At 44.4% G+C, this 288,358-nt stretch overlaps 5 protein-coding genes and 1 pseudogene across 9 annotated transcripts in view; 2 read left to right on the top strand and 4 right to left on the bottom strand.

Moving 5' to 3' along the window:
* The window catches only part of PRDX4 (peroxiredoxin 4), a 57,377-nt gene extending 33,985 nt beyond the window's left edge, over positions 1 to 23,392 (bottom strand). The window contains exons 1-3 of the mRNA XM_068265807.1: positions 23,090 to 23,392; positions 3,121 to 3,238; positions 469 to 585 (exon numbers count right to left, since the gene is read on the bottom strand). Coding sequence (XP_068121908.1) covers positions 469 to 585; positions 3,121 to 3,238; positions 23,090 to 23,315 — 461 coding nt within the window. The 5' untranslated portion in view covers positions 23,316 to 23,392. The remainder of the gene's footprint in view (positions 1 to 468; positions 586 to 3,120; positions 3,239 to 23,089) is intronic.
* An 18,167-nt stretch (positions 23,393 to 41,559) lies between these two features.
* On the top strand, positions 41,560 to 69,534 carry KLHL15 (kelch like family member 15). 3 transcript variants are annotated; one of them, XM_068270063.1, is made up of 3 exons: positions 41,560 to 41,622; positions 51,545 to 52,256; positions 63,250 to 69,534. In XM_068270063.1, exons 2-3 carry the CDS (start codon positions 51,552 to 51,554, stop codon positions 64,357 to 64,359), a joined length of 1,815 nt encoding a protein of 604 aa, XP_068126164.1. In that variant the 5' UTR covers positions 41,560 to 41,622; positions 51,545 to 51,551; the 3' UTR covers positions 64,360 to 69,534. The 3 variants fall into 3 exon arrangements, with proteins under 3 accessions (XP_068126164.1, XP_068126162.1, XP_068126163.1); XM_068270061.1 differs by lacking the exon at positions 41,560 to 41,622 and adding an exon at positions 41,634 to 41,855; XM_068270062.1 differs by lacking the exon at positions 41,560 to 41,622 and adding an exon at positions 50,774 to 50,851.
* A 15,073-nt stretch (positions 69,535 to 84,607) lies between these two features.
* On the bottom strand, positions 84,608 to 131,605 carry C2HXorf58 (chromosome 2 CXorf58 homolog). Of its 3 annotated transcripts, none has more exons than XM_068270059.1 (9): positions 131,207 to 131,605; positions 126,715 to 126,840; positions 123,956 to 124,055; positions 121,559 to 121,653; positions 119,528 to 119,639; positions 115,832 to 115,963; positions 112,363 to 112,592; positions 110,675 to 110,822; positions 84,608 to 85,328 (listed from the first exon to the last, which is right to left on the bottom strand). In XM_068270059.1, exons 2-9 carry the CDS (start codon positions 126,834 to 126,836, stop codon positions 85,224 to 85,226), a joined length of 1,044 nt encoding a protein of 347 aa, XP_068126160.1. In that variant the 5' UTR covers positions 126,837 to 126,840; positions 131,207 to 131,605; the 3' UTR covers positions 84,608 to 85,223. The 3 variants fall into 3 exon arrangements, with proteins under 3 accessions (XP_068126160.1, XP_068126158.1, XP_068126159.1); XM_068270057.1 differs by lacking the exon at positions 84,608 to 85,328 and adding an exon at positions 94,155 to 95,151 and having other exon boundaries at positions 131,207 to 131,602; XM_068270058.1 differs by lacking the exon at positions 84,608 to 85,328 and adding an exon at positions 94,155 to 95,151 and having other exon boundaries at positions 131,418 to 131,602.
* On the top strand, positions 131,525 to 236,248 carry APOO (apolipoprotein O). The gene is made up of 9 exons (XM_068270060.1): positions 131,525 to 131,631; positions 179,490 to 179,603; positions 181,389 to 181,508; positions 200,767 to 200,821; positions 204,803 to 204,898; positions 210,895 to 210,986; positions 227,103 to 227,207; positions 233,638 to 233,723; positions 236,058 to 236,248. The coding sequence occupies exons 1-8, from the start codon at positions 131,623 to 131,625 to the stop codon at positions 233,719 to 233,721; spliced, it is 675 nt and encodes a 224-aa protein (XP_068126161.1). The 5' UTR covers positions 131,525 to 131,622; the 3' UTR covers positions 233,722 to 233,723; positions 236,058 to 236,248.
* LOC137544703 (uncharacterized) lies at positions 171,328 to 173,069 on the bottom strand. Its single transcript, XM_068265797.1, has 2 exons — positions 173,032 to 173,069; positions 171,328 to 172,952 (listed from the first exon to the last, which is right to left on the bottom strand). Exons 1-2 carry the CDS (start codon positions 173,067 to 173,069, stop codon positions 171,461 to 171,463), a joined length of 1,530 nt encoding a protein of 509 aa, XP_068121898.1. The 3' UTR covers positions 171,328 to 171,460.
* A 40,191-nt stretch (positions 236,249 to 276,439) lies between the features above and the next one.
* On the bottom strand, positions 276,440 to 276,987 carry LOC137544699 (superoxide dismutase [Cu-Zn] pseudogene; annotated as a pseudogene).
* Between the last annotated feature and the right edge of the window lie 11,371 nt (positions 276,988 to 288,358).

The raw sequence follows: 288,358 nt of genomic DNA, 5'->3' as shown, positions 1-288,358 counted from the left end.
GCAAAGGATGCGGCCATCTTGGGAGAGGCGAGAGAGCCCGACCCGGGCCGTGGGGTCGGCAGCCGGCCCGGGGGGCTAATGAGCGGGGGGACCCGGCGGATCGGCACGGAGGGCGCGGACGGCGTCCTCCGTGCCTTAACAGATGAGGCAAGTGATTCACTTTTTTTCGGCGTTTCGCCTTGTACGTCCTTTAAAGACAGAAGAGTTAACTTTAGATTTGCCTGAGGTAAAATGTTTCCTGAATACGACATGCCTCATCACCATGGTGACCACTCTAGAAACGTTATTAAAGACAGGAGATAAGCTTAGTGAATTGAGGCCATTGTCTAAGGGTGTTTTGGATCACTAAAACTACAGTTACAGCTCAGTATCTTGATTGGAGGGTAAGCCAACTTTGCCACCTCCCACCCCTTGGTTATCTCTCTGCAACAAATAAAAGGTTAATATAGAGAAATCACAGGTACATACCATGCCAAGTGTGTAAACTGAGAATCCACAGAACAGGCTACAACTTCAGTGTTTACTGATCTGAATTCTTCAACGCGGTCACTAAAAGCAATGATTTCTGTTGGACACACAAATGTGCTAGAGAAGAAAAAAAAAATACAGATTTAGAAAAAAGGACATTGTTGTGTGGATTACGGTACCTCGTGCAAAACAACCTTAACCAAGTAATCGTTCAAAAGCCCATGTCTCAAAATGGGGTTGTCTTTTGCACAATTCATGCCACAAACTTTAAACACAGGCTTACATCCCCCTAGTGTCCAAGCTATTTTTTGGCATACATATGAAACCGGCACCGGTAGACTTGGGCGCAGGATACAGCTGTTATATGGCTGATCCTGCTTCTGCACAAATCCGGGCCATGTTAATTACTATTCCCCCTCCAGGCCGCCATGGATACTGGGGAAATTATACAATTCGGCTTCCAGCGATTGTTGGAGGCCGAATTATTGTGTTTAAGCAACTTCGGCTCCGTCTTCTGACGGCGCCGATGTTACTCACTGAGCGCCGCTATAGACTGATTCCCACTATAGTCTATGGCGGCGCTGGCTGCGCCCAAATCTAGCAGCGCTGAAAAGCACTGCTCCGATTTTTTTTAACTAATTAGGGCTCTGCAGCTTAAAGTGCTCACTGCAGAGCCATACAAGTCAGCACACAAATGATCCCCACCTTTTTTGGCCCACCAACAGAGCTTTCTGTTGGTGGGCTCTGATCCCTGCCGGCATGTTTATTTGAGCACAGAGATGTACATTGTAAATAGACGGCTCCTGGTGGTGATAAATAAGTCCCCTAGCGGGGATTGCCACTGGGAGACTGATGACAGAGCGAAGATGCGTGCGCAATCTCCTGCAAAACACGCCCCCAGGGCTACACACCAATTGGCATTGAGCGGTCTTGGGGCTGCCACCGCGTTCAAGCCGGTTGGAGTGGAGCAGTCGGCAGGTGGTTAAAGGACAACTAATCAGAGGTATATGAAGGCTGCCATATTTATTTTCTTTTAAACAATACCAGGTTTCCTCGCTGTCCTGCTGATCCTCTGCCTCCAATACTTTCAGCCATAGACCCTGAACAAGCAGATCAGGAGTTTGACATTATTGTAAGACCTGACAAGATTAGCTGCATGCTTGTTTCTGGTGTTAGACTCTACTGCAAACAAACAGAACAGGGCTGCCAGGCAACTGGTATTGTTTAAAAGGAAATAAATATGGTAGCCTTCATTATCCCTCTCATTACAGTTGTCTTTTAACCCTGTCGGGACCAGCTGCCTACATTTAAGGACCAGGTATTTACATGCAGGGAGGGGGGGCGCATTAGGGAGGGGGGGCGCCAGGTGGTGTGGAGGGGGGGGGGGGGGGTCAGGCAGCCAGATCCCTACTGTGGGCACTTAGCTTTGATCCCCCCTGGGTGGCCAGGTGTCCCCCGTATTGATGGCAGCCTTTACTCACCTCCCAGGCTCCAGCGATGAGCAGCTGTAGACACCTCCGCTACCGCTGGCTTCCCGGCTCGTACTGACGCCAAGTCCAAGGTAGTGGCTTGATGACGTCATCAAGCCGGGACCCAGCACTTAGCGTCAATACAGCAGGGATGCCGGCCAGAGTGGAGGGGAGCGCCGATCGTCGGGGGAAAGGCAGGAAGGTGAGTGGATCCTCTAACTTCCACCCCCCCCCCACTGCCGCAGCTCTGTAAGTGATCAGCAGCCATACGCGATGCCTGCTGATCACTGATCATATGACAGCTTAATCTCCCCACTCCGGTGCGCACGATCGCGTCGGGACGGTTTTTTAGCGCGGACGTTGAAGCAACGTCCAGACAGGGCGGCAGCACCACCGACTGGGCGTAGAGTCAAACTACATCAGCCCCCAAAAGGTTAAGCAGAGGGACAACAGTGCACGTGTACACACATACAAATTGTATTGAGCAAATCTTTTCAAAGTCACTTGGGCACTTCCAACTTGGCCAAAAATGGGTTCTGAGTCACCAGACCGGCTTTCTAGAGTACCTTCCTAGAGAAAAAAAAAAAATAAAAAAATAAAAAAAATGGTGCATACTTCCTCCTACTCATTCTGAGGGGTGTGGGGAGGCATGTCATCTTGAATGCCGTTACTGCCACCTGACCAAGCCCTTTTGAGCAAAATCTTACCAGCATGGTGGATTGATTGCTTCAGAAATCAACTGAAAGGATGATCGGGCAGCCACATTGCTCGGACAGAAATCGATGCCGCAAATGGAACAATGTATGGGCACCTTTACAATAATAATCTGAATGTTTGCATAGCACTTTTTTCCTGTCAGACTGAAAGCGCTCAAGAGCTGCAGCCACTGGAACGCTCTCAAGAGACCACCCTGCAGTGTTAGGGAGTCTTGCCTTGAACTCCTTACTGAACAGGTACTGACTCTAGCCAGGATACGAACCCTGGTCTCCAATGTCAAAGGCAGTGCCCTTAACCAGTACACTATCCAGACGCTTTACTGATCAAAAAGCCCAAAGGTCATCACTCTGGAGGGTCAGAAATCAAAATGTAGCAGTTTCAGCTGAGATGCTCCAGCAGGAAGCAGTCTACTCTGTACACAGGGCTCGATAAATAAACTATGTATAGCTATAGACTATATACTTACAAATCCAAGGGATAGAAGAAGAATACCAAGTACTTCCCCTTGTAATCTGTGAGCTTCAGTTCTTTGAACTCTCCATTTATAACTGCTGTTCCCTCCCAGTATGGAGCAGGCTTGGAAACTGAATCAAGAAAAAGTAAATAAAATGAGCGATTTTAAATTGCAATGTAAAGATGATAAAAGTCTATTTTGGTGCTAAATGTGTCCCAAAGTTCAATTACAAAATCTCTGAAAACATTACAGAAACAACAATGCGACAATGTTCTTTTCTGCTCTCCCCCTCCTGACTCAGTTCTCAAGCAAAGGCACTGGTGAGAACTCACTTTAAAAAAGGACAACGGAAGTGAGAAATATATGGTGGCTGCCATATTTATTTCCTTTTGAGCAATACCAATAGCCTTGGCAGCTCTGATTATCCTCTAATACTTTCAGCCATAGACCCTCAACAAGCAGGCAGCAAATCGGGTGTTTGATAGATCTGACAAGATTAGCTGCATGCTTGTTACTGGTGCGATTCAGACACTACTGCAGCAAAATAGATCTGCAGGTCTGCCAGGCAACTGGTAAGGTGGCCATACACTGGCCCAATTCGCGGCCGTTTCGACAGCAGATTCGATCCTGGGATCGAATCTGCTGCCAATCGTTCGCGCTAAATGCACCGGCCGATCCGATTTCCTCCCGAAATCAGATCGGTCCGTCGATCACGCCGTGCGGGAAATTACCCTCGATCGCCCGCGGGTAGGGAGCGCGTCGCTAGCGGCAGCCGATCCGATCAGGTATACATTACCTGACGCTGGCTCCCGGGCGTCTTCTCCACATCTTCTCCGCGCTGCACCCGCTCCATCCCGGCGCTTCCTGTCACTGCAGTGACCAGGAAGTTCAAATAGAGGGCGGTCTATTTGAACTTCCTGGTCACGGAGTGACACAGGAAGCGCCGGGATGGAGCAGGTGTAGCGTGGAGAAGATGCGGAGAAGACGCCCAGGAGCCAGCGTCAGGTAATGTATGCGCGGGGGGGGGGGGGGGGGGAGGCATCAGCGGCGGCTCCACAGATTGTGATCGGTTTCAGGCTGAAATCGATTCACAATCTGTTTGCAGTAAAGGCAGCCATACGATCCCTCTCTGATCAGATTCGATCAGATAGGGATCTGTCAGCTGGTCGATCTAATGGCAAATCGACCACTGTATGGCTACCTGTATTGTTTTAACCACTTAAAGAGACACTGAAGCGAAAAAAAATATATGATATAATGAATTGGTTGTGTACTATGAATAATTACTAGAAGATTAGCAGCAAAGAAAATATTCTCATATTTTTATTTTCAGGTATATAGTGTTTTTTCTAACATTGCATTATTCTCTAATATGTGCAGATTACACAACATTCAGCATTCAAAATGATTCTTTCAAAGCAGTCTGAACTAATGACCTCTCCTCTGCCAGAGGAAAAGAAAACAGTTGAGATAATAAAAGTCGGATAACAGCCCTCTCCACAACTTTGAAAGTGGTAGAGCTCAAAGCCGCATCTACACGAGTAGATGCGGCCGCAATGCTCCTTATCAATCGAGCCGCTGATGCGGCTCGATTGATAAGATCCGACAGGACGGATCTCCGCACCGCCGATTCCCTGCTCACTCCCCGCGAGGGGACAATGGCAGGGAATCGTGCGGGTGATTAGCAGCGCCGGTGGGGACGAGCGGACACGAGCGGGGAATCGAATGCGGCGGGGACGCGGCGGGCACGCGGAAGAGCCGATCCGGCGGCTAATCGAGCCGCCGGATCGCTGCAATATGGCAAGGTGTAGATGGGGCTTTATAGCTTTTTTGCATAGATATAACAACTGGAGTTTCTTAACTCTTCCTGTACTGGAAACATTTAGACTGATGTATCTGATCTTAATGTTTTATTTCTTAGCTGTACTACACATACAAATCATATCATAATTATTTTTTCGCTTCAGTGTCTCTTTAAAGACCGCACCACGCTGATATGCGTGACTGCGGCAGACTCCCCTAGGACCGCTTAACACCAAGTGGTGTTAAGTCCTGGGGGCGTGGTTTGCAGGGGATATCGTGCGCATCCCCGCTTGAATGATGGAGCTCCGCTCTGCCATCAGTCTACCAGCGGCGACTGTTAGACTATTTACATTGTACCAGGGCTGTGGAGTCGGAGTCGTGGCAATTTTGGGTGCCTGGAGTCGGGAAAAAAAAAATTTTACCGACTCCTAATGAATTTAAACTGTAATTAAAATAGAAAATATGATTAAATGTTCTATTTCTCAGATAATAGTCAAATAATTTATACATACAGTAATAGCTGTGCTTAGTCCACAACAATGAAATAAAGTCATCAAAATTAGTTACTTGTGCTGCTTCAATAAAGCAGTCCCCGTATTTTTAACGTCAGATATACACATCTGATTGTGAATATATATAATATGGTCAATGAGATGGAAATAATTCTGCGCCGATTCTGATTTATGCAAATGTATGCACTTTCTTTGCTCATGAAATCCAATAATTAGAAATGTTGTTAAAATTTAGGTTGGGGGCTACAAATTAAAATGGTACCTGAGAAGGATGAAAAGAAAAAAGTTTTATACATACCTGGGGCATCTTCCATCCCCCTTCAGGCTAATCAGTCCCTCGCTGTCTACCTCCACCACCTAGATCTTCTGCTCTGAGTCCTGGTAATTCAGCCAGTCAGCAGTCCCGCGTATGCCACTTCCACAGCCAGGAGCGGTCTGCACCTGCGCAATAGTGCTGCGCAGGTGTAGTACGCTCCCGGCGGCGGAGTGTGTGCATGCGCACTACGCCAGACTGGCTCAAGTACCTGGAGTCATAGCAGAAGATCCAGGTGGCGGAGGAGGACAGCGAGGGACTGATTAGCCTGAAGGGGGCTGGAGGAAGCCCCAGGTATGTATAAAACTTTAATTTCATCTGTCTCAGGTTTACTTTGTTACACAGTAGGTACTATACTTTACATATGCACTCTCCACAGAGCTGCAGGGAATCCACTGAGAATGTTGTGCACATTGAACACAGAGGTGTTGTCTATCATCCATAAACCTGGTTCAGATTGTGCATGAAGAATGTGTAATAGAGGAAGAATCTCCTTATTCCCCTGCAGAGAACCTGCACATCACTCTTACATGTACCCACAGTTACATTGCCTAGGGCCTGATAGATGTTCTTTGTTCCGGTCTGTACCTTTTACAAGTAATCTTACCAAGGACTAGTTTTAGGTCTATGACTAAAGGGAATAAATCTGGCAGTCTCCAGATCCTTCTCACTTCAGTTGTCTTTTAAAATTCCTAAGCGTTGGCAGTTAAGAGACGGATTTCACGTTACATAGTTTAAATCAACAAGATTTTAATATGCAAATTAGAGGAGGAGTCAGAGTCGAGGAGTCCTAAACTGAGGAGTCGGTGTCGGTGGATTTTTGTACCGACTCCACAGCCCTGCATTGTACAGCACTACGATCTACGGCAGCGCTGTACTAGGGACAGCATTTCACTCGGCTGTACCCTGGAGAGGCTCACAGAGTGATCAGCTCTCATAGGCTGATGCCTATGAGAGTCGATTGCTGAGATTGGTTGCCGGAGGGGGTGAAATAAATATTAGTCGATAAAAAAAGAAAAGAAAAAGCCTGCAGCAGCAATCAGAGCCCACCAACAGAAAGCTCTGTTGGTGTGCAGAAAAGGGGGGGGGAGGGGGGGGTCATTTGTGTGCCAAATTGTACTGATAAAAAAAAAAAACTAAAATAATGACACTTCCCTAAGAACGGGTCCTCTGAAACCACCAGAAGCTTCGCACGTCGTCCTTTACACCACCGCTGCTGCCTGGGAGTTGTGACCCTCTGGATGTTTGCACCCACGCTCCTCTTCATGCACCTGCATAAGTAAGCTATTCATAGACAAGCAGCTCCAGCTTACTGCACAGGTGCAGTACGACCACGCTCGTGCATGTAGAGGAAAGCGGTAACAATATATCTAATGGCAATATGAGAGGGAATCTATTCCCTGCAGATCGATCAAGTCTGCAGGGAATGCTCAAACTCACTCTTATCACGCGAACGACAGTCTGTACACACGACCGATTTAGCGGGCGAACGACGGGACGTTCAAACGACCCGTCGTTCGTAAAAAAACAGACGTGTGTATGGGCCTTAAGAGAAAACACTTGCCATGCTCTCTGTTTCATCCTCACTTCTAAAAGTGTCTGTTATCAGCTGTGATAAGAATCCCGGACTGAGCATTTAATCTGGCTTTGCAGGGAATAATTATAGCTGAGTCATGATAGCAGAGCCACAAGGGGGCAGACTTGGGCTTGAAAAGACACCAGAGTAGACAGACTCCGCTATAATCTTTCCCTAGCAAAGCTAGACTTAGTGCTCAGTCTGGGATTCTTAACAGAGGTGATAACAGTCAGATTAAACAGAGAACAATTAAACAAAGAGCAGAGTAGGTGTTTACTGTCATGTTCCCACTGATTTATAAGGTAAAATACAAGAGGGTGCTTCATCTCTGGTTCTCTTTAAGGACTGCAGTCAAAAAACCAGGCACTTTTTCCCATTCAGACCACTTCAGCTTTAACGGTTTATTGCTCGGTTATACAACCAACTATCTAAATGAATTTTACCTCCTTTTCTTGTCACTAATACAGCTTTCTTTTGGTGCTATTTGATTGCTGCTGTGATTTTTAGTTTTTATTATATTCATCAAAAAAATGTTTTGTTTTTTTTAAGTTTCTGTGCTGACATTTTTCAATTAAAGTAAAATTTCTTTATACATTTTTGTCCAAATTTATTGTGCTACATGTCTTTGATAAAAAATAAAAAAAAAATCCAATAAGTGCATATTTATTGGTTTGGGTAAAAGTTATAGCGTTTACAAACTATGGTGCAAAAAGTGAAGCATCTCTGAAGTTTCCATTTCTAACTTGTGACAAACAAAAAATAAATCTTCCACGGACTCACCATGCCCCTCTCTGAATACTTTGGGTGGTCTACTTTCCAAAATGGTGTCATATAAATAATGTGTTTTGGGGTGTATTTTTACACATACCCATGCTGGGTGGGAGAAATCTCTCTGTAAATGAGTTTTTTTTTTTTCACACACACACACACACACACACACACACACACACACACACACACACACACACACCTCTCCTTTCCAGCATGGGTATGCGTAAAAATACACCGCAAAACACATTATACTACTTCTCCTGAGTACGGCGATACCACGTGACACTTTTTTCCAGTCTAGGTGTGCTAAGGGGCCCAACGTCCTATGAGTACCTTTAGGGCCTGTTCATACTTGCTGCGTTTGTAGAACGCGTATAAATTCAAAGAAACGCAAGTTGAAAAATGCATGCGTTTTTCTTGCGTTTGAATGCGTTTTCTATTGCGTTTTGCACAAACACGTGACCCAGGGGAAAAAAAAGAATTATGGGAACCGCAGAGGAAAACGGACGCTAAAAACGCAATAGTACGCGTTTTTGATACGCGTCCATAGACTTTCATTGCGTCCGTTTCTATGCGTATCGCACAGAACTGCGTGCAGCAATGCGGATGAGAAACGTATGCGTCTCATACGCATACATGTGAACTAGCCCATTTAAAAGCATTAGGAGCCGTTTCTATGCGTTTTTGGTACCAGTACGCGTTCCCTGAAAACGGCTAGGAACGCATATAGTCTGAACAGGCCCTTAGGATTTCACAGGTCATTTTGAGGCATTTGGTTTCTAGACTACTCCTCACGCTTTAGGGCCCCTAAAATGCCAGGGCAGTATGGGAACTCCACAAGTGACCCCATTTTAGAAACAAGACACCCCAAGGTACTCCGTTAGTAGTATGGTGAGTTCATAGAAGATTAAATTTTTTTGTCACAAGTTAGGGGAAAATTACACTTTGTGAAAAAAAAAAAAAAAAAATAATAAAAATCCAATTTCCGCTAACTTGTGACAAAAAAAAATCATCTTCTATGAACTCACCATACACCTAACGGAATACCTTGGGGTGTCTTCTTTCTAAAATGGGGTCACTTGTGGGGTTCCTATACTGCCCTGGCATTTTAAGGGCCCAAAACCGGGAGGAGTAGTCTGGAAACCAAATGCCTCAAAATGACTGTTCAGGGGTATAAGCATCTGCAAATTTTGATGACAGGTGGTCTATGAGGGGCAGAGTTTTGTGGAACCGGCCATAAGCAGGGTGGCCTCTTAGATGACAGGTTGTATTGGCACTGAAGTGCAGGAAGCGCAGGATGTTCTCAAATCGTGACCTGGACATAGCAGCAGAGAACATGGGCATGTGATGTATTGGGTGCGTAGACCAATAAGACCGCAATACATTATTTTTGACTAGACCGATGTTAAGGAGAAGGCCCCCAAAAATGTTACGTTCGGAAACTTGGAGTGGCTTCCACCGAAAAAGGCTGGGCATAGTAGCTTCTTGGATTGGCGGTTGCGTATTGTGTGGTATAAAGGTTGGTCTCGGCCACAATTAAGTTGTACCAGCAGTGATCAGAAAAAAAAAAATTCACTGCGGTGGGGCGGATGAGGGTTTGGCCAGCAGATCAGAAGCCCGCAGGGGGCAGATCAGGGCCTGATCTGATGGATAGGAGTGCTAGGGGGTGACAGGTGGTTACAGGAAGTGATTGATGGGTGTCTCAGGGGGTGATTAGAGGGGAGAATAGATGCAATCAATGCACTGGGAAGGTGATCGGAAGGGGGTCTGAGGGGGATCTGAGGGTTTGGCCGAGTGATCAGGAGCCCACACGGGGAAAATTAGGGCCTGATCTGATGGGTAGGTGTGCTGGGGGGGGGGGGGTGTGACAGGAGGTGATTGATGGGTGTCTCGGTGTGAATAGATGCAAGCAATGCACTGGTGAGTTGATCGAGGGGGTCTGGGGGGCTATCTGAGGGTGTGGGCAGGTGATTGGGTGCCCGCAAGGGGCAGATTAGGGTTTGATCTGATGGGTAGCAGTGACAGGTGGTGACAGGGGGTAATTGATAGGTGATCAGTAGGTGATTACAGGGGAGAATATATGCAAGCAATGCACTGGAGAGTTGAACAGAGGGGGTCTGGGAGGGGGGGGGGGCTATCTAAAGGTGTAGGATTGGGTGCCCGCAAGGGGCAGATTAGGATCTGCTCCGATGGGTAGCAGTGAGATGGTGACAGGGTGATCAGTGGGTGATTAGAGGGGAGAGCAGATGTAAACAATGCACTTTCGGAGGTAATCTGAGGATGTGAGCGGGTGATAAGGTGCCCACAAGGGGCAGGTTAGGGTCTCATCTGATGGGTGGCAGCGACAGGTGGTGATTGACAGGTGATCAGTGGGCGATTACAGGGGAGGATAGATGTATACAGTACACAGGGGGGGTGATCAGGAGCCCCCAGGGGGGCAGTTTAGGACCTAATCTAAAAAATATAGTGTTGACAGTGACAGGGAGTGATTGATGGGTGATTAGGGGGGTGTTTGGGTGCAAACAGGGGTCTGAGGGGGTGATAGGGGGGGTCTGATGGGTGCTGTGGGCGATCAGGGGGGGCCAGATCAGTGTGTGAGGTTACCAGGGGGCTGCCTCCTGCCCTGGTGGTCCCTCGATCACTGGGACCACCAGGGCAAGAGGCAGCCTGTATAATACGCTTTGTATACATTAAAGCGTATTATACGCTTTACATGAGGCAGATCGGGGGTTAACAACCCGCTGGCGCTTCTAAACAGCCGGTAGGTTGATGTCGCGGGTGGGCGGAGCTTAATGCCAGTGGATGCACGCGCATGCATGCGTGCGATCCCTGGCTTTTTAGTGTCCCAGGACCTGACGCCGATGGGAGTTAGGCGGTCCTGGACGTGGCACTTTGCCGACGCCCATAGGTAGTGGGCGGTCAGCAAGTGGTTAAACAAACACCACTGAGAGGAATGTCAACCAAAGGGACATTGGAGGCGGTCACAATACTGGAAAAAGGTTACAGCTTTACTGCAGAATTGCTGCAGACACAAATTACTAGTTCTGAATCAATCTGGTAACTGTTAAGCTTAAGGGGCCCATCGACACTGGCCGATTCCAGCCATCGATCGACTACCGACTCCAATTCAACCGCTCTGATCGAATCAGCTAGAAATCGTTGCAGCAAGAAGTATGATCGATCGGCCAATCGATTTCGATTTGCTCATTGGGTCCGGGTGGAAAATCTAGGTCGGTCGGCTGCTGGCAGCAAATCGATGGCCCATAGATTTGCATTGGATCAAATGGCGCAATAATGCATTTCGATTGATTTTCAATAGATTTCATTCTGAAATCTATTGGAAATCTGTTCCTAGCGTATGGCACACATCAGATAGATTCCTGTCAGATTCGACCTGACATGCATCTGACAGGAATCTGATGGTCGAATCTGCTGCAAATTTATAAGTGTATGGCCACTTTAAAGAGAAACCGTGACCAAGAACTGAACTTCATCCCAATCAGTAGCTGATACCCCCTTTTACATGAAAAATCTATTCCTTTTCACAAACGGATCATCAGGGGCTCTGTATGGCTAATATTGTGGTGAAACCCCTCCCACAAGAAACTGAGGACCATGGTACTCCTGGCAGTTTCCTGTCTGTGAACCTTGTTGCACTGTAGGAAATAGCTGTTTACAGCTGGATCCAACTGCCAAAACAGCAAGCAGCAGTTACATCACTTGCCAGCAGTAAAAATGTCATGAGATAAATGTCAGGATTGTAAATCAGGGATTTAAAAGATTTTACAATGGGCAAACACTGACTAAATCCTTTATACATAATTGTAAAAATGAAGCATTTTTTTATTACATTATTTTCACTGGAGTTCCTCTACGTATTCATAAAAAAGTGTATATTCTTTAAAGGAAAAAAAAATAATCCGAAAATGGCAGTTGTGTGAAAAGCTAACATGTTAACTGGAAACACGAGATGCAATGTTTCATTTAGAACAAACTGCTTTAGTACACGTGTCTTAGTAAGAAACTAAACAAACAGGAGGGAGGGGGAATGGAGGTTATGGAGATGGACACGTACACAAGACTTGAAAAATAACCGTTTGTGAGAACATGGTGTCAGAACAGCATAATCTTTACAGGAACCAAAGACTTTAGGATAAGTACAGTACTAACAGGTAATTAGGAGGAAAATGAAAGGAAAAGCTGAGCCCACAGCCCTTGCAACCATGTAGCTGACAAGTTAAATACACAGCTACCAGAGGCTGCAATTGGCTCAGGCTTTGTCATTGTGTTTACAAAAATGAGTATTTGTATGCGATATGTGCATTTTCCTGCTGAGTTTAAGTTCACACTCGGAACAGCAAATCACAGTTGCTGGAGATCAGCAAGGTGCAAAAGCATGCGAGTGGGAATGGGGGCTAAAATGTACCTGTGAGGAAAAAAAGCTGTAAGTTAGATCCTTAAAGGGAAGGTCCAAGCAAAAAAAAAAAAAAAAAATGAGTTTCACTTGCCTGGGGCTTCGACCAGCCCCATGTAGCCATCCTGTGCTCTCATAGTCACTCACTGCTGCTCCAGTCCCCCGCTGGCAGCTTTCTGACCTCGGAGGTCAGGGCCGCATTGCGTACATTTTTACGCATTCCCGCTAGTGCAGGAACATTAACATATACATTTTTACGCGTTAGTGGTGCAACGCATACATTTTTGTTCCTGCACTAGCTGGAATGCGTAAAAATGTATGCAATGCGGCCGTGACCTCCGAGGTCAGAAAGCTGCCAGCGGGGGACTGGGGCAGCAGTGAGTGACTACGAGGGCACAGGATGGCTACATGGGGCTGGTAGTAGCCCCAGGAAAGTGAAACTCATTTTTTTTTTTTTTGCTTGGACCTTCCCTTTAACTAGTAGAGGGAAGCCTCTGGATAAGAGGCTTCCCCCATCCATCTCTCCCCCAAAGAGCCAGCACTGGGATGCCGATGCCTACACAGTAGCATAGAGCCACTTTTGCACATTTTATTTTTTTGACTTCTCTAAATCCCAATTCTAATTTTGCACTAAAGGCACCCATTAACGATACAATTTTAATGAACGATCGTATTTTTATCAGATTTTTCACATCGTATTGCATGAAAACAGGGAAGCAGATGGGCCCAATCAATCCTGAACAATCACATAGATATGGTCATACCTGGTGGCGTTATGATCACAAGTTGAAGTCTTAGTTGTGTGGATTGATTAATCGCTTATACACACACACCATGCAATTTTCTCATCAGATCGACTGTCAAAAATTTCAAGCATTTCTGACCTGCTCCCAATCAAGTGCAGTACTGATCTCAAAATCGTTCTTTCTCAGAAGCAGATCAGACATACTGTAAATTATCGATCAGTCAATCCGACAAAAATTGCACGGTATGTACCCTAATCTAAATGAACTAATGGCTGCTTTGTGTCCCTGCTCCAGTTTTCTTTGCTTTGTATTAAGCCTTATGTATCATGCAACATATTTGTGTGATCTGATCATATAAAAACACATACTGTACCTGCAATATTTAAAGGAACAATAAAAGATTGTTCTATTAGGACACACAACGTTTATCCCTGTGAACTTTACAACATCCGCACACTCATACTTTACGCCTTCTCAATTTGCAATGAAAACTCATTAGAATGTGAATTTAAAAAAAAAAAAAAAAAAAAAAAAAAACGGTTCTTTGCACTGTGTGCTTTTAATTTGCATTTTGCCTTTTTATTCATCTACAGTACATAATCATTAAAGTAAAATACAGTATCATAAAAAATGCATCAAAAAACACTTTGCTCTGCATTTTCATTATATGTGTGTGTGTTTTACATGCATTGTTGAAAATTATGCAGCAAGTTGTGGATTTTCAAAAACGCACAATGTAAATCACACATAGTTTTCAAAATTATTCAACCCCCACTGAAAATGAGTGTTTTGGCCAGTTTGACATTGATTTTGATTATTTAAGTCATCTTGTTTACAATTAAATCAAAGAGGCACTTGTAAGTCAGACAAATATAACATAACATTTATAATGAAATAACCACAAAGGTCTTGTCTGTGCTCACATTATTATCAGTTTTATTCAATCCCCAAGTGACATTCATTCTTAGTAATTAATACATCCTTTTCCAGTTATAACAGCTTTTAAAAACGTGAAGCATAGCTTGACACAAGTGTCTTGCAGCGATCTACGGGTATCTTAGCCCAGTGTTTCCCAACCGCTGTTCCGCGGCACACTAGTGTGCCACGGGATGTTGCCTGGTGTGCTGTGTGGGGATCCCCAACCTGTGGTCCGCAGGACGCAGGACTGTCCTCTTCCTCCCCCCTCCCGCCCGTCCCCGCTTTTATTACCTTAGCAGCGGCCGCCCTCCCCTCTCCAGTGCATGTATTTATTCAAGCAGCGTATCTCCCGGCTGCTCTGTGTGTGATGCGCAGGAAGCAGGGCTCGGTTACCATAGTAACGGCGATACATATCGCCGTTACAGGAAGCCGCTGCTCTGCTTCCTGCCGCATCACACAGAGCAGCCGGGAGATACGCTGCTTGAATAAATACACGCGCCAGAGAGGGGAGAGTGGCCGCTGTTAAAGAAATACTATCGATTGAAAGGACTTTTTTTTTTATAACTCTATATCAATGTACACATTACCACTAGTGCTAGGGGCACTTTATTCACCCAGGTCTCTCTCTCGCTATCCCTGCTTAAAAATTCATTTCGCACACAGCTCATAGTAGTTTGAGTCACCCTGAGCTGCTTGGTTACTCTGTCACACAGCTCACAAATATATTTCACTGTGTCACTCACAGCATGCAGCAGACATGAGGAGAAATAGGCTGATCTGAGGTGGTAACAGGTAACTAAATGAGCTGGAATATTGCTGGAATATAACTAGCTATACCAGGAGTCTGTGTTTACACTCAGACTGACTGCCTGCTTGTGGTGATTCACTCCAGGCTGCATCCACTTTACAAGCTGCTGAGAGGGGCAGACCACTGTCTACAATTAGCATTATTAGTATCTTTATCAGTCAAGAGAAGCAAAGATAATAAACACACATTGCTAGAATCTTTAACCCCTTACCACCATATCAATAAGATTCTTTCAGCAAGGTGATAAACTATAAACTGAGGAGTTGATAGCAACTCCCCTGTGCAGAGATATGGTCTAGCCCTCTGGGAGCCTAGTATTAGATACATTTTGTATCCAACACTGAGGGAGGATTTTACAGCTGAGAGGAACAGCTGTGTGAGGAATCAAATTGCTCCTAGTACTTGCCCTAATGTGTGCTACAACATACAGCATTTAAAAATAAATGCATACATCGATAGTATTCCTTTAAGGTAATAACAGCGGCGGGGGCACCACCTACCCATACTGGCTATACCGGGGCACTATACTAGCTATACTGGGGCACTATCCTGGGCCACTATACTGGGGTGCTATCCTGGGCCACTATACTGGGGTGCTATACTGGGCCACTATACTGGGCCACTATACTAGCTATACTGGGCCACTATACTGGGGTGCTATACTGGGCCACTATACTGGCTATACTGGGCCACTATACTGGCTATACTGGCTATACTGGGCCACTATACTGGCTATACTGGGCCACTATACTGGCTATACTGGGCCACTATACTGGCTATACTGGGCCACTATACTGGCTATACTGGGCCACTATACTGGCTATACTGGGCCACTATACTGGCTATACTGGGCCACTATACTGGCTATACTGGGGCACTATACTAGCTATACTGGGGCACTATACTAGCTATACTGGGGCACTATACTAGCTATACTGGGGCACTATACTGGCTATACTGGCTATACTGGGGCACTATACTGGCTATACTGGGGCACTATACTGGCTATACTGGGGCACTATACTGGCTATACTGGGGCACTATACTGGCTATACTGGGGCACTATACTGGCTATACTGGGGCACTATACTGGGGCACTATACTAGCTATACAGAGGCAACTAAACTCCCTATACTGGGGCAACTATGCTAGCTATGCAGCCGCACCCCAGCCCCCCCCCCCCCCTAGCCTGCTGCGCACAGCACTGTCCACTAGGTCGCGCAAACACCCAAACAATCTTAATCTGCAACCATGCTCTAGTGGACATGGAGGTATGCTTGGGATCATTGTTCTGTTGAAAGGTCCAACGTCTCCCAAGCCTCAAGTTTGTGACGGACTGCATCACATTTTCATCCAATATCTCCTGGTACTGAAGAGAATGCATGGTACCTTGCACAGTGAAGCTTCCCTGTACCTGCAGAAGCGAAACAGGCTAAAGCATGATTGACCCCCTGCCATTCTCCACAGTAGGCAAGGTGTTCTCTCCTTCATAGGCCTTGTTCTTCCTCCTCCAAACATAGCGTTGATCCATGGGCCCAAACAGTTCTAATTTTGATTCATCAGTCCACAGAACACTATCCCAAAACTTTTGTGGTAGTGTTCTGTGGGCTGATGAAACACAATTAGAACTGTTTGGGTCCATGGATCAACGCTATGTTTGGAGGAGGAAGAACAAGGCCTATGAAGAAGAGAACACCTTGCCTACAGTGAAGCATGGCGGGGGGTCAATCATGCTTTGGGGCTGTTTTGCTTCTGCAGGTACAGGGAAGCTTCAGCGTGTGCAAGGTACCATGAATTCTCTTCAGTACCAGGAGATAATGGATAAAAATGTGATGCAGTCCGTCACAAACCTGAGGCTTGGGAGACATTGGACCTTTCAACAGGACAAAGATCCCAAGCATACCATTAAGTCCACTAGAGCATGGTTGCAGATTAAAGGCTGAAACATTTTGGAGTAGCCATCACTGTCACCAGAGGTTCTCAATCGGATTTAACCCTCCTGGCGGTTTGCAAAAAAATCGCCAGGGGGCAGCAAATCTTTTTTTTTAAATTTTTTTTTTTTTTTTTCATGTAGCGAGACAAAGTCTCGCTACATGATAGCCGCTGCTCAGCGGCATCCCCCCAGCCCCTCCGATCGCCGCCGGCGATCGGAGATCCGGAGATCCCGTTCAAAGAACGGGATCTCCTGGAGGGCTTCCCCCGTCGCCATGGCGACGGGCGGGATGACGTCACCGACGTCATCGACGTCGTGACGTCAGAGGGGACTCCGATCTGCCCCATAGCGCTGCCTGGCACTGATTGGCCAGGCAGCGCACGGGGTCTGGGGGGGGGGGGGGCGGCCGCGGCGAGAGGAATTGCGGCGGATCGGCGGGTAGCGGCGGCGATCGGGCACTGCACGCAGCTAGCAAAGTGCTAGCTGCGTGCAGCAAAAAAAAAATTATGCAAATCGGCCCAGCGGGGCCTGAGCGGTGCCTTCCGGCGGCATAGCCCGAACTCAGTTCGGGCTTACCGCCAGGAAGGTTAAAGCAGTTGCAGCGCGCAAGCCTAAGAATGTGACTGAACTGGAGGCTTTTGCCCATGAAGAATGGGCTAAGATACCCATAGATCGCTGCAAGACACTTGTGTCAAGCTATGCTTCACTTTTAAAAGCTGTTAGTACAACATCCTTTTCCAGTTATAAGTACTAAGGATGAATGTCACTTGGGGGTTAAATAAAACGGATAATGATATGAGCACAGAAAATGTTATGTTATATTTGTTTGACTTACAAGTGCCTCTGATTTAATTGTAAAGATAACTGAAATGATCAAAATCAATGTCAAACTGGCCAAAACACTCAACTTCAGTCGGGGTTGAATAATGTTGAACACAACTGTACGTTTCTTCACTAGAGACAGAATCTCGGGGACCGTGGGTGTGTCCACACAGGCCAAGCACCCTCAACTAGCTCAATAGAATGTGGACCCACTAACACCACATACATATGTGCTTACTTGATATTTAAACTGCAATGGAGCATTCATTATTTATAAACACATGTCCAGCTACAGAAGATGGCATTGGAACTGCAAGGGAGGCCAATGTGCATATGGAGGGGAAAAAAAAAATTATATTTATATTATAGAGATAGATAGATATATATTCACCTGTCACAAGTTTCTTGGCTCTGCCCATTGTCTTCAAACCAATGTGGACATGGCTGGTCCTCATCTGCCACTCAGCTCCGCCCCCTCTCAAACCTGTGACACATCAAGTTTGCCCGATGCCCGTACATCAGAGTTCCCCCAACCCTGTCCTCAAGGTCCACCAACAGTACATGTTTTGCAGGAAAACACAAAAATTCACAGGTGAGGTATTTAGTGTCTCAGCAAAGCTGATTAACTACCTCTCTGGATTTCTACAAAACATGCACTGTTGGCCTTGAGGACAGGGTTAGGGAACACTGCCCTATATGACCATTTCCCTGTCCTCTAAACTGGGGCAATGAGCAGAGTAGAGAAAGCCCCAATGGCATGTCTTTCATGTGGAAAGGGTTGTTGGATGCGCTGTCAGTGACAAAGTACACACAATGGGATTTTCAATTGTTTCCAAAATGTCCGATCTGATTTCCAATCGATTTTCCATAAAAATGAACAGAAAATCGATCAGAAATCAGAGTGGACATATTGGAAATAATCGATCTGGCAGGAAATCTCATCATGAGTACCTAGCATTAGGCAAAGAACACACTAGCAGTGCTTTTCTAAGCACTTGTGATTTGAAAAGCTCTTGCTAATGTAATGCTATGTGTGTGATCCCACTTGAGGGCTAAGATTTTATAAAAATTCCCAAAAGCACGGCATAGCAGGAGATTTTCAAATCACTGGCGCTTAGAAAAGCACTGCTAGTGGGTCTCACAGGTAATGGTGTTTTTGTAAGACTCTCCCTAGAGCACATATGTTGAACTCCAGGCCTGGAGGGCCAGATCCTTGCCAGTGTTTAGGATGGACTGAGAAAGAGAGGAATGTGTTCTACCTGATGGACCACACCTTTCCTGATTCAGACCCATCAATTCATTTGAGCTGTATCAAAAATGTGTGAGGATCTCGGCCCTCGTAGGACCGGTTTGACATACCTGCCCTAGAGGCTTTCTTCAAAGATAGACTGAAGCGAGATAAAATTCTTGCTTTTACCTCTTATTTATGTTAAACACTATGGCTAGTGCTAAAGGCTCGTACAAACGTTGGATTTTTCCCAACGACCAGTCGTTTGGATGTTTGAACGTACAGACGTCAAATCGGGCGCATGTATGATCGGTCGATCAGCTGATAAGACAGGATTTGAACGGTCCGCCTAGCGGATCTGTCAAAACCAGTCTTATCAGCTGAATAGACCAGTCGTTTGGAAAAAAAAAAAAAAAAATCAGACGTTCGAGCCTTAAAACGCTGCATCCCCATGGCAGAACGAGGGGTTTATACCCCCAATCCCCAGGGCTAAAAATCGGGGATCGCTTCCTAGTAGAGGCAGAGCTTTGGGCTGTAGCTCTGCCTCTACTCACATCAATCCCCGCCCCTCTCAATCTTCCTTCACTGAGAGGGACGGGGGAGAGGCTGAGATCTGTGGTGGATTGACACAAATGGAAGCAGAGCTGCAGCTCATAGCTCTGCCTCCCTGTGCAGCAAAATCCACGACCAAGAAAGTCGTGGATTTTGCCCTGTGATTAGGGGGGTATAAACCCCTCGTTTTGCTGCAGAGATGCGGCATTTTAGCGTTAGCCATAGTGATTAACATAATTAAAAAGGTAAAAGCAAGGATTTGAATTTGCTTCAGTTTTGTTTTTTTATTATTAACCTGTCAAAGGAGAACAAGTTCTAAAATGTACTTACCTGGGGCTTCTTCCAGCCTCCCTGGTTTACTCCCATTGCACTCCATTAATCAGCTGCGACCCTCTGAAACATCACTCACCGCTGGCTATAGCAGATGCTTGGCCTTGGCCATACATGCCCAGTAGCTCGCAACTGGTGAGTCTGCAGACATTCGGAGGGCTCAGCTGCTAAAAGGATAGCAACGTGAGGAAACTCAAGGGACCTGTGATAGGTACACTATAATTCGCCTTGGGTCCGTTTTCACTGCCCACATCCAAAACCTCACAAAGACCTGCAACTTCCACCTTCGTAACATCTGTAAAATTTGCCCTTTCCTGACCTCTGCCACCACCAAACTCCTCATCCATGCCCTCATAATTTCCCGCCTTGACTATTGCAATGCCCTTCTGTCTGGTCTCCCTATGACCCAAACAGCCCCACTGCAGTCCATCATGAATGCGGCAGCCAGAATTATCCACTCTTCCCATCGCTCCACCAGGGCAGCTCCCCTCCTTGAATCCCTCCACTAGCTTCCTATTCAGTCCAGAATCAGATTCAAGATACTGTGTCTGACCTACAAATCTGTCCACAAAACCTGTCCAACCTACATTTCCGATCTTACTCAGGAGGTACACACCTAGACGCTCACTGCGCTCTTCCAATGAACTTCGCCTAACCGCCCCCCGCATCACCCAGTCCCATGCACGCCTCCAGGACTTAAGAGCTGCTTCAACACTATGGAACTCCCTACCTCCACCCATTAGGGCAGCCCCCTCCAACATCTTCAAGAAGGCCCTCAAAACTCACCTTTTCACTCTGGCCTACTACCCCTCACAAGTGCTCTAAACCCACAGCTGAACTCTGGTCCCCTACTGTTCGTGTCCTTACCTCTCCCTCTAGATTGTAAGCCTTTGGGCAGGGTCCTCCTTTTGTGTCCTACCTGATCATGCGCCTCCATTACTATGAACCCATGCTATACATCTAAGTTAACCTAACTTGCCTAATCTCCATGCTCCATCCAGTGACTAAGCATTACCTTGTACTCATACTGTGCTGCATGATCTGGTCTTTCTTGTATTCAGGTATTGTCATTTTGCTGTATGTCACCCCTCAATATTGTCTGTAACCTAAACTAATGTCCAGTAGGGCTGCACAATTTCTCGGTTTTAAACCGAAACCGCGGTTCCTGTGAAGACGATTTGGGGATCGTCTGGATCCGGCGGTTTTCGGTCTTTAGTGCCCGCTCTTGTCCGCATGGCCATGGTCCGCCTACCGCAGCACCGAGCCACAGAAGCAGTGCATATTTATGTTAATGAGCCGGCCAGCGGGGGGGAGGAGAGTTCAGTCCAGAGCGGCACACAGCTTCTCCAATCGCTGGATAGCAATGGAATGATGGCAGCGGTAGGCGGAGCTGTACTAGAGCGTACAGCTCCGCCTACCGCTGCAGTCATACCATCGGCATCCAGCGATTGGAGAGGCTGTGTGCCGCTCTGGACTGAACTCTCCTCCTCCCGCTGCCCGGCTCATTAACATCATAAATATGCACTGCTGCCACTGGATCCGCCCCCCCCCCCCCCCCCCCCGAGTCCCATACGGCGTACCTACCTATCTATACTGGGGCACTATGCTAGCCATACTGGGGCACTATGCTAGCCATACTGGGGCACTACGCTAGCTATACTGGGCACAACCTACCCATACTGGGCACTATACTAGCGTAACTATACTAGCCACACTGGTGCAACTAAACTACCTATATTGGGGCAACTATACTAGCCACACTGGTGCAACTAAACTCCCTATATTGGGGCTACTATGCTAGCTATGCCGCAGCACCCAAGTCCTCCCCCCCCCCCCCCCAAAACCCGCTGCGCACGACACTGTACACTAGGACGCCCCCCCAGTCCCCGGAGAAAAATGTGGTCAGAAAGTGGACCCTGCCGTGCGCCACAGTCCACACAATATTGTTCAAGCTCAGGGGTACATTGTGAATTAAGTGCTAAAGCTTGTTTTGGGGAAAAAAATTTTTTTTATAATATATCTATCTATATCAATTTCAATTTTTACCCCAAATCGTGCAGCCCTAATGTCCAGCGCTGCATAATATGTTGGCGCTTTATAAATACAATAAATAAATAACTACCAACTGGAACCTTGCACTGAAACACTGCAGCATGCATGGAGTTCAGGGAATCCCCACAGAGGGGAGCATACCAACTCACACATATCAGAACATTGAACCAAGGACCTGGACGTTTTGCACAAGCACCATTTCTCCAAATAGAAGCCAGAGCAAAGTGCAGTTCACTAAAGGTGCCCATTAACAGTACACTTTTTATTTAACAATTGTATTTGATAAAATTATTCACATTGTATTGCATGAAAACAGAACCTGATGGGCCTATTAATCCTGAACAATCACATTATCTATCATTTCCAATGATTGTTTCATAGATATGGTCATAACTGGTGGGGTTATAATAACAAGTCAGATTCTTAATGCCTAATACACACGGTACGATCTTCCATGCGATAGATAGATCCGATCCGACTGATAAAATCCCATCATGTCCGATATTGCTCCCAATCATTTCTGCACTCGATTTCTCATAGCAGTGAATGGAAAAACATAAGAAAAACAAAAGAAGAGAATCAAGTGCAGAATCGTGCGGGATAGACGATTGGGTCTCAAAATTGCATGGAAAATCTTACCATGTGTACCCAGCATTAGTGATGTGGATCGATAAAGTACAATCTTTTCCTTCAAGGCCTATACGCACTATGCAATTTTCCCATCAGATCAACAATTTTAAGCATTTATGACCTACTCCCGATCAAGTACTGCTATCAAAATCAATCTCTTTCTCAGAGGCAGATCAGTCATGCTATAAATTATCGATTGCTCGATCTAACAGGAAAAAAATGCACATACCTTTAATCTAAATGATCTTACAATAAGGCTCATTCACTAAAAAGACTGTGCTATTAATGGGCACCATTAGACTAGTTCTTTCCAACCCAAACAATACATATTCATAAAAATATAGAAAACGGAATAAAACATGTTCTCATCAAGATAAAAACAAACAGAAAAAAAAGTTTCTAATGACAGATAGTGACAGCAGCAGAGACACAGTTCCTGAAGACATTCAAGACAATGCTGGCTGGCGCGCATGGATTTGAACATGAACACCAATGGGAAGAGCCCAGCACAGCACTAGCGGCCGGGGGAGGGTCAGCAGGAGACTCACAACATACTGGCTGCAGGTTACCCACTTTTCGCCTTGCTCAGATGCAGCGAGTGGTCGGACACCGGCACACGTGTGGCTTCCCCGGGGTACACCTGCCCTCCGGCGTAGAAGTGACACTCTCCCTCCTGGTTGGCGCGGTAATGGCGGGCCTGCTCCTTGTCCTCTGTAGAGTGGCTGGACACAGCCGCCCTCTGCAGCACTGCAAAGCAGATAGCTAGGAAGACAGCCAGACGATGCTGCGAGGCCTCCATCCTCCTCTGCAGCTGCGGTACAGTCCTCGACTCCTCGTAGTGAGACTCAGCACAGCAGCCTACGTGTGGGAGGAGGCAGAGCCTATGATGAGGCAGGGAAGGGGAACTGCGGGGAGGGGCAGTGGCACAGCTTAACTCTACGTTTCCCATATGCTTCCATATCAGCACCCAAGGGATATACAGTAAAGAGGAAGAAGATTGTCCTAAAACTGTAACTAGACCTACTTCCTTGAGAGCATCGTCCTATCACTTTCACACCTAATGGGGATATGTTGCTATTTATTATGAATAAGGCACATCAGCCACACCCTTGTCACATAGCATGTAGCAAATTCATAAAGGAAATATTTAAATATTTCTCATTTTTATTGAACCTGCAAGCTGAAATACCTGCAGGTGCATGAATCTGTGCTGGGGATTTAGGCTTGGTTCAGATGGAGTGTGTGCAGGGTGTTTAGGCTTGGTTCAGAGGGACGCTAGTGGGGCTTCTGCGGGGTGGCTCGTTTAAACACCATCGTCATTTGCGCTACAACTTAGTGTAGCCAACAAAAGATGCTACATGTACCAGCCAAGTGGAGACAGGATCTACTGTGGCATTTACATGAACTTCCCCCATCTGCTGGCACCGTTGTCTAACAGCTGCTTCCATTCAAATAAATCGCTAAAAACACAACGTTAAAACGCCCCATTAGTGTCTCTCTGAACCAGAGAACCATGTGGCAGCACAGTGGCATAGTGAGTAACGCTCTCGCCATGCAGCGCTGGGTCCCTGGTTCGAATCTCAGCCAGGTCAACATCTGCAAGGAGTTTGTATGTTCCCCTGTGTCTGCGTGGGTTTCCTCTGGGCACTCCGGTTTCGTCCCACATCCCAAAAACATACAGAAAAGTTAATTGGCTTCCACCTAAATTGGCTGTAGACTACAATACATACATAGATATATGACTATGGTGGGGACTAGATTGTGAGCCCCCCTGAGGGACAGTTAGTAACAACACTATATACACTCTGTACAGCGTTGCATAATCTGTCGGTGTTATATAAATAATAAAATAAATAAATAAAACCAAGCTATGTCAAGTTAAAAACTGCCTACTTATACTTACCTGATTAGGGTTTACAAATAGACGGATATTGTGCAATTTTGCATTAGGGGCATACCTCACAACTTTTGAGGCCAGAAAAAGGCACCCCTGTCACACCCTTAGGGCTGGTTCATTAGGACATCAGTGTCTAAACATTAGGTTTTGAAGGCGTTTGGGAAACCTTCAAGGCTAGCAGTTAAGGTCCCTACACTGGTTTGCCAGTTAACGCCTCTGAAAGCAACATGTTGCTTTTGAGTCATGACGCAATGCTGGGATCTACAGCCAGACTTTCATGAAAGCCTGCAAAAGCCGGTTCTGAACGCTCCTATTCACTTGAATGGGACAGCGGTCTATCCCGAAATATGGTGCAGTAATAATGATGCGCTAAACGGCGGCAAACCGTCCGTTTGAACAAGCCCTTAGTTACACCCCAATTTTACATGTGTTGGGGGCCCCATCCCTTCCTCCCCTATACAGTTCCCTGGTGTCTAGTGGCCTCTCCCTCCAGAAAGAAAAAGTAGCCCTTGAGCTCAAACCACCAACTTTTTAAACACCAATAAGTCAACCAGCAAACACCCAGTGGCCCCTCCCTCCCCTATACAGTTCCCTGGTGTCTAGTGGTCCCCTTTCCCTCTCCGATATGGCTTCCCTGGTGTCTAATGGTCCCCTCTCCCTCTCCGATATGGCTTCCCTGGTGTCTAGTGGCCCCACATTAGCTGTGTCTAGCAGGATCCCAGTGCTTGAAGCAGCTGCCTTCCCTGCCATACTGTTCCAGGGATATCTCCCCCCCCCCCCCCCAATCAGCCAGGCAGTGTTCTATCCAGTGCTACAATGTATCCACTAACCAGCAACGTTGTGTCCAGGGGTCTAGTCCTGGAAAAAGAGGTGAGTGAACTCAGCGCGGCGTGCCAAAAAATGGGCGTGGTTAAGCATAGTGTGCGTGTGGTCATGGGTGGGGCCAAATATACATGGCCTTAGCAGTGGTATAAAAGGTCTGTGTCAGGGACTCACCTCGGGGATCCCGCGATGCTGCCGTCTCCGCTGGTCTCCATGCGGGCTCCAGCACTTCCGGGTTCGCGCCGTCCTCTCGCGCGCACAGCAACCCCGGCGTCCATGGCAACAGGGGTGTGCGCGCGCAGCTAGGGAATGAGCGGGGACGGACGCATAGAGTCAAGCGTCCGTCCTATACGCTCAGAAGACGTATCACATAGTCAGCTGACATTATCAGTCAGCTGACAAGACAGAGGGCTCCTGTTGGTTGTGTCAGCTGGTATTACAGCTGACACTTAGGCAGGGATCATGCTGCATTTTGATTGGTTGTGGTGTGAGTGGCCGGCCACTGATTGGTTGAGTGAGATATTTAAACCTGACTTCCTCTCCAACACATTGCCCGTGATAGCTTGTGTCTTGCTTGCTGGGTGTGATTCTGCTGTGGATTTTCTGTGTACCGATTAAGCTTGGATATCGACTTCTCTTTGATTGCCGCCTGACCTGACCCTTGCCTGAATATCGACCATTCTGTGATTGCTGCCTGAACTGAACCTTGCCTGGATAACACTACTCTTGATCGCCGCCTGTACCGACCCCTGCCTGGACTCTGACCGTGTAACCGTTTGTTCCTTCTGTACCTCGATATTTCTGATCTACCGTGTATGACCTTAGATTGTTCTGGACTGTGTTTAACTTCCTGTTGGATCTAGAGGATTATTTGCTCACCCTGCATTCAGCCCCAATACTTTGCACACTAAAGGCCTGGGTGTAACCGAAGTCGGGCAGGTGTTGTCTCCTCACCTCCTGTTCAAGCGGGGACGCGCCACATAGGGTGAAGCGTGTGGTGATAGATTGGGGCATTGGGGCTGATTTGTGAGTAGATATTCTGACAGGTCTTACATTATCACGGGCCCACTCCCCAAAATCAGCTATGAACGTTGACGGGGAACGTTCTCAAATGGAGCTCCTCTGTGAACTGGTGGCTCAGCTCAGAATTTCAGTGGAAGAGGTTCAGAAAAATTATTCACAAATCCAGGAACAGCTACGCGCTCCAGGCACTCCTCCCACTCCACTTTTGGCGGCTGCAGCCGTATCCGCTCCTGTTCCACCCCCACCAGTTGAGTCTGCCCCTGCACAGGCTCAACCTCTTGATCATCAAGTACCGGAACCCCGACTCCCCTTACCAGAGAGGTTTTCTGGGGATCGTTCAAAATTCAGACTTTTTCGGAGCGCATGTTTCTTGCATTTTTCACTGCTCCCCAGAACCTATGCCAGTGAAAGTACTCGAGTGGGAGCAATTATTTCTTTATTACAGGGAGAACCTCAGGCCTGGGCGCTCCGGCTAGTTGAGCAGCAACATCCAGCTCTTGCTAGTACCACCACACTCTTTGAGGCCTTAGCTGAACTCTATGAGGACCCCGGCAAAGGAGCTTCAGCCGAAACTGCTCTTCAGGCTCTCCGTCAAGGCAGGCGACCGGTGGAAGAATACGTGACTGAGTTTCGCCACTGGTCCGGAGACACAGCATGGAATGATGCAGCTTTGAAACATCAGTTCAGGTTGGGACTTTCAGAGCAATTAAAGGATGAATTGGCCAGGGTAGGAGTTCCTGGTACGTTGAAGGATTTGATTCAACTCTCCATCCAGATTGATCGACGTCTCAGGGAGAGACGCCAGGAAAGGGACTCATCCTTTAAACCAGTCTGGTCTTTATCAGTTCCTCCAGTTCCTGTTCCAGTATCTGTTCCCTCCTCGTCCACTTCTGATGAACCTGAACCCATGCAGTTGGGTGTTTCTAGACTGTCTGTGATCGAGAAAGCTAGGAGGAGGAAGGAGGGATTATGTCTCTATTGTGGGGGCCCGGGGCATTATGCTCAGAACTGTCCTATTAAAAGGAAGAAACAGGAAAACTCCAGCGCTTAGGTGAGGCCGAGGAAACTCACCTAGGCGATCAGGTATTTCCTCTTAAATATGACCGAGTATTATTACCTATTGATATTGTCCGAGGTGGCAAGAGTTACCAAGGTCAAGCATTTGTTGATTGTGGAGCTGCAGGTAACTTCATGGATCTAGCTTTGGCACAGGAGCTTGGTGTTCCTGTTTCTGTTTGTTCTGAAAGATTGTATGTGACAGCCATTGATGACACTCCACTGCAAGCTGGCCAGCCAATTTCTGTCACCTCTGACATCTCTGTAAAAATTGGTGCACTACATTCTGAAATACTGAAATTTTATGTCTTGAATATTCCCTCTAGTCCCATCATCTTGGGGTTACCATGGTTAAGATTGCATAATCCTATTATTGACTGGCAGTCAGGTCAATTGATTAAATGGTCTTCATATTGCAATAATAATTGTCTCACACGTTTATGTCTAGGGGCCACGTGTGTGGAGGAAAAATTACCAGAAGTTTACCATGAATTTATTGATGTTTTTTCCCCTCAGGCCGCTGACAAATTACCTCCACACAGGTCTTATGATTGTCCTATTGACCTTTTTCCAGGAACCATGCCACCTAGGGGAAGGTTTCAGGGCCTGAAGACAGGGCAATGAAAGACTATATTAAAGAAAACCTGGGCAAAGGGTTCATACGCCCCTCCTCATCCCCTGCGGGTGCTGGGTTTTTCTTTGTCGAAAAGAAGGATGGTGGGTTGAGGCCTTGTATTGATTATAGGGGTTTAAACAAAATCACTGTAAAAAACCGCTACCCTTTGCCGTTAATTGAGGATCTTTTTGCCCAGGTAGCCGGGGCTAAGGTATTTTCTAAATTAGACCTCAGAGGTGCTTATAATCTGATAAGGATCAGACAGGGGGATGAATGGAAGACGGCCTTTAATACCAAGGATGGGCACTACGAGTATTTGGTAATGCCGTTTGGGTTATGTAATGCCCCAGCTGTGTTCCAAGATTTCATCAATGATGTATTTCGTGATTATTTAGGACGTTTTCTGGTAGTGTATTTGGATGACATCTTAATTTTTTCCTCTTCTCTAGATGAACATCGTGAACATGTTAAGAGGGTGTTACAGAAACTCAGGGAAAATTGTTTATACGCTAAATTGGAGAAATGCGAGTTTGAGATTCAAGAAGTATCCTTTCTAGGTTATGTGATGTCTAGTTCTGGCCTAGCCATGGACCCTGCCAAGCTCTCAGCAGTATTAAACTGGCCCCAACCCACTGATCTGAAGTCCTTGCAACGCTTCCTTGGGTTTGCTAATTTTTATAGAAAGTTTATTAAAAATTTTTCCCTCAAGGTGGCCCCATTGACGGATCTCACTAAAAAAGGTGCAGATCCCTCCAATTGGACCTCTGGAGCACTAACAGCTTTTAAAGAATTAAAGGAGACCTTTTGTTCTGCCCCAGTTCTGACCCATCCTGATGTTCAAAGACCGTTTGTTTTGGAGGTAGACGCCTCAGAATTGGGGGTGGGGGCAGTACTTTCTCAATACACTGGTTCTCCTGAATGTCTCCACCCATGTGCCTTTTTCTCTAGAAAATTTTCTTCCGCTGAGCGGAATTATGACATTGGTAACAGAGAGCTCTTGGGGGTTAAACTAGCGTTTGAGGAGTGGAGACATTGGTTAGAGGGAGCCCTTCATCCTGTCACAGTTTTTACAGATCATAAAAACCTTGAATACATTGAGAACGCTAAAAGACTTAATCCGCGACAAGCTCGATGGGCTTTGTTCTTTTCGCGTTTTAATTTTACTATAACGTATAAACCTGGGTCAAAAAATGTGAAGGCGGATGCGCTATCCCGTAGTTTTGGGATTCCGGAGCCGCAGGCTAGGTCCCCTGAAACCATCATTCCTAAACAATATATCATTGCGGCCATTAATCTGTCCCCAGACCTCTCAGAAAAGTTGAAGTTTGCTCAAAGGAGGGTTCCACCAGGGAAACCAATTGATTGTCTGTTTGTTCCCCCTCACCTCAGGTTGCAGGTCCTGCAACAATTGCATGAGTCTAAAACCACAGGTCATCCAGGCGAGAAGAAGACACTTAATCTCTTAAAAAGACTGGTGTGGTGGCCTTCCTTGAGCAGGGACGTGTGTTCGTATGTTAAATCCTGTTCTGTTTGTGCCCGCAGTAAAGTTTTACGTACCAGTCCTCAAGGCACCCTCATGCCTTTACCTGTTCCACTAAGACCATGGACACATATTTCCATGGATTTTATTGTAGATCTGCCCAGTTCTCAGGGTAATACTGCTGTATGGGTTGTAGTGGACAGATTTAGCAAAATGTGTCATTTCATACCAATGCCAAAATTACCATCCGCTAAAGAATTAGCTCAACTTTTTATTTGCAACATTTTTAAATTACATGGGATCCCTGAAAATATTGTATCTGACAGGGGGGTTCAATTTGTGTCACGGTTTTGGAAGGCCTTCTGTAATTGTCTAGGAATTTCGTTGTCATTCTCTTCAGGGTACCACCCAGAAACTAATGGACAGACAGAAAGGACCAATCAGAATTTAGAGCAATTTCTGCGATGTTTCGTAGCCAACTGTCAGGAGACTTGGTCTGATTACCTGTCCTTTGCTGAATTTGCCATCAATAATGCTGAAAATGCTTCCACTAAAATGTCTCCTTTTCAGATTGTTACAGGGTTGCATCCAAAATTTTGCTCATTGTCTCCAACTTCCTCTGATCTTCCCGACCTCGACAATTGGGTTGCTCACATGGAGTTGGTTTGGAAACAGGTTCAGGAGAACTTAAAGGTAGCAGGGCAACGACAAAAGTCATTTGCTGACCGTCATCGGTCTCCTGAACCACAGTTTGTGCCTGGGGATATGGTTTGGGTGTCTACTCGAAACATTTCTCTTAGACAACCATCTACCAAATTAGGACCTAAATTTATTGGTCCCTATCCAATATCTCAAAAAATCAATGACGTGACTTATAGAGTCAAGATGCCGAATTCCCTCAGGGGGGTAGATTCATTTCATGTCTCGTTACTGAAATCTGCCGTTAATTGTGATCAATCTGTTACTCCCCCAGATCCTGTGATGGTCAATGGTGAAATTGAATATGAGATAGAGAAAATCTTAGATTCACGTATTGTAAAAAAGTCACTACAATTTCTGATTGATTGGAAGGGTTATGGTCCAGAGGAAAGGTCATGGGTTCCCGCTAGACAGGTTCATGCTGATCAAATAATTAAAGAATTTTATGACAAATTTCCTTTCAAACCTCGATTAGAGTGTCCAGGGGCCACTCCTCGGGGGGGGGGGGGGGGTAATGTCAGGGACTCACCTCGGGGATCCCGCGATGCTGCCGTCTCCGCTGGTCTCCATGCGGGCTCCAGCACTTCCGGGTTCGCGCCGTCCTCTCGCGCGCACAGCAACCCCGGCGTCCATGGCAACAGGGGTGTGCGCGCGCAGCTAGGGAATGAGCGGGGACGGACGCATAGAGTCAAGCGTCCGTCCTATACGCTCAGAAGACGTATCACATAGTCAGCTGACATTATCAGTCAGCTGACAAGACAGAGGGCTCCTGTTGGTTGTGTCAGCTGGTATTACAGCTGACACTTAGGCAGGGATCATGCTGCATTTTGATTGGTTGTGGTGTGAGTGGCCGGCCACTGATTGGTTGAGTGAGATATTTAAACCTGACTTCCTCTCCAACACATTGCCCGTGATAGCTTGTGTATTGCTTGCTGGGTGTGATTCTGCTGTGGATTTTCTGTGTACCGATTAAGCTTGGATATCGACTTCTCTTTGATTGCCGCCTGACCTGACCCTTGCCTGAATATCGACCATTCTGTGATTGCTGCCTGAACTGAACCTTGCCTGGATAACACTACTCTTGATCGCCGCCTGTACCGACCCCTGCCTGGACTCTGACCGTGTAACCGTTTGTTCCTTCTGTACCTCGATATTTCTGATCTACCGTGTATGACCTTAGATTGTTCTGGACTGTGTTTAACTTCCTGTTGGATCTAGAGGATTATTTGCTCACCCTGCATTCAGCCCCAATACTTTGCACACTAAAGGCCTGGGTGTAACCGAAGTCGGGCAGGTGTTGTCTCCTCACCTCCTGTTCAAGCGGGGACGCGCCACATAGGGTGAAGCGTGTGGTGATAGATTGGGGCATTGGGGCTGATTTGTGAGTAGATATTCTGACAGGTCTTACAGTCTGCCAGGGGTAGTTTGAGCTCTGTCATAGTGTATCCCCAAAAAGTAGATGTAATCTGACAGCATTTCACCAAAAATACACATAATCTGGCAGAGGTTCCTCCAAAATACAGATAATATGGCAGTGGTTCCCCCAAAATAGAGAATCTGGCAGCAGCAGTTCCCTTAACATACACATAATCTGGAAGCAGTTCCCCAAAATACGCGAAACCTGGCAGTGGATCACCCAAAACACACGTAACACCCAAAATACATGTAATCTGGCAGCGGTTCCCCAAAATACATGTAATCTGGCATCAATGGTTCCCCAGAAATACAGATCTGACAGCAATTCCCCCAAAATAGGTACCCCCAGTATAGCTAGCCAGGTCTGTAGGTTTCCCCAGTATAAGTAGCCATGTGTATAGTTGTCCCCAGAATATGTGGCCAGATGTAGAGATGTCACCAGAATAGGTAGCCAGGTGTATAGATGTCCTCAGAATAGGTGGCCAGGTGTATAGATATTCCCAGAATAGGTGGCCAGGTGTATAGATGTCCCCAGAATAGCCAGGTGTCCCCAGTATATGTAACCAGGTGTTCAGGTGTCCCCAGTATAGCCAGGTGTATAGGTGTCCGCAGTATATGTAGCGAGGTGTATAGGTGTCCCCAGTATATGTAGCCAGGTGTATAGGTGCCCCCAGTATAGCCAGGTGTATTGGTGTCCCCAGTATATGTAGCCAGGTGTATAGGTGTTCCCTTTATATGTAGCCAGGTGTATAGGTGCCCCCAGTATAGCCAGGTGTATATGTGTCCAGTATATGTAGCCAGGTGTATATGTGTCCAGTATATGTAGCCAGGTGTATAGGTGTCCCCAGTATATGTAGCCAGGTGTATAGTGGCTCCAGTATAGCCAGGTGTATAGGTGTCCCCAGTATATGTAGCCAGGTGTATAGGTGTCCCCAGTATATGTAGCCAGGTGTATAGTGGCCCCAGTATAGCCAGGTGTATAAGTGTCCCCAGTATATGTATCCAGGTGTATAGGTGTCCCCAGTATATGTAGCCAGGTGTATAGTGGCCCCAGTATAGCCAGGTGTATAGGTGTCCCCAGTATATGTAGCCAGGTGTATAGTGTCCCCAGTATATGTAGCCAGGTGTATAGCTGTCCCCAGAATCGATAGCCAGGTGTCCCCCAGCTGGAGGGGAGCAGCGCAGTGGAGAGGAGCATTGGGCAGAGCAGCGGGGAAGGGCGGACGTCTCCCCCCCCCCCCCCCCCTTCCCTCACCTTGGGGCTCCTCTTCCTGGCTCTCCCCTCCAGAACGATTGCGGCGGTGGCTGGCAGCAGGCATCAGTGGGCGGGACTTACCTCCTCCTGTTCCGGCGAGTTGACGCTGTGCTGCCGCTGCTCTGGTCTTCACTAGACCAGACTAGCTGCACGCACAGCGTCAACTCGCCGGAACAGGAGGAGGTAAGTCCCGCCCACTGATGCCCGCTGCCAGCCACCGCCGCAATCGTTCTGGAGGGGAAAGCAAGGAAGAGGAGCCCCAAGGTGAGGGAAGGGGGGGGGGGGGGGAGACATCCGCCCTTCCCCACTGCTCTGCCCAATGCTCCTCTCCACTGCGCTGCTCCCCTCCAGGACGACGTCCACTCTCCAATAAAAGTAAGTGGACGTCTTCCACCCGCGTTCACGCAGGGCTCGACCCCTGGTTGTGTCCCAGTGTACAGCTTATCACCTTAGCCAAGCAAAGACAGCAGTGCTGCAATTTCCCGCATGCAAACACGTTATCTCCTTTAAAATCATTGTCTATTTCTCAAACTTGTGCTCAAACTAACAGACTCATACACAGATAGTGTCAAAGTATGCGCTGGAACCACCAGAGCAATTTTCTGAGCTGTTAGGGAGCGATTCAAACCACTAGCGATTTCCCTAAACGCTCAGCTATTGTTAATGGATGGGCCAAATTCCACTGAAGCGATTGCGATTACCAAAACGCAGGACATCCAGAATTTTTAGCATTAGTGGTTAGCATTTCTGCAATGTAAAGTATATAAACGCTTTTCCTAGCGTTTTAAAGTTACTGCACACTGTAAAAAATTTTTAAATGAATTCAAAGGACCAATCAGAATTAAAAACGCTAATCGCTACACAATCGCTGGCAAAAACCTTACACTTTTTAAAATTGCAACCAAAAACGCTCATGAAATCGCTTACAAAACGCTCATACAAACCGCTAGCGATTGCAATTAGCAATACCATTTTGTAGTGGGTTCCAGGCCTGAAAGAGATTGAACTTCATTCCAATTAGTAGCTGATACCCCCTTTACCTTGAGAAAGCTTTACCTTTTCTCAAATAACTCATCAGGAGCATCTGTATGGCTGATATTGTGGTGAAACCCCTCCCACAGTGTGATGTCATGACCATGGTCTGTGAATCTCTTTGCGTTGTGGGAAATAACGTCTTTTTCCACTGCCAAGCAAGCCTTATCTCCCTCTGTGCATGGAACTCTCAGTAGATGAAAATTCCACAGAGATCACCTGGCAGGACTAAAGATGTCACCACGTGCGATAAATTTCAGAATGAAAATCAGGGAGAGGAAAGAAATTAACAATTGGCAAACACAGAATAAATAATTTATTCTAAGTGAATATTGTAGAAAAAAAATTAAAAAAAAATTTGCAACTTTATTTATTATGTTTTTTTTCACTCCAGTTTCTCCTTAAATTTCTTAGGTGCTTCTCATTGTATTGTTTCTAATGGTGAATACACATTTGCAACTTCTGCTGCCAAAACAAATCTTTAGGCTCACAATGCGACGTTGCATTGCAAAAGCAGGATTGCAATAGAGGGGAAAAGTTGCATAGCGTGTTATACCTTACGGTGTGATGCATACGGAGAAGCATACAGTACATACAAGGTATTCTTCACTGCAATTGTTAACACACAGGTCATGGCATTGGATTCCGTCACATTGCATTAACGTGTCAATGTAAATGAACTATAGGCTATGTTCACAGTGGAAATTGTGTTGCGTTCCTTTTAAAAATAGTAACGCAACGGAACAAAAAAGTCACACCACAAGTTATGTAACCTTTATGTTGCATACAGTGAAGCAGTCAATGAAAAGTGTGCTTCACTGCTTCTGTTAGCGCACAAGTTCAACAGTAATGCACTGTATGCAGTGCCTTAGGATACTCTAGTGCAGTGGTCCTCAAACTAAGGCCTGCGGGCCTTATAGTTTTTGAGAAAATCGATTTTAAAGTTTCAAAGGAAAAGAAATACACATTTAAAAAGAAATCCTAAATTTGCAGGATATGTTAAGGAGATCATTGGGAATAAGAGGAAAAAACTATTTTTCAAAAAGACCTTATAGTTTTTGAGAAAATCGATTTTAAAGTTTCGAAGGAAAAAAGTATACTTTTAAATCTGGTAAATGTCACTTTTAGTAGCAAACCTAACGGTAGTGTAATTTTACATGTATCAAAAGAAAGAGCAATACATTTTATGACGGGGTTTCCAGGGGGTCCATACGCAGCCGCAGCGCTTTGGCCAGGGATCGCTATACAGCCGCCATATGGCTGTATGAGGAAGATCCCTGGCATTTTTTCCTATTTTCTCATTTTTTTTTTTTTTTTTAATTTTTTTTATGGTTAGAGTGTGGGAATTTTTTTTTTAACATTATGTGGGGTCCCCCCTCCTGAAACTTTTTAACCCCTTGTCCCACATTCAGGCTGGGATAGCCAGAATGTGGAGCTTCGACCGATTGGGGCTTCACACCTTGACTATACCAGCTGCAAAAAAGGTCCCTTAATGCCGATTTTTGTTCCGGGGTATCTGTTGGGGGGCCCCCCAGGTTTATTTTGCCCTGGGGCCCCATTGTTGCTTAAACCGGCCCTGCATAAAGCCCCATCTACACGATACGATTCTTTGTACGATTCAATTACGATTCTATTTACGATCCGATTAAATCCGACATGTCCGATCGGGATTCGATTCGATTTAATTCGATTTGCCATTGTTTTGCAATTGCAAATCGAATTGAATCGAATCAGGATCGGACATGTTGGATTTAATTGAATCGTAAATAGAATCGTAATCGAATCGTACAAAGAATCGTATCGTGTAGATGGGACTTAAAACCTAACTGTGGACAAAGTCTTAGGGCTGATTCACACTACAAGAGCTTTTTAAGCGCTAGAGATTTTAAAAGCTCTTGCTAATGCAATCCTATGGGGGATTTTTACAAAATCACATTGCTCCAGTGTAAACAGACACAGGATAACATTAGCAGGTGCTTTTAAAATTACAAAGCGCTTAGAAAAGCTCTTGAAATGTGAACTAGCCCACCAGCGTTTTGCAATTTTGTGTGTGTGCCTCCCGGCGCTTACCTGTGCATTGCGATTTTTCTTTTTTTTCTTTTCTTTTGAACCGTTCATGTGTGAACACTCTCATAAGTAATCATTGCTTAACCGCTTTTAGGGCGATTTTAAAAATCGCTGGTGCTTAAAAAAAAACGAAAAGCGACCTTAGTGTGAACAAGCCCTTCAGAGATCGTTTTGGGCTGCAGTTTTGGTACAGAACTCATATAGACATGCTGCTCGGCTCTTGGCCAAACCAGAGACAGATTAAGGTGAAAAGGGGCCCTAGGAAAGTTAAATATTTTGGCTTTCACCTGCCCTTCTTAGATAAATGTGGTAAGGGCTTAGAGAGACAATATTCAGGCCCCTAGATACTTGCCTAGACTGCCTTGTGGATGATCCAGCATTGGGGCCAAACTATGTGCTCTGAGCTATGGATTGCGGTGTCTGAGGCAAGCGAAGCTGGGCAGGATGATTATGATGATGACGATGATACGGATGTCTCGTGGGATCCTAAGAGACAAGATGACTAAGGGGACAGTTCATAGGGGGTGTCACAGAGGAGTAGGAGGAGACGAGTTGCTGAAAGAAGCAGGGGGAGCTCGTTGTCAGAAACAGCTGGTGGCAGTGTCCGGCACCATGTATCGCCACCTATGGACACCCAGCCAACTTGCCCTTCAACGTCAGCTGCTGACGTCAACGTCAGCTGCTGATGCCACCATAGTGCCATCACCCCAGGGGGGCTCAGCGGTTTGGAAATTTTTTAATGTGTCTGCCTCAGATCAGAGCAATGCCATCTGTTTTCTCTGCCTCCAGAAATTGAGCCGTGGAAAGGCCAACACCCACGTAGGGACACCTCCCTTTGAAGGCACATGCAGAAAAGGCACAAACTGAAATGGGAAGAGCACCTGAGCAAAAGCAGCACACAAAAGAAAAGCCACCCTCCTTCTCCTCTTCCTCCTTCATGTGCAGCATCTTCAGCCGCTTTTTCCCTTGCACCTTCACAGCCACCCTCCTCCACTCCGCCTCTGACCTTGAGCGGTTCCTTCTCCTCTGCCCACAGCAGCCAGGTGTCTGTGAAGGAAATCTTTGGGGGCGGAAGAAGCCAATTTCTGCCAGTCACCCCCTTGCCCGGCGTCTGACAGCTGGCTTGGCGGAACTGTTAGCTCGCCAGCTGTTACCATACCAGCTTGTGGACTCTGAGGCCTTCTGTAAATTTGTGGCCATTGGGACACTACAGTGGAAGATACCAGGCCGCAATTATTTCGCTAAAAAGGTGATACCCAAACTGTACTGTGAAGTTGAGAGGCAAGTGGTGTCATCTCTGGCACACAGCGTTGGTTCAAGGGTCCATCTGACCACGGATGCCTGGTCTGCCAAGCACGGTCAGGGCAGGTACATAACTTACACAGCCCATTGGTTCAACCTGGTGACCGCTGACAAGCAGGGAGTACGTAGCTGTGCAGCGGACCAACTTGTGACACCTCCACGGCTTGCAGGCAGGCCTCCTGCCACCTCCTCTTCTGCTACATCCTCTTCGCTGTCGACATCCTCCTCCTCCTCCTTGGCTGAGTGGCAGTTCAACTCTACTGGTGCTGCGATCTCCTCTCCAGCTACACAGCCCCTGCTCCCTAGGGCCTAAGCTGCATGCCAGGTACGATGGTGTCATGCCATCTTAGACATGTCTTGCCTCAAAGTGGAGAGTCACACTGGAGCAGCTCTCCTGGCTGCTCTTAACAAACAGGTGGATCAGTGGCTGACCCCGCACCAGCTGGAGATTGGCAACGTGGTGTGTGACAATGGCAGCAATCTCATTTCCGCTTTGAATTTGGGAAAGCTGACACATGTACCCTGCATGGCACATGTGCTGAATCTAGTCATTCAAAGATTTGTGTCAAAGTACCCAGGCTTAGAGGACGTCCTGAAGCAGGCCAGAAAGGTGTGTGGCTATTTCAGGCAGTCTTACACGGCCATGGCACACTTTGCCGATATTCAGCGGAGAAACAAGTTGCCGGTGAGACGCCTGATTTGCGACAGCCCAACTCGCTGGAATTCGACCCTCCTTATGTTCTCTCGACCGCTAGAACAGGAGGAAGCCATCACCCAGTACCTCTACAACTACAGTAGAAGGACACACTCTGGGAAGATGGGGATGTTCTGGCCCAACAACTGGACACTCATGCGAAATGCATGCAGGCTCATGTGGCCGTTTGAGGAGAACTCTTGGCAGCCTGACTACTGACTGTCTTTCTGATTTCATGCCAGATGAATTTGCCATGCAAGTTGGTGCTGCCCGAGTGCCTTTGTCCTCTGAAGAATATCAGAAGTGCAGGGAAGTGAATTTATGCTTCTATTGAGGAGGGTCTGGTTGCTTTATAAGAAGCTGTCCTATTAGGCCTAGAGGTAGAGTCAAAGTACATTTGGATGTACTAAACTTAAGATTTTTATTGGCCTACTTTTTCTTCTGGTTGATCGCACTCCTGTGGATAGGAGCGTTCTCTGCTTGTGTAGTAAATAAAAATTGCACACATTCGCAGAATGCCCCTGGCCACGGGTCATGATTGAGGAGGGGTGCTGCAGCTGAATGGAGGCGCACAGAATGAGGGCAAGAGCACACAAGGACAGCAGGGGGCTGAAATAAGCCCCAGGTAAGTTATACTGCCCACTTTTTTCACTTTAGGTACCCTTTCAGGCTGGGTTTACACTAAATCAGTTGCTGTTGGCTTTAATGCAACAGACAAGTGATGTCTGTGTGTCTGTCCCTATCGGTCAGTTTACACATATGTGTTATAACGCATGGAGGTAAACTGACCCTTAAAGTGAATGGGAACCCGTTTAAAAAAAAAGTCAGATACTCACCTAAGGAGAGGGAGGCTCTGGGTCCCATAGAGCGTCCCCTCTCCTCTCCCGGTCTCCGCTGTTGTCCTGGCTCCCCCGTAGCGGTATTCGTCAAATACCGCTGTCTCCCGGCCAAAAGGGAGGCTTCGGAAATGCTTCGGGAGCCCGAGTGCTCCCAAAGACAGGCCACTCTACACTGCGCACAAGCGCCCTCTATGACGCACTCGCGTGTGCGCCGCCTGTCTTCGGGAGGACTCGGCTCCCGAAGACTTCCGAAGTCCCCTCGGCGGGGGATAAGAACGGGGGAGCCAGCGCAGCATGGAGGGCACCGGGAGAGGAGAGGGAAGGCTCATTAGGACCGAGCCTTCCCTCTCCCTAGGTATCTGACTTTTTTTTATTTACATCGGGATTCCCATTAGCTTTAAAGTACCCCTGAACCAGTTTATTATAAACATTATTTTAATAGTTTTATTTGTGGTGCTGTGACAAAAATCACAGCACCATCCTGCTCCTCCAGCGCCCCCTGCTCTTCTCAGCCGAAATCTTCTGGGTGGGGAGGAAGTGGCAGTACTTCTTCCTCCCTGCTTTTTCTTAGTAGGGATGACCAATGATATGCAAATGTACATAAATTTGCATAAACCTGGAAGTATTTGCATGTCATTGATCATTCTTAGGAACGCCCCCCCCCCCTTTGCTGCTGATATGGTAGTTTCTGGTGATGTTACTGCGCACAGCATGCAGAAGAGTTGTGAGGTGTGTGCAGGCTTGTGGTGTTTGTGCTTGGAATGATAGTACACTATCGTTCCGAGCTCAATTACCACATACGTCGCAACTCTTCTGCATGCTGTGCGAAGTAACACTGTCGGAAACTAATGCAGTGAGGGGAGGCATTCCTAAGGATAGGCATCAAAAAGGGAAACAGTTGAATCAGGCACTGCAGTGAATTCTGTTTTAAAGAGAACCCGAGGTGGGTTTGAAGAATGTTATCTGCATACAGAGGCTGGATCTGCCTATACAGCCCAGCCTCTGTTGCTATCCCAAACCCCCCTAAGGTCCCCCTGCACTCTGCAATCCCTCATAAATCACAGCCAAGCTGCTGACAAACAGCTTGTCAGAGCTGGCTGCGTTTATCTCTATAGTGTCAGTCTGCTGCTCTCCCCACCTCCTGCAGAACTCCGGTCCACGCCTGCATCCCTTCCCTCCCTGCTGATTGGAGGGAAGGGACGGGGGCAGGGACCGGAGCTATGCAGGAGGCGGGGGAGCAGCCGAGACTGACACTACAGATGTAAACACAGCCTCACAGCACGGCTGTGATTTATAAGGGATTGCAGAGTGCAGGGGGACCTTAGTGGGGTTTGGGATAGCAACAGAGGCTGGGCTGTATAGGCAGATCCAGCCTCTGTATGCAGATAACATTCTTTAAACACACCTCGGGTTCTCTTTAATGGTGTTTTCAAATGTGGATAAAATCACCATTTATGGTGATTTTATCCACATTTGAAAACACCATTAAAACAGAATTCACTGCAGTGCCTGATTCAACTGTTTCCCTTTTTGATGCTGATCCTTTATGTATATTTCGCAATTTAATCATGAGCACACAGTATCTGTAATATTGTCAAGGTGGCTTTTTGAAAATCTGTCTATCCTCACTCCCAGGTACACCGGCAACCCTCTACTTCTAGACTCATTCCTAAGGATAGGCAGAGTGAAGGAAGGTCTGCCACTAATGCCCAAAATCGACGTTCTGCTCTGTCAAAGACTACAGCTGAGCAGAGCAGGGGACACAGTCAGGGGAGGATGATGCTGTGACTCACAGCACCACAAATAAAACTGTATCAAAAGTATGTTTACAATAAACCAATTCAGGGGTACATTAATGCCCATTTCCACTGACTGAATGCAAATTCGCATTACGAAAATTCACATTAGTACTGTCTGCAAGCAATGCAATTTCAATGGAATAGTTTCCATAATGTGTTTTTTGTAGTCTGACTCTGATCCGAAAACAATTGGACAGCTTGCTGCAGACCCGTTTCCACTAGAGCGAATCTGCATGCGTTTTCTGCATGCAGATTCGCATAACCAATACAAGTGAATAGGACTGTTTCCACTTGTCAGGACTTCTAAGCATTTTTCTGTGCAGAAAAAATCTGCACGGCAGAGCCATCAGAATTCGCACACCATTGCATACAATGTAATTAATAGGAAAAACGCATGCGTTTTCGCATGCGTTTTTGTGTAAAAACAATGTACAAAGCACACCAGCATTGACATGGTTAAAAACACTTGGCCACAAAACGCATGCGAAATCGCATAAAAAAACGATGGAAAAACGCATCCGCATGCGAAATCACACATGCGTTTTCCGCACTGGAATCGCAACGCACAAGTGGAAACGGGCCCTTACACCATGCATCCATTTCCTATGTAACTATTGTCAATTACACTAGAAACGTGCGATAATTTGTATACATATTGCATGGAATTACATGAACATTTGCACATGGAAAAACACATGCAAAATGTATCATCCTTGTGGAAACACAGCCATAGGGTTATGGAAAATCCCTTCTCTATCAGTTGTCCATTGTATTATAGCTGCTGCAGTGTATACACTCAGCCTAGACCTCAGTCTCCACTTCCTGGAAAGCAGCAGAAGTCTTCATCCCTGCATGGGAGCAAGAAACCCTTCAGACAAGTTATCCTGACGGGTCCCCTTTAAATGTAGGACAGACGCAGAAAATAAACAAACGGTCTCCGTTTCGACCTAAAAGCAATAACACTTTTCTCAAAGTGAAACTGTGCTGGCCGTGCAGAACGCAGTATCTGCGGAGGCCATTTTTGTTCCGGGCAGAGGCGGTGGAAAGGGAGGGTCGGGAAGCGCATGTCCCTGCGAATCAGGGCAGAATATTACCAGGCGCTACCAATGGTATTTCGTACAACAGTGACTCGGTTTCCGGCGGTGGCACTTTGGGGTTGGTTGTTGGCCCGAGCACTGCAGGTAGTGAGGTGTGGGTGAATAACGGGAGGCGGCTGGCATGGCTGCACGGAGTTAGGGCTTATACAGATCCCCGGCTTTTATGTGTAGACTATAAGGCCGGATGTTCCAGCTACAGCTGTGTGTAGGAGCGATCCGTGCAGTGCTGCTGCTGCTGCTGAGAGGTGAGTACTGTGTGCCCTGCGCTTCCTGCCCTATCTACCCCGCCATCCCCCCTGCCTGCACCCATCCCGCCTTCCTCATGTTACTTCTGCTACTAAAGCGGCTGCCTGATGTACTTGTCAGATTCTAGCTATGGGGAATTGTCTACTCTACAGTGCTAGCACGGTCCCTGCAAAGCATGCTGGGACTTGTAGGAGATGGACAAATGACTTAAAAGGGAACCCCATGCAAAATTGTCTAAATACGTGATGTATTTGTATGATAAACATTTTTGTTGTGTGTATAATTTCTAGTATTTTTGTAAAAGTTGCTTGGGGAAAATGCATATGGGAACACTCAGTTATTTGGTATGTCAGAGGTAATTAGTAGATAAGAACCTGGTCCTGGATTATTTATTTATTTCTGCTCTATGGTACTTCCTGTGGCCAAACTGGCACTTCTCACAGGTGCAATCTGATAACTGATTACAGTTATTTGGGCACTAGTTTCCTTTACTAGTTTCCTTTAAGGCAGTGTTTTCCCAACCCTGTCCTCAAGGCCCACCAACAGTGCATGTTTTGTGGAAATCCACAGAGGTAGTTCTGCTGAGGCACTAATTACCTCACCCATGCATGTTTGTGGTTTTCTGCAAAATGTACTGTTGGTGGGCTTTGAGGACATGGTTGGGGAACTCTGCTTTAGGGGACCCAGCAGGAAATCCCCATAGGGAAATTTAGCTAATGTGATTGGGTGGACAGAACCCCCTCAAACTGCTAGATTTCCAATAGGTTGTAGTAAGCTATACACCCACAATTTGGCCAGTCACAACGCTTTGTGCTGCAGAGGGTACTGTGATTGAAGATGTTCCCTATGGGGTTTCCTAATGGGACCACTAAAGTAATCAAGCTCCATAATTTGAACTGTCAGTGCCAGGTAATCATCATTCGCCCTGCTTATCATTGGCTTTTCGTTCGCCAGATCCTATCCCGCTTCATAAAAAAAAATGCAGGAAGCTGGACTTTTCTGCTGCGGACAAAAATGGAGCAACTAAATGGGAACCGGCCCAGAGACAATCTTTGCAGGCTTTGACCTGTCCACTATCTCCTGTCTGTCAAAATTGATCTCAATGGACATAACGTGACCGCAGTCTCTTTATTGATGAAAAGTCTTGTCTGCAGTGCTTTCAATGTGAGCTTCAGTCTTGTTTTGCATAGCAGTTCCTCTCTTCTATGTGCAGGTCTCTTAGTGTACAGCAGCTTACTTTTATGCCTCAGCCCCTGATGGGTATAGATGTGATAAAATTCATCCTGGCAATTTCTCTTGCTCTGCACTGTGTGAACTCCCCTGGGCTGAGCAGGAGCTTCAGAGTCAGAAGGCTAATGATTGATACCTGTCTGCTTGATTGATCAATAGCGTTCAAGAAGCTTCACTCAGTGTAATGTACCGGTTCTGACTATGGTAATTCCACTTTGTGTGGAGCGCACACAGTGCCTAAAGTTGTTTACAGCTCATGCGCAGGGCAATGCTGCAGTAACTCTACTCTGTGTTTTAGATTTTTGGATTTTATGTTTGAAGACAAAAGGAACAGAGAGCACTTCTTGGTGTATTAACCGTTTATTTGCAAAAATAATGCGCTTTACGAAATGCACATTCAAGATATAACCCTTCTATAGGCGTATCTGCTCAGTTGAGGGAATTCCTGCCTCCTCAGTCTTGACCTGAGGAAGACGCTGTATGTCGAAACGCGTCGTGAGACTAAAGTTCATGGTGCTGGCTATACTATAGAGCAGTGATGGCTAACCTTGGCACTCCAGCTGTGACAAAACTACAAATCCCATCATGCCTCTGCCTCCCCGAGTTATGCTTAGAGCTGTCAGAGTATTGCAATGCCTCATGGGACTTGTAGTTCTACCACAGCTGGAGTGCCAAGGTTAGCTATCACTGCTATAGAGAGACTTCACTCCAGGCAGTGATACGATTGCTTTATTCTGTTGGGACGCGATTGATTGCGGAGGCAGAAGGAATTCCCTCAACTGAGCAGATTAAATAAATTTATATATTTATATTATATAAATGTATAATTTAAAATAAATGTATTTTGTATGTGCAATTCTTAAAGTGCAGTGTTCTCCCTGGGTTCTTTTAGCCGGGTGCTCCACCCGGGTAATTTTAATGAGCACCCGGCTATCATCGGCTTGCCTTCTCGTACCCCTCTTATGCTGTAAGCAGAGTTGTACAGAGAAGCACCGGCCCAGCATTCTCCTGAAACACACCACCCAGCTACTTTTTCATGCCATCCCGGCTGGAAAAAAATTCTAGGGAAAACTCTTAAGTGCATTATTTTGAAAATAAAGGGCAATACACCAAGGTGCGTGTCAGGAACCGGCCTGCGGCACGCCTGCGTATACGGTTCCCGACTGCGGGTTTGACCAGATCAAGCGGGGAGCAGCCTTAATCAAGCTACAAAACAAGGCTGTGACCCCTCAAACACTTCCCACTGCCACCACTAGCCGTTGCTAGACACGTCCACTCAGCTGTCAAGTGCTCAACACGCAAACTGCGTTTTTGTATTTGGGTCAGCTTTGCGCTTTAGGCCGAATACGAGAACGCCACGCGCACACACACACAGTTGCAATCTTACACTGTAGTGAAGCAAAACCACTAACAGTCGTTCCGAACGATACTGTTAGACTTCCCATACTAAATAGGAATGAAATGGTATAACGTGTATATCAATTGGTAGAAATCGAATACTTTATTGGTTACAAAGGATTAATAAAAACATACAGACATTAATTAAAATCAAGGCAAGTTGCGGAGCCTGAATTTCGCATACCTGAACGCTGCTGCACTATACACTCAAACTTCTCATTCATTCGTCATACACTGCAAGAACGCTAACTGGACATAGGAAAGAGTAGTACCACTTTAAATTCTTACTGCTTGAATATGTCAAAGATTGCCTTAGCCATTGCTGATGTATTAAATATTCTGTCCACTTCATAAGCAAAGCAGGATAGTGCTCATTTGGATTAGTAGTCCAAGACTTTGGCCGTCATACTGTCAGTTTTGGTAAGAGAAATGCAGACAGTTGCAGAAGCACAAGCAGAAGCCAGAAGCAATATTGCAAAAACAGCACAAAGATTGGATCTCACCACCATCTCTTCGCAGTCCATGCGTCAAACTCCGGGTTCTGCTGCTGTCACTAGCGTGATCAAGTCCATCGTATGTTGCTGCGCAGTTAAGTAAACTGTGTGGCTAGGGGAGCTGTGTGGACCTGCTGCTGGCCGGCGTCCCGAGCCTGCTCCTCGTGAGGTCTCCACGGCTTAGCGTCCCCTTAACTAATTTGGCATGTCCTTTACCGGCAGCGGCGGAGTAGCAGTCCGAAAGCGTATGTGCGTGATGAAGTTGCGTGCATGCTCAGATGCGCTCAGGCTCCGCCCACCTACGCGTTTCACGCCGTGGGCGTTTCCTCAGGGTGAGTGACATTTGCCCTTCCCCGGCTCCATTTTGTAGCAGTCAGATCCCTCCTCCGTGGGTGTGTCTAGGCTTACCTAGTGTCCCGTGACGGCTCCCAGAGTCATAGCGAAGGCAAGTAATAGGGGGACAATGGCAATGGCTTCTAATGGACATGAATTGATCGGACCATCTAGCCCATTTACAACAATGTGTTCTGGGATTCTTACAATGATCTCCTGTAACTTTTATGCGTGACTTTACACACACACAGGGACTCCATACTCGGCTCTATTAGTTATAAGCATTCATACGTAAATATGCTCGCAGGTCCAATTCCCTATTGAGGCCACGTGGATACAGTGTATTCAACTTGTCAATCCACATGGCCTCTCTACAATACAACAGATCATCATAATCGCCTCTTCTGTTAGACACATTCAAACGATAGATCCCCTTTACTGTAGTACCTTTAAGACTACTCCCATGGAACTCAGCATAGTGCGTAGCAAGAAAACTTTTTTCTTCATCAACTTCTTCAATTAGTCTAAAATGCTCTAAAACCCTGTCCTTTAAAATCCCACTCGGTTGTCGAGCGCAGAAGTGCCCCATACACACAATGCAATTACAATCTCATACGGTAGCGTTGCTCAAACCTACAATCTGGCACGGACTTTTACACAGTTACACTTCCGTCTCTTCTAGGCTATGAGTGTTAGTTTAGTACAGCAGAAGTCAAGCTTATTAAATAACGATTTAATATTCCATAAAAAACATGGAACAATGCAGAACTTAATATATACAAAAGATGTACAAAAACAAAGTAAAAATGTTACAAAGATAAAAATACACACAAGACAGGTTGCCGAAATAAAAGGGAAAAATAAACGTTACCGCGTTGTTTGAACGTCATTGGCTGGAGAACGCCGCTTCGACCAGTAGTCGGGCAGCCCTTAGCGTCTTTGCTATCTCCAGAGAGCTACTCTCGGGAGAAGATACCTGTGACTGCCCTGGACCAGCTTAAATAGTCTGAATTGTCCCCTGGGGCATTTAATGTCCTGCCCCCAGGAACTAATGCAATTTCCCAGTTTGTGACATCACCGAACGCTTGTCATAATCTTCCTGTGATATGCGAACTTCAAAGGGTTCCTGTTTCAGCTATTTGAAGGTTGCAGATTTCACAGGTAAGATTGTATCCTGAGAACAACAAGTTTCCTGTTTACACTTACAGATTTCATAGCAATTCCACTTCCAGCCCACTATTCAGACTAAGAGGTAGCCGAACGCCTGTGTGAGCTTCAACCTGGTCGGGTAAATGTCTAAAGGTAGCCATACACTGGTCGATTTGCCATTAGATCGACCAGCTGACAGATCCCTATCTGATCGAATCTGTTGAGCTGCTCCTGCCGCCTGTCCCCCCCCCCCCCCCCCCCTCTGTATACATTACCTAAAGCTGGCTCCGGGTCCTCTTCTCCGCGCTGCACCCCGCACCGCATCCCAGCGTACACTGTGTCACTCCGTGACCAGGAAGTTCAAATAGAGCGCCCTCTATTTGAACTTCTTGGTCACTGCAGTGACACAGGAAGTTAATGTACGCTGGGATGGAAGCAGGAACAGAGCAGTGCAGCGCGGAGAAGATGCCCGAGAGCCAGCGTCAGGTAATGTATACCTGATCGGCTGCCGCTAGCGACGCGCTCCCTACCCGCGGGCGATCGACGGACCGATACGATTTCGGGAGGAAATCGGATCGGCGGGTGCGTTTAGAGCGAACGATTGGCAGCAGATTCGATCCCAGTGATCGAATCGGCCGCAAATCGGGCCAGTGTATGGCCAGCTTAAGTGTTTCCTTGCTAGTGTTTAGGTAGACAATTCCTAATTACTGTCCAGGTTCCTTTGCCTATTGAAGGTGACTGGTCTATTCAATGAAAACAATGGCAGTTCCCTTGATCTCTGCCCTCAATGCAAATTGAATCTACATACAGACATTATCCAGGTGACACCTTCCAAAAGCCAGACTGGCTGACACACAATCCCATATAATACAGTAGTACACAGCAGACCTAAAAATGGGAAAATGAAAATATATTACTGTATTATCCTTAACAGCATCAGCACCCCAATATATCACCACAGTGCGCTCTCCTTTCCTTTTTCGTCTTTCAGCATTTACACAACCTTGTTTGAAGAGAGTGGCACCAGTGAACTCCTGAGTCTTTTGGTTACCAAACACAGTCACCAATCAGACAGGCACACTCTAACGCACACATCTCCTCTTTGATTGGATCTTACGTTTATTCTGGGTTCAGAGTGGGCATTGCATTCCCTGTTAAAGCAGGAATGGGAAAGTTTTGTCTCATGTTACCGGGGCATACAGTTAACCTATTTTGGTTCCTGGACGTAGTTTCTACGTCCAGGAACCATGCGCGCTGCCGCGCGCCCCCGCGGCCAATCGTGCACGCGCACTCCCGGCCGCGGATTCGGTAGCCAAGGAATCAATGTATCGGGCTATGGAGCCCGATCATTGATTCCTCTCCCCCGCTGAAAAAGCGACAGCTTCTCTCGAAGCTGAGCTTTTTCTGGCCGTCTTCTTCCTGATGCGTCACTCTAAGCGCGTGCTACGCTTAGAGTGACGTCATGTAAACAAACTCATGGCCGCCATCTTGTGGCCAAAAAGTAATACTACACCTGAAAAAAAAAAAACTGAATTAACACACATTTACATTATAAATCTATTGTTTACCTCCCACCCTCCCAAAAGTACCCTAATAACATTTTTAGTATAAAAAAAAAAACCATTACAATAATAAAAAAAAAAACATGTAAATATTTACCTAAGGGTCTAAACTTTTTAAATATCAATGTAAAGATGAAATATTTCTAATTTTTTTTTTTTTTTATTTTAAACTTGTAAATAGTGATAGATGTAAAATGGAAAAAATGCACCTTTATTTCCAAATAAAATATTGTTTTTTCCATCACCAATTAGGCTTTCTTTGGGGGGTACATTTTGCTAAGAGCCACTTTACTGTAAATGCATTTTAACAGGAAGAATAAGAAAAAAATGGAAAAATTCATTATTTCTCAGTTTTCAGCCATTATAGCTTTAAAATAATACATGCCTCCATAATTAAAACTCGCGTATTGTATTTGTCCATATGTCCCGGTTATTACACCGTTAAAATTATGTCCCTATCACAATGTATGGCGACAATATTTTATTTGGAAATAAAGGTGCATTTTTTTCCATTTTGCATCTATCACTATTTACAAGTTTAAAATAAAAAAAATATAGAAATATTTCATCTTTACATTGATATTTAAAAAGTTTAGACCCTTAGGTAAATATTTACATTTTTTTTTTTTTTTTTTTTTTTATTGGTTTTGTTTTTTTTATACTAATAATTTTATTAGGGTACTTTTGGGAGGGTGGGAGGTAAACAATAGATTCATAATGTAAATGTGTGTTAATTCAGTTTTTTTTTTTTTTTCAGGTGTAGTATTACTTTTTGGCCACAAGATGGCGGCCATGAGTTTGTTTACATGACGTCACTCTAAGCGTAGCACGCGCTTAGAGTGACGCATCAGGAAGAAGACGGCCAGAAAAAGCTCAGCTTCCGAGAGAAGCTGTCGCTTTTTCAGCGGGGGAGAGGAATCAATGATCGGGCTCCGTAGCCCGATACATTGATTCCTTGGCTACCGAATCCGCGGCCGGGAGTGCGCGTGCACGATCGGCCGCGGGGGCGCGCGGTAGCGCGCATGGTTCCTGGACGTAGAAACTACGTCCAGGAACCAAAATAGGTTAAGTTAAAAAATTTATTTTTCTTAGATGATGCGGTTTTTGATTTGATTGACCAGGTCTCTGGTTGCTGTTCAGTTTCCAAACACATCACGTATGTGAGACTGCTGGGGAGGGGCTAAGAGGAGATCCAACTACTCTTTATCTAATGCTGGGCATACACGGAGCGAAAAAAAAAAAAAAAAAAAAAAAAATGTCCTCTCACTGTGCCTTCATTCCACTGCTGCTCCTGTTGAAATTCTTGGAAGCACTTGCGTCCCTGAGTGCTTCCAAAGACAGGCGCATGCGTACTGCAGATGTGTGAGTCCCAGCTTGTCTTCGGAAGCTCACAGACATGATCACGTGCACGTTAGCGTAGTGGATAGCAGTCTCACTGCACTGGCTCCCTAGTTCAAATCCTAGCCAGGGCCCTATCTGTAAGAGGATTATGTGTTCTTCCTGGGGTTTTTTTTTTTTTTTTTTTTCCATGGGTTTCCTCCATTCACTACGTTTTTTTTCCTCCAACATCCCAAGTTAATTGCCTTCCCCCTTAAATTGGCCCTAAACTATGATGGACATATGACCATGGTAGGGATTAGTTGTAAGCCACTCTGAGGGACAGTTGGTGACAAGACTATATACTCCTTAAAGCGCTGAGGAGGATGTTGATGTGAGATATAGTAAACTCAGTCCTCAGGTCTCAGCAAAAGGCTCTGTATAAATATACAATGTATGACTAACTCTGATATAGCAAACTACAAAGGGCATTCGTGTGTGTTTCCCCAGGCAGCATTAAAGGACACATGAGTCAAATAGAAGAAAATCAGATTAACTTACCTGGGGCTTCTTCCAGCCCCTATAACTTGTGTCCCTCGTCGTACCTCAGCTCTCTGCCACTGTCCTGGGGTCCTGGCCAGGTTGGTGGCTTCTGCGTGAGCGCGTGGTCGTGCTCCTGTGGATGGGAGCATTCTGTGCCAGGTCAGCGGCTGCTACAAAGTGGACCCCAGGATACTGGCAGGGAGCAGAGCTGTGGCAAGGGAGCTTCTAGAGGCTGAAGGAAGCTCCAGGTAAGTGAATCAGATCTGAACCCGAGGTGAGAGGGATATGGAGGCTGACATATTTATTTCCTTTTAAACAATGCAAATCGCCTGGCTTTTCTGCTGATATTTTTAGCCGTAGACCCTGAACCTCTGCCTCTAATTCTTTTAGCTGTAGAACCTGAACAAGCATGCATATCAGATATCTCTGACTAAAGTCAGATTTGCAACATGCTTGTTTCAGGTGTGTGTGATTCAGACACTACTGATGCATGAAAGATCAGCTGGACTGCCAAGCAAACGGCCTTGTTTAGATGGAAATGAATATGGCAGCCTCCATATTCCTCTCACTTAAAGAAAACCTGAACTGAAAATTAAAAGTCAAAATAAACAAACATACACCAGTCATCCTTACCTCCCATGTAGGCTACTCTTCAATCTTTCTCATCTCCTGCATCCCGTTAGTCCACTGTGATCAATGGAATTTTCTGTCCTCCATTTTGAAAATGGCCCATAACAGCTTTCTGGTTGGCACACTGTTAAACTGTAACATCACCCACTTGAGCCATAGGGAAACATGGACATTACCTGGCACATCAATTGTCCTCTCAGCTATAACTGACATTAGCTGATATATAACTGACAGCAACTGATATATTTCAGTTCTGACAAAATGTTGTCGGAACTGGAAAGGATCGCTGTCAGAAGAAAATGGTGAGCTTCTGAGAGGAGCTGATGGCAAGGCAACTATGTAATGTTAATTTGAAGTTACCTCGTGTTTATTTTAAATAATTTTACTCAGTTCAGGTTCCTTTTTAAGGTGTCCTTTTAAAAATAAAAGGATTAAAGAGTACCTCAGTTCTTAATGATGGAGGATTTGGGGTGTTAGGGTTCAATACTTACCTGTTTTGGCTTCATCCCTCCAGGCAGGTGGCCACCCTGCCCCAACCCCCTTGCTGCCGAGGCTCTGGCCAACCCCATCTGTGTTGCTATGCCCGCCCAGCGCAGCAGCTGTTGCTTAATTGGTGGCTGGCTGGAGGCAACAGTGGAGGTTTTACGAAAAACTTGGGAAACCAGCCAGCAACTTTGTTCCTGGTGTGTGTGTGTGTGTGTGTGTGTGTGTATGTATGGGGGGGGGGGGGGGAGTAGAGTGTCACCTTTGACCTGATGACTTGAGACCAACACCATGAACCCCCGCCCCGCCTATTCCCCAATCCTTCATATTTTAAGACATGTCATTTTTATAGAAGGTACTCTTTAAATGAAGAATGTGGAGGAGCTGATGCTTCCTCTTTCTAAATGAGTGTAGTACATTATATTGCTTTTTGCAAAGGTGTTTTTTTTTTTTTTTTTTGTACTATCATAGAGACTTGTGTATGTATTCATGCCTCTGCCATAGCTGTGTATTCAACACATTTTAACAATGTTTTTTTTTCTCCCTCAGGTGATTCATGGCTGGGGACGTGGAAGGGTTCACTTCTTCAATCCATGATAGCAGTGTCTCTGCTGGCTTCAGGGCACTGTATGAAGAAGGTCTCTTGGTTGATGTCACACTGGTTATAGAAGACCACCAGTTCCAAGCACACAAGGCTCTGCTGGCCACTCAGAGTGACTACTTCCGCATCATGTTTACAGCTGACATGAGAGAACGTGATCAGGACAAAATCTACCTAAAGGGATTGACAGCCACGGGCTTCAGTCACGTCCTTCAGTTTATGTACTATGGGACCATTGACCTCAGCATGGCTACTGTCCATGAAATTCTGCAAGCTGCTATGTATGTGCAGCTAACAGAAGTAGTGAAGTTTTGCTGCTCTTTCCTCATGGCAAAAATCTGCCTGGAGAATTGTGCAGAGATCATGAGGCTTTTAGATGATTTCAGTGTGGATGTAGAAGGTGTGAGGGAGAAGCTGGACACCTTTCTGCTGGAAAACTTTGTCCCTCTTATGGCAAGACCTGACTTCCTCTCTTATCTTAGCTTTGAAAAGCTCAAGAGCTACCTGGACAATGACCGTCTGAGTCGATTTCCTGAGATTGAGCTCTATGAAGCTGTTCAGGCCTGGCTGCGACATGATAGGAGGCGCTGGAGACACACAGATACCATCATTCAGAACATCAGGTTTTGTTTGATGACCCCATCCCATGTCTGTGAGAAGGTTGGTGAGTTTGAAACCCCTAGACCGGATTCCCCAGTTAGCTAGGGTATCACTACACAAATGGGTGAGATGAAACTAGACACAGTACCAAATACTAGTACATAGAGATAGTCAGGGATAGATGTGGCATACGCAAGGAATAAAGTAACGGTGCTTGGACTATCTCTCTGTACCAGTATTCGTTATTGTGTTTTCAACACTGCATTCTGGATGCAAGTCTCTTTGCTAAACCTAAAGCCACCAGTGCTGTTGATGGGGTGCATGTGATATTTCAAAGGTGCAGCCAAGGTCTTCACCCCCGCCTGCCGAGTGCCGAGAACTCCCTCCCTTTGTGTACACAGTACCAAACAAAGACCGAAGAAGTCAATTGGGGGGAGCCTATTCTTCTATTTTTGTGTTCATTTTTTTTCCTCGTTCTATTTAACAGTATTGCAAAATAAACGATTTAGATATCCAATGAGCCTGGCAACCTAATTGACATTTAAACGTTCATCTTTTATTTTCTCAGGGGTTTTCTTTTTCTTCTCATCCTTGGAATGAATGCTAAGGGATGCATCAAGAAATCCAATCTGTACTATCATTTTGTGTTTATCACTGTGCCCTGATTAGATTCTAAGTTTTTCTCCCTAATAGGACAGCATTGTGACTGATATTATTTGGTTTGGTCTCTTTGCATAATTTAAAGCAAACCTGTCATAACTGTTCTTAATAATTTTAAATTCATGGGCATATACAGTGGACCAAGAAGACTTGCCTGCTTTTTTATTTATGGGCTGTGTAGATTTTCAAATTCATGTTTTCAGTCTTTTATGATGAAAGCTGAGCACAGGAAGTCTGCCCTACATTTATCTTCCTCTGTGTTTGAGAATGACTGTTGGCTCCTCTAAAACTCAATTACGGTGCTTATGTTCAAATGGTGGAGGGGGGGGGGGAGAAACTGGTTTCTTTGTACAAGCACAAACTCGTCTCACATAGGATCCCAGGCTGCTTTTATACCTCACAGGAAAACCTTTTAGGCTAACTGGAGATCAGTGCCATTGCACTTCACCTGAGTAGGCATGCCCACATCTAGCCAATAGGAGCGGTCTAGTGAGGGAGGAAAAGGCAGGCATGACTTGACTCTGGCCTGAGTCTCATACCTTACACACCAGACAGGCTATTTCAGAGCAAAGTAAAATTTAAATTTGTCAATCATGAAGCAGTGTTAAAGGGTACCCGGAGGTGACATTTCACATGAGATAGACATGTGTATGTACAGCACCAAGCTCACAAATAAAAAGGCTGTTTCCTTTTTTTTTTTTTTTTTTCTTTTCCTGTGAGAGTTGAAGGGTACCTGAAGTGAATAAAATATGCCATTTTAACTTACTTGGGGATTCTTCCTGGTCCCACGGCGTCATTCCATGCTGTTCTATTCTGCAGCAGTGCCCTTCTGAAAGCTGGCCAACTCGGCCACTCATGGGTTAGTGCACGTGGGTGGCCATGGCTGTGTGTCTCTGCATGCACAATTCAAATGTTTATGAAATACACAAGCGCAGAATGTTCCCGGCTACTGAAGTACAATCAGGCGTGCGGACTAGGGCTACACATGCAGCTTTTAGAAGGCCACTGCCCCTCGTTGGAGAAGTGCAGAATGACACACAGAACTTGGGCTAAGGGACGCCCCAGGTAAATTAATCTGGACACTTTTATTTTGCTTTAGTTTTCCTTTAAACGTAAGGTAACATTTTCCTGGCAGAGAATAGCTTCTGAGTGCAGGGAATAGCTAATAAAGTCAATCGTTTTATACAGGGCTGTGGAGTCGGAGTCGTGGAGTCGGGCAATTTTGGGTGCCTGGAGTCGGAGTCGGGAAAAAATGCACCGACTCCGACTCCTAATGAATTTGTAATTGTAATTAAAATAGAAAATATGATAAAATGTTCTATTTCTCAGATAATAGTCATTAAAAATAATGTATATATACAGTAATAGCTGTGCTTAGTCCACAAAAATGAAATAAACCAATCAAAATTAGTTACTTGTGCTGCTTCAATAAAGCAGTCCCCGTATTTTTAAGGTCAGACATACACATCTGATTGTGACTGTATATATGATGTGTACACAGGAATCTGTTATATATACTAAATAACATCTATGCTGTAAGAATAAAGCCTGATGTGTAGCTATGTCTCTAATAGAGATGGTCAATGAGATGCAAATAATTCTTCATTGATGCTGATTTATGCAAATGTATGCACCCCCTTTGCTGATGAAATCAAATAATTTGATATGTTGTTAAAATTTGGTTTGGTGACTACAAATTAAAGGGTACCTGAGACGGATGAAAAGTAAAGTTTTATACATACCTGGGGCTTCCTCCAGCCCCCTTCAGGCTAATCAGTCCCTCGCTGTCCTCCACCACCCGGATCTTCTGCTATGAGTCCTGGTAATTCAGCCAGTCAGCGCTGTCCGGCCGCATGCCGCTCCCACAGCCAGGAACATTCTGCACCTGCGCAATAGTGTGTGCATGTGCACTACGCCCGACTGGCTCAAGTACCTGGACTCATAGCAGAAGATCCAGGTGGTGGAGGAGGACAACGAGGGACTGATTATCCTGAAGGCGGCTGGAGGAAGCCCCAGGTATGTATAAAACTTTAATTTCATCTGTCTCAGGTTTACTTTGTTACACAGTAGTACTATACTCTACATATGCACTCCCCACAGAGCTGCAGAGAATCCACTGAGAATGCTGTGCACATGGAACACAGGTGTTGTCTGTTTACAATCTCCTCATTCCCCTGCAGAGTACCTGCACATCATTCTTACATGTACCCACACTTACATTGCCTAGGGCCTGATAGATGTTCTTTGTTCCGGCCTGTACCTTTTACAAGTACTTTTACCAAGGACTAGTTTTAGTCTAAAGGGAATAAATATAGTAGTCTACATATCCTTCTCACTTCAGTTGTCTTGTAAAATTCCTAAGCGTTGGCAGTTAAGAGATGAATTTCATGTTACATACTTTTAATCAACAAAATTGTAATATGCAAATTAGAGGAGTCAGAGTCGGTGGAATCCTAAACTGAGGAGTCGGAGTCGGTGGATTTTTGGACCGACTCCACAGCCCTGGTTTTATATATTGTCAAATCACAAGAAAAAGATTGACTAGTGCGGCACTCACTTGAGGTTAAATGCATGTAAGAAAGATTGAAACCGATCTCAACATGTATGTCCTTGCTGAGTGTCCAGTTGGTGTGCTCCAGCTGTGTGGATGAAGAAAGGTGAGCTTTGCAATACGAAGAAAACAGAAAGCAGGCATCATCCAATGCCAAATGTTGAGTCATCGAGGTCACTGAGCCATATTGATATGATTGGAGGTAGGTTTTGGGCACTGATTTAGCTTAGTTTGTGCTCATAATCCGTGAGCTCTCAAAAGAACCCACTTGACAACAGCCAGGGCCACTGTTGTAGTATGGCTGCATGGTATTAAGTGTGCGGCAACTCACCACAGGACATTAAGTGGATGTTTTGTTCGTTTTGTCTTCAGTAGTGTTTTGAACACCTGGACCATGCTGTCAGAGCCAGGAGGTTGGGCACTTGGAATATATACAGTATTCATATTGAGTGATTTACTTAAAAAAAGCATAGACTCGGTGTAGCAGCCACAGAACTAGCAATTTCCAAAGGAAGTCATTAATTAGTCCTGCTGGCCTCTGTCTATATTCTCTTTACAATTATTGAGGTCCATTAAAGGATTGTGATCCTGAAAAATTGTAAAAGCCTTATGTATGAGCTAGAGGGAGCTCAGCCAAGGTGGCCACTCAGGAGAAACTCTAGCATGTGTACAGCTGCTTCCTGCCATGCCAAATCTTTAACCAAAAGCTATGAATGAGGACACTGTCCTAAAGCTTCATATACATGGTAGATTGTTCTCGGATGCTTGGGACCGCTTGGGTCGAGAATATAGCATGTGTACAGCAGCCCCCAATACACATTGACGTGTGATTTGCCTGGCAGATCGACTCTGTCAAGTACCGGCCGAGGGCCTTGTTCTTCAAATAGCTACACCCCCTTTGTCATGTTCTGCTCCGTGGGCCCTCCTCTCCCTGCATAGAAACAGTAAACCTAGCTTACTAGGGGCTAGCGACACGTCTGTACAGACCCAAACTGTCACCTGAGGATCAAGAAACGTCTGTATAACACTTGTGCCTTGAACTGCTTCATCGCTAAGGTTGACTGTGTGTACGCACCTTATGCTAGGTACACACGATTTTTCAGCCGATTTCGATTTTCCGATCTATTTTATCCATTTCTATGAAAAATAGATCAGAAAAACGATTGGAAATTATCTATCGAACCATTTGTCTGCCAAACTATGTTATACTGTGTACCTAGCATTAGGTAAAGCAGTTTTAGTTTTTGCCAGCTTAACACTGTTTGCACACTTGGAAGCACCCGTTGTAGGAAATGAGCTGTGTTTCTCTTCCTATTCAGTACTTTGTTGAAGTGCTTTTTCCAGTAATTACAGGTTAGAGTATTTTTGGTTGAAGCTTCATACCCCTGGGTTTGTGGGTTTTTACAACATTATCGACAAATCTCCCTCAAACTCCCTTGCTTGTTGTAACGTTTGCGGAATCGTTTTCGTGGTCGGCGCACAAGATGCACGCTGACACAGCGGAAATCCTTCATAAACGTGTAACTAGGAGAACCCAGGTTAGGTGCAATGCACCAGCAGAGGGCAATTTCCACCGGCAGATGGAGGCGTGGAGTGCAGAGGAATAAACCCTCTGCCACAAATGCCAGATGGAAATTGTACAGATAACGGCAATGCAGGGCTGAACAGCCCTTAAAGAGAAACCGCACAGAAACAGGATGAATGTGTGTCCACCAAACTAGTCACCACCCAGCGACGGTGAACACACATCAGCAGAAGCAAAGCAAGAACGCAATCGCAGAGAATGGGGATTGCCAAGAGACACCAGACAGAAGGACAGAGCATGAGAGTAGCAAAGGCACAGCAAACAATGAGAAAATAACAACGCTGGCTAAAAGCGAGCACCGCACTCATTCGCAGCAGCGAACGCGTTAACGGCGAGGTCTCCGCACGAAAAGCGCAACAGAGACAAGCACGCCCCCCTGACTAACAATGACAAACACAAAAATAGAGGACGTGAACGCTGGCTAAACGGTTACCTCACCGAGCCTACAGCAAGCGTTCGTATCAGACAGGAGACAAACGGAAAACAGGAATATGAGAGAAGATCCACCGCTCTTCCGCCAAAACAAGTGCGATCCGGGTTCAGGGACAGGACAGGAAAGATCCACTGCTCTTTCCGACAGAGCGAATGCGATCGGGGTTCAGGAACAGGATAGGAAAGATCCACTGCTTTTTCCGCCAGAGCGAGTGCGATCCGGGTTCAGGAACAGGATCACAGATCAGAAGGATCCACAGCCGCTACAGGCTAGTGCGATCCAAACAGATGAACAGAAGGGGCTACCAGTAGCAACCACTGCTCTGGTTAGCACCCCCAGACAGATAGAATGATTTCCTGACGACCACCGCTGGCGACAGGACAATCGCAGCAGAGAGGCCACACAGACAAAACAGATAAGCAACCTAACTGCCCTAGAGAAGCTGCCTAGTGCAGGCCCGAGAATTACTCTAAGATAACTTTAACAAACCAACAGGGAAGGCTGACACTCAAGGAGTGTTTCTCAGTAACAAACCATGAAAGGATGACCAGCCAAGGATTCTGGGAAAACATGGCTTTTATACTGCCAGCCTTCAAAGGAGGCAGCTAGGTGATTTGCATAACAAATGTATGCAAATTCCTCAGCAGCAGAGCAGGTCAGAAACTTGCAAAGGAAAGACAGGTCTCTCTTCCAGAGACCTGCAGCCCACAGACTAGAGGAATGATCAAACAGCTGTCTGCCTGTGCAGCCAGCTGAGCGGATCATTACACTTGTTATGTGCAGCAGCTCCTGCATATAACTCGCTCAAGCACGGGAGTACCGTTCTGAGCTGCGGATTTCTGTCCCGAGCCGTCGGGATTACCGCTGAGGAGGTTAAAGATAAACTTTCAGACCGGTGTAGTGCATGTTATAGTTTGTAGTCAGGCTGCAAAAAGTGTATGTTTTGCATTGAAAGAACTGAACTTACATTTGAAGGTGTTAAGCGCATGCAGTTCACACTGCCAGGTTACACAGCTGCTGTGAGAGCTGTAAAGCAGGGGCGTAACAATAGACCCTGCAAAGGATGCAGACACAGGGGGGGCCAAAAGCCACAGGGAGGGGCCCGTCCTGAGAGACGGGCAACGAGAGAGAAAAAAACTTTCTACTCTCTGCACAATTGTTCTAATGACTGCATCTGCTCAGCCAGTGATAAGGAATCATACAAAGTTTTAAAGACAGATGTGTGTACTAGGCAATTGAATAACATTGGTTCTGGGGAAGGGGGGGAGGGTTAGGGGGTTGGCAGAAGGGGGTCCTATCCAAAGTTTTGCAGGGGAACCCAGTGATTTCTAGTTACGCCCTTGCTGTAAAGGTTCACCATGAGCTTGCTGAGTAATCTGTAATTAAAGCACTAGAATAATAGCAACTCTTAAACCCAGTACATGCCACGCCATTTTCCATCAGATCGACAGGACGACTCAATAATTTCCAACCGGTCGGATCAAGTCCTGATCGATTTTCCACAGAAGTTAATGGAAAATCAAGTTTTTCCGATCAGTTGGATATGTATAGAGTCGATCTGATTGAAAATTGCATGGTGTGTACCGGGCTTTAATTAATGTACATGTACGTGTATTAGGAGTTGATAGTATCCTGCAGGACCAGGCTTCACTCATGCTTATTCCCCCCCGGACAGTTCAGGGCCAAGTTGCATACAGACATGTCACTGGCCTGTAGGGTAGTGAATAGTGAAGCATTCTGTTACTGTGGAGGGGGGTGGATAGATGATGCACAATAGGCCAGCACGGAGCAGAAGGGCTAAAGAGGGAGAACAATAGTCGGCCAGGGCTCCGATGACATGATCCAGCAGAACCAATCTCTTGCCTGCATCCTGGGGATTGCGAGGATGTTGTATGCTGGATTCTCAGCAGAGGTGGCCCCAGAACCATCAAGCATGTGTACGGAGTTTAACACTTTTTTGCTGCTGAATTACAAACGTTACCATGTTTACTTTATACACAGAAAAAGGCTACAGATAAAAGCCGGCATCTCTTTATTAAAGAGAATATGTATTGTTAAAATTGCACAAAAGTAATCATACCAGTGCTTTAGGGGACATCTCCTATTCCCCTCTGTCACAATTTCGCCGCTCCCCGCTGCATTAGAAGTAGTCTAAAACAGTTTTAAAAAGTTTGTTTATAAACAAACAAAATGGCCACCAAAACCGGAAGTAGGTTGATGTACAGTATGTCCAGACATAGAAAATACATCCATACACAAGCAGGCTGTATACAGCCTTCTTTTTGAATCTCGAGATCATTTGTCTGTTTACCTTCCTCCCCCTGCAGCTATCATCCACTGAAGAGTGACAGGCTGATTGTTTCTTCCTGCAGACAGCTCTGTGTCTGTAATTCCTCAGTATGTGACAGCCCAACCAGCTCAGAGGACGATATATCCAGCTTGTAAAAGGCAGGCAGCTCTCTTCTCTCACTGATGAGAGCAGAGAGGCTGCCTATTCCAAATAACACACACGGGAGTGTGCATAGAGGGGGGCGTGCATAACAGATCAACAACACTGAAGATTTGGCAGCCTTCCAGACACAGGGCGACAAATCCGACAGGAGAGAGATAAGTTGATTTATTACAGAGATGGTGATAGTAGAAAGTGCTGCAGTAAGCCAGAGCACATTAGAATAGGTTTAGGAACTTGTAGGATAGTAGAAAAAAGGATGACATTTTTGTTAGTCTCTTTAATAATATCAATAAACTTTCTTGCTTCTGAGTGTAATATTAATGTTTTGCAGGCTACGTAGGTCCTTTCAAGGTGATACATTCATTGCAAACATCTGTAATCTTGCAACATTGCTCTTAATACTGGGCAGTATGAATAGGTGCTTCTAAACTCTCGCTGGATAGTGATGGGATCTGGCCAAGCAGCTGCTGCATAGTGTCGCTATGTATCAGCCGTTCAGCTGGAACGCATCACTATCAGAGTCTTTAGAGGCACTTATTCATACAGCCCAGTATTAACAGCAATGTTGCAGGATTATAGATTTTTGCTTTTAACATTTTACCTTGATAAAGAGACCCTATGTGGCCTCAATGATGGTTTATTCAAGGAGGTGTTGGCTTTTACCTATAGGTCTGTCTCTCTTTTTTTGGTTTAACATGTAAGGAGCGTGAGACCTAGATTTTTTTTTTTTTTTTTTTATTTTTATTTTTTTTATTTATTTATTTTTTACCAGGTATGCTTTATATACAGGAGAACTTTCTGCTGAAGGATTTAAATTTTTTTTAAAGACAGAATTTATGCACTGTTCCTCTGATCAGTTTTCCCTTGACTCTCAATTATCACCCAATCTCTACTGGTGGAAAAAAAGTCTCACAAACTAATGCTTCCACATTGTTCCAGCCTTGAGATGGTGTTGTGCATTGCCTGGTTCCCCAACCAGCCCCTGTTTGAGAGTATTCTAGATGCCATTTTGCAAAGTCCAAGCAAGCTTTCACATGTCTGTTTAGTAACAAGTTTGAATCAGGATGATATGCCACCTGGTCAGCCTGCGCTGCCTCTCAATCTGCACTGGCACACAGACAATCCAACCGCTTTGATACAATCTATGTGCCAGCCAGCTGTTTGTTTTCCATCTTGCCACTTCAGTACTTCACTCATCTGGTATTTGTGCAGTTGTCAGTTACGGTCAGGTTTTTGATCACTAGTAGAGATGCTAATAGTTGCTTGAATGAAAATTGCATGCATCTTGGAACTGAATCCGTCCAGACGGGAAAGAACTGCCTGTGATTATCGTAATTCAAAGGCGAATACAATTTGCATGCAAGTTAGCATCTCATTGGTCACACATCACCAAGGCTCTTTGCCTCTGGTTGCTCAGTTTTGCTAATTGGCACGCTCTAGGACAGTGATTGTGTAGTAATGAGGGTGTGATCTAATGCAGCTTCACTGTAAATTGTTTTAGATATACTGTACCTCCATAGTACAAATGTAATGTTTATTACACTTGTATGTATTTTCATATCAATTACGCTTTTCACTTATGTGTATCCTACCTGCTATGAAGAGTGGTACTGCTCTGTTTTGGCTGTCAGGCAAGATGGCTGCCCGTGGTGCCAAACAGTTTTCTTCCCTAAGTGAAGAGTTGCTTTTACTGGGGAATGAACTTTCAGTGAACAACAGTGCTTATTAGGTCCTGAGCCCAGTTCTGTCTGGTTTTCAGTTATACATCGTTAGGGTCCATTCACACTGAATCCGTTACTGTCAGTTATAACTGAACAGACAACTGATGTGCAAGGTAATGTCCATGTTTCTCTATGATTCAGTTCACATTATATGCATTTTAACTGATGCTTTTTTACAATGCACTGCTATGTAACAACCGATTAGTTAAGCCTTGTTCACATTGTAAATGAAGAATGGCCATGTGATCGAAAAGCAACACACACGATCGCACACCTTCTGTGCTGCTGATCACTTCACTACAGTGAATGGGATCAGCGATGCCCTTTGCCAAAAATGCATGCAGCAGTGCGATAGCGCATCGCAATGTTGCGCAGCGCACATAGTCAATGTCAGAAGTGATATCTATGCACTTCTGATGTTCTTGCGTGTTACTCTCTGTACGCACTGCCAAAATGTGCACGGCAGAGTGTATAGCGTGAATGAGGCCTTAAAACGCATCCGCTTTTAAGTGTTTAGTGTGAATAGGCCCTACAGATGCTGAGAAGCTGGCACAACTGTGTTAGTGGGCTCAGGTCCTTATTTGCATGTGATATCATGCTTGTACATATGATCCCTTTCTTGTGGAGTAATCTGGTAGACCCCTGAACACCTAAACCCCCTGTTTTTAATTATCTGTTTTTCTTAGTATACAGAATGCATTTTATTTTTAATGTTGCCTTTTTTAGATGCCCAAACTGTTTCTTCTGTGTTGCAAGATGGCATCTACGTAGCAGTTAAGTTAATAGGAGAGGTTGATGGACACAAAACTACATGTTTTATGATCCCTTGCAGTGAATTTGTCTTTCCAATATGGCTCTAACTGTGCTTTTTTGTTTTTTTTTGTTCTTTACACTGTGATTCATTCAGCATCTATACATGCATAACAGAATCCTAGCTGTGGAATTACCTGGCTCACAGTCTAGAGTAGATTGACGGCCCATCGAGCAGTGCAACGCTGCAGTTCAATAGATGTTTAATCGATTCGATTTAGAATGAAATCTATCTCTAGTTTGTGTGGAAGTATTCGAGTCCCCCAGTCAGATTTTGATTTGATAGAAACAATCGGTTGTGCAGCATTTTTTTTTCTCAACCCCATAAAAGTAGATCAGGAGTGGCATTTTTCTGATGCATTTTAATAAATATTGAATGGTGTAGGCAGGGTATATTGTTTTAAAGACCCAAGCAATTTTTTGTTTTCCATAATTGAGGAGAAATTGAACTCAGGCGTGTACATTGGTCAGATTTTTTTTTTTTTTTAATTCAGCTGTTACAGTGTAATTCTTGTATTAAAAAGAAATATCAAAAAAATGTATTGTGTATTCCACCTTTAGTTATGTTCTATTCACTTTTAGTAAAATGCATACCTTTAGTAAAACCCACAATTGCTTTGCTAAAACACATACAATGAATCATCCAACATATAATTATATTGGATATTTTGGAGAAAGATCATTCCTTGGTTATAATTATTTCAGTTTGGGTGAAATTAACTACCGTAATAGCAACATCCAAGTTATTTTTAAGAATGGATTGGTAATCTATAGTATTTTTTGCTGGGCTTACTAGAACTAGCTGTGTACTTAAAAACTTTATTTTTGTTTCTTGTTTCAGGTGAAAACGTCTGAGTTTTACAGATACTCACGTCAGCTGAGGCAGGAGGTGGAGTTGGCACTACACTACTTTCATAATGTAAGCGAGCAGCCATTGTTGGACATGAAATCCAATCACATTCGTTCAGCAAAACCTCAGACTGCAGTATTCCGAGGGATGATTGGACATAGTATGGTCAACAGCAAAATCCTCCTCTTGCACAAGCCACGAGTATGGTGGGAGCTTGAAGGTCCCCTGGTACCTCTCCGACCCGACTGCCTTGCCATTGTTAATAACTTTGTCTTTTTGCTTGGTGGAGAAGAACTGGGACCAGATGGTGAATTTCACGCTTCTTCCAAAGTCTTCAGATATGACCCAAGACAAAACAATTGGGTTCGGATGACTGACATGTCTGTACCCCGGTCAGAGTTTGCAGTGGGTGTCATTGGGCGATATATCTATGCTGTTGCCGGTAGGACGCGCGATGAAACCTTTTACTCAACGGAACGTTACGATATAGTAGAAAATAAATGGGAATTCGTGGATCCCTATCCTGTAAACAAGTATGGCCATGAGGGTACAGTTCTTAACGGTAAGCTTTTCATCACTGGTGGAATTACATCTTCTTCAACTTCTAAGCAAGTCTGTGTTTTTGACCCAAGCAAGGAAGGCACAGTGGAGCAAAGGACCCGGAGAACACAAGTGCACACAAACTGCTGGGAGAACAAAGGAAAAATGAACTATGCCAGATGTTTTCACAAGATGATCTCTTATAATAGCAAATTATACGTGTTCGGTGGTGTTTGTGTTATACTAAGGGCCTCTTTTGAATCACAGGGATGTCCCTCCACGGAGGTCTATGATCCTGAAATAGATCAATGGACCATTTTAGCATCTATGCCTATTGGAAGGAGTGGTCATGGGGTGGCTGTGCTGGACAAACAGATCATGGTACTTGGTGGACTCTGTTACAATGGCCATTACAGCGACTCTATCTTAACATTTGATCCAGAAGAAAACAAATGGAAAGAGGATGAGTATCCAAGAATGCCTTGCAAGTTAGATGGATTACAAGTATGCAGCCTGCATTTCCCGGAATATGTTTTAGAGCACGTGAAACGATGTACTTGAGCTGCAAGCTAAAAAAAAATAAACCTGGTATAATTTTTTTTTTCCTTCAAAGTCCTGAAACACTTCAAGTTTTTACCCAGTCTTTGGTGTATGGTAGTATTTATTAAAGGCTTTCAACAGAGTGGGGAGCAAGCTAAACAGATTAGAAAATACTGAAAACTATGAAAGGGTCTGCTAATTTGAGTTGGGCATATCTGTGATGATAGTGTGAAATTGTTTAACAAGGTTTTTAGATATATATATTTTTTAAACCTTTTATTTATACAGTTTTTTTTTTTTAATAGTACATCTGTGTGGTTAGATTTTTATTTTTAATTCTTCAGTCTCCAGTAATTTCAAAAATCTTAAAATGGTCTAATCAGGGAAGGCTTAATTTGAAAACATATCTGACCCCTGTAATGTTGGCCACACATGCTGCAATTTATGGGAAATTTTACCAATTTGTATGTAGTGTGTGAGTGCTCCTCAAGAATCTAATGCAATTGTTGCCAATTGCTTACTACCGTACTTCTTACTGCACATTATATGCTATGTAGTATGTGATTGAAAGTGATTGACACAATCCATCAGCTATAAATCATCTTCTAAGTAAATTATGACAATCCAATCCTATTTCATTGCTGAAAGTGCTCCCTGATATATAGATGTGGTAAGATTGCCTAAAAGACTACTATATGTGTGTCCATCAGTAGATTGATGTAATACAGAAAATTGCCTAGCCTAATGATGGAGTGGAAAAACCACATCAAAGCTGCAGACAGTGAAGCTGAGGCTCTAAAGCTACATACACACTAAATCTTCTTCATTTTTTTCCCAGATCATCATAGCTGGAAATGTAAAGGGTGTACAGGTGTCCTCCCGATGACACTGGCCACCCTTGTAGCGACTGACCCAGCTAGACCACTATCCACTCTCTTTTGCACTTGCATGAACTTCAAAGCCATCTCTTGCAGTGTAGTGCTGCTCATGCATATTCTCCCACAACCCACCTCCATAGACCACAACTTGCTACTTGACCAAAATCCTAGCTTCATTTCTATAGAGCAATTGTTCCAATGCTGCAACCTGAAACAATCTGGTGACGAACGTGGGAAGTGTGTACGTAGCTTTATACATTGCATGAGTACGTTATAACTTGCAACTTGGGTGGACAAATTAAAATTCCTGCTGAATTCTAAAGTTCTAGCTCATTTTAGCAATTAGAGGAAGAATCTGAGAATCCAGTTGACATTTGTAAGTACCTCTGGCTCCCTGGATTTTCTTCCTTTTACTAAAACAGACAAACACTTTTTTTGTGTTTTGAAGAAGGCACGGTCAATAAAATGCAAATTACGAGCTTAGAGACTCAGATGAATAAAGTGCACGATTTTTTTTTTCTTACTCGGGGGTTTCTCCAGCCCTATAAGCACAGATGCATCCCTCCCCATCCTCCCGCGGTCTCCCGTTCAGCTGCGATCAGCCCCGGTAACGGGCTCAGTGGTGTCAGTCCGGGTCTACTGCACATGCGCGGGAGGCATACGCAGACTGGACCCAACTGAGTCTTTTACCGAGGCTGACCACAGCTGAATGGGAGACCGCGGGAGGACGGCGATGGACGCATCTGTGCTTATGGGGCTGGAGGACATCCCTGGTAAAAAATCTTGCACTTTATTCATCTCTGAGGGCCAGTGCACACCAAAAACCGTTAGCGTATCCGCAAATGTTAGCGGTTTTTTAATCGGTTTTTCAGAGAGATTCTAGGCATGTTTGGAGCGATTTTCTAAACGTGCCTAGCGGTTTTTGTGTAGCGTTTTTATATTTTGTTACAGTACAGCTGTAACGAAACAGCTACTGTAACAAAAACGCTTGGAAAACCTCTCTGATCTAGCATTTTTCAGAGCAGTTTTCTACTTTCCTGTAGTTAACGTTGAGGCAGAATTGCCTCAGAATTCAGCAAAAATGCTGCAGGACCCAAGTTTGCGTTTGGGGAAAAAACGAATCGCTCTGGTGTGCACCATCCCATTGAAATACATTAGCCAAGCAAATTGCAACCTGCAAGTGTTTTTTAAAACGCTCAGAACCGCTCTTGGTGTGCGCCAGCCCTGAGTCTCTTTAAGCTGATCTTATGTTAATGGTGGCCACTAATAATCCAATCATTTTCATCCAATCTTACCATTTCTTTGTAATATAAGGGAGTGTCTAAATTATCCATTCAATATATTCACTCAATTTACCGTATACTACATAGATTTGGTAAAATTGGTTGAAAAATTAGATCATTAGTGGCCACCTTAACTTTTATGCAGATTTATGAAGTTTAGAAATGGACCAACCAAATCCCTCGGTGGCTTCATTCTGTTGGTCCATTTTCAAGCTGTATAAATTTGCATTAAAGTTTCGCATCAATTCAGAATTCTTTGCATCTTATTGTTCCATCACTACTAGAAAGAAAAGCGATGATGGTCAAGGAGATGGCAATGGTTCCAAGCGGATGCAAATTTATTGCAATTTGTGCATAAAATGACCACGGAATTTGCATCATCTCAGATTTATTTGCATCAACAAATGTCTTCAACTAACGTTATAACTCAGGCCGCCTATTGCTACCTCCCCTTTTTTTATTTTTTTTATTATTGTTATTGCTGCCACAAGGCAATCTTGGCACTGAGATGTGGAGATTCGCTAAAAGCTCCAGAACTTGCTATGCTTCTTAATAACTCTTTAAGAAAAATCACAGAATGTGGGTTTTCTGGTGATTCCAGTGGCAAAATGGTTAAATAGTACCTATTTATTTTCCTTTTTTTGAGTTAGTCTACTATTACATTAGACGTCTTGGATATCTCACATCAGAACTTATATGTAGCCTGCTTTAGGGCAGGTGTATAACAGTGCTGGATTAGAGCTCATGCACCATCTACATTGTAATCAGTACAGCTGTTTAGGGAGGCCAATTGTGGTGTACACTAGCGGTTTTTGTTAAAGCGGTATTGTCACCATAGTGTATTAAGTGATAAAGATGCTAATCCTGCATTCAAAACTGCAAATCTTTTTCTGCTGTTATGGTTTGGAGTTATCACATACTTTAGGAGCACTGGCCCTAGTGCCAAACAGTGCTGAAAAGTTGAATGCTGGGAGTTCTTTGTATCTATAATATAGTCCTCCTCTTTCATTTATTTCCCTGCCTAGTTGATCACTTGTGTTTACAAGCAAGGCTGAGGTGACTCAGTGATTGGATGTGTAAATAAAAAAAAAAAAAGACTCTGGGAGGAGGGCAGCTAATGAATACACAATGAGCAAGAGAAGGGAGGGGGGAAAACAAGTCGGGGGAGGATATGATGTCAGCATTAGCTTGGCAAGATGGCCACTGCCTAGAATAGGATTTTCTGCTTTTTCTTTGTAAAATTCACAGGAATCATTACGTGGATAGCACAATACATCTATTATGTAAGTAGAAGTAGTATTTATCTACTTATGTTTTTTTTTTTTTTATTTCTAGGTTAGCATGGGTGTCACTTGTTCTTTAAGGCCCAGAGCCTTGTTTTAATGTGGCCATTCTGTTATCACTGTGATTTGGCTCACAGTGATAACCTGGTAAGGAGCTAATGAAACTGGATACTTACCAATGGGAGGAAGTTTGGCGGTCACATGACAGCTGAGTTTACTTCTGCAGCGATCGGCTTGGAACTGCAGAAAGCTGCGGCGTAGAATTTATGCTGAATCAGTTAGTGAGACGCGGATGCAGTGTAGATTCTATCTACCATTGTCCCAAGCCACAGCTCAGGTTTAGATTCACATACTTGCCTAAGGAGAGGGAATCCTCTGGATCCTCCAAAGGCATTCCACCCTGTCCTCTGGGCCCCCATTGCTGCCCGGGACCCTACAGCTGATCGGGGCAGCACTCTCTCTTCTTCTGGCACAAGCATGGCTGTGCTTCTGCCAGGACACGAGCACAGCCACACCGAACAGCCATACTGTGTGTGTGTGTGTGTGTGTGTGTGTAGAGGAGCGCGGCCCAAATCAGATTACCGTAAAGTACTTGTTGCTTGCGTACACATCAGGGTCCACAAGCAACAACGGGGGACTGGAGGACGGCGTGGGAAGCCTCATTAGGATCCAGAGGTTTCCTTCTGCTTAGGCAAGTGTGATTTCTGTACCTGAGCCTCGACTCAGGTTCACTTTAAATGAAGTGAAATGCATAGTCTGTTTAGCTATGTTTTAGCTGCTTTCCAAAGCACTAGTGTTCAGCACGATGGTGCTAATAAAGGGGACTGCAAAGTGTGTGGCTTGACTCATTTGTTTTATATGCTGGTACCAGGTAATGTCTTGTGAGTACAAGAGTGTGCCTTTCTTTACTGCTACAGTAAACCTAAACAGATGTCTAAAGCTTCATATACATGCTAGATGTATCGGCTTTGGTGGCCATTCAGGTCAGTCTGTACGTACTGTTGTCAGCTGAGCTCATTTAAAGGTCTGGCACTCTGGATCTTGAAATGACTGCAATGCTGTGGTCGCTGCTCCATTGGCACGATACATGCTGCTCAGCTGTAGCTGAAGGATTTCTGTATGTGCTTGTGTAGTAAACTGTCGCCCTAGTGATCAAATTCCAATCGCTTCAAGGACATGTTTCACACCACGGGCAAAGCACTAGAGCAATGTCTCCCTATGTGCAGTGTTTTAATTGTGAAAAGGACTGCATTTAGCATTTTGGGAACGATTGTGCTGTGATTCTTATTCCCTGAATTGCTATCACCAAAAAATTGCAACCACTTAAATGCTAGCGACTGCGATTTTCAGGGTGAAAAAGGCCCCAATTAACAGTGTATGTAGCCTTGCATTACAAGAGCAAAGATGCCAATCTTGCTAACTCATCAGAAGGCCATGTTCTGGAGCTATTTGCTGTATTACACTACAGAAAATAAGACCATTCTTGTACTTGCAAAGCTTGCTAGTGAAAACATTAGGTTAATGGATACCTGAGTGCTTGTAAATTGTAAAAATGGGGGGGAGCAGCCATGTGTAGGAAGCAATCCTCATGCCCACTGCTCCCTCCCCCCCCCCCCCCCCCTCCCTTATCTTCTAAAGGCTTACCAAAGCTACTTCCAGGTCAATCAGGTTGGTGAATAGTGAGCAGGCGCTGCCTGTCGATGTGTGCCCTTGGACGCAGAGCGCTCCCAGCTGTGGGTGTTTTGATCAAGGACGCGCATCACTGGGCAGCACCTGTACACTACTGACCGACATGGCTGACCCAGAAGTAGCATCGGGGGGGGGGGGGGGGGGGGGGGGCTTTCGAAGATAACTGGGGAGAACTGCTTCCTACACATGCCTGTGTTTTTTGCTTTATTTACAGATGTAGTGTAATGAGTCCTGTTAATCAAGGACCAGGAAGCACCACTGATGATCATAATAAGAAGGTGCATGGGCGCTATTCCCTGTAACATCATTTATGAGCCGGTAAAGCTTAATTTTGTTTTGCACTGTTCAGCTGCCAACCTCTATGCTCAGAATACAGATAATACAAACCAATTATGCAAAAAACAGAGGTAGATAAAATGTCATTTTACATAAAGAACAAAGATCATTTCAGGCTCCATATTTTTCATCACATATCAGATTGTACGGATGTGCTGTTTGTGACAATTTTGCATGAAAATCTTCCACTGATAAGAAAACCTTGTATGTGGCCAGGATATGGATGTCAGCGTGAGGGCAAGCAGTTGCCACTGTGAGGCCCGCTAATAAAAATGTAACCATAACAAGCACTTTGCCTGCTGCCATACTTCATGTCCTCACTGTTCATAATGCTGTCAATATGGAAACCGCTGTTGTTACCAACTAAAATGCTCAATATAGTCGTTTGGGGTTTTTTTTTTGGGGGGGGGGGGGTTCCCTTAGAATTCACCTTTTTATTGGAGTCGGCAAACTAGGAAGCTAATGCTATAACATATTGTCACCCCAAATGATCCTTGCGTATTATTTGGGGTGGCAGTTACAGCAGGAGAGCTGTACAGGCGTTGCTCTTCTCCTAGGTGACTAAAATGTCCTGCTCTGTGGAGAGGGGAGGAGCAAGGAGCACCCTGCTGCAGGAGCTTCATATTTTAAGTTCTGGAAGCACAATTGTCTGGTGATGTGTCCTAGTGGATTGCTAGAGAAAATCCCAGCAATGCTGGAACACATGGGTACGCTTCAGCTCTTCATCCAAGGCTAAGAGCCAGTCCACACTAGGTCCGGAAACGTATCCGTGGCTGCGTTTTTCAAACCTGATGAAAAAACGGAGTCCCGGATACTAATGTTGAAAATAGCAGCCAGCCTCACCCAAGTAAAAAACGGATCCGTCTGCGTTTGCGGGGATCCGTTTTCAAAACCTGAACGGAAGGTCCGGATCTGCTGCATTTTCACGCAACGGATCAGGACCACGGATACACGCAGGGGTAGTGAAAGCAATGAGAAAATGCATCTCCAGCTCCACAGGCAAAAAACGGATGTTAAAACGGATAGCCTGAGCTTTATGATTGGCCCAAAAAAATCCTCCCACTCCTTCCTAATGATGGAGACGTTTTCTGTCAGGGAAAAACCTGAACGGAAACTGATGCAAAACTGATGCACTTTCATCAGTTTGCAGTACGGTGGGTACTTCCCCTGATCCGGACTGCAGTGTCCGTCCTGCAACTGTGTCTAGTGTGGACCAGCTCTAACAGGACTGATTCATAAATGCACATACATTTTTAAAAATATGTCCATGGCTTCAATGTGGTAATGTTAAAGCAGCTTTACTGCATGCAGCCATTAGAATGTGCTTCTGCTCCTGCACTGAAATCTAATGTGCCCCGTTAAACTTATCTGGGGCTTCTGCCAGCCCCTTGTCATCCTGGTCCCTCAATATCGTTCCCCCTCTGATCCCTTCAGCAGCTGCATCCCTTGGAATGCTGGCCGACTGAGCCAGTCATGGGCTATTGCACATGCAGGGCCCAGACAGTTGCAATTTTACAAACTGCAAGAGCAAAATGCTCCCGCGACAGCAGCGCAATTGAGGCAGCCCGGGGCCACGTATGCAGCTTTTGGAGGGGCTAGCTGCTGAATCGAACATAGCGAAAAGATGAGGGACAGGGGGGCTGGAGGAAGCCTTGAGGAAGTTAAAGTGGGCAACTTAGTTTCACTTTAGGTTTCCTTTAAGCTGTTTTAGAAAGATGAAAATCATTTCACGCCCTTCTTACTACTAACTTTCAAATGAAGGCTGCTGATACGGCAGCTTTTACTTAAAGTAACTTTACTGTACATCATTTAATTAATTTGGTTATTTTTTACAATATTCCTTTATACATTATTTAGTCAAATTTGTGTTTGTCTTACTTCACCCAGACATGGTAGCATCTTTACTGCTGGCATGGTGAATCACTGTGGCATTTTTTCTTCTTCACCTCTGTGAGATCATGTGATGTTCTTGCTCACTTCACAAAGTGCTCTTGGGCAGCAGGGTGCACTGTATCATAGCCTAGGCTAAGCACCACTAGGAGTATGGGGTTACATGCCAATGTATAGATAGAAGTTTTTCTGACATTGAAACCCAGGTAATAAAGCTAAACCTGGGTATACTGAATAATTCATTATGTTCTTCTATTTGTCATTACTGTGCCTCTCTAACCACCCTGAATTGTCAGACCTGCAGCCTGCTACTTGCACCTGACCCACCACCCTCTTTGCTGGTGGATCCGATACCCAACATATATACATAGTCACTAGGTGGTGCTCCTCCTTTGCTTTTATGCTGCACAGTATCCCCATCTGCCACAAACAATACTAACATACCCAACTGTGCACTTGTTAAATCTATTAAAATCCAAGCCAAGGTTTTAATTGCATATAGTCTTTAAAGAGGATCTGTATCGATAAAAAAAATGCCCCTGGGGGGGTACTTGCCTCTGGATCCTATCGAGGCTTCCCCCTTTGTCCTCTGTCCCACAGCAGCAGCGATAGAGCTCCCCGATCGGTGGGGATTTAAATATTTTACCTTCTCGGCTCGGATATAGGCAATCCCAGACGGGTCCGGTCTACTGCGCAGGCACAATTCTCCTGCACCTGCGCAGTAGAGCAGACCCGACTGAGATCGGCTATTTTCGAGCAGAGAGCCGCAACAGCGCCACCCGCTGAAGCCAGGGAAGGTGAATATTGAACAGCCTGACCAGTGTTCTCCCCAGGCTCTTTTAGGATCCAGAGGCTTCCCCCCCCCCCTATCCTGAGGTGAGCACCCCCCAGGGGAATTGTTTTTTTTTGTTTTTGTTTGTACAGAGTCTCTTTAAAAAGCTATTAATTGATGTGTACATTGGGCATGATTCGCAAAGCTTTTTTACCGATTTTCCTCTGTTTCACCTCATCTGTTACAATTTTTATTTTTTTTACTTCCAAAGAGCAAAAATATAATGAAGGTAAGCAAAGTAATATTGAAATGAAGTTAATCAGGAACAACTTACTGTGAATGATTATTTTGTTTGTAAATGTGCTGAAAGGTTATTTTTATCAACTAGGTGATAAATAAGTCATTTCTGAGAAGTTTTGTGAATAGAGCCCAATGTAACTAAATGGGCATATGCAACTGACCTTTTCTCCTAGGAGATCATTTTTCATCTTCCAATTTAAACTAACTTTTTAGCACTTTGCAATGGAAAAAGTACCTAAAAGTAGTTGAAAAACTACTGTCAAAATTATTTTGAGTATTTGCTTGCTGGTGGTGTAAAAGGTATTTTATTTACAAGTTGTTGTAAAAATATCATCTAGGAGAAAACTCAGGTGAAAAAGTAAATTGCATATGGCCCAATGTGCTAAAATCCACACACGGCTCACACTTGCATTCCCCGGACTCCAGCCACTCAATTGGCTAGTCCCATTTTTGGATGTATCCTGTGTCTGTACTGGCCAGTTACTCCAATGTAGCATGTGGGTATCTGATTATATTCAAAATTACCTGTTGCTTCTGCCAATAATCTGTAAGCGTTTAAAGCACACCTGACCCGAGGAAAAGCTTCCTTTGGGAAGTATGAAGGTATGTTCATACTGGGTCCAGACTTTGTGTTGTCTGCTTTCCTTGTCCCCATAATCACTCCTCTAAAAATGTGACTCTAGCCAACAGTCAAATTTTTCGACAGAAAGAGGCAGGCTTCCTCCTCTTCCCCACTCCATTCACTCCCCTTGGAGTATAAAAAGGGCAACGGATAATGCACAGATGTGTGGATCCAGCATGAACATACCTCTGTGTGTACCGGTAGCTTTGCCTTTGCTCAGGTAACCTTTAAGCTTCTCCCTATATCCCTTTTTGAGTTTAAATAATTAATACAATCCAGTCCTGTTAAAATCCAATTCAAGACCAAGTACACATATCTGCATATTACCTTTAAAAGCTATTGGGCTGTAATGAAGGTTTAGATCCAAAAGGGGTATGGAGGAGAAACTTACCGTAGTCTGATTCTGTCAGGATTTTTGCCTCTAACAGTGGTACATTAACTGCTTTTAATTTAAAAAAAAAACTGACATCACACTGCAAATATAGGAATCCTACTGAAGAAAAATAAAGCATGTTCATAGAGTCTTGGTTACTGGGGACTGCTGCTAGCCATGCACTGGTCGATTATGGCACAATATGCCAAGCTGATTGATCTCTATCTGATTGAAATTTTGGATAGTGAACAATTCATACTTTAAGCTCCATACACAAGCTCAACAGTGGTCTTTTATGCAGCACAATTGTCAAAAGACTTTTGTTGTGAAACAAGTTGTAATAACTAAAAAAAAAATTCTTGCTGCTGATAAAACTGATAAGAAGTCAATCCAACCGTGGATTGACTTCTTATCAGTCTTATCTGCTTTTTGAACAATAGCAAGATTTTTTTTTTTTTTTTTTTTAGTTATTTCAACTTGTTTCACAACAAAAGTCTCTTGACAATTGTGCTGCATAATTGTGCTGCATAAAAGACCACTGTTGAGCGTGTGTATGGGGCTTAACACAACAAACTGCATTTCAATAGATTTCAGTGGAAATCTATTAATCATTGATTGAACTAGTTGATGCAGTGAACCCCTATGGGACCTCACCGCCCTGACATGGGGCTCCCTCATTGCAAAGGCAATTAAAGTCTGTGGAGACTTTCATACTTGTGCAATACACGGAGAGCAATTAACTTGCCGCAACCCCATCACAAAATCTTCCTGCCTACCGCACGGATTATGCAGTAATGCAAGTCTATGGTGGTGCAGTAAGTGTAAATGATGGAGTGTGACATGGCACGCATGCGGGGACCGATGGAAATCCTGGTGATTTACTTCCTGTCCAGCAAGGAGTACGTCTCTGAACGGGGGCGGGCCTACGCATATGACTTTGTTGGTTCACTCTGCCGCAGGGTGATTTGTTCCCATGGCAGGCTCCCCTACTGTGGGATTACTGCAGCACACAAGTATAAAAGCACCCTCAGACTTTGATAAACTGCACAAAATTGAATTTATAAAATGATCAGATACGGTATGATTACTGGCAGAAGTGATTGAATACATCAGAAATGAATCAGAAAATATGCTGCATATTTGGCCAGCATTAGCCACTTGTAATGCTTGAAGTAGGACTGTCTCTCTTAGGCGGTTTCTGTTTATTCTGAGATGGTTGCTTTAGATTCTGGGGAAAAAATGTCAGGTGAACTTGTACTAGAGTACCCTGTAAGGTGTCCACTCGAATGTTTGGATAGGTGCTAGAAAGCAACAGCGCAGACGCCCTGGTAGAATTACAGTAAATAATTAGAATATCTGCTTTACAAGGATTCAAGTATTTTTTTTTTCATGGTACTGAAATGCTTCCTCATGTTTCTCTTGCCTAAAACCAGGAAATCCCAGATTTTCAGATTATAAAATGGTTTGCAAGGTGTGCGTGTATTTATAAAGATAAGCTTAAACAATACAAATAAGTATTGCAACGCACTGCTACAGCCATATTAAGCTTTCTCCAAAAGAAACTATCTAAGAACCTTACATTTTACTGGCTGCAAATAAATTCAGAAATCATTTGATAAGTTGTTTGTTTCTTTTTATATACTCAAAACTGAATACTAAAATGCCATCAGTCAAGATGTTGTTGTGCATTGGTACCAAAACCTCAAAAACCATGTTGCACAATCCCTTTTCAAAAATATTATCTTGTGCTACAGCTTGTGTAACCTATCTCATAATTTATCGCTGTGGCCTGCAAAGCATAGGTTGCACCACTAAACTAATGCAAGTAATGGTAGGAGGAAAACATAAATCAGATGCCTAACTACCCACACTTCCTTTCCTAATACAGTAGCTGTTCAACTAGTACTGAATGTAAAGAAATGCTGCAGCCGATCCTCTACGAATAGCCGATACGTTAAATTCAAACGCCCTGCTTCAGTGCCATACAGCTGCAGTTTACAGTGCGGTGTATTATGCTGCTATTGAGGTGGCCCCCAAATCAACTGCTTCAAGGAGCTTGTGCAGGATTTCACAGTAGTACCTACATAATTTTATTGGCTAGCACGGCGCAGGAATTCTTTTGCAACTACAGTAGTACCCAAACCTTGCCAGTAAAGATGGTCGATTGGATGTCAATTTTGAGTTAATATGAAAGTGCAAATTTGTGCAGCTTGGAATTGGACCAATCCGATGCATACTGCATACACTTAAAATAATTTGCATCTCATTGACCATCTCTGTTCACACTGCTTTTGTCTTAAACTCATTCAAACTTGGTTATTAAACTCTGTTCAGAACAAATTTCTGGATCTTTGTGTGCTCTAGATGTTGCTGTTGCAGCTAAGTCTGTTGGCCACTAGAGGGAACCAGCATCCTTTATATGACCATTTTCTCACAATGTCTAAGTTATATTTGAGACATCAAGGAAGAAAATAACTTTAAAAAACTGTAATATTTATATTGAACACATAGTGTATATACATAATAATATACATAATAGATAGGGATATGGAGGCTGCCATATTTATGTAATTATAAACAATACCAATTGACTGGTATCCTGCTGATCTTTAAAGCATGCAGCTAAGTTAGTCAAACATTGATCTGTATGGTTTTCAGGGTCTATGGCTCAGGCCCAGAGCTGTGTTGTGTTCACTGTAAAAACAGGACCGGAATGGAAAAGTCACTCATTATGTGCGCATTGCATACAGTGAAGCATACCGCTGATTCACTGCCACTGTTAACGCAGTAACACGCTCCATGGGATGCTCCAGAGGCTTCCCTGATACCCACGACCCCTGTGCTTCTGGCCAGGACCCTCTTAGGCCCTGTTCACACCTAAAATCGCAAAACGCTAGCGATTACTGCTAGCGTTTTGCGGGAGTGATTTTGCTGCAATTAACGCGGAAAAATCACTGGACATAGTAGCGTTTTGGGAGCGATTGCGATTAGCGGTTCTATACATGCTAATCGCTATTGCTTGAGAATCGCCACCAAAGCGCTGCAGGTAATACGTTTTGCGATTATCGCAATACGCCCGCAATCGCACTGTCATAGTATAACATGTGCTAAGTGGTTTTAAAAACCGCTAGCGGTTTGCGATGAGCGCGAATCGCACAATTCCCGCTCAGATTTGAATGGGGCCTTACTCCTTACGGCTGCAATTCCCTCCATGTATGAGCATGGCCATACTGAGCAGCCGTGCTCGTACACTGAGAAGAGCGCTGCCACAGGCACAATATTAAAAATTCATGTAGAATATGTTCAGAGGGTCACAGCGGAGGAATAGAGGGTTGTAGGAGAATCCAAAAGCCTCTGGACTGTCCAGATGCTTCCCCTACTGAGGTAGGTATCTCTTAAGCACAGTGTAGAAGGTGCACACCGATCCCCAAGGTATCAGGGTATGATAAGAACTCAGATGCAAACCAGGTCACAAATGGAGGCACAGTCCCAGGCATCTTCAAGTCCCAGCAACCAAATAAACAAGGTAGCGGACCAGCCACAGTGGTGCCAGCCAGGGAGGACTCCCAAAACGACACCCGGCCTGAAGGTGCCTTGAGATCAACAAGCTCAGAAGATCTCCCACAATGACCAGCATGAAGGCTCTGGCCAAAGACATAAAATCATCTATTTCAGCAGCAATAGGGGAGGTGAGATATGAGATGGCACAGATCACCATGAGACTTACCGTAACAGAGCACGCGGGAACCAAACGGGATCAGAAACTTAAATGGTTACACAAAGCAACCCTGACACACAATTTAAGGTTAATCAAACACGACAGGCACCTCTAAGACCTCGACAACCGAGGCAGAAGAGCTAATAATATTAGAGTGAAAGGTTTACCAGAATCTGTTGACACTGAAAACATCCAATCCACTCTCACTGCTATCTTCAATGGCCTTCTGGGGAGAGAGGACCGCACGCTGTGGAATTTTGTCTGGGCGCACAAAAGCTCTAAAGCCACGAGTAGGAGAAAATGATCCTCGCTGCTTGACAGCTTTCCCATTGAAAGAAGAAATCAGATACTAAGACTGCATCGTCTTTAACGAATCCCCAATCTCACTGTATCAGGACCTCTTCCCTTGCGACTTCAGTGAACAGAAGGGCGCTCAAATCTCTAACACCGCTGCTGTGAGAGCGCAAGGTTCCATACCGTTGGAAATTCCCTTTTACTTTATTTGCCATTATAAAGGTTGCACCGCCAAACGGATAATGCTGGAGGACCTCCTGGGAGTCTCTCGGCCTGCCTAAAATATCCCTACTGACCTGGTACAAAAACATTCTGCTCCCACATGAGCCTCTGGTGGATAGCAGACCACTGGCAGATCGGGACTGCTCACCGCCACTGCCCAAAAGAAACAGGTTTTATGTGCACCTATAGCTAGCTTACCTATACTGGGGACACTCATACCTGCTTTACCTATACTATGGCATCTATAGCTGGTTAACCTATACTGGTGCTTATACTCACCATTGCCTTGCTGATCCCTCGTAGTGTAGGGCCCTTTTCCACTAGCAAACGCGATCGCAAGCGCAAATCACCTGCGCTTGCGATCACGCAGGCTCCTTTTTCCACTGTCGGCGTTCTGCTGTACCGACGCCGTCAATGTATTGCGATTGCGTTGAGAATCGCGCAGGACGGCGATCAAAAACGAATCGCGATCGAAGCGCCGTAGTGGAAAAAGAGCACCGCGATTTACATGTTATCGCGGTGCTCTAGCGATTAGAAAAACGGCTGCGATGCGCTTTTTAAATCGCATCGCAGCCAGTGGAAAAAGGCTTTAACTCAGATAGCTTCCCCAGTGTCCTTTTCCATGTCCCTTGGCGGATTTGCTTTTTCCACAGCGATTACATGTTTCCAGGTGATCGGTGTTGATGATGCCAGGGTCATGCAGCGTCAACACCTGGGAGCAAACTCTCTTTTTTTTTTTTATTTATTATTATTATTATTATTGAATTCAATATATAAAAAAAAAAATACAAAAACAAAATTCTTGAAAGTTACTTGAAATTAATTGAACCACTTTTTGCACATTTTGGGGAAATTGGACGACGGGGAGAATGCTGCAGGGGCTAAACACGAGTTTACTATAACAGAAGTTCTTTTATATCATAAATAGGAAACACTGAGAGCCCAATATGGTGTAGTATGTATTAGAAACAATGGATAAATGTAAGTGTTAGATGAATAGACTCGCACACATGGGGTACCTCTTAGGCAACCACTGTAGATGCAGGTGAGGAGATTAGACCTGTCCTCACTCAGGATTAAGATGTCGCTCCCTGTAGATCAGAAAAGTAGGGGTAGGTCACCCCTCCACCAGGGGTGGACACAGTATTATCGTAAGAGAACAGAGGCGCCAGCGGGATAAAAGGTAATAAAAGTTTGAAAATTTGCTGGGAGGCAGTGGTGGACTTACCTCCGGAAAGCAGACTCAAACACAGAGGCGCTATTCGTGCTACTGACAAGCTACTGTTTGTCCCCTATCTTATTGCCTGATGAAGCGTGCTGTGCCTGCGAAAGGAGTTGCATCTTTTGGGGTACCAATAATACATTTATTTGTTTAATTCAGACAGTATTTTGAGTCTGCTTTCCGGAGGCAAGTCCACCACTGCCTCCTAGCAAATTTTAAAACTTTTATTACCTTTTATCCTGCTGGCACCTCTGTTCTCTTACGATAATTATTTTATATCATGGTTTACTATACCAGGCGTCACTACCATATACTTATAGTGGCAATACGCACTACGCCCCGACTGCCTGAAGTACCGGTGCCTGTAGCAGGAGAACCAGGCAACGGAGGAGGACGGCAAGGGACTGATTAGCATGAAGGGGGCTGGAGGAAGCCCCAGGAAATGTAAAAAAATAAAAATAAATTTTATATATATATATATATATATATATATATATATATGTATATATATATATATATATATATATATATATATATATATATATATATATATATATATATATTCGTTTCATCTCAGGTTTACTGTATTAGAGTTTACTGTGATGCAATTATGCTGTAATTTAAAGAACCGTAGTGAAAATATTGTTCTAAAACTGCACTCCCCCCCCCCCCCCCAATATTAATTTATAAAATTGTCAGTGATTGCCTATTATAAAATCTTTTCCCTCCCTGATTTACATTGTAAAATTCATCACAGACGGAGTCGTCTTTATTTCTGCATGGTGATCTCTGTGGGATGTTTTGTTTACTGAGAGTTCAGTGCACAGTGGGAGATACTGCTTGCTTGACGGTTGGAAAGGGCTGTTATTTCCCACAACGCAATGAGGTTCACAGACAGCAAACTGGCAGGGCCATGCTCCTGACATCACATTGTGTGTGTGTGTGTGTGTGTGTGTGTGTGTGTGTGTGTGTGGGGGGGGGGGGGGGGGTCACCACAATATCAGTCATACAGGTGTCCCTGATAAACTATTTGAGAAAAGGGGGAGATTTTTCATGGGAAAGGGGATATTGGCTACTGAATGGGAATGAAGTTCAATCCTGTGTTAAAGTTCTTTTTTTTAAGGTTTTATGAAAAGTCTTTCCATTTCAGTATGCAGGCAGTTTAGAATTTCCAAAACTGACAGGAAGTCAGGCACTTTTCGACAATGGCAACAGTACTGTTCTCTTTTTGGTGTGCAAACTGCCCCAAAATTCACTTCTGCCTTCAGTAATTGGCTGCACTAAGCAAGAGTTCTTTTTATTGCATTTCTGTACTAATCAAGCAATTGCAGAAGGTTCAAACATCTCCATCTAGTATTTTGGTGTGTGCATATGCATGTAGAGGTAAGGATTTGTACTGATTGCCAAACTCTTGCAATGTAGAAAGCTGACCTAAAGGATTTTTCTTCAACAAAACATGGGATTTAACTTTTAAGGTTTGTAGCATGTTGTTTGTGCTGCTGTATGTATGCTTACAGTATATGTACCTTTTTTTTTTTTTTTCATATATACAAAGGTCACCTAAAATTAGAGCATAGTTAAACCCACACTAGAACAAGGCAAATATAAAACATGGATGTTGGGATGTAAATCCTTAGAAGGAAAGCAGGCCAAGCACAGTCTAAGTAGAAATAGCTGCAAGTAAATTTGGGTGTGGTTATATTTTTAATGTTAATATAGCAGGTTTAGATTATCATAGGCGTGGGCTGTGACATTTTGGCACAATGCTATAACTGTAATTACTGCTTACATTAATGGTACAGCGGCAGTATTATTGTTAGGCATACATAGGGGGAAGCTTAGTGTTAGGTGTTGGTGGGAAGGAGGTTAGTGTTTGTAGAATACCAAGATTCTGCTATCGTCCTATGGTATCCTATTCTCAATCTGCAATATCTTGCGCCCATTGTTCATCATAGATCTTTTAAACGTACATGGACACATTACCTGAATTTAATAGACTGCTTTATTTTATTCATTATTATGCATCATATCCGACCGTACATCTGCGAGTGCAATGGAAGCAGTTCATGAGTGGGCGCCGAAGGTCCGATGGCCAAATGTAAAGGCAATCCTGTTCAGAAATGTAATTTTATAAGTATTACACTTGAACTTTTCACACCCAAAATTCCGATCTGTGCTTCATTCAGGTACCCTAGTAACCAATCTCATAACTTATTTATGTACTTGCCCCCAACTCCCTCCCCCCCCCCCCCACCCCCACCCCCTTTACCTGCTGCAGCAATGTGTGCTGATACACATCACTTTACTTTTCACCAGCCATTTACTTTCTTTATAACTTGGACATCTGATTTCTTTTATTAAGTAAAATCAGCAATGTTCCTCATAGTGCCCCTTTAACACATGAAAAGGGCCTACTGTCCATCACTTTACGTCTATGCACTGTATATGTTCATTACACATCCTAAACACCATTATAATTTGCCTTGTTCAACTCTGGGTTCATTGCTTTACAAATATACTTATCTCAGGATCCCTAGTGACATTAAAACAAACCAATAAGTCTTTGAATGTATAGGGGTTTTTTGTTAGCTTATTTATTGTATTTTACATTAAAATTAGTTTAATAATATATGGAATTATAAGCATAAAATACTGAATATAAAATATTTGGGTTTTCAATTGCTTTACCTGTTCTTGGTAATGTTTATGAGCAGAAGACTTGCTCTTGTAATTTCTATCACCCTTAACAATCTATCATTAAAGTGACCATTTTGGAATTGAACACTGTACAGACCTATGGCTTGGCTATAACTAAGCAGCTTATGCTGCTTTATATAGAGGGGACAGGGATGTTTGGCAGCAATCGCGGAGCAGAAAAAAATGACGATGGACCTTCTTCACTTTTTTTTCCAGGGGATATTTTCACACCTTATCAATAAAATGCCTTAATGAGCAAGAAAACACTGTGAATAATTTTGACAGTACTTTTCACCTACTTTTCGGTACTTTTTCAATTGCAGAATGCTGAAAAGTTATTTTAAGCAAAAGTTAAAAAGTTCCCTCCTAGTAGAAAGCTTAGGAGAAAAGGTGAATTTAAAGGGCCAATGTCCTCATTAAGTGGGTGGGACTATGGTCAATGAGAAGCTAATCTTGAGTTACTGCAAATTTTAATGTTCATTGTAAGCAGCGTTTGAACTGGACAAATGAAAATTGTCAGCTACTGCATTTCATTGTTCCTATTCCAAGCTTCATAAATCTTCCATCATCTCAAATTGTTAGCATCTCGCTAAACCTTTCTAGTCATAAGGTAACTGTACAAAGGTTAGTTTCTCAACTGAGATGGGCCAAAACAATTGACTAGGCGAGGTTTATCCAGTATGTCTGAAGCTTTAGGACTTGTAATAAGGGTCCATACACAGGCAAGAAACTCCATCTATGGTCGCCCCAGCCAAGTGTAATTTAGTGTGAACAGTCGTTAAAGGAAACCTCTAAGGTTAAAAAAAAAAATTCACTCACTTGGGGCTTCTTCCATCCCCTAGAAATCGTTAGGTCCCACCACCGCAGTTCCGCTGTCCCCTCAGTGGGATCAGCCGGGATCTTCTACACCGGCATGCCGCGTGCTTCTCGTGAGTTCAATTCTCTCTGAACTGCGCAAGTGCAGAGCGCTCCAGCAACGGGAGTGCGATCACAAGAGGCGTGCATGCGCAGAGGATCCCAACCCAGCCATGGGTCATGATCTTACCAAGGGGAGAGAGGAACTGTGGCATAGGACAGAACGACTTCTAGAGGATGGAAAATGCCCCAGGTGAGTGAAACTTTTTTTTTTTTAATTTGCCAGATGTATCCTTCAAGTTTATTATTCACGTTTCCATAAATGTGAATTTTATTTTGTGGTACAATCCAAATCTCTTCATGTGAGCAGCAGAAGTGTGTTCTCATTTTTGGCACTTTTCATTGCTATAACTTTTGAGACTGCTGGAGTTAGTCTGAAGAAAGTGAAAGAATTTAGACCCTCCAGCAGGATGCCAAAAAGATCAGAAGTCTGAATCTTAAATGGCAATTGTGAGCACGAGAAGTACACATATCTTAACACGTATGACAATGCTTTAGTTGGCTCTAAAAACTAACAAGTGTACTATAACCGTGGCGTGTTTGATCCAGGGAATTAATCTATCCAACCTTCACTAGGTCACAGAGGATTTATGTCTTTTCTCTACCGTGCATATATGTGGATGGCTGCCCTACTACTGGATAAACTATATCTATGTCTGAATAGTTTTATTTTATCCCCTCGCCTTGTATGTAACTGTGAAATTTTACCTGCCAAAGATAGTCTATACTTCTGCAGCTGTTTAGTAGTCTGTATCCCTACTGAGATAGTAAAACACAGCATTGATCCCAGCGTGAAGAGTCGCTTATACTGATCATAATAGGTGCACTGTGTAGTTGCCTTTTTATGGTTCTATAGAGCTGGTCATACACATAAGATTGCGATCAATTTGGTATGAAAATCAATAATTTCCACTATTAGCCATGATTTTGATCTGACATTGCGTAGTAATGCTTTGATATTGTCCATTGCTACCAGTGAAAGGGCCCTGACTCGCTGCATGCAGGCTTAAAATTAACATGTTTTAGACATAGTGTGAAAGGAGTCTGAGTTTATGTACAGGTGGATAAATGAAGAAGATGGCTGCTCATATTTCTGGGATCTGTTTTCTTACTACTATGTTGCTATTGTGCCTCCTTTCCTACATCAAGGCATTTTTTAGTCACTGTTATTACAATGAGGATGTGTAATGATGCAGAGTGAATGCTTTTGTAGTTAAAGGTCAACCAAAGTTTCACCTTTTAAGCAGTTCCTCCCCTAATGTTCATTAATGTAGAGCAGGGCATGATCCTAGCAGGAAATATCTCTAAAGCTAAGCATAATTATCTAGATATTGTAGACAATTGATGTCCACCACTTGCCCCAGTGCCCTACTCTATATTGGTACACTCCATGCAATTTCCTGTCACACAGATGAGCTGAATCCATTATTTCCAACAGGTTTGATTTCAGATAATTTTCTGATCCATTTTGTATAGAAGTGATTGGAAATCAGATTGGACCTGTCAGAAATAATCAATTCGACCCATCTACCTGACGGGAAATTGCATGGTGTGTACCAGGCAAAAGATCGGATTTCAGTAGACATATGATATAATACCCTGTTCTCCACCACAGACGAGAGCTTTATACTGCTTTCTGCAGTGCTAAACTATGTCACCCTGCTCTAGCCCACACAATTCTCATCCCCCTCCCCCCAGACAATGTTTTATCAAATAAGGAAGGACCAATTCTTTAAATTTTTTTTTTTTTTTTTTTTAGGTTTGTGTTTTAAATGGATTCTTGCCTCTGTGTCTTGCAGCCTAAACCCAGAATAACACTTGCAGTGTTGCCATAACGTGCTCAAGGCACACCGAACTGTGAAAGAGGGCTGGCTGTGAATAGCCAAACTATACATACAAGGGATTTTCTTTTCTTCACTTTGGCCTTTTTATTATCAGTCATAGAACAGGCATATTTAGCAGCTTGTTGGATAGAGAAGTAGTTCCAAAACAATCCTCAGGCCTCAACAATAGTCCACATCTTGCAGCTTTCATTCACTGATCAAACGAGGAAGCTGGATTTTCCTGTGCTTGTTTCTGGAGACCCCTGATGGACCTATCACTGAGGCTTGAGAACATCTGTAGATCATGTAATAAACTGGTGGCATGGCCATACATACGTTTCCAGAGAGAATTATTAAAGCATGGTTATCTAACATCAACATTGGCAAATACAGCAAAGGTGAAACTTATTCCACGTTACAGTGTTTGCTTTTTTGGAATCTGTCACAAGGGAAGCCATCAGATAATACAGAAGTCGTCTCCATCCTCGGACGATGGTGGTCCAGGTCACATCCAGTAAAACCTCTCTACCTAGAACTCGTATGTGACCCAAGAGAATGGCCACTATCATCAGACGATGGGTGTTTGCTTCGCAGAGAAACAGAGCAAGTACTGAAAATCGGTCATGAGTTCATCTAGGTGTATATCCAACTCTCGATCGGCTGACATTATATACTGTAAATCAGATGAAGAGGTTTTCTTTAATGTGGACACTCCATAAACAGTTTAAGAATTTTTTTTTTAAATATCGTCAGTTCATGATTATATTTTATATAGTTGAAGAACATGATGATCAGCTCTGGAAAACAAATGATAGCATGCAAATATTTAACATATACTATATCTACTAATACTACTAACCTATTATTGCCATCCACTTCTCAAACTAATTAAAATGTATGTATATGCAAAATGTATAGTGTTCATGTCCATCCTGAATATATATTCTATAATATGCCTTTACTTAACTTCTAATAGTCCAAGCTCAGACCTTTCTTCTTGATGATGTAGGAGTTTGAGGATTACTGCATAGGTTTGTCTCATGGATTAATATTGGTAGAGAATCTTAATGCAAACACTTTCCATAAACGGGGGTACTTTAAGATCTATATTGCTAAGTGCTTATTCTAAATGGAAAATTATGGCAGCTACAGTCAAACTACAACCGAAAAGGGAAACTGCATCTCAATGTGTTTTTATTATAAGGTGTTGGATTTCAGTGCATCGATATTTTACAGTTAATGGTTAATCTCAACTATTTGCAATTTTTAAGCAGTTTTAATCCTCCAGCCAAGCTGCAAAGCCACATTGTGAGGTATTTTCAATACCCTGCCCCAGGGCTAAATAAGAGCTTAACTCTAAAGACAAGTGCAACTTTTTATAACTGTTTTAAGCTTTCAACTTGGAAGTGTAAAATATATATCAATCTTGTTTTATTATAAATCTTGTACAGTTGTGTATAAAAGTTGTAAATAAAATTTTTAATCTTCAAGCACACTCAAATTGTCTCACTTTGTTTTGTATTTTGTATGAGGCGTAAATAAAGTTTTTCAAAGTGAAGTGCTGAAACAAGTTGCTGCTTTTTGGGGTCTCCTTTTCCTCATGACCCTCCATTCTCCTTAATATTTTAGGAAAAAATACAAATGTGTTATTGTTTTGTGTACTCATTGTGAATATACAAAGGAAATGGTCATGTCCAGCCTGTGATATATATTTTTTTGTAGTTTGTTTTATATGGGATCTGGTGGGAAAGGAGGAAAGCTGATAATTATTTATTGTATATAATGATAAACAGCGACCTCTAAAAAGGCACGTGTAGCCGTAAGAAAATCAGAACATTCATTTTAGGCTGAGAATTTTGTCTGATAACATTATATTACTGTCTGGGCAGAAAACGGAATGGTCAACACAAACAACTTTGAGCTCTGTGGACTTGAGACTCTCTTATGAATCCTGCATCTATTAATCTTACAGGAACATAGAGGACCTGGATTTTATTTTTAACCCCGCCACATCCATTGTGCATCACATGATGCAAACATCAACTTGACAGTCATATGGCAAAATTCCCAAGATGTTGTATCCAGTGAAGGAGGAGAGTAGTTCATGGTTCTCATGAAGTATACATAATGGATAAAAATCCAAATGTCCAACTAAATGAAAAAAATAAATAACTGGGCCAATCTCAGGCTCTCCATGAGGTAACACTATATAAAAAATAAATATAAGAACAAGATACTGAAGAATTTGAGAGACTGGAGCCTGGGAAAGGTAAATGGCATCCTACACTACAGAAAAAACAAATGACAATAGGGGTGATCAAACAATAAATGTCCATTGCTATTGTTCCAATAAGCGTATTACAAAGTGGTGTGGTACGTGATAATTGCAGACAACTGACCCGTCATACAGTATACAGCATTTGAAGTCTCTGAACGAGGGTTCTATGCGGAGCACAGAAGGAATCTATGGTAGTCAGCCCCAGTCTTGCTGGCTGTTTTTCTGTGTATTTTTCAGTGCTTTGGCGTCGGTAAAAAAATTATCCGACTCCTCAGTTTAGGAAATCACCGACTCCAGGTACTCAAAATTACTCTGACTCCTCGACTCCTACTCCTTAGTCTAATTTTTACAAAGGTTATGGATTTAGTTAAAAAATCATCTGACTCCTCAGTTCATTGAAACCTCCGACTCCAGATATCCAAAATTGCCCCGACTCCACAGCCCATGTATTTTTTCCAGGTTATTCAGAGGTTTGTAAAATGTAATTGGTGTATATCCTCAGTTATAAGTCGAGAAATTTAGGTCTGACTTTGGGGGTCGCCTTACCTACAAGTCAGATTACATTTCTGACTTGTAGCCTGGATGTTGGGTGGGGCCGCCGGATTTTAGTTTTTTACCTATATTACGATTACATGTTACTACCCACGTTGCAACATGCTTCAGGGGGTGGTGGAAGGGCCACCATTCTTTCTCGATGTCTACAAGAGCTGCTCACCCTCTGTCCTCCCCTGTGCCTAAATGCAGAGCTGCAGTAGCAGAAAGCACATACTGATTCCACCACCAGGCCCTTTATCTCCTCTTCACTATGGCTCAGTCAGAATGCATTAGCATCCTTTCGTTGACTCCTAATGATGTCACCAGAAGCTGACAGAGGGGTGCTAATGCACTCTGACCAAGACAGACTGAAGAGGATATGAAGGTCCCGGCGATAGAATCAATAAGCGCTTTCTGCTGCTGCAGTTCTGCATATAGGCATGGGGAAGGAGAGAGAAGCAGGTGCCCTTGATAGACATTGCGAAAAAGACAGGTGGCCTACTCCCACACACATACACACCAATATATGGGGGAGCACACTGTCTTTAATCTAGAGGTGCACTTTTCATGTACCCTTCACTTTTGGCAATGTTAATAGCTTTTTTTGAATATTATAAAACTAAATACCCTCCAGTCCCCAAGCATCTTTCCCACATTGTTCAGCTGTTACTCTGTGTTAATAGCTGCACTTGGTGGCCACATGGTACAGTAGCTACATCCGGGGACCAGGAGGTGTTGATGTCTACGATACATTTTGCCCTGCACCCGTTAAGCCCTCCTGGTCCCAAAGTGTAATCATCAACTTTGCTGGGTAGACTTATACTCAAGTCATTAACATTCCAGCTTAAAGGACCACTGTCGCAAAGTTCTTACAATTTTAAATATATGTAAACACATATAAAAATAAGTACATTTCTCCCAGAATAAAATGAGCCATAGATTACTTTTCTCCTATGTTGCTTACCGTAAGTAGTAGAAATCTGACATTACCAACAGGTTTTGGGCTAGTCCATTTCTCCATAGGGGATTCTCAACACGGCCTTTATTCTTTATAAAGACTCTCCCTGAAAAAGGTTTATACAAAGATGCTGCCCAGCTTCCCTGCTCACCATATACTTTTTTTTTTTTTTTTTTTTTTTTTTGAGACAGTTGGACAAAGCAAATCCCGTTCACAAAGGGCTAATCCAAACCTGTCGGTTCTGTCAGATTTCTACTACTTACTGTGACAGCAACATAGGAGAACAGTAATATATGGCTCATTTTACTCTGGAAGAAATCTGCGTCTTATCTGTATGTGTTTACATATATTTTATTTTCAGGTGTTCAGGTCAGTGGTCCTTTAAGAGGGTCAAATGTAGGGGTTGACTTATACTCTGGGATTATATTCAATGATATATGACCAGTTCATTTTTGCATCATGAATATAATGAACATGCTAATCCACAACTGATATTTAAAATGTTTATGAATCTAATGTATTTTCATTTCAGGCCATAGTATGTCTCAAAAAACAATTTTTTTGAGGATGGACAATCCTAATAGTGCACAAAAAGGATGCATTTTTTTGTATCTTGCCCCACTAGAGATATGCAAGATACAAAAAGAATGGGGGGGGGGGGGGTGTCCGGCCATTGTTGTGGTGGTCCGCCACAGTACTTCTGCTGGAGGGCCCAGGCCAATGAAGTTGCACACCAGGACCCATATGCAGTTCCCTATTTCTACTCTGTTTTCTCACCTTGTCAATAAAATGCATTTGGCCAGAAACCCACTAGGAGCAATTTTCTGAGCCCTTGGCAATTTGAAAAATCTTGCTAATGTAATGCTATGGGTGTGATCCCACTTGAGCAGTTTGATTTTATAAAAATCCCCCATAGCATTGCATTAGCAAAAGCTTTTTCAAACCACTAGCGATTAGAAATTGCTCCTAGTGGGTTTCTGGCCTTAAACCAACAGCAAGCAAGAAACTACTCAAAATGATTTTGATAGTGTTTTCACCTGCTTTTTGGTTCTTTTTCAATGGCAGAGTGCTGAAAATGTATTTTAAAAAGAAGTTAATACTGCTCTCCTAGGTCAGTGATCTGCAAACTTGGCTCTCCAGCTGTTAAGTAACTACAAGTCCCACAATGCATTGCAGGAGTCGGACAGCCACAGGCATTCAAAAGGCAAATGCATTGTGGGACTTGTAGTTCCTTAATAGCTGGAGAGCCAAGTTTGCCTATCACTGTCTTAGATGGAAAAAGTTAATTGCATATGGACCCAGGTGTTAGCAATATGATTATTGTCCAATGCAAAATCAATTAACCCCTTAGCACACGCACATGCTAATGCTCTCATGCAAATACAGCAGATCAACCATCCAGGAACCGAACCACTGCTATCCCTACAACTAAAGGCTCATACACACATCAGACCATAGTCTTTGGAAAATGAAAGATCACAGACCAATTTTACCCCCTTCCATGTAGTATGAGAGCCATACCTACACAGTCTATTCTATGGAGCTGAACTCTCCATCGGACAGAAATCTTTGCAAGATGCTGCACACAAAGATGCTGTACACATTCAAAAGATCAGTATCTGCAAAAGATCCGTTCCTGCAAAATGCATTCATAGTCTATGAGATCTGCAGATCATCATACACACCTTGTTTAACTGACATTCATCTGCAGATCAGATCCACCAGGATGGATTTTCAGATCTGCAGATGATTGTCTGATCTGCAGATGAATGTCAGTTAAACAAGGTGTGTATGATGATCTGCAGATCTCATAGACTATGAATGCAGTTTGCAGGAACAGATCTTTGGCAGGAACAGATCTTTTGCAGACACTGATCTTTTGAATGTGTACAGCATCTTGCAAAGATTTCTGTCTGATGGGGAGTTCAGCTCCATAGAAAAGACTGTGAGGGCTGGAACCCACAGGAGCGCTTTTGGCAGCGTTTTGGCAGCACTGCGATACGCTAGCAGTTTGCCAAAACGCTGGGCTAATATTAATGGATGGGGCAACTTCCACAGGAGAAGAAAACGCAAACGCAAACGCAGGACGTGCAGCATTTTGGGAGCGTTAGCGCTTCAATGTAAAGTATTGAACCGCTAGCGGAAACGCTCAGCAAAACCTAAACTGAGCGGTTTTGCCAGCGTTTTGCGGTTCAGCACACTGTAACAAAATGAAAAATAATTCACAGGACCAATCAGGATAAAAACGCAAAACGCTGGGCAAAAAAATACAATGTTGCAAAACACGACCAAAAACGCGAATGAATCCGCTTGCAAACCGCTCAGACAAAACGCTAGCGGTTGCGGTTTGCGTTTGCGGATTTCAGTGGGTTCCAGGCCTGAAGGTATGGCTCTCATACTACATGGAAGGGGGGGTAAAATTGGTCTGTGAGCTTTCATTTTCAAAAGACTATGGTCTGATATGTGTATGTAGCCTAAGTTAAAAGCCAGTGACTTTGTTAGCAAAAAATAATAATTCTTTTGGGTAGTCTCATACACTGTGGAGATGTTCCCCAGAGTTTGTATGTGTCCTAACTGTGTCCTTCAACAAGCGCAGTGCATCAACCTTTCAAAAGATTAGGTGAATTTATCCTGACATCCTCTCTTAGTACAGACAGTGCTTCAAACTAATCCCAAGGCTCTGAAGTTGGTACAAAAATTATCCGACTCAGACTCCTCAGTTTCCTTTCACTCCGACTGCAGGTACCCAAAATTGCTTTGACTCCGACTCCACAGCCGTTGCAGGGCTATGGAGCAAGTACAAAAATCATCCGACTCTGAAGTTTATGAACCCACCGACTCCGACTCCACTGCCCTGCTAATTCCACCAGAAAGCTACAATATACATCCATATGCACCATACACACCACATTTAAATGCTGACAATAGTTATAGGAAAGTAGATTGGATTTAACCCTGGCCACAAAGATCATAATTCCAAGAAAAGCACAGAATCCAGGCTCGTCTCCTCAAAACCTTCATGCAGTAAGAATAACACGATCCATTACAGTGCAGAGATGTGAACAAGTCCATAGAATTGTATCGGCAGTGAGCTGACTGTGAACTTAGCTTTGGAGATGGTCAATGAAATGCAAAGAATTCTGACTTTCATGCAATTTAATGCAAACTGTTAACAGCTTGGAATTGGGACAATCAAAAACATTAGGAACTGCTTTTGTCTGGCCCAATTCCAAGCTGGATGCAAAAACCGGTAAACTCCTCAAAATCATTTTGCCTCAGAGAATCAGTGTGGCCATTATAGACAGTGAGCAATTTCCAGTGCTGAAGATTTAGAGGTGTTCATTTAGAAAGTCACTTTTAGGGAAGAGTTTACAGATTACTGTGTGGCACTTCCACAGGTTTACTAATTGCAACCAATATTCACTCATAGTATAGCTGTTTGCAGCAAGAAGGCAGGCAAGCACCTGGATAGAGTCTGGGTAATATGGCGTTTGACTGGGCACAGCTGCAAATGGTGACTGTCCCAGTGTAATTCAATGTGCTCAAGAGAAAAGAGCAGTCTTCATTCACAAAAAAAGAGAAAATAAAAAGTCTGGCGCTATTGAAATGTATTCCAGTAAAGTGCAAGTGCATTCAACACACATGGGCATTAAACAATATCCAAGGCGATAAGAAAAAAGATACCTTTACTTACCTGGGGCTTCTTTCAGCCCATAGAAGTCACATGTGTTCCTCACCGCAGCTCCGATCTTCTCTCTGATCCCGCTGGCAGGCTCTGAAGTATCACTGTCCCCTGGTGGTATAGCGTCTTTTGCGCATGTGCAAGGCATGCGCCCGCAGCACCAGGGACTGGAAGATGCATCAGTTAACCTCCTTGGCAGTCTGATTCTTTCCAGATTTTAGGGGCTAAAAAGCGGTGCAATTTTTTAGCATGCTTTTAGACCCTACAGCCTGGAAAAAAAAATCACACCACAGAGTTCTGAAGCAGCCCCAGCACTCACTCACCTCCCTGGGCTCCAGTGCTGCAGCTCTCCCTGCATCCTCCAGGTGGCGCTGTAACCCTATAGTGAGATTGCCGGCTGTTGTCATGACGACAAGACGGCGATCTCACCAGGGGGAAGCAGAGCTTCGAAGGAGAGGAAGGAGAATGGCGGCCGACAACGGGATCCCCCAGGAGGTGAGTAAAAACGCCCGCTGCGTGCATTGCTCTGCATAGACCTCCCAGCGGCTACCACGAGTTCAGCTCGGGATAACCGCTCCTAGCTTGTTTTTTCCACCCCAAGCTGGACTCGTGATAACCGCTAAGGAGGTTAAGTAAAGCTAGCTTTTTTTAATCACCTCAGATATACTTTATACAATACAATACAATACAATAAAATGTTAAAGTGCTTTTCTCCCATAGGACTCAAAGCGCATAGCTGTGTCTCAGATCAATACAGGGTTGCAGGCTGGACTGTGTTACAGAGGAGATAGTCAGGTGTTCATGAATGCCAGACTGAAAAGGTGGGTTTTCAGTTTAGACTTAAATGCTTCTAGGGATGGAGCTGTCCTGATTGGGTGTGGCAGGGAGTTCCAAAGTGTAGAGGCAGCATGACAAAAGACTCTGTCTCCAAAGGTTTTGAGGTGGACTCTGAGGGTGACCAAGATGTTACGTCCTTTTGATCTAAGATTGTGGGGGTGTGATGCAGTTGCAACAAGTCCTTCAGGTATCCAGGGACCTGATTGTGCAAGGATTTGAATGTCAGTAAGCCAATCTTGAACAAAATTCTCCATTTTATCGGTAGCCAGTGGAGTGAGCACAGGGTTGGTGTTATATGGCAATGGTGGGGTTGGCTCGTTAACAGCCTTGCGGTGGCATTCTGTACTAATTGCAGGAGGCGTAGGTCTTTCTTCTGAAGGCCTGCGTAGAGAACATTGCAGTAGTCCAATCTTGATATGACGAAGGCATGAACTAGGATTGGACCCTTGTCTCTTGCCATGAGCAGATCATTGCAAATCTGGATGAGGGCTGTTTCACAGCTGTGATATTTCCTGACGCCAGATTGAAGAGGGTCAAGGATGCTGTTTCTGGAGAGCCTAGCTTCAAGTTGGAGGTAGACATCCTTTTCAATAACTTTTCCCAGAAAGGGGAGGTTAACGCAGAGTATGCAAAGACAAACCGTAAACAGTACACTTTCCGTTATTGGTGGCACTTAGTGCACAGAGATGTGGCAGTGAATGCCAGGGGTGCACGGCCTGATCTCTGTTTTTCAAGAAAAACTTCTGAGGCTGAGCGTGAAACTAGGTTTCCCTTGCGAAATGGTCATCACGCCATGCACCCCCAGCGCCCACTGCCACATCTCTGCACTCAGTGCCATCAGTAACTATAAGTACACTGTTTACAGTTTTCCTTTGCATACTCTGCATTAACCTAATGTGGACCGACGCAGTTTAAATCTACGTCGGGCGGGTGGCGCTGCGGTTCTGACTGGACGTAAGCTCTATGTCCCATTCACCGTGCATCCCCGCCCGTTCCCACCGCTCTCGACGCTTTCCATCAGCCGCAATGTGCTGCCCTGCCGCCTCTGACGGCAGAGCACTGTGAGCCGGGCTGGAGCCGTTTTCATTGGCTCCTGGCCCTGTCATTACTGTAAGCCAATCCCACTGGCTTACATTGAGTGACAGGGTCAGGAGCCAATGAAAGCGGCTTCTGACCGGCGCACAGCGCTCTGCCGTCATAGAGACGGCAGAGAGAGCAGCCTGCAGCGTGACTGGCGGGAGCGACGGATTATTGCGGTGATTCGTCGGGATGTGGCGTTTTAGCATACCAGCAGCCTCTGGTCCTTAAGGTGGCAGAGGCTGCTGGTACCGAAGTGGTTAATGCCTATGTGTGATGAACGCACTTGCACTTTACTGGAATACATTTCAATAGTGCCAGACATTTTCCTTTCTCCAGTGGCGTAGCTAAGGAGCTTTAGGCCCCCAAGTATTCAGTATCACATTATATAGAACTCTTATGTCCCTGCGTCCTCCTCCTGTGTCCCTGCTTTCAGCCTACTGCGCATGCGCGGCACGTGGGCAGCCGTTGGGACAGCAGGAGGACGGGGGCAGACGTGTGCACACGCGGGTACACGTTGCATGCGCGGGTATGTGTTGTGGCCGTTTGTGCGCATGCGCAGACATGCAGCGGTGGTGACAGGGGCGGGAGGTGAGGTATGTGTTGCGGCCGTGCATGCGCGCTGACATGACGCGGTGGTGACGGGCAGGAGGGGGGATGTGATGCAGAGGCCTAGTGCCCATTATTTTAACGGGCCATAGGTCTAGTTGTATACATAATGCATATGGCACAACAAAACCTGCCAGGGACATCCACAGCATAAGAGGTGTAGCAGAGAAGGGGAACAGTTTGTTTATCATTACCCCTATTCAAAGCATATCAGTGATCATTACCAGTATAGCACCATTGAAAAAGAGATGTAGTTGAGAAAGGGCCCCTAGTGGGCCCCTCTGGTCTCAACCTCTGCATCCCCTACGCCACTGCCTTTCTCTAATTCTGTGATAGCATAGCTGTTAATGGAAACGTGGAGACATCATTTCTGTTTCTTCCAGAGACAAGCCTTGACTCCAAGCATAAAGTTTATCCGCTTCATCTTCCCAGTCATCATCAGAAAACACCACTTGAGTTGAGGCATTGTTTCTAACTGGAAAATGACCATGACTGCATCTGTCGGTATAATCCTTCAGATCCTAAGTAACACATAATTCATTGTTAGTATAATATCATAGTAAAATGCAGATAGCAAATGTTCCAAAAGGATGTTAGTTATCTGATCTGTCTGTTGTTGGCTGAGATAACAATCTTTTTTTGTATATGCATTTCCAAACTCAAGCAAAGCATTGTGATATATACGCAGCCCAAGGCACAGAAGAAACTGAGGAAATGTAGAACTCCATAAGCACATTACCCAGTATTTAAGTGACCCTGATCACAAGTAAAAAATGCCGTACTGAACTTACCTGGGGCTTCCTCCAGCACCCTGTAGTCCGTGAGGTGCCTCTGGGCTCCCTCCGTTCTCCTGCTGGAGACTTGGCCAAAAGTCATGCACAACTGCACATGTGCGGCCCGTCACCATGAGCGTTCTGTGGATGAGTGATTCACTAAAGAAAACCGAGCATGCGCAGAACGCTCATGGCAACAGGTGCATGAATGGTGCATGTGCAGCTAACGGAGCCACCAGCGGGAGGGAACCCAAAGGACGCCAAGGGACCTCACGGACTATGGGGGGATGGAGAAGGCCCCAGGTAAGTTCAGTATGGAATTTTTTACTAATGTTTAGGGTCACTTTAACGGGAACCTAAAGTGAGAAGCATATGGTGACTGCCATATTCATTTCCTTTTGCTACCCGACAGTCCTGCTGATCTCTTTAGCTTCAGTAGTACCTGAAACAACTATACAGCTAATTGGTTCAGATCTGCTTCAGAAACATCTAATCTGCATGATTGTTCAGGGTCTATGGCTAAAATGATTAGAGGCAGAGGACCAGCAGGATAGCCAGACAATCTGCATTGTTCTAAAGGAAATAAATGTCAGCCTTCATATTCCTCTCACTTCAGGGCTAAAACAACATACAATGTTTTCCAAATATTCAAGGCACCCAACAGGTTTTAAAGAGACACTGAAGCGAAAAAAAAAAATTATGATATAATGATGATTTGTATGTGTTGTACCTCTAAGAAATAAAACATTAGGAGCAGAGACATACAGGGAGTGCAGAATTATTAGGCAAGGAGGAATAATTTTATTATTGAATAACAACCATGTTCTCAATGAACCCAAAAAAACTCATTAATATCAAAGCTGAATATTTTTGAAAGTAGTTTTTAGTTTGTTTTTAGTTTTAGCTATTTCAGGGGGATATCTGTGTGTGCAGTTACTGTGCAATTACTGTGCGTAATTATTAGGCAACTTAACAAAAAACAAATATATAGCCATTTCAATTATTTATTTTTACCAGTGAAACCAATATAACATCTCAACATTCACAAATATACATTTCTGACATTCAAAAACAAAACAAAAACAAATCAGTGACCAATATAGCCACCTTTCTTTGCAAGGACACTCAAACGCCTGCCATCCATGGATTCTGTCAGTGTTTAGATCTGTTCACCATCAACATTGCGTGCAGCAGCAACCACAGCCTCCCAGACACTGTTCAGAGAGGTGTACTGTTTTCCCTCCTTGTAAATCTCACATTTTATGATGGACCACAGGTTCTCAATGGGGTTCAGATCAGGTGAACAAGGAGGCCATGTCATTAGTTTTTCTTCTTTTATACCCTTTCTTGCCAGCCACGCTGTGGAGTACTTGGATGCGTGTGATGGAGCATTGTCCTGCATGAAAATCATGTTTTTCTTGAAGGATGCAGACTTCTTCCTGTACCACTGCTTGAAGAAGGGGTCTTCCAGAAACGGGCAGTAGGACTGGGAGTTGAGCTTGACTCCATCCTCAACCTGAAAAGGCCCCACAAGCTCATCTTTGATGATACCAGCCAAACCAGTACTCCACCTCCACCTTGCTGGCGTCTGAGTCGGACTGGAGCTCTCTGCCCTTTACCAATCCAGCCACGGGCCCATCCATCTGGCCCATCAAGACTCACTCTCATTTCATCAGTCAATAAAACCTTAGAAAAATCAGTCTTGAGATATTTCTTGGCCCAGTCTTGACGTTTCAGCTTGTGTGTCTTGTTCAGTGGTGGTCGTCTTTCAGCCTTTCTTACCTTGGCCATGTCTCTGAGTATTGCACACCTTGTGCTTTTGGGCACTCCAGTGATGTTGCAGCTCTGAAATATGGCCAAACTGGTGGCAAGTGGCATCTTGGCAGCTGCACGCTTGACTTTTCTCAGTTCATGGGCAGTTATTTTGCACCTTGGTTTTTCCACACGCTTCTTGCGACCCTGTTGACTATTTTGAATGAAACGCTTGATTGTTCGATGATCACGCTTCAGAAGCTTTGCAATTTTAACCACTTCCCGACCGCCTAACGCACAAGGGCGGCCGGGAAGTGGAGCCCGCAAGGACCAGCTCACCCACAGAGGCGGCGGTCCTTGTAAGGGCATGGGCGGAGCGATCGCGTCATCCGTGACGCGATCCTCCGCCGGCGCCTTTTACCGCTCACCCGCCGCAACATCCCGCTGGCCATACGGAAGCGCCGGCGGGATGTTAACCCCGCGATCGCCGCATACAAAGTGTATAATACACTTTGTAATGTTTACAAAGTGTATTATACAGGCTGCCTCCTGCCCTGGTGGTCCCAATGTCCGAGGGACCACCAGGGCAGGCTGCAGCCTCCCTATGTCGCACCCAAGCACACTGATTTCTCCCCCCCCTGCCCCAGATCGCCCACAGCACCCCTCAGACACCCCCCTGCCCACCCCCCAGACCCCTGTTTGCACCCAATCACCCCCCTAATCACCCGTCAATCACTCCCTGTCACTATTTGTAAACGCTATTTTTTTTTACCCCCCCCCCCTGCCCCCTCCTGCTCACCCCCCACCCCTCAGATTCTCCCCAGACCCCCCCCCCCCCCCCCCTGTGTACTGTATGCATCTATCCCTCTGATCACCTGTCAATCACCCCCTATCACCACCTGTCACTGTTACCCATCAGATCAGACCCTAATCTGCCCCTTGCGGGCACCCAATCACCCGCCTACACGCTCAGATTGCCCTCAGACCCCCCTTATCAATTTGCCAGTGAAATATTTACATCTGTGCTTCCCTGTAATAACCCACTGATCACCTGTCAATCACCCGTCAATCACCCATCAATCACCCCCTGTCACTGCCACCCATCAATCAGCCCCTAACCTGCCCCTTGCGGGCAATCTGATCACCCACCCACACCAATAGATCGCCCGCAGATCCGACGTCAGATCACCTCCCAAGTGCAGTGTTTACATCTGTTATCTACCCTAAACACCCACTAATTACCCATCAATCACCCATCAATCACCCCCTATCACCACCTGTCACTGTTACCCATCAGATCAGACCCTAATCTTCCCCTTGCGGGCACCCAATCACCCTCCTACACGCTCAGATTGCCCTCAGACCCCCCTTATCAATTCGCCAGTGCAATATTTACATCTGTGCTTCCCTGTAATAACCCACTGATCACCTGTCAATCACCTGTCAATCACTCATTAATCACCCCCTGTCACTGCCACCCATCAATCAGCCCCTAACCTGCCCCTTGCGGGCAATCTGGTCACCCACCCACACCAATAGATCGCCCGCAGATCCGACGTCAGATCACCTCCCAAGTGCAGTGTTTACATCTGTTATCTACCCTAAAGACCCACTAATTACCCATCAATCACCCCCTATCACCACCTGTCACTGTTACCCATCAGATCAGACCCTAATCTGCCCCTTGCGGGCACCCAATCACCCGCCTACACGCTCAGATTGCCCTCAGACCCCCCCTTATCAATTCGCCAGTGCATTACTTACATCTGTTCATTCCTGTAATAACCCACTGATCACCTGTCAATCACCCATCAATCACCCCCTGTCACTGCCACCCATCAATCACCCCCTGGCACTGCCACTCATCAATCAGCCCCTAACCTGCCCCTTGCGGGAAATCTGATCACCCACCCACACTAATAGTTCGCCCGCAGATCCGACGTCAGATCACCTCCCAAGTGCAGTGTTTATATCTGTTCTCTACCCTAAACACCCACTAATTACCCATCAATCACCCCCTGTCACTGCTACCTATCAGATTAGACCCCTATCTGCCCCTAGGGCACTCAATCACCCGCCCACACCCTCAGAATGCCCTCAGGCCCCAGCCCTGATCACCTCGCCAGTGCATTGCTTGCATCTATTCCCCCCTCTAATCACACCTTGAGACACCCATCAATCACCTCCTGTCACCCCCTAGCACACCTACCCATCAGTTCAGGCCCTAATTTGCCCCGTGTGGGCTCCTGATCACTCGGCCAAACCCTCAGATCCCCCTCAGACCCCCTTCCGATCACCTCCCCAGTGCATTGATTGCATCTATTTTCCCCTCTAACCACCCCCTGAGACACCCATCAATCACCTCCTGTCACCCCCCTAGCACTCCTATCCATCAAATCAGGCCCAATACAACCTGTCATCTAAAAGGCCACCCTGCATATGACCGGTTTCACAAAATTCGCCCCCTCATAGACCACCTGTCATCAAAATTTGCAGATGCTAATACCCCTGAACAGTCATTTTGAGACATTTGGTTTCCAGACTACTCACGGTTTTGGACCCGTAAAATGCCAGGGCGGTATAGGAACCCCACAAACTGACCCCATTTTAGAAAAAAGACACCCCAATGTATTCTGTTAGGTGTATGACGAGTTCATAGAAGATTTTATTTTTTGTCAAAAGTTAGCGGAAATTGATTTTTGTTTTTTTTTCACAAAGTGTCATTTTTCACTAACTTGTGACAAAAAATAAAATCTTCTATGAACACGCCATACACATAACGGAATACCTTGGGGTGTCTTCTTTCTAAAATGGGGTCACTTGTGGGGTTCCTATACTGCCCTGGCATTTTAGTGGCCCTAAACCGTGAGGAGTAGTCTAGAAAACAAATGCCTCAAAATGACCTGTGATTAGGACGTTGGTCCCCTTAGCGCACCTAGGCTGCAAAAAAGTGTCACACATGTGGTATCGCCGTACTCAGGAGAAGTAGTATAATGTGTTTTGGGGTGTATTTTTACACATACCCATGCTGGGTGGGAGAAAGCTCTCTGTAAATGGACAATTGTGTGTAAAAAAATCAAACAATTGTCATTTACAGAGATATTTCTCCCACCCAGCATGGGTATGTGTAAAAATACACCCCAAAACACATTATACTACTTCTCCTGAGTACGGCGGTACCACATATGTGGCACTTTTTTACACCCTAAGTACGCTAAGGGGCCCAAAGTCCAATGAGTACCTTTAGGATTTCACAGGTCATTTTGCGACATTTGGTTTCAAGACTACTCCTTACGGTTTAGGGCCCCTAAAATGCCAGGGGAGTATAGGAACCCCACAAATGACCTCATTCTAGAAAGAAGACACCCAAACGTATTCCGTTAGGAGTATGGTGAGTTCATAGAAGATTTTATTTTTTGTCACAAGTTAGCGGAAAATGACACTTTGTGAAAAAAACAATTAAAATCAATTTCCGCTAACTTGTGACAAAAAAATAAAAACTTCTATGAACTCACCATACTCCTAACGGAATACCTTGTGGTGTCTTCTTTCTAAAATGGGGTCATTAATGGGGTTCCTATACTGCCCTGGCATTTTAGGGGCCCTAAACCGTGAGGAGTAGTCTTGAAACAAAAATGACCTGTGAAATCCTAAAGGTACTCATTGAACTTTGGGCCCCTTAGCGCAGTTAGGCTGCAAAAAAGTGCCAATCATGTGGTATCGCCGTACTCGGGAGAAGTAGTATAATGTGTTTTGGGGTGTATTTTTACACATACCCATGCTGGGTGGGAGAAATACCTCTGTAAATGACAATCTTTTGATTTTTTTACACACAATTGTCCATTTACAGAGTTATTTCTCCCACCCAGCATGGGTATGTGTAAAAATACACCCCAAAACACATTGTACTACTTCTCCCGAGTACGGCAATACCACATGTGTGGCACTTTTTTGCACCCTAACTGCGCTAAGGGGCCCAAAGTCCAATGAGTACCTTTAGGATTTCACAGGTCATTTTGAGAAATTTTGTTTCAAGACTACTCCTCACGGTTTAGGGCCCCTAAAATGCCAGGACACTATAGGAACCCCACAAATGACTCCATGTTAGAAAGAAGACACCCCAAGGTATTCTGTTAGTAGTACGGTGAGTTCATAGAAGATTTTATTTTTTGTCACAAGTTAGCGGAAATTGATTTTTATTGTTTTTTTTCACAAAGTGTCATTTTCCGCTAACTTGTGACAAAAAATAAAATCTTCTATGAACTCACCGTACTACTAACGGAATACCTTGGGGTGTCTTCTTTCTAAAATGGGGTCATACTGTCCTGGCATTTTAGGGGCCCTAAACCGTGAGGAGTAGTCTTGAAACGAAATTTCTCAAAATGACCTGTGAAATCCTAAAGGTATTCATTGGACTTTGGGCCCCTTAGCGCAGTTAGGGTGCAAAAAAGTGCCACACATGTGGTATCGCCGTACTCAGGAGAAGTAGTATAATGTGTTTTGGGGTGTATTTTTACACATACCCATGCTGAGTGGGAGAAAGATCTCTGTAAATGGACAATTGTGTGTAAAAAAAATTAAAAAATTGTCATTTACAGAGATATTTCTCTCACCCAGCATCAGTATGTGTAAAAATACACCCCAAAACATATTATACTACTTCTCCTGAGTACGGCAATACCACATGTGTGGCACTTTTTTGCAGCCTAACTGCGCTAAGGGGCCCAAAGTCCAATGAGCACCTTTAGGCTTTACAGGGGTGCTTTCAAATTAGCACCCCCCAAAATGCGAGGACAGTAAACACACCCCACAAATGACCCCATTTTGGAAAGTAGACACTTCAAGGTATTCAGAGAGGGGCATGGTGAGTCCGTGGCAGATTTCATTTTTTTTGTTGCAAGTTAGAAGAAATGGAAACTTTTTTTTTTTTTTTGTCACGAAGTGTCATTTTCCGCTTACTTGTGACAAAAATAATATCTTCTATGAACTCACTATGCCTCTCAGTGAATACTTTGGGATGTCTTCTTTCCAAAATGGGGTCATTTAGGGGGTAGTTATACTATCCTGGAATTCTAGCCCCTCATGAAACATGTCAGGTGGTCAGAAAAGTCATAGATGCTGGAAAATGGGAAAATTCACTTTTTGCACCATAGTTTGTTAACGCTATAACTTTTACCCAAACCAATAAATATACACTGAATGGGGTTTTTTTAATCAAAAACATGTTTGTCCACATTTTTCACGCTGCATGTATACAGAAATTTTACTTTATTTGAAAAATGTCAGCACAGAAAGTTAAAAAAATCATTTTTTTTGCCAAAATTCATGTCTTTTTTGATGAATATAATAAAAAGTAAAAATCGCAGGAGCAATCAAATAGCACCAAAAGAAAGCTTTATTAGTGACAAGAAAAGGAGCCAAAATTCATTTAGGTGGTAGGTTGTATGAGCGAGCAATAAACCGTGAAAGCTGCAGTGGTCTGAATGGAAAAAAAGTGGCCGGTCCTTAAGGGGGGGTAAAGCCCATGGTCCTCAAGTGGTTAAGAGTGCTGCATCCCTTTGCAAGATATCTCACTATTTTTGACTTTTCTGATCTTGTCAAGTCCTTCTTTTGGCCCATTTTGCCAAAGGAAAGGAAGTTGCCTAATAATTATGCACACATGATATAGGGTGTTGATGTCATTAGACCACACCCCTTCTCATTACAGAGATGCACATCACCTAATATACTTAATTGGTAGTAGGCTATACAGCTTGGAGTAAGACAACATGCATAAAGAGGATGATGTGGTCAAAATACTCATTTGCCTAATAATTCTCAGAATCAGAATCAGAATCCTTTTATTTTGCCAAGCACGACTGGGTCATGCCCGGAATTGGTTTTAGTAACAAAAACAGGCACAGAAAAATTTGGCAATAGCATTGAATTGCAGCAGTAGAAAGACAGTGAGAAAAGGACAGTGCGAGATAAAGGCAGACATTGCCTTGGTAGCCGTAACAGTAGCAGTGCAAAGAGAAACAAAAAGAGGAGTATCAATGAAGGACAAAAAGAAAAGACTTTTACATAGAGTTAAAATAAAATTAGAAATAACACTTTCAGTAACATGGGCTCAGCAGCTAGAAAGAAAGGTGCAACATTGGGGAGGGGGGCTTAGTTGGAGTTTAAGAGTCTCACTGCTGTGGGGAAGAAAGTGTCTCTGTGTCTCGTTGTTTTGGTGTGGATTGCACAAAACCTCCGGCCCGATGGTAGCCATGTAAAGAAACGATGACCTGGATGTGATGGATCATTGGCAATCTTCTTTGCTCTGGAGCCCATCCTGGAGTTGTGAATGAGCTCCAGTGGGGGGAAGGGGCTTTCCAATTATTTTCTCCGCTGTTCTGATGACCCTCTGTAGTTTGTATCTGTCACCGGCCGAGGCACCAGTGTACCAGACGAGGATGGAGGAGCAGAGAACCGACTCGATAGTGGCAGAGTAGAAGGACTTAAGAAGTTCTTGGGCCATGCTGAACTTCTTTAATTGACGCAGGAAGAACAGCCTCTGCTGGGCCTTCTTTTGGGTTAAGATAGTGTTCGCCTTCCAGTTCAGGTCGTCTGAGATTGTTGTGCCCAGGAGGCGAACGTTGGGTACTCTTTCAACTTCGGATGCATCTATGTAGATCGGGCCGGGGCTGGTGCTCTGCCTTCTGAAGTCAATGAGCATCTCAACAGTTTTGGTAGTGTTGAGAACCAGCTTGTTCTCCTGGCACCAGTGGCAGATCCTGTCCACCTCCTGCCTGTAAGCCCGCTCGTCGTTCTTGTTAATGAGGCCAACAATGGTGGTATCGTCGGCGAATTTGATTACCTTAACGGAGTTGGTCATGGATATACAATTGTTCGTATAGAGCGAGAACAGGAAAGGTGACAGGACACAGCCTTGAGGGGCTCCAGTGTTAGTAGTTCTTGGCCTGGACGAGATGTTGCCCAGCTTTACAATTTGGGACCTGCCTGTTAGTAAGTCCATGATCCAGCAGCGAAGGGTGGGGTGAACGTCAAGGTCTACAAGGTTGTTATGCAGTATCCAAGGGCTGATGGTATTGAAGGCCGAGCTGAAGTCCAGAAGGAGCATTCTGGCATATGAGTCTGGTCTGTCCAGGTGGTCCGTGATGTACTCCAGGCAGATGTTGATCGCGTCGTCAGTGGATCTATTCGCTCTGTACGCAAATTGAAACGGGTCCAGTTTGTGCAGTGTGGAGTCCTTAAGGAAGGATAGGATCACTTTCTCAAAGATCTTCACTCCATGTAAGTCTAATATTGTTTCCAGTACAGGAAGAGTTAAGAAACTCCAGTTGTTATCTATGCAAAAGAGCCATTGAGCTCCACACTTTCAAAGTTGTAGAGAGCTCTGTCTTCTGAAGCTTGTTATCTCAACTGTTAGTCACTGTATTTTCTTTTTCTCTCCAGGGAACAGTTCAAAAGTTCACTGGCCTACTCTGTAAAATCATTTAGAATGCTGAGTAGTGTGTAAACTGCAAATATTAGAGACTGATGCAATGTTCTAAAAAACACTATATAACTGAAAATAAAAATATGAGAATATATTCTTTGCTACTAATGTTCTAGTAATTATCCGTACTACACATACAATTCATTATATCATATTTTTTTCCACTTCAGTGTCTCATTAACTTGCGTTTTATTAGTGTAGACTCAACACTACATGTTTAGGGGTCTTACGCCACACCTGACAAAAGGGTAAGACCCCAAAACATGTAGTGTGCTGTCTATTCTAATAAAACGCAAGTTAAAAGGTTGTGGAGTGCGTCCTCTACTCTGTGTACTCTGGATACATTCATGGAAAAGTGATGACTCCCAGGAGGATTGTGCACGGGCACTCAGGTTTGGAGATGGCCCGAACGGTTCGCCAGCGAATGGGAACCGGCGAACTTCGGTGGTTCGTGATCGCGGAGAACCGTGAACTTTTCCGGAAGTTTAATTCACCCCCATAGTGCATCACTAGGGTCAACTTTGACCCTCTACATCACAGTCAGCAGGCACATTGTAGCCAATTAGGCTACACTCCCTCCTGGAGCCCCACCCCCCCCCTTATAAAAGGCAGGCAGTGTCAGGCATTGGACTCACTTGTGTGCCTGCAGTAACTAGAGAAGGGAGAGCTGCTGCTGAAGAGAGAGCTATAGGGAAAGCTTAGTTAGGCTCTTGTAGGCTTGTTAGCTTGCTCCTTGATGATCCTTATTGCTAAAAACGCACCCCTCAACAGCTCTTTTGAGAGCTAATCTTGTTCTTGTGATCTATTTGTGTGTGTGTGTGTGTGTGTGTGTGTGTGTGTGTGTGTGTGTGTCCCACAGACACTTGTGTTGCATAGACAGCCTTGATAATTCCTACTGTGCCACTGCCAGGCCCAGCACATTCAATGACTACCTGTGTGTGTGTGACAGGCAGCTGCACATTTGTGATCCCAATCACTGCACCTGTTCACTGTTCAGTGCACCTACCTACCTATACTTACGTGAGCGCACACATAGTTAATACCACCAGTCATTGCACCTGTTCATGGGACCTGTGTGTGACAGGTAAACATTTGTAATTCCAATCACTGCACCTGTTCACTGTTAAGTGCACCTACCTACCTACCTACGTGAGCACAAGCAGTGTAATATACCACCAGTCATTGCACCTGTTCACGGTACCTGTGTGTGACAGCTGCACATTTGTAATACCAATCCCTGCATACCTGTTCACTGTACCTGTGACCGCACGCTGTTTAGTATACCAGCCCGTGCATACCTGTTAACTGCACCTGTGTGACAGCTGCACATTGTATTGTAATACCAATCACTGCTACCTTTCACTGCACCTGTGTGACCGCACGCTGTTTAGTATACCAGTCCGTGCATACCTGTTAACTGCACCTGTGTAACCGTACATTGTATTAGTTAAGTCAGTGCATACCTTTCACTTCATCCCCCCCAATATGGACAAAACAAGAGGCAGAGCCAGAGGCAGGCCACCTGGCAGGTCTGTTAGAGGTCGCGCTGTCGTGATTTCATGCGGCCCTCGACCAAAGTACAGTGTTCAGAAGAAGGCACATGCCATCAACCCCCAATATTGTCAGGACGTAGTTGACTATTTAACACAGAAGACCTCATCCTCCTCAGCTTCCGCACGGAAGCGTGGCATATCTTCCTCCTCCTGCTCTGATTCTGGCACCCCACTTAACACTCCGTCCGGCAGCCATCACCAAAGTGCCATAATCACAGGGTTCAGCGGTGTGGAATTTTTTTTGTGTGTCTGCCTCAGATGAGAGCAATGCCATCTGTACTCTCTGTCACCGAAAATTGAGCCGTGGAAAGACCAAGACCCACGTAGGGACAAATACCTTACGAAGGCACATGATTACAAAGCACAAACTGCAATGGGATGACCACCTGAGGAAAAGCAGCACCCAAAAGCAAAGCCACACACCGCAGTGGAAGATACCAGGCCGCAATTATTTCTCAAAAAAGGCGAAAACTAAACAGTACCGTGATGTTGAAAGGCAAGTGGTGACATCTCTGGCACACAGCGTTGGGTCAAGGGACCATCTGACCACAGATGTCTGGTCTGCAAAGCACGCTCAGGCCTGCATGAAGACTAAGTCAGTCCCCACACACAGCATCTCTGCCTGCACGCCGTGTGACTGCCTTCCCCAAGACTAAGTCGGTCCCCACACAGCATCTCTGCCTGCAGGCCGCTTGACTGCCTTCTCCGCAACCACCAACATGGTCCAGGACTCCAGGCGGATTCCTGAATTTTTAAGGCCGCTGCTAGCAGCGGCCGCTATAATAATTTTTCTAGTGCGTGTATATGCCTGCCTAATTTTTCTGGCTGCACTGCAGCTGCAACAACAAGACAAAAGGCATGTACATGTGTCAATTCCCCTTTGTGATCGTTACCTTGCCGTGGTGAAGGGGCTTGCGTATCACAATGAAGCAATGACCGCCGGCTATATGAGTGTGTTGGGGGGCACACCCGACCCAAGATAATAAGGTCGTTGCTTCATTGTGGACAGACCAAATTCGATCAGCTGGACAGTTACTGTTGTTCTGTCATTGAGCTACCTCAGCCCGACCATATGGGCTTGAAAACCGCCATCGCCTGCACTCTCGCCATTGTGCGCACCAGTCCAGCACGGCTATCACTACACAAACAGCTGTTTGCGGTGCGTTACACAGTGAGTTTGATCTGTCAGTGTGAAGCAGTACACTAATTACACTACCTGATTGATGTATACACACACAAGATGTTTTAAAGCACTTTATGCCTCCAATTTAGCAATGCAATGTGATTTCTGCCCTTAAAACCCTGCTGTGCATCAAATCCGTTCTTTTCCCTGGGACTTTTAGCGTGTATCCCACTCCGCCATGCCCCCTCCAGGTGTTAGACCTCTTGAAACATCTTTTCCATCACTTTTGTGGCCAGAATTAGTGTTTGTAGTTTTGAAAGTGCGCCTGCCCATTTAAGTCTACTGCAGTTTGCGAAGTTCAAAGTCCGCAAACCTAAAATCAGAGGTTCAAGCCATCTTTAATGGCGCCGAAGTTACTCACTGTGCGCCGCTATAGCCGTAATTCCTATTACGGTTTATGGTGGCACCGGCTACGCCGAAATCTCCTGCGCTGGATTTGACGTGCTCGCCTGAGACTCTTCTCGTCTCAGGTACACTTTAACAGTATGATTTTTTTTTTCTTCAGTGGCTACACTCCTCTCTTAACCTTTATAGGATTTGTTGTGAGTTTGCACAAGCGAGGTGTATCTGGCCAAGTTATTGTCAGGGTTCTTGCGAACCGTTGGGGTTCTGTTGATCCCGTCGCTGGTATCAAGGGGTGAGCAGCCCCAAGGTGTGGGGTCTAAGCAAGCACGGGTCTTCACCAGTGCAACCCGCAAGGGATAATGGGCCGTCGCCTGGTGCTCGCTTGCTGCCTGGTGCTCGCCAGGTCACGACCCCAAGGACTACCGCACCAGTGACGGCAAGAACAGAGGGTACCTGATGCTATATAGGGGATACTGGCAGAATGGACCATTGGGCAAGGACAGGCTAGCAGGACCGGACTGGCAGGGCAGGAAGGCCTAACCAATAGGGATCCCAGGAACGAACTGGCAGGCTGGGGAAAACCCAGGAAGGGAGCTGACTGTATGGTTCCTGGGAGGCAACGGACAGACAGGAAATCCCGGGTAAGAAGCTGACAGCTAGGATCCCAGAAGTATTGACTGACAGGGTATGTCCCGGAGATACTGACAGTCAGAGGTAGTACCTGGGAAGGGAGCTGATAGGCTAGGAAACCAGGAGGGAATGGGCAGGCTGAGGGAAACCCAGGGAAGCTGCAGGTGACTGGTAAGTTCCGTAGGGAACTGACAGGCTGAGGGAATCCCCAGGAAAGCTGCAGGTGACAGGAGAGCTCCGGAGGGAACTCGCAGGCCGATGGAATCCCAGGGAAGCTGCAGGTAACTGGAGATTGCTAGAGGGAACTGACAGGCTGAGGGAATCCTCAGGGAGTGCAGTGGACAGGGTAGGGAGACTGACAGGGAACAGGGATAGGCACAGGGAGGCGGGCCGGGAAGTGCAGGCTGGGAATTAGGGATGGATGGCAGATAGGATCTGACAGGGAGTGCAGGGATCCTGGTAGGCTGCAGGCTGACAGGTGACTGACAGTCAGGCAGGTTTACCAACAGACATTAGCCAAAAAGGGGAACGACTTGGAAGGGAAGATCCTGGTAGTAGGGAAGCCAAAAGGGAAAGGACTTGGAGGGGGAATGGTGATGGAACACCGTGGTGATGACCAGGGATACAACAGCAAAGAAGTGTGAGAGTGCAGAGTTTAAATACCCTGCCTCTCAATTAGGATGGGTGCAGTACCGCCTACAGCCACTGCAATAGAAGGGCAGAAGAGGCGCGTGCGCACACCTAGCAACAAAGAACACCAGCTACAGGAAGCACATTGGGTTGGCGTCCTCCGCCATGCGGAGACAGAAGCTAGGAGTACAGCGTGGGACTCGGCAGCTGGAGTGTGATAAACGATCGTTACAGTCTGCTGCTCTTGCAGGTGTCACCGCTGGATGCGAGGAGAGGTAAGTGGCACAAGCAATCATGACAGTTATAATATCTATATACTTTATAGACTTGTTTTGAGAAACATTATTTACCTAACCCATTAATTTGTCATTGATGTCTGCAAAGCCAATTCATGTAAGATACAAACTTTCTACTCATAAGTTTAGGGGGTGGGGGCATGCAACAGCTGCATTGATCTCTGCCAGTTTTGATCATTATAATTAAAGGAACTCTATCAAACTAAGTGTTCTAAAATGACAATGTAAAAATAATGTCTAAGTAGCTGTGTAAACATTTTCCTACTTTTTATGTTAAATATCAGAGGCAAAAGCTTTAATTCATTGTGTGTAGATTTAAAGTGAATCTAAAGCCAAGTAAAAAAATTAGATTAACTCACCTGGGGCTTCCCTCAGCCCCCTGCAGCCGATCGGTGCCCTCGCAGCCCCGCTCCGATGGTCCAGGACCCGCTGGCAAACACTTCCGGTTTGGCCGTCACCGGCCGACAGGCATGGGAGCGCGAGTGAATGTTCACGTTCCCAGCCTGGATATCGCCCCCTATGCTGCTATTGCGGCCTCCTGGCTGCACGATCGGCTGCAGGGGGCTGAGGGAAGCCCCAGGTGAGTTAATCTAATTTTTTTTACTTGGCTTTAGGTTCACTTTAAGCTAAGAACAATGTAATATTGAAGCAGAGTTATATGAAAACAAAACCCTGTTAGGTATCAGGTTTCACACACACAATTACAGATGTTTATTTTGTACATAAGATACATTTCCTCTGCTCTCTGTGAAAGAAAGCTCTGCCTGTCTCTGACTAAGCTCTCTGAACACACATAGTTAACAGATGCACTGTGAGGGAATTTCATTCCCCGCCCTTCATGGTTCATTCTGGCTTCAGATTAGAGCAGACTGCCCTCAGAAAAGTGTGAAAGCAATTAGATAACAGTAAACAAAGAGATAAGGGTTCAAATGTATACATCAGTACTTAGCAGCACTTCCCAAACATTTCCTATCTCAACTGAAAAAAAAAAACAGGTTAATCGATAGTGTTCCTTTAAATAAGGCAGATATTGATGCCGTAAATCGTGTAATGTAGTTATCATGTGACTCTACCATCTTCCTCTGTCTCCCTTTCACTATCCATTTGGTAGCTGTATGACAGGGTTGTGGCTTATGATGTGGCATGCACTGATAGGTGGAGATTGGGGTTTATAGGTGGAGATTGGGGTTTAGGTCTTTATGCCCAGAATGCTACTGAGATGTAGATAAATTCATGCCTATGAAAGTTAATATGCTGAAGACTGTGAAGGAATGGTCAACTCTTATGTGTATAGGTGAATATGACTAAAATCTGCAGCATCATTTTACCAGAAATCAAATAGCTTTACTTTTCCTAATTTGCATGCTGATTTTTTTTTTCAACGAACGCCGATTCCTACCTGATCTTTGCCTGAACCATAAAGCCTCTTCATTTTCTCTACCTTTAGACGAGCCCTGTGTGATCTCCGAGATGAACTTCTGGGGCCCACAGAGAAACGAGATGATAAATAGGAGGAGATGGCTGATGATGGGGGTGGGGCTGGGGATCTGCATCATACAACAAAGGATCAGTTGTTTTATTCATAAAATGAATGTACATCACACACAATATATACTGTATTATTATTTCGTATTTACATAGCCCCAACCTCTTCCGCAGCGCTGTAAAAAATATTGTTACTTAACTGTCCCTCAGAGGGGCTCACAATCGAATCTCTACCATGGTGACATGTCTATGTATGTGTCAGCCACACTACACCTTCACCTGCCATTCCCAGCTAGCACCCTCTCCCCAGCCAGCACCGGGACCTGACTTTCCTAACCTAGCACCCTCTCCCCAGCCAGCACCCTGACCTGACTCTCTTCACCCAGCACCCTCTCCCCAGCTAGCACCCTGACCTGACTCTCTTCACCTAGCACACTCTCCCCAGCCAGCACCCTTACCTGCCTCTTCCCAACCCAGCACCCTTACCTGCCTCTCCCCAGCCAGCACTCTGACCTGACTCTCCCCAGCCAGCACTCTTACCTTACTCTCTTCACCCAGCACCCTGACCTGACTCTCTTCACCCAGCACCCTCTCCCCAGCCAGCACCCTTACCTGCCACTCCCCAGCCAGCACTCTGACTCTCCCCAGCCAGCACCCTCATCTGCCTCTTCACACCCAGCACCCTCATCTGCCTCTTCACACCCAGTACCCTCACCTGCCTCTCCCTACACAGCACCCTCACCTACCTCTTCCCATCCAGCACCCAGAAATACAGTTACAGTTTGTCTGACGTAAGAGGATGGTTACAAAATCTATGTGCCCAACTGTCCCACTAATGCTGCTTATTTATAAACTAATTTATAACTCTAAGTTCATTATGTATAATGCACTTTTTTCATTAATTTCAGGATTTTTATTTGTTTTTTTCCTATCCCACATGTGACGTGTCACGGAGATCAGAATTTTTGGCGCGATGTGTCACCACTTGGAAAAGGTTGGGAACCACAGACATAGAGGCTTTGCATAGTAGGATTGGTCGGAATTGCCGAATTCCAAATTTACTGGATTCTAGGTTAGCATTGCAGAATGTGATTTATTAGCAAATGTATTTTTGCACTAACCAGAAGATTAAATACAGTTAATGCAAATTTGTGTAAATATTTTCACCATAGGTTATAATTTTGCTTTGAATGTTTGCATTTTCACATAGAATTTTCACAAGCAATTTGCTCATTCGTGTCCCTTGAGCATGCTCAGCACTTTCCACTATTCGTTTGGAAAAACATTAGTGCATTCCTCCTCATTCGTCAGATGTATCTGTCAATCACTAGTGCATTACACAAATGTAATTTTGTATGACATTTAGAATTTAGATGTCTTAATTCTGTGCATTCCATATTCAAACTTACAACTCAAAATTGCAAAATTTGGAATTTGCCACATTCTGTGCGCTCCTCCATAGTGCATAGCCACAAAACATGCATTGTTGGTGGGGCTTGGGGAATGCATTCAGGAACAGGTGTCACCTTGGCAATTACACATTTATACACGAACAGGTAAGTACCAGTGCTAATACTCTTTTCAGTGAAATATAATACTAACCTGTACTGTGTGACAGCACTGAGCTGTCTCTCTCTAATATCCTCCGTTCTCGGATTCTGAAGAAGCACCTCAAATTCATCTCTAAGCCTCTCTGAAAGGATTCCAAATTCTGCATAATCCACAATATCATACATGATTGTAGTCCTGGGCATGTTTTTCAGTGACAATCTTCTCCAGGCATTTTCCCGGCCTCCAAGGTGTGCTGGTTTCTCATCAATGTGACTTATGTACTAAACATGTAAATCACAATTGGGTCAGCATTTGTCAGATAATTCCAAGTTGTTTCTTGATTATAAATGATTGGTGAAATGCTAATTTTCCAAACTTCTTTGCAATGTCTTTGAAGCTTGGAGTTTGTACCAAAAAAAAAAACCCCAACAAATCAGCACCAGCTGCACTTGATTGGTCGAATTCTAAGTTGCATATAAATTCCAATAAAATGGGCATGGACTCTGAGGCTGGATTCACACTTAGATCCTTTGCAGCTTTTTTCAATGGGAAGCAACACAACTCGACTTAACTCGACACAATGATTCTAAGTGTGAATCCAGCCTAGAAACTGCCATCTTGTTGATCATTTCTAATTATGATTCCAATTAATTCCACGCAGATAACTGCCACAAAACTTTTTACATTATTCCCCCTCCAAAAACTAAAAAAAACACAACAACAAATCCAGAAGAGTGGATAGGATGCAGTATGCTGTATTCAGAAATGCAGTCCTCAAATGAATTGTGTGAACTGCCAATAAAGAGACCGCACCAACATGCTACTTCAGCTGGAGTCTTGTGATGTTATGTTAGCAGCACCTGCACAGCTCTTCTTACCTACAACACAGCTATTCTACCTTTATAAAATTGTAAATGTTGTACAGTATACTGGCTTTTGTTTTCTTGCCCACACAGTGAGTTGAAAAACTATTTCCTCCTTTCTGATTTCCTCTATGTTTGTGTTTTCATAACACTTACCATGCAAAGAAAAGCGTTGGCGCATACTGCAGAATGTATAACTATCTGTCCTCGCTCTTGCTCTCACCAGCAGCTTCTGAACTGGCTGGTAGAGCTACAAGCGCACTGTCATGTGACTGCAGTTGCTATGGAAACGCATGGATATAAGCCGGAGCCAGGAGAGGTAGATATACCCGCTGCAGCACACTCCAACGCCAGCTCTGCATATGAGTTCCGCACATGTCACCCACAGTATATCACTTGTGGAGTATACGACTGACCCTCCCTCTCCCTTGAGTGTCAAAAGTTGGGTTATCCACATTGATTTATGGTTTACTGAAGGAAAAAAAAAATCACCTACACCCATATCAGCCATGTAAGATTGTCCCTTAAGCTACATACTGTACCATACACACTACATACCGTACACACTGGATAAAAACTTGACGGCGGCAGCCAATAAAGACAGCCTTGGGTGAGAATCTACCATGTGGCACAGGAGCCTCCCAGCATCACCTAAAGATCTGGCTTGCCAGATCTTTAGCAACACCCCCAACCGAGTGACCCCCAAGCGCATTGTTCTCCCACTCAGGTTTTTTACTCAGATTGTCTGTTGTGTTGTGTAAAATGTGATTGTAAAGAAGACAAAATTAAATGTTAAGAATAAGCAAAAATAAAGGAAGAAGGAGGCAAATAATTTACACCACTATAATATGTTGGTGCTAAAAACACACGGGACATAAATAGTGGTGAAATTGTGACTGTAACTGCCTTCCTCATGACAACTAAATCAAAGAAAGCTGAAAAAAGTGCATGATCAGGTTTCACTTTATAGTTTGGACTAACACCATCAACAAATCAGTATAATAAAAAAATGACCATGGAGTGTGTAGAATGTCAATGAATGAATATACCAATAGATAAAAAGTAGCCATAACACCTCACCAAACCATATATATCACTGTAGTAATCAATTTTATTGTCAACCGCATGTTAAAAACAACTAAAAACACATATCTAACAGTGGGGTAAAAAAAAGTGCCATATTGAACAATAATGAAAAGCAGTACATGTTACACAAGGTAATCAAATCTCCATGATAATAATATATCAATAAATAGAACAGCAGGGTATAAAGTAAAGTGTCATGTGCATGTGCAATAGGCAAGAGCACTAAGGAATTGCATAGAAACATGCCCGTGCTATGTACGTTCCAAATCTGGAAAGAGTCCAAGAAAATGAATTGTTGCTAAGAGAAGATCCCCTTACCAACTAGTGATGTGAATAAATAAGAAAGGAATAGTTCATAAATCAAAATAGTAACAGTGATGACTGAGTGTTGAAAAAAGGAGGAAATAAGAAACGCCCATAAATAGTACAGCAAAGTATGAAACATGCACCGGAACAGTTGTGAACAGCTTACCAAAGTAGAGCAGAGAGAAGACGTGCGACTCTGACCACCACTGCACCTGTCATGATTTGCCACGTAACGTGGCTTCCTCAAAGGAAACTTTACTTCATACCCTGCCATTGTATTTATTGATATATTATTATCATGCAGATTTGACTACCTTGTGACACATGTACTGCTTTTCCTTATTGTACAATATGACACGTTGATACATTTTTTTGACCCTACTGTTTCATATGTGTTTTAAAGAGGAGCTGTTAGGTATTGGGTCTCAGAGAAAAAAAACACATATCAGTAGCTAAATATTGGCTGTACTTACATTACATATGCATTTCACTGTCCACGTTTGGATTTCACAGAATTTTTATATAGTATTTGCTGAGATTGATGCTCCTGACAGCTCATGGCAGGTTCCATGTTTGACTGTCTTGTATGCAGCCAATTGTGATGTAATATCCTCCCTTACCCTGCTTCCTGATGATTCGACTCACAAAAAAGATCCGGATCAAAGATCCTAATGGTTCATGATCCGAACAACACTACTGTGCAGTGAATATTAATTAGCCATGTGGCTAGGAACAATAGCGGACTCATGCAGTATACGGAACATGTGCACTGATTTTTCAGTGCTGTGAGCTGGGCTGCTACAAGCTGCTGTAACATGAGCCTGTAACTTCTCACTGTGAAAGCAGCCTTAGGGCGGGATAGGGAAATGAAGGGGAGGACCAAGGGAGTGCAGTAGGGAGAAGAAGCAGTCCCAGCATGCTTTGCAGTATCTGTTATGCGGCCTGCCAGCCTCCTTAGGAGCTTGGGCATAAAGAGGATTGCTATTCAGCAAAAATCAAAGTAAGAGAGATTTTTAACTTCAGTATTGCCCTTTTGGCTTCCTTCTAAACTGTTTAACACAGGAGAATAGAGGTTTAAATTAGCTTTTGCAGCCTGACAGTTACTCTTTAAGTGTTTTTTAACATGGAGTTAACAATAAAATGTATTATTTCAATGATATATATGATTTGGTGCAGTTTTATTGCTACTTTCTCTATTTGTATAAAAATACATACAGACACCACTTTTCTGATGGTCTTACTGTTGTACTCTTTTGTTTTCTTACTTGCATGTAATCTTTGACTGTTGCCACATCCACAGTATCGGTTACTTTGTACTTCTGATATTCGATTTGGTCACAAATAACTTGTTTATAGTACACTCGGTGCCCCATCAACTTACAAGCATCAGTTGCAGCCTACAAAATAGTTATATCTGTAGTTCAATACTAGTAGGGAATTGTTATGGAGGTATTTGCAATATTGAGTCAAAATTACTATAAGTCTAACATTAGCAGGCATAATTACAGTACACTGCAGCGCAATAGCACAGAGCCACTCATGCAATGGAAAAAGCTGTGCATAAGTTGCTCCAAGCTACTGCTCATATGCGGATAACATTATATACTCAGGGATATAGTGAAAACTCAGGAAATCAAAAATGGCAAAAACACTTTTTCTTTTAATATTCCAAAAAGTGCAGAAATGTGTAAACAAAGTCTTCAATCACGTGGTAAAGTGCATATAATTGATAGAGAAGGCAACAACATTGATTTGTTTCAGGTCCACGACCCTTCTTCAGGCCTTTATACATACAATGAATATCTGCACAATCGAAACACACAGCAGCATCTCCTCTGGACAACAATCAAGCCAGGGTAGACCACCAACAGAAGTTCAAGAAAGAAGGCGCACGGAAGAAGGACATCCGGACCATTTTTTATTTTTTGTTTATTGTTTACTCTCCCAACACGATATCACATATGAGGACAGCCCGGCCAAGAGAACATATTCGACAAGCCCTTGTCGAGTATGTTCCAAGGGTCCCAGTGCTGGATTGGTGGGGTCGAGCAGGATGGGGGAAGCCTCTGGACTATCCAGTGGGTCATGTAAATTTGGGCGCCACCACAGTAGCCCATTAAAAGATCGGCCATGAGTGTAAGTGTGGGGACAGGATTCATCCAATAACATATCAAGCACTAGGGCCACCCACGCTGCAAACTGTGGCTATAAATGGCAGGTGCAGCAAGGTGCTTTCATATGTACGCTACCCAGAGGCTTCCCATTAACTGAGGTAAGTTCTTTCTTTTCCCACTCTTTTTTTTACTATGGGTAAACGTTAAATACTCACACCAACTGATTTAGCAAACTTTCTGCAGAGAGATTTAGGGCTGATTCAAACAGATGGTTCTGTGGCGGTAAACGATAGCCTTTGCGCTCGTTGTTTAAATGCTATGTAAAAGAAAGGAAAAACACAATCGAGAGCCCCAATAGTGTATTATTGATGATAAAGGAATGCCAAGGTAGCAGCAATAAGAAATATACTCACAGGTATGGGTTGCCGAGTTCAGGCAACCACTTAAAGCACTTATGGGGATATTAGGCCTGTCCCCACTCAGGCTCAAAAGTCGCTCTCTGTAGAAGGAAAGAAGGGGTGTTCACCCATCCACCAGGTGGATAACAATAATTGCAATGGAAACAGAGGCGCCAGCAGAGTGAAAATTGATCATAGGTAAAAACCAGATAAAAGTTGGGGGGCAAGGGTGGACTTACCTCCCCAAAACCAAACACAACCACTATGTATGGTTTAAACAAGATTTAATTTGTACTCCAGAACAAATGCAACACGTTTCTGGGGTCTCTAGCCCGCTTCCTCAGGCAATAATAAAGATAGGAGTAACTCAGAAGTTGTGTAGCCAAGTACAGCGCCTCTGTCAGACAGAGACGCAGTACTTGGCTACACAACTTCTGAGTTACTCCTATCTTTATACTACACTCAAGGGGACTAAAATATTCTCAGCTATTCTAGGAAACTACAAATTCCAGAATAGTCATGTTTAAAATATCTAAATAATACATCATTACTTTCAGGTATGTAACATATGAATCTTGAAAACAGTTGCTGGTTCCCTTTAAAACAAAATTGAACTGAAAATAAACTCAAAATATAATTACTGGTATTTGTATGTATATTAGCAGTGGTATATAGAACTTTCTAGGTGTCTCATATTCTTATTTTCACTTTAAGGGATTCATTTTGATCTCTGAAGTTTTCACAGCAGCCATGTGACCTAATATAAGGTTTAGTCAGCTTTCAACAAAAAGAAATAAAACTCTTTGAGATTTTTAGCACTCTGGCATTATCAGGCATTGTTTGCTCAGTCAGATAAAAGTGTTTTGGCTCCATTTACTTTTCGGGAGGGCCTTATGCTGGTAATACACGATAAGATTTTTCAGATTTACTGTCCGATCGATTTTCTAATAGATTTCCATGCATTTCTATGAGAAATCGATCAGAAAAACGATCGAAAATCAGATCGGACATGTTGGAAATTATCTATTGAACCATCTATCTGCCAAAAATCTCATGGTGTATTCCCAGCATTACCTCCAATTGACTGCAGATTCATTTGACAACTGTTGTCATTTTTAAAAAAGGAAATAAAAGCAAGCAAGCTTAGTACTACAATATTATGCACCCATTTTTATCCCAATATGGGCCTGATGCACGACCTGCCGATAATATTGCCGCATGCAGATAGCACACAGCAATATTCCCAGTACTAACAACAGCCGAGTTCTGGACGTTGCATAATTAGTGCAACCCGCAGTACATGGCTGGCACGGGTGTTGCGATGGTAACGCACATTACATTAGTTGCTTTACATGCATTACCATAGCACAGGGGTCTCAAACTCGCGGCCCGCGGGCCATTTGCGGCCCTCGATACAATATTTTGTGGCCCTCGCCAGCAAAAGCTTCCTTATAGTTCACTTCAGTGCTCCAAAGTAATCCGCCGCATCCTCGCCGCTAAACGAGGGCTGCAGAGCCCGCAAATCGCCCGGGGGGCAATCCTCCGGCATTTCCTGGAAGGGGCAGAGCTTACAGCTTCAGCTCTGCCCCTCCTGACGTCAATCGCGGCGCATCGCCGCCTCTGCCCGCCCCTCTCACTCTTCCTTCACAGAGAGGGGCGGGGGAGAGGCGGCGATGCGCCGCGATTGACGTCAGGAGGGGCAGAGCTGAAGCTGAAAGCTCTGCCCCTTCCAGGAAATGCTGGCAGATTTCCCCCCGGGCGATTTGGGGGCTCTGCAGCCCTCGTTTTGCGGCGGGAACACGGCGGATTACTTGTAATGGGAGCACTGAAGCGAACTATAAAGTAAAATAGGCAAAATAGTTTGCTTCAGTGTAAATTTGATTTTGAAATAAAATCCAGTGCAAGGGACGGGGGGAAGGGGGGGGTTTGAGGCTTTGCAAAAGCTGCTGATTGACTTTTTTTGTGAAATCCCTTGTGCAGCCCAGCCTCATCCTGACTTTGCCTCCTGCGGCCCCCAGGTTAATTGAGTTTGAGACCCCTGCCATAGCAACACCTGCCTTACTGAAGTACTCTGTAATATTGCCAGCGGTCTGTGCATAATGCTGGGAATACACGGGTTGATTTTGCCGCTCGATTCTGTGCCCGATAGTTTTCCGCGCTTGATTCTGCAGTCGATTCTCTTATCTTCTGCTCGTTTTTCCTATCTTTTCCCATTGTCCTCCATGCAGAATCGAGTGCGGAATCGATCGGGCGGGAGATCTGACATGTCAGAAATTATCTATCGAGCCATCTAAAAGGCTCAGAATCGAGCCGTGTATTTCCAGCATAAGACACCATGTCACAAGTCAGTTCATGTACTCTTTAAGTACATTGCACTTATAACAAAACTAAAGTGTCAGAATATTATCTTAAAAATAGTCTGTTTCCAGTCTAGGAATACAGGAATCACCTCACTTGCAGGGTTAATCACTCTCTTTCCACTGATGTACCGACTGCCATGACCACCAGAGCGATGGAAAATCTTAAACACAATGAATGGTGGAAACTCACAACCTGCAAATCTGTGAAGGGAAAATAATATATTTCATCAAACTTAAAGGGAACCTGTACTGAGTAAAAATATTTAAAATAAACACATGAGGTAACTTCAAATGAACATTACATAGTTACCTTGCCATCAGTTCCTCTCAGAAGCTCACCATTTTCTTCTGACAATGATCCCTTCCAGTTCTGACAACATTTTGTCAGAACTGAAGTTTATCAGTTGCTGTCAGTTATTTATCAGTTGCTGTCAGTTATAGCTGAGAGGACGACTGATGTGCCAAGTAATGTCTATGTTTCCCTATGGCTCAAGTGGGCAATGTTACAGTTTAACAGTGTGCTGACCAGAAAGCGGTTATGAGGTAATGGCCATTTTCAAAATAGAGGACGGAGAATTTCCTTGTTCACAGTGGGCAAACAGGACGCGGGAAAGGAGAAAGAGATTGAGGAGTAGTCTACACGGGAGGTAAGTGTGACTTGTGTATGTTTATTTTGACTTTTAATTTTCAGTTCAGGTTTTCTTTAAAGAGACACTGAAGCGAAAAAAAAAAATTATGGTATAATGAATTGGTTGTGTAGTATGGATAATTACTAGAACATTGGTTGCAAAAAAAATATTCTCATATTTTTTATTTTCAGTTTTACAGCTTTTTTTTATAACATTGCATCATTCTCTAATATTTGCAGTTTGCACCCTATTCAGCATTCTAAATGTTTTTACAGAACAGGCAGTGAACTTTTGACCTGTCCTGAACTGTTCTCTGCAAAAAATAAAACAATACAGTTGAGATAAAAACCATCAGAAGTCAGAGCTCTCTGTGACTTTGAGGGCTGAAACCCACAAGAGCAGTTTTGTGAGCATTTTGGCAGCGCTGCGATATGCTAGCGTTTTGCCAAAACGCTCAGCTAATGTTAATGGATGGGGCAACTTCCACAGGAGCGTTTGCGTTTCCCAAAAACAGAACATGCAGCATTTTGGGAGCGTTAGCGCTTTAATGTTAAGTATACAAACGCTAGCGTAATCGCTTATCAAAACCTAAACGAAGCGGTTTTGCTAGCGTTTTGAAGTTACAGCACACTGTAACAAAATTAAAATTAATTGAGAGGACCAATCAGGATTAAAACACGAATCGCTAAAACGCTACACAACCGCTGACACATAAAATACACTTTTTAAAGGGAACCAGAGACGAAGCATCCTCATGTATTTTACCATATATATCAGTGGGAACATTAGAGAAAACACCTACCCTGCTCTCGGTTTCATTATTTACTGTTCAGATTGCTTCTTATCAGCCCAGATAAAATCCCCGACTGAGCATTCAGTCTGGCTTTGCTATGACTCAGTTATAAATCCTGAGTAGAGCCAACAGGGAGCAGGCTTGGGCTTGAAAACACAGCACAAAAGACAGACTCCACTATAAAAATTCCTGAACAAAGCCAGACTGAATGCTCAGTCGGGGATTTTATCTGGGCTGATAAGAAGCAATATGAACAGTAAATAATGAAACATAGAGCAGGGTAGGTGTTTTCTCTAATGTTCCCACTGATATATATGGTAAAATACATGAGGGTGCTTTGTCTCTGGTTCCCTTTAAATACGCTCCCTAAAACGAGCATGAATCCGCTTGCAAACCGCTCATACAAAACGCTAGCGGTTGCGTTTAGCGTTTGCGGATTTCAGTGGGTTCCAGGCCTGAAAGTTGTAGAGCTCAATGGCTATTTGCATAGATAGCAACTGGAGTTTCTTAACTCTTCCTGTACTGGAAACAAATATTAGACTTATGTCTCTGCTCCTAATGCTGTATTTCTTAACTATACTACGCAACCAATTCATTATATCACAATTTATTTTTTTTGCTTCAGTGTCTCTTTAACATATTTAATTAACACAATAGATCACATGCTAATCTAAATATCACAAGCCACACTGCAATACCTGAATCTGACTTTACACTGCATTCCAGGATCTCTTAACAGCTCTGCCTCCAATGGGCTGACTTTCTTCAGAATGACATATGCAGCACAGGCTTCCTGCAAAAGTATATTATTTTCACATTACATACCATAACATACTCTTTCCATCTTTTCAGTATATACCGTACACATACATACTCTATTATAATTCCATCCAGCCATCATTTGGAATGTACTGAATAGTTACCGTATATACAAGCTATCTGGTTGAACTTGGCAACCCATCACACACCCTACAATTCTTGGAAAAGTTGGTCGGAATTTTCCAACATGTCTAATCTCAAAAAATTAAGATTTCTTGATTGAAAACAAACAAAAAAAACCTTTTGATTTTTTTGTTCAACCGATTGTTTTAATTAAATACAGAAATTGTAATGTGTGTCCACCTAGGACCTTGATCACATCATGTGCATTTTTTTTTCTGCTATAATGCACAGCAGTGACAAACCTGCAGTGCATTATACAGCAGTTTGGAATGCACTGACAGCACTTGTTGTCGGTCCCGTCAGTTATCTGATCTGCTTACGTATAATTGACTATCCCTCAGTGTGGAACTCAATACAAATCCGACTATCAGCATGAACACAATGAGTGGCATGCTGAGCCAGATTTCTGGAAAGGCCACAAAGGCCTTGGACGGCTGCAGCCCCAGAGGGCACCTGGACCTGATATAGAAGTCGCTACATATGAGAGAGAAGGCTGCAAATGGGGAGCAACGCATGAAAAAGGGAAGCTGATGCCCAAGGGAGCTGTTCATGAAATAAAGGGGCTGCGGTATATGGATGCTACACACGAAAGAGGGGGCTATGCGTGGAATTGGAGGGGCACTGCTGCACGTGAAAGATGAGATCTAACATATTTGGCCTACATTGAGTGTCAGGGTTACTTACCTATTCCCGCTTGGCAGTTGGTACACACATTTGTCCATGCGCGGGGCGGTGTATAGAAACACCCCCTCAGACATGGTGTCAAGTTTGGGCATTTGTGGCATTATGTAGGACTTTGCACAGTAAGCTGTATTGTTAGACACAGTTTAAACTCATGCACACAAATTTTTGCATGCTAAATGAATTACATAAGCCCAGGGAAAACCACGCAAGTTGTGGCTGAAGCTGCTGGCACTTGACAAACTTTCCCTTATGTTGTGTTATCTGATTTACCTGCTTCAAACCCGTCACTACAGCCAGGGCTGTCCCACCTATGATGCTAAGTGAGACATCTTCTTTGGGCGGTGGAAGTCTGGGGGCAGCGCCAGGCAGGACCAGGAAGTGTGCCTTGTCTGCCGCCATCCAGCTTACAGCTGCCTGCCTGACTGTGGGGGGGCCCACTGTCAAGTGAGCTGGAGGGGGTAGCAGGCAAATCAGTGGGGTAGGGGGTCAGACCCCCCCCCCCCTCGCCTGGGTCCCCCCCCCCCCGTCCGCTCTCCCCCTCCAGCTATGAGCGGCACACAGCATGTATGTCAGCAGTGGGCAGGGAAGTAATTACTCATCTCTTCCTTCCGTGTTCCAGGCACTGCAAACCACAGCTCGTCTCCTCCACAATGCCGCCTACTGTAATCGCGCAAGTACAGTAGGCGGCATTGAGGAGGAGACGAGCGGTGTTATGCAGTGCTTGGATCGCGGAAGGAAGAGATGAGTAATTACTTCCCCACACGCTGCGCACCACTCATAGCTGGAGGGGGAGAGCGGACGGGGGGGACCCAGATGATAGAGGGGGGGTCCAACCCCTCTCTTCACTGCTGTGCCTGCTGCCCCCCTACCTGGCTGCAACCCATTTCAGGTTACCTATACAGGGGCAATTATACTACCTATATGGGGGCAACTTTCCTACCTGTACTGGAGCAATTATACCAGCTACCTATACGAGGGGCAATTATACTACCTATACGGGGCAATTATACTACCTATACTGGGGCAACTATACTACCTATATTCGGGCAACTATACTAGCTACATATACGGGGCAACTATACTACGTGTACTGGGGCAACTATACTAGTTACCTATACGGGGGGCAATTATACTACCTATATGGGGGGCAATTATACTACCTATAGGGAGGCAACTATAATACCTGTACTGTGGCAAATATACTACCTATAGAGGGGGCAATTATACTACCTATACTGGGGCAGCTATACTGGATTCAACTATGCCTGGCGATCCTATACAGGGGGCACCTATACCTGGCTACCTACCTATCTATAGTGAGGGCGAAAATTTTAGGGTGCTCTGTGATCGTTCCAAACCTTGCCCCAGGCAGCAAAAAGTCTACAACCGGCCCTGACTACAGCATAATGTGCTCTGCAACCAAAATGAAATTCCACAAAATAAATTAATATTCAGTAAACCATACTTACAGCAGCTCTAACTGCATGTTTAAGAAGTTTAAAAAGTTTTCTGTTGTGGTAACATCGCCATGCTCTCTGAATACGGACAGTGGCCACTTTCACATCAATCCTAGGCAGAAAATATGAATACAGGGACTTGGCGTTACATGGTACATAGTGAAATATATTTATTATTAGTTAGTGTATTGCACAGGTCCATTCTGTGATAATTACATGCTTTTTTTTAAAAGTACATACACACGTCGGATTTTTACAAACAACCGGTTGTTTGGACGTCTGAACGACCGGTCGTTTGGACATCAAATCAGGCGTGTGCACGACCGGTTCAGCTGATAACAGTGGACTTGGCCGATCAGTCAAGCGGATCCGTCAAAACCAGTCTTATCAGCTGAACAACCGTTTGTACACACGCCCGATTTGACGTCCAAATGACTGGTCGTTCAGACGTCCAAACGACCGGTCGTTTGGAAAAATCAGACATGTGTACGCACCTTTGATCTATCATCCATAACTTTGAAACCACTGACAGATTAAGTGAACAGCAATGATAATCTCTTTACAATCACCCCTGCCAAGGGGATGGCTATTAGGCAGCAATTGAACAGTCAGTTCTTGTAGGACAGGGAATGTGTTGAAAGCTGGAAAACTGAGTAAGCATAAAGATCTCAGTGACCCGGACATATGCCAAATCGAATATATCTTTGAGTGGATCAGACCATCTCCAATGGTAGAGTGAGTGTGGTATGGTCCGATGCTAGTCGTGGAGTAGTACTGCCAACTACAAACCAACAAGTGCTGATTTAGGTATTATCGTTAATGACTATACAAAAGTAATACCACCTGAATAAACATTTGCTGGTTTGATGTCAGCAGACCATATCCAAAATACCAGGTTTTGTGGAGTTTTCGAAACGTGTAATTTTAGTAAGTAAAAGCTAGCCCAGCTCTATTAAGCCCCGATGAGATTCCAAGATAGGACAAGAGCATGTTATGGATCTGATTTTTGGCAATCTAAGGGCTCGTTCACACTAGAGGCGCTTTGTGATTTTTTTAAGCGCTGGCAATTTTTCAAAATCGCTCTGAAAGGGCTTGTGCAATGATTCTCTATGAGAGAGTTCACATCTGAGTGGTTCGTTTCACGTCTTTAAGAATAAATACAGGGCTTGTGCAATGATTCTCTATGAGAGAGTTCACATCTGAGTGGTTCGTTTCACGTCTTTAAGAATAAATACATTGTATTTATTCTTTTTCGGGTCAAAGAGTTCACTTCCTGACTTGCGTCAGGGAGTGAATTAAAAAAAAACGCTCTGGAAAAGCGCTTACAAAAGCGTTTTTCACAAAAAAAGCAATGCCCACCCAAGCGCCGGGAATCGAAAAAAATTTTTTGCGTCAAAACAGTTCAGTTCATCAGGCCCAGGAAAGTCCTTCCGGAGTCTCTTCCTTGAGCTTCCAGTGTATCTGCACCTCAAAAAATTTAATTCATAAAACCATGATCGCGCAGATTGAATGGACTAATTGAGCACAGCACTGCACCAGGAAAAAAGACACCGTGGCATCTTTGAGGAATTCACCCGACCAGTCGTGAGACCTCCACCTCAAAAAGAACCATGCTCCCCTTATTTGGTAGCTGCCTTGACCCACAGACAGCACCACAAACTTAGATCACGACCTCGACTTCACCAATTTCCCAATTCAGCCAAACATCATCACCGCATAGAAAACAGAAACATTTTCATTGCACAGGCTGCTATGGCTCATACCACCACACACCAGTGCCCCACACCACAAGGAGCTGTGCTCACCTTTTAAAATTGGTGCCCCGACACAAAGGCCCAATTCGCTTACTGGCACAGCCCTGGTTCACAAATCGGCTTTGTAAGTGAACCCTCCATTATTCCTGTTTTTCAACATTGAAGTACCATGCAGCATTTCTGTTAACTAAAATACATCTCCATAGCATAAAACCGTCTGTTTATTGGTATATAGAAGGTAGTACTACCTACAAACATTAATAGAAACAAGCATGTAAAACTGAGGACGTCTCCTCCACTGAGTGCTTCCTGCCTGTCAAGCCACGCCCAATATTAGCTCACATCGCCAAAGATGTGGAGTTCCTGGCATCACATTTTCTGATTTGGCCAAGAAGAACTGGGTAACTCCAAAACACCTCTAAAGATTATGAACTCCATTATTTGTGTATAAAGTCCCTTTGTATAATCCAATTTATCCACTACCGTTAAGGACTCAATCATCCAATACATTAATAGTTGTCGACAATTGTTATATTTTCCTTGTGCTCAATAAAATGCACTGACTTTTTTTGGAAGGCTTAGGTCAGTGGCATAGCTAAGGAGCTATGGGCCCCAGTGAAAGTTTTACATTGGTCTCCCCAAGCAGTCTATACATAGCAACTGATATGACGCACCAAAACCTGTCAAGGACAACCACAGTATTAGAGGTGCAAGAAGGGTATGGGGAACAGTTTGATAATGATTACTACTACTCTAAGCATCTATAGAAACGATTATTACTTGCACAGGACCAATAAAGAGCTAATATTGGGTTTGAGAGAGGGATCCTCTGGCCCAATGGCACTGGTGCGATTGCAACCTCTGCATCACCTATTGCTACCTGCCATAGGTGTCTGACTTCACTGCACAAGCAACCAGGTATCCCATACCCCAAAACAAGCAAGGACTAGTCTGTAGTCATGTATTATCAATCTGTTTATGACTCTATGCCAGCCAGAAGCTAAAAGTAATACTCACTTGGTTGCTATCATCGGTTGGGTAGATTTAACATGGTTTCTGAGCACAGATACAGATTCTATAGAGGCACTTGTAGGAAGGCTGATAGAGATTGATGTATTCGACATGACTGATACATCCATAAGCCTGCAACAAAAAATGTAAAAGACTGTACTAGTTATTTATGTGTACATATCTATGAGGGAAACTAAAATAAAAATAAAATTAGTTCAAAAACTGTAATTAAAGGAAAACTTAAGAGAAAAAAAATAAATTATTTTAACTTGGACTCGTCTTGTGCCCACGACGATCTTCTTATCCCCTCCGGTCCACAGCGGTGACCACATCAAAGCTGGCCCCGAGACACACGAACCCTGAATGCGCTCCCACGGCCGAGTGTGTTCTGTGCATGCGCAGTACTACTGCACCTACTACACCTGCGCAGACCACTCCCGACCGCGGGCGCATGATAAGGGTGTGCGAGGCTCTGGGCCCATCGCACCTTACCACCGCTACCGCTGATCTCGACGTTCTCCTGACGCTGCAGCCCACTCACCCTGCATTCACTGTGACCGCAGAGCTCTGTGAGCGGTCAGGAGCAACGGGAGAACAGTGCGAATGGTGAGACCGACAAATCCGAAGCAGTGTGACGTTGCTGAGCCCTGTTTTGTGTACCAGCAGTGTCTGGTCCTTAAAGGATTTCAAAGGATGAGAAACGGGGGGAGGGGGGGTTCAGGGTGCAGGCATGTATGGTGAGCTGTCCTGATGTTCACCGCTTCCCCGTTCTTCTTTCTGCCCCTCTCCTGTACCTGTAATTGCCCTCCAGCCTCATCTTCCGGTCAGCCTGGTCGGGCATCAGTGCGCCTGCGATGGCAGCTATGCAGGCATACTACAGTAAGCAACCGTGGCCGGATGTGCGCTGCGCATGCATATGAGGTCACGCACATGCACAGAGTGCCCCCTGCCATGATTGCGTACTATAGTACGCGTGCATCACAGCCAGCACAGGCCCACTAATGCCTGACCTCTGGTATCCTTTAAGGGGCCAGAGACTGCTGGTACTAAAGTGGTTAAAATTATGCTTTTTTTGATGCATATCATGTGAAACCATAATAAACAACACAATATGTGCACCGCAACGGCTAAAGTGTGAAAGGATCTCTAGGCTATGTTCGCAGTGGAGAGTTGCGTTGCGCTCCCTGTAAAACAGGAACCCAATTCGACTGAAGGGAAAAGTCACATCGCATGTTATGCATGCGGTGCAATCAATGCATACAGAACATAGAAAGTATGCTTCATTACCACTCTTAAAGAGAATCTGTATTGTTAAAATCGCACAACAGTTAACATACCAGTGCGTTAGGGGACATCTCCTATTACCCTCTGTCACAATTTCGCTGCTCCCCGCCGCATGAAAAGTGGTTAAAAACAGTTTTTAAAAGTTTGTTTGTAAACAAACAAAATGGCCACCAAAACAGGAAGTAGGTTGATGTACACATAGAAAATACATCCATACACAAGCAGGCTGTATACAGCCTTCCTTTTTAATCTCAAGAGATCATTTGTGTGTTTCTTTCCCCCTGCAGCTATCTTCCACTGAAGTGTCAGGCTGTTTCTTCCTGCAGAGTGCAGACAGCTCTGCCTGTATGTAATTCTTCAGTATGTGAAAGCCCAGCCAGCTCAGAGGAGGATTTATCCAGCTTGTAAAAGATAATAGAGCAGAGAGAAGCTGCACTAATCTAAATAACACACAGGCAGTTTGCAGAGAGGGGCCTGGAAGGGGGTGATGCATCACAGAGCCACAACACTGAAGAACTTGGCAGCCTTCCAGACACAGGCTGACAAGTCTGACAAGAGAAAGATAAGTTGATTTATTACAGAGATGGTGATAGTAGAACGTGCTGCAGTAAGCCAGAGCACATTAGAATAGATTTTGGAACTTGTAGGATGGAAGAAAACCGGATGAAATTTTTGTTACGGAGTCTCTTTAAAGAGACACTGAAGCGAAAAAAAAAAAATATGATATAGTGAATTGGTTGTGTACTATGAATAAGTACTAGAAGATTAGCAGCAAAGAAAATATTCTCATACTTTTATTTTCAGGTATATAGTGTTTTTTCTAACATTGCATCATTCTATAATATGTGCAGATTACACAACACTCAGCATTCAAAATGATTCTTTCAGAGCAGTCTGTGAAGTAATGACCTCTCCTCTAGCAGAGAAAAAGTAAACAGTTCCCTTACAGTTGAGATAATAAAAGTCAGATAACAGCCCTCTCCACAACTAACTTAGTTGGAGAGCTTAATGGCTTGTTTGCATAGAGATAACAACTGGAGTTTCTTAACTCAGGAGGAACAGAATCCGCACACCCGCAGGTAGAGTCCAAGGGTTTTTATTCAATGCAATTCACAAAGGCAGTAAAATGGCTGACATGTTTCGGATCATATCCTTACTCATAGCCTAAACATACTGAGATCAAGGTGGACCATATATACTAGCCCGGCTCCGCCCCAGGGTGTGTTAATTTGGCAGGGCACAGAGGAAACTTTGCAACAATTTTTATCATATATCAATTCGAATGACTTTAATCTTTCATTTACCTGTATGTCTAACGATAAGCAAATAGATTTTCTTGACATTACCCTGTTTGGTTTTGGTGAATCTGGTAGAATAGAGACCAGAACATATAGGAAGCCTTGTGCTGGAAATTCCTTATTACAAGCTACAAGCTGCCACCCGAGACATACCCTTAGAGGGGTCCCTGTTGGAGAATTTATTAGGGCTAGGAGGAATTGCTCTACAGAGGAATTCACCATTCAGGAATTTTCTGTCCTCAGATCGCGGTTCAGGTCTAGGGGCTATTCGGACTCCGATCTGGATAGGGCCCAGAGAATTGCTATCTTCAGGGACAGGGACAGACTTCTGAGAATCAGTCCGGATACTGTACAGGACACCAACGCTGCCCCTTTAAATTTTATTACCACCTATAGCCAACAATATAACCACGTTATAGGGGTTATCAAGAAGTATATCCCTGTATTGTATGCTGATGATAAGCTGCAAGAAATTCTTGAGCCGGGATGTAGATTTGCCTACAAAAGGGCTCCCTCCCTGTCGTCCACCCTCTCTCCCAGTTTGTTCCAATCTAATGCTGCACCCCAACGGTCTACATGGCTGTCTGTTTTGGGGTCACATAGATGTGGACTTTCTTCCTGCAATTATTGCATTCACCATCGTTCTTCACGTGGTGTTTTTTCGGCTGCTACCCAAAAAACTTTTCCTATACGACAATTTATTAACTGCAGCACTAAATCTGTTGTCTATGTGGTCACATGCACTATTTGCAACCTGCAATATGTGGGCTGCACTACGCGTTGCTTGAGACAAAGGATCTCTGAGCACTTTAATGCGGCCTCCTGGAAAACAGATAATATTAGCAATGTTGCGAGGCACTACAGGGAGAGGCATGGTTGCAATATGGAGGGTTTCTCATTTCAGGGAATTGAGAGGGTTACTGCCCCTTTTAGACGTTGTGATCTCTATATGAAATTACGTACACGGGAGGCATTTTGGATCCTACAGATGGGCACTAGGGAACCTAATGGCCTCAATGCTAGGTGGGATATTAATTTTATATACTGATATCGCTTTAATCTTGACTTTTTGCATTTTTGTACATCTGTAGTTTTATATTATTGTATTGTATTTTTCTATTATGTACTTTGTTTTTTAATTAGTGTATTTGATATACATTGGAATATCGGGACGGTGGATTTCCCATATATATATACCCCATTTATACTCCTGTGCAGGTTTTTACTCCTGCAGCTTTAAGTCCTCTTGGCCTCTTGTGTATACACACCCTGGGGCGGAGCCGGGCTAGTATATATGGTCCACCTTGATCTCAGTATGTTTAGGCTATGAGTAAGGATATGATCCGAAACATGTCAGCCATTTTACTGCCTTTGTGAATTGCATTGAATAAAAACCCTTGGACTCTACCTGCGGGTGTGCGGATTCTGTTCCTCCTGTATCCTGATCTGCCGCACTGGTTTCCAGCACCTTGCCTTGGGTAATAGAGGTTGAGCAATCTCACCCACTACATTGGAGTTTCTTAACTCTTCCTGTACTGGAAACAATTAGACTGATGTATCTGATCTTAATGTTTTATTTCTTAGCTGTACTAAACATACAAATCATAATATCATAATTTTTTTTTCGCTTCAGTGTCTCTTTAAGCACATTATCCTGTGACGCATTGCATGCGTCGCATTATGCCCAACGGATCTGTGGCACTGCACCGATGTGAACATACCATTACAATAATACAACTGCATCACAATTGTGAACATAGTCGAATTCTCAAATATACTGAGGAAAACAGATTCAGTGTTTAAATTTCCGTTCCACCAAAACATTTAAAAACATGGATCACAAATCCTAAATGAAGTGGTATGCTCATATATGTTTGTTACAAGAAATACTGAAGTCTACTCTACAACATATCTACCTGTTATTGTTATTATAGGATTATATTATCAAACTCCAGCCTGAAGAATTCGCGTCTGTAGTTACCATAACGACTTCCAAGTAGAGAGACCGCCGTTTCTGCAGCGATCTATGTCTTCTCCAGTCAGAAAAATGGCGTCTGCTTTTGAAAATCTACGATGACATACATACATCTCACCAAAGCACTGCAGTATTTTAAATTGATACCATACCCTTTACAAACTCATCTCTGCCGAGTTAGATTTTGAGGTTTGATTTAGTTTCTTGTATGAAGCGTTGCTCCTCGTTGTTTGTCCTGCTGCAGCCGCCGTCGTCATAGTTTGCTGCTCTTGGGAAGACGCGTTGCTAGGGACCTTGCTGTTGCTAAGGGGAGTGCGGCCTGGTTTCCTCCTGCAGCCTGATCTCACCTCCGCTGTCATGTTGAAGGTGAGGAATGAATGTGTAGTGGTGTGTGTGAGGCTGCTGCTCACTGTATTACCCGGTGGCTGATATTTTGCACGCATGGAGATAATTATGTAGCAGCTGGGAATCTGAATGGTATTGCACGTGAATGAGACAGGAGTGCTCACGTGGGTCACTGTGACCTGTGTGTCTGCCAGACTGTTACTCAAGGACTACAGCCCCACCACAGCAAAGGGAGTTCTATTAAAGGAGAATTCTGTTTGCTCCACTGTTCGCAGTTAAACTAACAACGGCAAATGTAACATTATTTAGCTGGGAACTTAGCATGTAAGTGTATCTATACCAGGTTGATGTGAGTTAGAGCTAGTGCCCTTTACTTGCAAATTTTATAAGTTAAAGGTACCCATACATCTAGCGAATTGGCGGACAATCAACCATCAGAATGGTTCCGATCCAGTTCTGTATAATGCCTCAAGAAGAATACTGTAGGGGGGTGGGGGGGAAATGAGTTGAACTTACCCGGGGCTTCTAATGGTCCCCCACAGACATCCTGTGCCCGCACAGCTACTCACCGATGCTCCGGCCCCCTTCTGGAATTTCAGACTTTAAAGTCTGAAAACCACTACACCTGTGTTGCCGTGTCCTCGCTCCCACTGACGTCACCTGGCGCGCACTGCGCAGGCCCAGACCATACTGGGCCTACGCAGTACGCTCCTGCGTCACGTCAGCGGGAGCAAGGACACGGCAACGCAGGCACAGTGGTTTTCAGAGTTTAAAGTCTGAAATTCCAGAAGTGATCCAGAGGCGAGAACCGGGCATTGGCGAGTGGCTACGCGAGTACAGGACGTCTGCGGGGGACCATTCGAAGCCCCGGGCAAGTTCAACTCATTTCTCCCCAACCCCCCTACAGTGTTCCTTTAACATTTCCAACGCTTGCAATAAACCATGTACAGTTAGTTATTAAAGGTATCACCGGAATCAACATTTGTTGGTTTGATGACTGCATCTCTGCTCCTCGACTAACACAGGACCACACTTCACTTGCTATCGAATCAGATAAAAATCGCTGCCGCCAAGTGCATGCCTTATCGATGATGCGGCCAATTTTAGGCTGAGCATGTCATTCGGACATGCTGCAAGATGTCCGGCCATTGTGGTCAATTGGGTGCACAGCAGTAACGATATCAGGACAAGAGACAAAACCCCCGGCGCTGTTCCCCCATTGTACATTGTGCATTACCTGTCCTGTGTCACGGTGCCCATCCGTCTTCTGAATCCGCCACTCTTCCATTAACGCTATAGATGCTGCCAGAAAAAACAAAACATGGCGGTGGAAATTGCAGTGCAGATATCTGCAGTAGGTTAGGTCTCTAGTCTACTTTAGGGACCCCAACAGAAAACCTCATAAAAAACAGTAATCCAATTACAGCACAAAGCGTTGTAAATGGCCATTCAGTGGCTAAAAATAGACTAGCCACCTAGGTTAGTGTTAGGAGTAGGTAGAGGGTGGGTTAGTGCGAGAAGAGGGTTTGGTAAAGTATAATATCGGTAAAGTTACTTGTAATATGCCTTGATTATACTACAGTTCTGAAAAAGCAAATACATGGATGCTTTAGGACACCCAACAGGAGTCCCTCTTGCAAACTCACTACATTTGTTCGCGATCACTAATTTGTAAGAAATGGGGGAAACGCTAAACTAAAATTGCACACCAGACCATCTCCTGCAGCCTTTAGCTGCTCGGCTTTGGGCATCAGCTACCTGCTCCGCTTGCACAACTTTATTTTTTTTTTTTTCACATGCTGCTGTGTGTTTTTGAATGCCCTTTATCGTGCATTTTGGATCAGAAACGGAAATATTTGTATGTGAACTTTATAATGCATCATGCGTCTTCCATAGACTTGCATTGGTAAGCACCGCACTTTGAAAAAGTGCACTGCTGTGAGACAATGTATCTCATAGAAACACTCTTAACGTGTGAGCTGTAACATGAAAGTGTATGAACTTTCAAGTGTCATTGAAGATCACATACCATGTGTGATGTGCTAAAATAGAGGGCACTGCACCAGAGGCATAACTGAAGAGCAATTATAGATGTACGGTAATGATTTGCACTACAGCACCAATAAAGAGCTAATGCAGCAACTGGATGAGCGCCTCATGTGGGCTGCACAGGCCCTGGGACCCTGTTGTGTTTGCAGCCTCTGCATCTCCTATTACTACACAAATGCACATCGTTTTAAGAGCCCTAAGGCTAAAGATATTCATAGAGGTGACATTACAGACCCTCATAGCTTACAATCAGTGGTTGAAGCTCCAGAGCAATTGTTACTGGCCTGGTGTTGAGGAGGCCCAAAGCAGATCCACTTTACACTTGCTCCTTTAGCACTTCTCCTAATCCAGGTTATTTAAAAGTGTACCGGAAGGGAAAAAAGTGTCCCTACGCAGTACTTACCTCGGGGGGGGGAAGCCTCTGGATCCTAAATAGGCTTCCACCATCCTCCTCAGGGGATCCAGTGCTGGGACACCCAAAGATCTGCTTGCCGGGAGCCTCACGCAGGTACAGTATGAGCTTTCCATCCCCAAAAATAGTTGAGTCTGATCAGGTTCCGCCCTACTGCACAGGCGCAAGCCTGTACGGTACAACAGAACCCGATCAGACTTGGCTATTTCTGCTGGAGCCAGAGGGGGAGCTGCTAGTGGGTCTGCGTGCATCGGCAAGAAGAGATGTTATTGTTTTGGGAATTTTTTTTGCTGTCAGCATAGTATAGGGCTGGCTTAGGTGGATAGGGAAGCCTGATTAGGATCCAGAGGGTTCCCCCTCTCAAGGTGAGTACCATATATTCTGGCGTATAAGAGTTTGAGATATATAAGCACTGTATAAGACTACCCTCTTCCAACGCACACCAAATAAAAATAAAAAAAAACATAAACTGGTGCTGTGTATGAACAGATACTGGTGATGTACTGTATGTGGTACCCAGTATATAACAGTATATAGGCGATTGACTAGTTGGATTGGTCAACTCTCCCTAAGCGGATTGGTCAGCTCTCCCTGTCTCCCTATTTATCAGAGCGGTATGGAACAATAGATTGCACTTTGCCCATAAAACGCGCCTCTTTCACCTTTCTGGCCCACCCTTGTATCCTATTTACCTCCTTCTCTGCATCTCAGATCTCACACATGTGCACCTGCACCACTTTACTACAGTCCTCTGCAGCGAGATCTGAGAGGTGGTAACAGGATAGGGCGTTTCATCCGGCATCAATGAAACCCGGCGTATAATATACAGTATATGATTTATATTTTAAATAAAGTCACAGGTGTCCTCTAAAGTTCCCTGCAATGAGCAAGATTTAATTTATGCACAGGTAGTTGTTTTAAAACCATGTAGCCCGGGCTTGAAGGTGCTTCTCTCCTTGTTCCTATGTCATTTTAGCCTATTTCTTTTGTATATGTGCTGTGAGTCTGAATATTGGTTGCTACTTGTAAATTAGTTCACATGCACAATGTATGTGATCACCTTTGTAAAAAGGTATAGAGCCCAGTATAGGTTTCCAGTAAGATGGAATGAATGAGACAATCACATCAAATCCAGCGCAGGAGATCTGGGCGCAGCCGGCGCCACCATAGGCCGTAATAGGAATTATGGCTATAGCGGCGCACAGTCAGTAACTTCTGTGCCGTCAGAAGATGGAGCTGAAGTTACTTTTTAAACACTGCAATTCGGCCACTAGCAATAGCTGGAAGCTGAATTACTTCATTCCCTACCATACACATGGACCTGGAGGGGAGGAAAGCATACTTTTCATTGCCTGTATGCTTCACTGAACCTACTTTATGCGTTAATCTGCGTTACCACTTTTTTGTTGCGTTGTAATGTTGCACTACAACTTTACAATGCAACGCCCTACTGTGAACCTAGGCTGAAATTCAATTGCTCCAAAATTGCTTAAAAAATGTGTGATTTCAGCAAATCGCTGGCGATCGCTAAGTGTGAACACTGCCGTACACATTACACTGCAGTCGCACTTTTCACTTCCTGCCTGTGGGGCCCATAGGCGTGAACTCTATCAATACTGGGGTGGAAAGAGGAGGAGTGGAGAGCACCCAGCTAATGAGAACGCGTTGTGAAAGGAGACAGGTGGATCACCCATGTTGGAGGTTGACTATCAAAGTGCTACTATAGGGACTCTGGAATTTTAACCTCTTGAAGACCACAAGTTTCTTTCCCACTTGACCCCGCCCCCCCAAGTGTTGTTTATTCACGGACGCTCCTGTGTGCATGAGCTCCCGCCTATTCTCGTGAGGAGTGAGATGACACCATATGGCGTGATGGAGGAACAAGGGAGCTAGTCTGCGTCCGCCATCCTGCGTTAGGTGGTTGCAGAGTGGTTAAACATGGTACACCATCAATTTTGATTGGCCAATCAAACTTCATGTAGTTTGAGAGTCAAAAAAACTGCATACTATGAACAGATTTTATAAGTAAAATTGGTCCATGATTAGCCAATCAAAATTGGATGTGTGTACCAGGATTTAGTTATTGTAACGATCGGTGTAACACCGAGAGGGTCTGATTATTGGTGATCTGCAGTATCACCAAGAATACAGATATATACCCGATTATTGATGATCTGCAGTATCACCGATAATCAGATATATCACTAACCTCTGGACACCGGAGAGATATGAGTGTTTTGGTGCAACAGTAAATACTTTGAGAGCAATACCTGGAGAACAGGTATCAGAGCAGTAGGCTATACTGCAAAAGTGAACAAGTGCCTTCCAGTAACCTGCGAATCTCCCGAAGGGAGGAGCCAGGCCAGGAGATGGAAGGACCAGAGCGTTAGTGACACCAATAGGAGAGTGTCATTTGATGATGATCTGTGAACTATCTCTAAGGTAGGGAGATAGCTCTCGAGGTCGGGCAAGCCAGGTCGGCAACACACGGACAGATAAGTACAAAGACAGGAGACAGATTCAGTAATCCTAAGACATGCAGAGTTTGGCAACAGAATATCAGATATAGCGAAGTACCAAATCAGTAATCAGAAGAGTGGTCAGGAAGGCAGAAGGTCATAACAGATAATCAACAATGCTTAGTCTTGGTGTGAGCTCCGTGATCATCAACACCCTGGAACTAGTCTGAATATAACAACTGGTAACACAGAATCTAACAAAAGGTCTGAGTGCTTCCACGTAGTGATTGCAACGGCAGACAACCAGTGAATGACCAGCACCCAGTATATATAGCACAGCGCTCTCCGGCGCCTCCCCTAAGTGCTGGACCAATGGGAACTGGTTGAATCGTCAGCTGACCGGCTTGGTCAGCTGAGTCCCTTCTGGCTGTCATAAAAGTTCTGCCTCTCAGCACGCGCGCGTCCTTCTGAACCTGTGTGGACTATCAGTCCCAGCCACACCAGCCATGTGTTGTGTACCACCCGCCGCGCTGGACGCGGAACCAGCCGCACCGCTATCAGGGCATGCGGCTATTTCTCCGCGTTCAGCCATAATGGTAGATGTAGGCCTACGCGTGCTGGACGCGGAATCAGCCGCCTTGTTCTGAACACACGCGGCGGCTTTTCCGCGTTTTCTCACAGTTATACTCCTACTCACAACTGTCCCTCTATAGAAACATTGCTCTCCGCACACACGCTTAGTCTGGATGTGCATGTCCACAAGCTATTCAACAAGCTTTTCCCAAAGAGGGTGAAAGGGATCCTGTGCTGGAATGGGGGGCTTTAGGCTAGGTTCACAGTGGGATGTTGTACTGTGATACAAAGTTAAAGTCAAAACGCAACACAAAAAAAACGGTGGTAACGCACATTAATGCTGCGTTACCATCGCATACAGTAGGTACAGTAAAGCATACAGGCAATGAAAAGTATGCTTTCCTGTACCTTGCAACAAGTGCTGCATTACCTTAACGCTGCACGTTACAATGCGACGCTAACGTCACACTGTGAACATCCCATAGGCTTATCATTGCCATGCAGTAAGCTGCATTATAAGACTATAACGCAGCTCCGCAACGTCCCACTGTCAACCTAGCCTTAGGGGCTGTGTAATACTTATCTCCAAACTAAAAAGTTTGGTTCAAAACTCCATTTCTGTAATAGGTGAAAAGATATGTCCAGAAGACAGAATCAAAAGCATTGTAATTTATAAAATTATACATTTCCAAAGCCAGCAGCATCATAGGAGCTGTTTTTGATGTTCCCAATGTATGAGATAGTTGGTTGGTTGAACATTGTTTCCCACCTCCCTTCCCGGGCCAAATCCCACCTTGTCTCTGCTAATCAGGACCCCGACACACTTTCCTCGTTGCTAGGACTTTTTACCAATATTTTAAGGTTTGTATTTGGAAGCGAAGTGAGTCTGTAGTTTAGACCATTGAGTTGGGTCACTTCTAGGTTTCAGGATCATGCTTATTCCTGCAGTGACAGAATCTGGTTTAAATTGTGCATTGTAATTTATACTGTTGAAAGCTTATGTTATAGCAGGGACTTACAATTCACCAGGTTTACCAAATCAGAGTACCGTATTTATAAGGTTTATTGAGGTTTTGATGTCTAAAAATTGTAAGGGGGTTAGCTTCCCTGATCTACCTGTCCGAGCCTACATGCCCGCATGGTATTGGATTTGTTCGCTTTAATAAGGAATCTAAACTTCTTCCTACTGATATCCTTTTGGAAGTGATTGGAACATGTTAAGAGCCTCTGCATTTACCACACTTATCTTTGTTAGCTGCTGTGTAGGAATTGTAATACTGATGCGTGTCTAATGTTGTCTGATAAGCCTGTTCACAGGAATCTAGCTCTTTTGTTTTTTTTTCTGGATGCCTGCTCTATCAGTTGTCCTCTTAATTGGCGGATCCGTCAAAATCTTAGTCTTAACAGCCAAACGACCGTTTGTACACACTCCCGATTTGACGTCCGAACGACCGGTCGGTTGGAAAAATCAGACGTGTGTATGCACCTTTAGAACTGCCTTGTGGGCCTCCTATGCAGTCAAGAGTGTTGCATCCTATACTGGTTGATTAAGCTGAAAAACATCTATAATCTTTGACGTGGTCATCTCTGGGTCTGACAACAGCACCCGATTTAATGCCCACCTCTGTTCCATAGAGGAGAATAGAAACATACCACCACCAGGGCTGTGGAGTCAAAGAGTCGGAGCAATTTTGGGTACTTGGAGTCAGAGGTTTCAGTAAACTGAGGAGTCAGAGTTAGATGATTTTTGTACCATCTCCACGGCCCTGACCACCAAAGCACTATGATTCAACCAGGAGACTGGCAGAACAAATGCTTGCACCTATGTGACCTTCACAGTGCGGCGGGTGCATTGCGGGATAACGGGTTGCGGTATGGTAACGCACTGCATACGCAGGCTGACTATATAATTGAGGCATACTTTTCAGTGACTTTATGCTCCACTGTTCCCGACGCAATGCGGGATAACGTGCGGCGGCGCCACTGTTCCAATCCATTTCATTGCATTCTTGCTGTCATGGAACGCAACACAGTGGAAACTGTGAGCATAGCCTGAGGGATTATAAGTTTAATGAGCAAAACAATGGTCACTATGGGAACTAGAATGATGAGGGTAAGGCCCCCTTCACATTAGAGCGTTCTGATCACCAATAATTGGCAAAGCGTTATGACAATGTATTTCGATTAAACTGTTCACACTGCAGCAATGCGATTTGGATAAAATCGCAAATGTGCTGTATGTAGCTTTTTGGAAGTGATGGCAATGCGATTCTCTGAACGAAAGCGCATTCGCCAAACATTCGCTAAAAAAAAAATCACAATACAAAATCACAATCTCAAGGCGATTGTGTTGTGTAAATTGCAAGTGTGAACCGACCATAATGCTAGGTACACACCATACAATTTTCTGTTAGATTTTTTCCAACATGTTGGAAATCTGGCCGGTAAATGTAACAGAAAATTGTATGGTGTGTACCTAGCATTAGAGAAGAATGTGTAAGCTTGAGGGTGTTTGGGTGTTTACTGCAAATAATACAGGTAAGATATTCTTTGTGATCACTAGAGGGCACTGGTGTATTATGTGAGAACATGAAGTTTTAGAAAAATATTAAGCAATGATCTTATGCTAGGTACACACTATGAGATTTTCTGGCAGATTTACTGTCAGATCGATTATTTTCAACATGTCCGATCGGATTTACCATTTTCCAATCGATTTCCGCCTGTTTTCCCTTCACTTCCATCAGAAATTTGATCGGAAAACGTTTGGGAATCGATCGGAAATCAAATTGGATATGTTGGAAATAATCGATCTGACAGTAAGGGCCCATGCTCACTTGTGCGCTTTACAAGTAATTTCATCATTGCTGAATATCGCTAGCGTTTTGAAAAACGCTTGTACAATGAAAAGTATATGAAAGTGTTCTCATCTAAGCGATTTGCTGAATCGCAAACGTGTTGCCTGCAGCATTTTCTGAGCGATTAGTGTTTCAATGTTAAGTATAGGAGCGCTGGTAAATCGCTCTAGAAGCGCTGGCCTGTTCACAATCAACAGAGTTTTTCCAGCGATTTTACCCATCAAACCTTGCAGTTTACCCACAAAACACCTCTTTTTCCTGTGTAGATGCCATTTCCTGTTTATGGAAGACTTAGACACAGCTTATTGAGCTAGAAATTGCAAAACGCTAATCGCTGAAACAACGCTTTCTGTACAGTGAAAAATTGCTGGAAATCTCTAGGAAAAAACACTGGAACACTCCAGAAAATCGCTCAGTGTTTACGATTGCTCTTAAGGTGACCACTAACGGTCCAATTTCTAGCGAAAAATCCTTTGAGCGATCAGAAATTCTGATCGGACGAAAAATCGTTCACTACACCATCAACTAACCAATCATTGCTTCCTATCTATCACGACCAACAAGAAAATCCAAATTTTGGTTCGGCGAAAAATTCAATCGGACGATTGTTTTTATAATCATTCATTATCGATTGTGCCCATCAACTGAGATTATTTACAACCAATCCGTTCAGAATTTCTGATCGCTCAAACGATTTGTCACTGGAAATTGGACCGTTAGTGGCCAGCTTAAGCGATTTCTAGTGTGAATGGGTCCTAAATCTGTCAGAAAATCTAATAGTGTGTACCTAGCATTAAATACCTTGAAGTTAGGGTCCATTACCACTAGAAGCATGCTATTTTACAAATACAAAATTCACATGCAAATGTGAATTAACATATTTGTGTATGCGATTTTAAAATGCTAAATTGAATGCCAATTTGCATAATTTTTTTAATATCCATTTTTGTCCAAGAAGGAAGTCCCATTGACATTATCCACCGAGCATGCGAAAACACGCAAGAAACGCAAATACAAAAGCGCATGCAAAAACACTGTGCGGCATCCGAAAAATTGTAGCGCTGCTGTACAGATTTTCTCTGAATGTGATTTTCGCATTCAATGGTAACGGTCCCAAAGGAAAACATTGCTATGCAAATTCATGTGCTGAAAAAACGCACACATTCGCACCCAATGGAAATGGGCCCTTGGGCTGAACATAGCCCAGAATAGTAAGACCAAACAAAATTGCCTTAAAAACGTTCTTGCGTTGTAAATGCCTGCTGTCCACACCCCCTAATGATGACACAAACAGCAGCATCATGTTTCGAAAACATTGTAGGACCACATTACCTCAACAATTGGAATTTCACAATTTTTTTTTAAATACTGTGGTTGAATTTTTATTTCACATGTCTTTAGATCAGATGTTTTGTAGTTCTATAATATACCAGTAGTCTAAATTTTAAGATATAAAATAATACAGAGTGGAGCCATATTTTTTAGAAAGAAGTTTCGAATCCGGATGATACCATTTATTGGCTAACTTAAAAAAATGAGTATGCAAGCTTTCGGCTGTATAGCCTTCGTCAGGCTTTAATCCTGTTTAAAGCCTGATGAAGGCCATACAGCCGAAAGCTTGCTTACTTTTATTCTTTTAAGTTAGCCAATAAATGGTATCATCCTGATTCAAAACTTCTTGCTTTTACTGATGGCTAACACGGTACAATACCCTAATTGCTACTACTATATTTATAGAATTCAGAGATATTCTGAGGCTGTATTTTATATTCCTTATGCTGTGAGGGTGCTCTTTGTAGTGTTTTCCTTTTAAAGTGTACCAGAGACAGTAATATAGAAACATTTGATACTTACCCGGGGCTACCTCCAGCCCCATAAGCACGTCTGAGTCCCTTGCCGTCCTCCCGCGGTCTGCTGTTCAGCTGCAGTCAACCCTGGTAACTGGCTCAGTCGCGTCAGTCGGGGTCTACTACGGATGCGTAGACCTCCCGCACATGTGCAGAGGACCCAGACTGGACCCGACTGAGCCGGTTACCGGGGATGAATGGCAGACCGCGGGAGGATAGCGAGGGATGTGCTTATGGGGCTGGAGGAAGCCCTGGGTAAGTATCAAATGTTTCTATATTACCGTCTCTGGTTTCCTTTTAAAGCTCATTCTTTGTCCTAGTTCCTCTAGACGTCCTATTTTTGAGAGTTTAAAATTACATCATTTTAAACAATAAGATTGGCCTCTAGAGGGCACAGTAGGACCCTTTTTGATTTCATTTTTTAGGAAAACTGATGATGAAGTGAGATGGATGGAGAGTGCATTTTATTTTGACATTTGAAAAGTCGGAGTGTTCCTTGGCTTTGCATCTGTCATTAGTTTGTGACGCTGACCTGGAACAAGCAAGTCATAGTGAACAAGGAGTGGTTGATCTGTGTTCTTGTGTTTGGTAAAGCTGTGAACAGATGGTAGGTTAAAAAAAACGTAAACTTTTTATGCGTAAAAAAAAGGGAAATATCTGCTGCAACAATTAATAGGTCATCATGTCCTTTGGGGACCTACAGCTGCCTGCTCACTCTGTCAGCCTAATGGTCTTTGACAGCTGAAGACAGTGTTCACAATGAAGTGTTCTCTACCCGGCTAATTCTGGTGAGCGCCCGACTCTCATGGCTCTCTTATCAGGGTAGCACATGCAGAGGAGGTAGGCCAGCCAGCAGAGCAGTGAATAATAATAGGTGGGATCACACACTCACAGCTCTCTGGTGCTTATGTCAGCAGCAGATAGGCAGAGTGTGTGTGAAACATTGTCTCCTGTATCAGTGTACAGTGCTGCTGCCCCTTCGAGTTTGCTGCCTGAATTACCATCATGCAAACCTGAATCATGTAATTCATGCAGCAAACTCTAGGGGGCAGCAGCGCTGTTCACTGGTACATTGGATGATCTTTCTCAAACACTCTCCCTCTGCTGCTGACACACTGACTGGAGAGCTGCAAGTGCTGCATCCCGCCTTTTAATTATTAATATTCATTGCTTTCCTGTCTGGCCCTGCCTCCTCTCTTCATGGTACTGTCATGCCACTGTCATACCAGAGAGGTGTGTGTGTGTATATATATTTATATATATATATATATATATATATATATATATATATATATATATATATATATATATCCTCTATAATAAAAACCCCTGTGCCCCTGCGTGTAGCTGGTCCGTGCTCTTTGCTACTGCGCATGTACGCAGCATGGACCCAGCCTCACAGAGACAGGAGGACGGGGCCAGGGAGCCGGGCGGGCGTGTGTGCGGCGGGTGTGCGCAGTAACATGCGGCGGGCAGCGTCGAGAAACAGACCCTAGAGCCCGTTTTTAAACGGGCTTGGGTCTACTAGTATATATATTTATATCTCTTTTCTACACAAATTTAATATTTTGTAAATTTTTAGAAATTAACAGTTGTAAGCTATTCCTGCAGTGTACGGCGTGTTTAAAAATGACACATTTACAAATGTTAATGGTGTCAGCGCTGCGTAATATGTCGGTGCTTTATAAATACAAAAAATAAATAAATGTTAAAGGACAATTGAAGCGAGAGGGATATGGAGGTTGCCATATTTAATTTCTTTTTAAACAATACCAGTTACCTGGCTATCCTGCGGATCTTCTGCCTCTTAAGGGGGCCATACACTAACAGATTTGCAGCAGATTCGACCATCAGATAGATTTCTGTCAGATGCCTGTCAGGTCGAATCTGACGGGAATTTATCTGATGTGTGCCACACACTAGGAACAATTGGAAATCGATCTGAATGCATTATTGGACCATAAGATCCAATGCAATTCTATGGGCCATCGATCTGCTGCCAGCAGGAGATCGACCTGGATTTTCCATCCTGTCAGAGCGAATTAAACGAAATCGGCCGCAAATCGATCGATCAATAGATTTGATAGAATCGATTTCCGGTCGATGCTATAGAATGAATGGATTGATCGATGGCTGAAATCGACCAGTGTATGGGCCCCTTTATATTTTTAGCCAATAGCCCGGACCAAGCATGCAGCAGATTAGGTGTTTCTGACATTGTCAGATCTGACAAGATTAGCTGAATGCTTGTTTCTGGTGTTATTCAGACACTACTGCAGCCAAATACATCAGCTGTGCTGATAGGCAACTGGTATTGTTTATAAGGAAACAAATATGGCAGCCTCCATATTCTTCTCACTTTAGTTATCCTTTAATGCACAGTTACTTTTTATTTAATACACTTCAAAAGGAACAAATGAAATAGTAATTGAAGCATGTGCAGAGATTTAGCCACCCTTCTGCTTGTCCAGTGATTAAGGGCTGGTGCACACCAGAGCGGTTCTGTAGCGTTTTTTTTTTTTAAACGCTTGCAGGGGGAAAACCGCTTGACTAATAAAAGTTACTGTATTTTTTGGACTATAAGACTCACTTTTTCCCACAATCCTTCAGGGCAAGGCAAGGTGAGACGTTGCCCCACCCAAACGCAGGAACAAGCAGCACTTCCCCTATAAAACAATCACATGGTTAGTCCACCCTCAGTGCTGTTTGTTCCTGCGTCCAGGCAGGTCAGCATCTCCCCTGGGAGTTGGATCTGTGTGCTGGGCTGCAGGTTTGAATTCCCGTGGGTGGCTGAGACTGTGGAACTGAGGCAGTCTGGCCTTCTACCCCATGCTGGATACTTTGTGGGTAGCCTACCTTTCTCTCCCAAACTGATGGGGAGCAAGTGTGGAGGGCGCAATTTCCCCGGACTGTCGGTGACGGAGGCGGCAGAAGGTGAAGACTGCAGTGGCAGAATAGGCTGTTGGTGGCCATCAGGTACGCCGTGCTGACCGTTGGCTGCTGTGGTAAGCGTGCAGCCGTGTCGGCGGCTGGTCCAGGCGGCCAATGGTTCGCATGGAACTTCCGGTATGCGTAACTTCCGGCGGGTAAGCCGGAAGACGCTCTTTATGCCAGCGTCTCTGTGGTGCTTCGGTCCCCGCCTCGTGTGACGTCACAGGCAGGAAGTTTAAAGGGAGGAAGCGCGGGCTGAGTAGGTGCTTTCATTTGAGACGGCGTTTTGTGCTGGACAAAAGCATGTCAGCATCTGACAAAACGGACAGCACCTCAGCCGCCCAGAAGGTGAGATGGTGGGGTCATTCTCTTTCTGTGGCTATATATATCTTATGATGGGAGTTGTATTTGCTCAGTATGTGCACATGTAGGAGTATGCTATATACTTGGCAATTGTTAAGAAAATGATTCTTAAAGTTACAGGGGGTTCATTATTTTGCCATTTGCTTTATTTTTCTAGGCAAAATCTGGAGAGCCGTCAGAAAGGCCAAAGCCTCCTACTTATAAAAGATGTCCTGTTTGTAATATAAAAATTCCATTGCCATATGCTAAAACTTTGTGCCAATTATGTATGGAAAAAGTTTTGGGGGAACAGCCTGGGTCGTCCATTCAGGACACATTACAGGCTTTTAGAGAGGAAATCAATGCTTCTTTAGCTTCTTTCAAATCCTCCATGGTAGAGGCAGGTACATCATCTGCTCAGGTTGTTTCTGAGCCTGCTTTACCCGATAAAGATGGTCAGGAACCAATTGAAGGTGAAAATAGTTCAGAGGAATCTGAATCCAGGGAATTGGAGGCAGAATCTTCTTCAAGGTTTAAATTCCGCATCGAAGATACTGAGACATTAATCTCAGCAATCTATGAAACATTAGAATTAAATAAAGACGTAATTTCAAACTTGTCATTACATGATCAACTTTATAAAGGTATGGAAGAAAAAGAAGGCCTTGTTTTTCCTGTACATAAAGCTATTAAACAAACAATTGTGAAAGAATGGAATGAGCCTGAAAAGAGACTTTTGTTGTCTAAAGCCATTAAAAGGAGATTTCCCTTTTCGGCTGAAGATACAGCTCTCTGGGACAAATGTCCGAAATTAGATACACCCTTTTCTCAAGTAACCAAACAAGGGGATTTGGCTTTTGAGGATTTGGGAGATTTAAAGGATCCTATTGATAAAAAGATTGATGCTTATCTTAAAAGGTCCTGGGAGGCCAGTGCGGCTACATTTAGGCCCGCTGTGGCTGCAACTTGTGTATCCAGAACGTTGGAGCTCTGGATAAATCAATTAAAAGCTAGTATTTTAGCTGGTGCTCCTATGGAACAAATATTGAATTCCATTACTATTCTTACAAAAGCGGCTGCCTATTTGGCAGATGCGTCAGCAGAGATTGTCAGGTTTACTGCAAGAACGACAGCTCTGGTGAATGTAGGCCGCAGAGCATTATGGTTGAAAATGTGGGACGGAAACTTAACGTCAAAGAATAGACTTTGTGGAGTTCCGTTTACAGGAGATTTACTGTTCGGTCCAGAGTTAGATTTGGCTCTGGAGAGAACGGCTAATAAGAAGAAGGTTTTTCCAAAAAAACAAAAACAGACTCCTAAAAAGAGGTTTTTTCGGAAGCCAGCAAATGAGCAAAAGGAATCTTTTAAGGATCAAAGAAGAGGTAAAAGATGGACCTTTGATAGGTCTGCGAGAGGGGGATTTAAATCCAAAAACCCTGAAACACAGCCTAAATCACAATGACTCCTTCAAGGCGGTGGGGGGAAGATTAAGGTACTTCACTCTAAAATGGTCTCTGATGTCAAGAAGTCCATTTATACGACAACTGATAAGATTCGGTTATCGGATAGAATTTTGTCATCCTCCACCGTCAAAATTTGTGATCACAAGGTCTCCAAAAGAGCCAGATCTGGTTCTAGAGACTCTCAGATTTCTAGAAAATATGTTAAGTCAGAAAGTGATAAGAATGGTTCCGAAAGTGGAACAAAAGGAGGGATTTTACTCCACAATTTTTCTTGTAAAAAAACAGTCAGGCAAATACAGACTGATCCTAAATCTAAAAAAGTTAAATCCGTTCATGAAAAAAAAAAAAATCAGAATGGAATCAATTTTTTCCGTGAGAGATCTTTTATTTCCAGGGGCCTTTATGGCGTCACTAGATCTCAGAGACGCATATTGGCATATTCCAATCCACAGGCAGTCCCAAAAATTTCTGAGATTTGCCGTAAGAGTAAACGGAATTGTAAAACATTACCAATTCGTTTGCCTCCCATTTGGAATCACTTCTGCCCCAAGAATTTTTACCAAAGTTCTAGGAGAGGCATTGATTCCTTTAAGACAAAAGTCAATTCAGATCATTCCATATCTGGACGACTTGTTGATTCTAGGAAGATCAGTACAGGAACTGGAAAATCATTTAGAGATGGTTTCAGATCATCTCAGATCTCTAGGATGGATTGTAAATTTGGAAAAATCCATGCTTATTCCAAAACAGGAAACAGTGTTTTTGGGAATGATTATAGACACAACAAGACAAATGATTTTTTTGCCACCGGAAAAAATAACAAAATTGATATTGGCAATACAGTCCTTAATAGAGGATCCAAGTTTATCACTCAGAGACATATCTCGAGTGCTGGGTCTAATGACTGCAACAATTGTGGCAGTGCCGTGGGCATTAGCACATATAAGACGGTTGCAGAAGTGTCTGTTGGAAAATTGGGACGGACGTCCCCAGACATTAAACTTACAAATTACGATTCCACAAATGGTTGTATCATCTCTGCTATGGTGGTTGGAGGAGTCCAACCTGAGGATAGGCAGAGTTTGGAAAGAACCAGTGGAAAAGATCCTTACCACGGACGCGAGTGTGTGGGGATGGGGAGCTCATGTAGGGCACCTAGCGGTCCAAGGAAAGTGGACCAAATGGGAATCCCAAAAGTCATCCAATTGGAGAGAGTTAACAGCAGTAAAATTGGCTATGCTAAAAGTACAACACGAGATAGCCAGCTGCCATGTGCTGATTCAATCAGACAATGTGACAACCGTAGCGTTTATAAACAAACAGGGAGGTACGAGATCCCAGTTGTTACAAGAGATGGCAGAACAGATTTTTTCATGGGCAGAAAAGAACATATTGTCCTTGAAAGCAGTACATCTAAAGGGTACCTTGAATGTGGAGGCAGACAAATTGAGACGCAATCAGTTGCTGGCCTCAGAGTGGTCGCTCAACAGGGAGATTTTTGCAGAAATAGTGGCGAAATGGGGGCTTCCAGACATAGATCTCTTAGCCACGGAAGAGAATGCGCAGGTTCAGAAGTATTTTTCACTAAACCAGAGAGACAATTGTTTAGCGGTAAATGCATTCAACCAGAATTGGGAGTTTCCGCTGTTGTACGCTTTTCCTCCATTGAATCTGATTCCAGCAGTAATCAGCAAGTGGAGAGATTGCAGAAGGAAATTAATATTGATTGCTCCCTTCTGGCCAAGGAGAAGTTGGTTTGCAACTCTGAAGTCTCTGGTAGTAGAGGAGCCTTGGATACTCCCAAGCAGGTCAGATCTACTGTATCAGGGTCCGCTATGGCATCCTCTCCCAGATCATCTGAATCTGGCATTGTGGATCCTGAACTAAGGTTACTTAGAGGATTGGGGGTGTCAGACAAAGTGGCATCTACTTTGATTAGTAGTCGCAAACTGGTTACTAGAAAAATATATATGAAATACTGGAGAACATTTCATTCTTGGCTGAAAAATTCAAAATTTAATAGCTTGTCAATCCCAGCGGTTCTGGAATTTCTTCAGGAAGGCTGGGATAAGAGTATCTCAATAAGTACACTGAAAGTACAAGTGGCAGCACTTTCTGCTTTTTCTGGGTTGCCTTTGTCTTCCTCACCTTTAATTATAAGATTTTTTAAGGCCTTGTCCAGGAAGTCTCCGATATTTAGACCTTATGTGTCTCCATGGGATCTATCTATTGTGCTCAAAGGATTATGTAAAGAATCGTTTGAACCTCTGGAACATTGTTCCCTTAGATTGCTCACATTGAAAACGGTGTTTTTAGTGGTAATCACTTCAGCCAGGAGAATTAGCGAAATTCAAGCGTTATCTGTAAAGAATCCATATTTTCAGGATTTCCAAGACAGAATTGTTTTACAAACTGATCCTAAATTTTGCCCAAAGGTTATGTCCAAATTTCATAGATCTCAGGAAATTGTACTTCCTACTTTTTGTGTCAATCCAAGGTGTGAGAAAGAGGAAATTTTTCACACATTAGATGTTAGAAGATGTGTTATGGAATATCTAAAAAAGACATCTGAAGTTAGAAAGACAGATTCTTTGTTTACGTTGTTTTCAGGGAAAACAATAGGTCAGAGGGCGTCAAAATCCTCTATTGCTAATTGGATAAAGTTGGCTATTGTTGAAGCATATAAGGCAATGCAATTAGAAGCTCCGGCTTCATTCAAAGCTCATTCGACTAGAGCAGTGGCAGCATCATGGGCCAATAATACAGGGGCTTCACCAGAACAGATCTGCAAGGCAGCTACGTGGTCAAGTTTCTCGACCTTTATTCGACATTACCGAATTGATGCAATTTCAGCTCATGACCAAGCGTTTGGAAGAAAAATTCTCCAAGCGGTGGTCCCACCCTGAGGTTGTATTACTTGTTAATCGTCTCACCTTGCCCTGAAGGATTGTGGGAAAAAATCAGAGTTAGTACCTGCTAACGCTGTTTTGAACAATCCTTCAGGGCAACGATCCCACCCGGGTGTTTATTGTCTATGTCAGATAGTAGCACGTATGTGGGTTAGTGGATGTTCACCTGTCGGGTACTTGGGTTAAAAGCACTGAGGGTGGACTAACCATGTGATTGTTTTATAGGGGAAGTGCTGCTTGTTCCTGCGTTTGGGTGGGGCAACGTCTCACCTTGCCTTGCCCTGAAGGATTGTTCAAAACAGCGTTAGCAGGTACTAACTCTGATTTTTTCTCCCCCAAAAGTGGGCGGGGAGGAGTCACTGCGTCTTATAACCCAAATGCAGGGAGTCCCTGACTTGTAAATGTCTGCTAATACGAACCTCCAACCTGCCGCAATGTCGAAGACTCCCTGTACTGTGCCCATGCAGAGAAGGACACAGGGGGAAAAACTGAGGACACAGGGGGACACAAAGGGCACAAGGAGGACAGAGGCGAACACATGGGGGAAACAAGTGGGACAGAGGAGGACACAGGGAGATACAAGAGGTACAAGGGGGCATGAGGTACAAAGGGGGCACAATCCACAAGATGCCCCTTCACCATGGATGCACCAGGTTTAGTATATATTTTTTCCCCCCGGTTTTTGTCCTCTTAACCTAGGTGCATCTTATGGTCAGGAGCGCCTTATAGCCCAAAAAATACGGTAATGGGATGGTGCACACCAGAGCGGTTCGTTTTTTCCACAAACTCAGGGGCTGCAGCATTTTGTAGATTTCTGAGGCGTTTCTGCCTCAATGTTAAAGTATAGGAAAGTGGAAAACAGCTCTGAAAAAGATCAGAGCGGTTTTCCAGGTATTTTTGTTACAGAAGCTTTTCAGCAACAGCTTGACTGTAACAATATTTGTAATCTGCTACACAAAAACGCTCCAAAAAACACTAGGCATGTTTAGAAAGCATGCCTAGAATCGCTCTAAAATCTGCTTCAAAAACCTCTAGCGTTTTGCAGATCTGCTAGAGGTTTTTGGTGTGCACTGGGCTTATGGCCTACCGTATTTTCTGCGAGATCCTTGACCCTAATTACTTCATTAAACCTTAATAGCTATTAAGCTTTGTCGCCTGTTCACTATTTCAGAGCTTAATAAATCTCTGACACTTCAAACTTGGGCCTGTTACTCAAAACTATGGTCTCCTCTTATCAACTGAGTGAGGAAAGACAACCAACACCTACAAAGCAGAGAAAGAGTACAGTATTAAAAAATTGCAAAATGTTTCCAGCTTGCATATCCATGAAGTAAAATGTGACCGTGCTTTTGAATTTTCAAATATGTTACTTTTCTAACAAAATGTTGTGTGCCATTGTTTACTCCTGTTACTGACACAATTGTAGTTTGAACAGGTCTACTCTAAAGTGTAGTGTCTAACATTTAAAATCTTATGTATAAACAAACCTAGTAAGTGTACATATGGCCCTGAGTAAAATGCAGCATAAATTACTTTTTCATTTGTCAAGGTTACTCACAGGTTAAAGTGTACCTGAGATGGCATAAAGAAAAGACTTGGTACTTTCCTGGGGCTTCCTCCAGCCCCATGACCTCTAACGCCTCCCTTGCCGTCCTCCCCGGTGGTGCCGTTGTTCTGTAATCCTGTTTAGTAATCTGCCTTCAGTTGCGCTGCATGTGCGGTCCAGGCGCGCCCCTTCATTCTCCCGTCACCGGGAGCGTTCTGCCTGTGCAGATAGATGGGTAGGCTGTGCATGCACAGATCAGTTGACTGCCTTGACTGAAGCCCGATTACCGGGCAGGATTACAGAGCAGTGTAGCCATCGGGGAGGACGACAAGGAAGGCATCAGAGGTCATGGGGCTGGAGGAAGCCCCCAGGTAAGTATCAATTCTGTTATTTTTGCCACCTCGGGCTCACTTTAAAGGGGTTCTTTCGCGAAAAAAGTAGGCAGTTAAAAAATGTGACAGATGACAGGATTTGGGCCAGTCCATCTTTTTAAGAGGGATTCTCAGGGCTTTCTTTGTTTTCAACAGCATTTCCTGAACAACAGTTGCAAAATCTAACTGACATAATAGTGTGCACTGTGCAAGTGATTAGGGAGGCCGGCTGGTATCTTGCTATTTTGGCAGTTAAACTGCTGTTCAGGAAATGCTGTTGAAAACAAAGAAAGCCCTGAGAATCCCCCTTAAAAAGATGGACTGGCCTAAAACCTGTCATCTGTCACAGTTTTTAACTTCCTACTTTTTTCGCGAAAGAACCCCTTTAATACTACAGTACTCTATATTCCCATGGGGGGAGTCTTACAATTATTTTCAAAAGCATGCCCTGGAAAGGCCTATACAAAGATGCCAGCCTGCCTACTGGCGTGCACACTATTCTGGCAGGTAAATTGTACCGCTGCCTTTCAGGGAGAGCTTTTTTAAAAACAGGAAATCCTGAGAGTCCCCTGTGATCTGTACCAGTCCAAAACCTATTGATAAGAAGAGTGAAGCTGTCGGATTAACCCTTAGACTGCCACAGACATCTAAAGGCCTTTTTGGGTTTCCGCATCCATACGCCTCAGACGTCTAAAGGCGTTTTAGAACATAACTACTTCTGCATGCCATCGACGTCTATAGGTGTTTTTTTTTTCCCCCCATAGTCATTTGCCACTGATGTCTAAAAGATGTTCAGGATAAAGCTTTGTGTCAAATAGTAGTAGAAGAGAAGACTGGTACTGGATGCTGCAGGGAAACGTGGAGCAGACAGACTGCTGCTAATGACTGGGGGTACGCCAGATGCCACACATCGGTTCCAAGTAGGAGTGAAAGAGGCACTGCATTCATAAAATGCATCTTTATTGTCTGCTGGGTACACACATAAGGGCAGGGAGTGGGAGTGAAGAAAAACACAGATAGCGGTTGTGGGGTAAGTTACCGATTCGTCGAAGGCCTACAACAAAGCAGTAGAGGCCTCTGACGAAGCTGTAACTTACTGTAAAACAGCTGTCATACAGATGTATGTACCCAGCACACAATAAATGCATTTTATGAATGTAGTGCCACTTTCTCTCCTGCTTGAAAGTTTTGCTTAGTGCCAACTTTCTACTTGACTTGAAATAGGCAAGTAATTCTAAGTTGATGTAGAAATAGGCAAATGTTACCTCAAATCTAATCAGCTTGAAAATGGACCAATCAAATGCTTTCACTGCAGAATTTCATTAGTCCATTTACATTTTTATTTGGTATGTGTATATTTGGATAAGACATTTAATAAACCTAGTTCATACTCATAGCTGGCACTGGCATGTATCTTTTTTGAAAATGATTGTATGTGCTCACTTCAGCTGGCAGTCTTCTGACATGGGTGATATACCGTTAGTTCAGATAAGCTCCATATATTGTCTTATGGATAGTGGAGGGGAAGGAGAAGCAGGAGACATGAGAACAAAGCAACTGGCTCAATTGTTCCTACTATTAGACAACACATGAAAGAGGCAGAAGACAAAATGCATTGCTATTCACCTCCTTTCACCACCGCTGGTTGTGCAGTGTGGCACTGTAGGAAAAAATGCATCCATATGCATTTTTAAAAGATACCTGTTCTAAATTTAAAAATGAGAGGAGGGGGCAGGCATGTATGGAAGGCTCACCTCATGCCCATCGCTACCCCTGTTCTCTGTCCCATTCCATTTTGTTCAATGGCCCCCTAAACTACTTTCGGGTTGGTAGGGTTGATGAGCATTGCGCAGGCACTGCTATGTAGTGGATGTGCAAAGTGCACTGCTCACTGACTCTCCCAACCTGAAATTAGCTTCTGGGGCCATTAGAACATAATGGAGGGGGGAGGAGGAGAACGGGGGGAGCAGTGGGCATGAGGGGAGCTTTACTACACAAGCCTACTCCCACTGTTTTTAAATTTTGAACATTGCTAAGGTATCCTTTGAATGATAGATGGACAGTTCCATTTGCTTATATTGAATGGGTGTTCACCACAGGCAGCAATACTAATATCTAAAAAAGCACACAGACCTCTTTCATATGGGCAGCTGACAGGCCTGGCTTTTTTTTAACGCTGGACAGGTGCCCTACCCCTATGGAGTCACACATGTAGTGGATCTTTGCCCTGGGTAGCACCACCGCATATCAAGCACCGACACGTGTGGTGTTACAAACACTTTCATTCAGCTGTATTTTGATTGCACCCAAATGGTGCTTGTGGGCGGTAGCCTCCTGTCTGAAAGAGGCCTTCATGTCTTGGGTTGCACCAAATGAAAGCTTGCATAAATATGGCATGTTATGTCACTTTTATGCTGCAAGCAAAGCTGGGGCTCTACAGCTCTGACACAACATAAGAGTGCACCCAGGTTACTACTCCCGACCTCCTAGGAGGAAAACACATGCAGGCATCTGCGGTGCTTCTATTGTAGGTTTGCATTCATGTGAGTATTATTTGTACAGGTTGGGTTATTTATAGAGAGCAATGTCAGTTATGTAATTGGCTATTTAAAACACTAAGCTGAACAACCACTGTTTTATATACAGTATTTTGTGTCAGCAAGCCAGTCTTTGAACTTTAACAGGATGTACATAGGAAATCCTTCTAATTTAAGGATGAATAAATCTTTCTCAGGAAGCTTGTATGATTAAAATAATGCCTTATGCGAATTTCCTGTTAATGATTGCATTGTTCTTTCCACAAAATGGAAAGAGAAACATACATTTTTACCATTGTTTTGAAGAGAGACACTTAGCTGCCCAAAGTGAATTGCTAACTGTAAATCCGATAAAGCCTCTTTATGACATTAAACTTGATCTCCAGCCAAACCTCAATTTAAAGGGGAACTTCAGCCTAAACAAACATACTGTCATTAAGTTACATTAGTTATGTTAATTAAAATAAATAGGTAATATAATCTCTGACCCACCCTGTTTTAAAAGAACAGACAAATGTTTGTGATTTCATGGGGGCAGCCATCTTTTTGGTTGAAAGGAGGTGACGGAGCATGAGACACAATTCCAACTGTCCTGTATCCTGATCACCCCTCCCAACTGTGCACACGCTAGGCTTCAAATCTCTCAAAATTTATAAAAACAAATTTGCGCCAAAACAGCAGAAGGAGAACCACAACATCAGGAATCGCATCAGGGGGAAAATGCCCGGGCAGTTTTCTGTGCATCTAAAAATGAGGCTTGGGTAAGAAAATAAAAGTTCTGATGCTTTGAAAGTGTTAAAGAAACACCAAACCTTTTCAGTGCTGCCGAGTAGATTTTTAGTCTGAAGGTTCACTTTAAAGCAAACCAGTAAGATTAAAGGGGAAAAAAGTTATATACTTGCCTGAGTGGATGGTCCAGATGCTTCCCATGTTCTCCTCAACCCCACCACCACTGGTCAGTACATTTTTCTTGTTTAAAGCCATGCACCTCTCCATGTACAAGCGCAGCGCATGCACTCATGCATGCATGAGTAGGTCACGCTTCCGCAATAGCACAAAACTGCTTGTGGGAGCGTGGCTTAGTGCTACTCTGCAGGTGCGGCCTACTTACGCAATGGCACCTTTTACTGCTTTGAGTGGAGGGTACAGGATTGGGGGACCCCATTTTATTAGTCTCTCAAGTCCCCATGTTAGCTAGAACCGGGCCTGGCGTGTTGTCATACAGTACAGCCACATTGAATGGTATTGGGTGAGGCACCTCCCATATTCCCACCACTTTCCTGTAACTGAATTGTCCATTCATACAAATATCTAGACCAGGGGTCCCCAAATGTTTTCGGTTAAGGGCCGGGTCAACATACTTCAGACTGCTGGGGGGCCGGAGTATACATAAAATGCTGTAGAAAAACATAACATTGAGCCTTGATATTGTAGACAGCTTCTATTAACATGTGCAGCCCTAATGTCTCCTATTTAACCAGACCATTTTAACATATGCAGATAGTATGACCCCCCAACTCAGCAAGTGCAGTTATGTCTCCAACACAGCAAGTGCAGATATTGTGACCCTAACATAGCAAGTCATATGTGAGCCATACGGTCACCAAATGGCCTGCAAAAGCCTGCAGCACAATCTGAAGAAGTCTTTGCGGGCCAGACAAAGTAGCATAACCAGGTGACATCCTGCCATCCAATTGGACAACAGTGAATGATTGAATGCCAGTGAATGGCTGGTGTCAGCACTGCTATTCTATATGTGGGCTGCCAATATTTAAAGATGCAGTGGTCCGCATCTAGAAGTAATACAGTTTGTGAGTGGGGGGGGGGCAGTAAAAAAGCCTCAGGGGGCCGCATTCGGTCCGCGGGCCTTAGTTTGAGGACCACTGATCTAGACATTCACCTTATTTGAACTGAGGAGGTTTTAAGGTAGTGACAAAACACCTTCTAGAGTGAAAATTAAACATTCATACAAGTTGAAAATGTTTTCCTTTCATTGAAAGTGATCCATAGAGATTATTCAATTTGACATTATTCCCTGTTGAGCTGTTACTTACTCAACTGTTTGAACACTTCACCGAGTTTACAGTGAAAGAGTTTACACATATTGAAATGAAATACCGCTACAGTGTGCAAGCTGCAACAGGCCCAGCAGCTTTTCCATGGGGAAATGAATGACTTGTGCAGATTATAAACACCAGACAGGCTCCTGTTACGTTTCTGTGATGCATGCCTCAAATGGAAAACTAGGTTTGCTCTTGAATAATGTTTCCTTCTGTGGAATGCATTTTTGCTAGGAGATCCGGTGTTTTGATCTGACCAATATCCTATTGTAAGTTCCTGTGTTTGTTTCTTTCTTGTATTTGTGAAGTAAATAATAATTTTCTTGTTAATGTTGCAAGTGTTGTGGGACTCTTAGCAACAAGTCTTGCTTATTGAACTGTAAATTATTTGCTTAAAACATGTCTAAACTGACGTGATGTGATAAACATGGGCTCATAGTGTACTAGTTCTACTTATAACTTTCTTTTTTTTGTGTGCATTGCTAAGTATAAAATAATAGGTGCTTTTATCAATGGAAATGAGGCAGTTGAACAGCAGTCAAATTCAGCCTGGGCTCTCCTGAAATGTAAACAGAAACCAATAACACTTCTGTTTGGCTGGGGAAATACTGCTGATGACAAAGCAGGTTTGGCTGGGGAAATACTGCTGATGACAAAGCAGGTTTGGCTGGGGAAATACTGCTGATGACAAAGCAGGCATGTAAAGTGCCAACAGATGCTATTTATTTTGTTTTGCAACTTAGGGCCCTGCAACACTGGAGAGCTTTTTGCGTGTCGTTTTCATTTTTTAAAAACCACTGCCAGTGACTTCCATTAAAATGGTGGCAAAATTGCTGTGAACGCGGTTTTTCAAACAATCGTGATTGTGGCAATTTTGACACACTGTTACAGGGATTTTAAGGTAAGTCAATGGAAGCCGTTTTAAAAAAAAAACGACACGCAAAATGCTCTTCGGTTTGTCAGGGCACTGAATCAGTTTATCATGGCTGCTGTTTAGAATTCACCTTAGAAATGCAGCCCTCGGCGTGCATTCACACTATATCTGTTGCATTGCAGAATAATTCTGCATGTCAACTCATTGCCCATACAATTCTATGGGCCCATTCACATCTCTGTGTTGTAACTGATCACATTATTATATCTTTCTGGCTTTGAATTAACATGTGTTATAATGCAAACAGACTTCATGCTTCATTGGCTGCGTGACTATTCTAAAGAACTTTAACCCAGGACTGAACTTCATCCCAATCAGTAGCTGATACCCCCTTTCCCATGAGAAACTTTTACCTTTTCTGGAATAAATCATCAGAGCGGTCTGTATGGCTGATATTGTGGTGAAACCCCTCCCACAGTGTGATATCAGGGCCATGGCCCTGACTGTTTGCTGTCTGTGAAGCCAGGCAAGCAGTATCTCCCTCTGTATCTCCCTCTGTGCATAGAACTCTCAGTAACGATCATTCCACACAGATCATCTGGCAGGACTAAAGATGCCGCCACCTGTGATAAATTTCAGACCGTCAATCGGGCAAAGAAAGGATTTTTGCAATGGGCAAATACTAAGTAAATAATACATTTATGTTGTAAAAATAAATAAGCAATTTTATCAATTACATTATTTTCACTACAGTTCCTCTTTAAGGCCTGGGTACACTGTTGGGTTTGCTGAGCTGATTCAGCAAAGCGTATCAGTGTGTGATATGCAAACATCTGATATAGACAGCACTGCCTGATAGCCACACTTATGCACCACACAGCAGTGCATTCAGACAACGCACCATAGAGCTGTTTAATGGGGTCACTGCTGCAACGCAGCACTTAGTGTCTGGGCACACTCTTGCATTGTTCTGCGCGTTCCACAGAAAGTCTTTAACTGTTTTATCATCCCATATTCACTTCAAATGACTTTAAAGGGTACTGTAAGGGGGGTAGGGGGAAAAAGAGTTGAACTTACCTGGAGCTTCTAACGGCCCCCCGCAGACGTCCGTTCCCCGCCAACGGCTAACTTCCAGAATTTATTTTAATGTCGCAAACCGCTGTGCCTGTGTGGCCGGGACCTCGCTCCTGGTGATGTCAGTGGGAGCATGGCCGCGCAGGCGTAGTGGTTTGCGACATTAAAGTCGCAAGTTCCAGAAGTGAGCTGGTGGCGAAAACTGGAGGATCGTTTTGTGCGGGCGCAGGATGTCTGCGGGGGGCCATTAGAAGCCCTAGGTAAGTTAAGCTCATTTTTCCCCCTACACCCCCTGTAGTGAAAATAATGTAATAAATAAAATGGTTTTACAATATTCATTTAAAAATTATTCAGTCAGTGTTTGCCCATTATAAAATTTTTCCTCACCCCAATTTACATTCTGAAATTTATCAGTGGTGGTGGCATCTGCCAGGTGATCTGTACGGAATATTCATTACTGAGAGTTCTATGCACAGCAGGAGATATTGCTTGCTTGGCAGTTGGAAAAAGCAGTTATTTCCCACGATGCAATGAGGTTCACAGACAGCAAAATGAAGTTCAATCATAGGGTCCTCTTTAAATTTTGCACCTATATGTGGATTTATTAGAAAGAGAATTAACCATTTGTTGACTATTACTTCCTTTGCAGTAGACTGATTTCAGCCAGTCAGTTAAAGAGACACTGAAGCGAAAAAAAAACTATGATATTATGATTTATATGTGTAGTACAGCTAAGAAATAAAACATTAAGATCAGATACATCAGTCTAATTGTTTCCAGTACAGGAAGAGTTAAGAAACTCCAGTTGTTATCTCTATGCAAAAAAGCCATTATCTCTACGACTTTCAAAAGTGGTGGAGAGGGCTGTTTTCTGACTTTTATTATCTCAACTGTTAGTTAACTATTTACTTTTCCTCTGGCAGAGGAGAGTTCATTAGTTCACAGACTGCTCTGAAAAAATCATTTTGAATGCTGAGTGTTGTGTAATCTGCACATATTAGAGAATGATGCAATGTTAGAAAAAACACTATATACTTGATAATAAAAATATGAGAATATTTTCTTTGCTGCTAATCTTCTAGTAATTATTCATAGTACACAACCAATTAATTATATCATATATTTTTTTTCGCTTCAGTGTCTCTTTAAGGGTTACATCCGTTGCTACCAAGTGATTAAAATTTCACGTGTAGCGGCAGCCTAAAGCAGCAATGAAATAATACCTTCATTATAGCAGGCTAAATCCTGTCTTTTAGCTTGATTGTGCATCTGTGCTGGCAACAAGAGTCTTTCTCCTGCTGGTCGCTTGCCAGCATTTTCCATTGTGCCACCAATTCACTGCTGTCTTTGATTCTGTGCACTTGCCAAGCACGCCTACCCACTCTGCGGACATACTTGGTATATTAATTCCAGTCGCAGCCAAGTTCTAGAACAATCCCTCGTGGCATAGTGTAATGGGTGAAACATAAGTCTTTTATTTTCCAGGCTGGAAAGTCTGCACTGAAAGAGCTGCACACAGAAGCTGTATCAAAATATTTACAGTACAGCTGGAAAAGGCAGAAGGAAAGTTAATAGAAATAGCAAGAAGGTTTAGGACAAGATAAATCGAATTCATCTCACTCTTTGCGTAGAGCCTCCTTCTATGCACAGAATTCTGAGAAGGCCATGGGAGTGACTTTGAGTGACAAAGCTACTACGCTCTGACCTTTCCCAGAGATGCTTTGGTTGGAAGGGGAAGCCATATATGAAAGGAGTCATTTACGGACATCCATTAGCAACCTGCTACCTTAGCAACTAAAAAGTATCCTTAGTTCACAGGAGGGAAGGATCAGTTAGTAGAGGCCCTTTTATGGATAGGGTGAGTATAAAAAATTCTGTTTACCGTACAGTATATACTCAAGCATAAGCCAAGCTTTTGGGCCCAAAAAAGTGGCCCAAAAGTGGATCTAGGTTTATACTCGAGTCACTACCTTTGAGTAACGAAGCAGCGCAGCGTTCACTCACCCATTCCCATCTGCAGTGTCGCCCTCTAGTGGCGTCTCCCATTATGTGTACCACTGCAGGACGTCGTAGATACGAGACTGCGGCATGTGACATGGATGGATGAGTGAACGCTCCGCTTCTCTGCATGTGCTTGAGGGACAGCCGAAAACAGCATAAAGTATATCGCTCTGCTCTGGTGAGGGATGCCGGGGAGAGAGGGATTCGGGGTTGGCTGCACATGTTACCGCACTGCAGTACCGGCATTATGCCGCCCACCATATGGATCACTTGGGAGGGGTGGGGGCCGCACCACTGTGCACATAGTGCGGGTACCTGGGGGGTAGGCCGGAACAGGACACACGTATGTCGCACTCCACTGTGCATATGGTGGGTGATACAGATGGCCAACCCTTGTATGCCGCCCGTTTACATCACAGTGCCACTGCATCGTCTGAGGGAGACCACACACTTGACATTTCCATCGGAGGTCCCAGCTAACCTCATCTCTAACAGGTAAAAAGGAAAATCCCGCTGCACCAGTGTTTATGGTGAAAGTAGAAAATCTTTATTCCATATTCCAGCATCACAGCATACAGATAAAAGCTCACACGTATCGGAGCAAGAATGGCTCCTTAATCCTATGATTAAGGAGCCATTCTTGCTCCGATACGTGTGAGCTTTTATCTGTATGCTGTGATGCTGGATTATGGAATAAAGATTTTCTAATTTGGTGTGTGTGTGTGTGTGTGCGTGCGTGCGCGCGTGCGTGCGCGCGCGCGCGTGTGTGTGTGTCCTTTACAATAATCTCCTCTCTAGTTGTAGCTCTGAAAGGCATCCAGAGACAGTATCTACTGAGTGGTTTACTAAGTGGTGAGAATCCTTGCTTTACCTTTATGCCAATTTAAGTTTTGCTACAGGAGTTCTGTGCATGTCCATCTCTATTGTAAGCCTATGTTCTGGCTTATTGCAATCTGCTGAATTTACGCTGCTTTTCTAAAATATGGTTGTGGTCGGCCGTGCCTGTGAGTGTTGTTGTGGTTGTGACATTTTCTACCCATGAGCTTATACACAGGTCAGACATTTTTGTTCCAGTTTTTACAGTGAATGTTGGGGGTTCGTCTTATACTAAGGTCAGATTATACTCGAGTATATACAGTTCTATTTTTCTTTTTTACTGCAAAGCACACCTGAAGTGAGAGGGATATGGAGGCTGACATACAATATTTGTTTCCTTTTGAACTGTGTATATTGCCTGGCTGTCCTGGAGTTACAAATTGCCCATCAAGCTCATGGTGAACCAGAACTCCTAGGAGTGTGTGTAAGGGGCTAAAAAAGGCCAAAAATTCCTCTTACTAAAAACGCTATACAAAACAGAAATTTGCCGCTTTAAAACAGAAGGTATTTGCGATTATTCAGGTTGGAGTGAACATATGATGTCTCTCACAATGCATCACTGCTGGATATGCAAATTGTCTCTTTGTTGTCCCTAAAAGCCAGACACACCTTCAGAACCGGTAGATTGCAATGATGTGCCAGCTTGATAATATTACATAGCCACAGTAATCCAACATGCTGTCTGGCTGTCCTCCTTATTGTCTGCCTCTAAAGCCTGGTACACACCTTCAGTTTTGATTGGCCAATAATTTTACCGCCTCCATGTAGTATGAGGGTCAACAGATGTTCAACACAATTAGCAGATTGTGTAGGTAAACTTTCATACTACATGGAAGTGGTTAAATTGGTAAGTGATTGGCCAATCAAAATTAAGGGTGTTACCAGGCTTTAGGGTATGCACACACATCCAATTTTATGACTTCCATGTAGTGTGAGAGCTTACCTGCACAATTTGTTCAAAGTCTGTTAGCTCTCATATTACACGTAGGGGGTAAGAGTGGCCAGTCAAAATTGGACTTGTGTCTGCACCCTAAAGCCTGGTACACACTTTAAATTATGATTGGCCAATCACTGACCAATATTACCATCTCCATGTAGTATGAGGGTTTACCTACACAATCTGTCTATAGTATTCAGTGTCTGTTGACCCTCCTGCTACATAGAGGTGGTAAAATTAGTCAGTGATTGGCCAATCGTAATTAAAAAGTGTGTACCACATTTTTCTTCTTTTTTATTCCAGGAAAGTGTGTACCATTGTAAGACTTTTAGCCATAGAACCTGACCAAGTATACACATCCGATGTTTCTGATTTGACTCTGACTGGAGTAGCTGCTTGTTTCAAGTGTGTGATTCAGACACTAATGATACCAAAAACATCAGTGAAACTGCCAGGCTACTGGTATTGTTTAAAAGGAAATAAATTACATCACAATGAATGGTATCCAAGGAAAATACACAAACGCATTGCGATTTACATTGATTATAATGAGTGAGAATCAAAACCTCGTGGACGATAATCACGTAAATGGCTTGTGTTGCACGGCCACCCGTGTTTCCCAGTGGGCTCAAGTGGGGAAAAGTTCTTAGGGCCCTTTCACACTTATGTGAGATGCTATCAGTTATGAGGCTGGACACATTGTGCTTGATTCACTAAAGCTGCCCATACACTTATAGATTTGCAGTAGATTTGACCATCAGATAGATTTGTCAGATGCCTATCAGGTCGAATCTGATAGGAATGTATCTGATGTGTGCCACACCGTAGGTATCAAATTTCAATAGATTTCAGAATGAAATCGATTGAAATTCGATTGAAATGCAGTGTTGCACTATTCAATCCAATGCAGCCCTACGAGCCATCGATCGGCTGCCAGCAGCTGATCGACCCAGATTTTCCACCCGGACCGAATGAGCAAAATGATCGAAATCAGCCGGAAATCGGATCGTTCTGCCGATCGATCATGCTTTCTGCTGCATCGAATTCTAGCCGATTCAATCAAAACGGTCGAATCGATAGCTAAAATCGATTAGTGTATGGGCCCCTTAAGACAAACACCTTGTTTTATCAGAGATGACACGCCTTATCAAAGTTAACATGCTTATCAGAGTAGCATAGCGAGCGCTACAAACTTATGCCTGCTGATATGCAATGACGAGAGCTCCACTTGTCCTGCCCTGAGCCCCTGCAGGTTTGTAGCGCTCGCTATGCTACTCTGATAAGGTATGTTAACTTTGATAAGGCATGCTATTTGTCTTAGTGAATCAAGCCCATTGTGTGCAACACACGTAACATGAAAGTCCATTGATTTTCACAGTAGAGAAAGCGTTCCCAAGTGTTGTGATGTAACACGTCTGGGAACATTTTATCACATGACTTTCGGGGATTTCCCGTCAGGTTAATTTATGCCACAGGCGCCAAATCGTGCTAAAATGGACACCCAAACCCCTCCCCCCCCCCCCGCATGCCACGCATTGGTGAGATGTGGGCATGAAATCGCCTTCATGCACGTGTTGACAAGTGTGAAAGAACCCTAAGAGCCCTTTCACACTTTGGCATTGCATTGCAGCACTTTGCCGCAGCTTAATGCTAGTCTAATGCAAGTCTGTGGGTAAAATCATAGCACCTGCGGTGTGTTGTGATGCATGAGAAGACCTCAATCTGATGCGCTTCTGAAACTACGTTACCGCGAGTATCTGCGTCGAAGTGCAGTGGACCGGAAGTAGTGTAAGTCCATAGCGACACATCAGTGTAACAACCTGCCGCAGGTTTTACGCGTTGCGTATGTGCAGAAGCATATTGTTTGCAATACGCTTCCCCGCACCTCATCGCTTGACCAGATACCAACAGGGAATACCGCATAGTAAGGCAGTATTCCCTGAAGGCTTGTTTTTGGTGGTGCAGTGCAGCGGGCACACCACTACGCTGAGGCCAAATTACAGTTCGAAACCAGCCTGACATTCTGGCTGGAGCTCTGCTTTACTGTAAAATAAAATGTACTAAATATTTCACCCTTATTATCTACTCTACTCTATCTACAAACATTGTAGTTTACAACTATAGCAAGCTTCTGTTACACTTCAGCCTTGGATTTCAGACTGTTATGACTTTTCATTGTTTCCATTGTATGCTTCTGAGAATCTGCCAAGGTACAAATATCAGTCTACTTTATATACATAGAGAGTACTCATTCTGGTTTATTAGACTGTAACGTGCTTGGCTTTGATAAAACACGTTGTTCCTACTTTGCAAATTCCATGGTAGGATTGCGTAAAACAAAAAGGTCTGCAAACGTGTCCATGTGACCCGCAATGTCATTCTGGGAATTTTACTACAGTGCCTTGCTAAAGTATATTCAAACCCCACCCCATCTGACCCCCCTCCTCCTTGGCATTTTTCATGTTTTGTTGCCTCATATCCTGGGATTAGAATGGATTGTTTGAGAGTTTACACCATTTCGTTGACAGATCACACCTCTAACTTTAAAGATGTGTTATTTGGTTTATTGTGAAGCAAACAACAAATAGGACAAAATAACTAAACAATGTAAGCGTACATAACTAACTATTCACACATAACCCACTCCCACCCCCTGTACTTTGTGGAGCCATAGTTTGTGGCAACTACATCTTGCCACTGGTATTTTTGCCCATATCTCAAGGCAAAACTGCTCCAGCTCTTTCATGTTCGATGGTTTTTCGCTCGTGAACAGCAATATTCAACTCTGCCCACAGATTCTCTGTTGGATTGAGGTCTGGACATTGACTGGGCTATTCCAACACATTTAACCCCCTTGGCAGTATGATTATTTCCGGACTTTAGGGTCTAAAAACGGTACAATTTTTTTTGCACCCTTTTAGACCCTAAAACCTGGAAAAAATCATGCTGCCAGGGAGATCTGCAAATCCCCAGCAATCACTCACCTCCCTGGCCTCCAGAGCTGTAGTTATGCCTCCATCCTCCAGGTGGGGCTGCAACTCTAAAGTGAGATTGCGGGCTGTTGTCATGACAACAGCCAGCGATTTCACCAGGAGGAAGCAGAGCCCCGGAGGTGAGGAAGAAGAATGGCGACTGACGTCTGGATCCCTGGGAGGTATGTAGAAACGTTCCCGCTGTGCGCATTGCTCTGCATAGAGCCTCCGGCGGCTACCCCAAGCAGAGGTCTGGATTACCGCTCTGAGCTGCGGTTTTCTGCCCCGACCCTAGCTCAGGGTTACCGCCAAGGAGGTTAAATGCTCTCCCTTGAACCACACAAGTGTTGCTTTAGCAGTATGCTTTAAGTTATTGTCCTGTTGGAAGGTAAAATTCCATCAAATGCTGGGTACACTCGATACGTTTTTCTGCTCGATTTTTCATCCAATCGTCTTTCTTCTTGATTCTGCGCTCCATTCTCTTATCTTCCGACCCAAAAAATGATCGGAAGAAATATTGGACATGTCGTAAATTATCTATCAGACCATCTTTCGAGCGGAAAAACCTATGGTGAATTCCCAACATGAGTCTCAGATCACAGGCTGACTGACACAGATTTTGATCAAGAATATCCCTGTATTTAGCCCCCCCTATCCTTCCCTTGAATCAGACCAGTTTCCCAGTCCCTGTTACTAAAAGAAAATCCCCAGTGCATGATGCTGCCACTAGCATTTTTCACTATGGCAATGGGATGTGTTGGATTTGTGCCAGATACAACATTTTCCTTGGTGGCTGAAAAGTTCAATTTTAGCCTCATCTGACCGGAGTCACCCACATGACTTTCTGGGAAGGTGTGTTTATACTGACAGATCATGTGACACTTAGATTGCACACAGGTGGATTTTATTTCTCTACCGTATTTTTTTGACTATAAGACACTCTGGACCGAAAGGGAAAAAAATAAACTAAACCTATTGCAACCTGGTGCAAGGGCATCTTATGGACCTTCCCCCCACCCCAATTATTATGTCCCCTCGTGTGCATTCCTTGTACCTCTTGAGTCTTACTCTAACCCCCTGTTTCATCTGTACTCTAGTGTCCCCTGTCCCCCTGTGTCCACTTTCCCTCTTCCTGTGTCCTGTGGTCTCTGTCTTCTTGTGTCCTCTGTCCTCCGGTGCCCCCCTGTCCTTTGTCCCCTCTGCCCCCCTGTCCTTTGTCCCCCTGTGTCTGATGCCCTGTCCTTTGCCCCCCTTCCTCTATCCGACCTGTCTCCATCTCCCTGTGTCTTCCGGTGTCTACCGTCATCTATCCCTGTGTCACCATCCTCTTGTGTCCTCCGATGTTCCCCTTTCTCTATCCCCTTATCACCCAACCTCCTATGTCCTCCAGTGATTTGAATACATGCAGCCAGCAACGCAGCTCTGATGAAAAGGAAGTAGCCGCACGGCTTTGGAGAGCCAAGTTCAAGTCAGGCGAGGGGCGCTGCCCCTGACTGCCAGTCTTGCCACTCACTGCTCCCTGCTCCTTTTTTAATTGGAGCTGATGGTCTCAAGGGCGGGACCACAGCTTCGTCATTGGGGCCAATCGTTGCACTCCCTGCTACTGTGGGAGTGTAGTGATTGGCCCCAATAAAAAATCCAAAAGCACTTCTTTCTCCTTACCATATCACCTGAAACTAAAAAATGTTTACCTGAAATTGGATTTTATCGATTTTCATTTACTTGTATAATATTGTATTCATATACTTGTATAATAAAATTTGGCAAACTATTTCCAGTTTCCGTACTCCTTTTAGCAAAAATTATTAGGCCCCATTCACAGTGGTCATTACGTTGCTGTTATGGTAGTGATTCTTTGACTCGAGGGCTTCCCAGGGCACAGAATATAAGTGGACACAGGTCTTCACCTGCAAGGGATGATGGGCCGCTATCCCTTGTGGACAACGGATGGCTTTGCTGCTTAGTGCCCACCAAGTTGCGCTCCAGATAAACCTTAACTGTAGGTCAGAGAGCAAGTGACACAACCGTGTGGAGGACTAGGAGCCCGGTATGTGATATAGCGTAGTATGGGTACAGAGGCGCCAAAAGGATAAAATAATCTAAAAAGTTTAAAACATGAGGAGGAAGTGGTGGACTTACCTCCTCCAAGCAGACAGAAAAATTGCCAATGTATTTGTTAAATACAACAAGTTTATTTACAAACTCCGGGGGGCAATGCAACACGTTTCGCAGGGTTGATCCTTCTTTATCAGGCAATAACAACAGAGAAATAGCATATGTGGTCAGTAGAAGAGCCAGGCACCTCGGGTACGTGATAGAAGGAGGAAACAAATCGTAATCTAGATGTCAAGAAGGATAGCACAGGTTCAAGCGAGGTAAAATAACAGGCAAGGATCAGGGCAGGCAGACTAGAATCATAAATGGGAGCAGGCCAGGTCGGTAACAGAATCAACTAAAAAATATAGTAACCTACAGGTAATACTACCAAAGCTGTCAGAATGATCAGGACTGTGTGCTGATCACAGCTGCCTTATATAGTGCAGTGCTTGAATGTTTTGGCATGAACCTTCTTTTGCGCATGCGCGATCGTTCATCCATGCAAACGCAGACTTCCGCAGTAACAATGAGGCGTTACACATCTGATCAAACCCAACCAGACACTGACGGGTACCAGTATGAGTATGAACATATGACAGCAGGAACACAACGGATCGGGACAGCAGTACTGCACAGTATGCTCACATTGCGTCTGGTACAGTGAAGCATACAGTCAATGAAAAGTATGCTTCACCTCTACAGTTAATGCACATATTTACCGGTAACACACTGCATGCAGTGTGTTACTACTGTATATCTCAACCTGTTATACTGCAACTCACCCGCCGCACTGTGAACATCGCATAGGTGATATCTTGAAGTGCGGTAAGCCTTGTTACAAAAACGGCTATTACACCACACTGCAATGCACCACTGTGAATGTGGCCTTACTTGAAGGAATGAAATGTGACTGTTACTTTGGTAAAGAAACACTGTGTTTTATGTGCCTGCAGAACTTGAGAACCTTGGTGAATGCGCTGTGAGGTGTCCTTGATGTGGAAAATGATGAGAGGCTAAACAATAAAGGACAGCGATACAGTTCCCTGCTCTTAGCAGTGTGTTTTGCCAGCTGAACTTTGAAAATGCCATGGAACATTTTGATCTTCCATTGATCCGGTTCTCAGAATTCCGTTTATATTTTAAATAGTGTTATGTTTGCACTGTATACTCAGGCTTCCACCATGTCTCTGAACACCATGGGTTCTGCTGATTGACTTCATTTGCATTCTGTCAGCTGTCTTTGTTTTATACAGAAGTACAAAGTGATATGAGGTCCACACCGACATGACTATGCAAAGTATTCTGTAACCATGTCTCTGTAGTTATAAGTTGTTGAGTCAGTTAAAGAGAAACCGTAACCAAGAATTTAACTTCATCCCAATCAGTATCTGATTTAGGAAAATTGAATACTCACCTTACAGGTAATTTTCCTTTCCTGGTGCTCTCCATGTCAGCATACTAATGGGCAAAGACCCGCCTCCTTTGCCCCAGTAGGATGTCCAAAGATGTTAAAAGACTATCCCTCCCCCATACTGCCATTCTAGTTAACAAGTACGAGCCGACAGTATAGGGTGGGAACGTATGCTGACATGGAGAGCACCAGGAAAGGAAAATTACCTGTAAGGTGAGTATTCAATTTTCCTAATTCCCTGGTGTCTCCATGTCAGCATACTAATGGGCCAATAACTAGACAATAACAAGGGTGGGAGATGCAATAACAACAACAAAATTTAATTAACAGAATGTCAACATTACATAAATCATATTGCAGAGCTGACAGTGGAGGAAATAACTTTCTTTCCAAATTCCACAGTAGACAATAGTGCAGGGTCTACACTATAATGTTTCAAAAAGGTGTGCCCAGAGGCCCAGTTAGCTGCTCTGCATACTGTGGTCAACTCGACCTTACCTAACGTTGCCCACGAGGAAGACAGACTTCTCGTTGAATGGGCCAATATTTCCTGCGGAGGCTCAAGACCATTGGTTTTGTAAGCCTTTTGGATTAGAGTGACAATCCACCTCGCTATGGTTCTTGTAGTAGCGGGTTTTCCTTTCCTATAACCGTTAGGAATTACAAACAATCTATCTGAGTCTCGAATCGAGTTAGTTGCTTCTAAATAAGCCTTGACTGTAGAAGGAATGTCCAATGGATGCAGTTTTGAGACATCATCCTGTAATCTGAAACTTGGTAGTGTCCATTCCTGATTAAGATGAAAAACTGACGTTACTTTTGGCAAAAAAGCTTGGACGGGATGGAGTACTAGTCTATCCTCATAAAAGATCAAGTAAGGCTCTGAATGCCCCAAAGCCTGCAACTCTGACACCCTTCTACCAGATGTGATTGCCACCAGAAATACTGTGATCAAAGTTCGATCATAAAGGCTTAACTCCGTTTGTTTAGATAGGGCTTTCTCAATGTAGTCCAGGACTAACGGAAGTTCCCATTTAGGGAACTTTGGTTTTAACGGAGGCCGGAGTTTAATTGTTGCTTTAAAGAATTGCTTTACCAGAGTATTGGAGGACCAGGATATTCCAGATATTGATGAAATGGCCGAGACCTGCCTCTTCAGTGTGGAATAGGCTAAGCCCATATGAAGACCTTCCTGAAGAAAAGATAACAAATTAACTACTGTAAACTCTGATGTAGGAATCCTGACTTAGCAGCAAAGTCTGAAAAGGTCTTCCAAACTCTGTTGTAGGAGAGTGTTGTGGTTGGCTTTCTTGCTTTAGCTAAGGTTTCCGCCACCTCTGCAGAACAACCTATGTCTAACAACCTAAGCCTCTCAAATTCCATGCCATCAATCGGAGTCTTTGAGGATTTTGATGGCACATCGTTCCCTGTGAGAGTAGATCCGGCAAATCTGGAAGAGCTAGAGGATGTTGAGTGCTCAACTGAAGCAGTAGGGGAAACCACGGTCTCCTGGGCCAATATGGCAACACTGCCAGTACTGTCATTTTCTGAGTCATTAATTTCCTGAGAAATCTGAAGATTAACGGGATCGGTGGAAAAGCATATGCGAGATTGAAGCTCCAAGACTGGGAGAGAGCATCTGTCGCTAGAGCATTGGGGTCTCTGTACCTCGAGAAATATTTCTTCACTTTGTGGTTGGAATGAGAGGCAAAGAGATCGATCTCCGGACAACCCCATGTTTCGGAAATTGTTTGAAACACCAATGGATGTAGCGACCACTCGTTGTTGTTGAGTAGATTCCTTGACAGATAATCTGCTGTCGTATTTAATATTCCCGGAATATAAAGAGCCGAGAGATCCCCCAGACTCTCCTGCGCCATCTGCATTATCGGGCCAGTTTCCTTCATCAATGTCCTGCTGTGCGTTCCCCCTTGATTCTTTATATAGGATACTGCTGAGACATTGTCGATCCTCACCATCACTGATGTATTCTGTAAGACTGGAAGAAAATGTATCAAGGCTTGGAGGACAGCTCTTAGCTCTAGGACGTTTGAAACTATCCCTTGTGTTGGAAACTCCCAACAGCCTTGAGCGACTTGGTCTTGAAATACTGCCCCCCAACCTAAAGAACTGGCATCCGTTGTCAGAATATTCCAATTCTGTGGAAAGAGTGGACGACAATTTTTGAGGTTTGCCATGTTCCTCCACCATGAAAGGGAAGACCTGACTTTCGAGGAAAGTAGGATGTGCTGTGTTAACGATTCTTTGTTCCACTGTCTTAGAAATGACCACTGAAGAGGACGGAGATGCCAATGAGCCCACTTCACCATCGGTATCACTGAAGACATGAGCCCTAGGATCTGCATACATTTCCTGGCTGGAATCCAAGCTGCTAGTTCCAGATTTAGAACAGCTCGTTGAATTTTGTAAAGTTTGTCTGCTGGAAGTGATACTGTCCCTTTGACTGTGTCCAATTGAGCCCCCAGAAATATCATCCGACGAGTTGGTTGAAGCTGACTCTTGGGAAAATTTATCACCCAACCGAAAGCCTGCAGAGTATCTATCAGCACCGACCTGTCTCGAAGTAAGGCTTCCTTCGAAGAGGCCAACAGGAGAATATCGTCTAAATAATGAAGGACGCGTATTCCCTGTACCCTTACAACAGCAATTACCGATAACAGAACCTTGGAAAAAGTTCTCGAGACGTCGATAGGCCGAACGGCAGGCAAACAAACTGAAGGTGCAACTCTCCTACTGCAAATCGAAGAAATTTGTGAAAATTGTGATGTATGGGTACATGGAAATACGCGTCCCTCAGGTCCACTGAACACATCCAGTCGCCCGGTTGAATTGATAGGAGTATAGTTTGAAGACTCTCCATTTTGAATCTCGGGGTGAAGATGAATCTGTTTAGGCTTTTTAAATCTAATACCGGCCTCAGCTTCCCAGTCTTTTTCTTTATTAAAAATAGAGGGGAATAGTATCCTGTACCTCTTTCGGAAGTTGGCACCTGCACGACTGCTTTCTGCCGCATTAGCTCTGTCACATAGTCTATTAGAATTAACAACTTTTCTCGATTGTTTGGTATCCTTGTCGAGATAAATCGAATTAGAGGCGGACTTCTTTTGAAGGACCACTTGTGACCTTCTAGCACTGTACTTAAGACCCATGGGTCCTGACAAGTCCCCGTCCAGATTTTCCCGAAATTCAAAAGCCTGGCACCAACCGGAAAATCTAGGACGGGCGTCCCATCAAAAAGGCTTAACTGCATTACTTGTGGCTGAAGATGTTCTGGCTTTTGTAGACCTTTGAAAGGTATTTTGGGGGCGTTGCCAGTTTTTACGGTACTCCCTTCCAGGGCGATAAGACTTTGACTCGGTAAACTTGCTTGCTAACTGCTTTCTGTATTGAGAGAATTTTTGTCTACTGAATCTTCTGTCCTGGGGCAACAGACCCGATTTGCCCCCTGTAACTCTTGAGATGGCCGCATCCATCTTGGGCCCGAATAAATTCTTTCCATCAAAAGGTATTTTCGACCAGGCCTGTTTCGATGTAGGATCTGCTGACCAGGGTTTCAGCCATAAATTTCTTTTCGCCATGACGGCATATAACATTGAACGACTGGCAGAGCGGACTATGTCCACACTGGCCTCACCCAAGAAGTCTGCCGATAATCTTAACTCATTTAAGCCAAACGTAACTTCATCCATCGATGCACCCCTTGCTATATCTCTTTGAACCTTGTCTATCCAAACTCTGTTAGCCTTTGCTACTGAGGTTAATGCAATAGCGGCCCGAGACGTTTCCCCTGAAGCTAAGTAGGATCTCTTCAGGTCCTGATCTATTTGCCGATCTAATACATCTTTAAAGGCCACAGCATCTTCTATCGGCAGGGTAACGTTCTTCACTATTCTCATTAATGATGCGTCTACAACAGGGCATGTCTGAATAAGTGCTTCATCCCGATCCTCCAAAGGATACATTTTTTGAAATTTATTCTTGAGAGAAGGTTTCTTGACTGTCTTCTCCCATTCTTCCAATATCACTTCCTTAATCTCCTCCATCAAAGGAAACGAAACTTTAGTTTTAGTCAGATGTTTGTAATATCGTCTTCTCTTGTTTTTTGGCGATGCCGCTTCATCCTGCCACTCTATTGCTGATCTTACACTTGAAATAAATGAAGGAACGAGGGAGAAATCAAAACATTCCATTTCTATATTCGAATCCTCATCTGAGCTATCATCTTGTGATGAGTTTCTGGAGGAACGAGTGTCTGGAGAGTGACGGCTTTGACTGTGCGACATCTCTGCCACCGTATCCTTTACCACCTGCTTTATTAGCGTGGACACTTCCCTATCCTCCCTAGCAATGTCCAGGTGGCACAACTCGCAAACCTTCTTGTGGGGTAAAGCAGGTCTACCACAAATCCAACATTGATTCTTTTCCATGACTGGTCCAAAGGAGGTAGAAGGAATCACTCGATGGTCCGAATCTTCTGTTGACGACTGCGATCTTCTATTATCATATTGTTGTAATTGCTTAAGAGCCGAGGAACTTGACGAGGATTTTGATGATGCTAAATTGGACGATTTAATATCCGTAGGATGATCCTGCCGAGAATGCTGAAGCTCCGGATCCTGACGTCGTTGGGAAGATGCAACTGACTGATCCGTAGTCCCAAACGAGGATCTATGGGAGGCTTCCTCTTTCTGCTGCTCCACCTGACGATCCTCCTTGTCGCGTCTGAAAAAAGAGGGTAATCCCCTTAATCTCAGACCAATTTGATGCTCTTTTCAAAAAAATAATTACTTACCACCCTTACCTTTTAGATTTTGATTCACCCCCTTTATGCTTTCCCATGGCAGCTGGAATAAAATCAAAAGGTTGCTTTAGTGAAAAATCTATGCTGTACCTATCATCATAAAAAACAAAAACTTTTATTATATTTTTTTTTTTTTTTTTTTCAGTGTCAACCTACATAAAACCCACTTCTAATATATATCCCCTTATTTACCTAGCAGGCTAGCAGGAGCCAACAGCCTAGTCCGGAGCGCACTGGAAAAACGACCTTCCAGCAGCGCTGCCCGCTCCTACTGACTCTCTTATAGAAGAGTCGGCTGAATTCCTGCCTCCTCCTCTGAGATCCGGAATTTGCCCATAACAAAGATGGCGGAATTACAACTTCCGCCCCGGGCCCACAAAGGCAGCCGAAATCTCGCGCGCGCGCGCGAGAACACCGCCCAATCACCCGGAGAGCTCCGCATCAGCGTCCTCCGACACCAGCAGGAGCCCACAGGAGGCAAACCAACCGACGTGTGTCCCGGTATCAGACCGACAGCCGAAGCGGGCGGCCATGCCAGACGAGAAGCACCCTAAGGTAACACGCTGCACAGACTATATACACACCTGAGCTACAGCAACCACAGCATGCCAGGGACCCACTGCATCCTTTAGATACATAGCGTGGCCGCAGGAGTTTGTATAAATGCCCCAGGGGGAGCCATAATCAATGGCTAGGGCTCTACTACTTTTAGGAGCCTTTAGCAACCTAAGTAGCAGACTACAGCAGGAGAGCCTGAACCTGCTGGTGCCGCAAAAAAAGAGCGGAGGTAAGGGACAAGTAGAACAACATCCATGGAATCCACTACTGGAGGCGAGGACGAAAAAAAGAATGGCAGTATGGGGGAGGGATAGTCTTTTAACATCTTTGGACATCCTACTGGGGCAAAGGAGGCGGGTCTTTGCCCATTAGTATGCTGACATGGAGACACCAGGGAAACTCCATTTCCCATAAGAAATCTTTTCCTTTTCTCAAACGGATCATCAGGGGGGTCTGTATGGCTAATATTGTGGTGAAACCCCTCCCACAGTGTGATGTCAGGACCATGGTCCTGACAGTTTCCTGTCTGTGAACCTCATTGCATTGTGGGAAATAAGCTGTTTACAGATGTTTCCAACTGCCAAAAAAAGCAAGCAATCACCTGCCAGCAGTAAAATGTCACCATGTGATAAATGTCAGAATGTATTTCATGGAGAGGAAAGATTTTACAATGGGCAAACACTGACTAAATCTTTTATTCATAATTATTGTAAAAATTAAGAACTTTTTTATTACATTATTTTGACTGGAGTTCCTTTTTAAGTCTTACTAACAGTATTCTGTAACAGAATTCCGAACTCAAGAAAAATAAAAGGGTTAGAATATCCGTAAAGGTGGCCACACACACCATACAATTTTTTGATATATCTTTTCAATTCAAGAATTGCCATCATTTTTTCTGACTGATTGTAACATTTCAAAAATCTGACCAATGTACCACACACATGTTCAGTTTCCCCCAATTATGAAAAAAATGATTGAAAACTCATAAAAAATTGCTTGGGTCTGTACATCAAGTAATTGACAATCTACCACACACCATTCAATTTTCATAAAAATTGATCAGAAAAATCCAACACTCCTGATCTTTTATCGAATAAAAATGTGAAATTCGATTAGATTTCTCGAACAAGCGGGGAAAAAAAAGCTGTGCACTTTTCGGGACAACCGATCATAATTATCAAATTGGTGTAAAATTGGATCTTTTAATTGTATTGTGTGTGGCCATCTGTGGGCTTGGATCAACACACAAAAAGGTTTCCAGTCCTGCCTTGTTAGTTTTTTACAGTTGTCATCAGTTTTGCATGTGTTTCTATGAATGTGTTCAAACACATTCTGTCCTGGACCGGACTGGAATGTACACATTTATGTATGAACCAAGCCTTATCGGTTAGGCTTGGTTCACACATAAAGTTGCCCAGTCTTGTCCTGTCAGTTTTTTACAGTTGGCATCAGTTTTGCATGTGTTTCTATGGCTGTGTTTACACATTACGGTGGACATTTCCAGTCCAGTCAGGTAAAACTGATGCAAAACTGACAGAACCATACAGTACTGGACTGGACCGGAAATGTGCAGATTCATGCATGAACCAGCACCTAAAGGAATTTATTTATGGAAGTGTTTGGGTTTTTTTGTTTAGCTTCTTTTTTTTCTTTTCTTTTTTTTTTACTTTTCGCTATCTTCATTAAAGAGGATCTGTAACATCAAAACATCCCCTGGGGGGTACTCACCTCGGGTGGGGGAAGCCTCCGGATCCTAATGAGGCTTCCCACGCCGTCCTCCGTCCCTCAGGGGTCTCGCTGCAGCCCTCCGTGAAAGATGTCAATATTTACCTTCCCGGCTCCTGCGCAGGCGCTCTGACGGCTGTCGGCTCCGAAGTAGGCGGAAATACCCGATCGCCGTCGGGTCTGCTCTACTGCGCAGGCGCAAGTTTCCGGCGCCTGCGCAGTAGAGCGGACCCGACTGAGATCGGGTATTTCCGTGTAGTTCGGAACCGAAAGCAGCCACAGGACCCAGCAAAGGTAAATATTGAACTGACAGTCAGGTTTGTCGCCGGCTGTTCGGAGGGCTGCAGCGAGACCCCCGTGGGACAGAGGACGGCGTGGGAAGCCTCATTAGGATCCGGAGGCTTCCCCCACCCGAGGTGAGTACCCCCCAGGGGATGTTTTTGATGTTACAGAGTCTCTTTAAGGCTGTGATTAGGCAAAGTGGCAGTTATTAGATTGCCATGGTAACACATTACTATTGTAGCGCATGTGGCGCTAACAGAGTAATAGCCAGTGCTCGCTCAGCGTTACTACTGGTAAAATAACCGCCATCTCATGCGCCGTGCCCATTATTCTTTATGGAATTATTACATTGATTATACTGTATAACGAAAAGGATGATATAGAACTGTAATGCAGGTATAATACAAAAAAGTCAAAGGGTGCACTCTAAAGCTGTGTAAACACTCCAGATGAAGCTTAGCTGAGGAGGCCAATAACACCCACCTCTGCTCCTCCCCTGATCGCTCAACTAACGATCTGTCCTAGCAGATCACTTCGGCTGAGCTTCTATTATTATTAATTAGAATTTATATAGCGTCAATATTTTCCGGAGCGCTGTACAGAGCATATATTGTCTTTTCACTGGGTCTTGTCCCTCAGAGGGGCTCACAATCTAATCTCTATCATAGTCATATGTCTATGTATGTATCGTTGTGTATCGTATGCTAGCCTTGGACCCATTTTTAGGGGGAAACCAATAAACTTATGTATGTTTTTTGGATGTGGGAGAAAATTGGAGTGGCCGGATGAAACCCACGCAGACACGGGAAGAACATACAAACTTCTTGCAGATAGTGCCCTGGTTGGGATTCGAACCGGGAATCCAGCACTGCAAGGCAAGAGCACTGCTCACTATGCTGCTCCATGCTACGATCAAGAGCATTGCTCTTTCCTCTTACCTGGCTCCCAGGCCAGACATCACACCCTCGATGCATCACCGTCCAGCTATATATTATTCTCTACCTGTAAAGCACAAACTCTTATTTTAAACTTAATGGGAATGTGGGAGCGTTGTTTGTAAGTACCAGAAATCGAAGCAGGTGGTTTCCGGGCCGCTTGCCGATACTAGGCGGCCCATAGCAGCAATATTATGCTGCGCGGGGTGCGTAAGAGTAATTCTGGGCATTACTCCTCCTTTCAAGTTGCAACGACTTGGACGGGGAGTAGTATCTAACGCAGCCGGGGAGTTTAATTGCAGCAGCGAGAGCTGTCATTCGGCATGCCCTGCGCCCAACTCACTGACGGTGTACTAATACATACGCCCGAAAGGATATAAGTGTATTTGAATGAATTCTACAAGATCTCCGCTTTCAGAAAATATGCAGATAATGAGGATTTAATGAACCTTTAGTTTGTAATGTGTGTTTTCCTGATTTATAGAAAAATGTCTAAACTGGCTTGGCCAACAGATATTTAGCAGTGAGAGCTGGGAGGGGAAGGGTGAATGAATGGCATCTGCACTGCTACGGAAATGACTATGCATTACATAAATATGTACCACAACGCACAATGTGTAATGTGTTCCTGCCCTTAATCTTGAATCCTTTTATGATAATGGAATGTTCTGTGATCTGATCTCTACTGTTCTTTTATTTATTAGGAGCTAATGTATACATACACTAACAGATTTGGGTGGGTAGCTAATGTATGCATGCCCTTGCAGAAGTGGGTGGGGAGCTGATGTGTACATGCCCTCACAGAAATGGGTGGGTAGCTGATGTGTACATGCACTATCAGAAGTGGGTGGGTAGCTGATGTATACATGCCCTCACAGAAGTGGGTGGGTAGCTAATGTGTACATGCCCTCACAGTAGTGGGTGGGTAGCTAATGTGTACATGCCCTCACAGAAGTGGGTGGGTAGCTGATGTATGCATGCCCTCGCAGAAGTGGGTGGGTAGCTGATGTGTACATGCCCTCAAAGAAGTGGGTGGGTAGCTGATGTATGCATGCCCTCGCAGAAGTGTGTGGGTAGCTGATGTGTACATGCCCTCACAGAAGTGGGTGGGTAGCTGATGTATGCATGCCCTCACAGAAGTGTGTGGGTAGCTGATGTGTACATGCCCTCACAGAAGTAGGTGGGTAGCTGATGTATGCATGCCCTCACAGAAGTGGGTGAGTAGCTGATGTGTACATACACTCACAGAAGAGGGTGGGTAGCTGATGTGTACATGCAATCACAGAAGTGGGTGGGTAGCTGATGTATGCATGCCCTCGCAGAAGTGGGTGGGGAGCTGATGTGTACATGCCCTCACAGAAATGGGTGGGTAGCTGATGTGTACATGCACTATCAGAAGTGGGTGGGTAGCTGATGTATACATGCACTCACAGAAGTGGGTGGGTAGCTGATGTATACATGCACTCACAGAAGTGGGTGGTTAGCTAATATGTGTACATGCCCTCACAGAAATGGGTGGGTAGCTGATGTGTACATGCTCTCACAGAAGAGGGTGGGTAGCTGATGTGTACATGCACTCACAGAAGTGGGTGGGTAGCTGATGTATGCATGCCCTTGCAGAAGTGGGTGGGTAGCTGATGTGTACATGCCCTCACAGAAATGGGTGGGTAGCTGATGTGTACATGCACTCACAGAAGTGGGTGGGTAGCTGATGTGTACATGCTCTCACAGAAGTGGGTAGTTAGCTAAAATGTGTACATGCACTCACAGAAGTGGGTGGGTAGCTGATGTGTACATGCACTCACAGAAGTGGGTGGGTAGCTGATGTGTACATGCTCTCACAGAAGTGGGTAGTTAGCTAAAATGTGTACATGCACTCACAGAAGTGGGTGGGTAGCTGATGTGTACATGCCCTCACAGAAGCCGGTGGGTAGCTGATGTGTACATGCTCTCACAGAAGTGGGTAGTTAGCTAAAATGTGTACATGCACTCACAGAAGTGGGTGGGTAGCTGATGTGTACATGCCCTCACAGAAGCCGGTGGTTAGCCCTAATGTGTACATGCACTCACAGAAGTGGGTTGTACATGCATTCTCAGTAGTGGAAGGGTACTGCTTTCACTGTGCCCAGGGTGAAATAGATAATTTAACAGTAGTTTTCAAGCTCTGTAGAAACAGCGCAGGAGATTTGGGCGCAGTCAGCGCCACCATAGACTAATAGGAATTACGGCTATAGCGACACTCAGTGACTGAATTGGGCACTAACAGAAGACTAAGCAAAAATCACTACAAGAACACTAATTCGTCCGCCAGCAATAACTGGAAGCCGAATTACACCTTTCCCCACTATCCATGGCGGTCTGGAGGGGTAATAGTAATTAATGCCGCCGGGACTTGTGCAGGAACATGGTAAGCTAGATATTATAGTGCAGTTTCTAGTACACTACAGAGCTCATTGGGGAGGAGGCTTTGCAATGCATACACCATTTCCAGCAGGAGAAAAAAACAGAGTAAGGGAGGAAATTACATCAGGATTGGCTTCAGTCCATGGCAGTAAAGATGGAAAATGCCTGGAACAGGTTTCACTTTATTTACTATATAAAATTCACTGAAATACAAACGTGTACAGTACAATACATATGTTATGTAAGCAGAACAAGTATTTATCTACTTACCGGTATATATGTGATTTTTTTCCCTGGGATAGTATGGCTTTCCCTGCTGCTGTAAATGGAATGGCGGTAGATCCCTTTTAAACAGTGCTTTTCCTTGGCCGTGTTTTTATCCTCAGAAATGATTTGTGCACCTTGTACAGGGGGGTTGGGGGATGTGTGAAAAATTAATGAACCGTAAACTTTGAATCTTACTGTTTTGATACCTATGTTGTATTTCAGAGAGTAGCTCTTGTTTTCTAATGTCTTGCATGCATGAACTAATGTAGTGTTTTTCCTTTGCAGGCAGTGAGATTGGTGGCTTTTCCTGCCAGTCTGGGTTTTGCTGCTCTTCATGTTAATGCGGAAAGCAAAACAAACGCACCTTCCAAAACCAAAACGACCCTAAAAGTGGAAGAGGTACAATGTAACATTGAATTATGCTTAAACCTCGAGGTGAGAGTCATATGGAGGCTGACATGTTTATTTCCTTTTAAACAATTCACATCCATTGGCTGTCCTGCTGATTCTCTGCCTCTAATCCTTTAATCAAGCCATAGACCATGAACAAGCATGCAGAGCAGATGTCTATGACAAATCTGACAAGATTAGCTGCATGCTTGTTTCAGGTGTATGATTCAGACGCTACTGACTAAAAAGATGAGCAGGTCTGCCAGGCAACTTGTATTGTTTAAAAGGAAATAAATATGACAGCCTCCATCTGTCTCTCACCTTGTGTTCCTTTTAAGAATGTTATTTGCAAAGTATGAATCATTATCAGTAAAAGAATAAGGGCTAGTATTATATAGCTGGTTCATAACTGATACGCTGTTGGAAACCGATCACCCCACCCCAAAACTACCGTACATTTTAATAATGTAGCTAAGATTTCCGCAGCCGTAGTGTAGTCCCAGCCTTGTGCTGTACAGTAGTGTGCAGTGAGCCACTCTGTCCTCTTTCATGACTGGCAGCAGTAGTGAGTGGTAGCTTGGCCATGCCTTTTCTCCTGGATGTGCAGCACAGAGGGAACCCATGCTTTAACTCCACAGAGCTCAGCAGCAGTCACAAGACACTGAGTATACCTTAATAACATTAATATTACACCTTTACAACTACTGTAGTATAGGGAGGGAGGGGATAGAAGGAATAAATATACTTGCTGAAGCTTTGTTGGGTACTGTCACTAGTTTAAGAACTTTAAACTACTGACAGGTATACTTTAAGGCACACATGTCAAACTCGGACCAAATCTGGCCCTCAGAGCCATTAGATTTGGCCCTCAAGTGGTTTCCCCACTTTGTATTGTTTGACTCTCTCTAGACTATAGAGCGCGTCCTTGTGGCTGCAGCTCTGGCGCTTTGAGTCCGCCAGGAGAAAAGCGCAATATAAATGTTATATGTCTTGTGTTTGTCTTGTCTAGACCACCAGGGAAGCTATATTGGAGGTGAAGCCCTAGAATACCAGGAAAGGCATTTGGGGGAGGTAGGGGCAAAGCACTAAACACTAGGGAACTGTATGGGGAAGGGGGGGCACTAGACGCGTACGAGAGACAACGGCGCTGGAGACTTGGGCGCAGGATTCAGCCGGTATACATGGCTGATCCTGCTGCCGCACAAGTCCCGGCTGTATTAAATACTATTCCCCCTCCAGGCCGCCATGGATAGTGGGGAATGAAATAATTTGGCTTCGAGCAATTGCTGGAAGCCGAATTATTAGGTTTTAAAAGTAACTTCAGCTCCGTCTTCTGACAGCGCTGAAGTTACTCCCTGTGCCTGCTACAGCCGCCATTTCTATGACGGCCTATGGTGGCGCCGGCTGCACCCAAATCTCCTGCGCTAGTTTCAGCGTGTTGGGCACTAGACACCAGGGAACTGTATAGAATGAAGAGGACCACTAGATGCCAGGGAACTTTATATGGGTTGGAGAAGAGACATTAGACACCAGGGAACTTTATAAGGGAGGAAGGTGACCATTAGACATTGAGGTTGGCCCGTGCCTAGGTCCCAGTGTTTAACTTTGGCCCACTTTGTATTTGAGTTTTACACTCCTGCTTTAAGGGCATACAACTTTGTGTTCTTGCAGTCACAGGTCATTTTGTTATTGTTTTATAAAGGTATGTTTTGTTCATGCTGTTTTAGGGCTGCTAGGGGTTGTGTGGTATTTTAACATCTAAAATTGTCACTTTTTTGTCTCAAAAATGTGCAGCTTTCTCTATATTCCAGCCCTGTCCAAGAAACCAGATATGTGGAAGAGAAGCAGACGCAACTGGAGGAAGGGATCACATTTGTTAGACAATCTATAGAACCCTATACTAGCTGGTGTCAGGTAATTGCTTTCTCTTGTTTATCATAAAGACCTGTCTGAAACTAGTGGAGACTGAGCACAGTCGGCATAGTGTTTTGGTTCCTTGTCTGTTTTATAATAACTCGAGCAGTCGTTGTGTTGTTAAACATTAACAGCACTTAGTGTTGTTACATGTCAGAGTGTTTGTTTAATTTAAAGTCTATTCTGAGGTACAAAGAGAATGTTGGCTATCAAAATAACTGTGTGTAAGCAAAGTAGGGAGGTGTTTTCCATTTCCTCCCAGGAATCAGGTTCCTGTAAAATACTGTACATTGCGTAACCTAATGCTGGGAATACACCATGAGTTTTTTTGGCAGAGAGATGGCTCTTTAGATAATTTCCGACAGGTCCGATCTGATTTAGATTTTTTCTGATCGATTTTCTCATAGAAGTGAATGGAAATCATTTAGAAAAACGATCAGAACCATAAGCTTGTTGGTTAGTCTGTACCTCTGGGTTTTTAAAGTCCTACTCCATAGAGCCAAATTAATCCATGCCATGCACTGATGAGGATCAACCAATCCGAAACAGTCTGTATGCATGTTGGATTATTATGGCTCTGTACTATTACAAGCTGACACATCATTGCATTCCAGCGGATCTGGAGGTGTGTTTAGCTTCTAAGGACAATGGTTAATTTGCATACATTCAGCAGTGATGCCCTGGGAGACATCTTGGAGCTCACTCCAACCTGAATTATCGCAAATACTTTCTGTTTTAAGAAAGCAAACTTCTGTTTTCCATGCATTTTCGTAAGGGGGCTCCAATGAGTTCTGGTTCACCATGAGCTGGTTGGTTAGTCTGTAAATCTGCCAAAAAAACCTCATCAATGTGATACCTTGAGACACATTATGTTTCAAAGAGAAACATAATAAGCACAATCTAAGCCCTTGTAAAAAGTGTTTTACCATATTTTACATTTATTTTAAAAAATGATTTTTGAAATAGATCTGAATAGATCGTATTAACTTATATGCTTATTAACTTGATCTTTACATCACTTTTCAATTAATCCCAAAGAAAATCAAGGTGACAGAAACAAAACATTTGCTTAAAGGGAACCTGAAGTGAGAGCGGTATGCAGGCTGATAAATTTAATTTTAACGATTTTAGCTACCCAAACGTGATCCTCATGTCCAGACGGCTGCTCTGCTGCAGAGGCGCGATTCGGCGCGCTCCCGCCCCCCGTGTCCCCATGCTGTCCCCCGGTAGCCCTGGGATCAGTGAACGGGAACATGGTTGCCATTCACCGATCTAAGTTGAAAGCAGAAAAACCGACGGTTTCTAATCAGAGACCGCAGTTTTTCTAGAAAAAAAAACCTCAAGGTAAATAGTAAAACTACATCTACATACATTATTCATGCCAACTTACACATATTATAACATTAAAAACTGTTTATTTCCCAACACCCAAAAATTGCCCAAATAAAATTTTTAATGAAAAAAAAATTACAATAAAAAAAAAAAATAGTTACCTAAGGGTCTGAACTTTTTAAATATGCATGTGAAGGGTGTATACTACGAACATTTTTTAAATTATAAGCTTGTAAATAGTGATGGACGCAAAACTGGAAAAATGCACCTTTATTTCCAAATAAAATATTGGCGCCATACATTGTGATAGGGACAAAATTTAAATGGTGTAATAACCGAGACAAGCGGGCAAATAAAATACATAGGTTTTAATTATGGTAGCATGCATTATTTTAAAGCTATAATGGCTGAAAACTGAGAAATAATGATTTTTTTTTCCCATTTTTTCTTAATATTCCTGTTAAAATGCATTTATAAAAAAATAATTCTTAGCAAAATGTACCACCCAAAGAAAGCCTAATCAGTGGCGGAAAAAACAAGATATAGATCAATAAATTGTGATAAGTAGTGATAAAGTTAGTAGTGAAATGAATGGGAGGTGAAAATTGCTCTGATACATAAGGTGAAAAATCCCCACGAGCTGAAATGGTTAAATAATGCACATTGCCCGGCAGCGTAGATGCCATGCGTTGCATTGTAAACGTTCGTGTTTATATTGCGAACAAAGCCATAGTCATTCTCTTTGCCCTGGCTTCAGTTTTTGACATGGTTGAATATGCTACACTACTTCCCATTCTGTCTTCTGTAGGTATTCAAGAGCTGTCCATTCTCATGCCTTTTTTTGTTATGTCAGTGGAGAAACTTACAGTGTTGCTCAGTATCAAAGTATCAGTCCTTGGATCTCTACTTTTCTCCATCTACACCAGGGGTCTCAAACTCGCGGCCCGCGGGCCATTTGCGGCCCTCGATACAATATTTTGTGGCCCCAGAGCTTGTAGGGGCCCCCAGTGGCTACAAGAGGAAAAACATTTTTTCAAATCGGCCTTATAGTTTTTAAGAAAATCGATTTTAAAGTTGCAAAGGAAAAAAATACACATTTAAAAACCCGCCAACTTTAATGGTTAATAGCAAATCTACCATAAATGCTAGAAACCCTAAATTTGCAGGATATGTTAAGGAGATCATTAGGAATAAGAGGAAATAACAATTTTTCAAAAAGACCTTATAGTTTTTGAGAAAATCGATTTTAAAGTTTCGAAGAAAAATAGTATACTTTTAAATGCGGTAAATGTCACTTTTAGTAGCAAGCCTAACGGTGGTGTAATTTTACATGTATCAAAAGAAAGAGCAATACATTTCCTGACAGGGTTTCCAGGGGTCCATACGCAGCCGCAGCGCTTTGGCCAGGGATCGCTATACAGCCGCAATATGGCTGTATGAAGATTCCTGGTATTTTTTCCTATTTTCCCCCCAAAAAATTTTATGTTTAGAGTGTGGGAATTTTTTTTTTTAATTATGTGGGGTCAGCTGAAGCTGAAAGCTCTGCCCCTTCCAGGAAATGCCGGCGGATTGCCCCCCGGGGCGATTTGGGGGCTCTGCAGCCCTCGTTTTGCGGCGGGGACACGTGAACTCCCTTATGCGGCCCATCCTCATCCTGACTTTGCCTCCTGCGGCCCCCGGGTAAATTGAGTTTGAGACCCCTGATCTACACCCTGCGCTTTGCCAACCAATTATACTTTTGGCTTCCAGTGTCACTGAAATGCAAAGAATATCCAAATCTGTTTCTCTGCTTTCATTTCTCATGTGCGTAGTTGTCCAAATACCATATCCTCTTTCATGTTCTCCTATTTTCCGAAACACTATATAAACAAAACAGAAACTGTAATGTTTCTGCTGTGTAATTTGTTTTTTCTGCCTGATTTAAAGTGTACTTGAGACGAGCAAAAAAAAAAAGTTTAACACATACCTGGGGCTTCATCCAGCCCCCTTCAGCCTGATCGCTCCCTTGTTGCTTTCTTCAACCGCCTGTAGCCTCCGCAATCCGGCCTGGTAATTCGGCAAGTCGGGGCCAGTCAGCGCAGTTTGGCCAGATGCGCTCCCCCGTTTCTCTCCTTTGGCTGGGAGCTTTCTACGCAGTAGTACTGCGCTGGTGCAGAACTCTCCTGGCAAAGGGAGCGCGATGTGGGAGCGCGCGTGGCTGGGCCATACATGCGCAGTAAGCCCCCGACTCGACTCCCGCGGTTACCAGGTCAGATTGCGGAGACTGCAGGCAGTGGAGGAACTCGACGAGGGATCAATCAGGCCGAAGGGGGCTGGAGGAAGCCCCAGGTATGTATAAAACTTTTTATTCGATCATCTCCGGTTCACTTTATCTTTGATGACACCCCAATAACACAAATTCCTCAGGCTCACGGTATATGTGAAATATTTGATCCTGTACTCAAACCTCAACTATCTTCTGTCAAATTGAACTAAAAAACGTCTCGCGCATCCATTCCTTCCTCACTTAGGATACAACTCAAATGTTAGTATACCTTCGCCATATACTGAATAGGCTATTGCAGCACCCTGTTCTGCAGCCTGTGATTCAACTGGCATCTATCCAGTCTATCCTAATTGCTGCTGCTCAACTCAAGTATTTCTCCTTTGGCTTATCAGATACTGCTCCTCCCTGTCAGTCTCTCCACCAACTGTCCTTCAAACAAAGCTCAAGCTTCTAATTCTTATCTACAAAGCTCTCTACAGTGTGAGTCACCTTTTACATCACTACACTGCTTTACAGATTCAGTACTATCCTTGTGTTTTGCCAATGCTCTCCTCCTCTGATCTGCCCTTGTCACCACCTACCATTTCTCCGGGGCCGGTTCTAGTAGAAGTGGGGCCCCAGGGAAAAATTAGCCCAGGGGCCCAGCAACAGACACCCCCTGACCAAAAAGCAGCATTAAGGGCCCTTTGTTGCAGTCAAATTTCCCTCCTGGGCCCCTGAGCTGGCTTCTGACCAATCACCCCCCCCCCCCCCCCCGCCATCTTAACTGTTGCTCCCTGGGACTCCTGCAGAGTCATTGGCAGTGTCATGTCTCACCTGCCCGCCAGCACAGTGAGGCGCCACTCTGACAAACAGCAGAGGCCCCTGGGAGCAACAGTTAAGATGGGTAAGACACCTTGAGGGCCCCTAAAGACTCTGGGCCCTGGAGCGATTACGCGCTTTGCCTCTATGGTAGCGCCGGCCCTGCATTTCTCTTCCACACCCAGAATTTCTCACATACCTCTCCTCTCCTCTGGAACTCTCTCCCTAATTAGACTCTGTTCCCACTTGGGTGAAGAACGGACATTTTTTTTTCTGTTCTGCACTCATTCCTAAACGGACAGTGAGCAGCTCCTATTTTATAAACAAGAGCTGTTCACGCTTGTCACTCTGCAACGGATCTGTGGAATCCATTGCGGTAAGCGGACCACACTTCTGTGCAGTCCGCGATAATCCCGGAGATGCGTTCCCTTTTATTGCTAATGGGGGTAACGTGTCTGCCCCATGCTACAGCCGTAGGGTCAGAATGGACATTACACTGTCCGCTACCGCTGATCCGGCGCAAATGGGAACCAAACCTAAATCAGTTCAATCATTTCCAACTTTAGTGCTAGGTGGTTATACAGTTGCAAAAAAAAGGTGGCTATGGAGGCTAAGATGGGTTAAAATGCCCTGCCTAGTTAAGCCAGTGACATGGCTCTGTTAGGCCCCTTTTACACTTAATCAGTTATAACTGAAAGAAAACTGATTTTCAAAGTAATGCCCATGTTTTCCTATGGCACAGTTCACTCCTAACGCGTTATAACTGAAATCTTTTTCACAATGCACTGCTATGGAAAAACGCATCCTAACTGACACCAACTGATTAAGTGTAAATGGACCCTAACACAAAAGAGGAGCCTTTGATGAGTCTCATTTAGTGACCAAAGTCCTCTGCTTGAGAATGTTTTGTTATGGAAGACCAGACAGACATTTTGTATTGACATCTCTTGGCCCATATGCAATATCACTTTTTCTCCTAAGTTTTCTGCTAGGAGATCACTTTTCATCTTCTATTAAGACTAACTTTGCAGCATTTTGCAATTGAATAAGTAGCAAAAAGGAGCCCTAAAATCATGTTGAGCAATTTCTCGCTGGATGGTGACTTAAAATGCATTTTATTAGCAAGTCGTAAAAATATCTCCTTGGAGAAAACGCAGGAGAAAAAGTTAATTGCATATGGCCCCTCTTGTCTTTCACATTCGCCATGGTACTGCTCTTGTTTGGTCCCTATGTTTGCACAGAACTCCCACAACATTTGCAATTGTGACCTAGTCTCTGAACTGAGGATTCCAGGAATAACACCTGAGAACCATCAAATTAACACATTACGGAAAAGCTGCAAGTTTAGAAGGGATTTGCTCCCTCTGAGACACTGCCTGCAGTGACTATGACCATAAGTATTTATTATTATTACTTAGTATTGCTATAGCGCCGACATCTTCTGCACGCTTTACAGTGAATATAGTCCTGTCACTAATTGTCCCTAAGGAGCTCACAATCTGATCATGTGTCCATCGTAATCTTATGCTAAGTACACACCATACAATTTTCTGTTAGATTTACTTGCCAGATAGATAAGTTCCAACATGTTGGAAATTATCTATCTAACCATCTATCTGCCTAGCAATAAAGGGTCCCATACATTGATCGATTTCAGCCACCATTCGATCGATTGATTCTATAGAATCGATCGATCAGAAATCAATTCTTTCAAATCTATCGATCGATTAATTTCCGATTTCGATGGATCTATCTGACAGGATGGAAAATCTAGGTCGATCTGTTGGTAGCAGACCCATGGCCAATAGAGTTGCATTGTATCTAATGGTCCAATAATGCATTTAATTCTGAAATCTATTGGAAATCTGTTCCTAGTGTGTGGCACACCTCAGATAGATTCCTGTCAGATTCAACTTGACAGGCATCTGACAGAAATCTATCTGATGGTCGAATCTGCTGCAAATCTATAAGTGTATGGCCACCTTTATGCTGGGCATACACGGCTCGATTTTGCCGCTCGATTCTCCCGCTCGAATCCGCAGGCGACTCTCTTATCTTCCGCTCGTTTCTCTTATCTTTTTACATTGTTCCCAATGCGGAATCGAGTGGCGAAACAATGAGGCGGGAGATCGGACGTGTCGGAAATTATCTATCGAGCCATCTAAATGGCTCAAAATCAAGCAGTGTATTCCCAGCATAAAGCCCAATCTACAAGATACGATTCTTTGTACGATTCGACTACGATTCTATATACGATCTGATTAAATCCGACATGTCCAATCGGGATTCGATTCAATTCGATTTACCATTGTTTTGCAATGGCAAATCGAATTGAATCGAATCGAATCCCGATCGGTCATGTTGGATTTAATCGGATCGTATATAGAATCGTAATAGAATCGTACAAAGAATTGTATCGTGTAGATTGGGCTTTAGGCATTGTTCTACTCAGCAGATAACCAGAAGACAATGCACCAGAGATAATGACCATTCTCTACAGAAAATAATCTAACAGAAAATTCTAATGCTGGGAATACACAGGTCATTTTTTCCGCTCGATTGATTTCGCCGCTCGATCCTCCACTCGATTTTCTTATCTTCCGCTATCTTTTCTCATATCTTTCCATTCACCTCTATCAGGAATCGAGCGGCAAAACGATCTAACGAGAGATCGGACATGTCAGAAATTATCTATCTAACCATCTATCTGCCACAAAAACGACCCGTGTATTCCCAGCATACCAGAAAAATCGAACAGAAAATTGTATGGTATGTATTACACTATACATAGACATAGGCATATGTATGGTGTCATAGGCAATTTAGGGGGAAGCCAATTAGCTTCTCTGTATGTTTCTGGGATGTGGAAGCAAGACGGAGTGCCTGGAGGAAACCCACACAGACATAGAGAGAACATACACACTTTGGGCAGATAGTGCCCTGGCTGGTATTTTGATATTTGAACCAGGGACCCAGCGCTGGAAGGTGAGAGTGCTAACCACTACACCACCCTGCCATCCATGCAGTAGTAGCTACTTGAAGGTCACCTAAAGTGAAAGTGATATGGAGGCTGCCATATTTCCTTTTAAAAAATACCAGTTGCCTGGCTATCTTTAGGCCATAGTCCCTAAACAAGCATGCAGCAGATCAGGTGTTTCTGACATTATTGTCAGATCTGACAAGATTAGCTGCATGTTTGTTTCTGGTGTTATTCAGACACTACTGCAGCCAAATAGATCAGCAGGGCTACCAGGCAACTGGTATTGTTTAAAAGGAGATAAATATGGCAGCCTCCATATTCTTCTCAATTCAGTTGTCCTTTAAGTAGCTACAATACTGAACAAACTCTGCTAATGGCCGCATGTGCTGTACCCATCAGTCTTATAGAATAGAATGGAACACATTTTCCCAACGGTAAAGCAGCAGATCCTTAATTAGAAGACCACCAGAAACAAAAGATGATCTGCTTCTCTAAATGAGCTCTAAGCATGCTAACAGCAGCTTTATGCTAACTTAATAGGATCTTCTCCATTCCAGTCCATAGGATAAGCCGCAGAATCAGCGCACATTTCTGTGCATCCTAAAGCAACACCATCCATCTATCAAGGTAAAATAGGATTCAAGCTAAATGTGGCCATACACTTATCAATGTTTCTTGATGCCCAATCAATTTCCATCTGGGTTTGGCCGATCACTCCAGACAGAAGATATCTTGTCAGGTGTGCGGCAGTACCAGTGTTTGATTACAGGACAACCAATGTGTTGGCAACAGAGCTTACACTCACCTATCTGCCGATGCATGTCTTCTCTCCATCCCTGCCGGGTGCTCCTCACTGTTTCTTCTCTTCTGTCGTGTCTATGTCATGTAACAAGCACAAGAGGTCAAACACTAGCAGACTCTATTGGTCACATAAGGTACATGCTACAGCGTCTCTAGTATTTATCATGTGACACAGGCATCCTGGGAAAGGTATGACAGGGAGAGAAGACACGCTGGCAGATAGGTGAGTGTAAGCTCTGCATCTCTATACCCTGCGTGGCTGGGGGGGGGGGGGGTATTAGATGGGGAAGACCTGGGGGCAAGCAGTGCGCAGCTCCACAGATATTTATTAGATTTCAAGCTGAAACCTATTGAAAATATTTGCTTAGTGTGTGGAAGGATTTGATCCCTTTCAGATTAGATTTGATCTAAGAGGGATCAATCTGATGATCAAATCTGGTGGCCATCTTTTAGTGTACGGCCACTTTAAAGGATACCCGAAGTGACGTGTGACATGTTGAGATAGACATGGGTATGTATAGTGCCAAGCACACTAATAACTATGCTGTGTTCCTTTTTTTCTTTCTCTGCCTGAAAGAGTTAACTATCAGGTATGTGAGTGGCTGACTCAGTCCTGACTCAGACAGGAAGTGACAACAGTGTGACCCTCACGGATAAGAAATTCCAACTATAAAACACTTTCCTAGCAGAAAATGGCTTCTGAGAGCAGGAAAGAGATAAAAAGAGTCAATAGTTTATAGATTTTAGCTCTGGCATACTTCAATGAATGTGTCATTGAGCAAAAACAATAAAACAGTTAAAACTTAAAAAGTAGATTTAAACATAAACTAAAGCTGTGGACTATCTTAAAAAGTCATTTTTAGGAGAAGGAAGATAGATACAATCGTTAATTTCATTAGTTTCTTTTTGCTTTGGGTGTCCTTTAAGACTGCTCTTTTAGGGCTAATGCACACCACAAGAGCTTTTTAAACGCTAGAGATTTTAAAAGCTCTTGCTAATGCTCCAGTGTGCACACACACATAGGATAACATTAGCAAGAGCTTTTAAAGAGAAACCTGTAACCAAGAATTGAACTTCATCCCAATCAGCAGCTGATACCCCCTTTCCCTTGAGAAATCTTTTCCTTTTAACATACAGATCATCAGGGGGCTCTGTATGGCTGATATTGTGGTGAAACCCCTCCCACAGTGTGATGTCAGGACTATGGTGCTGACATCACACTGCGGGAGCCTTTTTGCATTGTGGGAAATAACAGCTGTTTCACCATGTGATAAATGTCAGAATGTAAATCAGGGAGAGGAAATATTTTGCAATAGGAAAACCCTGACTAAATCATTTATACATAATAATTGTAAAAATGAAGCACTTTTTTTGTTACATTATTTTCAATAGAGTTCCTCTTTAAAATCACAAAGCACTCAGAAACCGTACAGAGTCCTGACATTAGTTTTAAAGACAACCTCTACCCAATAGTTTTTTTTTTCTGTTTGAGTATTATTTTTGTAGAATTATAATTATAATAAACGGAGTGGAAGAGGTTTATAACCCATTTGGGATTTTTACTGTTGGTGTCACCCATTTGGGAGAAATGCACTTGCTCCCTCTCCAGGCAATAAATCCCATGAACACAAACAGGAAAAACAAATTTTGCCGCTAATTTCCCTTATGACACCATGTACTTAAACTCAACCCCTCGCTGCCACACAGGTGCAAGAAGTGTGCACATTTTCTCCTATGAAACACAAAAGATTAGAATCTCATGCAAAAGTCAATTTATTTCAGTAGTTCAACTTAAAAGGTGAAACTAATAAATAAAATAGACTCATTACATGCAAAGCGAGATACTTCAAGCCTTTTTTTTGTTTTAATGTTGATAATTATAATTTACAGCTTATGAAAACCCCAAAATCAAAATCTCAGACTAATAGAATATTGTGAAAATGTTCAATATTCTAGGCTCAAAGTGTCAGACTCTAATTGGCTAATTAATCCAGAACACCTGCAAAGGGTTCCTATTTCATATGTTAGCTTCACCTTTTAAAGGGAAGGTTCAGGGACAATAAAAAAAAAAATCCAAATCCACTTACCTGGGGCTTCCTCCAGCCCGTGGCAGGCAGGAGGTGCCCTCAGCGCCGCTCCGCAGGCTCCCGGGGGCCGACAGGCCATGTCGGGCTTCTTCTGCGCTCCATTATGCGTGTCACGCCGGCGCGCTGACGTCATTGGACGTCCTCCGGGCTTTACTGCGCAGGCTCAGTAGTTCTGAGCCTGCGCAGTACAGCCCAGGGGACGTCCAATGACGTCAGCGCGCCGGCGTGACACGCATAGTGAAGCGCAGAAGAAGCCCGACCTGGCCGCCGGCCTGGCCAGGTCGGGTCGGCCACCGGAGACCACCGGGAGCCTGCGGAGCGGCGCCGAGGGCACCTCCTGCCTGCCACGGGCTGGAGGAAGCCCCAGGTAAGTGGATTTGGATTTTTTTTTCTTTTATTGTCCCTGAACCTTCCCTTTAAGTTGGACTACTGAAATAAATTGACTTTTGCACGATATTCTAATTTTTCGAGTTTCACCTGTAAGCAATTCCACCAAGTCTTTACATCGTTTTATGCATCAGACCAAATCAGAACATCTCTTTGCCTTTGTAATATTACGCAGTCTGAATGTAGATGATGGAAAATACAGTGTACTATTATGTAAGTAAAAGAGCGGACCACCTACGTGTGTAAACTCCTTATTATAATCATTTTCCACACTAAGCAGTTTCTGCACATATTTTCTGTGCTTAAGTCGAAAGCTTTGTTAATGGCACAGCTCAGTGACTTGTATAAGATGTTCCTTGTAGCAGAATGGAATTGTTTGGCAAGGTACAGCATGTTATGATTTAGTCGGGCTCTTGTTTGAGGACGGAGACTGCAATTTTTAAAGGCTTAGTTCCTTCAGGCGGTAAGCACATTTTGCTATGGTTACATGTAGGCACATTCTTCTCAGAGGAAACCTTTCCAATGTTTCCCTTGCCTAAACCAATATTTGTGTCTGCTCAGCTGCCTAACTCTGGCATTTAATGAATAACTTAAACATGCTAACTAAACAGATACACTTCACTTTGTTTCAAATTGAAGGGCCAGTGGTCAGTGTAGCATTTATTTAGAACAAAGAATATTGTGGATGTCACTGCATAGCTGAGCAGATAACAGCTGATGTTTTAGTTATGTCCAATTGATTCAGCAGTAACTTTATTACCTCTTATAGCCCCTACATTATATTGTGAATTTTTCCCTTTAGAACTGTTTAATTTTAATAGTAAAAGAAAATAATGGTAAAAATGGGGAAGAAGATGTTAATGGGGAGAGTAACAAGTATATAATGCAAAGGTATCGGATGAACTGGGAGCAGCCTGATAGTTAAAATACTGGTAATATAGTATTACCAATATATTACTATGGACTTACCTTGTCCCCTATTCTCACACTTACCTGCCTAAGGCCTTCTTCATAGTGTTGAGGAAGAATTGCGTTTGTAAGGTGGCTTGCCGCACAGCAATTTACCACTTATAGCGACGTTCACAGTGCGGTGGATACGTTGTGGTACAACGCCGTGCAGTATGGTAAGGCACTGCACGCAAAATGTGCGCGTTACCAGGTACAAGCATGAAGCGTACTTTTCATTGACTTGTATGCTTCATTGTATGCGACACAACACGTGCGATGCAACTTTTTATTTCCGTTGCGTTTCATTCCTGTTACACTGGGAGCACAACGCAACGTCCCACTGTGAACATGGGCTAACACTAACCCAACTCTTAAAGCCTAACACTAACCTCCGCTCCTAATACTTAACACTACCACCTCTTAATGCTTAACACTAACCTCCCCGTCTAATGCCTTACCTAACTTCCTCTGCCTTTTGCCTTACACTAACATCCCCTCATAATGCCTTGCCTAACACTAACCCTCTCCTATTGCCTTGCCTAACACTAACCCCCTCCTGTTGCCTAGCACTAACCTCCCCTCCTAATGCCTAGCCTAAGAGGGGAGGTTAGTGGTTAGCCCATAGTGGTTAGCGCTCTCGCCTTGCACCGCTGGGTCGTCGTTTAGAATCCCAGCCAAGTCAACATCTGCAAGGAGTTTGTATGTTACCCTCCTAATGCTTAATACTAACCTCCCCTTCGGAAGTACTAGCCATTGGCTATCAATAGCCAATTACTACTGATCAGCTACCATCTTACCCATTTCAGTGCTTTAAGACCCCAATTTAACATTGCAGTCTATATATAACTGCCTAAGCCAGCACCCAGTTCACCTGATCCCAAAGGAACTGGTCAGTGGTTAAAGTGAACCCGAGGTGATAGTGATATGGAGGCTGCCATATTGATTTACTTTTTAAGCAATACTAATTGCCTGGCTGTCCTGCTGATCCTCTGCCTTTAATACTTCTAGCTATAGACCATGAACAAGCATGCAACAGATCAGGTGTTTCTGACAATATTAGGTGCATGCTTGTTTCTGGTGTAATTCAGACATTACTGTAGCCAAATAGATCAGCAGGACTGCCAGGGAACTGGTATTGTATAAAAGGTAATAAATATGGCCATCAACATATGCCTTTCCCTTCAAGTTCCCTTTAAAAGGATGTCTTTTAATTCATGTTCCATTTAAAAAGACGTCTTTTTTTCATGTTCATAAAGTGGCCTTTAAAGTATCTGATTGTAACCAGGCAAAGAACACAAGGACAGCTGCTCAGATGATGGAGAACACACAAATCATAGTATCGCTGAGTTTTATTCGCTAAATTTTAGTTTAGTTTCATATTTTATTTTTTACCAGTGGGTAAGCTATGAAGGCAGTTGGATCTGCCATAATGAAAATATTTTAAACCTGAATAAAATGAGGTATCATATTTTTCCAAGCAGGGGTAACTTATCAATGATCTTAGCGCAGCTGGGACCATAGTCACAAAGAAAACAATTGGTAACAACCTAAGGACTCAAATCTTGCAGAGCCCACAAGACAGGCCGTCTGCAGTTTTCCAGTAATCAGAGAAGAGACCAAAATGTAGCACTTTTGCAACAACTCAAATCGCTGTGTTTGGAGGAGGAGGAGGAATGCTGCCTATAAGCAACAATTAGGGCCCATTCACACCAGGGCGATTAGCAGGTGATTCCCGCTAATCACCAAAGTGCTATTTAAAGCGATAGCGCAATTGTAACCATATGGCAGTGATCTCACTGCCGCAATTGCCTCCGGTCGTAGGCATTTCGCAATTAGCGGCAATCACAAAATGTGTTGTCTGCAGCATTTTTGCCCGCGATTCTGGCGTGATTGCGATACAGTGCTTTAAAAAAGCACTGATCGCGATTAATGGGAATTGAGTCCCTTATACTCTGGTCATTACTTGCTCAGAGAGCAAATGAGAAAAATCAGCAGAGGACCAAATACTTCTTTCCCACACTGTACTGATTAGCAACTGCTGCCATATTCACATATCTATAAACAGTAGATAAAAATACGTGAAGTTTGGACTGTGTCAGCAGGGAGACAGAGTTCAGTTTATTAAACTCACTAAAGACTGGTTAAAGCTAGAGGAATGCGGTGGTTGTACATTACTGCAGTGTATGGACACTGCATTGTGCGCATCATTGATGTGCAATATAATGCAGACCCCATTCACTACAGCCAGTGGTGCCGTATGTTTAGCATACAGGCATTGGTTCTTCAATGTGTTTCATTAGAGCGCTGAATTGCTTCAATTGTGAATTCAATTAAATGCAATGGTAGCACTGAACCCATGTAAGATTCACGCACATGACTGTAGTACCATATGTAAAGGAATTGATCCCTGACTCACCTATGACTGGAGAGCGATAGATGCCCAGCAGGGATGACGCAGGTAATTTAGGAGCTGGTGGCACTGCAGTAAAATGGGTGCCCCGCAGTTTGCAATGCTAATTGACATTGAGTGCCTGAAATATTTCGTATTAAGGCAGTGCAGATATAAGCAGCGCAGGTATTTAGTGGCGAATGCAGTTCGAATATTGTTTGGAAATGGGGGGGGGGGGGGGGTTGTTTAGGGTTAGGCATTGATAAATAGGGTTAGGTTTAGTGATGGTAAAATATCAGTACAAATCAATTACGGTATACTGTATTTTACTATCATATTACCCATTGCCCAATAATAGAATAGTTTGAAACATCTTCTAACGCCTATCCCTGGTGCCTTTCTCCAGCATATGTGGGGGGGGGGGGGGGGGGGTCAGTAGACTGACTTATATTGATATTCTGGGAACAATAGTGATATCCAATACTACATTACAGGTAGCCCCCGACTTACGAACGCCCGACTTAAACCACCCGCCGAAACGAACGGCATGGATTCTGTGTCTCCGTGGGAACAAGTCAAAAAATGTTTTTTTCAAATTGGACTTCAAAAAATTCAAAGAAAAAATGGCTTTTAAACTTGTATAAGCAGGCACAGAGGGCAGAGTGGGACACTGGAGGCACTGGGGGGCACAGAAGAGGTACAGGGGATAGAGATGGTACAGTGTTCCAACTTAAGAAAAGATTCAGGTTAAGAACGAACTTACAGTCCCTATCTCGTTCGTTAACCGGGGACTACTTGTAATGTACTGTAGAATGGAAGGTGGTCATGTATGTATATCTATGTACTCATTAACCATCTCTAGTGTATAAAGCCCCATAAATATCATAGATTGTTCTTGGCCAGGGCCTCCTCTGCCATGAATCTAGTCGATGTATGGGGTGGCGCGGTTGCATTGCCAACTGATCCAGAGTGCCAGATCGTCACATGGAAAGCACACAGCGCTCCTACTTACCCCTCTCGCTCAAAGCTGCTCTGTCATACGCCATGCCAACATCGATTCTCCCCCTTAATAGCAACATAGCGATACAGCGCTCGGCCCCGAACTGTCACCCGAGGAATCAATTCCTGATCCCTGCAGCTGACAGTAATTATGCGTGTCTCTGCATCCTAAGGGGCTTTTTTTTTTACTCAGCCTGCAAGTGTTGGCATGATAATTAAGTTTAAAGCAAACCTCCGGACTAAAAATCTACTCAGCAGAACTGAAAAGGCTTGGTGTTTCTTTAACAGTTTAACAGCATTGTTTTTCTTACCAAAGCATCATTTTTAGCTGCATTTTTAGCTAAGCTCCACCCATCAAAGAAAAAAGCCAGGGCTTTTTTCCCTTATGCTGTGCAGAGCATGATGGGATTTCCTATGTTGTTATTCACGTTGCCTAGCAACTGGGAGAGGTGCTCAGCACACAGGACAGTGGGAACTGTGTCTCATGCTTCCTGTCACCTCCTTTCAACCAAAAAGATGGCTGCCATCTTTTGCCTGTTGCCTGTTCTTTTAAAACACTGTGGGTAAGAGATTATATTACCTATCTATTTTAATTAACATAACTAATGTAACTTAATGACAGTATGCTTGTTTAGGCTGAAGTTCCTCTTTAACTTCTCTGTCCTAGCAAAGTTGTGGTAGACCTTGTGGTGGGGCATGTTTTGAGAGGCAGAGTTTAACCTCCTTAGCGGTAACCCCGTGCTGGACACGGGGTAAGCCGCCGGAGGGTGCCGCTCAGGCCCTGCTGGGCCGATTTTCATAATTTTTTTTTTGCTGGACGCAGCTAGCACTTTGCTAGCTGCACCAGCACTCTGATCGCCGCCGGCCCCCGCCCGATCGCCGCTATCTGATGCGGCGCGCGGCCCCCCCAGACCCCGTGCGCTGCCTGGCCAATCAGTGCCAGGCAGCGCCGAGGGGTGGTTCGGGACTCCCAATGACGTCCCGACGTCGCTGACGTCAGTGACGTCATCCCGCCCCGTCGCCATGGCGACGGGGGAAGCCCTCCAGGAAATCCCGTTCTTTGAACGGGATTTCCTGATTGCCTATCGCCAGAGGCGATCGGCGGGGCTGGGGGGATGCCGCTGAGCAGCGGCTATCATGTAGCGAGCCCTGGGCCCGCTACATGATTTAAAAAAAAAATAAAAAAATAAAAACCTGCTGCGCTGCCCCCTGGCGGAATTTTTCATACCGCCACGGGGGTTAAAGTGCCAAGGTTTATGTTCATTTTGGATCCTGTCACTTAAATCTGTCACTGCTATAAGGTCATACATCCAGTACTGCTGGTTTATAGCCTATAAAGCCACTTGTAGGCAGCTGTTTCAGGCTGCTTTGGCATTCTTCACTGCAAGGTATCAACTGATATGGCTCTATGGAAATACTTAAAATATTCAAAATAAAACAGTTGTAAGAACATAATGATGGACATTTTGAACCACTTAAATCCTAATGCCTGTGTTCCCTCACAGATACTTTATATGGTAAAGAACCCTTAGGCCCCTTTCACACTAGCGCATTGCGTTGGCCTATTTTGCCACAGGCCAACGCTACGCCAATGAAAGTCCATGGGGATTTTCATATTTTCATACCTTGCATGGTGCAATGCGTTCTGCTGGAAGTGCCCGTTTCTCTGCAAAAGCAACAGTGCGTTCCTGGGCAACATGTGCAGCGACTTGCGGCGAACCAGAAGTCATGCAAGTCTATGACAATGCGGCTTTTTTTTTATTTGACGTTCGTGTTACTGCACACATGAGCGGAATCGTATTTGTTCAATACACTTCCACGCAATTCTATTTTTGCCCACAGGAAGTGAGTGCTAGAGAGCCTCACTTCCTGCTTGGCTTGCAGCCAGAATAGCAATTACCGTGCACTGCTTCAGTATTCTCCATGGGCTTTTTGTTGGTGGAGCGTTGCGAGCAGCCGATCACACCGCACTACAACCGCAGGTCGGCTGTGTGAAACCGGCCTAAAGCAAGTCAGTGGTAGTCAGACCAATGTGAGCTGCCCAGAAACTGGTCTCATTGCAGGGATCGGATGTTCTTCTGAGAAGGCACTTCAAAGGCTGCCTGCCCTGCATTATCCCATTTTACAAAAAAATGAGTGAAATGTAGGTAGGACCTACTTTACCATAGCTAGATATTGGGGAAAACAATGGGCGTACATTGAAAAAAAAGCCCCGAGAATTTAGGTGCCAGGTGATACCAATAGTAGAATTTCTGTAAAGTTACTGATACTCTACTGCTTTCCATAACCTCTCTCTCACACTAACGCACCTCAGCTACGCTTAACACTAACCTACCTCCTACCTACACTAAGGACCCCCTGCCTACCGCTAACACTAACTAGGAACACACAACCATACTATAGCCAAGCGACCACAAGAGGTAATAGCTGCTAGCTAGCTGGAGTTCGGTACTACCAATACCTTATATTGCATTGCAGCTTACGGAGGTGCCCAGGCATTTCAGGCACCCATTTAACCTGCTTTGAACAATGGTACTTTAAAGAGCCTTCATTGATTGCTCTGTCCTTAATAGCTTCATGATTAGTTAAATAACACTGAGTGTAGGGTGACTTTTGACCTGATTGCATAGCTGTATATTCATATCATAAAAATCCTGGCCTAGAGTGATCTGGTGACTTGCATTTTTGCTTTATTTCTCTATTTGTGGTTTCAGATGTTTTCAGATTGAGCAATAACCTTATTTTTTGTGAGGTCATGTGAAATTACATGGTCACACTTTTTTCTTTTCTGTTTTTCTTACAGGACAACCGAGGTAAAACGTGACATGAGATAGACATGTGTATGTACAGTGCCAAGCACACAAATAAATTGCACACAAATTGTGTTCCTTTTTTCTTTCTCTGCCTGAAATAATCAGGTATGCAAGTGACAGTTTCTGTCCGGGTCAGACTTTAGCATAACCCTTACTGATAAGTAATTACATCCATAAAATACTTTCCTGTCAGTAAATGGCTTCTGATAGCAGGAAAGAGATAAAAAGGGTCAATAATTCATAGTTTTGAGCTCCGACATACTTTAATGAAGGTATCATTGAGCAGAGATGATGAAACCGTAAAAACTTAAAAGCTAGATTTAAAACAGATCTGAGATGAAAAACTAACTATAACAAGTAACTTGTCTATATATGTTATCGAAAGTTTAGATAGTTTACACAGCATATCTATCTGCAAACAGCTTCAACAGTGTATGAATATTTATTCCTGTGATACAATGAGGGCTATTAAGGTCCGTACAAACGCCGGACTGCAGGCAACGACGGGTCTGTCGTCACCTCCTGCTGGGCGTGTTTTCAGCAGACAGTCCGGCGTGTGTACAGTCTGTCGGCGGACTGATAAGGCTGTTTCTCAGCGATCCGCCGGGCGGATCGCTCACAAACAGCCCTATCAGTCTGCAGACAAGACTGTACACACGCCGGACTGTTGCTGGAATGCCCGCCCAGCAGGAAGTGACGACGGACCCGTCGTTGCCTGCAGTCCAGCGTGTGTACGGACCTTTAGTCACATTGTCACAGGCTGAGAGCCGGAGATGCTATCAGCTTACCTGTGAGTAAATTCAGTCCCCTCTTCTCCTACCTCCTGCCCTCTGCCTCTGAAATCAAAAGCTAGTAACACCTCCCCCTCCTCCTGCCCAGACTGAGCTCCCATAAGCCCTTGCTACTGTCTGAAAATGCCAAGGCACTGTGAAAAGCTGTGGGCGAGGCTTGTTTACTTTTATAGGGAATTAGAGTATTAAAACAAAACAAAAAAGGTATTTGGCTTGAGGAATGCCCTATAAACTATATGAAAGGAACACAATTATGCAATGAGTAAAAGTTTATCTCAGATCCACTTTAAATATAAAGTAAAACTGGGATATCTAAAAAAAAGTCATTTTTAAGAGACTGAGGATAAATACAATTGTATTTCTCATCCGTTTATTTTTGCCACGGTTGTCCTTTTAGATTCTTTAATTTTGATTTTCCAAAGAAAATAGGATAACATAGGTTCAAAGATACTAGAAACAAGATGCTGTGTCTTAATACACAAGTCTACAAGGATTTTTTTTATATATGTTTTCCATTCTTTATTCAGTAGGCTACTAAATTGCTTGTACATGCTCTAATATTTATATTCACCTGTTCTTCCTGGTAAAAATGTAGGACTTGGTTTACACTCAAGTCTGTTTATATTCAAGTATACACCATAATATTTACTGTCTCATTTTGCAGGATGTTTATACAAAGAGCAAGCCAAAGGTGGAAACCGCAGTGGCACATTCAAAAGGTATCTCAATTTGCTTAACTATCTTTTACTTAAAACCAGCTTCCTTTAAGTTTATATTGAATCAATAAACCTCTTTCTTCCCTTGAACACTGACCAGATTACTCCATGTACAAAGGGTTGTATTCCATGCTTGTGTGGGGAAACGTGGTATTATTTCAGCTTAATGCAATCAGTGCAGCAGCAGTTTCAAGCTGCATACATTTTACCTAAAATTACATAAATGTATTTACATAAAATTGGCATATACATTTACATCAATTCAGAATTATTTGCATCTCATTGACCATCCGTTATGGAAACGTATCTATTTAAATTTTTGGACACTCTGCATGTTGAACACTGCTATTCCAGCGCAGGAGACTTGGGCGCAGCCGGCGCCACCATAGGCCGTAATAGGAATTACGGCTATAGAGGCGCACAGGGATTAACTTCGGCGCCATCAGAAGACAGAGCTGAAGTTACTTTTAAAACACTATAAATCGGCCTCCAGCAATTGCTGGAAGCCGAATTATTTCATTCACCACCATCTATGGTGGCCTGGAGGGGAAATAGTATTTAACACCAGCGGGAACTTGTGCAGCTGCAGGATCAGCCATATTCCTTCTTGTATCCTGCGCCCAAGTCTCTGGGCGGCGAATCGTACGCCTGCATGTTCCCTCATATTAGGCCTTCCACACTTGCTTGAAAGCCTGTCCTAATGACACACTGTAGTCAGTGGCGTAGCTAAGGAGCTGTGGGCCCCGATGCAAGTTTTACATGGGGCCCCCCAAGCACTGTATACATGACAATTGATACGGCGCACCAAAACCTGCCAAAGGCAACTACAGTGTCAGAGGTGCAAGAAGGGGGTGGGGAACAGTTTGTTAGTGATTACCACTATTCAATGTATCTATAGAAGTGATTATTATGAGCACAGGACCAATAGAGAGCTAATACTGTAGTTGAGGGAGGGACCTTTGGGGCCCCTCTGGCCCAAGGGCCCCGATGCGGTCGCTACCCCTGCACCCCCCTATTGCTACGCCCCTGACTGTAGTATGAGAGACTCACATATATTGTGTTTTAAAGAGAACCCGAGGTGGGGTTCTGACAATTCTATCCACATACAGAGGCTGGGTCTGCCTATACTGCTCAGCCTCTGTTGCTATTTCAATCCCCCCTAAGCCCCCCTGCGCTCTGCTATGCCCCTTAAATCACAGCCGCGCTGCCGACACACAGTGTGTCACAGCGGGCTGTGTTTATCTCTGTACTGTCACTTTGCGTGCTCCCCCCGCCTCCTGCATAGCTCCGGTCCTTGCCCGCGTCCCTTCCCTCCCCGCTGATTGGAGGGAAGGGACGCGGGCGGGACCGGAGCTATGCAAGAGGCGGGGGGAGCATGCAGAGTGACAGTACAGATGTAAACACAGCCCGTACAGCGCGGCTGTGATTTATGGGGGATAGCAGAGCTTAGGGGGGATTGAAATAGCAACAGAGGCTGGGCAGTATAGGTAGACCCAGCCTCTGTACATGGATTGCATTGTCAGAACCTCACCTCGGGTTCTGTTTAAGGGTGCAGACAAGTTTTTTTGTTTTGTTTTTTAGTATCTTAAGCCCCATACACACGCTCAACAGCGGTCTTTTATGCAGCACAATTTAAATTCGTGCAGAATGCGCTCACCAGCACCATACCAAGTCCGATATAAATCCCAGCATGTATAATATCACAATTATGAGTTCAGAGTGTTCGCTATCAATAATCCACAGCAAGTCTTTAGTATTAATATGAAGACAGCGCTCCTCTTCTTCAATATCCAACCTGCAAAATCAATTAAATCTCGACATAGTGCATTACTGCTAGAACCATAGGGATAAATGCCACCACAGTGAAAAATCAGTGCTCCACTCGTGCATCATATACAGTGCGACTATCCACACGACCCCCTTAAGATGAAAGGCTCACCAGATGCAATCCACCCCAGTTTTCAGGTGGGTCTCTCACGTAAATCAACCAGCCACAGATCCAGCTACTTCAAGTTTCCAACAACTTTTAATCGAAGGTATCACTTTTAAAAAATCACAATAAAAACACAAACATAGTGTAAAACCGTCATAAGCTGCCAATGCCCTGCAATTTGATTGCACTCACATAACCAAGATGGATCAGGCGCATATCAGGCTTGCTCATAGCCTTGCGGTGTCACCTCCATTCACGGATATCGGCGTCCCGTCTCCGTTGCGGCGCTTCCGCTTCTCCCCGCTGTTTAACCGGCTCACAAGCTGCAGTTTGCTTCCAGTGACGTCAGGCGCTCCAGACTCCGCACTTCAGTTGTCCTTTAAAGCAATCCTGCAGGCCTTGTGTTTGACGCCTGTGCTCTAACTATCCTGAGGCTTCCCACTGATGAGGTAAGTATCTAAAACCTGGTACACACCTCCAATTTTGATTGGCCAGTTTTACCACATTTATGTTGTATGAGAGCTTACCTACATAATACCTACGCAATCTGCTCGTAGTATTCAAAATCTGTTGGTCCTCATACTGCATGGAGGTGGTGAAATTGGTAATTTATTGGCCAATCAATATTGGATGTGTATGCAATCCTAGCTTTTATATGTTATTACTCTTCAGGTATGCTTTAATTGAAACTGTTCAAGATGAAAAGGAAGCTTCAAAATGAGATTAAACTTCTCACATTACAATTTCAGTTCCTATTCTTAGGTACATAAAAGTTACTTAAATAGTTTTCCACCTTAAAAAAATGTTTAATTTTATATCCTAAGAGCAGTACAACTATGTACTGCTCTAGTTATTGGCAATATAAATGATTGCCGGCCAGTAGACACTCTTTTCCTGGCTTCCTCATTGAGCTCCCCACTTCCTCGCAATGCATCGCCTTGGCAATGACTGGCACACCACCGCTGTTCTGACCTGAACTGCCTGGCTTTTATGTGCCTGGTATTCGTGGTCATAACATTTTTCAGTTTGGTATGGAACAGCAGTGACGCGTCAGTCGTTGCTATGGCGACTAGTCTATTCAGCCAAGGAGGCAGGGGAGCACAGTGAGGAGGCCAGGCAGAGCTATTTTCTTCCCCGCAGTGATTTCTATTGGGCCCAGCCGGCGCCACCATAGGCCGTAAATATATACAGCTCTCAGGATACAAAACTAACCACTTAAGTACCAGCGGTCTCTGCCCCCTGAAGGGCCAGAGACCGCTGGTACAGAAATTGCAGAATTCCGACAAATCGCCGCACACACCCGCCGACCGTCGGGAACCTGGGCCACTCAGTCTGCTGTCTCTATAAAAGCAGAGTTCCTGTGAGCCGGTCAGCAGCCGCTTTCATTGGCTCCTGACCGTGTCTATCAATGTAAGCCAATGGGAGTTGCGTACATTGATAGACACGGTCAGGAGCCGGTGAAATCTGCTCCTGACCGGCTCACATGGCTCTGCAATCATAGAGACTGGCAAGGGGAGTGAGCGGGAAGACATTGGCGAGATCGGCGGGAGCGCCAAAAACAGCGGATGCGTGCAGCGACGGTGAGTTGAAATCTATGCCCTGCCAGCCAGATCAGCATCAAAACAGGGCGTCGTCCATTTTTAAAGGTGGGAAACGAATTAAAATTAGGTACCTATGAATAGGTACTGACATTTTAATGGAAGAAGTTTAATCCCACGTTAAGTTACGGTACTCTTATTCAGTTGGTTTTAATCTTTTTGTTTGTTTGTTTGTTTGTTTGTCTTTGCTTCTTTTAGCTGGCTGTTTAGATCTTCCCAGCCAGCATGCTACATAGGGGTTCTAAAGTGGTGTAGCTGTATAGTTATCACTATGGATTCCGACTGCTTACATTGTAACACAAGTCACATGGTATAACAGCAGCCTAGCAGTAGCAAAGACAAGGCTGAACATTTTATTTTTATGGGACAGCTCTTATGACACTTTGACAATTAAAAAAGGCTCTTCTTTCAATGTGTAACTAAAAATGCCAACACAACTCTTCTTTCTTCCAGCAACATATGATTACCTAATAGACGCACCACCCGGATTCTACCCCAGGCTAGGCCTGATTGGATTTGCAGGAATTGTTGGCTTATTCCTTGCAAGAGGTCAGTTTATACTAAACAAAGTAGTAATTATTCTGTCTTTACGCTTACACTGTGTTTATAATTATACTGTCTTTCGGGCAAGCTGCACCACAGCTATAAATAAGCTTTCCATCCATTTGGTATTTATAATTATACAACATATACTGAACTGGCTGTACTCTGAAAAATACTTGTTAACCAGCTCGGCAAATTATTTTCTGAACAAAAATTTTGTTTAACTTTTTCTGGACTATAAGGCTTGGCTCATACTGGCGGTGAAAAAAAATTCTAACGGAACAGATCCTAATGGATGCGAATTGATCCAATGTTAATACATGGATCCGTTCTCATTGGCCTGTTAGAATTAATCAGCTGCGTAGCAATCCCTGCAATCTCACATCCACAGGCTCAAATAATCTTGTCATACCGAGAGTCCACCTGAAAACCTTTGGTCCCAGAGCCTTCTTTTTTTTTTTTTTTTTTAATTCTATTTTTATTTCCATCTACAAATATTACAAAAACCACAATACAAGTTATTCATAAACTCCATCCATCTTCTAAATACAGTGGCTTACTATGGCCAGTCTATACAAGAAATTAAACCGTACAAACAGCCTATTTTCTATTAACAATAAGAACCATTTTTCAAATATTTTATCATTCTAGTTACACTATGAAAACAAAAGAAAAAGAAAAACAAATCAACTAGTATCCCTTATCTTAACTTCCCAGAGGTGGTATATCCATATCTTATATTTCTTATGCCGGGAATACACGGTACGTTTGTACCGCTCGATTATGCCGCCGGATCGATTCCCGCTCGTCCCCGTGGGCGATTCTCTTATCTTCTGCTTGTTTTTTTCTTATTTTTTTCCATTGTCCCGCCCGTGGTATCGAGCGCGGAATCGATCCGGTGGGTGATCGGACATGTCGAAAATTATCAGTCGAGCCATCTAATGGCTCAATCGAGCCGTGTATTCCCAGCATTATACTAAACATTAATTATCTTTATTTATCTACCAGGGAAAGTCAGCTTAATACATCGTTCAAAGAGAATAGGATAATTACTCTTATCATTCGAGCCTCTAAGAAGAAAGAAATTCTGCATATCTTTCGGTTTCCTGGAACTCTAACCACCTTCTCCATTTAACATAATATTTATCTAGCTTATTCATTCTCAGAAAGTGCAATTCATCACATGTCAACAACCTATTTACAAACACAGACACAGACAAACACAGAACATTTATATTGCGCTTTTCTTTTGGTGGACTCAAAGCGCCAGAGCTGCAGCCACTAGGGCGCGCTCTATAGGCAGTAGCAGTGTTAGGTAGTCTTGCCCAAGGTCTCCTACTGAATAGGTGCTGGCTTACTGAACAGGCAGAGCCGAGATTCGAAACCAGGTCTCCTGTGTCAGAGGCAGAGCCCTTAACCACTACACCATCCAGCCACCATTTACCACCTCACACCACTCCCTTACCGTAGGAATTATATGAGACTTCCAATATCTGGGTACTAGGCTCTTGGCTGCATTGAGTAATGAAGGCATAATAGACTTTTTATAGCTCTTTACCCCGGATTTGATACCATGTAGTAGAATACCTCAGGGGTCCCTCGAAATAGCCTTCTGTCATGCTGCTCCTACATCTTAGAACTCCTTACCTCAGCAGATCAGGACAGCTCCATCTCTGGACGTGTTTAAATCCAGACTGAAAACCCACCTGTTCAGTTTGGCATTTGCAGAAATATAATTTTGTTGTGTTAACACTTCATTCTACTACCAATTACTGAATCTGAGAGAGCCTAAGCGCTTTGAGTCCTATGGGAGAAAAGTGCTATAGAAATGTTGTTGTTGTTGTTGTTGATGATCTGTTCCGCACGATCCGTTTCCTTCTGCAGCAATTTTTCATGACCGCTGAGCCCAGTGGAAAGGAAATGGATCCTGAAGCGCTACATTGGGGGCAATGGGAAAACTGAACGTTTCTTCACACTAGTGAAGAAACTGACCATTCGAGCTGGCAAAATCCACTCTGGGGAGGGGCAATGTTGGGAATCGGAATGGAAGCAGCTGAGTGGCAATGGAGTAAAAACGGATCCCGTCGACCGGTAATCAGATCCGTTATCGCGTATCCGTTTGCCACTAATTGCCAGTGTGAAGCGGGCCTAATGCTCTGGCCACAGAGCCTTTTTTTACTCTTTTCAATTGTGATAACTGTGATTGACTCCAGATGGGGGCACGGAGGCCAGCTGTCATTAGACAGCGGAGTTCAGTGGCAATAGTATCAGGAGCATGCAGCAATTAGAGACTGAAATCTATGCCTTGGCAGGGATAAGAGACTCCATACAGGGTATAGATTTCAATCAGCTGTTTCTGCAAGTATAGGGAGCTTTCTTTTTCTTTTTTCAATTACAATACAGAGTAGTAGTTCGTAGATTCTCCTACAGTAACTGATAGTCGGTTGCAGTGGCAGATTCTCTCATTTTAAAGCGGATCCGAGATGAAAAACTAACTATAACAAGTAACTTGTCTATATATCTTATCTAAAGTTTAGATAGTTTACACAGCATATCTAGCTGCAGACAGCTTCAATAGTTTATGATTATTTATTCCTGTGATACAATGAGTGCAGCCATGTTCTGTTTGTCATATGCTGAGGGCTGGAGATGCTATCAGCTTGCTTGTGTGTAATGTGACAAATTCAGTCACCTCTCCTCCTCCCTACTCAGGACCGGTTTTAGTGGCCCTGGGGCAAACCGTAGCGTTGGGCCCCCCCAACCCCCTGCCCGCCAGCCATTGCCCCTGTGCTCTCTGATAAGGCCTGTGTGGTTAATTAACGTGATCAAAAGAATCCCTTTCCTGGCCAGTGACACCGAGGTGTGAAAGCTCTTCAGCAGTAAGCCCCAAATGGCAAGTGTTATTGCCTTTTGAAGAGACAGGATAAACTCAGCATGAGACCAGACTGACTGATTCCATCAGAAGTAGAGAGAAAATGAATGCTGTATATGATTTTTTTGCCTATTTATGGAATACCGTATCTCGGATAGTTATGTGAGTTGTATCATTGGGTTTGTAGTGTCTTGCTGAACCTTTTGATACCAGTCTTGAAGGGCAAGGGGTACGCTACAATCAAGTTATTAGACTTCCCAAGAACTGGACCCTCTACCCTAATCAAGTCTGATGTCATGGGAATTGTCATAATCTGAGGAATATTAATATGTTATCCACGCAACTGTGGCATTTCTCGGTTTTGAATTACAGCGTTTTATAAGTTTAAACCTAAATCTCTCTCTGAGGGAACGAACTGTGATTGGTTTGTGAAACGGAGGGGGCTGGCTTTGTTCCACCCCCAAAACTAGCTTCCATAAAACCAGGGTGCATACAGGGAGGGGCGTTCCTCCAATTCCATCTTCAATTGAGCCTGCTGCTGCCTTGAGGACAGACAGCGGCCATCTTCTCGTGAGCTGAAACAAAGAACTGCACGTGTTTTCCCAGAAAGGACATATTTCCACATGAACTTAAGTATTTTCTTCCCTTTTTTCATACTGGCTACTAATGTCTCTATAATTGTTGATTTTAATTATTTTCTGTATATATTAATTATTTATATTGCATTTTTAATAAACAACGCTAACGTCATTTATTTGTTCAGCTACCCTGCTATTCAGCCACACAAACTGAACCCTGGCTTCTGAAGAGTCGCTACTATTGTTGATAGCTAGATAAAATAGCGTGTGTTTAACCGTTTTATTTGCAGGTCTAGAATCAGCCAGTCGGTTCCTCTGTCCCATTAGAACAGAGGTGGGGGCAGTTATACCCTGAAATAGTGTGTAATTTGTATTACCGTAACTCACAAGCTCCCTTCTAGTCGGTCGGCTGCCAAATTCCCAGCGGTTTCGGTGCACCGATTGCGACCACAGATTGCATGGTCTGTGTGCTGAAACCGATTGGAAGGCATTGTGCGGTCCAGCCACTAGGGGGCTTGTGTCAATTATGGCTGCTGTTATACTTTCAGGGCCCTGGGAAGCAGTGCGAGCGGGGTGAGCAGGCAAAATGTAGCAGGGTCGGCGCTGCGGGGACCTCAACAGAGGTCGGGGCAATTGCCCCCTTTGCCTCTATGGTAGCGCCGGCCCTGTCCCTACTCCCCTCTGCCTCTGAAATCTCTGGCTAGTAATCTCCTCCTCCTCCTGCCCAGACTGAGCTCCCATAAGCCCTTGCTACTCAGTCCAGAGTGCCAAGGCACTCTAAAAAGCTGTGGGCGACACTTGTTTAGTTTATAGGGAATTAGAGTATTAAAACAAAACAAAAAAAGTATTTGGCTTGAGGAATGCCCTATAAACTATATGAAAGGAACACAATTATGCAATTAGTAGAAGTTTATATCGGATCCACTTTAAAGCAAACCTGAAGGCATTGAAAAAAAAAAGCTTTATACTTACCACTGTAGAGGGAAATCTCTGGATGCTCCAGGGCTCCATGACCCCTCCGCTGGCAGAAAATCTAGAAAAATGTAAATTGCATGTGTACATATTTCCCAGAATAAATTGCACTATATTAATTTTCTCATATGTTGCTGGCACTTGCTAACACTTAAAGCGGACCCAAACCAAACATTCTTTTTAATTCAAAATATTTAGTTGCACCACTCTGACACATACAAATATAAATAAACACTCCTTCAAGCCTATGAGCATTTCAGTGCATGCTTTTCACCCTTCTCTTTCCATAACTAGGGTTATACAGGTGGCAGCCATTAGCAATTCCTCCTTTGCTGGACACCATCTACTCCTTCAGTTTGCCGGATTCTGTCCCGGCAATTTGAAAGGAAGGGAGGGGTTTCTCCAATAAATGTAAAATATTTTATATTTGTCATCATGCAGCTGAAAAAGGGCTGCTATTTTTTATTATTATAATTTAGAAAATAGATTTCGTTTCTGAAATCTTGTATTTTTAATTTGGGTCCACTTTAAGGTACACCTGCATCTAGCAGCTTGGTGGCCGATGAACTATCTGATTTGAGAACATCATTTGCAGTGCGACATTTAGCCCCCCCGAATAGGTAGCCAGCTGTAGGTGCCCCAGTATAGGTTAGCCAGCTAAAGGTGCACCAGTATAGGTTAGCTAGGTATAGGTGCCCCACTATGACATAGCCAGCCATAGGTGGTACCCCAGTAAAGTTTAGCCAGCTATAGGTGCCCCAGTATAAGTTAGCCAGCCATTGGTTCCCCAGTAAAGGTTAGCCAGCCATAGGTGCCTTAGTATAGGTTAGCCAGTCGTAGGTTCCCCAGTATGGGTTAGCCAGCCATAGGTGCCTTAGTATAGGTTAGCCAGTCGTAGGTTCCCCAGTATGGATTAGCCAGCTGTAGGTGCCCCAGTATAGGTTAGCCAGTCATAGGTGCCCCAGTATAGGTTAGCCAGGTATAGGTTCCCCAGGATAGGTTAGCCAGCTACAGGTGCTCCAATATAGGTTAGCCAGCCATAGGTGCCCAGGATAAGCGAGGCAGCCATAGGTTCCCCAGTATAGGCTGGGGGATTACAGTGAAGGAGAGGGGAGCAGCGGCCCAATGGGATGCCACGGGGAGAGGGGCCCCCGACCCCTCCCTCTCTCTGCCCGGGGTCCCCCCAGTGGCAAGGGGTGTTAGTAAAAACTCACCTTCCAGATTCCATGCAAGGATCATGTGCCGCCGGGCTGCTCTATCTCCACCGCCGCTCACTACAGCTGAGTCCCAGTGGGCCACTGCTCCCACCTCCCTCACTGCGCCCTGGGCAGACGCCGGCCCGCCCCGCTCCTGGAAATGGGGCTGAAGCTACATATGTTGGTTATTCAAAAAAATACTGTACATTACTGTTTATTGCTTGTTTTTTGCCAACGTTAGAAAGTAGTTGCAACTGCAGGATGAAACTGAAGGGTAATATTTGATAAGGTTCAGCTAATAGGATGTCATTTTTTTTTTTTTTTGTACTAAAAGTAGATTTACCTGTTAAATGTTTCTTGACTGGATGTTTCATTTGTTAATAGGCTCACGAATAAAGAAAGTGATCTATCCTCTTGGACTGATGGGAATTGGTGCTTCTCTGTATTATCCCCAGCAGGCAGCTACAATTGCAACGGTAACCAGTGATCATTACGTTTGTTATAAAAGCAAGTATTGTTATTTTGCTGTGTTTTATTGCATTGCTCTGGTCTGAGACATTTCCTCAACCATTGGAGGAAAACAAAGGTCACTTTATGCAGGAATTTCCCCAGCAAGGAATCGGTTGTTTCTCAGCAACAGAAGCTGTGTGTTTAGTATACTATAGCAGTACTAGACAACCCGCGTCGTAGCATACGCCGCATCTATCTATCTATCTAATAGAGTACGTGCCTCAACCTTGAAGCAAGAAGAAGTAGGCTTTCCATGAGAAAATGTATGCGTGCTCAAACACCAAGTTTAACCCTAGCAAGACTGGCTTTGCAAATCCGGCCTAATTGGCTATTCATGAGGCAATGCTCATGCAAATATGCATTTGCTTTCGCATGCCAAACTATGCAGGGTCAAAAAGCCAATACTGCAAAGTGCTCTCTCGCTGCCTGGGAACCACAGCGCCCCCCCCCCAGCGTGGCCAGTGCTGGGGAGAGCCGTCCGCACCCACCTCCTAATATTAAAAACAGCCACTTACCTTAACGTCCATTGGGTTCTGCTACATGCGCATTAATTTTCTCATGGAAAGCATTCTGTGCAGTTTGTATCCTTTGGAGGCAGTTGGTGGATGGCTTGCTCCGGTGGTGTGAACCCTGGAGTGAGTGCGCCTGTCCTCCCCCCCTCCCCATCTGGAGTGCTGTATGTGAGCCAGCCCTGAGCTCTAAAGCTCGGGGTGACCCATGCTTCTCTTCTTTCTCATGTGGTGCCCCCAAATTAATGCGCATGTAGCAGAACGCAATGGACGTTAAGGTAAGTGCCTGTTTTTAATATTGGGAGGTGGGTGCAGACGGCTCTCCCCGGCGCTGGCCACACTTGGGGGGGGGGTCGTCCAGATGTCCACGCCACCCAGCCTCCCCCTCCGGGGTGCCGCTGTGGTTTCCAGGCAGTGAGAGAGCCTGGGACCCTGCGTTCCCCCCAGTTGTATAAAAAGGGGGCATTGGGAATCCTCCCCGTGGCGCTCCTGGAGGCCTGGAGCACACCAAAAACTGCTAGCAGATCCGCAAAATGCTAGCAGATTTTGAAACGCTTTTTCTTATTTTTATGTAGCATTTCACCTAGCATTTTGCGGTTTTGTAAAGCGTTTTTGGTGTAGTAGATTTCATATATTGTTACAGTAAAGCTGTTACTGAACAGCTTCTGTAACAAAAACGCCTGCAAAACCGCTCTGAACTGCCGTTTTTCAGAGCGGTTTGCGTTTTTAATATACTTTACATTGGAGGCAGAAACACCTCCGCAATCCAAAAAATGCCTCACCTCGGGAGTATGCGTTTCAGCAAAACGCCTCCCGCTCTGGTGTGCACCAGCCCATTGAAATACATTACCCAAGCGTATCCGCAGCCGCAAGTGGATCGCAAAACGCTGCCGAACCGCTCTGGTGTGCACTAAGCCGGATAGTGCTCATGTAGCATGTAGCAGGGTGACTGCTTTGTGGTATTGGTTTGTGCATGCATTTGCATAAGCATTGCCTCATGAATAGCCAATTAGGCCAGATTTGCAATGTCAGACTTGCTAGGGTAAGGCCTCTTTTCCATGGACTGTGAATAGGCAGTGAAATAGCTCTCAAACTCTCACAACTGCTCGCTGCTGCCTGGTAACTGCTCGCTGCTGCCTGGTAACTGCTCGCTGCTGCCTGGTAACTGCTCGCTGCTGCCTGGTAACTGCTCGCTGCTGCCTGGTAACTGCTCGCTGCTGCCTGGTAACTGCTCGCTGCTGCCTGGTAACTGCTCGCTGCTGCCTGGTAACTGCTCGCTGCTGCCTGGTAATTGCTCGCTGCTGCCTGGTAATTGCTCGCTGCTGCCTGGTAACTGCTTGTTGCTGCCTGGTAACTGCTTGTTGCTGCCTGGTAACTGCTTGTTGCTGCCTGGTAACTGCTTGTTGCTGCCTGGTAACTGCTTGTTGCTGCCTGGTAACTGCTTGTTGCTGCCTGGTAACTGCTTGTTGCTGCCTGGTATCGGCTCACTGCTGCCTGGTATCTGCTCACTGCTGCCTGGTATCTGCTCACTGCTGCCTGGTAACTGCTTGCTGCTGCCTGGTATCTGCTCACTGCTGCCTGGTAACTGCTAGCTGCTGCCTGGTAACTGCTAGCTGCTGCCTGGTAACTGCTAGCTGCTGCCTGGTAACTGCTAGCTGCTGCCTGGTAACTGCTAGCTGCTGCCTGGTAACTGCTAGCTGCTGCCTGGTAACTGCTAGCTGCTGCCTGGTAACTGCTAGCTGCTGCCTGGTAACTGCTAGCTGCTGCCTGGTAACTGCTAGCTGCTGCCTGGTAACTGCTAGCTGCTGCCTGGTAACTGCTAGCTGCTGCCTGGTAACTGCTAGCTGCTGCCTGGTAACTGCTAGCTGCTGCCTGGTAACTGCTAGCTGCTGCCTGGTAACTGCTAGCTGCTGCCTGGTAACTGCTAGCTGCTGCCTGGTAACTGCTAGCTGCTGCCTGGTAACTGCTAGCTGCTGCCTGGTAACTGCTAGCTGCTGCCTGGTAACTGCTAGCTGCTGCCTGGTAACTGCTAGCTGCTGCCTGGTAACTGCTAGCTGCTGCCTGGTAACTGCTAGCTGCTGCCTGGTAACTGCTAGCTGCTGCCTGGTAACTGCTAGCTGCTGCCTGGTAACTGCTAGCTGCTGCCTGGTAACTGCTAGCTGCTGCCTGGTAACTGCTCGCTGAGCACACAGCTCAACAGTCCGTGGAAAAGAGGCCTTAAACTTGGTAATTGAGCACGCATAAATTTTCTCATGCAAAGTACTTCTTCTTCTTGCTCCAAGGTTCAGGCACTTAGTCTATTATATATATAGATAGTTACAGAACATAGTGGAACATTCCTCACTTACAACTGTTTACAGAGCCATAAAGGATCTTTACAGCAATATACACATTGCACTTTCTCCAGATCCATCAGTGTTGCTCATATTTATCTATTGCTGATCATTAAAATCTATCTCCAGGCAGACATTTAAAAATCTAGCTACAAGCCCAGCTAGTCATGTTTGAAAAAGGTTTGCTTTAAAGCAGGGTTGTCAGCCATAAAATCCAATTCCATTTACCCACTGTTCTGTGTTTATTATGTAGTCTGCAGGCTGACCCTGCATTGCAAGCATTCCAATATAATCATAAATGTGTCTGCTGTAAAGAATCTTATCTCACTCAGCCTGGCACCTCTCTGGTATATTGCCGGGGAGAGGGAAGCTTGTTATATCCCCTCCCACATTCCTGCTCCTCACTGATTGGTTGAGGGCAGTTCAGTGTACACAAGGCTGAGAAGGAAGAAGCTGCTGATATACAAAGCAAGCTAGATATGACATTCTAGGAGGAAAAAAAGAGTAAGGAAGGAAATAACTCTAGGATTGGCTTCAGTTAGAGTCAGCAAAGGTGGAAAATGCCTGAAACCGTTTTCTCTTTATTTACTTTATAAAATTCACTGAAATCAAAACATGGGCAGTACAATACATATGTAAGTAGAACACATAGTTATCTACTCATATGTGTTTTTTTCCTAGGATAGTATGGCTGGCTCTACTGCTTTAAAGTGGATCTGAACTCAGAACTCCTCTCTGCTCTAAAAGATACACAACAGCACAATAACCTTTAAACAAAAAACATTTCCTTGTTACAGCTGATACAAATCCTAAAATAAATCTGCACAGTTCCTACTTCCTGATTCATGGAAGCAGACATATTGTTTACAGCCTGTACTTTCAAATGGGCTTATCTGCTTATTAGACACAAATGAGGGGGGATTACACAGGCTAAACTCTTTAAAGGAGTCATCAGGCAAAGGAAAGGAAAGCCGATTTACTTCTCCAGCCCCTTGCAGCTGTCTGTCCTACGCTGACAGTAGACAGTAGATCTGTGCCTGCGCAGTACGCCGTGGATAATGTGTGCTTGATTGACAGCAGCACTTCATACAGGTGCAGTAAGGACTCCTCTGTGCCGTGCGGGGACCCCGGGTCAGCGGCTGCGAACGGAGCTGTCAGAGTGGGACAGAGAGCTGCAAGGGGCTGGAGAAAGCCCCAGGTAAGTAAATCGGCTTTCCTTTCCTTTGCCTGATCACTTCTTTAAATACATACAGGGTCCATTTCTGTTATGTTTTCCTTGCGTCCTGTGCAAGAGTTCAGGTCCACTTTGAGAGGAACCCTGAGCTACTTGTGCTAGTGGAAGTCTAGGATCAGGACACTGCTGCATAACCCCCTGATAGTGAATGTCCTACTTAGAAAGCAATCCATTTAAGTCCAGACATGATTACATGAGTCATGCTCCCTGTTAATTAGATTTGTGCTTCTCCATATGTGGCGGGGCCTCGGCTCCATAATCAAATCTCCCTCTATGCTGTTTAATTGAAACAGTGTAATACTAGGATTAGAAAAATCACATTTTTTTAAAGCTGTTCTCCAGGCTTATCCCTGCCATACAGGCTAGCTGAGAGCGCTGCTGCTTTCCACTCTCCTCTCTTGGCTGCCTGCAGATCTGCTTGCTTTCAGGTAAAGCTGGCAATACACTGCTCAAAGTGACCAACAGATGATCACTACCTGATCAGAGAGGGATCTATCAGATTGATTTACCTCCACACACTGTACACAGATTTTCAATACATTTTAGCATGAACTCTATTAAAAAAATCAGTGTGCACTGACTGCCAGGTCCTCCAGTCCCCCATTTACCCCTTCCTGGGCCATGCAGCGAAGCTTACACTCGCCTGTACTCCAGTCTGTGCCTTTTCTCCACAGCTGAGCACTTCTCTGTGTCTTCTCTACTGCATACGCAGCGTCCCGTGACAAATGCTAGTGGAGCCAAACACTAGGGGCACTGCGCCACATAACTTATGTGACCACTAGAGGTCTCTAGTGCTTGTCCCTCATCGTACGTGACGAGACACAGGCACCCTGGGAGAGAAGAGAAAGTGAGGAGCACCTGGCAGTGGAGAGAAGAGACAGGATGAGGTGGACAGGTGATTGTAAGCTTCAATGCATACCTCATCCGCTCATCATGGAATCCAATGCCCCTAGCGACGTGCTCCCGACCCGCTGCCGGTCAAGCGAAACCTTTAGATCGGTGTGATCAACCAAACTGATTACAGACAAAAATCGTTCTGGAGACGTTAGTAGTAGCAATTTCTACCAGATTTGATGAAATGATTGAATCGGCCAGATATGGATTAAAAAAATAGGACCAGTGTATGGTCTCCTTTACAGAACTGTGTGCATTTCCTGTAATTGGAAAGTCCTCCTGCCCAGAGCCTTATCAAAGCACCAAAATGGTTAGTCTGCACCTTCCCTGCAGACTAACCATTCTGGTAGGAGCCTGTAAGCAGACTGACTTATAGTCCAAGAGCATAGCCCCAGTTTACACTGTTACATGAAGGAGCCATAAAGCAAGCACTTGATGGGACTGTTGCTATTCCCAAATGTTCAGCATACTTGTGCGTATGTGTTTGTATATACATATACTGTATATTGATATTATTAACTGGAATAACTTAATCCAAAGGTAACCTTGGTCAGTATAATCTGTATGAGTGATATGGATATGCCATAATCATTTCCTTTTTAACAATGCACATTGCCTGGCTGTCCTGCTTATCTCTTGCCTTTAATACTATCTCCACTAGCATGTTGCATTCTGCATATGTTTTACTGTATGCATATTTTCTGCATTCCATATGTGGCTATCAATCATTATATAGGAAACAGATGTGTTCTGCAGAAATCTGCAGCGAGCAATCCATATTTTTTCTGTGTTGCACCGCAATAGCAAATTCGCATTCAATGGAAATTACTCCTATGACATACATCGGTTACAGTTTCAATGCAAATATTTGCATTGCGGATTTGCACTTAGTGGAAACGAGCCCTTAGCTATAGCCCCTTATGAATCATGCAGATCAGATGTTTCTGACTGAAGTCTGACTGGATTGGCTGCATCCAGATACTACTGATGCCAGAAAAATCAGCAGGACTGCAAGGCAATTGAAATAACTATGCAGCCTCCCTATCCCTCTCACTTCACCCCCACACCCCACCGGGCTCGTTCACACCAGTAAATGCATTTAAAATGCATGTAAAAATGTATGCATTTGTCAGTGTGTTTTTTGTGCATTTCATTGCGTCTTTCCACGCATTTTAATGCATTGTCAAACCTCTGTGGTTTCTTGTTGTTCCTGGGGAAGCGATGTAGAAGGAAAGGAAACCAGATGATTCAGCTGGGCTTATCTGCATGGTCCATGCGCTGAAACGCACGTAGCATGCAGTACTATGCGCTGCCCATAGACTATTATTAGTGGGCACTGCACATGCATAGTGCGATTTTATCACTCCCCTCACATTGGAATGCACTGCTCAGCAACTCACTGCTGCACAGTGAATGTTAAATGATAGTCTATAGACTTTCATGTTACCTTGTTTATCGCACATTATGTGCAGTGCGTCATAACTCGTTGCAACTCCGATAGCGTGAATGAGCCCTGCAGCAGTAGACTTTCTGTGCACATCTCTGGAACAACAAATTATGTCGATATTCAGTTTTCATTGTAGCTTATCTCAAACTACATACTTAATCATCATATGCTCAGTGCTATTTTATAAACGTTTGCTGTGAAACTCAGACACACTATTCTGCTGGGTTCATGTTCATGAATTGGATGATCACCTGCTTTTTTTTCTGTGGTACAAGTCTTCATCATGCAGTCACAACCCCCCCCCCCCCCCCCCCCCCCCCCCTCCCCGGAGCACATGATTCAAATGTAGATTTGACTGATTAATTCTTCACTTACTCCAGCTCCAAGCTGGTTTTATGTAGACCTTTGATTTAGAATGAAGAGTGATCTGTGTCTGCTGTAGCTGAACAGACAAAATGCTAATTGTCTGAGGCAGCAGAACACAGCACTGTTTGTTTGGTGGTATTTTGTTCATGTTTGGCTTAATGAACCGGCCGTTTGATATTACTTTGAGCCACTGCCAGAATCTAATAGGTCATGTGGAGGTTTGTGAAAAGGGATGCTTTACTACGATGAGATATGAGTTGAGGCCTAGTTGATTCAAAGCAGAAGCTCATCAGTATTAAAATAAACAAAGGAAGTGACTGGAAACGTGTCCCTTATCCCAGATGGCTCTCCCAATATGAGCTGCTCATTTCTGTGAATTGTTAGGGGCCACTTCGGGCCCATTCACACTTAAACCGAAAAATGTGAGCGGGTGATTTTACTGCGATTAGCGCGGTAAAATCACTGTATACGCCCGCGATTCAGAGCAATCGCGATCATCGCTTTTATAAGCACTGTATCGCGATCGCTCCTAAATCACGGCAAAATGCTGCAGGGAACACATTTTGCGATTGCCGCTAATCGCAAAACACACGCATTTGATGGCAATTGCGGCAGTGAGATCACTGCCATAGGTTAATATTGCTTCAGTGATTAATGGGAATCGCCTGCTAATTGCCTAAGTGAGAATGGGCCCTAAATGTGCGTGCCTGTGTCTGCAGCTGCCTATTGTAGTGTAACCATACATTACAAAACCCACCAATTTCTAACATGGCACGGGGCATAATTATAAATTATGGGACCCCACAGCAAAATATTTAAAGGACCCTCAGTCTTAAGCAAACTTAAAGTGTACCAGAGATCAACATAACTAAAGATTTGATACTTACCCGGGGCTTCCTACAGCCCCATAAGCTCATCTGAGTCCCACGCCGTCCTCCCGCGGTCTGCCATTCAGCCACGATCAGCCCCGGTAATACCTCAGTCGCATACAGTCTGGGTCTTCTGCGCATGCGTGGACCTTCCGCACATGCAGCTGAATGGCAGACCGCGGGAGGACGGTGTGGGACTCAGATGAGCTTATGGGGCTGGAGGAAGCCCCGGGTAAGTATCAAAACTTTAGTTATGTTTATCTCTGGTTTACTTTATGCAATAGCATCTGCCCAATAGATATCAGTGGACATGGCGCAACGCACGGCACTTTTATTTCTATATGATTTTGGGGGATGCAATTGCGATTCCATTCATTGCAATAAATGGAAATCGCAATGCATGTGCGTATTTTTATCATAAACCATGCGTTATGATTCTACAGTAAAGTACAACAGATGTATGGAGACATAAAACCAAGGCAGGAAACTTGAAAGGCCGCTATCGGCAGAGACTTGGGCTATAACAGTAGTGTTAGGGAGCCACCATTGACCCATTCTAAATTGCGGCTTTACTGTGAAATTTGGTCGCCCGCAACGCCCTCGGGCCAGCTGCTATTTATCGGTGGACGCGAGAACCTAAATTTCACAGTACAGACGCAATTTACAATGGCGCCTGGTGCTGCCCTAACACTATTGTTATTGGGGTTGGGGATCTGTTAACATTAGGTGTGGGGAGTTAAGGTTAGGTGTGGGGGGAGTTTTTAAGGCTTAGGCATGGGGGGGGGGGGCGGTTAAAGTTAGGAATCGGAGGGTTCTGTGTGAGAATAGAGTTAGGTTAAGTTGCCGTAAAAATCTGTATTACTTACAGATCTTTTATGACAGTAATGTACACTTTTAAAACCTATGTCTTATTTCTACTAGCCGAAATTGGGTGCCCAAATTTCCTGGCACCCCTTTTTATGCACATACATCGGACAGTGCAGTCTCTCTACATCCAAAACTTCAGCGCTACAAGGTCTCTTAATTCAGGGATCCGCCACCAACACCCCTCACAGTGCAGGCTTACCAGCTTCCTGTAAGACCCAAATTATAAGGTCTAAGCGTGTGTGTAGTCAATATCCCCAACGATCTCTGATTTCCACGTTCTGCAATTCCAAATGCTCCTTCTTGGAAGATGTCCTCCGCATATAAGGGTATAGAATCATAAAGCAAAACAAAGATCTAAGTGCTCTCCGTAATCATTTAAAACAAGCACTTTATTGAATATAAAATGTAAACAAATACTCACATAAGGGCCCTTGTTACAGGGACCCTCAGTAAACACAGCGTATAACAAGTAAATCTGCAGGGTGCCAGTCTCCCCTCTGCCATCCGTTCCGCCCGACCTAGGTTTCGCTCACGCGTCCTCAGGGGCTTCTCAACGGAATGGCAACCCGGGTGAGTGTTAAATACCCTCTCACCTCCATCTTAGACGCCGCCAGCGCATCAAGCCGCGCGTTCAGATCGACGTGACGTAACTTCCGCTAATGTATGTCATTATGAAGTCTTTCTGAAGGACTTAACTTCTGGGCAGCTTCTGGGGCTTTTGTAGCTCTTTGCGCGGAGATTGTTTTATTTATTTTTAGTGCAGTCTCTCTGAGGAGCAAGGATAGAAGTGATCAGTTTGAGGTTTTCTGTGAAGTGCGGCATAATGTGTCTGCCTTATATAAATACTGGGAATAAAATATGCACCAAATTTACTATGAAACTATGAGGTGCACATTTTATCACAATTAACCAAGATGTATGAGACCGTGATTAAGCTACAAAGAAGGCACAATTAGGAAAATATCACAATGAAAATGTTGAAGAATTTTACATGACCACATTTAGAATTCATACTTGTATGGCGTGACACAGCAGGATGTAGCGGGTAACCAAGCAGGTGCCACCCACTAGAGATAATACAGTTGCTTTGCAGTTGTGAAGCAGAGTTCACTTGGGATTTTCAGGACACGAGAGGCTTCTTGTCACAGTTAATCCTACCTGAAAGTATGTCATCAGATTAGCTGGTTTTAGAAGACTCTAGAGCTCTCTCTCTCTGGCATGTGTACCTGTTATGTATGGCTTGCCATTACAAGATGCAGTGTACAATACAGCTTCATGTTTAAAAACAAAGAACTATTTTCATATTCACTATACTCAGAGTCCTCACACCATCTTCTGTACAGTATTGCACCTTTACTATTCTCTTTCTGATCCAAACACCTAGTTAGAAATGACAGTTGTGAGAATATTTTTAGAAAAAAAAACATTTATTGTTGAAAAAATAAATATTTATTTAAAAAAAATAAACATCTTGGGAGTGAGCACAGCCCACCAACAGAAAGCTCTGTTGGTGGACAGAAAAGGGGGGGTGGGGAATCACGTGTGTGCTGAGCTGTACGGCCGTGCAGTGAGGCCTTAAAGCTGCAGTGGCCTAATTAGTAAAAAATGGCCAGGTCAATAGGGGGGTTTAAGCCTGTATCCTTAAGTAGTTAAAGTGAACCAAGCACCATTTTTAGCCCCCAGGGCATACCAATAGCACATAAAAAATGCGGGAAACTTTTTACAGTCAAGGACTTTATTACCTGTAGTACAGGGTTTGTTGTGTATGCCCTCTATTGCACGTGTGGGAGATTCTATGTGGGCATGACGACCAGGCCGATGAGGGAAAAGTTCCAGGAGCACAAGAGATCTATCGATTCTGGACATGGTTGTCCAAGGGTAATTGAGCATTTTAATGATGTCCATGGAGGTGATGTCTCAGTGATAAAGATTGTGGGTCTGAGCTGTGTGAAAACTCCCCACAGAGGTGGGAATCGAGAAAAATTATTGTTGCTGAGGGAGGCCAAAATTATTGCTGAGACAAATGCATTGGGGAATTTAGGACTCAATGAAAAGAATGAATTGAGTTGCTTCCTGAAGCCCTACTAAATCGGTCTGGTCGTCCTGCCTTATGGTAGATACGTGTGTATACAGTGGCTTGCAAAAGTATTCGACCCCCTTGAAGTTTTCCACATTTTGTCACATTACTGCCACAAACATGAATCAATTTTATTGGAATTCCACATGAAAGACCAATACAAAGTGGTGTACACGTGAGAAGTGGAACGAAAATCATACATGATTCCAAACATTTTTTACAAATAAATAACTGCAAAGTGGGGTGTGCGTAATTATTCGGCCCCCTGAGTCAATACTTTGTAGAACCACCTTTTGCTGCAATTACAGCTGCCAGTTTTTTAGGGTATGTCTCTACCAGCTTTGCACATCTAGAGACTGAAATCCTTGCCCATTTTTCTTTGCAAAACAGCTCCAGCTCAGTCAGATTAGATGGACAGCGTTTGTGAACAGCAGTTTTCAGATCTTGCCACAGATTCTCGATTAGATTTAGAACTGGACTTTGACTGGGCCATTCTAACACATGGATATGTTTTGTTGTAAACCATTCCATTGTTGCCCTGGCTTTATTTTTAGGGTCGTTGTCCTGCTGGAAGGTGAACCTCCGCCCCAGTCTGAAGTCTTTTGCAGACTCCAAGAGGTTTTCTTCCAAGATTGCCCTGCATTTGGCTCCATTTATCTTCACATCAACTCTGAACAGCTTCCCTGTCCCTGCTGAAGAGAAGCACCCCCAGAGCATGATGCTGCCACCACCATATTTGACAGTGGGGATGGTGTGTTCAGAGTGATGTGCAGTGTTAGTTTTCTGCCACACATAGCGTTTTGCATTTTGGCCAAAAAGTTCCATTTTACTCACATCTGACCAGAGCACCTTCTTCCATATGTTTGCTGTGTCCCCCACATGGGTTGTGGCAAACTGCAAATGGGACTTCTTATGCTTTTCTGTTAACGATGGCTTTCTTCTTGCCACTCTTCCATAAAGGCCAACTTTGTGCAGTGCACGACTAATAGTTGTCCTATGGACAGATTCCCCCACCTGAGCTGTAGATCTCTGCAGCTCATCCAGAGTCACCATGGGGCTCTTGGCTGCATTTCTGATCAGCGCTCTCCTTTTCGGCCTGTGAGTTTAGGTGGACGGCCTTGTCTTGGTAGGTTTACAGTGATCGCTTGAACAGTGCTCCGTGGGATGTTCAAGGCTTTGGAAATCTTTTTGTAGCCTAAGCCTGCTTTAAATTCCTCAATAACTTGATCCCTGACCTGTTTGGTGTGTTCTTTGGACTTCATGGTGTTGTTGCTCCCAATATTCTGTTGGGAAAACCTCTGAGGCCGTCACAGAGCAGCTGTATTTGTACTGACATTAGATTACACACAGGTGCACTCTATTTAGTCATTACCACTTATCAGGCAATGTCTATGGGCAACTGATGGCACTCAGACCAAAGGGGGCTGAATAATTATGCACACCCCACTTTGCAGTTATTCATTTGTAAAAAAAAATGTTTGGAATCATGTATGATTTTCATTCCACTTCTCACGTGTACACCACTTTGTATTGGTCTTTCATGTGGAATTCCAAAAAATTGATTCATGTTTGTGGCAGTAATATGACAAAATCTGGAAAACTTCAAGGAGGCCGAATACTTTTGCAAGCCACTGTATATATAGGTGCAATTTTTTGTATATTGTATAACTGTACCGTATTGTTCTAATATCTGTTGGTGTATATTGCTAGTTAGACTAGTTGGTTCCCCTCCCTCCCTTCTCCCTTGCACACCTTTGGTGATATACTGGTATTATGGTTCCTTTAAGGAATTGTATGCACCTTTCTTCCGCACTCTTTGCTGTAATGTGCAGTGATAGGAATATGCTGATGACCGCTATATCTGCTCCACTTTCACTCTGGCCCCCTGCATTCTGGCTGTTTATGCACTGCGCTCTGTCCCCCAAAGTTTATGCCCACATAGGTTTGTATTCACTTGGCCGTGGTGGGAGATTTGGGATGTATACAGGGGCTGGCCTCCCGGTGGTCTGCTCGTGAATGGAGAGCGGGGATTGGCCGTCCCTTGTCCCGCCCACCCCAGTTTTTGCCATAGGTGGTTTGTCAATGTACTATGCGGGCAGAGGAAAAGCAACATGATTGGGTGGAGAGAGCGCTGTGCATGATGGGAGGGACGGCCGGTGACGTCAGACGCAGTGTTTCTATACAAAGCTGAACAATGTAATGGCGCAGTCACCGGCCTCCCTGCACCCTCCGTGATGCCTCTGAGGAAACAACTTACGTTGTGAAACAGCTGTAAGGTGGGGGGGGGCGCTTCCCATTGGGGGCCTCCTCTGGCTAATCCATCTGCCTGAAATAAATAATTTTATGGTACATATACATTGGTGCCTGTCCTTTCTCTTTTTTTAAGGGACATAAAAAATGCATGCTGACAATGTGGCTCACTAAAAAAAATCCATTCTACCTCTTCTTTTTAGGTTTGAATGTTTGTTAGAGGTATTTATTGTTCTACTTCCTGCCATCCATAAAAAGAGCAGGCAGATAAGGATTGCTGTAATTAGCATAAGCAATGAGTTACCTAAAGCTTTTACCAGCAAGTGGGGTGGTTCTTCAAACAGCTTAGAGAAGTCACACTTGATTACATTTACACCTTCCACTGGATAAATAAGGGCAGAGGGAAGGGGAGAAATAGCAGCTTTTACAGCTATTAGCAACCAGGACAAACTGCAGAATAAAAGCTGCTTGGATCCCTTCAAATGCCAAGGCTTCGGGGACAAGCTCCCTCACAGGGCACCCACAGGAATCAGAGCCTAGCACTTTCACTGTTCACTGTCCACTTACATAACTGCCATTACTTCCTGCAGTCCATTGCATTTTCGCTGCAGGAGGCAGTGGACAACTTCACTATTGAAGTGAATGTAATGGCAATATAGGTGCAAGAGAACTGAATGGTGTGGGGAGTGGTAGGAAAAAAGGTGCAGAATGGATGGGTGTGGGTGTGTTAAGGTGAGTAGGTTTGCCCCTTCCTCCTCATCCATATTCAACTAACAGCTCAATACTAGAGGAACGGATTGTGGGAACCGTGTTAAGACCAGAAGGGAACTGTGAGGTATGTGTCACTTGAAGCGGACCTAAACTCAAAATTTCCTCTCTGCTCTAAAGGGTAATTAACAGTATAATAACTTTTTTCAGAAAAATATTTATTTGTTGCAGCTGATAGAAATCCTGCAATAAATCTTTAGTGTGTCTACTTCCTGCGTTTATGGAATCAAACATAGGTTTAACATCGTGGGTTTACAAATTAGCTGCTTTACCGAGGCAGATGAAATTACAACTTATGATTTGCCACAGATGAGCGGTAGTAAGGGCCTGTACACACTGCTGCGCTTGAGCTGCGTTTTTAAAATCAAATGCGACTATTAAATCGCAAAGCCTTTATGAAAATAGAAAAATCGCATCGCACCAGTATGTACAGGTCTTCACGATTTTCATGATTTTTCAAAAGACCTTATGATTAAAAAATGCATGCGATTTCAAAAGCGCAAGCGCAGCAGTGTGTACAGGCCCTTAGACAGGTTAAACGCTAAATACATACAGAGTGGATTAATCTTTGTTTTCCTTGTGTCCTGTGCAAGAGTTCAGGTCCACTTTCAAGGCAAATAGCTGTATATTTAGTTTAGATAATATAATCTAAATCAACACAGTAGTATCTAATGCTGTAGATAGTTATTCCACTTAGGTGTTAAAAGCGACGTTCCACACAAATCAGTAGACTAGTTGTACAGAAGACAGTATATCTGAGTTCCACAGCAGACAATGGGCCTGATTCATCAAGCTGCGCTGCTTTGCCTGCCTTACATAGCATTGCTCGCTGCTATGAAAGGATTGTGCCTTCCTTTGTTACGCGTTTTGCTTACATAGCAACGCACGTAACTTTAAATGAGGGCGGTCCTGTGAAGTATTGTTACCGTGATACTTCACTCGCGGCCGCTACTATGGTCATTTACATATTTTTCTCAATAAGAAATCAGTCAGCCAGGCTTGGCCAGTTTGCACAAGGCAGCAGTGTGTATACTCTTACTGCGTGACTACCTCTGCCGTCCCTGCTGCTGTGCAAACTACTGATGTTGCTGCACTTGTTTCACAGTTCTCTGATGTTCTATAGTTCCACTCAGCTCCAGCCTGACCCAGAGAGTGTTTGTGCAATCCCCCTTCTATCTGTTGGGAACCAAAGACAGGCTTCAGTGTGTTGTGTCTACAAAACTTGGAGGCTGGGCTCACACTTGGACTTTAACATGTGTTTTTCCAGACACCACACATGTCATGTTTGCTGTGTGAAAAACGTTTGTATTTTTCCACAGTAGTTAATGTACAAATAGAGAAATGGTGTTTGTGGTGTCTGAAAAGGTGAAACATGCTGTCATTTTTTTCCTGCATGTGAATCTTCGCATTTGATAAGGAGTCCATTGATTCACATGCGCGGTCACTTCTAATGTTAATGTCTCCCTCACCTCGGCCCCCCCTTCAACGCTCGGTTCCCCGCTCCAGAAATAATGGCAGCAGGCGGGGAACTCATCTCACCTTTCAGCAACGGAGCTCTGGGGAGATTTATCAACACATTACCGACCGTTTCTTCTTCTTAATCTGTTCTAAACAGTAGAGAGAACAGTTCTGCATGATAAGAGCCTTCTTAAATCCTAGGTAATAGTGGCAATTTAGCATGAATTTCTAGAGCTGCACTACAGTTAAGAAAAGTGCAAATCCATCCCTAAACTGATGCAGATTAAGAAGTGCTTATTGGCATTTCTACTGATGTAGAACTGCAGGCTAGACATGATTGCAGAGTGCAGGCTATACATGATTTGTGATGTGCTCTTCCCACCTGCTGAATTCCTCCTCAGAGCCTGCTGCTATCAATACAGCAGGTGTGTTGGTTACCTCAGCAGCAGCAATTCCCCTCACACACTGCACTGTCTGAGAGCTCCTCCTATTCCTAACAGTTTAAGAAGGAATCTGCACTATCTAATGATTTCTTAAGATGCCTGAGACAGTTCTGCATGGATTTCTGAAAAACTACTAATATTTTGTCTCAGACATTCTTGATAAATCTGGTCCTCTGCTTGCCTCCGTCTTCTATGTCGCCGCTGACTCTACTCCCTGTTAGCGGCGTTGGAGACATAGAAGACAGAGGCACACAGAGCTCTGTTGTCGCCTGGAACCAGGAAGAGGCGAGTTCCCCGCCCGCTGTGTTTATTTCTGGAGGGGGGCTCATCCAAAGTTTCGCAGGGAGCCCAATGATTTCTAGTTACGCCCCTGCCTTGCCTGAGATAGACACATTATACTCATTCCAGTCTGAAATATCCCATCCCTTAAAATAACTACATTTTTAATGAAACAGCTCATTGTACATTTAGGATTTCTAAGATAATTCAGTACTTGTGAGCTTTCTGTCATTTACATCTATCTCTTTATGATTTACAGTATGTTAACCTGACTTGTTTTACCTCAAGGAAACCGGAACAGTACTGTATGATTGGAGTCTGCAAGGCTTTGTGACTCTGGAGTCTCTGTGGAAAGATGGCGGGAAAAAGAAGTCTGGGAAAAAAGATGAAAAGGTAGGACTAACATTAATACTATGTGGTCTTGTAAAGGTGTGTCAGGAATCAAATGAAAGACAATGGCTATTATTCATAAACAGGGGCGTAGCAATAGGGGGTGCATTCCCTTCTTACCTGACACTGTAGTTGCCATTGGCAGGTTTTGGTATCAATTGTTATGTATAGAGTGCTTGGGGGGCCCCATTGTAAGACTGGCATCAGGGCCCACGGCTCCTTAGCTACGCCACTGTTCATAAAGCATTACCGCATGCGGTAATGCAGAAAGCAGCTGACTTTACCGAGCACCTAGCAAAATGTCAATTCATAACCGCTTTTAACGCATGAAAAGCTGAAATTCCCGAGCAGTGAGGTAAATTACCGCCTTGTGCGGTGATTATCTCAACACATGTCAGTAAATGTCAATTCAAAGATTAGAGCAGGCGGTAATGGCACAGAGAATACCGCCTGCTTTGAAGAGGAGATAAGAGAGCAATAACAGCAAAGTTAATGGAGACAGATTTCCCAGGCAGCAGTAGAGCGATCAGAACAAACAAGGCTTCCCATAAATACCCCAGGCTGTGTTTTTAACCTTTTAGGTACCTGTTTTCACATCGGAAAGCCTGCATGTGTAAAATGTCTGGAATTCTTCTACGCTGTAGCAATTAAATAAACTCTTTAGAAAGACTAATGGACAGATTCATAGCAGATTCAGGGCAATCAGAAGCAGTATAACAAAACATGCACATCTAAAGGGAAGTTGGGGATGCCTCTTTTATTGTAATGTTGCTTCTGCATGTAGGAAATGTATCAACTCAGCCAGCTACTCATTAATGTATCAACTCAGCCAGCTATCTTCTCATTACCGTCACTTTAGTTCGGTAAAACACCGCATTTCTACCGCACCTGTAAATATTTTAATGAATTAGCACACAGAAGTCTAAAATATCGAATGCTGTATTTTCCAGCCCAGATTTTTTACCACACATGCTTTATGAATGATAGCCAATGAACCTAACCTGAAGCGAGTCTCCTTGTGGACCCAATTGAACAACTGATATCTATAAGACAATGATCGTTTAACTGATCTATCACAAACTGTACAGTGTGTGCCAGTGGCGTAACTAGAAATCACCGCCCCCCCTGCAAAAATTTGGATGGGCCTCCCCTCCCCCCGGACCAGCTCAGGGCCGTTTTGGGGGGCCGGAGGGGTCGCAGCATGAGGAGAGAGCGTGGGCACACATTGGTGGGGAGGGGGGACAGTCCCCCCCACTTAACCTCGGGCTCTCCCCTCAGCGCTCGCCTCCAGCATCTATCAGTGGCAGCAGGCGGCGAGCAAGAACACATACCTCCATCCACCGCGGAGGTCCGATCTGTAAGTGCCTCACGCTACTTCCTGTTGAAACAGGAAGTAGTGTCAGACACTTAGAGAGAGGAACCTCCGGCGGTGGAAAGCATGAAGGTATGTGTTCCTGCCCGCCACCTGCTCCCGCTGATAGATGCTGGAGGGGAGCGCTGAGGGGAGAGCCCGAGGTGAAGGGGGGGACTGTCTCCTCTCCCCGCCAATGTGTGCGCATGCTCTCTCCTCATGCTGCGACTCCTCTGGCCCCCAAAAAATGGCCCTAAGCGGGCCCTAGAGGGGCTCCGTGCCCCACAGCAGCCCCTATTGTTGCCACTGGTGTATGCCTGGCTTAAAGTGTAACTGTTGGGCATAAAATCAAAATTGAATTCTTTATTTTTATCTGGTAAACAAGTAATAAGGATGCTAACCAGGCAATCCAAAAGTTAAAATCACTATTACTTTTCTTGTTGATAAATGATCATTCCCCAGTTTACCTGACTCTTATTTGGTACACACAACATTTGGTACTCAAAAAGGAAGTTGCAGGGCATACTGGGTTGACCTTTTTGCTTCTCTACTTCCCCTCAGACTTAACTAATGCAGCCTGATTGGCTGAAGCCTCTCCCTCCTGTTTTCCCCTCCCACACCTCTGTTCCTCTCTGATTGGCCAATATTTCCCACGCTGAGACAATGTACTTTCTATAGTGAAGAACGGGCAAATCAAGCAGAGGAGAGTAAGGGAGGAAATGACATCTGGATTGGCTTCAAAATAGCCACAGTTAACCACTTGAGGACCACAGTCTTTCTACCCCTTAAGGACCAGAGCCTTTTTTTCCATTCAGACCACTGCAGCTTTCACGGTTTATTGCTCGGTCACACAACCTACCACCTAAATGAATTTTACCTCCTTTTCTTGTCACTAATACAGCTTTCTTTTGGTGCTATGTGATTGCTGCTGCGAGTTTTAGTTTTTATTATATTCATCAAAAAAGACATGAATTTTGTCAAAAAAATGTTTTTTTTTACTTTCTGTGCTATTTCAAATAAAGTAAAATTTCTGTATACATTTTTGTCCAAATTTATTCTGCTACATGTCTGATAAAAAAAATCCATTCAGTGTATATTTATTGGCTTGGGTAAAAGTTATAGCGTTTACAAACTATGGTGCCAAAAGTGATTTTTCCCATTTTGAAGCATCTCTGACTTTTCTGACCACCTGTCATGTTTCATGAGGTGCTAAAATTCCAGGATAGTATAAATACCCCCCAAATGACCCCATTTTGGAAAGAAGACATCCCAAAGTATTCACTGAGAGGCATGGTGAGTTCATAGAAGATTTTATTTTTTGTCACAAATTAGCGGAAAATGACACTTTGTGACAAAAAAAAAAAAGTTTCCATTTCTTCTAACTTGCGACAAAAAAAAAAAATGAAATCTGCCACAGACTCACTATGCTCCTATCTGAATACCTTAAAATGTCTACTTTCCAAAATGGGGTCATTTGTGGGGTGTGTTTACTGTCCTGGCATTTTGGGGGGTGCCTAATTGTAAGCACCCCTGTAAAGCCTAAAGGTGCTCATTGGACTTTGGGCCCCTTAGCGCAGTTAGGCTGCAAAAAAGTGCCACACATGTGGTATTGCCATACTCAGGAGAAGTAGTATAATGTGTTTTTGGGTGTATTTTTACACATACCCATGCTGCACCCAGCATGGGTATGTGTAAAAATACACCCCAAAACAGAGAAATATCTCTGTAAATGACAATTTTTTGATTTTTTTATACACAATTGTCCATTTACAGAGATATTTCTCCCACTGAGCATTGGTATGTGTAAAAATACACGATACCACATGTGTGGCACTTGTTTGCACCCTAACTGCGCTAAGGGGCCCAAAGTCCAATGAGTACCTTTAGGATTTCACAGGTCATTTTGTGACATTTGGTTTCAAGACTACTCCTCACGGTTTAGGGCCCCTAAAATGCCAGGGCAGTATAGGAACCCCACAAATGACCCCATTTTAGAAAGAAGACACCCCAAGGTATTCCGTTAGGAGTATGGTGAGTTCATACAAGATTTTATTTTTTGTCACAAGTTAGCGGAAATTGATTTTAATTGTGTGTTTTTTTTCACAAAGTGTCATTTTCCGCTAACTTGTGACAAGAAATGAAATCTTCTATGAACTCACCATAGTCCTAACAGAATACCTTGAGGTGTCTTCTTTCTAAAATGGGGTAATTTGTGGGGTTACTATACTGCCCTGGCATTTTAGGGGCCCTAAACCGTGAGGAGTAGTCTTGAAACCAAATATCGCAAAATGACCTGTGAAATCCTAAAGGTACTCATTGGACTTTGGGCCCCTTAGCGCACTTAGGGTGCAAAAAAGTGCCACACATGTGGTACCGCTGTACTCAGGAGAAGTAGTATAATGTGTTTTGGGGTGTATTTTTACACATACCCATGCTGGTGGGAGAAATATCTCTGTAAATGACAATTTTTTGATTTTTTTTTTACACACAATTGTCAATTTACAGAGAGATTTCTCCCACCCAGCATGGGTATGTGTAAAAATACACCCCAAAACACATTATACTACTTCTTCTGAGTACGGCAATACCACATGTGTGACACTTTTTTGCAACCTAGGTGCGCTAAGGGGCCTAACGTCCTATTCACAGGTCATTTTGAGGCATTTGGATTCTAGACTATTCCTCGTGGTTTAGGGCCCCTAAAATGCCAGGGCAGTATAGGAACCCCACAAGTGACCCCATTTTAGAAAGACGACACCCCAAGGTATTCCGTTAGGAGTATGGTGAGTTTATAGAAGATTTTATTTTTTGTCACAAGTTAGTGAAAAATGACACTTTGTGAAAAAAACAATTAAAATCAATTTCCGCTAACTTTTGACCAAAAATAAAATCTTCTATGAACTCGTCATACACCTAACATAATACCTTGGGGTGTCTTTCTTCTAAAATTGGGTCACTTGTGGGGTTCCTATACTGCCGTGGCATTTTACGGGCCGAAACCGTGAGTAGTCTGGAAACCAAATGTCTCAAAATGACTGTTCAGGGGTATAAGCATCTGCAGGGGTATAAGCATCTGCAAATTTTGATGACAGGTGGTCTATGAGGGGGCGAATTTTGTGGAACCGGTCATAAGCAGGGTGGCCTTTTAGTTGACAGGTTGTATTGGGCCTGATCTGATGGATAGGAGTGCTAGGTTGGTGATGGGAGGTGATTGGTGGGTGTCTCAGGGGGTGGTTAGAGGGGAAAATATATGCAATCAATGCACTGGGGAGGTGATCAGAAGGGGGTCTGAGGGGGATCTGAGGGTTTGGCCGAGTGATCAAGAGCCCACACAGGGCAAATTAGGGCCTGATCTGATGGGTAGGTGTGCTAGGGGGTGACAAGTGGTGACAGGAGGTGATTGATGGGTGTCTCAAGGTGTGATTAGAGGGGGGAATAGATGCAAGCAATGCACTGACAAGGTGATCAGGGCTGGGGTCTGAGGGTGTGGGAGGGGGCAGATAGGGGTCTAATCTGATGGGTAGCAGTGACGGGGTGACTGATGGGTGATTGATGGGTAATTAGTGGGTGTTTAGAGGGGAGAACAGATGTAAACAATGCACTTGGGAGGTGATCTGACAGCGGGTCTGCAGGCGATCTGATGGTGTGGGTGGGTGATCAGATTGCCCGCAAGGGGCAGGTTAGGAGCTGATTGATGGGTAGCAGTGACAGGGGGTGATTGATGGGTGGCAGTGACAGGGGGTGATTGATGGGTGATTGACAGGTGATCAGTGGGTTATTACAGGGAAGAACAGATGTAAATAATGCAATGGCGAATTGATAAGGGGGGGTCTGAGGGCAATCTGAGCATGTGGGCTGGTGATTGGGTGCCCACAAGGGGCAGATTAGGGTCTGATCTGATGGGTAACAGTGACAGGTGGTGATAGGGGGTGATTGATGGGTAATTAGTGGGTGTTTAGAGGAGAGAACAGATGTAAACAATGCACTTTGGAGGTGATCTGACGGCGGGTTCGCAGGCGATCTGATGGTGTGGGTGGGTGATCAGATTGCCCGCAAGGGGCAGGTTAGGGGCTGATTGATGGGTGGCAGTGACAGGGGGTGATTGATGGGTGATTGACAGGTGATCAGTGGGTTATTACAGGGGGGGATAGATGCATACAGTACACAGGAGGGGGGGGGGGTCTGGGGAGAATCTGAGGGGGGGGGGGATGATCAGGAGTCCCCAGGGGGCAGTTTAGGGAATTAAAAAAAAAATAGCGTTGACAGATAGTTACAGGGAGTGATTGATGAGTGATTAGGGGGGTGATTGGGTGCAAACAGTGTTGGGGGGTGGGCAGGGGGGGTCTGAGGGGTGCTGTGGGCGATCAGGGGGCAGGGGGGGCAGATCAGTGTGTTTGGGTGCAGACTAGGGTGGCTGCAGCCTGCCCTGGTGGTCCCTCGGATACTGGGACTACCAGGGCAGGAGGCAGCCTGTATAATACACCTTGTATGTGGCGATTGCCGGCGCTTCCGAACGCCCGGCGGGTTGTCGTTGCGGGTGGGCGGAACCAGTTGCCGGGGGAAGCGTGCGTCACCAGTGACGCAATCGCTCCCCCGGCATGCCGAAAGGACGCAACGCCCATGGGCGTATTGCGGTCCTTTCGGCGTCCACTTTGCCGTCGGCTGTGGGCGGTCGGCAAGTGGTTAAAATGGGAAATGCTAAGAAGGATTTTCTCTTTTTTTACTGTAGAAAAATCACTAAGATCAAAACGTGGAAGGTGCAAAACATATGTTATGTAAGTAGAGCAAGTATTTATCTACTTATATATGTGTGTTTTTTTTCTGAGATAGTATGGCTGACAGCTCCTCTCTAAAGTCTAAAACTAATCAGAACGCTAAGGGGGTTAAGAAATATCACATCCCTGTTTACCTCAAACCTAGCATAGTATAATATGGCTGACAGCTCCTCTTTAAAGTAACTTTATAGTTAGTAAACGTTGTTTCCCTGTCAAATAAATATTGAGACACAGTTGACTGCTCTCGGGGTAATAATGCATATAAGTTTACTGGTTCTTCATTACATTTTGTGTTTTTATTTCAAAGCCTGTGATCTCATCAGCAAGCGGAGTCCAGTCATCACCTGAGGGGGCGTCACCACCACAAAGTTCATCTGCAAGCTCCAGCTAAAGGTGAGCTTGAATCATCATAACAATGAACTGGATACAGGGTCAGATATATGTTTTTGGACCTCTATTGGCCAATTGTCTTGTATTCCCCTTCCCCATTTCCCACCAGCAGCCCCCCATTTTCCATGCACAGCCCCACTGATGCTAGTCTACTTTAGTGGACCCAGCAAGTAACCTCATAGGGAACAATTCTCCAATCCCAGTACACTCTTACAGCACAAAGCATTGTGATTGGCCAATCAGTGTGGGCGTAGTTTACTACAACCTATTGGAAACCTAGCAGTTCAAGGGAGTGCTGTCCACCCATTGAAGAACCTGATGAAGAACCGAGATGGTTCGTAACATGTAGTGTGGCTCCACTATCAATACATGCTTTAATTAGCAAGCCTTTTGTGTTCCGCCTCTTCACTGCTTTAGTGCTGTCCACCCAATAACGTTAGCTGAATTTCCCTATGGGGTTTCCTGCGGGGTCCCCTAAAGTAGACTAGCGGTGCCCCACTTCCATGTGCAGCAGACCCTATCTGTCATGTGCTGCAGGCATCCCCCACATTAGAGAATCCCGTAATAGAGATAGTAAATGAGATGAAAGCAATTCCGACTTGCATGTAAATTGCGTGCAACTTCCATGCAGCTTGGAGGTGGGCCAGTCAGACTCAACAGGAAGTGCCTTGGCTCAGTCCCATGCTTCAGTTACATGCTGCATACTATCTGCATACAAGTTAAGAATTATTTGCCTTTCATTGACTATCTTTATGCATTTGGAAAGTTTAGGAGGCGCCCAATTTGAGTTATATGTAAGTTATCAAATTGAAAAGTTAAGTCTGAATAGATTCTCCTGTAAGAGAGAGAATGAAATAAAATTTCCTCGACAGTATGATAAAATATGATTTCATTTATTAATTGCGGACAGCACTGGGACAACGCGTTTCTCGACGTAAGCCGCTTCCTCAGGGCCAAATGAGTGCCGGCAGTAACGCTCAGACAGGTTCAGAGGCGCCTGTGTATACAACGATACACAGGCGCCTCTGAACCTGTCTGAGCGTTACTGCCGGCACTCATTTGGACCTGAGGAAGCGGCTTATGCCGAGAAACGCGTTGTCCCAGTGCTGTCCGCAATTAATAAATGAAATCATATTTTATCATACTGTCGAGGAAATTTTATTTCATTCTCTCTCTTACAGGAGAATCTATTCAGACTTAACTTTTCAATTTGATAACTTACATATAACTCAAATTGGGCGCCTCCTAAACTTTCCAAATTTATCTATTATATCCTACCTGGTAGGAGTCTTTTCACTCTCTCCCACCAGGAGAGTTGAAAATATCTTTTCATTTTGGAGTTGCGACCAAGAAACCGCGGGAAAAGGCCGAGTGGAGACGGCATTTCTCCATCTGCATACACGAGTGGTTGCCTCTTTAGAGCAACCCACCTTTGTGAGTATAGTTTCACTGAAATTCTGTACTTTGAACTTATCAAGAGGGTATCACACCAGATCGGGCTCCCGGTGGCCGGGTGTTTCTTTGTGCTTGTTTATTGCCAGTTTCTGCATCTTTATGCATTGGTATGAATTTTTTTTTTTTATGATAGACTATTCCTTTTCTTGCTTTTCACAAGTTTTTAAGAATAGAGATCTCATTCCCCTTGGCCTAGATGTACTCTCCAATTCAATTATTTATGTATTTTGCATTATGCAAAATCCGTAGAAAAAACTCACTTGGCTGTACTACCTTGTGAAGAACACCATCCTGTCTTGTTTCTCTGGAATGTTCGGATTCTACTCACCAGTAGCCACATCAAGCATCACTTTTTGGCATGCTGGCATCACGTTTTGGGGTGGAGTGACCAGAAGGCATAATTTGGTTTCAGAGAGCGGGTGGGTGCTTCATATGTACAGGACCGGGACTAGGCTCAATGACAGATATGGTACCCCCCAAAACGGCATTGGGCCCCTTAGTTTCTGTCCCGCCCCCCGCCCTAACGCCAGCTAGTGGACTTCCAGGTCTCCCAGACAGGTTTATAGTGGTCCCTGCGGCCACTGCAGAGAATTTGGCAACAGAGTGACTCACCTGTCCAGCCAGCCTGCTCCTCCACCAGTCTGTGTGCTCCTTGTCTTCATCACCGCTGGTGCCTTTTCTCAGGGGCCTGCTGCATATGACTCACATAACATGCTGACGTGTCACTGAGAAGAGGCGTCCTGCGTGGATAAAAACTCGCAGACTGATAGAGGAGTGTGCTGGCCGAACAGGTGAGTCGCTCCACTGCCGAATTCTCTGCAGGGAGTCTGTGAGACTCGAGTGTAATTGGATTCTGTAAATAACACATTTTTCTATTTTCAGATTTTCCTCTGTGGCGCAGTTACGCTGTATAGCTGCTTCCTCTCCATCTCAGGAAACCCACATCCCGCACTGATGCACCTGAAGGGAATAATGTCTTTGTGGAGGAGAGATCCAGCACCCAGCAAGTGCTCATTGCTGTTATTTATGTACCAGATTTACTCCACACAATAAAATCTTTTATTTGCATTTTATTGGGCTTGTGTTTGACTTTACAGACTCCTACCGAATCTGCATATGCTGTGTATCATTTTTTATTTGTTATATACTACAGACCAGAGATCTTTTGTGGCTGTAATCAAGTGTCATTACAGCTCCACTGAAAAACACACAGCAGGCAGATAAAACGCACAAACAAAAGTTAGACTTTTTGCTGCCTAAAGCAAAACATTTTGTGTATGCAGTTTGGTTCCCACCACTGCAATAGTTGTAGCCTTCTAGGAAGAGGATGAGGCAGCACGTCACTCACCCATTCTCTCATCTGCAGTTTAGCAAAGGGATCATCAGCCACATGTCTTGCTTCCTCTGACTACAGCGGTGCTTCATGTGACCTGGAAACACATACTAAGGCCACGTACACACATCAGACCATAGTCTTTTGAAAATGAAAGATCACAGACCAATTTTACCCCCTTCCATGTAGTATGAGAGCCATACCTTTACAGTCTTTTCTATGGAGCTGAACTCCCCATCAGAAAAAAAATCTTTGCAAGATGCTGCACACACAGATGCTGTACAGACACAAAAGATCAGTATCTGCAAAAGATCTGTTCCTGCCAAAGATCCGTTCCTGCAAATTGCATTCATAGTCTATGAGATCTGCAGATCATCATATACACCTTGTTTAACTAACATTCATCTGCAGATCAGACAATCATCTGCAGATCTGAAAATCCATCCTGGTGGATCTGATCTGCAGATGAATGTCTGTTAAACAAGGTGTGTATGATGATCTGCAGATCTCATGGACTATGAATGCATTTTGCAGGAACGGATCTCTTGCAGGAACAGATCTTTTGCAGATACTGATCTTTTGAATGTGTACAGCATCTTTGTGTGCAGCATCTTGCAAAGATTTCTGTCTGATGGGGAGTTCAGCTCCATAGAAAAGACTGTAAAGGTATGGCTCTCATACTACATGGAAGGGGGTAAAATTGGTCTGTGATCTTTCATTTTCCAAAGACTATGGTCTGATGTGTGTATGAGCCTTAACAGATCATATGAGGCACTGCTGTAGCCATAGATACTGGACACTGGCCATGCGGCTGGAGAGCCCATCGCTGGAACACGGGCAGATTTATCAAAGCATTACCGACAGTTTTTTCTTCTTAAACTGTTCTAACCAGCAGAGGAACTGTTCTGCATGATAGTAAGAAACTTCTCAAAGCCTACGTAATACAAGCAGTTTAGTTTGGATTTCTAGAGCTGCACTATACTTAAGAAAAGTGCAAATCCATCTCTAAATTGCTGCAGATTAAGAAGTGCTTCTAAGCAGTTCTCCAGATAGTGCAGCTGTGCAGGCTAGATGTTTTGTGAAGGGCTCCTCCCCCCTCACTCAGAGCCTGCTGACAGCAGATGTGTTGGTTACCTCAGCAACAGCAATTTACCTCACACACTGCACTGTCTGAGAGACCTTCCTAACTCCCCCTATTCCTAACAGTTTAAGAAGGGATCTGCACTATTTAGTGATTTCTTAGGATGTCTGAAACAGTTCTGCACAGATTTCTAAAAACCTACTAATATTTTGTCTCAGACACTCTTGATAAATGTCCCCCACAGAGAGCGGGTGAGTAATTGGGACATTTGGGAAAAGATCCGCCGTCCATTAATTATAAGAATTTGTTGCTGCCTTGAAGAACTGGCCTTGTGCAGCAGATCCACCAAGTGGTCAGGTGCTCAGTCTCCAATCACTACTTCCTCCCTCCAGGCCCACATCCTGCGCAAGTAGCAGTGATGCAGGGCACGTCATGGGGCAGTGTCTGAGAGTGGTCCCTGTTGCAGCTGCAATTTTATAAATCAAACCACACTGGTCCTTTCTATCCTGCTTCATTTTCCTTCATATTAATGTTTGAAAATTAGAAATATATCAATTTTAAGGATGGAAATAAAGTTTAAAGGGGTTCCGTGGCCCTTTTTCAAAATGCAATTTAAATGAATAGATTTGTTCCTTTCACACGTACTAATCTTTTTTTTCCCTGTCTCCTGTAGAAACAGCTGTGCTGTCTCTCTCCTGCTTCTTTCTAATTATTCGTCTAGTTAGACGAATATTGTGCTGCAGGAAGACGCAGACAATACAGCAGCTGTTCCTCCCTGCTATCTGCTTCTCCCTCCCCCTGATCCATCTGATGAGTCATTACTGACCCCTGTGCACTGACCCGGAAGCATTTTACATTGCAGCCATCTTGCCCAAAGGTTTAAAAATTATATTTTTATTAATGAAGTTATTTATTGGAAGCGGGGAGTGGCAAAAATAGGAGAAATGAAGAGGGGGAATAATGAGGTAAACAGTAATAAGTTTATTTTAATGTACTGTAAATTCACCACAGATCTTCTTTAAAGTTAACCACTTGAGGACTCAGCCTTTACCCCCCCTTAAGGACCAGCGCTGTTTTTTCCATTCAGACCACTGCAGCTTTAACGGTTTATTGCTCGCTCATACAACCTACCACCTAAATGAATTTTGGCTCCTTTTCTTCTCACTAATACAGCTTTCTTTTGATGCTATTTGATTGCTGCTGCGAGTTTTACTTTTTATTATATTCATCAAAAAAGACATGAATTTTGGCAAAAAAATGATTTTTTTAACTTTCTGTGCTGACATTTTTCAAATAAAGTAAAATTTCTGTATACATGCAGCGCGAAAAATGTGGACAAACATGTTTTTGATGGAAAAAAACCCATTCAGTGTATATTTATTGGTTTGGGTAAAAGTTATAGCGTTTACAAACTATGGTGCAAAAAGTGAATTTTCCCATTTTTAAGCATCTCTGACTTTCCTGACTACCTGTTATGTTTCATGAGGTGCTAAAATTCCAGGATAGTATAAATACCACACAAATAACCCCATTTTGGAAAGAAGACATCCCAAAGTATTCACTGAGAGGCATAGTGAGTTCATAGAAGATTTTATTTTTTGTCACAAGTTAGCGGAAAATGACAGTTTGTCACAAAAAAAAAAAAAAAAAAAAGGTTTCCATTTCTGCTAACTTGTAACAAAAAAAAATGAAATCTGCCATGGACTCAACATGCCCCTCAATGAATACCTTGAAGTGTGTATTTTTCAAAATGGGGTCATTTATGGGGTGTGTTTACTGTCCTGGCATTTTGGGGGGTGCGGAATTGTAAGCACCCCTGTAAAGCCTAAAAGTAGTCATTGCACTGTGAGCCTCTTAGCGCAGTTTGGCTGCAAAAAAGTGTCACACGTATGGTATCGCTATACTCGGGAGAAGTAGTACAATGTGTTTTGGGGTGTATTTTTACACATACCCATGCTGGGTGGGAGAAATATCTCTGCAAATGACAATTTTTTTATTTTTTTTACACACAATTGTCCATTTACAGAGTTATTTCTCCCACTCAGCATGGGTATGTATAAAAATACACCCCAAAACACATTGTACTACTTCTCCTGAGTACGGCGATACCACATGTGTGGCACTTTTTTGCACCCTAACTGCGCTAAGGGGCCCAAAGTCCAATGAGTACCTTTAGGATTTCACAGGTCATTTTGAGACATTTGGTTTCAAGACTACTCCTCACGGTTTAGGGCCCCTAAAATGCCAGGGCAGTATAGGAACCCCACAAATGACCCCATTTTACAAAGAAGACACCCCAAGGTACTCAATTAGGAGTATGGTGAGTTCATAGAAGATTTTACTTTTTGTCACAAGTTAGCGGAAAATGATTGTTATTGGGTTTTTTTACCAAGTGTCATTTTCCGCTAACTTGTGACAAAAAATAAAATCTTCTATGAACTCACCATACTCCTAACGGAATACCTTGGGATGTCCTCTTTGTAAAATGGGGTCATTTGTGGGGTTCCTATACTGCTCTGGCATTTTAGGGGCCCTAAACCGTGAGGAGTAGTCTTGAAACCAAATGTTTCAAAATGACCTGTGAAATGCTAAAGGTACTCATTGGACTCTGGGCCCCTTAGCGCAGTTAGGGTGCAAAAAAGTGCCACACATGTGGTATCGCCGTACTCGGGAGAAGTAGTACAATGTGTTTTGGGGTGTATTTTTACACATACCCATATTGGGTGGGAGAAATCTCTCTGTAAATGACATTTTTTTGATTTCTTTACACACAATTGTCAATTTACAGAGATATTTCTCCCACCCAATATGGGTATGTGTAAAAATACACCCCAAAACACATAATACTACTTCTCCTGAGTACGGCGGTACCACATGTGTGGCACTTTTTTGCATCCTAACTGCGCTAAGGGGCCCAGAGTCCAATGAGTACCGTTAGCATTTCACAGGTCATTTTGAGAAATTTGGTTTCAAGACTACTCCTCACGGTTTAGGGCCCCTAAAATGCCAGGGCAGTATAGGAACCCCACAAATGACCCCATTTTAGAAAGAAGACACCCCAAGGTACTCAATTAGGAGTATGGTGAGTTCATAGAAGATTTTACTTTTTGTCACAAGTTAGCGGAAAATGATTGTTATTGGTTTTTTTTACCAAGTGTCATTTTCCGCTAACTTGTGACAAAAAATAAAATCTTCTATGAACTCACCATACTCCTAACGGAATACCTTGGGATGTCCTCTTTGTAAAATGGGGTCATTTGTGGGGTTCCTATACTGCTCTGGCATTTTAGGGGCCCTAAACCGTGAGGAGTAGTCTTGAAACCAAATGTTTCAAAATGACCTGTGAAATGCTAAAGGTACTCATTGGACTCTGGGCCCCTTAGCGCAGTTAGGGTGCAAAAAAGTGCCACACATGTGGTATCGCCGTACTCGGGAGAAGTAGTACAATGTGTTTTGGGGTGTATTTTTACACATACCCATATTGGGTGGGAGAAATACCTCTGTAAATGACAATTTTTTGATTTCTTTACACACAATTGTCAATTTACAGAGATATTTCTCCCACCCAATATGGGTAACGTGTAAAAATACACCCCAAAACACATAATACTACTTCTCCTGAGTACGGCGGTACCACATGTGTGGCACTTTTTTGCATCCTAACTGCGCTAAGGGGCCCAGAGTCCAATGAGTACCGTTAGCATTTCACAGGTCATTTTGAGAAGTTTGGTTTAAAGACTACTCCTCACGGTTTAGGGCCCCTAAAATGCCAGGACAGTATAGGAACCCCACAAATGACCCCATTTTACAAAGAGGACATCCTAAGGTATTCCGTTAGGAGTATGGTGAGTTCATAGAAGATTTTTTTTTTGTCACAAGTTAGTGGAAAATGACACTTGGTAAAAAAAACCCAATAAAAATCATTTTCCGCTAACTTGTGACAAAAAGCTAAATCTTCTATGAACTCACCATACTCCTAATTGAGTACCTTGGGGTGTCTTCTTTCTAAAATGGGGTCATTTGTGGGGTTCCTATACTGCTCTGGCATTTTAGGGGCCCTAAACCGTGAGGAGTAGTCTTGAAACCAAATGTTTCAAAATGACCTGTGAAATGCTAAAGGTGCTCATTGGACTCTGGGCCCCTTAGCGCAGTTAGGGTGCAAAAAAGGGCCACACATGTGGTATCGCCGTACTCGGGAGAAGTAGTACAATGTGTTTTGGGGTGTATTTTACACATACCCATATTGGGTGGGAGAAATATCTCTGTAAATGACAATTTTTTGATTTCTTTACACACAATTGTCCATTTACAGAGATATTTCTCCCACCCAATATGGGTATGTGTAAAAATACACCCCAAAACACATTGTACTACTTCTCCCGAGTACAGCGATACCACATATGTGGCACTTTTTTGCACCCTAACTGCGCTAAGGGGCCCAGAGTCCAATGAGTACCGTTACCATTTCACAGGTCATTTTGAGAAATTTGGTTTCAAGACTACTCCTCACGGTTTAGGGCCCCTAAAATGCCAGAGCAGTATAGGAACCCCACAAATGACCCCATTTTACAAAGAGGACATCCCAAGGTATTCCGTTAGGAGTATGGTGAGTTCATAGAAGATTTTATTTTTTGTCACAAGTTAGCGGAAAATGACACTTGGTAAAAAAACCCAATAACAATCATTTTCCGCTAACTTGTGACAAAAAGTAAAATCTTCTATGAACTCACCATACTCCTAATTGAGTACCTTGGGGTGTCTTCTTTCTAAAATGGGGTCATTTGTGGGGTTCCTATACTGCTCTGGCATTTTAGGGGCCCTAAACCGTGAGGAGTAGTCTTGAAACCAAATTTCTCAAAATGACCTGTGAAATGCTAACGGTACTCATTGGACTCTGGGCCCCTTAGCGCAGTTAGGGTGCAAAAAAGGGCCACACATGTGGTATTGCCGTACTCGGGAGAAGTAGTACAATGTGTTTTGGGGTGTATTTTTACACATACCCATATTGGGTGGGAGAAATATCTCTGTAAATGGACAAATGTGTGTAAAAAAAATCAAAAAATTGTCATTTACAGAGTGATTTCTTCTACCCATCATGGGTATGTGTAAAAATACACCCTAAAACACATTGGTCTACTTCTCCCGGGTACGGCGATAGCACGTGTGGCACTTTTTTGCAGCCTAACTGCGCTAAGGGGCCCAACGTGCAATGACTACCTTTGGGCTTTACAGGGGTGCTCACAATTTAGCCCCCCCCCCCCCACATGACAGGACAGTTAACAAACCCCACAAATGACCCCATTTTAAAAATAAGACACCACAAAGTATTCCATGAGGGGCATGGTGAGTTTATAAAAAAAATTCTTTTTTGTCACAAGTTAGCAGAAAAGGATACTTTGTGAAAAAAAACAAAAAACAACAATTTATGCTAACTTGTGACAAAAAACAAAATCTTCTATGAACTCACCATGCACCTCACGGAATACTTTAGGGGGGCCTCTTTCCAAAATGGGGTCATTTGTGGGGTCTGTCCTGGCATTTTAGGGCCTCTGCAATCATTACATGTATGGCCAGTATTTCTGCTATACTCCTTATATTGGGCATACAGGTAGTGCATTCTGGGCTGAAAGGAAAAATGAACGGCAAACATCCCTTCATTCGCATCGATCAATGTGGATGAACAAATATCTGCCAAAAAATGTGAAACAAAAAGAAAAGAAAGAGAGACATAGGAGCTGCCACCCCAAAAATCCAAACCCACCAGCTCGTATGCCCAGGCAATCCTGATTTATTCATCCACATTGATCGATGTGAATGGAGAAATCATTGCTTGAGTTCTTTTTTGATACAAAGTGCTTGCCAAAGCATATGAACCCCAACACCACACCTTGGCCCATATGCCTCGGCAAACGTATCTTTTTTACTGTGGAGGAGAAATCTCGTCCTACAGCGCTGCATGCACTGATTTTGTGTAACCTGACAGAAGCGCAATGCTTCTGTCAGGATGCACCATCAGTGCTGCAGCTGATTGGTCGGTCGGTCGGTCGGTCTGGATAGAAAAAAGAGAGAAGAAAAACGAAAAAAACAAAACAAAAAGGAGGGGAAGGCGTCCGCCTGGACATAGGAGCTGCCACCCCAAAAATCCAAACCCACCAGCTCGTATGCCCAGGCAATCCTGATTTATTCATCCACATTGATCGATGTGAATGGAGAAATCATTGCTTGAGTTCTTTTTTGATACAAAGTGCTTGCCAAAGCATATGAATCCCCAACACCACACCTTGGCCCATATGCCTCGGCAAACGTATCTTTTTTACTGTGGAGGAGAAATCTCGTCCTACAGCGCTGCATGCACCGATTTTGTGTAACCTGACAGAAGCGCAATGCTTCTGTCAGGATGCACCATCAGTGCTGCAGCTGATTGGTCGGTCGGTCGGTCGGTCGGTCTGGATAGAAAAAAGAGAGAAGAAAAACGAAAAAAACAAAACAAAAAGGAGGGGAAGGCGTCCGCCTGGACATAGGAGCTGCCACCCCAAAAATCCAAACCCACCAGCTCGTATGCCCAGGCAATCCTGATTTATTCATCCACATTGATCGATGTGAATGGAGAAATCATTGCTTGAGTTCTTTTTTGATACAAAGTGCTTGCCAAAGCATATGAATCCCCAACACCACACCTTGGCCCATATGCCTCGGCAAACGTATCTTTTTTACTGTGGAGGAGAAATCTCGTCCTACAGCGCTGCATGCACCGATTTTGTGTAACCTGACAGAAGCGCAATGCTTCTGTCAGGATGCATCATCAGTGCTGCAGCTGATTGGTCGGTTGGAAAAAAAGAGAGAAGAAGAAAAAAAAAAAAAAAAAAAAAGCAAGCAAGCAGCAAAGCACTTCAATAACATTAACTTTTTAAACTTTATTAAATATGTTCAAACCAAACAATAACATTGGTAACCAAATATTAACTTTTTTGCTTACCTGTTTTTTTTTTTTTTTTGTTTTTTTTTACCTGCGAGCTGAGGATAAACTTCTCCTCCCCCATGGGTCAATGTGCAAAGTGCAAATCGCACAGATATGTGGCGAAGTACATTATGCATTCTGTCCCAAGTGAAAGGAGAGGTTTCTGGCAGGCCAGTGTATTTGGATCTCTCAAAACCTGATGTTTGGGTTCACACTGCATACTGGCCTATCCGGTCGGTCGAGCCCGCCGCACCGTCTCGCCCAAAATAGATCTTCAGGGAATACCACAAGAGTAGCATTCGGCCTAGTAATTAACTGCGTCGCCGTAGACTAACATGACTTCCGGGCCGACCCAAATTGCCGCAGAAGCCACGCAGTAACGTAGGCATGCACTAGCGTTAAGTCAAGCACTTCCGGCGTAGGGGGGGACCGCAAAGTGTGACTTTTGCTAGGCAATTTGCCCTAACGCATCGCGCCAGTGTGAAATAGCACTGAGAGACCCTTGTGTGCCTACTGCTGTGTCTGTAGTTCCCTAGGTTCTAAAAGTGTGCCTTCTCGTGGTACCTCTCATAACACTCCCCTAGGCATAGGCCAGGCTGGTCAGGACAGCGGGGACAGTAAACGGGGGTGTCATGCCTTATTCCAGCCTTGCTGCAGACACGACATCTTTTTCTGGGGTTGCGTTGAGTTGGGGTACTGGGAATCGGGTAGGCGTAATGCCTTCCATGCAGCCGGCTAGTTGCATTTGGGGGTTGGGCTCTGTCACCTTCTGGATAGAGGAGTGCCGAAACAATGTCTTCCTGGAATTGAAGGAAAGATCCAGTTCTCCCAGCCTTACTGTAGAGAACAAAGCTGTTGTACATCGCCAATTGAATTAAATACACAGACACTTTCTTATACCAGCGTCTAGTTTTCCGGGAAATTAAATAGGGCCCTAACATCTGGTCATTGAAGTCCACCCCTCCCATGTTGGCATTATAGCTGTGGACGGCGAGGGGCTTTTCAATGACCTCTGTTGCCCGTGTAATTTGTACTGTCGTGTCTGTGTGAATGGTAGACAGAAGGTAAACGTCCCTCTTGTCCTTCCATTTCACCGAGAGCAAGTCATCGGTACACAAGGCGGCCCTCTCCCCCCGTTGAAGTCTGGTGTTAACGAGCTGTTGGGGGAAGCCCCGGCGACTAGGCCGCACGGTGCCACAGCATCGGATTCCTTCTAACTTTAAGTGCTGAAAGAGGGCCACACTTGTGTAAAAGTTGTCCACATAAAGATGGTACCCCTTCTGGAACAAGGGTGACACCAAGTCCCACACAATCTTTCCAGTGCTCCCCAGGTAGTCAGGTCATCCGACCGGCTCCAATTTTGAGTCTTTTCCCTCATAGACCCTAAAACGAGATGTATAGCCTGTGGCCCTATCACAGAGCTTATACAGTTTCACCCCATACCGGGCGCGCTTGCTTGGGATGTACTGTTTGATGCCAAGGCGCCCGGTAAAATGTACGAGGGACTCATCTACACAGATGTTCTGTTCAGGGGTATAAGCATCTGCAAATGTGGATGACAGGTGGTCTATGAGGGGCCGAATTTTGTGGAGCCGGTCATAAGCTGGGTGGTCTCTTTCATGACAGGTGTCGTTGTCATTGAAATGCAGGAAGCGCAGGATGATCTCAAATCGCGTCCTGGACATGGCAGCAGAGAACACGGGCATGTTATGTATTTGGCGTGTAGACCAATAAGAGCGCAATACATTTTTTTTAGTAATACCCATGTTGAGGAGAAGGCCCAAAAAAATTTTAAGTTCGGAAACTTGGAGTGGTTTCCACCGAAAAGGCTGGGCGTGGCAGCTTTTCGGATGGGCGGTTATAAATTGTGTGGCATATAGGTTGGTCTCAGCCACAATTAAGTCAAGGAGATCCTGGGTGAGGAACAGTTCAAAAAAGTCTAGGGCCGATCCTAGTTCAACTGTCTCCACCTGGACTCCAGACTGGGCGGTGAAAGGGGGCAGTATGGGTGCGGCGGGATCAGGGGAATGCCAATCAGGGTTTGCCAGCACCTCTGGAAAACCAATGGGAGTACGGGCCCGTCTACTTGGTGGCTGCGGATCGGATCTTAATTCACGTACCACCGAACCAGTTTCTACTTCCAGGATGGTGTCCGCCACTTCATCAGGGTCTTCTGCGGAAGTACTGGTGTTGATAGGCCCAGGAGATGCTGCGCTGCTGGTGCATGCCTCACCAAGAAAAATCAGATCAGCGCCACTCTGCTGCCCTTGAGACTGATCTTCCGCCACCTGCAGTCCAGTGACATGGGGTGTGGTACGCCTGGCTCTAGCCGGGACCTCAACCTCGTCATCGGAACTATCGGTCTGAGAGCCACTGCTGTCTACAGGATCGTACTCTGAACCCGAAGATTCGTCGAATAAGTCGACCCAATCATCCTCATCCGACTGGTCCATGTACCTGTAGATGTCTTCATTGGAAAACCTCTTTTTTGCCATGGTGGCCTGCTAAATTTAGGAGGTATTCCTCTGAGACTACCCAGGAAAAGAGCACCTACCTAGCGAAAGGGAGTACTTGAGAGGTAGAAAGCTGTGGTCACTGAGTTTAGATAAAAAAAATCAAAACTGATGTTTACAGTGCCACAGCTTGTGTACAGTGTTTTTTGCAGTGATCAGAAAAAAGAAATTTCTGTCACTGCGGTGGGGCGGGCTGAACGCAGTGCAGGCGAACGATCAGGTCTGATCGGGCAAACACTGCGTTTTTTTGTGGATCCTAGAGACCCTAATATAGATCTGACTGTGATCACTAATAATCACTTACAGATACTATATAGTACCAATGCTGATTAGCGACAGTGATGACGCTAATTAGTGACTGTGGTGCAGTGGGCTGAGCACTAACTGACACTAACAACCCTTTTGCTTAGATAACTGGCCTAACTGTTTGTTACCACTAGTGATACTAAAAAAGTTTTTAGATCACTAGGACAGTGATAGTGATGGTGAGGGGGGGGGAGGGGGGGGGGGGGTTGGGGATCAGAGAGCAATCACAAATAATCAAAAACAATCACGAGACAATTACAACACAATTACAGCAATCGGCGCAATCAAAGCCAATCACGGACCAATTGAATCCAATAACGTGACAATCAAAAACCAATTACGTGACAATTGAAGCCAATCACACGACAATCGATGCTAATCACAGGGCAAAACAGCCAATCAGTGGGCAATTGGCACAATCAAAACCAATTACGGGCAATTGAAGCCAATCACGCGACAATCGAAGCCCAATTACGTGACAATCGAAGCCAATCACACGACAATCGATGCCAATCACAGTGCAATTGAGACAATTGTAGCCAAACAAAGCACAATCAAGCCTTACAGACAGGAGATAAGATACACAATGGCAGGGGGGAGAATATACGCAATCAATGAACTAGGACGGTGTGGGGAGGATCGGAAGGGGTGGGGGGTGATCAGATACCCCTAAGGGGTAGTTGGGGGTCTAATCTGATGGATAGGAGTGACAGGTGGTGATAGATGGGTTATTGACGGGTGATAAGTGGGTGTTTACAGGGAAAAACAGATGTAAACAATGGACTGCTGATGTGATCAGGGGGGGGTGTCTCGGAGGGATCTGAAAGGGTGGGTGGGTGATCAGAAGCCCCTAATGGGCAGTTGGGGGTCTGATCTGATGGGGGGCAGTGGCAGGTGGTGACAAGGGATGATTGACAGGTGACGGATAGGTGATTGACAGCTGATCAGCGGGCAATTACAGGGAAGATAGATGCAGTATACGGGGGGGGGGGGGGGAGATCTGAAGGGGTGGGGGGTGATCAGATACCCCTAAGGGGCAGTTGGGGGTCTGATCTAATGGGGGGCAGTGACAGGTGGTGACAAGGGATGATTGACAGGTGACTGATAGGTGATTGGCAGCTGATCACTGGGGAGATAGACAGATGCAGGGGAGATAGATAGGTTCAGTATACAGGGGGGGGGGGGGTCGGGGGGAGATCTGGAGGTGTGGGGGTGATCAGATACCCCTAAGGGGTAGTTGGGGGTCTGCTCTGATGGATAGAAGTGACAGGTGGTGACAGGGATTTATTGATGGGTGATATGGGGGGTGGTTAGGTCTGATCTGCGGGCTGCAGGGGGGTACAGGGGGGTGTCTGATGGGTGCTGCGGGTGATCGGGGGGTCTGTGGGGCTCCTAAAGTGTCTGTGTGTGCACTCTTACTGTGCCTGCTCTCCTCGCTGGTGGTCGATCGCTAAGTGTGACCACCAGCGGGAGGCAGGCAGTATAATACAGTTTGTTACGTAAACAAACTGTATTATACTCATTCTATAGGCCAATTTGAATTTTTACAGCCCGCCGGCGCTGCTGATTGGCCGGCGGGCTGAAGTCACATGGGGGCCGAAGAGTGTGACGTAGCGATCGCGCGGCTACAGCCGCGCGATCGCTCGTTAATCAGGCTGCAGCCGGCGACGCAGTACTGCGTCGCTGGTCCTGCAGCTGCCACTTTGCCGACGCACGGTATAAGCGTGCGGTCGGCAAGTGGTTAATTAAATGCATTTTTTTTTCAATAGAAAATTTTACATAGAACTGTAAATCGTTCTTGAAAGAGGGACAAATTAGGGCGAGGGACAGGGCTTCCAAAGAGGTACTGTCCCTCCAAAAAGGGACAGTTGGGAGCTATGTTGTCACTAGGGAGGCATTGCTGTGAATTGCAGGCGATGTAAACCCCCTTGATGTGGACCACTGCACTGCTCTACCATCTGACCTGGCCAACTCCCAGGGTGTCTAATGCTGGGAATACACCATAAGTTTTTTTAGCAGATAGATGGTTCATTAATTTCAGACATGAAGTGAGTGGAAATTGATAAGAAAATCGATCGGAAAATCAATCGAAAATAAGATCAGACAGTAAATCGACTGAAAAATCTTGTGTATTCCCAGCATAAGCAAACAGCAGGCTGCCAGGCAGTGAGGAACCAGCCACCAGTGAGACACTATAACCAAAAGAACAGATTATTATATTGCAAAAAAAAAAAAAAATAACACATTTTGGAAGTACTAGTTTAAATATACTATTATGAGATTTATGTGAAATGCATTTTTTTAAAATGATGGGGAACCAGGGCTTAAAAGCACACCTGGACTGAGAGGGATATGGAGGCAGGCATGTTGATTTCCTTTTTAAACAATGCAGATTGTATGTGGTATGCAGGGGCCTCTGCAAGCGACAGGTACAGGTTACAAAGAGTCATTAAGTCTGCAGAAAGGATCACCGGTACCCCCCTCCCACCACTCAACCTTCTCTACTTCTCTAAACTGCACTCAAGGGCCGTTAGGATAGCAGGAGACCCCTCCCACCCCGGCAACCGCTATCTCAATCTTCTCCCCTTAGGCCGCCGCTACAGGTCCTTACCCAACAGGACTACTAGACACAGAAACTCCTTCTTTACCCAGGCCATTGATCTCAACCTACCCTCCCACTCACACTCCCTTGCTCCAGCGTTCACACCCGGGTAGACGCCCACCCATGTCACATCACCTTAACTTGTCTTGACTTCTAAGTTACTCTACTGTCCTTCTATACTACTATTGTTATCTGTTCGACTACAGTACTGTATATCTTGTCTGGTGTACTACTGAGCTTGTCTGTGCCAAAAAAAATCCCAGGTACAAATCCCTGTACTTGGCTGATAAACTTGAATCTGATTCTGAGATTGCCTGGCTGTCCTGCTGAGCCTCTATCTCTAATACTCAGCCATACACCCTGAACAAGCATGCAGATCAGGTGTTTCTGACTGCAGTCTTAATGCATTACCTGCATGCTTGTTTCAAGTGTGCTATTCAGACACTACTGCAGCCAAAGAGCAGCAGGACTGCAAGGCAACTAGTATTGGTTAAAAGAAAATAAATGTCAGCCTCCATATCCTTCTCACTTCAGGTGTCTTATAAGATTATCATTCTGTTTTACATTTTCTTTTTCTTTGGTGCAAAAATTCACCGTCCCTTTTTCTTTATTTCGGAACCCCAGACAGATCTGGTTTTGTGATTGGACAAATGCAAATACAGGAGAGCACAGAATTGGCAAACAGCGCCACGGAATATGTTGGCGCTTTATAAATAAATAATAATAATAATAATATTTGGTATTTTACAGATTTAAACAGAGTGCTTTAACCACTTGCCGACCGCGCACTCATAACGCGCGTCGGCAAAGTGGCAGCTGCAGGACCAGTGACGCAGTATTGCGTCGCCAGCTGCAGGCTGATTAATCAGGAAGCAGCCGCTCGTGCGAGCGGCTGCTTCCTGTCAATTCACGGCGGGGGGCTCCGTGAATAGCCTGCGGGCCGCCGATGGCGGCTCGCAGGCTAAATGTAAACACAAGCGGAAATAATCCGCTTTGTTTACATTTGTACGGCGCTGCTGCGCAGCAGCGCCGTAAGGCAGATCGGCGATCCCCGGCCAATCAGCGGCCGGGGATCGCCGCCATGTGACAGGGGACGTCCCGTCACTGGCTGCACAGGACGGATAGCGTCCTGTGCAGCCCGGCTTACCAGGGGGGGCCAGGTAGGAGAGGGAGGGGGAGGATTTCGCCGTGGAGGGGGGCTTTGAGGTGCCCCCCCCGCAACACCCGGCAGGCAGGAGCGATCAGACCCCCCCAGCACATCATCCCCCTAGTGGGGAAAAAAGGGGGGCGATCTGGTCGCTCTGCCTGCACGCTGATCTGTGCTGGGGGCTGCAGAGCCCACCCAGCACAGATCAGCTACAACAGCGCTGGTCCTTAAAGGGGGGTAAAGGGTGGGTCCTCAAGTGGTTAAATAAGGTCAGTACATGCTCGCCCTAATGGAATCTCACCGTCACCTATGAGCATCCAGATCTAGTCCTTGCCAGTTATATATCTGCCTCATTCTGTGTACTCTGCAAGAAACTGAGCTATCATAAGGACTGTGGAACAGTCATAAAGATTAATGATTACAATGAAAATTCTTTCCTTATACAAAGGCAAATAGGAAAATAACAGGTCAAACTCCACCTGTCTATATGACTGATCCATCATTTTAATCAAAGGAAACCCGATGTAAGATGATTATTGAGGGTAATATTACTGCTCTCCTTTGAATCCATAGTATAGTCTTGTGGGGTTTTTTTGTATTACATAATGTTATGTGAAATGTATACATATTATTATGTGAAATTAATCATAATTTGGAATGCACATTTTCCGCGTTGCACATAAATCTTTTCTGGGTAATTAATTTTTAATTTCCTGGCTTGCTATGTTTGCAAAATTATCTTTCTGTGCGAATAGCAGATGCAGTTTGTTTATACTGTGAATTGTCCAAGCTTCTCCCCCCTAAACCATCATCACCTACAGGAGGTAATCAGGGTGGAGATGAGAGAGGCACCAGCTAGTCTTTCACTGTGAACACAGAGTTGGCCCTGCCCACCTCCTCTATGCTGGTGAGTGAGATTACTCTTTGTAGCCAGCACTGCGGGTTTGCAGATTCTCATAATCTTTTACTGTCTTTGCATGCAACAAAGCATTTGCACTTCTTACAGCCTTCTCATTGTGTTTATAAAAGGTTAAACATAGGAGCAGTGAGAAATAGCTTGTCATTGCAGTCAGGGCAGGGTGATGAGAGGTGCACATGTATCACATAAAGTTACAATGGAGGCCTCAAACAGTAAATCTCTGTTCACAGTGGAAGAACGTGGGCTGGATCAGTTGATCTGCTTTGTGCTGAGAAAGGAAACGCCCACTCTACTGACGGTAAGAAGTTCCTGGACGCAGCCTGCCAGGAGCCAGACAGGTACTTTCAGCATACTTATTGCAGAAAGTACAGACATGGCACAAAGGAGAGGGTAAAGAAAGCCCTTAATAACAGCACCACTGGGAAAGTACAAAAGTAATATATTTTATTTCATGATTCAAAAGGTAAATACATTGACACAATGAGATTCAACATAATATTAAAAACAATTAAAACATACGGCAAAGATAAATCACTGCTGCAACAATAACAATAATATATTCATTAATGTGGAAAAAGTAGCATCACAAAAGATATACCAAAATACTAATAGAATATTTAATTTTAAAGCACAGTGGGCATCTAATCAAGAGCCCAACAGTGCTGTGAACACGGGTTCAGTAATAATAGTGCAAATAACAATGACATAATTAATAATATAGAAAAAATCTGTGCAAATCAGCAAGTAATTAATACCACACCTAATAGTGCAAATGACTGGAAAAATGGCTGCAAACACACAATATATAGGAGCAGCCTCTAGATAAAGTGCATAAGGGGAAAAAAGAGAAGTGCAAAAAAGAAGATACTTATCCCCGGGTAATGATGCAGGCAGCAGGAAAGTAGGTGCCCCTCAGGACAGCCCCGCTAGCTCCGCGGGCGTCACCCCGCTTTGAAGGAAAGGACACCGCAATAGTTGCACGCCAGAATGGCGTTTAAATGGAGGAAGAAAGGAGGGCGTGCGCATCGCACCCAGTGACGCATCAACCGGATATACGTCACTGAGTGAAATAGACCGGAAGGAGGAAGAAGAGGAAGACCATGGTGGAACGCAGCGGCAGGGTCCGGAAGCCGCTAGGTGAGTAGTCCGCTATCCAGGAGGGAGGAGGAAAAGAATAGGGAAGAGCTGCATACCAATGCAGCCCAGAGGACCAAAACAATAGAGCCAGCGTGCAAGAGAAGGGGGAAAGGCGGAGAGCAAGTTGAGAAATTCATTATACTCTAGCCCTAAGTGAACAAGGAAGAGTATAATGAATTTCTCAACTTGCTTAATAATAATGAAATGAATATCCATTTAACTGGCCATATCTCTTCCACAGACATGGATTTTTTGGACATCACAATTAGGATTGATGCGGATGGTCATTTGAATACGGACCTTTTCCGCAAGCCTACCTCGGTAAATTCTTTGTTGCACTATCATAGTGCACACACTAAACCCCTACGTAATAACATACCAGTGGGACAGTTTCTTCGTATACGCCGCATTTGCTCTAATGAGGATGATTTTTCTATACAGGCACATGGACTGACTGAACGGTTCAAAGACAGGGGTTACCCCAAAAAAGTGATATCAAGGGCCTACCAGAGGGCCAGATCTACTGAAAGACCAAGTCTTCTTCACCAAACGTCTAGAACAACTAGCCAATTGGTAAGACTCAGCACCACTTATAATAACCAATGGAGGGACCTGTACCATATTCTTAACAAGTCTTGGCCAGTTTTACTTTCAGATACCACAATTGCCAAATTCATCACGCCCCAGGCATCTATAACAGCAAAAAGATGCCCTAGCCTTAAGGACAAACTTTGTTCGAGCCACTTTTTTGAAAGAAAGAAGAGCTGTAGAGGCCCTCTAAAAGGTAGTTACCCCTGTGGGGAGTGTAATGTATGCCAACACATGAGGCCTCAGCAGTTCATTGCCAATACAGGAGGAACCACACAATACAGGCTAAAAGGCTATATTAATTGTAAAAGCAGAGGGGTGGTGTATGCACTGTTATGCCCTTGTAATAAGATCTACGTCGGCCAGACTAAAAACATGCTCAAGATTAGAATACAGCAACATCTATCTAAAATCAGGTTAGCTGCACGTGATGCAGCAAATGGTCAGGTCCTAACTTCAGTTGCTTCCCACTTTTTATATATACATGGGGGTTCAGCAGTGGGTTTGCGAGTCATTGGGGTTGAGCAGATTAGATTGGGCCTTAGGGGTGGAGATTTGGTCAAGCATTTACTAAAACAAGAAGCTAGATGGATTTTCCAATTAAATAGTATGGCTCCTCTGGGCATCAACGAAGAGATTGACTGGACTGGGTATTTGGGTTGAATGCATCATCAGGGGGTATACATAATGCCCCTTTTTCTTGGGGTTCTTCCTTAATAGGGATTCTGAGGTGGTGTATATTGCTGGCAGAATTCCTTTCATGTTCATTAACATCTATTTTGTATGTTTCTACGCAGATTGTACAGTGTCATATATGTGCATGACTTGTGGTTATTGGATGTGGACTCCTTTAAGATATGGACGTTACATTGTGGACTTCTTGGACTCTAATTACGGTGATTTGCTGTTTTGGACCTGGATTCGCTTCAGCTTGGGATTCCGTTTTGCGGCCGTTGTGCGTCGTCGTATATATGTCTTCAAATTGATACATTTCGTCCCCTATGGGATGCTACAAGGACAGCACAATGATTTGGTACTGTATCTATAGGAACCTTGGAATATGGCACTTTATATTGTGGATTGTATTTTGTATGGTTTACTGCGATTCCGGCATGGTATTGTAGATATTCATGTTTAGGGCTCAGTGCATGTATATGTTATTATTATTATGTTTATAATGTGCATACTACTATTGTTACATTCTATTATTATGTTTATAATGTGTATACTACTATTGTTACATGCTATTGGGCTCTCCGCCTTTCCCCCTTCTCTTGCACGCTGGCTCTATTGTTTTGGTCCTCTGGGCTGCATTGGTATGCAGCTCTTCCCTATTCTTTTTCTCCTCCCTCCTGGATAGCGGACTACTCACCTAACGGCTTCCGGACTCTGCCGCTGCGTTCCACCATGGTCTTCCTCTTCTTCCTCCTTCCGGTCTCCTTCACTCAGTGACGTATATCCGGTTGATGCGTCACTGGGTGCGATGCGCACGCCCTCCTTTCTTCCTCCATTTAAACGCCATTCTGGCGTGCAACTATTGCGGTGTCCTTTCCTTCAAAGCGGGGTGACGCCCGCGGAGCTAGCGGGGCTGTCCTGAGGGGCACCTACTTTCCTGCTGCCTGCATCATTACCCGGGGATAAGTATCTTCTTTTTTGCACTTCTCTTTTTTCCCCTTATGCACTTTATCTAGAGGCTGCTCCTATATATTGTGTGTTTGCAGCCATTTTTCCAGTCATTTGCACTATTAGGTGTGGTATTAATTACTTGCTGATTTGCACAGATTTTTTCTATATTATTAATTATGTCATTGTTATTTGCACTATTATTACTGAACCCGGGTTCACAGCACTGTTGGGCTCTTGATTAGATGCCCACTGTGCTTTAAAATTAAATATTCTATTAGTATTTTGGTATATCTTTTGTGATGCTACTATTTCCACATTAATGAATATATTATTGTTATTGTTGCAGCAGTGATTTATCTTTGCCGTATGTTTTAATTGTTTTTAATATTATGTTGAATCTCATTGTGTCAATGTATTTACCTTTTGAATCATGAAATAAAATATATTACTTTTGTACTTTCCCAGTGGTGCTGTTATTAAGGGCTTTCTTTACCCTCTCCTTTGTGCCATATACATTTGAGCCCTAGCACACTTGGTGGGTTATTTCCATGCTTGTGTTGCAGACGTCCCCTCCTTTTTTCTATATATCAAAGACGTCAATTTAGAAAGTACAGACATGCAATGCACTAACCTGTGTGCATTTCTAATTATGGCACATGTACTAATTTGACACTGCAGCACCATACATTGTTTACATGCAGCAGATTGCACAAAGGCCCCCTATTTGTACAACAGCCACTCGCCTGCTCCACTACTGCTTTGTTACTGCTCAACACTTCAGAAATCCACTTCGAATATCATAATTTGCTTTCATATTACTGTATGCTAACTATACTCTCCCCTCCTCCCCCCCCCCCCCACTTATTTAAAGTGTACCAGAGACGAGTACACTAAAAGATTTGATACTTAATCGGGGCTTCCTCCAGCCCCTTGAGCACCGATGCGTCCCTCGACGTCCTCCCGAGTGCCTCTGTTCGCCTAGTATTGGTCCTAGTAATCTGGCTCGGTCACACCAGTTGGCTCTTCTGCGAATGTGGGGCCCCTCTACGCATGCGCAGAAGAGCCCGACTGGTGTGGCTGAACCAGTTACTGTGTCTGATACCAGGCGAACGAAGGCACTCGGGAGGGCGGCGAGGGACGCATCGGTGCTCATGGGGCCGGAGAAAGCCCCGAGTAAGTATCAAGTATTTTTATTTGCCCATCCTCAGCCAAAGCATAGATTGGAAGTTCTGCCTCACAGGAGCATTGTGGGCAAGTGACGTCATCTTTGACATAAAAGAACTCTAAAGCAAGGGCTGCTTTCCACTGGCTGCGTTTTCCAATCCGTTTCTGATTGCTTGCGGATTGCTAGGACGTGTGTCACTGATAGAACACGGGGGCATTTCCATTATTGCGATACAATTGCGACACAATTTTACCTGAAGGAAAAAGTGTCTCTTGCTGCATTTTTCATGCGCTTGTAAGTACACTGTAGGAGTGCAGGAACATTGCGTGGCAATTTCAACGCTATGCAATTTTTTTGTGATTCGGCATTTTATAATTTTCCTGTACTTTTTCTTTATCTCATTGCAAAAGCAGGGACACATCAGACTGTGATGCTTTGGCATGTGTTGGGTACACCTTGGATCCTGATCGCTGTATCATTGCAAATTGCAATGGAAAGCAGCCCTAAGTGAACACAGGCAAAAGCATGGTACACATCACCAGGTAGAGCACAGGAGGACAAGCCATTAAAGAAAAAACAACGTAGGCTGCTGTTATTGGGCTGGGAAATTACAAAAGTCAGTAGTTTGTACTGGTGTTTACAAGCCTCAAGAAGTGATTTTATGGCCCAGTTTGCTTTAGCTGAGTCTTCTAAACAAACATTATTTAGGCCCAGTGCACACCAAAAACCTCTAGCAGATCCGTAAAACGCTAGAGGTTTTTGAAGCAGATTTTCAGAGCGATTCTAGGTTTAGAGACGTTTTCTAAACATGCCTACCGTTTTTTGGAGCGTTTTTGTGTAGCAGATTACAAATATTGTTACAGTAAAGCTGTTACTGAACAGCTGTAACAAAAAGGCCTGGAAAACCGCTGTGATCTAGCATTTTTCAGGGCGGTTTGAGCTTTTCCTATACTTTACATTGAGGCAGAAACGCATCTGCAAACCGCAAAAATGCTGCAGGAGCCACGTTTGCGGTTTGCTAAAAACTTCAAACCGCTGGTGTGCACCATCCCATTGAGATACATTAGCCAAGCGTTTTCACAGGCGGCAGCGGTTTTGAAAACACTACCAAAAACGCTTGGCGTGCACCAGGCCTCAGAAATCTTTTTCTCCTAGGTGTTATTTTCACACCTTATCAATAAAATGCCTTTTAAGCCACCAGTAAGCAAGAAAAAAATACTCAGAATAATTTTGACAGTACTTTTTCACCTACTTTTTGGTACTTTTTCGATTGCAAAATGCTGAAAAGTTACTTTAAACAGAAGATGAAAAATTATCACCTATGAGAAAATTTGGGAAAAAATGTGAATTGAATAAGGACCTACAGGTCCACATTATCAGTGGTCTAAAAGGAATGTCATAGTTACAGTGGGATGCAAAAGTTTGGGCAACCTTGTTAATCGTCATACTTTTCCTGTATAAATCGTTGGTTGTTACGATAAAAAATGTCAGTTAAATATATCATATAGGGGACACACACAGTGATATTTGAGAAGTGAAATGAAGTTAATTGGATTTACAGAAAGTTTGCAATAATTGTTTAAACAAAATCAGGCAGGTGCATAAATTTGGGCACCACAAAAAAGAAATGAAATCAATATTGAGTAGATTCTCCTTTTGCAGAAATTACAGCCTCTAAACGCTCCCTGTAGGTTCCAATGAGAGTCTGGATTCTGGTTGAAGGTATTTTGGACCATTCCTCTTTACAAAACATCTCTAGTTCATTCAGGTTTGATGGCATCCGAGCATGGACAGCTCTCTTTAACTCACACCACAGATTTTCAATTATATTCAGGTCTGGGGACTTAGATGGCCATCCCAGAACATCGTACTTGTTCCTCTGTTTGAATGCCTTAGTGGATTTTGAGCAGTGTTTAGGGTCGTTGTCTTGTTGAAAGATCCAACCTCACCTTTGTCACTGATTCCTGGACAATGTTTTTCAGGATCTGCTGATACTGAGTGGAATCCATGCGTCCCTCAACTTTAACAAGATTCCCAGTCCCTGCACTGGCCACACAGCCCCACAGCATGATGGAACCACCACCATATTTTACTGTAGGTAGCAGGTGTTTTTCTTGGAATGCTGTGTTGTTTTTCCTCCATGCATAACGCCCCTTGTTATGCCCAAATAACTCCATTTTAGTTTCATCAGTCCACAGCACCTTATTCATAAGGAAGCTGGCTTGTCCAAATGTGCTTTAGCATTCCTCAAGCGGCTCTGTTTGTGCTGTGGGCGGAGAAAAGACTTCCTCTGCATCACTCTCGCATACAGCATCTCCTTGTATAAAGTGCGCCAAATGGTTGAAGGATGCACAGTGACTCCATCTGCAGCAAGATGATATTGTAGGTCTTTGATGGGTTGACTTTGACTGTATGAGACAAATAACACTTATATCGCGCTTTTCTCCTGGCGGACTCAAAGCGCCAGAGCTACAGCCACTAGGACGCGCTCTATAGGCAGTAGCAGTGTTAGGGAGACTTGCCTAAGGTCTCTTACTGAATAGGTGCTGGCTTACTGAACAGGCAGAGCCGAGATTCGAACCCTGGTAGAGCCCTTAACCATTACACAATCCAGCCACTATATGGCAAGGTTGTATACAATGAACAGAGGCGCCAAAAGTATAAGATTAGATTAAATGAGCTTCAAAACCAACTTAAATGTGTGAGGAAACGCAGAAAAGCCGCCGCAAGGGCTCAGAGTGAGGCGGCTGTTTCCGCGTCTAACATGGCGGCACAACGCGAAAAAACTGCCGCATGCCGCATGGGCAGAGCGGTGGAGTCCGCATTGGATGCAGCAGATTGCACGCATGGCAAAGCTGCTGACATTGCGGCTGGACGCGGGGAAACCGCCGCTTGCTTAGAGAGCGGAGCGGCGGTCCCCGCGCCTGAATCAGTGGTTACATTACAAGACATGTCTGGTGTGGCTGGGACTGCTAGTCCACACAGGTTCAGAAGGACGCGCGCGCACGCTGAGAGGCAGAGCTTATATGACAGCCAGAAAAGGGTCAGCTGACCAGGCGGGTCAGCTGACATTTTCACCACCTGCCATTGGTCCAGCACTTAGGGGAAGCGCTGGAGAGCGCCTTGCTATATATACTGAGTGCTGGTCATTCTCTGGTTGTCTGCCGTTGCGATCACAACGTGGTAGCACTCAGACCTTGTCTGTATCTGTGTTCTAGCATAGTTTCCAAAGGTGTTGATGATCAAGGAACTCACACCTTAGCATTAGGAATATTGAACTGTATTATTTGTTATGACCTTCTGCCTGCCTGACTACTCCTCTGAACTCTGATCCTGTACCTTGCTATTTCTGATATCCTGTTCCCAAACTCTGCTCGTTCCTGGACTCTGTATTTGCCTCCTGATTCTGTACCTTGCAATTCTGATACTCCGTTGCCAAACCCTGTCTGTTTATTGGATTCCGTATCTGCCTCCTGAATCTGTACCTTATCTGTCTGTGTGTTAACGACCTGGCTTGCCGACCTCGAGAACTGGCCTTACTGTTAGAGGCAGTTCCCAGACCTGTTAGTGACACCCTCCTTCTCGGGTGTCACTCATGCTCTGTCCTTCCTACTCTCAGCCAGTGGCGGCGCTACACTGGGGCTTGCCGGGGCTGAAGCCCCAGCAGAGAAACTGTAAGCCCCTCGGAAAGCCCTCCCTGAATTACGGGCTGACTCTAGCATGGTGCGTGAGACTTATCATTCCCTCACCTCAGGGAATGATAACAGGAGTGGGTCCTTTAATGCGCGGCGCCGAGCGGGAGATACAGCTATAGTCTCCGGGCTGCAGCAGACACTAGAGCTTCAGCCGCCTGGTCCACTTCTGTCTCCTCCTCAGCAATACCGCTCTGCACTACTTCCTGATTCATAAAGAGAGACTACAGTTTTTTGTGTTACACATGACCATCTCCACAGTCATCCTTGGCATGCCATGGCTACACTTACACTCTCCTCAGATTAATTGGGCTACCGGTCAGCTAACTAGCTGGTCAACTCACTGTTTTCAGCAGTGTTTAGGGAAAGTGACACTGGGCTAGACCAGGATCCAGTTGGAGGGGGTACCAGTACAATATTCCGAGTATTCTGATGCTTTCTGTCCCAAGGCTGCAGATAAGTTACCTCCACATCGCCCCTTTGATTGCTCCATCGATCTCCGATCGGGTTGTATGCCCCCTAGGGGCCATCTTTACAATTTGTCTGGTCCAGAGAAAGTGGCCATGCAGGAATACATTCGTGAAAATTTAGCCAAGGGGTTCATTCGCCCTTCCCGGTCGCCTGCTGGCGCAGGTTTCTTTTTTGTTCAGAAAAAAGACTAAGGCCTGCGGCCTTGCATTGATTACCGGGGCCTGAATAAAATCACAGTGAAGAATCGCTACCCTTTGCCCTTGATAGATGACTTGTTTACACAGATAACCGACGCTAAGATCTTTTCAAAGTTGGATTTACGGGGTGCATACAACCTGGTGCGGATGAGAAAGGGCGATGAATGGAAGACGGCCTTTAACACGCCCGACGGGCATTACGAGTACCTGGTGATGCCCTTCGGGCTGTGTAACGCCCCGGCCGTCTTTCAGGAACTGATCAATGAGGTATTCAGGGAGGTATTGGGCAAGTTCGTGTTGGTATACCTAGATGATATACTTATCTTTTCTAACAACCTCTCTGAGCACAGGACACATGTCAAGTTTGTATTGGATAAACTAAGGCAAAACATGCTTTACGCTAAATTGGAGAAATGCATCTTCGAGGTAACATCTGTCACCTTTTTAGGGTACATTATTTCCACCTCGGGCCTGTCTATGGATCCTGCCAAGGTCTCTGCTGTGTTGGAATGGCCTCAACCAGTGGGGTTAAAATCTCTTCAGAGATTTCTAGGCTTTGCCAATTACTATAGAAGGTTCATAAAGGGGTACTCCACTGTTATTGCACCCCTCACCTGTCTCACTAAGAAAGGGGCAGATACTACCCACTGGTCTCCAGTGGCTCTGCATGCATTCTCCACTTTGAAAGATTTGTTTTGCTCTGCACCCATCCTGAGACACGTTGACACTTCCTATCCCTTTATTGTTGAGGTGGACGCCTCAGAGGTCGGGTTAGGGGCTGTGCTGTCCCAGCGGTCAGGGTTGCAGGGTAGATTGCACCCATGTGCCTACTTTTCTCGTAGGTTCTCATCGGCAGAGAGAAACTACGATATAGGCAACAGGGAGCTCCTGGCCATCAAATTGGCCTTTGAAGAATGGCGTCATTGGTTGGAAGGAGCAGAACATACTATTACAGTTTACACTGACCACAAAAATTTAGAATACATCGAGGGAGCCAAGAGATTAAGCCCCGTCAGGCTCTATGGTCATTGTTCTTCTCGAGATTCAGATTTATAATTACGTACACCCCAGGGAGCAAAAACATTAAGGCAGATGCCCTGTCTAGATGCTTTGAGCCAGAGACAGCACAGCCCTCCCTCCCAGAGACCATTGTCCCACAGAGACTGGTATTAGCTACAACTGAGACTTGGGAAGATTGGACAGAGACTTTAGGTCCTTTTCAGCAGGACATCCCGGAGGGGAAGCCCAAAGGGGTTATGTTTATTCCACTGCCATTTCGTCTTCAGATTTTGCAGATGTTCCATTCACACAGGAATGCGGGACACCCTGGGGCCTCCAGAACACAGGACCTTGTAGCCAGATGTGCTTGGTGGCCGTCTCTGGCAGCCGATTGCAAGGAGTTTGTTAGAGAGTGTGCGGTGTGTGTGAGGAGTAAGCCCTCCCGACTGGCACCTGTGGGAAGATTGCAGCCCTTGCCCACCCCGAGTGAGCCATGGACCCACTTATCCATGGATTTTGTGGGTGAGCTCCCCAGGCCTGAGGGCATGTCGGTCATTTTGGTGGTAGTCGACCGCTTTAGTAAAATGGCCTATTTTGTGCCCTTGAAAGGACTCCACTCGGCCCAGGAATTAGCCGATTTGTTCATCATCCACGTTTTCCGATTGCATGGCATTACGGAAAACATCGTGTCAGATAGGGGAGTCCAATTTGTTTCCAGAGTTTGGAGGGCATTCTGTCACCAAATGGGCATGGAACTGTCATTTTCATCGGGCTACCACCCACAGACCAATGGTCAGACGGAAAGAGTCAACCAATCATTGGAACAGTTTTTGAGGTGTTATGTTGCAGAGGCGCGAAATGATTGGGTCAAGTTTTTACACTTCGCAGAATTTGCGCACAATAATTTGAAAAGTTCCTCGTCAGGTTTTTGTCCATTCCAGGTAGTGACCGGGAAGTTGCCTAAATTCTCCCCATTGCCAGTCGCCTCCATTCCGTTTCCAGCTCTGGAGGCCTGGCAAAGGTCATTTAAAGATATATGGTGGATTGTGAAAAATAATTTGGAGAAGGCGTTTCAAAGTCAAAAAGGTCAAGCTGACAAGAGGCGTTCCTTAGAGTGGAGGTTTTTGCCAGGAGATTTAGTCTGGGTGTCCACACGTCACTTGACCTTGAAACAGCCCTCGGCTAAGTTGGGGCCCAGGTATGTGGTTCCATTCCCAGTAACTAGAAAGATCAACGATGTCACTTATGCTATTGACCTCCCTGCCAGTATGCGTGGCGTGAGATCCTTTCACGTGTCCCTGCTTAAGCCAGCAGTTCATGTGGGGCCCACTCCTCCTCCTCCTGTGATGATAGATGACCAACCTGAGTACAAAGTAGAGAAGATTTTAGACTCTTGCATAGTTCAGAACTCAGTACAATATCTGGTTCATTGGAAAGGGTATGGTGTTGAGGAGAGATCATGGGTACCTGAATGTCGCATGCATGCTGACAAATTAAGAAGGGAGTTCCACGCGTTGCATCCTGAGAAGCCTGGTAGGAGCTGTCCGGAGTCCACTCCTCGGGGGGGGGGTACTGTGAGGAAACGCGGAAAAGCCGCCAAAGGGCTCAGAGTGGGGCGGCTGTTTCCGCGTCTAACATGGCGGCACAACGTGAAGAAACCGCCGCATGCCGCATGGGCAGAGCGGTGGAGTCCGCATTGGATGCAGCGGATTGCACGCATGGCAAAGCTGCTGACATTGCGGCTGGACGCGGGGAAACCGCCGCTTGCTTAGAGAGCGGAGCGGCGGTCCCCGCGCCTGAATCAGTGGTTACATTACAAGACATGTCTGGTGTGGCTGGGACTGCTAGTCCACACAGGTTCAGAAGGACGCGCGCGCACGCTGAGAGGCAGAGCTTATATGACAGCCAGAAAAGGGTCAGCTGACATTTTCACCACCTGCCATTGGTCCAGCACTTAGGGGAAGCGCTGGAGAGCGCCTTGCTATATATACTGGGTGCTGGTCATTCTCTGGTTGTCTGCCGTTGCGATCACAACGTGGTAGCACTCAGACCTTGTCTGTATCTGTGTTCTAGCATAGTTTCCAAAGGTGTTGATGATAAAGGAACTCACACCTTAGCATTAGGAATATTGAACTGTATTATTTGTTATGACCTTCTGCCTGCCTGACTATTCCTCTGAACTCTGATCCTGTACCTTGCTATTTCTGATATCCTGTTGCCAAATTTTGCTCGTTCCTGGACTCTGTATTTGCCACCTGATTCTGTACCTTGCAATTCTGATACTCCGTTGCCAAACCCTGTCTGTTTATTGAATTCCGTATCTGCCTCCTGAATCTGTACCTAATCTGTCTGTGTGTTAACGACCTGGCTTGCTGACCTCGAGAACTGGCCTTACTGTTAGAGGCAGTTCCCAGACCTGTTAGTGACACCCTCCTTCTCGGGTGTCACTCACGCTCTGTCCTTCCTACTCTCAGCCTAGCTCCTCCCCCCAGGAGAGTCTAGGCCATAGGAAGGAACTTACTTCTGAGAAGTACTCAAAGTATTCTGTTGCATCTAACACTCACTTGTTCTATCTGGTGTCCAGAGGTTAGTAGATATATCTGATTATCGGTGATACTGCAGATCACCAATAATCGGGTATATTCTGTATTCCTGGTGAGACTGCAGTTCACCGGTAATCAAATCCTCTCTGTGTTACACCGATCGTTACAAAATGGCAAAATTGAAGGAGGAAGTGGTGGTCTTACCTCCCTCAAGCAGACACGTTAACGACTGCGATTCACACAGTCAAACACATTTATTAGGAACTCCAAAAAGAAATGCAACGCGTTTTGCAGGTTCAACCCCGCTTCATCAGGCAATATAGGGAGGAGTATCAAACAATATGCACAAGGATTCAAATTAAGGCGCTTAATTTGAATCCTTGTGCAGATTGTTTGATACTCCTCCCTATATTGCCTGATGAAGCTGGGTTGAACCTACGAAACGCGTTGCATTTCTTTTTAGAGTTCCTAATAAATGTGTTTGACTGTCTGAATCGCAGTCATTGACGTGTCTGCTTGAGAGAGGTAAGACCACCACTTCCTCCTTCAATTTTGCCATTTAAGTTGGTTTTTAAGCTCATTTAACCTAATCTTATACTCTTGGCGCCTCTGTTCATTGTATACAATTTTGAGTCCACCCTTGGTGGAGGGTTGCTACCCTTTCTTCCTGTCTACAGAGAGCGACTTCTTAATCCTGAGTGGGGTCAGGACAATCTCCCCACCTGCCTTTACAGTGGTTGCCTGCTGGTGACCCTGACTTGTGAGTATCTAGCAATACAAACTTATTGCCACCTTGTCCAGTACGAATTACACTATTAGGGCTCTTGGTGTTCCCTGTTTTTACTATATGGCAAGGAGCCATCTGTCAGGCCTGCCATCCCTCTGTCTGCAAAGAACGGCATGTTTTGTATATTTCGTCACTAAGCAATGTAACACTATTCTACAACACATTGCCCTATATGGGCTTGCAAGTTAGCAAGGTCCGCAGTCTACATTGCATATAGCGCCCCAGTGATACCCCTTATATGATGTGGCTAAACTCCATGTAATAATAATAGCATCTCTGCAATGCCACAAATCTGTCCTACAAACCATAGGACGTCCATCATCATAAAAGACGGGAGAGAGATATCAGTCCCATAGGGGGAGGGCGAAGGGGAGCAGAGATGAAAGTGACCAGGCAGGAAAGGAGAGTATAGAAAGGATAGTTAAATTGCAGGGTAATAGGTGGGTGACCAGAGAAGGTCCCTAAACACTGCTTTGGAGGGACCATCGATGTGCGGATATAGTGGCCACAAATATCAGCTCGGTGTGGACATCATGTGAAAATGAACCACACACAGCAGGTTAAGTGATGGAACAGCAGCATCCTCTACAGAAAACAAGGCAAATTTAAATCCTCATTGAGGCCCTTCAGTGCTAGGGTCTCTAAACGAAAGATCCATTGGGATTCGATTTGCATACGTTTTCTGTCCAGATCATCCCTTCTGATCCTATTTTTCCAAAGCTGTATACCCCAGAATGTGATTTCAAAACTGCATGAAGCATGAATCAAGTTCATATGTTTCGCAATTGAGGTTTCCTTTCAATGTTTTTTATCCCCTACATGTTCCAGGACACATTCTTTTAGGGGACTGGTTGTTTTGCCCACATACCACAGGTTGCACTTCCAACTTGCTGCATACAATACTCCAGGTGTTTCACAGTTTATGAAAGTCAAAATCTCAAACTCCCTTCCATTTGTGGGAGCTGTAAAATTCTTCACAGTAGGCATATATCTGCAAACTTTGCATCTGCCGCATCTAAAAGAACCCTTAGGTCTCTGAGGTAGCCATGTGTTTAGGGGTGAGTGTCAGGAATATATTGGGGTGCTGATGCTGTTAAGGATAATACAGTAATATATTTTCATTTTCCCATTTTTATATCTGCTGTGGTATGTCAAAGGTGTAGATATGCAGGCTAGATTCATGGACTGTTCATGTATTTGTGTGGGTGGGTCACTAGACCTACATTTGCATCTAAAGAGGACTTCAGGGAATAGAGATTGGGTAATCAGACAATGGCAGAAGTGAAGTGTTGAAGTCCTTGACACTTGAAACATTTACACTTCTGTTGAGGAAGTGAAGAACTCTAGACTAAGTCAGGAAGAGTCGCTGCACCAAAAGTTGACATGTGGGTTAAACACTATTTCATTGTGAGGAAATTGAATTATTGGTGGAGGTGCAAACTATACCCTGTAAATCACATCTATGGGAAGGGGGTGGAAATCTCTGCAGACTTTAAAAATGGAGACAGGAAAAAGCCTTAATCAAGTTTGCACCTGGAGTTGAAAGCCTCACGTCACAATCTTTTGATGTATACACTTTTACCTGGAAATGGAATATGTCTGAGATTTAATTAAAAACTAGTTCCTCCCCAAGGAAGTTGCAGCCTACAGGCGTATCTCACAGTATAAAACAGCAGCTAGGATAACCACAACTTGTAGTTCTTGGAGGTAGCTCACACGGCTAGAAATAACCTGGTTCCTGACCAGAAGTGCGTACTCCTGCAACAACGCCAGATCGATACGCTGGTACGTTTATTTCCCCGTTTATTTTGGTAAGCAAAATCGCTTTGTGTGTATTTTTGTAACTTTTATCTTTGTAACTTTTTTACTTTGTTTTTGTACATCTTTTGTATATATTAAGTTCTGCATTGTTCCACGTTTTTTATGGAATATTAAATCGTTATTTAAAGGACTTCTGAGGCCAAAATTAATAAAATCACACTATACCTTTTTTTTTGCAGAGTCCACGGAGGACGTCCTGCCTGTCCTCCACTCCGTTCCGCCATCAATGCAGGTCTTATCGTTCCCCTACGGCTCGGCCCGACCCCACCGAACGGGTCGCATGGATGCCACCTCTAATATGGCCGCCTTGCTCCGCGGCTGCGCAGTACGCTTTGTCGCTAGCACGACTGCGCAGCCTGTGTGCGCCCGCTCGACGTACGCTTGTGGAGCATGCCGGGACCTAATACGCGGCGGGAGGTGGGCAATAGGCTGCGCAGTCGCGCTAGCGACAAAGCGTACTGCGCAGCCGCGGAGCAAGGCGGCGGCCATATTAGAGGTGGCATCCATGCGACCCGTTCAGTGGGGTCGGGCCGAGCCGTAGGGGAATGATAAGACCTGCATTGATGGCGGAACGGAGCGGAGGACGGGCAGGACGTCCTCCGTGGATTCTGCAAAAAAAAAGGTATAGTGTGATTTTATTAATTTTGGCCTCGGAAGTCCTTTAATAAGCTTGACTTCTGCTGTGCTAAACTAACACTCATAGCCTAGAAGAGATTGAAGTGCAACTGTGTATAGTCCATGCCTAATTGTATGCTTGAGCAACACTACCATATGAAATTGTAATTGCATTGGGTGTGGGGGCTTTTGTCATACGTTGGCCTAAAGCGCGCAGCTGACCCAACGTACGAAAAACGCCAGTGCGAGTAGCGACAGCAGAGTGGCTAACAGTATCGTTCGGAACTATTGTTAGTGGGTTTTTGCTTCACTACAGTGTAAGATTGCAACTGTGTGTGTGTGTGTGGGTGCGTGGCGTTCCCGTATTCGGCCTAAGCGCAAAGCTGACCCGAATACGAAAACGCAGAGTGCGCGCTGAGGACTCGACAGCAGAGTGGAAGTGTCTAGCGAACAGCTAGTGGTGGCAGTGAGAGGTGTTCTGAGGGGTCCCAGCCTTGTTTTAGCTTGACTAAGGCTGCTTCCCCTCTCGATCTGGTCAAACCCGCAGTCGGGAACCGTATACGCAGGCGTGCCGCGGGCCGGTTCCTGACATAATTGGTGGCAGCGGTGGGATCGTTTAGTACATTAGTACGCAGTTTAGCTCACTATTCTGAGTACTAAAGGCTGGAAGCTTGCTAGAAGCAACTAGCCTACAGAAGTCTACTCAGTGCAGAATCTATATACGTTTTTTTTTGTTCAAAGATACACACTTGGTATTTTGCTTTCCCTTCCCCCCTTTTTTCTTTTTCTTTTTTGCAACACGATGGCTCAGAAAGCATCCAGCTATGCAAGGCAAAGCAAAGAGATACTACTCAACCTGTGTGAGCACAAAGGCATCGAGACGGTGAGCGGCCAGACTAAGGAGCAGTTAGTTCGTGCGCTCGAGGAGTATGATGAGGCAGAGCAAGCCCGTGCTTCAACGTCAGCGGATGCAGCTCACGACACACCAGAGGAGGAATCGCTCCCGACATAGAATGCAAGTGGAGACGATGTCCTGGATGATCCACCGAACACGGAGGTGACATCTCTGGAAGCCGACCTACAGCTACTAGGTTCGGCTGAGCCTGAACTGCGCCTAAAGCTGATCCTACTGCACCGACAGGCAGAGGAGGGAAGAGCTGAACGGCGACACCAAGCCGAGAGGGAACAAGCTGCACAGCAACTCCAGGCCGAGAGGGAAAGAGCTGAACGGCAACACCAGCTGGAGCTGGCTAAACTTCAGCAGCAGAACTGGTCTGCTGGACCCGCCAAACGCGAAGGTGAGCGAGTCCACAGAATCCCCCTGGATAAGTTCCCCGCTGTGGACAAGGACTCTGACATAGACACTTTCCTACAGGGGTTTGAAAGGACTTGTCGGCAGTATGGGGTGCCCCGTGAGCAGTGGCCAAGATATCTCACACCAGGGCTGAGAGGCAAGGCCCTGGAGGCGTTTGTGAGTCTCCCCCAGGAGGAAGAAACAGACTTTGAGGCGATTAAGAAAGCCATCATTGCGCGATACCACCTCACGCCAGAGGTGTATCGAAAACGTTTCAGGACAGTGCAGCGAGGTCATAATGACAGTTACCTGGATCATGCTTGCAACCTGTGCACTGCCTTCCAGCAGTGGCTAAAAGGACTGTCAGTGGAAACCTTGGATGCCCTGCAGGAACTGATGATAAAAGACCAGTTCCTCCACACGTGTCCTGTTGATGTCCGGCTGTTTGTGCTGGATCGAGAACCAAAGACAGTGGCTGAGGCTGCGGAAACGGCCGATTCCTACACGGCCCATAGAGCACCCGAGTCCCGGAGGACTACTACGCCCAGCTGGAGGGGAGAACAGATTGCTAAACCTGTTTCACCCAGCACCCAGAGGAGGCAAGCACCGCTGACTCCTGGATTCCGGCAATCGACCACTGACACTCGGAAATGCTTTGTATGTGACAGGGTGGGTCATATCAGCACGACTTGCCCAGAAAGGAAGAAAGAGGCCCCAAAATCCAGTGACGCCTCAACCCCCAGTGAAGTCCCAACTGCTTTGTGTGCTACCAGAAATGCCACTGGCTATGCAGAGAATCTGCAGCTTGTCACGGTTGGGGGTACAATTGCCACTGGGCTGAGAGACACTGGAGCAGAAGTGACTCTCATACATCCCCTGCTTGTGAACCCGGAGCAGTACATACCTGGGAAAATGATTGCTGTCAGAGGAATTGGGGGTGTCACCCCAGCCATACCCACCGCCTTGGTCCACCTGAATTGGGGGGCCGGCAGCGGAATGAAATAAGTTGGGGTAACTGACAAAATCCCCACCAACGTTTTGCTGGGTACTTACCTGGGACGGTTAGTGGCCTGGTATGAGCCTACTCCAAACCCCGTGGAGCCTGCATCCCCAGAAGAAGTTCAGGACTCTTGCAAGGTACTGTTTGATAATGCTGTTCAAGTGGGGAGTGCTGGCGAGGCTCCCGGGGCTACGGACTGTATACTAGGAGCCAGCCCTAGTGAGTCTCCAGTGCCTAGGCCTGGAGTGGGACCTGTTGATACAGAGAATGCAGAAACTGATGATGTCATTTATGACGCACGGACTATCGAGGCGATCGATGCAGGAACTGTTGATGATACTTGTGAAGTGCTGAGTAGCAATGTGTGTAATGATACCAATAATGTGGATGCTTTATGTGATGTTCTAAATGTCAATATGTATAAGACGGATAATGTTGATATCATATGTGTTGTGCTACATAATGATGCTTGTCCTGTGGACACTCCGTCGGCTGCAGGAGTAACCAGCAGTGGTCGCTGGGCTGCAGCAGGTGAACTGTCCACTGAAGGGGCAGATGACACCAGGCCACATCTTTTCCCTTCAGATGGTTTCAAGACCAAAGGTGATGTGGTTTATGATATGTATAAGATGGGCGCTCCCTCAGCTGCCGTGGTAACCCGCAGCGCTAGCGAGTCTACAGCAGAGGGACTGTCCACTGAAGTGACAAATGTTGCTGGGTCAGCAACATCCACTTCGGAACCTGGCCCGGAGGGCCCAGGAGCCTCTCCGTCTGCAGCCTTCCTGGAATGTGTGACAGGCAGCACTGAGCTCTCTGGGGCTGTTCGATTTGACAGCAGCCTGGAAGAGCTCAGGGGGCTAGCCAGCAGGTCACCAGCTGGGAGAGGCGGGCTGAGAGGGTTCTGGGAAGTTACTCCCTCTGAGCTGTCCGAAGGGGAAGAGGCAGACCAGCAGATAATCGTTCCCCAAAGGGACCGAGAGATAGCTCCTGCCACTATAGAGAAAGTGCGTGTAGCGACGGTTGGAACCCTTCCCCAGCTGCAGCACTGTCTCTATGGTCGCGAATTCACGGTTGTCACTGACTCGCATTCCCCTGGTTGGTTACGTCAGGTTGCCAGGGGCAACGACACATTGCAGCAACCTGACCAAGCTTTCCAGTCCTGTAGCTTGGAGCTAAGGAGTTACCCCCCCAGGCCCGGCCGTCAGTGTCGGCTTTGGCAGGACGATTCGTTAGAATCATCTGCCGGCGCCATCTGGAAGAAGGGGCGTGTCAGGAATATATTGGGGTGTTGATGCTGTTAAGGATAATACAGTAATATATTTTCATTTTCCCATTTTTATATCTGCTGTGGTATGTCAAAGGTGTAGATATGCAGGCTAGATTCATGGACTGTTCATGTATTTGTGTGGGTGGGTCACTAGACCTACATTTGCATCTAAAGAGGACTTCAGGGAATAGAGCTTGGGTAATCAGACAATGGCAGAAGTGAAGTGTTGAAGTCCTTGACACTTGAAACATTTACACTTCTGTTGAGGAAGTGAAGAACTCTAGACTAAGTCAGGAAGAGTCGCTGCACCAAAAGTTGACTTGTGTGTTAAACACTATTTCATTGTGAGGAAATTGAATTATTGGTGGAGGTGCAAACTATACCCTGTAAATCACATCTATGGGAAGGGGGTGGAAATCTCTGCAGACTTTAAAAATGGAGACAGGAAAAAGCCTTAATCAAGTTGCCACCTGGAGTTGAAAGCATCACTTCACAATCTTTTGATGTATACACTTTTACCTGGAAATGGAATATGTCTGAGATTTAATTAAAAACTAGTTCCTCCCCAAGGAAGTTGCAGCCTTCAGACATATCTCACAGTATAAAACAGCAACTAGGATAACCACAACTTGTAGTTCTTGGAGGTAGCTCACACGGCTGGAACTAACCTGGTTCCTGACCAGAAGTGCGTATTCCCGCAACAACGCCAGATCGATACGCTGGTACGTTTATTTCCCCGTTTATTTCGGTAAGCAAAATCGCTTTGTGTGTATTTTTGTAACTTTTATCTTTGTAACTTTTTTACTTTGTTTTTGTACATCTTTTGTATATATTAAGTTCTGCCTTGTTCCACGTTTTTTATGGAATATTAAATCGTTATTTAATAAGCTTGACTTCTGCTGTGCTAAACTAACACTCATAGCCTAGAAGAGATTGAAGTGCAACTGTGTATAGTCCATGCCTAATTGTATGCTTGAGCAACACTACCATATGAAATTGTAATTGCATTGTTTGTGGGGGCGTTTGTCATACGTTGGCCTAAAGCGCGCAGCTGACCCAACGTACGAAAAAACGCCAGTGCGAGAAGCGTCAGCAGAGTGGCTAACAGTATCGTTCGGAATGACTGTTAGTGGGTTTTTGCTTCACTACAGTGTAAGATTGCAACTGTGTGTGTGTGTGGGTGCGTGGCATTCCCTTATTCGGCCTAAGCGCAAAGCTGACCCGAGTACGAAAACGCGGAGTGCGCATTGAGGACTCGACAGCAGAGTGGAAGTGTCTAGCGAACAGCTAGTGGTGGCAGTGAGAGGTGTTCTGAGGGGTCCCAGCCTTGTTTTAGCTTGACTAAGGCTGCTTCCCCTCTCGATCTGGTCAAACCCGCAGTCGGGAACCGTATACGCAGGCGTGCCGCGGGCCGGTTCCTGACAGTGAGGGCTTGTCATAAAAAGTACTAAGATGTCTTTTAAATTGGCCATCCGGGTTGGATGGAGGTATTCTGACTAGAATTATCCTTTATCCTTCTGAAGGTCCCTATCAATCTGGGTGCTACCCATTGTGTGGTGGTGAATCCACCATCATCCCAGGGTCCATGTTTTGTAGGACCCTTTTTGCATTTCTCCATAAGTGACTCTGTTCTCAGGGTTCCTTTTGCCCGTTGGTATGCGGATTGTAACACTTGTGCGGGAAAACCCCTATGTGTAAATATCTCTGAGGAGACAACACTCCTTTTCACATGTAATCTCATCGAAGCAATTTCTACGAGCCCGAAGAAATTGACCAACTGGAATACTTTTCCTAGGAGAGCTGGGGTGTGCGCCCATTTAAGCAATGAGTGGGTAGATGTAGGTTTACGGTACATTTCGGTCTATCCTACCACCCACTCCAATTGAGATCGTGAGATCCAAAAAATTGATTTTATCATGTATCTGATAAAGTGAACCGCATGCCATTTTTATTGTTGTTGAGAATCGAGATAAAACCGGAGAAAACCTCAACTGGTCCATCCCACAAGATCACCACATCATCATTAAAACGGCCCCAGTATAAAATGTGTGACGTGAAAAACATCAGATCTTTTGAAAAGACCAGATTGTCCTCCCACCAACCCAAGAACAGATTGGCATTAGAGGGTGCCGTTCCCATCGCACTGCCCCTGAGTTGGTGGTAGAGCTGACCCCCAAACATAAAGATGTTATGGGCTTGATTCACAAAGCGGTGCTAACCTACTTAGCACGTCTAAAGTCTTTAGACGTGCTAACCAGGGTGCTAAGTAGGTTAGCACCGGATTTCTCAATCAGATCGCGCGCTACTTTGCTCGCGCAAAGTTTTATGCGCGCAAAGTTTTATGCGCGCTAAGTTCCATAGGCTTTAATGGGCACTTCGCGCGGTGCGCCCTGCGCTCTGTGCAGTGTGCGCGTAAAGTTTTCCGCGCGTAAAGTTTTCCGCGCATAAAGTTTTATGCGCGAAAAGCTCGTTTAGATGTGCTAAGGGGGTTTTCACAGGCGTGCTAACAGCTAGCACCGCTTTGTGAATCAAGCCCTATGTGTACGAATAAATTCAAGTAATTTCAGCAGGAAAGAATTATGACTCTCCAAATGTTTGTTTCTAGTGCTAAGAAAGTATTTCACTGCAGAAATACGCAAATCATGTTTAATGTTGCTGTAGAGTGTTTCCCCATCCAAGCTCACTAATCTTGTGGTTGGTGATACTTCAATGTTCTGTAGACGTGTCAATACATCCTTGGTGTCCTTTAGGTAGGACAGTAAGGCCTCTACAAATGGACGCAAAAAACTGTCCACATATTGACTGACCTCATCAGTCAAATTGCCTCGACCTGAAACATCAGGGGGTAGAGTTACCATTTTGTGTATCTTTGGCAGTGAATAGAAAACAGACATTATGGGTTGCTGAGTATATTTCTTAAAGAGAACCCGAGGTGGGTAAGAGAACCCGAGGTGGGTTCTAACAATGCTATCAGCACACAGAGGCTGGGTCTGCATATACTGCCCAGGCTCTGTTGCTATACAATTACCCCCACATGTATAGTCATCAAGACATAAACATCCCATATCTAAACCCTCTTTAAGTATGGCTTGTAAGGACTCTTTAAGTTGGTGTGGAGGGGTTCTTTCTTATGACTGTATACTGTTATTCATCACGTAAAATATTCAAGCACATCTGTTCATACATCTGTTTATCCATCACTACAACATTTCCCCCTTTATCAGCGGGTTTAATCACAAGGTGGTCACTTTTTCCGAGGCTGTCTAGGGCAGTGTTCCCCAACCCTGTCCTCAAGGCCCACCAACAGTGCATGTTTTGTAGAAAACCACAGAGGTAGTTAATTTGCTCTGCTGAGACACTAATTACCTCACCTGTGCATGTTTGTGGTTTTCTGCAAAACGTACTGTTGGTGGGCCGTGAGGACAAGGTTGGGGAACTCTGGTCTAGGGCACGTCTTTCCTCACTGTTCAAATTATCATGAATCAATAAACCCCACATATCACTCTCCAGTTTCCTAATGGCTCTTGTAACCATGTCCACAAAAGTGTGAATCTATGGGTACTGTGAAAGCAAAGGGCAATACGTGCTTTTGGGTTTCCTACCACCCATACCGCTCGTATCCCTGGACGTACAGGCATCATTTATGTATACAGCGGTTGGGCATGTTTGGAGAATATCGGCACTTAGAACGATCCAACAACAGGGAATGGGAACCTGTATAAAGTAATAAGGTGAGTGGCAACCACACTCGCCCATGTTGGTGGACTGTCTCCAGTGCCTCCACCATATTTAAACTCACACCAAACATGGCGTTTCAGCTCTGATTTGGGCCTATTATGATGCTGGGGGGGCATTATGCTGTGATTGGTGGGGGGTTAAATGTATATATTTGTTTGTATAAGATGCACACCACACCTCCTGAGGAAGCCATTTTGGTGAAACATGTCACATGTCGACGGTCATGTCTGTGTGTATGCACAATGTATATAGTTAGGAGCACCCCATAAGTAGTTATTTGCTCTTGCTCTCCAGTTTTATGGAGGCTGGCTTTTGAGACAGTGCTCACCATTGCTTTCCATACCTTGACTACAGTCCAAACAATTGGGTATATTGTTCCTCTCTAACCAGCCTTTCCTGAACACAGCGTGTTGCTGAGACATTGGGGAATAGCTACACCTCACATTGCTATTGCAGCATTTGGGTAGGGGGATAAGCAACAACCGCCATATTTGTATGTCTCTACACTGTACATAAGGACTGCTGCTGTAAGTGCTCATGATAGCGGGTTCCTTATTTTAAGTTTTAATAATAAAAAGTGACAAACCTTTTTCTCATGTATAGTGCCTATAGGGCCTGTCCGTGACCGACCAATAGGGCACGGGACAGATGTATGCCCGATTATGCAGCAAGTAATAAAATGTGCTGTATTTAATACATAGGATGGAATTCATTTTGTACTTTCAGTAGCAACAGTTTTGTGCAATAAGTGTTGCAGTGTTTTATGTGCTAATGGCAGTTCACAGGCGAGAATTTAATGTTGTGGTTTAGCATCTCTCAGTTGTTGGGTTCAGTGTTATGACCTGGTCTCTATCTACCAGAAGTTTAGTGCATCTCTTGTGTATGTGTGGGTGTTTTGACATAGATATAAGACACTAGTGCTGAAACTGATATAAACGCACGGAAAGGCTATTCAGCTCTCTTCCAAGTGGCTCTAAAAATAACTTGTCCTTTGGTCACGAGGACATCAGAATGTAAGCTATGAGCAGGAGTTGGTGTAACATTGTAAAGCAAAACAGCACCCTACAAATGAACACTACTAACTATACATGCCCTGCGTTCATAGGATGTCTACAGAGCTATAGTCATATAGTCACAGGGCATTAAACTTGTTTACTTGTTATTCTACAGAACGCTTTGTGCACAACCAAGTACTTCAGTCACAAATTGAAGAAAAAAAGTTTCAACGGACTAACTGTGTATTTCCAGCAACACATATACATCTACAAACAGCGGTAGAGTAAAAGATCTTCCCTCTCCAGTACAGTATTTGTTATTTGGGATAAATTCACAAATTCTGAAATCCAGATTTATCTGAGCTCATACTCCATTATTTGCCCCTTACAAAGATTATTTTATATATATAGTTATTTTGGTCGAAAAAAGACATACGTCCATCGAGTTCAACCAGTATAAGTAACAGAACCACAGTGCAGCTAACAGAATGTGGCAATTATGCTGGGGAGAGCTGAACGAACAAGGCCACGGCAGATCATCATTATTGACAGATTCCAACCACTCCACAAGCCAGACGTCCCCCGGCGTTGCCAGTCACAAGGCTCTCGTCATTCCCACCTTTTCCCAAGTCGTCTTGCTTTTCATGGACCACCACAGTGCGTCCAATGATAGAGTGGGGCCCGTGCAAGGATATAAAGCCGTCTGTTAGCTCAAATTCTGCTACATCATTTTTGGCAAGAACGTTTCTAAGGTCTCCAACGTGTCTCTCTGAATCTTGTGGTGCACCATATTTCTTGCCATGTGGGTTGAAATGTGGGCCGGCACTTATACAGCCATTAGTACCATCTCCATACTGGTGGATATTAAAGCTATGATTCCCAGCAGCCAGTCCAGTAATGGTGCCAAAGATTTTTACTGGTCCATCATCTATCTCCTGCTCGAACCGCACCACGCCTGTGGTCTCCCCGTCCCCCTTCAGTATACAAGTAGCCTTCTTCATGTCTCCACCAGCTGTGACTGTGTAGTGCTAACACCTTCTGTAGCACTGTGCATAGAATGAAAATCAATATAGGGGAGCATAGATACATGAGTATAGTTCAACACACTACAATCAGGACATCCAGCAACACAAGTACAAATACATACAATTGATGTGTAGTTTGAAAACAACACCAATACTCATACAAGCTCATTAAATAAAATACACAGAAACAGGAAACACTAGGGAAACGTGCCTGCCCTTGCGAGCTTTGAATTTAGAGCAGGGGTCCTTAATCTTTTTCAGTCAACGGCCGGGTCAACATACTTTAGACTGCTGTGGGGCCGGAACATACATAAAATTATGTTAAAAAACATCACATTGAATCTAGGTATTGATTTCCCCCCCAATCATGCCCAGAGGAGAACTCCCAACAGCAGCCATTCAGTCACATGGTGCCCAAAGAACGTCTTTGTGGGAGCATCCGCTCAGCTGCCTGCGCAGGCAGGCAGCCTTTTGACCACTGTTCAGGTCTGCATTCTGCAGGTCTCTGGAAGAGAGACCTTTTGTCAGTATTGCAGCTTGCTGCTGAGGAATTTGCATACGTTTGCCATGCAGATTGCCTAGCCACATCCTTTGTAGGCTTGCTCTATATATACCATGTGATATCACAGACCTGGGCTGGTCATAAGTGTCAGCCTTGCTCTTTGTTTAAAGATTAGCTTAGAATAATTCCTGGGACTGCACTAGGCAGGTTCCCTAGTGCAGTTAGGATTGCATATCTGTTTTGTTTGTCTGTTGCGATTGTCCTGTCCCAGCGGTGGACGACAGGAGATCGTTCTGATCTTTGTTCTTGGAGTATAGCTGGGGCAGCGGTTGCTACCAGCTATCTCATCTGCCTGTCTAGCTTGGATCGCACTCGCCTTGCGCTAGTGCTGTGGATCCTATCTCTCACTTATTCCTGTTTTCGTGTATCTGTCTTGTCTGCTACGAACGCTTGCTGGAGGCTCGGTGAGGTAACCGTTAAGCAAGCGCTCGCGTCCTCTGTTTTATGTTTGTCTGTCGGTGGTTAGTTAGGCGTGCTTGTCTCTGTTGTGCTTAACACGCGGAGACTGCGCATAAACGCGTGCACTGTTGCGAATGAGTGCGGTGTTCGCGTTTAGTTAGCGTTTGTTATTTTCCTTATCTCCTCATTGTATATTTGCTGTGCCTTTGCTACTCTCGTGCTCTGCCTTGCTGTAGCCTTGTGTCACCTCTGGCAATCGCCTCTCTCGCGATTGCGTTCCTACTTCATATCTGCTGTTGTGTATGCACCGTCGCGGGTTGGCGACTAGTTTGGTGCACACACATCCATTCTGTCCCTGTGCTCATTCTCTTCCGCAATCGCTTCTCTTGCGATTGCGTTCTCACTTGGTTTCTTCTGTTGTGTGTCCACCGTCGCAGGTTGGCGGCTAGATTGGTGGACATACATACATTCCTCATCTGTGCTTATTCAGTCTTGTGTCGCTGTTAGCAATCGCCATCTCTGGCGATTGCCTTCTCACCTGTTCTTCTTGGTTGTGTGTTCATCGTCGCAGGGTGGCGACTAGTTTGGTGGACACACATACCCTCTGTCGCTTTGATCTCTCTCTTTCAGGGCTATCTTGCCCTGCGTTTCTTCCCTTCGTGCAATTCCTGTCTTGCGTCTGTGGCAGAGCAGAGGAGCTGTTCCTCTGCACTCCACAGCTCCACCTGCCGACAGGAATTTCCCTCTACAGGTGCATTGCACCTTTTGCTGGGTTCCCTCAAATTACACGCTTGTGGAGGATTTCCGCAGTGTCAGCGCACGTCTTGTGCGCTGATCACGGAGAGAATTCCACAATCGTTACACTTTGTGTCCAGTTGGACATCAGTGTCACTTGATGTCACTTGATGTAGAATTGGATTGGAAGCCAGCAAATGACTGCCCGCTGGCTTCTACAGTATCAGGATGGGTGGTGCCAGCACTGCTATTCTATATGCGGGCCGATGATATTTAAAGGTGCAGTGGGCCACAACTATAATATACATTTTGTGTTTGGGGGGGGGGGGAGTGAAAAAGCCTTGGTGGGCCGCATTCGGCCTGCGGGCCGTAGTTTGAGGACCACTGATCTAGAGGGTAGTTGGGTGGAGACAGGAGGAGAGATGATGAAGGTGTTAGCAGATGAGGCAGTGAGCGACAAACTCTAGCTATAACAAATTATAGTTCACACTATGGGTCAAAAATATTGCATCAAGGTGCTTCCTTAGAGTCTGAGACTCAAAATCTATAAACTACTCACTTATGAAAGGAAGAAAACAAATATATATATATATATATATATATATATATATATATATATATATATATATATATATATATATATATATATAAATTTTTGTATCATTTATTATAAATCACCATTTATAAAAAGGAGTAAATTTCATTAAAAACCAGAGCCCTGACTCCAAACAACCAGGAGAGTAAGAACTTGACCTATGCGGACCATATAGCAACAAATGTTCAAAAAAACGTTTTAGCTGGAGCTCTCAGCACAAAAAATCTATTCCATGTGGACCGCAATACTGTTCACAATTCCCAAAGTAGTTATTATTCACAATGGATGGAGATTCCGGAAAAAGAACAATTCCGTATATATTGCAGATGAGAAAGTCACTTATTTTGATTTTAGCATAAAGGTGCTCACAGATGCATGTAAAAATCCACCTTGGTAAGAAAATGTCTAATAGATGTCATATTCACCAAACAATAGGCCCCTCATTATATCTTCAATCATAATTCACAAATGTCCATCAAACATACTGTTTACGTGACTACCAACATCTCAAATAGCTTCAGTAGGTAAGTATTCAGAGAAATCACTTGCTATAACAAATTATAACCTTGCCTGAAGGGGTGTATCTTCAGGGTGCAGTTGAAAATGTCCCTAAACATGACAAATAGGCTTTGGAAGAGAGTGACACTTGTGAGAAGTCCTTGAATGATCTCCTAGTATTGCATATTGTTCACACTGAATGGTTTCAGGGCTTTCCTCAAATGTAATGTTGAAGAATGTAAAACCTGAACACTCAGGGACCCACCTGGCAAGTGTTACATAACAAGTGTGGCTACTGTGACACCCTTCCCCACTGTAACAATGCAGCCACTTTACCTCCCCACCCCATAACAAATGTGGCCACAGCAGCCCCTGTATTGGAAGGTAGGAAGGTGAATAGTTGGGCCCCTCCTCAGCTTTCCCCCTCCCCCCATTAACCCAGCTGCAAGTATTTGCATCTCTGTCTACTTGTTGTATTCTTATGGACAATATCGAGCGACGTGGCCCATCATGCAGGGACTACCACAATCCGCTGCTTGCTTCCTTCCCATGCTGTCAGCAAATGCTGGCTGGAGCTTTTACTTTTCTTAAAGAAAGTGGAAACACTGTTAAATACCGAGTGTTCCACATTCAATTTTATTTTTGTGTAATGTGTTTAAAGGCATAAAGAAATACATTTAAAAAAGTACTTTTTGGTATTCACTTTGATCAGATATTTTACTTGAAAACAAAAGTCTTTTATTGGTGTGTTGTGGCAGCAGAAGTATAATGAGCAGACTAGCGCCAGATGTTTGGAACATGAAGTCTCGAGTCTGCAGGTGGTTTCTGGGTTCCTCCCTGCATTAATTATGGAAACTGTTATGTTTGCAGAAACATTAATGAGATCATTCTTAAGAGGTCAAGCGCAGGTTGAGGCATACTAAGGAGATCCTGCTGAAATGAAGATATTCCAGTTAATAAAATTAAAGCGAGCAGTCTGGAATTTTCACTGTGTGGCTGAACCCATCTACTTTTGTGTGCATGCCTGAAGTATGGATGCCAACCAAATTCTTGGTGCAATATCAGCAGAGAGGAAATGAGGTAATCAGTAGGGAAATATATCCTATATAGTAAAACCCCTGTGTCCGTGCTTTTTGCCTAATACGCATGCGTGGCACGCGGGCGGACTTGTACACTACAGGATGACGGGGGTGGTGCAGGGGGTGGGCACGTGCGTGTCGCGGCTGTGCGGGTGCTTGTGCTTCACAGCCATGCTGGTGCATGCCTGCCGTGGCAGTGCGGCCCTGTGCACATCTCGGCCGTGCACGCACTTGTGCGCTGACCGTGCGGGCATTCCGTTGGTGGCGGCAAGGTGAGGGGCGAAGCAGCCTAGGTCTAGCGCCCATTTTTAAAGTGGGTGGGCGTTAATCTAGTTCTATATATTCTGCACGCTTACCTAGCACAGAGAGAGACCTCTTTTGGCTTCTCTCTGCACCCCAAACGCATACAGCCAGAGCATATGCATTAGGCTGAGTCTACTATTCAAAGCAGGGGCAGTTCTAGCTACAATAGGGCCGTGGATAAAACTGTCAAATATGGTGGTGGCAGCAGCATGCTCTGGGGGTGCTTCTCTTTAGCAGGGACAGGGAAGCTGGTCAGAGTTAATGGGAAGATGGATGGAGCCACATACAGGGCAATCTTGGAAGAAAACCTCTTGGAGTCTGCAAAAGACTTGAGACTGGGGTGGAGGTTCACCTTCCAGTAGGACAACAGCCCTAAACATAAAGGGCCTGATTCACAAAGCGGTACAAACTGTTTGCACGCCAGTGAAAAGCCCTTTATCACGCCTAAACTCAGTTTAGACGTGATAAGAAGAAACTCGCGCGAAATTCCCGCGTGCAAAGTTTTGCGCGCAGTCGTGCAGCGCACAGCGCGATGCGCCCATTAAACCCTATGGGCGCTGCACGCGGAATTGCAAAACTTTGCGTGCGGGACTTTGCACGCGATCACCAGCACAAAGCGGTGCTAACTCAGCGGTGCAAAGGTTATCACGCCTAAAGTCTTTTGCGGCGTGATAACTTGGTTATCACCGCTTTGTGAATCAGGCCCAAAGTATTGACTCAAGGGGGTGAGTAATTATGCACACCCCACTTTGCAGTTATTTTTTTTAAAGTTTGGAATCATGTATGATTTTCGTCCGCTTCTCACGTGTACACCACTTTGTATTGGTCTTTCACATGGAATTTCAATAAAATTGATTCAGGTTTGTGGCAATAATGTGACATAATGTGTAAAACTTCAAGGGGGCCAAATACTTTTGCAAACCACTGTATATGTAGTTATTTTAGTATTTTGTTTGCATTCATATTGCATTAAAAATGAACATCTACCATGTCTGGTACTCATGTCAGTGAAGTGTCCTATCTCCAGCATCCTTAACCTCATGGTTGTAACCTGCACTGTTTTAATTATGCATTGTATGCTACATTTATGAGCCTATTGTACCTTATGCTGTATTTTTGAGCTTTTCTAAGGTCTTTGAATAAAATAATGTTACAAGAAAAATACTTGGCTACACAAAGCAGGCACAGCAGATAAGTTGCTAGGATGACAGCCTGCACTTTTCTTTGTTTAGTTTTCAGAGGTCCCCTAAAACATCAGGTGTCATTGTATCGTGTGTAATTGTATCGTCTTGCCCTGACAGTAATATTTTCAAATAAACTTTTTTTTAAAATGTCCTTTAAAATGTTGAGATCTGGAAAGTCTTACCTGAACTCATTCCATTACAGTATGAATTGTGAGCTGTTCAAAGTCCAGATTATCCAGAATAAGACATAACCAGTGAAGAATGCATTCTGTGGAACGATCTTATTAAAGAATCCCAAGCCAAGCAAGTATCTGCAGCTGTGCAGACCTCACGAAACTCTTTCTTCTTCTAGGAACATTACTGTGTTTTTTTGTCTTTGAGAAGTACTGTCAATCCCATACTTAACTGCTTCTGGACCGAAGCAGTACGAATCTACGTGCAGCAGGTGCTGCTGCGGCTCTGACTGGACCTAGATTCTACTGCTTCGGTATTCCGCATCCCCGCCGCTACGCCGATCTCGCCACTCTTTCCACGCCGCAATTCGCTCGCTCTGCCGTCTACAAGATAGCAGAGCTCTGTAAGCAAGTCAAGAGCCAATGAAAGCTGCTCCTGAACGGCTGACAGCACTTTGCCGTCATAGAGATGGCAGAGAGAGGAGCGTGCGGTGATGGGACAGCGTCATGTCCAGCGAGAGTGCGGCGATGCGCTGGAAGGCGACGTTTTACGGTACCAGCAGTCTCTGGTCCTTAATGCTAGGAACACACTATACGTTTTTTCCGCTCGATTGATTTACCACTCGATTCTCTTATCTTCCGCTTGTTTTTCTTATCTTTTTTTCCATTCACTTCTATGAGAAATCGAGCGGTAAAACCATCGAGCGGAATATCGGGCATGACGGAATTTATCAATCGAACGCATCTATATTGCGGGAAAATGAAACGTGTATTCCCAGCATAAGGGGCCAGTGACTGCTGGTGCAGAAGTGGTTAAAGAGAACCAAAAGCAGATTTGTATTGTACTGTAGTCTGAATATGTACGCTGCACTTAAATGGTTCTGGGTGGTTGTTTCGTTATGTTATTTTATTGCATTGTGCTTCCAAAATACAACTCGATGACAGTGTGGAAGGACCCCACTAATGCTGTGTATGTATTATCCTCATGTTTATCTGACATTTAACCACTTGAGGACCACAGTCTTTCTACCCCTTAAGGACCAGAGCCTTTTTTTCCATTCAGACCACTGCAGCTTTCACGGTTTATTGCTCGGTCATACAACCTACTATCTAAATGAATTTTTTTGTCACTAATACAGCTTTCTTTTGGTGCTATTTGATTGCTGCTGCGATTTTTAGTTTTTAATATATTCATCAAAAAAACATGAATTTTGTCAAAAAAATGCTTTTTTTTTACTTTCTGTGATAAAATTTGTCAAATAAAGTAAAATTTCTTTATACATTTTTGTCCAAATTTATTGTGCTACATGTCTTTGATAAAAAAAAAACCATTCAGTGTATATTTATTGGTTTGGGTAAAAGTTATAGCGTTTACAAACTATGGTGCAAAAAGTGAATTTTCCCATTTTGAAGCATCTCCGACTTTTCTGAGCACCTGTCATGTTTCATGAGGTGCTAAAATTCCAGGATAGTATAAATACCCCCAAATGACCCCATTTTTGAAAGAAGACATCCCAAAGTATTCACTGAGAGGCATGGTGAGTTCATAGAAGATTTTATTTTTTGTCACAAGTTAGCGGAAAATGACACTTTGTGGCAAAAAAAAAAATTCCATTTCTGCTAACTTGTGACCAAAAAAAATGAAATCCCACCCAGCATGGGTATGTGTAAAAATACACCCCAAAACACATTATACTACTTCTCCTGAGTACGGCGATACCACGTGTGACACTTTTTTGCAGCCTAGGTGCGCTAAGGGGCCCAACGTCCTATTCACAGGTCATTTTGAGGCATTTGGTTTCTAGACTACTCACGGTTTAGGGCCCCTAAAATGCCAGGGCAGTATAGGAACCCCACAAGTGACCCCATTTTAGAAAGAAGACACCCCAAGGTATTCCATTAGGTGTATGGTGAGTTCATAGAAGATTTTATTTTTTGTCACAAGTTAGTGGAAAATGACACTTTGTGAAAAAAAAAACAATAAAAATCAATTTCCGCTAACTTTTGACAAAAAATAAAATCTTCTATGAACTCGTCATACACCTAACGGAATACCTTGGGGTGTCTTTTTTTCTAAAATGGGGTCACTTGTGGGGTTCCTATACTGCCCTGGCATTTTAGGGGCCCAAAACCGTGAGGAGTAGTCTGGAAACCAGACTGTTCAGGGGTATAAGCATCTGCAAATTTTGATGACAGGTGGTCTATGAGGGGGCGAATTTTGTGGAACCGGTCATAAGCAGGGTGGCCTCTTAGATGACAGGTTGTATTGGGCCTGATCTGATGGATAGGAGTGCTAGGGGGGGTGACTGGAGGTGATTGATGGGTGTCTCAGGGGGTGATTAGAGGGGAAAATAGATGCAATTAATGCACTGGGGAGGTGATCGGAAAGGGGGTCTGAGGGGGATCTGAGGGTTTGGCCGAGTGATCAGGAGCCCACACGGGGCAAATTAGGGCCTGATCTGATGGGTAGGTGTGCTAGGGGGTGACAGGTGGTGACAAGAGGTGATTGATGGGTGTCTCAAGGTGTGATTAGAGGGGGGGAATAGATGCAAGCAATGCACTGGCGAGGTGATCAGGGCTGGGGTCTGAGGGTGTTCTGAGGGTGTGGGCGGGTGATTGAGTGCCCTAGGGGCAGATAGGGGTCTGTTCTGATGGGTAGCAGTGACAGGTGGTGACAGGGGGTGATTGATGGGTGATCAGTGGGTGATTAGATGGCAGAACAGATGTAAACAATGCACTTTGGAGGTAATCTGAGGGTGGGTCTGCGGGCGATCTGAGGGTGCGGGCGGGTGATCAGATGCCCGTAAGAGGCAGGTTAGGGTCTGATCTGATGGGTGGCAGTGACAGGGGGTGATTGATGGTTGATTGACAGGTGATTAACAGGTGATTACAGGGAAGGATAGATGTATACAGTACACGGGGGGTGTCTGGGGAGGATCTGAGGGTGTGGGGGGGTGATCAGGAGCCCCCAGGGGGCAGTGTTAGTGACAGGGGGTGATTGACGGGTGATTGACAGGTGATTAGTGGGGAGAATAGATGTAAACAGTAAACAGGGGGGGGGGGGTCTGGGGAGGATCTGAGGGTGTGGGGGGGTGATCAGGAGCCCCCAGGGGGCAGTGTTAGTGACAGGGGGTGATTGACGGGTGATTAGTGGGGAGAATAGATGTAAACAGTACACACGGGGGGGGGGGGGGTCTGGGGAGGATCTAAGGGTGTGGGGGGGGGACCAGGAGCCCCCAGGGGGCAGATTAGGACCTAATAAAAAAAATAACGCTGACAGATAGTGACAGGGAGTGATTGATGGGTGATTAGGGGGTGATTGGGTGCAAACGGGTCTGGGGGGTGGGCAGGGGGGGGGAGGGGTCTGAGGTGTGCTGTGGGCGATCAGAGGGCAGGGGGGGTGGCAGATCAGTGTGTTTGGGTGCGACTTTGGGTGGCTGCAGCCTGCCCTGGTGGTCCCTCGATCACTGGGACCACCAGGGCAGGAGGCAGCCTGTATAATACGCTTTGTATACATTACAAAGCGTTTTATACGCTTGTATGGCGGCGATCGAGGGGTTAACATCCCACCGGCGCTTACTACCGGCCGTCGGGATGACGTCATAGGTGGGCGGAGCCTGTTGCCAGGGGCAGCGCGCATCACCAGTGACGCGATCGCTGCCCCTACGAGCCGAAAGGAGCCGCCGCCGTTCGGCGTATTGCGGTCCTTTCAGCGTCCACTTTGCCGCCGCCCATCGGCTGTGGGCGGTCGGCAAGTGGTTAAGAAAGTTTTTTTTTTTGTTTTTTTCCTGTACTCATCACACTAGCAGCAGCATGTCTGTTTCCCAGTTTTAGACTCAGAATCAACTTTATTCACCAAGTACGACAGTTATCACACCCAGAGTAGGTTCACACTGGCGGCTTGATTCACTAATTCATGATAACTCATATCACGGGTGCGCTAGCGTTTTCGCACGCAATTTCGCGTATGAAAATTTAGCGAATGAAAATTCACAACGGATCCATCTGAGTTCAGGAAACTGAACGGATAGTCCGGATTTGCTGCATTTTCTCGGACCGTAATCTGTCCCGCATTCATGGGAGGGGTAGTGGAGGGCAGTGGAAAACGAATCCCCCTCTACACAGACATCTTTGGACACAAAAACTGATCCGTTTCTGTGCCACAGTCTGTGGGGGGAGAGACAGCCGCCATGCTGGAGGGGTATAGCAGGCAGGACGGGGGTGGCAGCGGGGAGGGGGGATGTCCACCCCTCCCTCACCTGGGTCCCCCGTCCCCGCTACCCCTCCAGCTAGTTTTCCAGCAGCGAGGGGAGCTTACCTTCTCCTTCTACTTCCTCTGCTCGCTGCGTCATTGCCTGCAATGCCGCCTTCTAAAAGTATAGAGAGCGGCATTGCAGGCAGTGACGCGGCAAGCGGAGGAAGTGGAGAGAAGGTAAATGCATTTAGAACAAAATAATTCTTAGCAAAATGTACCACCCAAAGAAAGCCTAGCTGGTGACAAAAAAACGTAAAAACAAAAAAGTATAGACCATTTAGTTGTGATAAGTGGTGATAAAAGTTATGGGCAAATTAATGGTAGGAGAGCAGAAAGGTGACAATTGCTCTGGGCCATAAGGGGAAAAACCCCTCAGTGGTAAAGTGGTTAATATTAATCACACACCCAAAATGCATACAATAAAGTATATGCATATATATATCTATGTTCCAACCAGATGGGTGTCAAAATAAAGCCCACAGGTGGATGAACCCGGGTTCATAAAAATAGTGTATTCAATAGTGTGCAGTAACCTTATATATGATGACTCACATGTGTAAAATGACAACCATGCAATTGATTCAAAAGTGCAAAAAATGCAAAAAGAATAATACAATAAATATGTGCAAACAACAGTCAGGTGTGCAAGTAACCAACGATCTAGGAGCAGCATATACATGTAAAGTGCATAAGAGGCATAGAAAGGTGCATGAAGAAGGAGATACTTAGCCCAGGAAGGGTGTGCAAACCAGGCAGCGCAGCAGAGGAATTGCAGAGAACCCCTCAAGATGGTCCCACTAGTTCCGCGGGCGTCACCCCGCTTTTGCAAGGAGAGAGGTCACCACGGTACATTGAAAATAAAAGCAAAAATATTTTGCAAAATATGGATATAAATCTTTAGGCATTTTAAAAACAGGTAATCCACGTACTCTATCCAACAATCAAGCTAACTGGATCAATTTTACAGATATTAGTTGTTTAATTAATTGGCTGAAGGTGTGCTCTGTTTACAAAATATCTACACTGGGCATTTGTAAAAACAGGAAGTTAAAGAAAATGTCCATACCAAGGAAAAGAGGAAAGCATCAGAAATCATGGAACAACTTAAGGTGGCCACTAAATTTCTAGCGAAAAATCATTTGAGCGATCAAATAATTCTGATTGGAAATGAAATAGTTCACTACCCCATCAACGTACCAATCTTTGCTTCCTATCTATCACCAGGGGTGCTCGGATACCCCTTTTCAAAATCAGGGTTGACCCGGATCCGGATAGCCAGATATCCAGATCCAGACCGGATATCCGGACCCGAACTGTTGGGTATCTGGATCGAATCGGGTATCCGACCCTACTATCCGGGGTATCCAGGCAAATTCGGATATCCGGGTAGAAAACCCAGAAGTGGCCCTTTAAATTGCTTTAAGAACATTTTTGAGGGAAAATGAGGCATGTAGCATCATTCTTTTTTAAAGGGAAACAATAACTGATGATGTGGGAACTTAAAATCCCCCTAAAAACAAAAAAAAAATGGCTGTCAATTAACATCAGGCCTAGGTTCCAGACAGTGATCGTGCAGCCCAC

The sequence above is a fragment of the Hyperolius riggenbachi genome, chromosome 2 (genome assembly GCF_040937935.1).
Source record: "Hyperolius riggenbachi isolate aHypRig1 chromosome 2, aHypRig1.pri, whole genome shotgun sequence".
Lineage (NCBI taxonomy): Eukaryota > Metazoa > Chordata > Amphibia > Anura > Hyperoliidae > Hyperolius > Hyperolius riggenbachi.
Note: the sequence above shows the minus strand (reverse complement) of the source record. Positions and strands in the feature narration are given on the sequence as shown.

What these genes read in the sequence shown, in the direction of transcription:
- KLHL15 (XM_068270063.1), top strand. Translation starts at nt 51,552, where the DNA reads ATGGCTGGGGACGTGGAAGGGTTCACTTCTTCAATCCATGATAGCAGT. An exon ending in CATCCCATGTCTGTGAGAAG is followed by an intron (nt 52,257 to 63,249) that starts GTTGGTGAGTTT and finishes TTCTTGTTTCAG; the next exon opens with GTGAAAACGTCTGAGTTTTA.
- C2HXorf58 (XM_068270057.1), bottom strand. Translation starts at nt 126,836, where the DNA reads ATGGATGTATCAGTCATGTCGAATACATCAATCTCTATCAGCCTTCCT. An exon ending in TGATTAACCCTGCAAGTGAG is followed by an intron (nt 115,964 to 119,527) that starts GTGATTCCTGTA and finishes ACTATTTTGTAG; the next exon opens with GCTGCAACTGATGCTTGTAA. An exon ending in CAGTCAAAGATTACATGCAA is followed by an intron (nt 112,593 to 115,831) that starts GTAAGAAAACAA and finishes TTACATGTTTAG; the next exon opens with TACATAAGTCACATTGATGA.
- APOO (XM_068270060.1), top strand. An exon ending in CGACCCTAAAAGTGGAAGAG is followed by an intron (nt 179,604 to 181,388) that starts GTACAATGTAAC and finishes AAAAATGTGCAG; the next exon opens with CTTTCTCTATATTCCAGCCC. An exon ending in CCTATACTAGCTGGTGTCAG is followed by an intron (nt 181,509 to 200,766) that starts GTAATTGCTTTC and finishes CTCATTTTGCAG; the next exon opens with GATGTTTATACAAAGAGCAA.
- LOC137544703 (XM_068265797.1), bottom strand. Translation starts at nt 173,069, where the DNA reads ATGGGAAAGCATAAAGGGGGTGAATCAAAATCTAAAAG. An exon ending in GGTGAATCAAAATCTAAAAG is followed by an intron (nt 172,953 to 173,031) that starts GTAAGGGTGGTA and finishes CTCTTTTTTCAG; the next exon opens with ACGCGACAAGGAGGATCGTC.